We start from the raw sequence: 234073 nt of genomic DNA, 5'->3' as shown, positions 1-234073 counted from the left end.
CCCTGGGTGCCTGTCTGCAAACCTCCCCCTTTTATAAGGACAGCGTTGCGTTGGAGAAGGGCCCTGGATCCCGAATCACACCTGCAGCAACCCGCCTGCATTTCTCAGGCCCTGGGGTAGGACTTCAGGATTTGCTTTTAGGGAACACAATCCAACCCTTGACAGTGGTCTGAGATGGGCTTGCTGGGCCTGATCCCCACGCTGATGCCAGTCAGTCAAACGCAAGATCCCAGGCTGGCCCCCTGCCCCTCCCGGAGATTTGACTGTGGCTGCCCTACTGACCGACCCTCCTGGCCGGGAACTCTGCCTGCGAGCCCTCTGGCCTCTCTTTGCAGGGCAGGCCCAGCTCCCCTGCGGCTTCTCTCCTGCCCACCTCCCTTCCTTTCTCTCTGGATCATCCAGACCAGATCTAGTTACACTTTTCTTCGTGACCATCAAGACTTAATTAACAACCACAGATTGAAACCACTCCAGTTTACATGGCATGGTCTTCCTTTAAAATCCTCATTTAATCTTGGAAAAGTGAGCAGTTAGACAGCACTTCTGTAGGAAATAACAAAAACAAAAGCTGGCCCGCTCTTGGTCCCCAGATGCCCCCTGAGCTGGGTCTGCACCCCCTGCCACTCATGGGGTCAGGGGGTGTGGAGGCAGAGCCTGTTTGGGGAACGGCTGTCCGTGTCCAGCACTGGCCGCTCTGTGCTGAGACCCGGAAGCTCGAGTCTCCGGCTCTGTTCCTGGCAGCCAGCCCTTCCCCGATAGCCTGAGGCACAGCAGAGGCACAGGCCCTGCTCCCTGGTGTTAAGTCCCTGGAAGACGCCGCCCGATATGTCCACGACCCCGGGCAGACCTGCCGCCCTCAGCTTCCCTGGGGGCTCAGGGCCGGGTGGAGGTGACAGCCTGAGAACACGGCTTCTGCCCTGGCTGCCGGAGTCCAGCAGCCAAGACCTCAGCACCTCAGACCGGATTCACCTGCAGTGCTGACCAGTAACTATCCGTGCAGGCCTCGGCATCTTCCGCAGTGTCACCTGTCAATAGCCCTGCCTGTCTGCCCACAGAGCCCCTCAGCGCCCGCCCAGGTCACGAGACCTGAAGAGCAGTGCCCGTGACTCAGTGGATAGGAATGTGTTGTTTGGCGTTTGCTCCCGAGAACAAAGCTGACATCGAGTCTGGGAGCCGTCCTGTGTGCGGGCGCCGTGGCCGGGCAGGCCCTGCTGCCATCCTCTGGCTCTGAGCGGAGGGTGGTGGGCAGGGAGGAGCGACCGGAGCCTCGCCGAGGAGTCGAGAACAGCAGGCGGGCCCCCAGCGATCCCAGGACCTTGGTGGAGGAGATGCTTTTACAGCTTTAGTGGCCCCCCGGGAAGTGGGAGCAAGACATGGACGTTCACGGTGAATTCGCTGAACGAGAAGTCAGGAGAATGGAGCCCTCGAGCTGCCTCCTGAGTGTTAGGGCCTCGTTTCTATGGGCCACACACCTGGGAGACACCAGCAGCGGAGCCCAGCACACCTGGGCGTTGTCGCGGTGACTCATGGGAGGGCACCACCTACTGAGTCACTGCCTCTGCGTCCGCACCTGCCCAGCCTGGGAAGCCACTCTCCTAAGCCAGTCCAGCCTGACCAGTGTCCCACGGAGACACAAAGAGCCCACAGATGTTGGCCATGGTGGTTTTTGCCTCCCATGGTGAGGGCTCGCTGTCTAATTCAACAAGTCACCAGGTGTTCCTGATCGCCGAGGGAGGGAATGAATAGAGGAATACCAACAGGTGAATGAATCTGCACAACGAGTCTAATTAGGGTTTGGCCTGAGAAAGGATGGGGAGCAGCGGCCCTGGCCTCAGCTCACATCGGAGGGGCTGGGTCAGCCCTGCTAAGCCCTTGGTGTGGACCCTGTGACCGTGGTCCCCATGTCCACTGGCAGTCAAGTTCCATTCCGGTGTCTCATCGTCATAGGAGTTGACATCCTGATTCTGTGTCCGGTCTGGTCCCAAACCTGAGTCAGGGCCCCTGTGCTCAGGCTACTTCTCATCCCGGTTCCTTCAGGTGCCCGTGAGCTTTTACTCTGTTCCCTCTGGACCAGGACCTCCAGGCCACACTAAGGTGCATGTGACTCATAGCTCCTCAAAGGCCACTAACCTGGAAGAATAACTGGATTTCCACAGCCCGCAGACCTGCAGGATCACTCCCACATCTGCACCCACAGCAGACATCACTGATCAACTGGGATCATAGTGCATTCGCCCTCTGAGCCCAGAGAAACCGCAGCTCTCCACTCCACGGACTCGGGCCATGGTTCTCCAGATTAGAACCTGTCTTCTTATTCCCGGGCGCAGCATCGGCCTCCTCGCTGAGGGAGAGAGGCTGCTCGCTTGTTGTCAGAGTACACGAGGCCATTTCGTGCCCAGAGGTCCGTAGGCAGTTTCATTTTGTGCAGTTTGGCTTCAGACACCCAGTGAGCCCCAGAGCGTAGCCATATTTACGTCCTGCGCCCAGATGGCCGGCCAGGCCTTCGGAAAAGTCTTTACAGCCCTTTAGGAAGGCGACTGGGGTAGCCTTGGCAGGTTGGCCAAGTTCTCCCTGTAAAGGCCTGATGTCTGACCGAGCTTTGCCAAGACCTCCACTCCCTGAAAAGTTCCTGCCCAACGGTATCTAACGCAACCCTCTGCAGTGCTCTGAGATTCCCAGCGGTATTAAAAATTGCTGTTTAAACCACACCTTGTTTATCTTCCCGAATGCTAAGTAGTAGATGGAAAGCACATTTCAGGCTGCTTGGTTCTCAAACAGACTCGGCCACGTTTCCTGACCTGTTCCCAGCGTTTGAATCAACGGTCTCTTTGAGGTCGCCGTGAGATGGGGTTACACCAAGGATGGGGGCTTCCACACAAGCCCTGCCACCTAGCACTTGGCCATCAGCCTTGAGACAAGTGCCTTCCTGTTCCTCCCTCGCCTCCCCCTCTGCCTCCTCCTCATCTTTTATTTTAAAAAAAAAAAAAAAAAAAGAGCTGTATTTTTTATTATTTCCACTTGGTCCGAGGGGGAGGGAGGTCGCCCAGCCCAGTCATCAGAGTGTGGTCTGCAGGGTGAGTCTTGCCACCTGGTTCGGGGCGTGGTTTCGGGAGGTCATAGTGATGTGGTTGGTTGTGCAGGATGCAGACCAGCAGAGCCTGGCTCGGGTCTCCCAGGCCAGGGCGGCTTCACGGAGCCTGGCCCACTGACAGCTCTGCACCTGGCGGGAGAGACCCTCAGGGAGCTGCTCAGAGGCCTGCCCTTTGGGGCCAGCTCCTGGGAGGACGGCCCACACCCTTCACATCATCCCAGTGGAAATAGGTCCAAAGAGAGGTGGGTGAGGAGGCCACAGGTGCAGGTTGGCCAGACTACTGACAGCAGCCTTCCTGCTACAGAGGCCAAGTCTTGGGGACCAAAGGACTCATGGGTGGTGACAAGCTGCTAACCACTAAAAGGATGTCACTGATCCTAGAAGCAGGGGCAGCTGGGACTGGAGAGGAGGTTAGTGGCTTCCTTGGGTCTGTTCTTCCCAATACTTACAGGCAGGAAGCAGGCTAACGTGACGGCTGGGTGCTGTCGCAAGTGACTTCTAGATGCCTTTTCTCTGCCAGATGGCACTTGAGGCCACAGCTCTTCCCTGCTGCCATTCTTAAAGGGTTGGTTGACCTTGGCACTCCAATGACTGACTGACCTTGGCTCCATTCTCTTGGCCTTGGCCGTCCTCAGTGATGGGCAGGGCCTCTCCTGCATATCATCACTCAGGGCTTTTTTTAAACTCAGAGACTTCCTTTCACAAGAGAAAAACTGTAAACATCTTGGAGCTCCCTAAAAAGTTAACTAAAATTATTTAGAGAATCAAAGTGCGATTAGAAATAGAGCATGCCCTTGTTTCAAAGGAGAGGGTCAGGTGTTTGGTCCAATCGAAGTTTCTGATTAACTTCATAATTGACTAAAAACCCTACTTTTTTTTTTTTTTTTAGTCTTGTTTTAAATTTTTACTAAAATTATATCTATTGTCCTTCTTGGTAAGGAGATGAAAGCAAACGAACAGAAATGCTTACTTCTAGATTGCTTAGCCTAGATCCCTCAGAGCAGAGCCTGGGACAAAGGGAGTTTGTTAGGACTGTGACCCGAGAGCAGGCAGGATGTTCTGGGGATGCAAACACTGAAAGATGCCTTAATGCATCCGTTAGTTAACAATCGCTGTGTAACAAACCAACCCAGACGCACAGCTCCAAACAGCACATCTGTATCATTGCACCGTTTTGGTTGAAGAGGAATATACATGGCTCAGTGGGCTCCTCACGGGCTGCGAGCAAGGTGTGGACTGGCTGCCTCCGACATCCCCAGGCTCAATGGGGCAGAACCGTGTCTAGGCCGCTCTGATGGCATGGCAGGCCTCCGGGCCCTGCGGCCTGTGGACAGAGGCCTCGGTTTCCTGCCATCTGGGTCTTTGCAGAAGGCAGATCACAGGGGGCAGCTGGCAAGAGCGGAGGTTGAGCAAGAGGGAGAGAGTGGGCCACCTTTGTCACCTCAGCTCTGAGGTGACACCCTGACCCTTGTGCTCTGTTGTGTTCATTAGAAGGTGGGACCACGGGGGCCATCTCAGAGCTGCTCCCTGGTTCACAGGCTGGCCACCTGCAAGGGGAGGAGCCTCCTGCAATACGTGTCAGAGCGGCTCACTCGGCAAATACAGGAGGGACATGGGCCTGTCACTCCCAGCCGCTGGTCAGGATGGTGCCCAAGCCTGTGTGTCCCAGGCACACCCTCCTGTGGCTTCAGAGAGGCCCAGGCAGGCAGCAGGCAAGAGGGCTGAGCCACAGGTGCAGTCAGGACTGGACTTGGTCCACACTGGGGACTCTCGGGTCCTCGCCCTAAACTCGGTGCTGCCGGTCCAGCCCAGGTCCCTGCAGGCCCCATGCCCAGCCTGGTCCTCAGCAGGTGCTGTAGTGCAGCTGTGCCAGCACCCACGGCTCCCCGGAGCGCCTCTGCTTCTGTACCTGCACGGCCATCACCTCTGCACACCACACACCCTCTGGTCAACCGGCTCCTCCCGGCAACCTTTCTTCCCCCGCCTCCTTCGTGAAAGGATCCCAGTTCTCATCCACGGACCGGCCGTGGACACCTCTATCACCTCCGGTTTCCCTCCCATCCCGCTCTGCCTGAACCTCCGCTGCCCAGCTCCCACCCACCTTGTCGCTAGCTCTGCCTGTGTCTGGAACTCTGTTCCACTGTGCACAGGTCCTGCCGTATTTTCCATGTTTCCTGGCCTCACACCCTAACAGACAACTGGCATCCCTCTCTGTCGCCTCGGCCCCGCCCCCGCCCCTTTGCAAGAGCCTCACCCAGACGCTCAGTCCTGCTCCTCCTGCCTCTGCCCTTCCGTGCCCTCATCCCCTTCCTGTGGCAGTCGCCTCGGCCACGCCCGAAGCGGCACGGCCAGTTCCTGGGACACGTGACTGCCCAGGAAGACGGTCCCCGTGACCCAGGCTACTGTTCTCAGATGCTCGCACAGTGCCAGGGGGAGGTGGCTGTGCCGATGGGCATGTGTGGGAGGTCAGGATGCTGGGTGGGGAAGGTGCCCCAACATTGGAGGGCCCCTTATACTCTGTGCTTCAATATTTGAGCACACACCCTTCAAAATCAGCAAATGAGTTGTACCAGGTATCTCTCCTCCTCCCGCCTGAATATGCCTCCAAACCACCTGAGAGCCCAGCTCTGAACCTAGAGTTCTCCTGAGTAATCATTCCTTCTTCCAAACCCTGGTGCCAGGTCCCCTCTGTTTCCCTCGTCCTCCCTCCCCCGGCTGGAGCCCGTTGCTGCCCTGGCCTATGAGGGGCGTGGCTGGCGCTGGGCAGCCCCATCCCACGGGAGGGAAGCCTCCTGGAGAGAGTGGGGTGCCCTCAGGGTTGTTCCATGGCTCCCAGGCGCAGTGAGAACTTGGCTGGGCCCCGTGGGGTCAGGGGCACAGTGTCTCAGCAGGTTTGGGGGTTGGGATCACTGGCAGGTGTAGATGCTTGTGCAAACATCCTCCACGCTGCACACTTGCTGTCTGTGGGCCTGGAGGTACATTCATTGTGCCAAATGAAGCCCTGGAGCCAGGCCAACTTGGGTTTGAAGTGAGCTTGGCCGTTGCTGAGTTCCTGTGTGACATCAATCCAGCGGCTTGACCTCTCTGTGCTTCGGTCTTCTCTCCCCGGGAGGTGGGATGACAGCAGCTCCCATCGCAGATGCTATTGTGGAAATTTAGTCAGTTACTACTAAGCAGGGGCTCGGTGGCCCTGGCCAGGTGTCTCAGGTGGCTGGACGTCCCGTGCACCGAAAAGGTTTCCGGTTCAATCCCTGGCTAGGACAGTGCAGGAGGCAACTGATCAAAGTTTCTCTCTCTTTCGCTCCCTCCCACTGACTCTAAAATCAATGAAAGAAACATATCCTCAGGTGAGGATTAAGATATATAATCACGGGCTCGGAGTTCTGGCCAGCTCATGGCTCACGGTTTCAGTCCCTGTTTACTCATTCTCCCAGGTGGTCAGTCCCATTTGCCAGGGGCTGGCACCATCCCCGCCCAGTTGCTCTGTCTCTCCCATCATGCAGCTACAACTTCCTTCGTGAATCCAAAACCAGGTCCCAGGACGTGGAGCCTTAGCTGCCGCCGCCGATGGGGCATAAACATGGCTGCCAGCTTGGCACTGCCCACGGCTGTGCTCCACCCGCCGCTAACAGGTCAGGCTTCTTGACCGTGTGACCCGACATACAACACGGAGCTTTTATCCTCCCGGCTCCCGAGGAGCTGCCCGCCACTCTCTGCTTCTCGCCCGGAGCACTCTGGACGCCGGGCGCCATGGAGACGAAGCAAGCGTGACTCGGCCAGGCCGGACGGTCAGACCCAGATCCTGGGGAGTGACCTGGGCACGATGCTGCCCCCAGGTCCCGACCACAGACGTCCTCTGCTCTGCTTCTGAGAGGCCGCAGCTGGAAAGGGTGCTCGCACGCACGCTCCACAGCAGCTCCTAGGAGCTCCTAGGGTTCTCCAAACGCCGCTCGTTGTTACTTGTGCGAAGCGGCCATGAAAGGGCCACATAGGGAAGACTCGGGAAAGCAGGGGTTCTCACTTCCGTCGGCCTGGGCGCTGTCTCCTTCCCAGACGGCAGGGGGCTGGGAACGGGGGACCCTCCCGTTGTGGGAAGCCAGCTTCCAGGGGCCCCAGCAGACATCCAGCTGAACATCGTGACTTCCCAGAGATGGGCTTCCAAGACCTCCTGCCCTTCACCCAGGGTCCAGGGCAGAATGGCACGTGGAGACAACACAATGACCAGAGCACCTGTGCTTGGGGGGCAGGGGCATGGGACTGTCTGGTCCGAATGTGCTCTTGGCCGAGGAGGTGAGGGGGAGAGGATGGAGTCCTGGGAAAGGTGGCACTCGAGAAATGACTTTATTTCAAAAACACCCCTTGGCCGCCAGCCCCATCCTTGACGGCCCTGACTTGTTCCATAGTTGGAAATAGAATGCTTTGAGCAAAAATGAACGTGCAATTCTGAGCACCCCAAGCCTGGGCGTTCTTTGCCTGAGTCCTCCCCAGACCCTCGGGAGTGACTCAGCCCCTCACTCCCTGCGGACGCCTGCCCACCCCCTGCTCCTCGTCTCCTTTATCACTGCGTCTACCATCTCAGGCTCACTGAGTTTCTCGTTTCCTTCCTCCAGCCTCGGTGGTCTGACAGGGATCGGGGCCTCTGACCTTAAGGCGCTGACCTGAGGGAGCACTTCTCAAGTCTGTGGCGCCCTCGGAGAGCACTGTCCCCGTCACCTCGTCCTCACCACCAGGGGCCGCCCACATGTCAGCTGCCTTGACTGAGCCTTTCCTTCCATCCAGGCTGCTGCCCTGTCCGTCCTGTGCAGGGACATTGAGGAGGTGGGAACCAGCATGAATCTCAGCCCATCTGAGCTGAAGGAGACAGTCACCTCCAAGGAGAAAAGGAGGGAAATGTGGGGACGGAGGGAGCCCACAGAGGGAGGAAGCTGGCCCTGCGCTCCCAGTCCCAGGAGCCGCGTCTGGAAAAGACTCTGAGATGTCAGGGAAGCCCCCCGCAGAAACGAACGGACGTGTTTTCATTCCGACTCCTCGGCCGGCGGCGTCTCTGCACCCAGAGTGACAGGAACAACTGGGGCGGGCCAAGCCTGAAGAACTGCTGTGGGGCGTGCATGTTCTTTATCACTTCCTTCTGAAACGCCGCTGAAATGACCAGGAAATCGGGGGAGGAAGTGCCGGGATAGGATGGAGGGAGCCGGTGGGTGAGGGAAAGCTGGGCTCAGGTGTGTCGGGCCACCGCCTGGCTCCTCAGAAGGATGTGGAGCCCAACACAGGACAGGGCTAGTGGCCTGGGAACCACGATGAAGGGCGTCCCGGTGACAGCTTTGCAGCAGCCTCACTCGCCTGTGAGAGCTGAGGGCTGCAGACAGGGGTCCCCCAAACCTGGAGCCAGTGGACGCCCGGTGTCTATCCCTTCGATGAGGTGGGTGCTCGGCCATCCCCGCGTGTGCTGCTCACATCGGGCCCACACTCCCCTCCTGAGTCCCACCAGGAGGCTGCATGCCTCATGCCTACTTGCATGCATGGGTCCTGGTGCAAGGGAGCCTGGGAAATTTAACCCCGTGCCCAGCACTTTGTTACGAAAGCTGGAGGAAGTGGGGATGAGAGATGGTGAGGGCATGGTGATGATAGCGTGTGATGAGAAAGGAGCCCTCATTGTGTGAGGTGCAAGCTGAAGTGTCTGTGGGTGAAGTAGCATGTGTTACCTGTGCAGTTAAAAACTAAGTTTAAAAAGTCAAAAAATTTGGTCTGAAGGAGGACAGATGCCTCTGGTCCCGTGGTCGGCAAACTGCAGCTCTCGAGCCACATGTGGCTCTTTGGCCCCTTGAGTGTGGCTCTTCACAAAATACCACGGCCTGGGCGAGTCTATTTTGAAGAAGTGGCGTTAGAAGAAGTTTTAAAAATTTTGGCTCTCTAAAGAAATTTCAATCGTTGTACTGTTGCTATTTGGCTCTGTTGACTAATCAGTTTGCCAACCACTGCCCTGGTGCTTTGTGCCCAGGTTGTAGCTCAATGGTTAGAGCGTCAGACCACACACTGAATGGTCTCGGATTTGATTCCCAGTCAAGTGCATGCACCTGGTGGCGAATTCGACGCCCCGGCCCTGGTTGGGGCATGTGTGGTATGTGGGAGGCAATCACTCAATATGTGTCTCTCACATCGATGTTTCTCTCTCCCCTTCTCCCTTTCTCTCTCCCTTCCACTCTCTCTGAAAATTAATTGGGGGGCGGGGGGGGGGGGGGAGAGAAGAAATATCCTCAAGTGAGGATTAACAAAACAAAACAAAGGAATGCTGTCTTGTTTTGGTGGTGGTTGTTTTGAGTATAAAAATATGTCTATGTTTATGAAAAGTATTGTTCTAATCAAAATAAAAACTAAAGAAACAACAAAGCGATGGGGGGAAAAGTCTTGCTAAAGTAAGGGTGTCCTAACGGTATGCACACGGTGGAGAACTGAACCCAAGCCAGGGACACGTGAGGGCCGGGCACCGCCAGGCCTCCCGCCGGCCCGGTGCCCGGCCCCTCCTACCCGGTTCCTGGAGCCGCCGGGCTGCTCTGCCGGCAGCCGTTCCGGACCCCTCCACGCCGGCTCCTGGACATTCGATACGGAGCAGCGAGGAGGCCGAAAGCTTTAACCCCTACATGCTTACGGTTGTAAAATGGGATCTGGCAAATGATTAAACTGAATTGCAGACCTAATTGCTTTCACTTAAAATAATATTAAAGCAAATGTGATCTTGTGTTTAACTTGGAGAAACAGTACCTTTAGCAACACAATTCTGTTCTGGTTTTTCACAAGGGAGGCTCTACCGTGCAGATCGAATACTGTGAAATGAAGTCCTCGGTGTCTGGGAAGTTAAGGCGCATTTTTAAACGGAGCAAATACCTACTTTGGGGGATTGTTCACCCCTATTTCTGCCTTCAGCCCCGAAAGCAGACAGCCCCGCCGACGGAGAGAAGAGTGAGGGGTGCCGCACTTTTGTCCAAGTAGTCAAATGCCTTATGGGCTGTGGAGTCAGGGTCCCTGAAGGGCTGAGGGGCGCGGAGGCCCGAGTGTGAGAGATGGAAACGGTGACTCTGAGGGGCCTCCAGCCCCGGGGCCCAGTTCCAGGTGCCGGTAGCGGGGCCCTCTCAGAGCCGGGGGCAGTGGCCACCAGCACAGGCACTCTGCACAGGCCTGCAGGCGGCCGGAGGGTGTTGTGTGCATTTGTGGGCAGTGGGCACAGAGCGGACCCAGGACTCCAGCCACGGAGCCTCTGGAAAGCCGTGGCTGTGCTGGGCCCGGCCGTCAAGAAGGAAGAGCCTCTGGAAGAACCCAAGGCCACGGATTCGAGCAGCTGCGTGAGCTGCCTTGGAAGGAGCTAGAAGAGAAAAACAGCGAGGGACGCAGCTCGGTCTGCTCCCACCCGTTTCCAGGTTCTGAGTTCACGCTCCGAGTGATCTTTGCTCAGAGTTGCCAAAACAGCTGTTCACAGGGCAGGCAGGCGAGGGTGGGACTCTGGGGGCCTGAGCCCTCTCCTGGCCCCGCCACCCGCCCGCCCACCGGGACGCTGCAGTGCCGCCGGCTCCATGGGGGGAAGGGCGGAGGGGACAGAGGGACATGGTGCAGGGCATCCCTCACTTTTTTTCTGGAGTCCCAACTGGGAGAGAAAGAAAAATATGAGACAGGGAGAGAGATGAAAACACAGGGCCATAAATCTGGGATCTGTTTTTATGGGTGTTGCTATTTCAGATGTTCAGTTTGGAAAAAGACTTTCTTATACATTCCAGGCTACCTCTGTGAGGATAGAGAAATAATGATAAATGCAAAAGTTAAAAAAAAAGAAAAAGGGGGGGGGGAAGGGGGAGTCCTTTTTGGATCCAGGAGAACGCATCCTGGTTCACGGCCGGCCGATCGCCTCAAGGCCCCTCATCCCTAAACTGAAGGGGCGTCTCCGTGCTGCTCCCTGGGGGGGACTATGCCGAGCGGGGTGCTCCCCCAAACGCGGCCTGGGGCTCCGGCAGGAAAGCCTCTGTGCGGGGATCAGCGGGTGGCATGTTCCCCTGAGCTCCAGTGAGAAGCATAAGAAAACGACAGGCACAGGGTGCCCTGGGGCAGTGCGAAGGGGGTGAGCTCCAGGTTTGGATGCGGCTCCTCCAGGGAGACGTGCCACGTGGGACGTGCTGTCTGTGGGTTGGATTCGCAGCCAAAACCGGACAGCTTCTGACTCGGCTGCCTGCCTGCTGCCTGCCGGCTGCTGGCCACGAAAAGGCGGCCTCCGTCCCGCTGCGTGCGTCTGGGTGCAGGGCAGGGACCCTCCGCGCCCTCTGCCAGGCGGACCAGGCGGGTTAATCTGCTCCAGCTGTGCCCACGGTGGGGGTGGGGGTCCCCCCAAGCAGCTGCAAGGCGTTGGGTGTATAAACGGAGCGCAGACGAGGGGGGGAGACCCAGCTGTGCTCACACAGCCGCCCAAACACAGCACCTCCCTGGGCCTGGCCGGCTGACAGCGGAGAAGGGAGAGATTACTGTAAGCCCCAGGTATTTTGTGAGCTGGAGGCCGGCGGGGGAGGAGGACGAGGGCGCCAGCGACACCTCCAGCTGGCAGGCGCTCCTGGCAGCCGCGTCCCCAGATTTACGTCCTAGTGGGCGAGCCGCAGCCAGAGGCTGGACTCTCCGGCTGCCCCGGGGGGAAGTGTGGCCGGGGGAGGGCTTGCTCACGGGAGCCCAGCCCCCAGCACCAGCTTGACCACACACCACAGACCCAGGTGGCCAGCACCCAGCCCCACAGCCGGGCACCAGGGCATTCCCACGGGGGCTGCAGCATCCCCACCACACGACTGATGAAGCAGCCTCTCCCCACAGTAGGAGGCAGCCAGGCAGGGATGGGGGAAGGGGAGGGAGCTCTGGTGCCCAAGATGTCCAGGCGAAGTGACACCCAGAACTCCCAGGGCAACCACAGCCAACGGGAGGGTTTCCCAGGAATTCTGTTGGCACGAACTTCCCTGTTTTCACTTTCTGCTGAAAATTGTTAGTGATTTTGCTTGAAACTTAGCCCCAAGCACCAGGCTCTTCTGGGGGGTGGGGGGAGGGAGGGACCAGACGAGAAGCTGGGGCCGTAGTCATTCCTATGTGTGGATGATGCTGCTGGACACACAGTAGGTGCTCAATGCACACCTGCTGAGCGAAGAAGAGGAACAGCCTCCACTCTGGGGCAGCCTGTGGATGGACCAGGACAGGGTGGCCTGGGGCGGGGAGACAGAGAAAGCTATGGGCCTGGGACACTCCTGGTCTGGCTTGGGGATGGCGCTGGCCAAGCAGCCGCTCATCAGAAGAGGTGGATGGCGCCGGTGCTGTTAGCCTCCAGCCCGGCCCCTGCCCCAGCCGCCAGCACAGCCCCACCTCCTCTAGGGAAACACAAGGAGGGCCCTGCTGTCCTAAGGACCCCTAGCTCACAGCACACCTCCTGCTGGGCCTTCACTGTCCCACTCAGTCCCCAGCAGCACCAAGGACTGCATTCTGCTCTATGGGCCAGGAGACCGAGACACACAGGGATGTAGTGCCTTGTGTGGCCTGCAGCTGTGCCGGCTGCGTAACAAGTAAGACCTGAGATGAGGGGTTTGTTCCCTCGCTCTCCTGAAGCCAAGGTCTCCGCAGAGCCACGTTCCTGCTGGAGGTTCCGGGAAGGTCCTCATGCCGAGGTCCCAGCTGTAGGACTGAGGTTCCCGCCTCTGCACCCGCCTCCTGCCCTCCTCCCCGGGCCCCTGTCACTGCCATGATTCCCTCTCACCGCCCCGCCCACTGGAGGGCACAGAGCTGCCAAGCCCCCCACCTCACCCCTGATGGCAAAGGCCCGGCCCAGCAGCCAGGCAAGTCCGCTCCTGGGGCCATTGCTGCTCACCAGGCTTCTCACGAGAAGGACCCTTGGCCCACGCGGTGAACAGGGTTCCTACCTGAAACCTGGAGAAACGTGGAGTGTCACACTCCTGTCCGACTCCTCTTCCTCCCGTGGTGACCCACACGTTGCCCAGCGGCCCCTCGCCCTGCCTCCCTGCAGACAGGGCTCGAGGCGTCTGCGCAAGCGGAGATGAGAGTCTGACTCGGGCACCTGGGTTTTGAAGCGTTCGTGAGAAAAGGAGAGTGACACATCTGCTAATTTCCTACACTGATTGCAGGCTGAAATGGTAACACTCTGATGGATGGGGTTACCCATAATGTGAACACTATACCTCCTTCCTTTTACTTTTCTAATGTGGCCACCAGAAGACCTAACATCTCACATGTGGTTCCCATTAGATTTCCATCCAACAGTGCGTGTCTAGAAATCACTATAAAACTTTCCACCTCCTGCCGATTTTATTAGAATCATGTATAATCCACACGTGAACACGTGGCCAAGGGAACTCTCCGTCGTTGTCACAATTAGAATTGGGGGGGCGGGGGGGGGGGAAATGGGTTTGATTTTTGTTTCCTTTTTTTCCTTTCGTTTTCATATTAAAAAATAATCTAGAAGAGAAAGACTTTGCGGCAGCCCATGGCCTAGAATTATTTTTCTGCCCAGATTCAGGCCTGAGCACCCAGCAGCCTTCTTAGTGACAACAGAAGCCCACGGGACGTGTGTGTGTGTGTGTGTGTGTGCGCGCGCACACACACACACACACGTGGGACACAGCAGAGCAGAGCACAGACCGAGGGTGTGCGGGGCCTGGCTAGTGAGTTGTCAGAGGAGGAAGTGGCGAAAATCAGCCAGGGACACAGAGAAAGATCAGCCATGGAGGGAGAGGCCCGGAGGTGAGGCGGGTGAAGACCCCTGGTTTCCAGCCTCGGGCGCAGGGCAGCTGTGTGTATAGTCGGCTGGTGGGCTGACCCCTAACAGACCTCCCGCCTGGTGGCTGCTCACCTCCAGGCCCAGGCCCGTCCCGTTTACTGCCGTTAGGGCCTCTGTCCCCTCCCTTCACCCCTTCTGTTGACCAGAGAGGATCGCATGGCCAAGCTCGTCTTGGGGGGACAGCCTACACCCCGATGTCACGGGGGCCCAGAGGGGCTCACTGAGCAACAAAGCATGTCTCCCTCAGTCTTTATCCTCGTCAGAGACCAGCGAGCCGGCCCACGTGCTCCCCACATCCACCAGCCCGCACGGTCCCTCACCACCGGGCGGGGAGAGCACCAGTGCCCCAACACGGGACCTGGGAGAACAGGGCACAGACACCGGCTCGCAGGGAGACGGTGACAGGGGCCATGGGGCTGGGGATGAGATGGCAGAGGGCAGAGCCAACACTGGTCCTCTGCTAAGTCCTTTCAGATGAATTGATTACTTTGGAACATACATCTCACTGTGACCTCGCTGCATGAGGGAGACCACACGGCGACATGGACCACACGCATCATGGCAGCATGAGCTGGGGCTCCCCAACACTGCGCAGACCCGAGGCCCCCTCTCCCCTGACTCCCTCCACGACGCCCCCTCGGCTGAGCGAGCTGTGGCATTCTGGCTGAGACAGCCGTGGTGGAAGACGTGCTGCAGAGGAAGCAGCCAGCCCAGGCCAGGCATGGAGTCCTGGGAGCCCCGGGCTGTGCGGGCCGGCCAGAGGCAGCAGAGGGGACAGGACCCTGCCCTGGGGCGGGGGGAAGGGGGTGTTCCAGACAGGGATTTGGAAGACAGGGAGGCACCATATTCCCTGACACATTCCCGGAGCCTCGTCATGCCTTCAAGAGCCCGTCAGTGGGTCCTGCCACCGTGGCTCCGAGTGTGCAGCCTGTGGTGGGTTCGGAAGTAGGGAGCAGGTGTGGGTGGGAGCTGGGGTGTCTCAAGGGCTGATGGAGGCTGACTCTGTTCTCCCCAAAATCTCTCCCTGAATTTTCACTTAAACCCCAGGGAATGCAACCAATTAGAGATTTTGGTTTAAATAGGATCCTAGTCTAAAAATGCAAATGTACATGCACTATTAAAAAGCCACCCGTCAGTCCTGGCCAGGTGGGCTCAGTAGATAGAGTGTTGGCCTGCGAACTAAAGGGTCCCGGGTTCGACTCCGGTCAAGGGCACATACCTTGGTCTTAGGCTCCTCCTCAGCCTGGGCCCTGGTCCAGGCTTTTGCAGTAGGCAACCCATCAATATGTTTCTCTCACATTGATATTTCTCTCTGTTTTTCTCTCTCTCTCTCTCTTCCACTCTCTAAAAATCAATGGAAAAATATCTTTGGGTGAGGATTTTTTTTTTAATCCATCAGTCATTCACACATTAGTATAAACAAGTACCCCTCCCCACCCCACCGCCCCGCTTCTTCGATCTCAGCCTTTACTATGGCAGCTGAAGTGCAGGTCTGAGCTCTGATGAGGCTCTGAGGAGGACACACCCGGCTGGGTGACCGGAGGAAGCCCACCTGGTGCAGCATGCTCTCCGAGGTAGACCAGAGTTCTGAGTACAAATGAGGTGGCTTTTTTTTTTTTTTTTTTTTTTTGAAACAAGTAACTTGTAGTTGGAGAACTTCCTGTTCGTTTTTTGGAAAGCATCCTTCAAAATCCAAACACTTAAATAAAAATAGCATCTGTTAAGACATGGCTGTCGAAGAATCTGCAGCGGAGGACTGAATTCACGGAACATCTCTCCAAAGGGCACAATGCGAGCAGTGGTGCACACACAGGCTCTGACAAAGCACACCCACATGTGAGCGCACACATGCACATGCACACACATGTGCACATGTGCACACACACACACACACACACACATGGTTCACTGCTGGTGCAGGCTCCTTCAGCCCTAATGGCCCCACGCTAATCCATGCCCTTCCCTCGGACCCTCGTTCCAGCCTTCCTTGGTGGAGTCTGGGAGCTGAGGAAGCACTGACCTGTTTCACTTTGATTTGATCATGGATGCAGGCTTGTTTTCAGCCCCCATCCTTTTCCTCGGCGAATGTTCTTTGTTAAAAGAAAGCTAGTTGAGAGCACTGAGCAGTAACCCACTAAATCCTCCGTGCGGCCATGCTGCTGGCACCCACACCACACTCTGTGCCTGCGGCCAGTCACCGCCCGCCTGCCCAGCTCCCCGGCCGCACACGGCCAGAGCAGTTAATGCTGAGATACCTCCGGGACGCGTCTCACCTGCTATTTGTGGCTGACCCTTCACATCATCTCTCAAAAGCCTGGAGCAACAGAATCTTGGAGGTAAGGGGGGTGGACAGAGGGATGCAAATAAAAACTTTGCAAAGAAACATTGGGTGGTGAGTGCATTTTTGAGCCTTTCTTTCTGGGAGCTGAAGGCCAGAGAGGCCAGGGGTCAAGACCACACGTCCCAGAACAGGTGTGGCCATGGGGTCTTGCCCACCATGGAGTACCACACGTGGCTCCCGCAGGCCCCCACCACAGCTTTACAGTGGCTCTGAGACACCTTCGCGCCCAAGAATGATGCCACCTGGCGAGAGCTGTCTTCTTCTCTTGGGACAGTTCGCAGCACCTGGCCAATCGGTGCCCGTTCGAAGGCACGGGGTCCCCTTGCTCCGTGGCACCCACGCTGTCCTGGCAAAGGGGCCTCTTGTCCAATAAAACAAGTCCTACCTTCCTTGTCTCCGTTTTTAAAACCACAGGTTATGTCCCAATGGCACAGCCCCAACCCCAATGCTCCTGGGTCCTTCAGCCACGTCCACGGCTGAGCTGCCTTTCCCTGTGGTGCCCGGACTGTCAGTCCCTCTGCCAGGGCTCCTGCCTTCCCGCACGCACACCGTGGCTGTGATCACGCCCAGCAGAGCCTGATTCCCTCTGTTCTCGGGCTATACCCTAAGCACAACTTGAGCGAAAATCCACTTCTTAATCATATTTGTGGGAGTTAATATAACCTTTTTTCCTCAACATTTCCTAGGACTCTCAGGCATGCCTCGACGTTACTCAGATGTGACCCTATCCTGTACCCATGGCCCGGGGCTGCGTGGGCCCCGTGTTCCTGACACCCAGGGCACTGGGTTTTGGGGAAATGAGCCAGTCCCCAGCTCTACAAAGTCACGTGTCTGCATGCTGAGTTTATTCAGATCACAGATGTGTCTCCTGGCGTCAGGGCCGCCGCTCAGGCCACTGTGAGACACAGCTGCCAGCGGTGGGGGGGTGCTCGGTGCAGGGCCGAGGGGATCGCCCGCCCGCAGGCCAGCAGGCACCCGCGCCCCGGGCCCCCGGGACAGGCCGGCAGGTCACACCTCTCTCCGTCCAGCTGCCTGTCGCCGCCTTCCGCCTCACGGCCCACGTGGCCTCCGGTCCCCCAGCCGGACGCGAGCTCTGCTCCGCGGCAGCCCCTCGGCTTCTGGACTTCGCGGACTTGACACTCGTTGCTGACGGTCCAGACATCGCGGCTCGGAAGCCACACGGGACCCGTGCTGGCGGCGGGGAGCCGCGCGTCGCCAGCGCAGACAGGCTGAAATTTACAGCCGTGACCCGGGCCCCGTCGGGCCTGTGACAGGGTGTCGAGTGACTCACTGCTTAGTCACCCACTCGCCGGGCCAGGTTGGGTGGATGAGGAAGCGCAGCAAAGGTCAGACAGTAGGAGTTTGTCTAGACGCCCTATTTTGGATTCCGCACTCGGTGTTTCTGTAGCAACCCTCGCAAACACCGGTATTTTAGCAATGGTGTGAAAAGCGCCGTTCTCCGGGGCCGCTCTGCCCACGGGCCCTGGTCACCCTCTGGAGGTGGCGGGAGACCCCTGGGGAGGCCGTCCCCGTGGCCGCGCTGGCGACGCCCGGCCCCGGGAAGGACGCGGGAGTGGGAGGAGGACAGGCCTTCGCGAAGCCCGTCCAACGTCCCCGGGAAGCGTGCCCAGAAGTACAAGTGGCTTATTTTTCCTGCGGGCCTGATGGGGAGGCTGGTTTATGGCCCGTCCCTTAGTCATCTCTCCTGGGTTTGAGGCAGACCTTCTGAGGACGGAGGAGGGGATCTCACACGTGTGACCGAGGTGTCGGGAACTGCAGGCCACGGGAGGGCGGGGAGGAGCGGGGGCCGGGAGCAGAGCGGGGGGCGGCCCCCGAGCCTCTCCGTCTCCCGCCTGAGGTTCCCGGAATTGAACGATGCCTTCCCGGGGCTCTGCGCGTCTGGGGGCTGCTGGCTTCGGGCGGGGCAGGGGGCAGGGTGCTGCTCAGCACCCACACGGCCCAGGACACGGGACGCCCGCTGCCGAGCCGTCCGGCCCGCGTGTCGGCGCGTCAGGGTGCGACCTGCTCCGGAGAGCCGGGCCAAGTAATAAAAGAGAAAAACAACCTGACAAGTGAAACGGTCCTGAAGGGCTGGCTGCCTTTCTGACATTTTCATTATTATTGTTTTTACTGCTACCAGACTCCCTTCTCTCCTCACCCCACTCGGACGCCGTCCAAGCCGGCCTGCTGGGACGCCTTCCTGCAGCCGCCCGAGGAGGTCTGCCGGGCTCGCCACCTGCCAGCTCCGAAGGCGCCGCCCGCCCCGCCCCCCTGCCCCGCCGCCTGACGCGCTAGCGGGCGGTGGACACGAGTCGGGGCATTTAGGAAAGCGGACTGCGCGCCACCCGGGGGCACCGACGGCAGGGGCTGGCGGGGGCTCGGGGACCTGGGTCCCGTCGTTACTGCCCCTCCTCACACCCAGGGCTCCCTGTGCGCCTGGGCCTGGCACGCTACAGAGCCGTTCTGCAGAAGCACCTGGCCGCAGCCCACCTCGGGCTCTCTGAGGACACGTCCAGGCCGGGATGCAGAAAGAAGTCCTCCTCGCTATGGAAACCAAGAAGGTGCCGGACCTTAGGAGCATGGTGACCCCCCACAGGGCGGGCTGGGTGGGTGAGCCGGCCGTCGGCTCGGCTCTGGCCATGGAGCCGGGAGAAGGAGCTCCCACGTTAGTAGCGCTGGGACCGTGGGAGCGGAGGTGGCTGAGCTGGGCCCCTCTGTCTAGGGAGGAGGTGGCCAGGGCTGCTCCCTCTGCGAGCGTGGACCAGGGCTCCGCGCACATCGGGAATGAGGCCGCAATATGCCTCAGTCTGGACCCCAAAGAAGGAACCCCGAGACCGAGGTTTGAGTCAAGGTCCGTGTCCGACCCCACAAAACACGGCTTCTCAAGGAGGTGCCCGGCGTGGGGCAGAGCCTGGCCCACACGGCGACTCTGGAGGCCGCGCTGAGCTCCGGGGGTGCCGGGCGCTCGCAGGAGGGGCTGGGGGGCGCCCGGCCCCGTCGCCGGTGATGTCCGGTCCCTGCGCCCCTGCCAGGACCGAACAGGTCCTCTCTCACTAGCAGTGGTAACGCCCGGGTATGTGCCCTTGACAACCACTGGTCTCGTGCCACGGGGGAATTAGATATAATTTGATAAAGGTTTGAAAAAAACGTATGCAGACTTGGACCTTAAAATGGTGAGCAGCTGCCTCTGTCCCTTGTCCTCACTGAAACCCCTGGGAACAAGAAGAGCTCAGAGAAGTGAAAATACAAACATCATGTTTTCCCCGAGTTGGGGGACACAGGAAAGAGAGCCCACCGGTCCTCCAGGGAGGACTGCTGCAGGAGGGCTCGGGCAGGGCTCCGGGACATGGGCTGCTCTGGGGGGTCACAGATGACACAGAAACCCCCACAGCGGCCTGTCGGTGAGGCGGGGAGGGGAGGGCTCCCACTGTGACCCCTGCAGGGCTGACCTCTGTATCTGGGCAGAAGTCCGGGTGAGCAGTCCCACCAGGGGCTCAGAGGGGCTTTGCTGACCCGGGAGCCCTCCCTTGATTCTAGAACACCCTTTGGCCATCACCCGCGTGAACTCCCGGCAAATGGAAGGTCTAAAGCACATGTGTCAAACACAAGGCCCGCGGGCCAAATCCGTCCCGCCAGGCCTTGCAATGTGGCCCGCACCGCGCTGTCATCACTGCACTCCGCTGCGTTTCCATCACAATGACAGTTTATGACTGTTCAGTAAACCATTCGGCCCGCGATTTAGGCTGGATTTTAGATTTTGGCCCCTTCTCTGATTGAGTTCGACACCCCTAGTCTAAAGAGAACTTGCCATGTTCAACAATGATCGATAATCAAAAAGGGTCCGCACAAAGACACTAACTACAAGGCCCTGGCGGTGTGGCTCGGTAGACTGGAGTGTGTCCCACACACCGAAAGGTCTGGGGTTCAATGCCCAGTCAGGGCACTTACCTAGGTTTCGGGTTCAATCCCTGGCCCTGGTTGGGGCACGTGCAGGAGACAATTAATCAATGTCTCTCTCTCTCTCTAGAAAAGAAAAGAAAAAAAAAAAAAAAAAAAACATGGAAAATATCCTTGGGTGAAGATTTTAAAGAAAAGGGAACATGAGATGGAGAAACAAAAGGCAGACAAAGAATGAACACTGGTGTTGAACATGTTTTGTTTTCTCCTCACTCTGGGGGAACACCGGAGGAGGCCTCCCAGTGCGGAAGGATGTTCCCTGAGTCCTGACTCAGCCTGCCTCTCCTTCGTCGGTCACAGGGGCAGCTGAACGGCAGGCCCGGGTGCTGGAGGGGTCCAGCCCCGGAACCTGTGGCCTTCCTTCCTCCTGGTCCTGACGCTGGCTTCGCCCAGGCCCAGGCCTGTCCTTTCCATCCCTCTGCCTGTCTGGTCCCCAGCAGGTCTCACTCAAGTCCAGGGTTTGCCCACCATCTATCAATAGATGCAGCTAACCCACACCCTGCGTCCAATTGCTCACCTGGCTCCTCCTCTGGGGTGTCTCCAAGGCACCCCGTATTCAGCTCCAATGCCCTGTCTTGTCTGCACCCAAGCAGAGCCTATTGGTAACCTGCCTGTGATGGGTCCCTCTCCAGCCTGTGCTGGGACCCCGGGGCCCGTCCCTCTCCCGGCCTGGCTCCAGGCATCTCTCTGCAGGCAGGTCAGGCAGGGAGGAAGAGCCCGCCTGGGCTGGAGAAGGCAGTGCTGGTCGCTCTCCCCGTGGCCGTGGGTTGTGAGGGCCCAGCTGGTATTTCATCCTCGTGTTCGGAGTCCTGGGCTCAGACCTCTTGTCCCTCCCGCCTTCCTCTGGTGCTTCCCGCTCTGGCCCAAATTCTGGAGCCTTGATGAGCAGGGAGGAGTGGAAACGGGCTCGGCCACCTTGTCAGGCTGACTTTGGGCTGCGTTGTTGGGAGCGTGCCATCCCTGTTTGGAACAAGGCGGGGCATAAATAAACAAAGGCGGTGGCAGCACCCACGGAGACCTGCCCTGGGAACCTCCTGCTCCTCCTTGGCTGCAGGAGGTCGAGGCCCAGCACCTGGCTCTGAAATTCGCCCACCTTTGAGGGCCAGAGACCGGGTCCCTATACACACGGACCCTCCTTCGAGGCCGAGCCGCCTGCCCCCAGCCCCCTCCTGGTGAACCCCCTGCCAGTTAGTCCGGTGACACACTCACAGCCTGGATCGGCGCACGTCCCCTGAGTCAGGACACGGGGGAAGGATCACTGCCCAGCTGCAGGAGGGCTGCCTGAGAGACAGAGGGACGGACTGCCTGAGAGACAGAGGGACGGACTGCCTCGGCCCCCTCACCAGTGAGTGTGGGGAGCCCCCACCTAAGCCTGCCTCTCAGCTCTGGTGGAAAGACCCAGGTTCTCACTTTAAACCATTCCCTGAAGGAACGGGATGAGAAGAGATTGGGGGCGGGGGGGTAGGGGGGGTGAGAGGGATGCAGCAAAGAAACAGAGCACCGGGGACCTGCCCACCAGGTGCACACACCCTGCAGGGCTCCTGCCCACCCCGCCCAGCACAAGGGCCACTCTGTGGGCCGCTGGCCCTGCGGGGGTCTGGCCCACTCAGCCCAGCAGCCATCCTGCCCCTCAGGGGGCTGCCGGCACATCGCTGAGGCTGAGAACGCAGCAGACACGGCCCTCGCCTCCATCCAGCTCTCTGTGGGACAATCCCCACCTCCGCCAAGCAGGCATGCACCCCTTCCCCAGGGAGCCCTAAGACCCTCGGGGCTTTCTGCAGGGACCCCTGCCCCACACCCCACAGGCTCTTCTGCCCCTGGATCCCCCCAACCCTTTCCCCCTGAGGGGGTGAGGGGCGGGCAGGGCTCCCTGCAGGGTCAGGCCCTGGGACCCACGCCTGGCTCGGGGGTCGAGGTGGGAGACAGACGCTGAGGAGTGTGGGATCTGCAGAGACGCCGGCACAGGCCCTCGGCTGGCGTCCCAGCCCTGCCTCTGCCGTGGGAGGCGGTGTCGTAATGGAACCACAGCAGCCCCGCCACTAATTAGCAGTGACCTTGGCAATGTCCCTGGGCCTCAGTTTCCTCCCATAAAAGGAGGGGCGGGGGAGGTGATGACTGGCTGAGGGAGAAGCCAAGGCGTGGGGCGGGCTGGGGGCTGGCCCCGGGGCAGGGCACCGCCACCCAGAGAAACAGAAACCTGAGAACAGCGACGTGTTTGCTCAGCAACCTCCAGACAGACCTCAGCCTGTGTGCACTGCGGCCCCGGACCAGCCACTGGCCGGGGTCTGGGAGGCTGCCGACACCCCACCGGACCCCAGAGCTGCTCCAGAGCCGGCCCCCCACGCTCCACAATCAGCCTGGGGAGCCTGGTTTTGATGCTCCCCCGATCAATGGCCCCCCAATTTGAGAATAGCGGGGGGATTCCAGCCCAGAACTGCCCTCAACATCCCTTTTTTTGCCTCAGGATATAGTGCCACAGGCTGGAGAGAGGCAGACCTTGCCACCAAAGCCTTGTTTGAATCTGTGGGACGGTGTAGCCCATGCACGTAGCACGTCGCTGTCAGCAGGGTGGAGTGCAGCCGGGAGCATTCCCTGGCGGGCAGGGCTGGGCACAGGCTGCGGTCAGCCGTCCTCCATCCACCCACAGACCAGAGCCGGACTGCAGGCCTCCGGGACGGGACCAGCCCCTCCCTGCCACGGGGGCAGAGGAAACCATCAACCTATCACCTGACGGGGACCACCTGCTACTCCTGTCAGCTCCCTCCTACCCTCCCTCCCTCCTCAGAGAGGGCTCCTCCGAGAAGCTCATGTCCAGGTGCCCCAGGAGCCTCTGGGGGGAGGGCGAAGCCCTCGGGAGCCTGTGGGAGCACCCAGCCCGGCTGCACAGTCAGATGCTGCAGACGCCGGTGGGCCCCTGGGGCTGTTGCTTCTTCGGGTCCTGGGCTCTCCGTCCAAATTCTGCCAGGAGACAGCGGCCAGGGCTCCGTCCGTCCCTGAGGGCCTGGCCCCAGTGAGTGCTCGGTGTGGCTGTCGGACTCCAAAGGGGGCAGGCGTGGGGTGTGGGGACGGCCGCTGGCACCTCCCAGGCCAAACCTGGTTCACATGTTAGAAGCACATTCCCAAACCATGTGTTTAACCCGTGGTCATCTCGAACCCTGAGCACCGAGCTCACAAATAGTCTCTGGGCTTGTCCTCCACGGAGGCCGCCAGCTGCAGCTCCTCGAGCCCGGCTGCACCGGGGACCACGGGGACCAACAAGGGAGCCTTCGAGGGCGAGGCAGCCGGATAGAGAGGTGCCTTTGCAAGGGGACCTCACACGTCCCGGCCTCAGGCCGTCAGTTGGCTGAGTACAGGGCACCGTGAGGAGTAAGCCAGAGGCCTGCCTTCGGGGCCCCAGCCGGCATGACCACAGCCAGGACCACCAGCCTCCCCTGCAGGCGGCCTGGCCAACCCTCTTCCTGCCACTTGCCGGCTGCCTGGCCTCAGACAAGCTTCAGACCAGCAGGAGGCGGTCACACCTAACTTCTCACCCCGCTGGCGTGGACGGAGCTGGAGATGGTGCACCAGGCACACAGCTCCCGTCCTGTGACGCTGGCCTGTCACCCAGGAAGTGGGACCTGCCCAGGGGGCTCACAGGCATCCCGTGGATGGACGGTTGGTTGGGGTGGCTGGTCTGTGTTTTAGCTCTGGGGGGACAGCATGGGGCCACGGGGAACAGGGTACGGCAGGAACAGGGACGAAGGATGACCCACCCTTTGCCAAATCCTTTCAATCTGATTTTTTTCAAAAATGGGAATCGCATAGCAATATGATCAAGTCTGTTCCAGCAAGGAAGGGGGCATCTGAGGATGACCCCCGTTCACAGTATGTGCTGCCCCCTCTTTATGGGTAGGAAACAGTCCCAGGGGAGCTAAGAGCCTTGCTGAGGCGAAAAGAGGGCTGCATCCCGGTGTGAAAGGTCACTTTTAACACCATGCAACTGTTGTTCTGGCTCCTTTCTCATTAATTTGCTTTAAAAAGTCCACTGGGGAGCCCAGTCTGTGTGGCTTAGTGGTTGAGCATTAACCCTTGAACCAGGAGGTCAAAGTTCGATTCCAGGTCAGGGCAGATGCCGGGGCCCCAGTGGGGTCATGCGAGAGCCAGACAGTGGATGGTTCTCTCTCATCATTGATGTCTCTGTCTCCTCCCTTCCTCTGAAATCGATTTTTTAAATGTATTTTTTTAAAATAGGTCCACTGGTGAGAAGAGGCAGCTGCTCTCTGGCCTCTCTGGCTTCTGCATCACAAACCAGCTCACCTGAGGAGACCCAGCTTCTGGCCTCCTTAGGCCAGGGGGTCTGGGCAGGGGCCTGGGGACTCCTTCCAGGGTACCCTTTCCTGTGCCAGACACACCCTCACAGCAAACAGAGCAGCCCAGCTCTCACCTCCAGGGGGAGCCAGAGAGCCACTGGGGTTTGCATTATTTTGTGGAGTTTTTTGTGACATTGTTAATCCTCACCTGAGGATATTTTTTCCACTGTTTTTTTTTTTTTTTTTTTTAAGAGTGAGTGGAAGAGAGGAAGGAAGAGAGAGAGAGAGAGAGAGAGAGAGAGAGAGAGAGAGAGAGAGAGAGAGAGAGAGAGAGAGAGAGAGAGAGAGAGAGAAGAGAGAGAGAGGTGAGAGAAACACGTTGACTGGTTGCCTCCCATACAAGCCCAGGGAACGAACCTGCAACCCAGGTGCATACCCTTGACCAGGAATCAAACCTTGAAACCCTTCAGTCTGCAGGCCAATGCCCTAACCACTGAGCAACACCTGCCAGTCAATTTTGTGGAGTTTTTTTGTTTGTTTGTTTTTTAACCATTGGAGAGTTTCTAAGATGAAACTGGGAGGTCCCAACAGCCCGAGTGAGCCCCTCGAGATTCTGGAATGTTCCCTCTGATGGATTTACCGGGAGAAACCCATTGAAGTAACGCTAGAGAGTCCGCAGTCATTTCCGTAATTGGCCAGGAAAATCAACCCTTAGGAAGGCAGTGCTTTGTTTGAACTATGCCTTATTCCATCAGAATTTCATTAGAGCAATTATAGTTTAATGAATGTGGCTGAGAGCACGGATGGCCCTGCATTTCTCAATAGAGCGTATGTGCCCCGGCAATTAGCAGCCTGGAAATGAGCGGGACGGAGCCGTGCGAGGCGTGCGTAATGTTTTCATTACGGGGTTACAAACAATCTATTAATCTTCGTCTAAACACCCGGCTACATGCACGCATTCCTCACCTCGAGCTCTGCGCGGTGAAATCGCTTCCAGTAAACAAAGCACCTGCAGGAGGCAGCATGTCAGCGTGTGACTGAGGACGCCAGTCCAACACCTCTGTGGGGTTACAGTCTTCCCCAGCCTCCAGGGCGAGTGTCACAATCGCGACAGCTCCTGCAGGGCCCAGCCCACGGGCCTGCCCAGGTCCACCTGTCTGTCCAGGACACTCTGTTCAGTGCGCTCTGTGTTCAGGACTGTCTGTCTGTCCAGGCCTGCCTTCTACGGAGGCCTCAGTCCTGGGCCCACCCTGACCCTGCAGCCACCCACGGCCAGCCCGGGACCCCTCGGGGAACAGGCGGAGCTCGTTCCGGGAAACCTACCAGCCCTTCGTATGAACGGGTTTTTTTCCAAATGCAGGTAAAGCTGGATAATACAAATCTAATGTGGCTAAATCTCGTCTAATCTGCCCTTTATATTCTTCAACAGAAGTACATATCGTGTGAGCTCACTTATGTGTGGGATCTAAAAACACAAAACACACAAAACAACCGAACGCACAGACACAGGGCAGCTTGGTGGCTGCAGCGGCAGGTGGGCAGGTGACGGCGTTCAGACAGCACAAACTTCCAGAAAGAAAAGAGAAACGAATCCTGGAATGGCTCCTGCTGCGTGTGGGTGTGTTTCAATCCACAGGTGTTGCTGGGACCTGAAACCCTCCATTACTGTGCACTGGGAGGGACACTTTGGCCCCAATACAATTATCCTAAGATATATGAATTTATAGATTTCTTTTAATACAGAAAGATTTCAAAATGAACTTGGGATTGAAAGCAGGGGCTGAGGGGTACAGCGAGGCTGGGGGTGGGGGGGACTCAGAGCCAGTAGGTGCCTATGGAGCAGCCACTGCCCCGAGGAGCCTGCTGTGTGAGAGGGACCCTGCTCTCCAGGGGGACGGGGACCGTGGATGGAGGGGGGAAAGAACACCCAGCTAGAGGCAGAATGGAAGGACGTTCTCTATGTGACATCAGAAAGACCCTTCTGCAGACGCACCTGTGCTGAGAGCAGCTGGCCCCCAGGAGCGCTGTCTCCTTTCATGGCTGAGGGTCCTTTTCGCCTTGTCTGCTGGGAAGCTCAGAGTCCACGGCATAGTTACCCCCTCTCCGAATTGCGTAACATTTCTCTCTGCCATGTGTCACCCTCCCGTGGACTGTGTTTTCTTTCTTGTAAACAACCTCGGATTCCTTCTGGGAGCAGATGGGCGAAAACAGAGCGTTTGGAGGGAGAAAGCCCTGGAGCGTCAGAGAAGCCGCCCCTTCCCGCACCCACCCTGCACCCTGTGCCTCCACACGCAGACCTGCCGACCTCTGTGCCCACGGATCCTCCTCAGGGAACTCATTGCAAATGTGTGGAGTCAACACGTGGGGTGACGGTGACACAGCCACATACACGCCAAGACACAGATGGGGAGATAGTTCTCTAACAACACAGCCATGGGCCCTGGCCAGTTTGGCTCAGTGGATAGAGCGTCAGCCTGCGGACTGAAGGGTCCTGGGTTCAATTCTGGTCAAGGGCACATGCCCAGGTTCTGAGCTTGATCCCCAGTAGGGGGCATGCAGGAGGCAGCCCATTGATGGTTCTCTCTCATCATTGGTGTTTCTAGCTCCCTCTCCCCTTCTCCCTTCCTCTCTAAAATCAAAATATATTTAACTAATAAATACAATAAATAAATAATAAAAGCACAGCCATGAGATGGTACCGCGTCCTTTCGGAGTCACACATCAGTCCTGACTTAGTGATGCCAGGTGGACAGGATTCGGTACCAGCACAGCCCGGCGCACACGCACACGGCCGTAATTCACAGCATGGAGACTCCAGGTTCCTCTCTCATCTCCAACCTCAGGGGCTGAGCCCTTGCTCTCAGCCTTATGGGGTCCCGGGGGCTTACAGGAGGAATGCTCAGCAGGGGCACTGAGGCCTCCCCACCCCATCCCTGATCACAGTCACATGCCTCTGCCCTGCGACCAGCAGCCCTACCAGGACCTGAGGAGGAGGCTCCAACCCTAACCCAAACCCCAGGCCCCTCAGACGTCCCTCAGTCACCTCAGCTTCACCCCCACGGGGGACAGAGAGGCCTCTCAGGAGCTTTGGTGCTGAGACACAAAGTCAGCAAGAGGCCCAGGCCACGCCCCCTGCAGTGAGAGGGGGAGGAGGGCCGCCGAGCACAGACCTGATGTCTCAGCACGTCACCGGGAGGCCACCCTGAGTGCCGGGCCGGCTCCACCTGGCAGGCCCACCAGGTGGTGGCCTCCTCCAGGTGTCCTGGCTGGGCGTGTGAGCATGGCCTCCGCCCCAGCACAGGTCTCACCGAAGGCAGCAGTCCAAATCCTCCTGAGAACAGTGAGAAATGGGACTGGCCCCGTCTCACAGGCTGCCCCTCGCTGGAGCCCCCAGGTTTCCCCGGGACTTGGCTGGTTTGGGTAAAGTGGGTCCCCCGGCCTGGAAAGCTCCCGTCCTGGGCACACCGTCAGATGTTTGCCCCGAGTCCTGGGTGGGTCCCCAGGCCCAGCTTTGGAGCTGTTTTCTCACCTCCCGGGGCCTGGGGGGATCCCTAACCCTCCAGGAGGCAGACTGGAGCCCCAGCGCCACAACCTACCAGGGGAGGTCCTGGCCCACCCTCCCTCAGCCCACTTCCCATTCACTCTCCACCATCTGGAGCAGAGCCTGGGATCAGGGCTCCTGGAGAATATAGGGAGGATCCTCCTGCTGCTTCCAGCCGCTGGGGGTGCCGGCATCTTGGCTTGTGGCTGTGGCACCCCAACCTCTGCTTTGGTCCCGTGGCCTCTCCGTCTTCACAGCATCCTCCCTCTCCTTGCGAGGACAAAGCCAGGGGACTGGGGCCCACCCCATCCAGGGTGACCTCCTCTTGACCACATCCACAAAGACCCTGTTTCCAAATGAGGCCCGTTCTGTGGGGCTAATGGTCCAAGTGGGTCACAGGGAGCCTCCCAGCCACGAGAGAGTCACCCCCCTTTTCGGGGCCTGAGGCAGGAAAGCCTCAGTCCATCAAGCATCCTCCTTAGTAGACACAAACCTCTCATGGGGACCATCAGGGCTGGAGCCCAAGGAGGGGAATGTTTTTCTCTTTAAATCTACCTGGAGGAAGAGACTTTCTTCTCTCTTTATGCCATTATCTTGATCCACCTATAAACTTTGATGAGCGTTTATAGTAGAGCAGAGTGAGATGCGGAGTTCTCACGCCCTCAGACAGCGGCCCGTCGCCAATCCTCACGTTACCTCCGAGTTAGAACCGCCGAGGCCGTCCTGATCATTAACTAAACTCCGCAGTTTCCTCCCCTGACATTCTCCTCGGCCCCGGGGCCTAGGCCCGAACCCCAGGTGGCGCTTGGTGGCACGTCCCCTCATGCTCCTCGGGGCTGTGCCGGCTCCTCAGACTTCTTGTGTTGGTGACCCAGAGCAATCTGTCCTCACGGCTCATCCCTGCAGACCTTCACCGTGATTGCCAGACTCCTGGGACCAAGGGCTCCCTCGGTGCCCTCCACGGAGTGGTGCCCGGTGGGCATCCGTCAGGACCCGGGGCCCGTGGCAGCCTCCAGGAGTTCACGAGGGGTCAACGCACATCCCTCGGTACCCGGGAGCAGCTGTGGGCGGAGGGCCGGGACGGTAATCTAATATCTGCCTCTGACTACAGGATCGCACGCGAAGCCGCGCTCCCTTCATTTACTCGGCTGCCAGACCCTTAAACCAGCAACTTTAAAGGAACGTGGAGCTTTCCAAATTAGCTTTGAATCTGAGAATAATAAGACAGCAAGAGCCGCATTAGCGAACTCACAGTGAGCTCTGCGGACGCATTTGCAGGTTGCTTGATTTTCTTTTTTTCCAAAGGGAGACAACAGTTGTTCAGCTTGGGGGATGTTCCGGGCCCCCTGGGGACACAGCTGGGGGGGGTGGGGGGGAGCCGGGGCCCCGGAGGCGTGGGCTGTGGTTCCCGTGCACCCGCGTCGACTCCAGAACGACATGAAGTTTCTTCTCCCAGGTCAGCTCACAACATTTGCTCAGGTGTCAGAAAACTGAGTAATAACTGGAGCCCCTTCACCATGGAGCTGGAGCTGCTTTCCCGGAGGGACTGCCCTGCACGTCTGGTCCTCAAACCTCTGGGTGTCAAAACAGGACTCGCAGCCTTCACCCGGGGCCCACGGCAACATCGAGCAGTGTTCCCCAAACTTCTCTCATGATGAGAATCACCTGGTGGCGTTGTCAAACTACAGATTCCCGAATCCCAACTAAGAAGTGCTAAACTAGAATTTTTGGGAACATATAGGTAAAATTGTATACTCTAGAGCACTAGTTAAGTATACAATTTTACCTATATGTTCCCAAAAATTCTAGTTTAGCACTTCTTAGTTGGGATTCGGGAATCTGTAGTTTGACAACGCCACCAGGTGATTCTCATCATGAGAGAAGTTTGGGGAACACTGCCTACTGCTTGGAATTGGCATCACTGTTGTCTGCACCAATAGCAATGCCTTCCTGCCACGGATGTCGCTGTCCCCTCCCCTTTCTCATCAACGCCCACCACCTGTGTCTCCTCACTGGGACATCACCTGTGCTTCTGCCCGAATCAGTGCTTCCCAAACAGCTGTTCCAGTTGATCCCGAAGAAACGCTTGTTGCCTCTCACTTTGAAAGGCCTTTTATTTCTAGGCTAGCATATCCTTGACGACAAGGCCCCAGCGCCTGAGCCCTCGGCTGGCCGGACTGGCTAGAGCAGGGTCAGGGCTGAATGAAGTCACGGCCACTCAGGAACTCAGCCCCGGCCTCAGCCAGCTCTCTGGACACTCCCCTCCCACGCGGGTCTCCCAGGGGTGTTCAGGGCAGAGATTCGGGCCCTAGATCTTGTTCCAGGTCTTGCCAGCCTCTTGGCTGCAAGCCAGCAGGAACATGTATCTGTTGTATAAAAAAACAACAACAAAGAACTGCTCTAAACTATGTCTACGTGAATGTACGTCCATAGATACACGTAGTCATCTTCATAGAAAATACACATTTTATCCACTTGTGTTTATGCCACTATATAACTTACACAGAACCACACACATTGTGCACACACATCAGGAAGCAATTGCGTCGTGTGTGGACTCGCTTTCTTGCAGGGCCGGTCTCCAGTCGGCCGTCGGTATTCAGGGAGGTCCTGCTCTTCGAGGTCACCGTGAACCCCGTGTTACAAACACCGAACCCAGGCTCCGAGGGAGACACAGCGGAGGTGACAGGAGCCTCTGCTCACGTGTTCATGATTCCATCAACCTCGACGCACGTGTTTCTGTTTAATCTGATCTGATGCGTAGCGTGGGTCTGTTCACACTGAACTCACAGCCAGCAGCTCTGACTCCCGCCTGCACCAGCTCACCCGCCCAGCTGTTCTTTCCGGGAGGCACCTCGCAGCCTCCGTGAGCTCGGGACACAATGTGAGGAACGTGGCTCTACACAGACAGAAAGAGCACGTGTGTGCATTCTGAGGGGCGCTTGTCCCGCCCCGCCTGGGAGCACGTCGGCCACACGGGTTCACGCAGTGCCAGGCGTACTTTGTGGTTTTTCTGGGACCCTGATGACTGTGGGCTGCTCTATTTTCTCACATTAAAGGCTTAACACTGACATGATATCTACTCAAAATTTACTTCTTTTTAAGCATCGAAAGTTGGACTACTTTTTCGGCATTCCCAAAACTTTTGGCAACGGAAATGTATTGCCATTAATATTTAGGTCAAAACACATTTTTAAAGGAGGAACAAAAGCCGTATCCAGTTCCGAGCCTGGAGCTCATGTGGCTGCCGCATCATCCCCCAGAGAAGAACATCTGGGACCCAGCTGCAGGGCAACCCACACGACCAAGGTGGGCGGGGGGGGGGGGCGGGGGGGGTGCCCCTACGCCTGTCTGCCTGTTGAGCGTGCTCTCACCGTGGAAAGGATGGGAAGCCACAGGAAGAGGGAAGCAAGCCCCTCCCAGTTGCCCTTGTGCACCGAGCGGCGGGCTGTGAGGAACCCGAGGAGAAGCATCTGGCCAGGAGCTGAGCAACCTCGAGTCTGGAGGCAGATCCTGGAGCCCAGGAGCCGAGGAGCCGAGGCCAGTGGCAGCCTGACAGACGCCCCCTCGTGCCGTGTGCTCTCAGAGGGAAGGTACCCCAGGCCCTTCACTCGGAAACGAGCGCTGTGGACAGGAAAGCACAGCTGTGCGCCCTGGTTCTTCCTTGTTCCTGCCAACAGTCTTTACATCACACACCAAATGCGTCTTCTAAATGAGACCCCGACGGACGGATGAGGCACAAGAATAGGACCATGTGCCGACGCCTGTGGTGGGCCTATGGGTGGTGAGCAAGTTCCTTGTCTGCGTCTCCCCGCTCATCCCCCAAGGACACCTCGACTCAGGTGGTGCTGGCACCCAGAGGTAGCAAACAGACCCAGAGGAGCGGGGAGGAGCTCCTTGGCGCCCGTGGGGCCCCCAGCATGCCACCATCACAGCACTGAGTCAATGTTTCTTTTTTTTTTTTAATTTTTTTAAATATATTTTATTGATTTTGTACAGAGAGGAAGGGAGAGAGATAGAGAGTTAGAAACATCAATGAGAGAGAGTCATCGATCAGCTGCCTCTTGCACACCCCCTACTGGGGATATGCCCGCAACCAAGGTACATGCCCTTGACCGGAATCGAACCCGGGACCTTTCAGTCCCCAAGCTGACCCTCTATCCATTGAGCCAAACCGGTTTCAGCCCGAGTCAATGTTTCTAAATGCACGACTGAACGGTTTGACCCAAGGGCGGCAGCCGTGCAGAGGAATGAAGACAAGGCTGGGATAACGGATTAGGGATGGGTTTGAAGTAACCGATGTGCTTGCATTCAGTTCTGATGGCGGAAGAGACGCCATGGGAGGCTGCTGGGTCTGAGGGAGGATTACTTCCCAAATGGGTCAAAGTAAACCATTTCCTGCTTCTCCCTCTGCCAACAGAAGCAGGTCTTGCTCACCAAGAGCATCCCCCTCCTTCTGGGGGCAAAGTTCCCACAGGGAAACTGAGGTGACAGGGCACAGGGGCCAAGGCCACAGGGAAACTGGGGCGTCACTGGGATGCAGCCCTCCTGGACGCCAAGGTCGGCCACAGAGCCCATGTGACTCAATGCCAGTCCTGCCCGCCATCCTGCCACCACTCTCAGGGCCCGTGTGCCCTTTCAAAGGGCGGCCTGGCTTGGGCTGCTGGTTAGAAGGCTCCGTGTCACCAGGTGGGGCCCAGAGGGCACAGCGATTAGCTCCGTGCCCATTACCTTCGTAATGGAGACCTCACGGTGGCCTCGAAGGCATTCCACTTGGGGTCTGTGTAATGAGGAAAATCTTATTCAGATCAGTGGGGGAACAGGACAGGGACCCAACAAGGTTTTATGATGACATCTCAGCTGACAAGACTTGTCCGGAGCCCGAATCATCTGGGGATATGTCCAGCACTTTTCCATAACCCTGGGGAATGATATTAAGCTGACATCTGTGGATGCAACCTAGCCGAGCTGCGTTAGGGAAGGAGGGGGGATGGGCAACACAGAGCAGTGTGAGGACGGGGAGGGGTCCCGTCAGGGTTCCGGGTGAGGGCGAAACTGGCCCATTCAGAGTGCCCCTCCTGACCTGGCCCCCAGGGAGACCCTCACTCTCCATGGCCCCGGTGCTCACAGAAATGTAAACACACTTTAAAATGTATAACACTTTAATTGACAGTTCAGTTTTGGAAATGAAGTGCATTTTCATAAACACCGCCTTTATTATTATTCAGAGTGTGTGTGTGTACATTTTGGGGGACACCCTATATATCCTGCACAGGAAAGCCGGTTCTTTCTAAAGCCTACCTCTCCACAGAGAAGGGAATACTTAAAATAATAATAAACTATGCTTTTATTATTATTGGAGAGGCCAGTGACCTTGTGAAGGGGTTTCAGGGCAGATGTAGAACTGGTGGGTCGGCGGGGATGGACGGGGCTTTCCGGTGAGTGTCCAGTCTGCAGCACTAACGTGTCTCACCAACAGAGCTATTTCTGGGGAAAGCAGAAACAGCCAGCTCACTGGCGATACTCATGATCGATCCACGCTTCCTCTTTCACAGAAAACTCGGAAGTTTGCCCTTCTGCATTCTGGTGGGAACCCTCCAGTGCTGAGGCACGAGGCCCCGGGACCCTGCCGTCCACTGACTCACAGGCGGGGCCTGCCAACGAGTGACTTGCAGTCACGTTTTGGTTACTGGGCACAGGGTGCTGCACACTCACAGCCGGAGACGGTGATTAAAACCTGAGTGGGTTCCTTCCTTTGCTCTGGAACTTGGCGGGGAGGGAGGATCCATGTTTCTTCTCAGGAAAGTACAAGAAAAGCAAAGCTGAATGAAACAAACAACCTCCAGTTATAGGAAGGATTTGTGCTACCAACACATTTAAAGGTTTGCAAAGACACAGCCACAGACACTGAGGGACTGGCCCGAAGCAGACAGACAGAGGTGCGGGGCGGGAGGGCCTCCGTCAGACCTGAGGATTGCTGTGGATGCCCAAATATTTCACAGTGCCATCCCCAGTCACCAGCAAAAAATACGGGTTTTCCAATAAATGGCATAGAGGCCATTTTGGAAAATCAATTTAGAAGACACCATTTGTCGAAATAAACTTCCACCAGAATCAAGCTGGGCGTGCTGAAGGTGTGCCCTGCTCCTGCCCTCCTTCAGGCTCCACGTGAGAACCCGGTGTTCCCATGAGGTGGAATCCCGAACCCACACATCCTGCCGCTGCAGGTGTTCGTTGCCTCACCTGCTACACAATGCAGGAGAGCCGGCAGGGGATCCCACTCTCCACCCTGGACTCTGGGCTCCGCAGGGAGTCCTCCGCCTGGGTGGGCACTGGGGTCTGCCCCCTGTTCTCAAGGTGTCCAGCTGACTGGAGGCGCAGCCCCGAGCTTGCTGGGTGCTTGTGAGGACGAGGTGCGTGTGGAGGGCAGGGAAGCCCGGGCTGAGCACACACTGGCTGTGGGCCCCGCTCCTGGTCTCACGCACCTCACACACCTGGGCCTAAAACCTCGGTGCCATGTTCCCCGTTGGGCCCATGATCGCTCTCTGACCCTCTCTGGCGATGGGCTAGGTTTAGCCCGGTTAACCCCTTCCGGTCCTGAGGTCGCCTCGGGACGCCGGGATAGGCTGCCGCGTTGGCGCCTCACAGGCAGTGGGTGCTTATTTCTGCTCTGTGACTCCCAGGGCACACGAAAGGTCCCGGGCCGCATCCCCAGGACAGAGGCTCGGATGCCACAGCTGGTGCCCATTAGCGCCCACGGTGTCCTCCGAGAGGGCGCTGTCATGCCGTGCTAAGAATAGCCGCACCACAGTTTGTGGCCACTGCCATCAGGAAGTCACCGGAGTTTTCCACCCACTTTCAGGATCTGCATTTGGGAGAAGCCTGTGTTTAACGGCTCCTGACAGACGGGGGGGTAGTGTGATGCCTACTCGGCCGGAGCCGGCCTGACGTGAGGCCAGTTTGACAGGCCCAGCGGGTCCGCACCGGCCATCTGGCCACACAGAAGCAGCTCCAGGAACTCGGGGGAGCTCGGGGGAGGCGGGTGAAGTGAGCGTCCAGTTGACACTCGTCTCCAACACCCAAATAAGCAGGTGTCAGTCTTCGCGCTGGAATTCTAAATCCAGCTTGGACTGCCTCTCTTCTGCTTGACGTGCAATGGCCCACGAGTTCAGGTGAGGTGATGCCGATAGAAGACAGGTGATGACAGCAAGGACTGAGAGGGCAGAGACTCTCCTGGGAATGGAGAAAACATGGCTGACCACTGCCCATCGGCGAGGGCCCAATGAGACTTCCAGCACTGCTCTGAGGCACCTACATCTGATTCAGGGCTCCCACTCTACTGTCTCAAGAATGGTCCTGAGGCCTCTGGGCCTGGAGAACTGATACCTAGAAAAGACTGGACAGACACAGAGCCCACCCAGAGCCAGGCCTGGGGTCAGCCTGGACCTGGGGTCATGCTGGCACATGGTTAAGCCCAGGACAGTCAGGACCAGCTGCACAGGAGTCAGCCTCAGCCTTCTGTTCATAGTCTGGAATGAGCATTCCCGGTCTAACATTCTGTGAAAATGCACAGCTCACTCCCCACACCGTTCAGCCTGGACACACACCCAGCAGGGCCTCCCGTGGGCGATGGAAGACAGAGCCTGAGACAATGGGGCCAGACTCTTGGAAGACTGAAGTTTGGTCTGGAAAAGCCAGGAGAAGGGCCTGGGCTGGCAGATCCTGACAGCCAGGAGGAGTGGCCAAGCTGAGGACGAGACGCAGGCCCACCAGCCTTCTGTTCTGTCATGAGCCCTCGGGGATGAGGCCTGGCTGCCCCGCGCCTGTGGTGGTGGGCCTTGGCCAAGAGGCCCAAGGCTGCCACGTCCTCTGGCAGGACTGAGTTCCACCCTAGACACCAGATGCCAGAAAGGGGCTCAGAAGAGAGTCCCCAAAGCACCCCAGGAGAGCCCAGGCTCCAGGCCCCAATCAGAATGAAGCACACTGACATCACACCCACGTCTGGAGAGGCCTAACTTCTGAGTGAGGATTCCAAAGGCTCTGAAATGTGGCGCAGGGGCGCGTCAGATTTTTCTGGAGAGGTTTCTGGGGTGGCCTCTCCGAAGGCCTCCCTCTTCTCTCTGGGCCAGAAGGGAGAAAAGGGCCGTGGGCTGGGAGCCCATCTCCAGCTGGAACTGTTACCGACCGAATTGAAAACGTGAGTCTCTGTTTTAAAGTGAGGAGGGTCAGCTCGCTTCTGACCCCCCTCGTTGGCGCCTGTGCCGAGACAAACTCCGCCAAGGTTCGCGGACTCTGTGAATAAGGACCTCTGACCTAAGAATGTTGTAAGTTGGATCATGTCCGTGAAAACACTTGGGTGGTAGCATCCTGAGGTCTCCTGCATAAGGAAAGAGCATTTATTTGCTTACACAGCAGCTGGGCCTCCTGGGCTGTGTGCTTTCTGAATCTCAAACCCAGCGACGGGCCAGGGAGGGCCCTGCCTCCCTCCCCAGGAGGAGCGCGTTGTCTGAAGGGCCAGCGGCCCTCGGGGGAGCCGGAGTCTGCAGGGACAGGCCACACGCAGACACTCCTGCCTGTCGGAGTCCATGGGCCATGGGAGTAGGGTTCATTGGAACTGACAAAAAAGAATGCCCCGCTTCAAACACACCCTAGGTTCCTTTCACGGGATGGATGGAAGGTGGTCGGCCAATGACCATGGAGTAAAAGGAGCAGAAAGGGCCAGGGTCAGCAGTGGCCGAGCGCATGTCCCGTGGTGGTCCCCAGCACCTCGCAAAAGTGGAGTCTCACGGCATTTGGCTTATTTCCCTCAGCACACATGTCAGCACACAGGTGTCAGAATCTCCTGCCTTTTATTTTTTTTATTTTTTTTAAATATATTTTATTGATTTTTCACAGAGAGGAAGAGAGAGGGATAGAGAGTTAGAAACATCGATGAGAGAGAATCATCGATCAGCTGCCTCTTGCACACCCCATACTGGGGATGTGCCCGCAACCAAGGTACATGCCCTTGACCGGAATCGAACCCGGGACCTTTCAGTCCACAGGCCAACGCTCTACCACTGAGCCAAACCGGTCCCGACTCTCCTGCCTTTTAATACTAAACTAGAGGCCCACAGCCGCAGCCGCCTCTGCCACAGCTTCATCCAGGTCATCAGGAAGGACGTCCAGAAGGACATCTGGTCTAATTAGCATATTGCACTTTTATTATCATAGATAACATCCCATTGGTATGGATGGCCCACATTTTGCTAATCTGTTCACTTGTGGGTGGACACCTGAGTGGTATCCACCGTTTGCTGTTTCTGAATAATGTGCTGTGAGCATGGTATAGGAATATCTCTTTGTGGTCCTGCTGTCAATTCTTTTATACCCAGCCTTCACTGCACTTTAATACAATATATGACTTTATCTCCCTCTAAACCACCTTTTACACAAGTTTGTAAAATTTAACTAATTCAAGATATACCTGTATGTACCTTTTTGATCTTGATAACCAATGTCACTTCTAAATAGTTTTTGTGCTAATAAACCACTGCGGTTGGAGAGAGACCAGAGAAGAAAAAAGACAGAAGGGCAGGGCAGCTTAGACTGTCTTCTCCAGCTTCCCAGGGCCATGCTTTTGGTCTGGTTGCGCTTTTCCTTAGCTGAGTCCTCCGTGACCCTGTCCTTGAGTCTCACTGATGGCACCTGAATCCTGGTTCTTCATCAGTAACAACTGATTGTAACCAAGTTCCTATCCAGATTTGAAAACAGTGGACTTCATAGGAGCCTTTTACTCGCTTGGTCACCTGTAATCTTCAGAAGACCTTCCAAAACCTTCTCCTTGTGCTGTCACCCAGGTGCTGTCCTCAACCCTGCCACCAGCAGTCAGGTGAGGATCTTGGGGACTTCATTGAGGTCAACATGACAGACCTAACCTGGCGCTCCGCACGGCCTCAGTGCATGGGACACTGCTCCGCGGTCACGTCTGGCACAGTCACCACTCCACTTCCCATTCAAATAAAGAACACAAAATCTTCACACTTCAACTCCCCATGCATTCCGGCTCCTACCTGACCTCTTTCCACTTCTCTTCTGGATAAAGTGGTGCTCATATGAAAGCCTGGCCCATTCTCCCCCTGCTTCCTAAACCGGGCTTTGCCATTTCAAACAGAAATCCTGTTTGGAGGATGCTATAAAAACGGAAAAATAAGTTTCATCTTCAACACGTATTAGTAATATTTAAAGGTCCAACTGCGCCCCCGGGTGGTGACAGACAAGAATGCAGACCAGGGAACCTCAGATCCATGAGTGAATTGTCCCAGGGAACTGGGTAAATGATGGGCTGCCAGTCCAACTGCTCTGCAGAACTCTGGTTCTTGTAATGCCCGGTAGACCTCACCAGCTTCTTAATTCTTTAAGGCCAGGTACCATGTTGATTATCAGATTTACTCATTAATTCATTTCCTCAACTAATATTTCTTAAGTCTTCTTATTCCCCCAAGCATTTTAAGCAGATGCTTAAGAAATAGCACCCCTTCATGCAATATGACTGTACCAGACAGCACTTTGTCCTCACAAACTCAGTTAGTACATGAATTCCCTCCCAAAACATTGCCACTCCTTATAAAAAGAAGCCACTCGATGTCTTGAATTTCTTCACTCCAATTTTCCCCCATGAAAGAGCTGGCACTTCCTTATGACAGTAGGAGGCAAAGAGTATTTGCGCAAGCAAGGTCATTATCTTGCTGTGGTAAAAATAAGTCTGAGAAAGTGTAATTTAGTGAAAGAAAACCTGGAGTTAGAGACCAAAACCCAAATGCCATCTCTCCGGGGACCAGAGTCACTCAGTTACGTCACCTAACTGCCCTGAATGTCAGTCTCTGCATCAGGAGCGGAGGGAGAGAAGGGCGGTCACCACCGCACTGTAAGGGGGAGGCAGACCTGGAGGGCAGACAGCGGAAGGGCAAGGGGCTCTCTGGGGAAGATGGGATGGAGCAAAAAAAGAGACCGGAGGACACTTTGTGACTCACCCTGTTGGAGCCCACTTCCAAATCCTACCCCTGGGGATTCAAAATGGTTAGCTCAGCCTCACTAATGGTTATCAGCGCCCGAAGATCCTCCCCGTTGCTACTGCACGAGGACAGACTGATTCCCAGGGCACCTGGACCGCTGGTTCCGTGGCCGGCCAGCTCCCGGCTGCATTATCTGGCGTGAGGAAGCGCCAAATTACTGAGGGCCTCTTCTCCGCCCCCTCCCCCTCCCGCCACGGCTGTAAAATAAAATAAGCCCAGGGCTCTTGCATCAGAGGCTGGGGAAGAGCAAAAGAGCTGGAATTCTTCCCTGCTGATCCGCCAGCGGAGGATCCCAAACCACATGTGAGGCGCAGTGTCTGTGTCTCATTCTCACTGAGTTCTGATGCCTCCCGCGGTCATTCTCTCAGCGCCGGTCCCAAACCTCCACGCTGACGGCCCCACACGACTTATACTATGTCCACGTCGCTGGTACGACAGATACTTAATATTTTTCTTTAAATTAACTTCACATGTAATCCTTTGTTTTTACTTAGCCTTATCCTAAGTAAAACAAATGACATCATGGCTTAATATACTTGTTCTATTACACATTCAAACAAATATAACTACAGAGTGCCCCAAAAAACATGTATACATACTTTGACAGCTGATAACTCAATTGGTATTTCTTTCTTTTCAGCCAGACTAAGCTCTGAACAAAGAAAACTCACCCTTAAAATGCTACTGGGAGTTTGAAAACACAGTTGAAGTATAAGCATTGCCTTTATAATTACAGTGGTGCCTCACACAACGAACTTAATTCGTTCCAGGAGCAAGTTTGTTATGCGAAAAGTTCGTTATGTGAAACGCGTTTTTCCATAACAATACATGTTAAAAAAAATAATTCGTTCTGTAGCATAAAATATGCTAAGATGACATTAAAAAAGATAATTTTTTGTTATTATTTTTATTTATTTATTTGATTGCATCCTTATTTGTCAAAATGGTGAAAATGGTGGTCTTGCTGAGGCCAAACTCTTTGACGAGGTCACACTGTTTTACCCCACATTCACTCCTTCTAATTATTTCCTGTTTCATTTCAACAGAAATCACCTTCCTGCTTTTTTTAGAAGCCATGATATAAAAAAAATATTGAGTTTAACTTAAAAGGACGACTGCCGTGATACGTGCGTGATTTAATTCGTAATGAAGAACGATTGCCGCGATATGTGCTTAAGTTAAGCGCAGTGACTAACGACTGCCTGCAGTGGCGCGGAAGGATGCAATACATCGGATACATCAGCAGCGATCGTGGAAGCTCGGGCGAAGCAGTCGTGGAAGCTCGGGCAAAGCGGTCGTGGAAGCTCGGGCGACTTCGTTGTGTGAAACGAAGTTCGTTGTGTGCAGCGTTCGCTGTGCGAGGCGTTCTTTATGCGAGGCACCACTCAAAGTGTGTACAATGTCCCTAATAACATATAAACACTTAAACAGCTGGTAACTGACTTAATTCTAACTCCTTTTCAGGTTTGATTTGGAATAATGGGTGAAGCCAGACTAAGCTCTGAACAAAGAAAATTTATCCACTAGGCTTTTTTATGGGAACACATAAAAGTTCACAGTTTTGTAAACTCAAGCAACAGTTGATGAGTCGAGGGCACACAAATCCTGAATGAAATGATTCTTGACGTTTGCCATTCCATTGCTTTGTGTTATCAGCAGTGCCTGGACCAGAATGGTTATCCGTTTGAAAACAGTCATTGACAATAAAAATTACTCATTTCTGTAGATTGTTTTAAATTTTGAAAATGAGCTGTATGTTAATACACTCTAAACTTATAATTATTCAAAGTGTGTTTATACTGGGAGGGGCACCCTTAACCCTCCTATATAATAAAAGCCTAATATGCAAATTGTTCCCTTGACAGGAGTTTGACTGGGAGTTTGCTGCTCGCTATAATGTGTGCTGACCACCAGAGGGCGGCATGGAACACGGCAGGCTGGCAGCAAGTAGCAGTGGAGGCACTGCTGCCCCATGGACTCCAAAGAGAGCAGGACCACAGTGGGATGGTGGAGGTGAGCAGGCAGCACCAGGCCAAGGCGGGTGCGAGTGGCGCCAGATAGCTCCACCAATCACCCCGCAGGCAGCAACCAACGGCAGTGGTGAAGGGTGGGGCCGCCACCTTGCTCCCAGGCACTGAGGGAGCTGGGTGGGGGCCCAATGACTTAGGTGGATGGGGGCACACGGGGGCCCCAGGGGCCCAGATGCTGCCCAGGGCCCAGAGGTCAGCTGGGACCTTCCTTCCATGACAGATGCTTGCGCTTCGATTGCTGGCCAGGTCTAGGGACTGCACCTATGCATGAATTTCATGCACCAGGCCTCTAGTTTATATATAACAAGTAAGATGAAAATATCCATATCCACCAAAGCCTCTCTTGTTCTAAAGCATTCAGTGTAGCAATTTTAGGAAACTGGGATAAGTGTTTGTCTTTGGAAAAGTACTGTGAGTTACATATACCTCTGACATCAGCCCAGTACAAAGCCTCTCCCCTCTTACCTGTTGCTCAGGGGCCCAGCCTTACACCCCTTGGGACAAGGCTTGTGCAGAGAAATTCACTGGTGGAATGTCTCCATCTAGTGGCTATCACTCTCATTACACCAAGAGGCAAGCTCCTGCTACAGTAGTGGATACAGTAGTGGTTTCCTTTTAGGGGGATAAAAATGTTCTGGAATTAGAGTGATGATGGTAGCATAACTTTGTGAATATACTAGAATTGTGCACTGAATTGTGCACTTTATTTTTGAGAGTACATTTATTAGAGCAGGGGACAGTGAAACAAGGAAGGAATTATGATGTAAGAAGTAACAAGAGAGAGCCTAGGTAGGGCTGGCTTTTGCTCACTGGGAAGTCAGAGGAAAGGTTCAGGGGGTTTACCCGGGACAAGCAAACATATTGCTCCATTGCTCCCTTGGTTGCGAGTCTCATGGTCCCTAGAGTTTAGGAGATGCATGCCTGTGGGGGCGAAGGGGGATGGAAATTTAAATTGTGCACTTGGAAGGAACAACTTCCATTTAGAATTTATATCTCAATTTTTAAAAAGGAACTAATGTGACAGGGTTCTAAATGAACAGAATCAGAAAGCACTGTTCTCGCCTTCTTACTGTGAAATTACCTAAGCCATGGTGCCTCGCCTTTTTCTCTCCTCCGTTTTGGGAAAAGGAAATTTACAACCAGAGACCAGAAGTTCTAAAAATGGAAACTGACTCTCTCATGTGTAAGCCATGGCTACAGTTCCTATTAAACACAATTTCCCCAAGTTTCATTTATCTGATAGTCTAGAAAATGGTATCTTTTTAAGACCATTTCTCCCTAAAAAGAGCATTGAGCAGCAACTGCACAGTCCTGACGGTGCGGCGCCCGCTCGCTCCGGTTTGCAGTGGGGCCTGTGGGTGAGGCTGAGGAACATCTGCACTCGGTGGAGCCATGTGGTGTGACGAGCCACTGCGGCAGGCCTGTAAGAGGCACACCCCTCCCAGCGACATCCCTACCGGAGACCAGTGCTGAGCCCCCATCAGGCACCAGCGCAGAATCACCCATGACTCTCAGGGGTGGGTCACTGCTATTACTCGGTGATGGTCTTTGTCATTGGAGACTAAACCCCCCAAAAACAGTCATTGTTATTGTTTGGGAGTCAAGCACTGATTTTCCAGCTGAGCTGCAGCATCAGCCACAGGTGTGGAAAGTGGAAAACAGAGCCTAACTGTTCTGAATGTCAGTTTTCTCATCGAAACATCTCTATCCTGGTCAATGTATGGGATTATTTAAGGGGGCTGTTTCTGAAAGTCACATTACAGCGGGAAGGTTAGGGAGAGGTGGGGGAGATAAGAGATCAACCGAAAGACTTGTGTGCATGCAAAGCAAAATCTCTGGGGGGTGAGGGCATGTATGGGAGTGTGGGGGGCAACAGTAAGATATGTACACATATAATACCTTAATAAAAATGAAAAGAGAAAAAAAATAAAAATAAAGGGGCTGTTTCTGATTGATGGTTGGAAATCAGCACGTTCCATTCTTGATTCAGATCGGCCCCACACAGCCAGCAGCTGCTCGCAGGGGAGCAGGCACAGGTGTCCTCACTCCTAAGACTCTGCCTCCTCCCAGAGAGCACGCCACCTGTTTCAGGTTCCCAGTTGTCTTTCCATCCAAAATTCACACAGCGTGTACTACTGCCACCTTTAAAAAGAAGTAGCATGCAAAAACCGGTTTGGCTCAGTGGATAGAGCATCGGCCTGCAGACCGAAGGGTCCCGGGTTCGATTCCGAGCAAGGGCATGTACCTTGGTTGCGGGCACATCCCCGGTGGTGGGGGGGCGGGTGCAGGAGGCAGCTGGTCCATGATTCTCTCTCATAGATGTTTCTGGCTCTCTATCTCTCTCCCTTCCTCTCTGTGAAAAATCGATAAAATATATTATTTAAAAAAAAAAAAGTAGCATGTTCCTTTCAGCCAAACACCTTTGGTTTCATTATCCCTCTCTTCCCTAAGAGCCGTTTTGCTGCATACAGGGCTGTCAGCCAAGCCCCCGAGGCAGTAGCAGAGGCAGTGAGCACCTGCGTGAGCCAGAGTGCCCAGGCACTCCCACGGCACCATGCAGAACAGAAGGGATTGCTCCGTACAACTGCACACAGTTCAGCTGTTGTGGACCTGACCTATCATGTAATAACATCCTGTACGCACACGTGTAATGCGCCTGCAGACACCTTATCTCATGGAGCTCCTTGACTTTAAATTCTCATGTCAGAAGTGCCTCTTTTTCCCAGACATGTCAGCAAGGCTCTTCCACTCACAGGAACTTCCCTATCTCTAGCTTTTCCGCTGCCCCCTCATCAAAATAAAGAGGTCCCTGAGCACACGGCTCCTCTAAGATCGGTGCTGTATCTTAAAAAACAGGCCCAAGACAAAGAAGAAAGGGGGAAAGGGTCCTCTTTGATCTACTTAATCTAGTTAAAAACAAACAGAAAAATCAAAGACAAGAATTTCCACTTTGAGCAATAGGCATCTAGATGCTCTAGAATAGGGGTGTCGAACTCAATCAGAGAAGGGGCCAAAATCTAAAATCCAGCCTAAATCGCGGGCCGAATGGTTTACTGAACAGTCATAAACTGTCATTGTGATGGAAACGCAGCGGAGTGCAGTGATGACAGCGCTGTGCGGGCCACATTGCAAGGCCTGGCGGGACGGATTTGGCCCGCGGGCCTTGTGTTTGACACATGTGCTCTAGAACCTTCACACTGCAAATAATTCCGTTCTCAAGTTAATTTCCATGCCAGCATGGGCGTGGAGGAGAGAAGGGAGATCTTAAAGGCTCCCAAACCAGGGAAACCCTGAGGAGTTGAAACTAGTCAGAAAAACTCCAAGTGGGGCTGCCTCGGAGAATGTGCCAGCATCAGAGCTGAGTGCTCCCGGCACTGCAGCACAGGTGAACTCAACTCCTACCCTGCAAGGATTCACAAGTGCCCCCACCTTGGCCCTCTGGCTCTTGTCATAGCAAATGTCACCAGAAGTCCCACAGGTTAACATCAACCCAATGTGAGCTCCCAAAGGGCCCCAGCCACAAAAGGAACCAGGATCAGAGCCAGGGAGGGATGCAGGAGGTTGGCCAGCCAGGGAGAGAGGGTGGGATGACTCCAGGGCATGTCTGGCCCATTTCACTCAGTCCCACCCAACTGACCAGAACCCAGCAGCAAGCTAACCTACCAGAGAGTCTTCCCCCTGGTGGTCAGTGCACATCATAGCAAGAGAATGAGCAACCTTAGCATACCATTAGCATATTACACTTCGATTGGTTGAACGGACAACAGGACAACTGGAAACTTAGCATATTAGGCTTTTATTATATAGGATTAAATATGCATTATTTTAGTAGAACCACCTTCTTTTCGTTGGACTGTAGCTTTCCCAATATGTAAATTATGTTACTAAAAAAAACGGGATATGAAAAGATACTAAACCAAATGGTCATTACGTGAATACAAATTACAATCACAGATTTCATCTAGATTGGCAGAGATTAAGAAATTGCCCAGGGTGTGGTGGAAGTACAGGTCCATTTGTGAGAACATCAGCTCATGCACCTTCTATGACTTAGCAAGTCCATCCCTGGGTCCTTGCCCTCAAGAGACCAGCAGAGGAAGTTTGCTGGAGCATCTTCCACACACCAGAACTGGAGCACAATTCAGCGTCCACCCACAAGAGAATGGGTAGATGTATCATCCTGTTATAGTCACACAGAAGAGTATATATATGATGCATTTTCATAAGCAATGTATTTGTATAAATAGCAGGTCCTCTAATAGCATCCTTCTATTCAATGTTGTTTAATCCTATATTCAATGTTGCTTAAAGTCACAGAACTCATCAAGGACATGAGGTGAGGACTTCCTATACAATGTTCATGTGCAGCAAACAGAACATGAAAGGAGAATGACAAACATGACATTGAGGTGGTAGGCCTCTCCGGTGTGGAATCAAGGGGATAGGATGAGATGGTGAGGAGCCCATTGGCAGCTGTAGCAATATTGGAAATGTGCTAGGTTTTAGATTGGCTGATAGCTAAAACCTGTTAGATGTCACTGCTGGGGCAAAAATGAATTGGCAACCCTAGTCTGTGCTCCTCTTCCATCACTTATTTCACAAATTTGCCCCACTGCCCTCCCAGATAAGCCCCACTCTTGCCTGCACTCAGTCCTAGCCTGGACCTCCCACTACCCTGGCTCCCCACTGGAAAGCCAGCCCTAACTTGAACTCTCCACAGCACCAGACACACCGACCACGCCTGCTCACTGCCCACATCTCTGCAGCTCCTTTCCAACATGCTCCACTCATGTGTGGGCCAAAAGCTCCACTTTTGCTCGCTGTGTGGGGCAAAAGCAGGTTTACAGTTGTGAGTACACAAAACTTTATTCTGGTATTGTTTTTATTAATTATTATATCATTTTCCATATGAACAACTGTAAACGCTCTTTTGCCCCATCCTGTATATTAGGATGGGGAGGAGGCCATCGTCCCTCATGGCAGCAACGTGAAAACGGTGTTGGTGTTTTTTAAGGAGCTTTAATAGGAAATATATGCTTCTGTGTTAATTCTAGAAAAGCAAATGCTTCTTTTAGTGAGAAGTGCTTCTTGGATAATCAGGGAAAGAAAAATCAGCAACAGCTGCTGCTGGGGTGGCTTCTTTCAACACCTGGCCACACCTGCAGACCTAGCCTTCCAGGGGTCCTCAAACTTTTTAAAGTGGGGGCCAGATCACGGTCCCTCAGAGAGCTGGAGGGCCGGACTATATGAACTACTAATTCCTACTGTAACACCTCGGCTGCGCTCACTGCCCAAAAAACCTGGCGGGCCGGATCAGACTCCTCTGCGGGCCACATGTGGCCTGCGGGCCGTAGTTTGAAGACCCCTGAAAGCATGTCAACCTCAGAGGCTAACAGCGGCCAAATAAACGAGGCCCGCGGCCTGCAGGCTGCAAGTTTGACATGCTTGTTCTAGAGAAAACTCTGGGGGACCAGAGGTGGGGCCAGGACACAGGTGGGGAGTAAAGGGTGTGGAGGTGAAGACTTCTGTAACATTCAGAGACAATGAGTGCTAACTACAAGTCACAGGCCTGCTCTTATTTCTACTTTCATTTCTGAATTTTTGTTCTTCTAGGGATTTATCTATTTCATCTAACTTATCTAACTTGGTGTTCATGTTATTCCCTTAGAGTCCTTTGTATTTCTGTGCGGTTGGCAGTGCTATTTTCTCTTTCATTCCCGACTTTAGTAATTCCTTACCCTCTCCCCTCTGTCAGCCCATCTAGTTTTTTCATTTTTTTTTTTTTAAGATTTCTACTGTTCTTATATTTCCTTTATTCCTGCTCTAATAATTATTTCTTGCCTTTTTGCTTGGGGTTTCGTTTGCTCTTCTTTTTCTGATTTCTTATGGTCAAAAGCTAGGTTCTTGATATATTTCTTCTTTAAACACAGACATTTTAGCCATACATTCTAAGCGTTGCGGCATCCAATTTTTGGTCTATTTGTTCTTCTTTTCGCTCACATTTTCTTACTGCTTGTGTGACTTCTTTGATACACTGGTTCCTCAGTAATGTTGAATTTCCAGCTAATTGTGAGTTTTCCACATTGATATATAATTTAACTTTATGATAGACACAAAACAAGCTCGGTGTGGCTCCTCCAAACTCTTGAGAACTGTTTTTTGTCCTGCGTGAGGCCAGGGGACGCGCCAGTCACGCTGCGAGTCCAGCCCGCACATCCTCGGGCTGGGGACCCAACCTCTGAGGCCGCGAGGACAGGTGCTTCCGGAACAGCAGGTGTGTAGTCTCTGCGCCCTGAGGAATGCCCTTCAAGGTCACCACGACGACTTCCCTTATCTCTCCATCTCTCCGTCCTAGGAACCCGGTACGAAGCCGAGGCCTCTCCGACGACTCCTTACATACACAAGCCCTCTGACCCTGACCCCGCCCTGGCCCCGACCTGGCCAACCGGACTACGGCTCAGCGGCCGTGTTGCATGCCGGCACTTGTAGTTCTCAAGACGCCCGCCTTAGCGCGCGAGGGGACAGTAGGACTGCAGTCCGCGTGGGATGCCGGGACTTGAAGTTCATAGGACGCCCGCTTTAGCGCGAACGAACGTTTGGACGGCGTCCCGCGTTGCTTGCCGGAACTCGCAACGCCTGATGGGGATCCGCGGTAAGGCAGCGCGCGGTGCATGCTGGGACTCGCGGTTTAAAGACCCTCAAGTGCCTAAAGGGACCTGTGGGACAGCGGCGCGCGCTGCATGCTGGGACCGGTGTTTACATAGTAAACCGGGCGTAGCAGCACTGCTCCCGCCGCGCCCAGCTCCACGGCTTTGGTCCCAGAACACCTCGGCACCTGTTGCTGGTGCAGCGCCTCTCGGGCCCCGCGTGGGCTAGTGTTTACACGCGGGCCCCCTGGCGCACGCACGTGGCGTAGTGTGACGCCACACGCTGTCCCGGAAGTCGGCGCGGACCTGGGCGGCGGGTGGAAGCCGGTGCAAGAGTGGGAATCGCAGCGCAGCCACCGCCGCCGCCTGGGCCAGGGTCAGGGTCGCCCGCCCGCCGGTCCGCGATGGGCGCCGGGCCCTGAGCGCCCTCCCGCCGCATCTCCGCAGCGAACTTGTTGGCCGCGATGGAGGCTCCTCCCGCCGACCGCGTTCCCGCCGAAGGCACCCCGCCGGCGACCGTGGCGGAGGTGCGCTGCCCGGGTCCCGGTCCGCTACGCCTGCTCGAGTGGAGGGTGGCGGCGGGCGAGACCGTGCGCATCGGCTCGGTGTTGGCTGTGTTCGAGGCCGCCGCCGCCTCCGCGCCGCCCGCCGGGCTCCCCCCTGTCCGCGCCGGCTCCGGGGGCTGCGTGCGCGCCGAGCGCAGGCTGAGGTCGGAGCGCGCCGGCGTGGTGCGGGAGCTGTGCGCCCAGCCGGGCCAGGTGGTGGCTCCCGGGTGAGTGAGGCGGGATGAGAGCGAGTGTCTCGGGTTGGGAGAGGGGCCAGGGCACTAGGCAGGAGGTCTAGGGGGCTGAACTTGGGGAGAACTTTGCAGGGTAAGCCACTATGTGCGGTTTTTCTTTAGAACTCGGTTGTGTTCCCTCTTCTGCAATAGGTGCCTGTCCCTAAGACGCTCAATTTGTAAGTTAGGAAAACTGGGGCGACAGTGAGTATGGAACGAATCAGCGTGCTCCACGCTTGTCATCGCGCTATAAACTCCCGGGGGTGTGCACTTCAGATCCTCATAAACTTTGCTGAACGCGGTTGTAAAACCTGGTGCGGTCCTGCATCATAGTTCGGGAAGGAGGTGCAGCTGGGCGCCCTCCCAGGATTGGCTCAGCTGCGGGTCCTTAGTTTTAACCTTCTTAGGGGACTGGTTTCTGTTGAGGTGCGTAAACCTGTCAGTGCGTGGTTTGTGTGGTCTTGAGATCAGGTTGAAGTGGACACAGGTGTGTGTGCACATGACTCTTGATAGTTTTCATTGTCAAGAACAGAAAAGGGGCAGGTGAACATTCCCGCCTCCTGCTGGAGTGGTTAGTGTACAGCTTCCCTCTGGGACCACAGTGCACCCCTCTCCTTCTCCCCCCCCCCCCCCCCCCCCCCCCCCAGCCAGCTTTCTATCCACTCGTGCCTTCCTCTGGTGGTGCTGCTCACTCTAGTCTCCTCCCCCTCCCTCCCCTCCCCCTGGGGCTGCACTGACCCTCAGCTTTTGGTCTGTGCCCCTTCCCGGAAGCCAATGAGGACAGGATGGGATACAGCCATCCTTTATCCCATCCCTGGGAATCCAGCCTGCGTCCACTCTCCTCACTCCTTCAGCTCTGATGCCTATGCCTGCCACCTGAATGCAGGTGGGAGGGGGCGGAGAATGGATGTTGCCTCAGGATGGCACCCTCCACTGAAGTCAGCTGCCTGGCTTCCTTAGAGGGAGGGGCTCACTGTTGTCTGTTTGACAAACTGTTTCCTGCTGTCATCGCTACTTTGAAGTCATCTTACCTGATCTCTTGGGGCCTAGTGAGCCTATAAACCTACCAGCCTGTGCATGATGGAGGGTAAGCTCAAGGCCCGTGAAGAGCCATCCTCCGTGACGTTCTGTCCTCTGTGCAGCTATGGGCATGGGGGCATGTGGCCGGGGCTGTTCACACAGAAGGGTGAGGCAGGGGTTGTCCAGGTGGAGTGAGTCCTGTGCCAAGGGGACCTATAGCTGTGCATGTCATTAGCCGGGCACGTCATTGGGTCACAGGCTGTGGAGTGGTATGGAGAGGTCCCAGGGGTCCGCAGGGGGACAGGAAAGTGGCTTTTGTGTGGGCTTCCCTTGGTCATAAGGGGACAGGTTAGAAGCTGGCTAGGGGACAGGGCCGTCTAGGTGTGGGGGAAAGATGGGAGGGGACTGCCCGCGTGAGTCCTTTGGGAGCACTCTGGCCCTTCTCTGTGTCCTGCTGTGGTCTGCCGGGGGGTCTTTGAAAGGACACCGACAACTCTATCCATATATCTAGTGGCCTAGGTCTGTGTATTTGTGACCAGCAAGTACGGCACACATGTTTGGGTGCAGTTTGGTGAGTCTTGGAAACAACCACTCAGTCAAGATAAGGACATCTCCCTCGCCCAGACATGTATTTTAACTTCATCTGGTTCCTCTTAGGGGCATTTAACAGTGACACTCTTTTTCTGAGATGGTACCTCCCTGATGTCTGTCATGGGCCTGGCTGTGCAGCCTCTGTGACACTGATTTCTTTTTAATTATCATTCTTTTCTCCACCCATCCTTAGTCATTGAGGCTCCCCAAAGGCCTGCTGTTGTCTGCTTCCTGTTAGTGGTGACACCCTGGCCCCGTCCACTTCCTGGATTGCATTCCCCTGTGCCCTCTGCCAGTGGCCCCAGTCCCTCACTTGCTGGTTCCCAGGAGAACCTCCTGTTCTTGCTTCTGTCTCCCTCATGTTTCTCTCCTTCATGTTCTCTGGGTCCAGTCAGTCTTCAGTAGGCAGGTTTGCTCTGGGGCGTGTGGCGCTGTCTTTGTGTTCTGCCAGCTCCCTTGGCAAGTAGCACCTGCTCTCGTGCCGTGGGGCTTGTCTACCTGCCTACTCTGTGCCCAGTGCCCTTCAGCTGGACCCTCTGGTCTCAAAGCCACCGCTCTGAGCTCTTCCTACTCTGACCTCAGGAGCCTCAAGCCTCTCACCTGCTTCCTCATCATCTGTTAAGACCCGGATGTTCTCTCTGGGTCTGTACTAGAAGCTTCCTTCTACCTTAGAGTTAATCCTCTAGCAGCGATTTTCAACTGGTGTGTCCCAAGAAGTTTTAAAACATGCAATACCTGACTGTTTAGTCAGAGGCACTGACCTCTTTTCCCTTAGATCACATGTGTCAAACACAAGGCCCGCGGGCCAAATCCGTCCCACCAGGCCTTGCAATGTGGCCCGCACCGCGCTGTCATCACTGCACTCCGCTGCGTTTCCATCACAATGACAGTTTATGACTGTTCAGTAAACCATTCGGCCCGCGATTTAGGCTGGATTTTAGATTTTGGCCCCTTCTCTGATTGAGTTCGACACCCCTACCTTATATTGTAAAAAAAAAAATGACAGCAACCACTGACAGCCATCTGGTATTTTTTGGTGTGCCGCAGAATTTTAGTAATTAGCTGATGTGTGCCATGAGAGGAAAAAAGTTGAAAACCACTGGTCTGTAAGTTAATGGTCCTGCTCTGGGTTCCCATCCAATCTTAGTGATCCTGGGCAAGATAGTCTTCTTAATAAATATACAGATAAATTAGACTTTATCAAAACTAAGAATTCGTCTTCAAAAAACAGTCAAGAAAATGAAAAGGCAGGCTACAGACTGGAAACCTACACCTTGTAAAACATTTCGACCTGTTTATTGGTTGAACTAGAGACACACCAAGTATGTCTTTGGGTTAATGTTATTAGGGGCAATTGATGAAGTCCTGTTACATTTTGGGGGAATTCCTGAAAAAACATCCTCCAAGTCATAAGTTTTAGTGTAAAGGTAAGAAAAGAATAAAAGCAAACTCGCCGAAACCGGTTTGGCTCAGTGGTAGAGCGTCGGTCTGCGGACTGAAAGGTCCCGGGTTCGATTCTGGTCAAGGGCATGTACATTGGTTGTGGGCACATCCCCGGTGGGGGGTGTGCAAGAGGCAGCTGGTCGATGTTTCTCTGTCATCGACGTTTCTAGCTCTCTATCTCTCTCCCTTCCTCTCTGTAAAAAATATCAATAAAATATATTAAAAAAAGAAAGAAAAGAATAAAAGCAGACTCAGTGCTCTTCCTCACTGGGGTGTGTGGCCACGTGTTCTCAGGGTAGCAGGACCGCAGAACTGTAGTAAACGGAAGCAGCATCGGCACTTTTAAACCTTGTAGACAGTGAACGAACACGTTTGCTCAGTTTCTCACAAAACCTGCCTCCAGTGTTCCCAGGGGCAAGCAGCAGGTTCCAGGGCCCCACAAGCTTCCTGCAAAAGACCCATTAGCCAGGGATCAAAATGCAACTCTGACTTTTGGGAAAGGCCTCTAGTCCCTTTGCCTGTTCTGCTACATGTTCTCAGGTGATGGAGGGCCCAGTAGGAATGGAACCTGAATTAGCACTGAAGGGGGTCTGGGAAAGTGGGTGTGACCTTATTGTGGCAACTGGGCAAGTGTCCTCTGAGGGCTGACCCAGAGGGACGGGTGGGATTGGAGAAGAGGGTGCTGGTGCTCCTGTGAGGGTCACTGAGCCTGGATAACCGAAAGAAGGGGTGCCCACGTGGGGGTGGGGTGCTAAGGAGCCACATGAATGGGGAGGGGCGAGAGTGGGGGTGGAGTGACAGTGCCCCAGCTTTGAGAGCAGAGGCAGAAGACCATTGGTGAGAGATGAGGAATGCAGGGTGGGTGGACAGTAAGCTGAGGACAGGTGCAAAGGCTTCTGGGAAGGTAGCTGTGAGGAGCTGTGTGGGGTCCAGTGCAGCGGCTGGTCTGTTTCTCTTTTTGTTTGTTTAAGACAGGAAACAAGCAGATTTTTGGCTAGAGATTTATGGCATTAATAGCAGGAGAGAGCATACTCCAGAGAGAGGAATAAGGAATTTGATAGGGACAAATTAGTGCTGGGTTAGAGGCTGCAGACAGGGGACAGCGAGGCCCTCGCCCTGGGCCCCACCCATGTAAAGAAAATAGTAATCTCTGTGTAGATACTGGAACTATTGCAATAGTCTTATCAGACGTGCAGATGCATCGAAGCCTCTCTCTGCACTGGGAACACGGGGGAGGCAGCCACTTATCAGCCACTTATCGTTGGTATTATTGTTCCTTGTTGTATTAACAAAGTTTCAGTTTTTGGTGATTGTTTATCATAAATGTAAAAGTATTTGAGATAGTTTCCTCTCCTGACAGGACAGTTTCAGTCCCTGCACCTGTTCTATGAGGTTGGTTGTGTTTTAGGTGAGTGGAGCCAGGTGAGACATCCGTCCTCCATTTTACAGCCAGAGCACAGGAGTCCCCGCCAGGGGTGCAGCAGCCAGATCTTCCTCCCACTCAGGGAGAGTAGTGAGAAACCAGAGTCCAGTGTCTCCCTTCCTGATTCCTGCTTTTCGCCCCCCCATTTCTAGAGCGGTTCTGGTGCGAGTCGAAGGATGCAGCCACCCAGTCGTCATGAAGGGTTTGTGCGCCGAGTGTGGCCAAGACCTGACTCAGTAAGTACTGGCCCGGCGTGAGCATAGTACCTTTCGTGTTGGAAGGGGGACCGTGGGTACAGAGGCGAAGGGTGGAGGGCGCGGGGAGGGGCTGGGAACCTGACTGCTCGCCCGGTCACCCGCAGAGATGCGTTTCTGATCCTACGGTGTGTGTAGGGGGTGCCGGTGTCAGGGTGACATCAGCGTGTTTTCAGCAGAGTTCCGTGAGGGACTAGAACGTAAGCGTTTGGCCAGTCTCCTGTGTGTTTTAAGTGGACAACGTTCTGTAGTTGCCAGCAGCAAATCGGCCACAATGGAAATGAGAGTGCTCACTGCATTGGTCTGCAGCCGAAGGCAGCCACCTTACATCTCTCTCGCTTCCGCAGGCTGCAGAGCAAGAACGGGAGGCAGCAGATGCCACTGTCCACAGCCACCGTGTCGATGGTGCACAGCGTCCCGGAGCTGATGGTGAGCTCCGAGGTGAGTGCCGCCCGTGGGTTCCAGAGCGGGGAGAGGGCAGCCGGAGGACGTGCAGGGCTTTGATCACTTATCTCTGGCGTGACCTCTGGGAGGACGACGAGTATGGGGGCTGCTCTTGTCTCTTTCCCGAGTGATTCCACCTGGGAGGCACCTGGCTCCCTGCTCTCTGGGGCTTTAGCTCCGGTCCCTGGAGCCAGGTCTGGGCTGCAGGGATTAGACATGTGAACACAGGCTGCGACCAGCTCAGGGCCAGGGTTAGAGTCCATGAGCAGCTGCCGCCAGGACAGGTGGCCGTGCAAGAGGTGACCTGGGTAGAGTCGAGAGCATCGGCGGTGCTCGTAGAGCAGACAGGGGTGCAGGGACCCCGAAGAGGCCTCAGAGCTTCTAGGGGGCCCCTGTGTATTTAGGTACCAGCAGGCCCAGCTGCCCAGGAATTGAAGGTGTCTGCACAGAGAGGAAGTTCCGAGTTTTACCATATCTGTTTCTTTCATGCATTCCAAGCACACCTGACACCTCATGTTTCTATGGTCTGAGTCTAACGGGTTGAGAGAGCATCACCAGGACAGAGCACAGGAACAGGCCTATTGGGGTTGTATAAAAACTCAGATATAAAGCATTTTCAGAGTTCTGCATCTGTGTGAGTAGATGATACATTGTTACAGGTGTTTGGTGTGTTTTTTTAGATTTGTGCTTTTAAATGATACCTACTTTATTTTTTATGAAAAAGACAAAATACCAGGTACATGATTCAAGTTTTTCTGAATTATTGGATTTTAAACAAATGTAAATACGTATGGGGGGCAGAATGGGGGAAAGAGAGAACTAGGGAGCTGGAAGATTAAAGAGAAGAGTGTCCCCCATTTCCTGCCACCATGGAACCACTATTGGCTTCAATCCCTTCAGGAACAGAGGTTAGAATTCTGTGCAACCTGATGGAGCCAGCGTGTGTTGACAGTATAACTGAGTTACAGTGAGAAGTGGTAGTGATGCAAGCCCCGGAGTCTGTCAGGGGCCCACATCATTGGCTGAGTGTGGTAGGACCAGGCCCTTCCAAGAGCAGTTTCCCTGCTGGCCGTGAGGGCAAAATCTGGGCCACGCCTTCTCCAGGACCCTCTGGGCCTCTTCCAAGGTGAAGCCCAGCGCCGAGCGGTGGGTACCTGAGATGCATCCACATGCCTGCTGCTGCACCTCGTGTCCCTGCCTACCGTCCCACTCTCCCCATTCCTTCTGCAGTTCACGGTGTTGAGTTGCTCCACAGCATCCAACTAAATTTTTATAGGAACCATCACTTCCTTTTACCTCCTTTATCATTGGTTTACACCTTTCGTGAAGTGACAGAATTAGGATCACAAGTCAGAGTGCCTTGCGGGGTGTGGTACACACTGCAGGCTCCAGGCAGCAGGGGAGCAGCCCTGTGGCCCCCCATGGTCTGAACAGCAGTGGGTCCACTGGCAGGCAGTACAGAGGGCAGTGAAGAATATGCTCAGCTTCCACCTGCTTTTCTTAATGAAATTGAATTGTATTTTGGATCCAGATGTACTTGTGTTGTCATTTTTCCTTTTTCGTTTTAACTTCAGCAAGCCGAGCAGCTAGGGAGGGAAGACCAGCAACGACTGCATCGGAACAGGAAGCTGGTGCTCATGGTCGACTTGGACCAGACCCTGATCCACACCACCGAGCAGCAGTGCCAGCAGATGTCAAACAAAGTGAGTGCCGCGGCCCTCAGGGCTCCTCCAGGGCCTGTGCCACAGGCAGGTCCCCCACACTGTCCTCAGCAGCGTGAATGCAGGCCTGGAAGGCCCAGGGGCAGGCAGAGTGGACAGCAAAGGGGGCGGTATTGGGGGAGAGGAGCAGGTTTGTGCGCTCTTCAGGAATGTCTGCAGTGGGGGGCAGTGCAGGTGACCCGGGCTGTAGATGAGGCCGGATGTCTTCCTGCATGAATTCTCCAGCGAAATACAGAGAATGGGTCAAGGACGGAATGCTACTTCAACTTTGTGCTCAGAAGTTGTGGAGCCAAGAAGTTGAATTTCTGGACCTTTCAGAAGGCTGTTGCAGGTGACTGTCCCCAGGCAGGTGTCAGCTTCTGCTGTCACCAGCATCACCAATATTGTTATCTTTCACTTATTTGTTGCTCAGTAGCCCTCTGTTAATGCTCGGATTTTCATGTCCACAGAGCTCAGCAGTCTGGTTAGGACAGCGCTGTGGGAAGGTGTCCTTAACAGAGAGGCCAGGCTAGGACACGGGTTTATTGTGCCTTTGAAGTCGGGCATTTATAAGTTAGTTGAACTAGCTGTAACATGCCAGTTTCTCAGCTAATGTGGTCCAGAAAGCAAATGTCAGCATCTGCATGGTCGTCTGTGTACTGCTAGGGCTTCAGTGCTGCCACACCCTGCCCATGGGCCCATCCCTCTGCTGGGCTCAGTAACAGGGTGATGACGGGGCTTTGCCGGCCACCCAGAGCCCCCTCACATGCTGCTGCTGACCCGGGACGCTGCTGACGACTTCAGACATATTGACTTCTTTTTTTTCTTTTTTTTAATATATTTTTTATTGATTTTATACAGAGAGGAAAGGAGAGAGATAGTTAGAAACATCGATGAGAGAGAGTCATCGATCAGCTGCCTCTTGCACACCCCCTACTGGGGATATGCCCGCAACCAAGGTACATGCCCTTGACCGGAATCAAACCTGGGACCCTTCAGTCCCCAAGCCGACGCTCTATCCATTGAGCCAAACCGGTCCCGGCGACATATTGACTTCTTAACATGTGCCTTTCAGGATGCTTATTGCAGTTCGTGGGCTATTAACTGTTGGGTGGAGTGGAAGTTGTTTACAAGGTTTCATTCATAGTCTTCTAACAGCCTGATCACGAGGGCTTTGACTGACTTAGAACTGGGAAAAGTTAACTAAGCCTAAGATTGGTTACTTTTCCTTTGTAGTTGTTGTTTAGAGCATTTTTACTGAGAAAATTGATGATAAATAGAATTTAAAAGATCAGAGTTTACGTCCTGAGGAGAGGGAGCCTATTTGCCTATTAATCGTGTATAAGCATGTTGGTATTACTAATTTTACCGTCTGCTGAGGTGATTTAGAATGCTGTTTCAGCTTCTGTGATGTGTCTATAAGTTAATAAAGCTGTGTCTTAAAATAGTCTGCAAGGTAGACTAGCTTATGTGGGAACCCGTGGCTTGCTTTCATTGATAACTAGGGTAGACGCTGTCAGCAGATTACTGGGAACCTGTTGTAAGCTGACTGTGGTTCTGCTATTTGACAAATGTCAGTATTTGAAGGAACAAAGCACATGAGTGACATTACTTTGCTTTATTCATCATTAACAAGAGTGGGCACAGTAGTCAGGATGTGTGAGGGTTTGCTGGTGTCCTTGCAGCCCTTCAGTGACACTGCAGGGAATGGGTGGTTGTCTTAGCTGTGATAGCTGTTTCCTGTGAGTGTTTGTCACAGGTAGTCTCTGTACTTACAACTTAGGGGCCCAGTGCATGAATTCATGCACCTTGAACTATGGGCCATAAGGCTGTGGTGGGCACGGGGGCAGGTCTCAGCCCGTCCTCCCCGCCGCCGCCCGGCCCCTCCCGCCACAGCCCCCAGCAGCGCTGGCCCTGCTCGCACCCTCTGACAGTGTGGAGTGATTGGGGCCGGCACCATCAATGGGTGTGAGCGGCAGCTCCTGCCCCAATCACCCCTCAGAAGCAGAGGGCGGTGGAAAAGTCCTCGGGGGTGATCAAGGCCAGCAGCTGCCGCTCACACCCGCTGATGGCGCTGAGTGATCAGGACCAGGACCAGTACTGGCAGTGGGTGCGAGCAGTGTCCTGGGCGCTGGCTTCAGGTGCAAATTTGGCTGGCGCTGGAAGTGGGTGCCTGCAGGGCTGGCGCCAGCAGCAGGTGCAAACGCTGGGCAGGGCCACGGCACACAGGACAAAGAATTTTCATTAACCACCAGAGGCTTGCCCATAAGGCTTGGCCATAAGGCTGTGGTGGGCACGGGGGCAAGTCTCAACCCGTCCTCCCCACCGCCGCCCGGCCCCTCCCACCACAGCCCCCAGCAGCGCTGGCCCTGCTCGCACCCTCTGACAGTGTGGAGTGATTGGGGCCGGCACCATCAATGGGTGTGAGCGGCAGTTCCTGCCCCAATCACCCCTCAGAAGCAGGGGGCGGTGGAAAAGTCCTCGGGGGTGATCAAGGGAATGGTGTGGTAATGACCTGGCACACACCATTTCTAGGGGTGATACCTAGACCCCTGTCCTGACGGTGGAGCCCATGCCCTTGAGTCCTCTGCTGACTGGGCGTTCGCTCTCCGCAGGGCATCCTACACTTCCAGCTGGGCCGGGGTGAGCCGATGCTGCACACCCGCCTGCGCCCGCACTGCAGGGAGTTCCTGGAGAAGGTCGCCCGGCTGTATGAGCTGCATGTCTTCACCTTCGGCAGCCGGCTATATGCACACACAATCGCAGGTGAGCATGCGACTCCGGCTGAGCTGTGTGTGGTGCGCCTGAACACTGAGACTAGGTTATTTCTTACTGTCTGCCATGCTATTTATTTATTTACTTATTTATTTATTTCAGAGAGGGGAAGGGAGGAGAAATAAAAACATTGATGAGAGAAAATCATTAATCGGCTGCCTCCTACATGGCTCCTACATGGGGATGGAGCCCACAACCTTGGCATGTGCCCCAACCAAGAATCGAACCGTGACCTCATGGCTCACAGGTTGATGCTCAGTCACTGAGCCACCGCGGCCAGGCCCGACATGCTTTCTTGAAGGTGAAGGAAGCTCCCTGTCAACCTCCCTGGGAGCTGGTGGTTGGGGTGGCCAGGCAGCGTTAAGTCTCTAAAGCTCAGCCACTGCTCTCCTGGGCAGCCCCTCCCCACCTGCGTCTAGATGGACTGGCTGCTGTCATGGGCCAGTTTGGGAGTCAGTCGGGACCACAGATAGCTGGAAAAATAAACATCTATAATAATAAAAGCGTATTATGCTAGTTAGCCCCAACGTCCTTCTGGATTAAGCCAAGGCTGTGAGGTAAGCCAGGTCCTGAGTGCCAGAGGGAAGCCAGTGCTGGCAGCTAGGGGAAAGAAGGCCTACTCTTGCACGAATTTCATCCATCGGGCCTCTAGTCTTATATATAAGTGAACTTAAAATGTTTTACTAATTGGTTTGTAAACACTTGTGGGGCCACATTGCTTAAGTTTATTTGCACTTAACATTTGAGGTGCAGACAGGTGATCTTACTAGGAGCACGCAGTGGCAGTTCAGCACTAACCTGTTGTCTTGGTGCAGGCGTTAGGCTGAGCTGGCTGAGCTCAGTGAATGGAGACAGCAGCCCTTGGGTCATGCAGCAGTGCCCACAGTGGCCACGGCTGGGGCCAGTGTAGGGTATGGGCTTCACCTCCCTGGGGTCGGCCGGGATCCAGCCCCACTGACTGCAGGTGGACCTAGTACCTCCAATGTGACATGGTCACAGCTCGGTATTAGATGTCGATGGTCAGATTCAGCACCTTGAAATTCTCTTTATTGGTTGGTCTTGGTCCTTTGTTGTTGCTGGAGAAATGAATTTTTCTTCTCCTGTGTACATTTAGTGCCCTTGTAGGACATTATAATCATGAACATATTATAATCAGGCAATATATTAAAGTAATTCGTCTTGTAACTAAAATTCATCGTATTTGCCTTTAGCGTGTGGCTGCTGTGGCTATTGGGATAAGTGATTGGGACATGTGATGGTTAATGTAACTACTTTATAGAATTCTCTTTGATGCTCTGTGCCTCTGATTCTAAAGAAACAGTAAGATCTTCACCATATGCACAGTGGAGTGTCCGTGCATCTTAGACACACATGACCTTTATCCTGCTTTCTTTTCAAAGGCTTTTTAGACCCTGAGAAGAAGCTTTTTTCTCACCGAATATTGTCGAGGGACGAGTGTATTGACCCATTTTCTAAAACAGGGAACCTCAGGTACGTACCTGCTCTGTTCATCCCAAGACTTGCTTTTGGTTCCCATTGTGAAGATGCATTGGGAGCATCGAGCAATAATTGTGTTCTTGCATTTCTATCACTGTCTCTGGAATTGTTTTCTAACCAGACCCCTACTTCCTGCCTCTCCCTGAATGTTCAGACAGAGGTGGAAGCCCAGAAGGATGGTGGTGTGGAGAGAAGGAGCTGAGAGCAGGGCTGCGGGGGAGAGGGGGTGGACACAGGAAGTTCAGGTCACAGTGTCGGTGGAAAGCGCCCAGAGCTTCCCCAAGTACCAGGTGGGCTGTCTGTCAAGTCACAAGTTTAAAGAAGGTGTTGGTATCTCAGGTTCATGATTCCTCCAGAGCTGACTTGCTGTTAACGCTGGTAGTGTTAGGAGAGCCTAGGTCACATTTTCATCTGCCCCTCTGCTCTTCCCGCCCTTCCCATCACCACCCGCCTTCCTGACTTGTCATGTCTATTTCTTTTTTCTTTTTCTTTTTAATATATTTTATTGAGTTTTTACCGAGAGGAAGAGAGAGGGACAGAGAGCTAGAAACATCGATGAGAGAAAAACATCGATCAGCTGCCTCTTGCACACCCCCTACTGGGGATGTGCCTGCAACGAAGGTACGTGCCTTTGACCGGAATCGAACCTGGGACCTTTCAGTCGGCAGGCCAACGCTCTATCCACTGAGCCAAACCGGTTTCGGCTGTCCTGTCTATTACTCTGCGACTGGGCCATCCCACCCAATCACAGGGCTCTTTGATATTCTCAGAAACATCTTCCCTTATGAGCAATGTCCCCCTTTCTACCCAGTGTCAGGTAGAACTAACGAGACTGGATAGTAAGGCAGTAACAGCTGTGTCCTCAGTGACCTCCTGGCTGGTGTCTGCCACCTACATCTAACATTTCGTGTGCAGATTTGGGGTGTCCACACGATTTGAGACCCATTCAAGTCAGTGTGCACTAGGAAAAGTCTGAAAGTACTTGTTTCAGAAACAGACCTTGTGTGTTTGCTCCTTGGCGTCAGAGTGAGCAGGTTGATGTGGACAAGGACAACGAGTGAGCGTGTCAGTGACTAAGGAGCCTGCTCCACAGTGGACACGGCAGTCCCCCATCTGGAATTAAATGTGCTGGAAGGCCTTTGCCACTGAGGTGTTTTAGCTAGCGTATCTTCTTTTGGAAAATGGACTCAGAAAAATATTAATTTTGGACACATGAACGTTTTTTCCTGGGTAGTGTAGCCTTTATTATTTATTCGCAGTAGAGACCTTGAACAGAACAGTGGTAGGCATCTCTACTGGATCTTGGAGACAGGCAAGAAGCCATCATCATTCTGAGTATTGAGTGCTGTGAGCCAGCTCTCTGAATCTCAGGGGTGTGGACAAAAATGAAATTTAAGGAGACCATGTGAAGTAGCAGAGCATGCCTGCACCCAGGGATGGCCTTTAGATCCTTGTTAGTATTTCTGCTCACCCCACACACACTAATAGTTTTGAGAATACAAGTCACCTTTTGGGAACTTCAAGGTTGAGCCTTCCTGCCCCTCTCTCTGAAAGCCCTCACTTGGGAACAGGTGGAGGCAGACTCTGGCCTGTAGGCAGATAGCCTATGTTTTTGTAAATGAAGTTGTACTGGGACATGGCCACTGATTTGTCCACGAGGCTTTGTTGGGACTGGAGCTTTCTCCTTCCTCTCTGGTCTTCTAAGGAGAGTGCTGACTCCTGCCTTGAGAAATACCGGGGACAGTGGAAGAAACTGACATTTTAACTTTACCTTCTCTGGAAACAATTTCAACACAAGCTAAACAAAAGCCCTTCTGTACTTTGCATCTGTTTCGCATTAGTCTGCTGGTCTAGTCGTTATGTGTAAGATAGCTAAGACTCTTAGTTGATGATTCTTTTTTGTCAATCATGCTAGTGGTTCTGATCCATTTTTACTTCTAGAAATCTCTTTCCTTGTGGAGACTCAATGGTTTGCATTATCGATGACCGAGAAGATGTCTGGAAGTTCGCCCCCAATCTGATCACCGTAAAGAAATACGTCTACTTTCAGGGCACAGGGGACATCAATGCTCCCCCGGGGTCCCGAGAGCCTCCGGCGAGAAAGAAAGGTGGGCCACTCCCTTCTAGTCCTCAGAGAAGTATTAGCATTTGCTTCACTGTCTCCTCCACCTCTCACCTGCCTTGTGACTGCTCTGAATTCAGGACTCACTTTGTTGCTGCTTGTTGTATTTCAGTATTACAGAGGCCGTTGTGTTTATGTTATACTAAAAGGCATGATATTATTTTGTTTCTGTTTCTTAGTTGTACAGTTTGAACATTTTTCCACTTGAGTAGGATTAAATAAAACATTTTGAGGTATGCAATTATTACTGCAGCCACTAAAATAGGACTGAGAGGTCTGTCTGGGCTGGGAGAAAGCGGGACCCAGCAGTGTCCCTGCAGTGGACAGCTCGATGGCCTGTCTGAAGCAGGGTGTAGCGGATACGTCCTGCGTTTTCCCGTTTCTTGGAAATCATAGTAACCTCTCCTTTTGTGTGCACCTGCAGTGAATTATCCTCCCAAAGGTGCTGACATCGCAGATCCAGCTCCGTCCATTAAGGACCCTGAGGAGGGAAGGCCAGTTTCTGCGATCGAGCAGAGTAACGGCCTTGGGAAGCCCATGAGGGAACTCAACGGGGACTGGGCCTCGCCTGCTGCCCGAGCCCCTTTGGTGGACGGTAGGGGGCCCCCAGTGTGTGGTCAGCAGCAGGCTCGGACCTCAGTGGAGAAGCAGCCCGCTCAGGGCACAGCAGGCAATGACCTGGACTTTGACTTATCCAGTGACAGTGAGAGCAGCAGTGAGTCGGAGGGTCAGTCCTCCACCACCTCTGATGGCGAAAGTGGGGAAAAGAAGAGCCAGAAGAAGCCCAAGGCTGCGCAGGACACCAGGAGAGCCCTGCAGCAGGGTGGCGCCCCTGGCCCGGGTGGGGAGAGGCCCACACGGCCGAATCACTGCGGAGAGCCTGTGCCCGGAGTCCAACCTGATCTGCAGGAGGAGGGCGAGCGAGACAGCTTCTGTGGGCTGGCGGGTGGCTCTGCCGACAAGAAGGAGGCCGAGACGGAGTCCCAGAACAGTGAGCAGTCAGGTATCACGGTGGGCGAGTCCCTGGACCAGAGCGTGGAGGAGGAAGAGGACGACGAGGAGGAGGACTCTGATGGCGATGACCACCTGGTCCACCTGGAGGAGATCCTGGCCCGCGTGCACTCTGACTACTACGCCAGGTACGACCGCTATCTGCGCGGGGAGACCCAGGAGGCACCCGACATACGGAAGATCGTCCCTGAGCTCAAGAGCCGAGTACTGGCGGACGTGGCCATAATATTCAGTGGGCTGTACCCCACCAACTTCCCGGTGGAAAAGACGCGAGAGCACTATCATGCCACGGCCCTCGGAGCCAAGATCCTCACCCAGCTGGTGTTAGACCCTGACGCCCCTGACAGGGCCACCCACCTGATTGCTGCAAAGGCAGGTAAGTGGCAGGCCAGCCACTAGGCCTTCCTAGGTCCTGCCTCGAGGTGGGAGCACGGACAACCAAGGGAGTTTGTGGGGTAGAAGGCATCTATACTGGCCTCTGCAGTCATTCTTTGGAACTAGCAGGGCTCCTGTTTCATGTGGAATTTTCAGAAGCCACTTTCTGGTAATTACATAATGGCTAAATCCTATTTGGACTGGTTCTCTGTCTGCCCATCTTGGGCCTAGGTATGCATGTGGACGTGTCCTGGGTACATGCCTTAGGCTCTGTACTGGGTCCCTGAATAGCCTGGCCATTGCTCCCCTCCTGTAGGCACAGAGAAGGTGCGGCAGGCCCAGGCGTGCGGACAGCTGCATGTGGTGAACCCCGACTGGCTGTGGAGCTGCCTGGAGCGGTGGGACAAGGTGGAGGAGCAGCTGTTCCCGCTGAGCGAGGACTACGGCAAAGTGCAGAGGTGAGCTGCCAGCAGACTCGGCCCCGTCTCCTCGAGAGCCCACCCCTGGCCACCAGCCTTGCTGCTCGCAGACCCACACGGCATCCCCAATGTTCGGTGCATGGCTTCCTCAGGAGCCCTCCCACCTGTGCCCTGCCTGCCCCACTGTGGCTCCTCCAGGTTCCGTCACGCACAGTTTATCCAGAAAAGGTGACCATTACTGCCTAGGGAAGGTTTTTTTCCTGTGACTGTGCAGTAGGACTGTCAGCAATGAATCTAGTTTGTGTGTTTCTTTTACAACTGAAAGAAGTTATATGAGCCACAAAGCTGCTGTAGAGTCATTGGGAGAGGCTCAGCCGTGGCGAGGAATATGTAAGAGAGCCTGTTTGTTGTTTTTTTCCATAAAGGTTTGAAAAATGCTTCCTATTCTTAAAGAATTTGATGTTGTATTTAGAGGGAAATCCTGGGATGGGCATGAGGGAAACAACAAACGCAGCCTGCACTTAGGCCCCTGTGCTGTGTGATGTCCTGCCAGGCTCTGCCCTCGAAGTTAAGATGAGTGGTGTCCACATCTTCATCTGCACAGGCTCTGAGTGTAGAGGAGGGAGACCTCAGTTCAGGGCCTGTGTAGGGCGACTTTCAACCCCCGGTGAGTCCTGGCTCCTCATGGCCTGTTCTCACCCACAGGGAGGACAGTCCCGCAGCCTTTCCTGACAGGCAGGGTGCACTGCCAGCTGCCTTGTTCCACCCGACACCCGTGCACCCCAAGGCCCAGCCCGGCCCCGACGTCCGGATCTACGACGCCAGCACGGGCAAGCTCATCCGGAAGGGCACTACCAGCCCCGGGCCCCCCGGCTCCCTGCAGATCCACACGGGACACTCCTCTTTCAGGTACGTCTGCCGCGCCGCGCCGCGGAGCACACCTGCTGGCAGGGCTTTTCTCGGGCGGGCTAGGTGCATCCGGTGCTGCGTTGGCCTTGGCTGCGCTGAGGGCTCTGACTGCTGGTGTGGAAAAGCCTCCCCCTCTTCCACTTCGGGCCTCTCTGCATATGTTGTTTGTGTCGGCTGCCATGCACTGGCTCGCTCACACGTCTCAGTGTCGCCCTCCATGAGCCGCTTCATTTGCTGACCACACATGGGCCGTTGTTGGCGATATCACAGCAGGTGATGGGCTGGGGTGAGGGAGCGGGGGACTGGGCCTGACCCTGATGCCGCAGGCCCACCAGGTCTGTCCCTCCCACAGGACGGATGGTTGTGAGGGAGAAGGGCAGCTCGGCCTGTGCTGGGCTATGCCACCCCAGCTCAGCAGCACAGACTCCCTGGTCGCCTACCCACTTCCACGCAGCCCAGATGGGCTGGTGATGGCGATGGGTTGAGCGGGACATGTAGGAGAGATGCCCAAGTGGACCCGCACCTGTGCTTCCCCAGGGGGAGGGCACTTGTGGAGTCTCGGGTGCGCCCTCCATTTCCTCTGTGCTGACAGGATCCTGAGTTTGAGGACCACACACCCCACTGTGAAAGCAGTGTTGGGGCGGTGTCTGAGATTTAAATGAGGGTCTGAGGTTGGCGTTTCAAAGAGCTGCCATGGTGTGGCATTGTGCTAGACGTGTGGCCCTGCTTCATGTCCCCTCTCCCTCTGGAAAGCGCCGCCTCCCCCCCCCCCCCCCCCCCGGCCCCCAGCAGCTGTTCACGCTGCGAGTGGCCATTGGTGCCTCCCTCTGGCCTTCCCCTGCCCAAGTGAGTCGCTCAGAGTGGACATGGAGCCACCCCTGATAGCCCAGTAAAGTGTCCGCTGACCCTGCTGTGGGGCCCCACGTGTGACAGACACCCTGGGTTGGGCTTTTGTTTGGTGATTGGTTGTTTGTAACAAAAAGCATCATCACTTGATGATGAGAGACAGACCAGAGGACTGCTGTTGTTTTTATACGAGCTGCCCATTTGTGTGTAAATAACCTGGGCTGTACGTGCTACTTTTTATTCACGGTGGGAAAGTTAATTTTCATTCTGGAAATATTACAAGATTCTGTTTTTTTCTTTTAGACCAGGGGTCCTCAAACTTTTTAAAGTGGGGGCCAGATCACGGTCCCTCAGAGAGCTGGAGGGCCGGACTATATGAACTACTAATTCCTACTGTAACACCTCGGCTGCACTCACTGCCCAAAAAACCTGGCGGGCCGGATCAGACTCCTCTGCGGGCCGCATGTGGCCCGCGGGCCGTAGTTTGAAGACGCCTGTTTTAGACTTACGTACTTGTGTCCAGATCAATAAAATAGAAATAGAGAGGCAAAAAAATAAATAAATAAAATAAAATAAAAGCATCATCACTATTAAATCCCACCAGTTAAGGATTTACATTTGACCTCTGTGCTGCTGCTTGCGTTCCTGTGACCTCCAGTCATGATAATATCCAGGAAAGGTCGTGCGTTCCTTTAATAAATGGTGCCAGTGATTGACCAAGTTTGCTGGGACTTACAGTGCCACCAACAGGTGTCAGGTCACATCTGCCGTGTCACCAGGCTGTTGCCTTCTATCATCTCGACTCACCATTGGGATCTCACTTCAGCAAGCTGCCCTTTGTAGCCTTAACTTGCCCTTTTTTTCTTCCTGGGTTTTTGTGAGTTTCTGGGAAATGTTCGTTGAGTTAGAAAAGTGCCCTGTAGTTGCGATGAAGGAGGCCAGGGTTCTTCCCGGCTGGACTGCATCCCTCGCCCTTTGTGGATGTATGGAGTCCTGGGTATTTTCCTTTGTCACCAGCATTTAGGGCTCAACCGTTTATAATGTGTAGTGTTCACTCTCAGACCTTTCTTGACATATTTCTCACAATGGATTTCACCTGTGTCCCACCCTCTCTTTAGAAATTCTGTGGTGAACAATATCATTTCAGGTATATATGTGTTTTTAAGCATAGCCTTTCCTTGGCACCCAGGTGAGCAAATGTTCGGCATCCTCTCTTGTCGCCAGAGCAGCAGGTAGACGGTTGCTGCTCAATTAAAGGTTCAGCTAAAGCGGTGACGGACTTCACCTCCTAGTTCGTGGAGGACGTGTACCTAAGGCAGAAAGGCTTCTTTGGTATTTCAGCGGAACTCTCCTTCAGGCTGTCCTGCAAAAAATTCAGTGTGGGTTTCTAGCTCTATTTTACTGTCCCAGAGAGGTCCAGAGGGGCGTGGTTTCTTGCTTAGGTTCTGATGTGCATGGACTGTCAGGTGTTCGGGACGGGTCCTGTGTTTATCTGCTACCACATGGAGCAGTGGTTCTCAACCTTTCTTTTTTTTTTTCTTTTTTTAATATATTTTATTGATTTTTTTTACAGAGAGGAAGGGAGAGATATAGAGAGCTAGAAACATCGATGAGAGAGTAACATCGACCAGCTGCCTCTTGCACACCCCCTACCGGGGATGTGCCCGCAACCAATGTACATGCCCTTGACCGGAATCGAACCCGGGACCCTTCAGTCCGCAGACCGACGCTCTACCACTGAGCCAAACCGGTTTCGGTGGTTCTCAACCTTTCTAATGCCAGGACCCTTCAGTACAGTTCCTCATGTTGTGGTGACCCCCACATAAATTTGTTTTCATTGCTGCTTCATAACTATAATATTGCTACTGTTATGAATCAATGTAAATATCTGTGTTTTCTGATGATCTCAGGCTACCTTGCTATCGGTTCTCAACCTGTGGGTCGCTCATCCTCTCAGCCAGGATGGGGACAGGGACATAGTGCATACACAGGGTGCTCCTTGCCCGGAGCCTCCTGACGTTCTTTGTAGCCATAGGCACATCCCCACCCACCGGCTGCCAAGATCCGGTCGGTCGCCATCCCTGGGATTCCGAGAGTCTTTTTTGCCGTCACTGTGCCCTCCCTGCTGGGCCCTGCTTCCTGGTGGCCATCACCCATGTGGGCATCGGGATGTGCCCACGTTTCTCCGGAGTGACCATGGGCTGTGGCTGCCGGGTTGGTCCTCAGTGTGTGCTCATCCTGTCAGGACCTGCACAGCCCCGGCCCTCAGGTGGCGGGACCTTCTCTTGCCCCAGCAGGGACATTTTCCGTCTCTTTTATGTCTTGTTCAGATTGAATGGTTTCTGTTCCATCTTCAAGGTCACTGGTTTTTGTTCCCTCCATCTCCTCTGTGGTGACATTGTACCCGCCCAGTGCATCTTATTGGTTGGTTGGTTGGTTGGTTGGTTGATGTCTTCTGTTTCCTTACTGAGGCTGTTTGTTTTATCTAAGTGTCCTTGTAGCTGCTGGTTGAAGGATAACTGCTCTCCAAACAAGAAATTGTGAGTCTGGCTTAGCACGGACAGTGGTCCCACGGCCTGTGTGTCAACCTGTTGTGATCTAGTCTTGGGTGGAAAATCAGGAAGAAGTGGGCCCCCGCCCTCACGGCCTCTCGGGATAAGGGGTTGGAACGTTGCAGGCGCCCTGAGGGGCTCGGGACCCTGTTTGGTGACCGATGTGCAAGGTCTTATGCACCTTGGAGCCACAGCCCAGGCTCAGCTCAGCTCAGCTCCACGTACCCCTAGGTCTGGGGGCTCCCTGCTTTCTTTGTGCTTGTTCTCAACCTTTCAAGTTTTTGTTAAAACTCTGGGACCGTTTTTCTGAAGGGAAACTATAGTTTTAGTAAAAAAATTCCTTTGCTGCTTTTCCATATTCACGTTGGAGCTCTGGGTGTTTGGAACTGACAATAAGTGAGTATGAATTAGAGTGTGGCCTGGTGTCTACATCAGAGAATAAGTATCAAGCACTCGAGTTGGTGGGTGGGCTGCTGACAATGCCGGGAATATGCATCTGACCCTTGAACCATGGGGGGAATTGGGCACCGACCTGCACAGTTGAAAATCCACATATAACTTTGACTCCCCAGAACATAATTGTCCCTGGGCACCTACAGGGGATCGGTTCCAGGGGTGCTCAGTCCCCTCTATAGAACAGCCTAGATCAGCGCACGCAGTCGCCCTCCTGCATCCACGATTCCCAACTCAGGTCAGAAAGAGCAGGTGTTCATTGAAGGAAGTCTGAGTGTAGGTGGGCCCGCACAGGTCACACCCGTGTTATTCATTCTTTAGGTTGTGTTTATGTCTCCAGGTTTAAAAAAAACAAAAACCTTCCCTTCCTTAGATAATATTTGATTAGCCTAATACAATTGCTGCTTTTTTATTTTGTGGTTTAGACTTAATACCTCCATTTTTCTTCAAAAGAATGAGGTTTTACTACAAGGTTGTCAGTGTCCCAGTGATTAGACCTGTGGTGTCTGTCTGGTTCCAGGCCCCCACAGAGCAGCTGACTCCAAAAACAGTGCCCAGAGGAGAGTAACTGCAGCTTTCACGAGCCCCTGAAATTCCCACAGCCGTGACAGGTGTGAGAGTGTGAGCGTGAGATCTGACCGCTGAGACAAGTGTGTGTAGAGGGAAGCTTCAGAAACTGGTTCAGACAGAACTAATCGTAACGTAGTGGGACATCTCTGACATGAGCAGGGAGTCAGCTCTTGGGCGGAGTCTGTTGGTCTTTGCTGGTTGGTTTATTGTATCAATATTTAATAGTTTAACCCAACTTTGGACACAGAATTCATGGTACCTTTTCCTGTTCTCTGTGGACAGATGCATCTCTTTCTTCATAATCATATTTCCTGTTTTTATAGCTTGGATAGTATAGAAGTAGTTTTGTTTTGTTAAATCTTGTAGCTTGTTCAACCTTATTTTGAGGATAAATAACAGCTCCTGCGGGTTTCTGGAAGTTTTTCATCGTCACTCTTCCTATTTGCCCTTTGTTCTAAAACCAGTGAAGCCCAGTGGCTCTGGGGTGGCGGTGGGTGTTGGCTTTCACAGGAGGAAACCAGCAGCCTCGAGCTAGTGAGATGAGGCAGCATGTTCCGTAACTAAGTTGGTCTCTGAGTGTGCGTGTGCATATATGTGTGCGTGCATGTGTTTGTGTGTGTGTGCTTACCTGTCCCGAGTCAGGAATCTGATTCAGTGCTGGAAAAGTGCCTTCCCTCATGTGGGACCTAAAATGTTCATTTCAGAGCTGTTCAGCCTCAGCAGCAGCAGATGTTTGGTGAAGAGCTGCCAGATAATCCTGATGGAGAACAGCCTGGTCCTTCTAGAAGAAAGCGACAGCCCAGCATGTCAGAGACCATGCCGCTGTACACTCTGTGTAAGGAGGATTTAGAGAGTATGGACAAAGAGGTGAGACCCTCAGCGGGCCAGGCCCTGTGCCCTCAGCCGGCTCCTCTGGGGCCCAGCATCCTGCCTGTGGGTTGGGACTAGCACTTTGTTTTTAGGAAACGAAATGGGCAACAGTATCAAGTGATGTGTCAGTGTGTCGGCAGCATTTAGCAATAAGTACACGACCTCGACCTCGGGTTTGTGATTCCATGGTGGGCCCTCACAGTCCCTCCCCCCCAGGGAACCTGACAGCATCTGGGCTTGTCATTGATAAGGGGGTGTCCTGGCATCGAGCAGGTGGAGGCCAGGGATGCTGCCTAGCAGCCGTGTGAAGTCAGTTTGTCTGTCTCCTGGTTCATCTCTAAAACTACAGCTCTCATGTCAGCCTGTCCTTGGTCCCACCTGGCCTGGGGTCCTCCCCTGGCCCTTATGCCCCACACCCTGCCCCTGGCCAGGCCCTTGGGGGAAGGGTCATGCCTATCAGGGTCTCCGTTGTACATTGTTAGCACAGCACCTTTCTTGGGCTGGCTAGTTTGAAGGGCCAACGTAGAGAACCACGTCACACATCCCAGTAAACAGCAGCGGTTGACTCCTAGCAGGCCCCTGGGTGGGACAGGCGCTGAGACAGATCATTGGCCTCAGTGCTCACCACTTGGCACGATGGTGCCATGCAGACAGATCACTCGGTTTCACTGGGAGTGCTGGGCAGTGTGCTGAGGAGGAATACAGAATTTCAGTTTATTTTCAACAACAGCAGGAAAATGGAAATGGTCTATTCCATAGAGAACCTCACCAGAGCCTCAGAATACCATCTTCAGAGATGGTTTTTTTGTGACCATTAGACCCAGTTTTTACGGGCCCAGTTCCTCAGTTTCCATCACCTGCCTCTGAGAACACTGAGCCTGTACACAAGCTATTGTTTCCTAAATGTTTTCTCTAATAAAAGAATTTCCTCACCCAAACCCAGTGGTGGGCAAACGCATTAGTTAACAGAGGGACAAACTGGCTCTCGAGCCGCAGTTTGCCATCCACTGCCCTAGCCGGTTTGGCTCAGTAGATAGAGCGTTGGCCTGTGGACCGAAGGGTACCGGGTTTGATTCCGGTCAGAGGCACATACCTTGGTTGCAGGCTCCTCCCCGGCCCAGGCCCTAGTCAGGGTTGCAGGAGGCAGCCAATCTATGTGTTTCTCTCATATCATTATTTCTCTTGGTCTTTCCCCCTCTCTGAAAATCAATGGGAAAAATGTCTTTGGGCAGTGGTCGGCAAACTCATTAGTCAACAGAGCCAGATATCAACAGTACAACGATAGAAATTTCTTTTGAGAGCCAAATTTTTTAAACTTCTTCTAACTCCACATCTTCAAAACAGACTTGCCCAGGCCCTGGTATTTTGTGGAAGAGCCACACTCAAGGGGCCAGAGAGCTGCATGTGGCTCGAGAGCCACAGTTTGCCGACCACAGTCCGTGAGAGAAGATAAAAAAAAAAAAAAAAAAAAAATTCCTCAACACTACCTCTCTAAGCCCAGGTCTAACTGTCCCTTCCTCAGGCATGCTGTCCCCTTAGGAGGACACCTGGGGACCTCACTGTTCTCCTCCTGGCCATCCCCCCAGTCAGTCATGGGTAACCTCACTGCCTTGACGTACAGACACACTGCCCAGTTTGTCAGGCAGTCACAACATTTTTAACTCTTGTTTGTTTCATATCAAAGGGATTGAAGTTTTAATGTCAAATAAAAGTGTTACATATAACTCACTCTGAAACTAATCTTTCTTATAGAAATAAAAATTAGCCTTAAAACTTTAAACATTGCTGTTGGGAACAGGAGGAATTGAAGGTGGGAGACATCCTGGACTCTCCCAGAGAGCACGGGGGTGAGGATAGAGGGTGTCAGGAGACTGGGGGTTCTGTTTCATCTCCACCAGGAAACCACGCCATGCTGTGGGCGGCAGGTGGCCTGGGGAGTGGGGGTGTGGTCCGAACTTCCTGACTGAGTGGGAGCTGATGCTCCTCCTCTCTGGGGCTCCTCAGTCCTGGGGAGCCTGGGGCGTGTCCTCATCCTCCCCCACAGCATGGCGAGAGGGCTGGGAAAAGTGGGGGCGTGAGCGTGCTGGGAGGGGCAGGCAGTGCTGTTCTGGGCTGCTGTCCTTAGGCTGCATCCATAGGGAAGGCCCCGGAGAGCCGCCCCAAGCAGCTGAGCAGAGAGAAGTCTGCTCTTCCTTAAAATTTAGTCAAACATGATGGCCCGGGCCCCAGCTGGCACCCACTGAAGGGACATGTGGCTCTTGTGCAGGGGCAGTGAGGGCAGAGCTGCTCCCGGCTCTCCCGTCACCCTGGATCTATGGCAGCCGATGGCTCCATCAGAGGGGCCCGTCCTTCAGTCTGTTCCCGGGAGGGGACTCGTGTGAGACTCCAGGGAGTCAGGAGACCCTCTCACCATCCAACGGGTTTATCTGCTTTTTGTCACCATGAGTCAGCCTTCTGGGGATTTGCACTCCTTTCGTGACCACCCAGCACTCAGAGCATTTCAGAGGAACCCCCTTCCCTCCCCCAAGTATAGGTGTTCCTTGGCCAGCGAGGAGACCCGTGGACCTGGTGGTGCCTCCACACCAGGCCAGACCTCTCCTCTGTCGCATCTTCTCGGCAGGTGCTGGTCTGCCGGCCGCCTCCTGCATCGCACGAGGGCTCTGCGCACACACTGGGAGCCTCAGATAGGAGAGGAGTCACAGCAGTCCTGGGAGATGCGCGGGGACGCATAAACACGAACTGTGCTCTGCACACAGACTGCGGGGCGTGTCCTGACCCAGAGGCAGTGACGCTGCTCCCCAGCACCTGTCACTGGGGGAGGACAGGTTGGAACAGGTGGAAGCCGGGATCAGAGCCGTTGCATCCCCCCTATTGCCATGGTCCTTTTTCAGATAAGATTCTGTTCTTGGAGGTGAATCAGGATACCTGCTGCTTCAGATTCACCACTGCCTGCTAGTTCCATCCTGATTTAGCCGCCAGTGACCTCTTAATCAGCACCGCGTCTTTTGCATGAATTCCTTATGTTGACTCCGCAAAACATTCATGGCAAATACAGTTAAGTTCTAGGATTCTATCCAGGTCACCTGGCATGGTTTTGTTTAGTTACCTGGTGGCACACTATTCCTTTCAGTAAATGGATAATCCTGGGAAGTGTGTCTGTGAACATGAGCTTGCTCACCTGTGCATTGTCCTGAAGTGCTCTGCCATGACTCGGCTTGTTTTAGTGTTCGTCCACCAGAGGGGGCTCTTAGGCAGGCTGGGATCATGTTAAGGAGATTGCCGTGTACTCGCCTGCTGTGAACTCCACATCTGGTGTCTCCAAGAGTCCTGGTGCAGAGCTCAGACACCTCTTCCAGCTCCAGCAGCTCAGTCCCATTATTTCCGTGCCCACTTCCTTCTGACACCAGAGCCGTTTTAGACACTTGTCCTCATAGTGCACCCGGCAGCGCACCAGCATTGTAGAGCCACATCCTTGCAAACCCAGGTCTGAGACAGAATCTCTACTTGCTTTTGTTTAAAAATTATAAAGTATATGCATGTATAGTGTGATTTCCTATTAGTCATTTTGGTGCTAAATGGTTATACTGTGTGTATAACCGGGAGTTGTGTATAGTGCTTCACTCAGAAAAAGAGCTTTTTGTCAGCCTGTGGACTGAAAAGTCCCGGGTTCGATTCCTGTCAAGGGCATGTACCTTGGTTGCAGGCACATCCCCAGTAGGAGGTGTGCAAGAGGCAGCTGATCAATGTTTCACATCGATGTTTCTACCTCTCTATCCCTCTCTTTTCCTCTCTGTAAAAAAAATAATAAAATATATATTTTTTAAAATAGAAGAAGAAAGAAAAATAACTTTTTGCCAAACCAGGGCCAGTTGTGTCATCGGTGTTTGTGGGGCTCGGCAGCGGGAGGCGCCCCGCGCCATGCTGTGTAGAGACAGCCCTTCCAGCTTAGCAGAGGGCTTTCTGCCATCCTGAGACCAGGGCCTGTGTTTTATAGGATGGGCACTCTGCTGAACTTGTTTCTTTCTGTGAGCACCGTGAGCTGGTGCCTCTGGTCCTGTCTGCATGTGTAATATGTGTCCTTGGAGAAAGTGATACATGGATTAGCTATCTGGTGAGTTAACGAGCCATTTGGGACGAGCCAATCAAAGTGTCTTGAGGTGGCCACCCGGCCCCAAGAGGCCAACAGTCTGTCCGTGTGCAGCTTCACCGGTGTGGTTGGCTTCGGGCCTTCTCAAGGGCCTGGGAACCCTAGAAAATGGTTTCTGGGGACCCCGGAAGATGATTTCAGCCTGACAGCGTCACACCACACAGTCCTGTTGGGTGCAGGGCTGGCACACCGGGGAACTCCTCAAAGAGCTGCCTCCCCAGCTTGCCGGCAGGTCTGCCCGCGCTGGCAGAATGCTGGGCTGTCATTAACTCTGGATAAAACAGCACGTTTCCACTGGCCTGAGAATGCTGAGGCCAGGTTTCCCAGCAGCTTTGGGGATGGTGGGATCACACACTCATGGCCTCGTTCCAGTTGCGTCGTAGGTTGGGATCATTCATAACACGTTCACGATCCTTGGCTCAAATGATGGCTCTTCTCGGGATACAGAATTAATAGAACATTCTAATAGGAGGTTTGCTTATTAAAACAGAGTAAATATACCCATTAAATACACCAGGGGGGTAGGTGTCAGTGATGTCTCGGATGAGTCTGAAGCGGCACCGGGGGTGATGCTTAAGAACCTGTGAGCAAAGCCTCCCCTGTGCGTCGCACCGTCAGTGGGTCTGCGGGCTCCGCTGTTGTTTCTGGGTCGGCAGTCGGTCTGTTGGAAACTGGAGGTGAGAGCCTGAAGGTGTTGACATTGATGCGAGCTGGTTCCTGGTCGAGACGGCCCTGTGTTGGGAGCTCTGTCTTTTAATCAGAATTTTTAACTTCCTGACCATCTGAGGTGCTTTACTGGGTGGTGTCCCTGCAGGTCCTGCAGCCCATTGTCCTACTGGGCCCTCAGAATGGCTCCTGACCCCCTCAGGGCAGGTGTGTGGGGTGGGAGGGAGGGAGCGCACAGGACCTGTGTGAAGAGGGAGCACCAGGGGATCCTCCCTGGCTCAGGGCTCTGTTGGAATCTCAGTACAGCAGGCTCAGTGCAGAGGGCACACACTTTTCTGTCGAGGGCTAACTTGGGACAGAGAAAACAGGTACTGGTGCAGACTTGTTAAGCCCATGTCAGTGTCCTACTCGTCACCAGAGAGCAGAGCACTGGCTGGACTCCTGTCTTCCAGTTAAAGGACTTGGAGTCCTCGCAGGTCATTCCCAAGGCCAAGCAGGTGAATCCTATCCCAGTGGCTTTTTGTTACTCTGCAGGGGTGGGGAGTGTCTGGCCTTCAGGCTATATAAGGTTCCACAGAAATCACTTGGTCTGGCCCTGCCAAGGCATTAGGGATGAGTTAAATGTTTGACCAAATATAGCAGACTAATTTTTAAGTTGATAATTTTTTATGGGCCTATGAATGATGCTATAAACATCCGGATGGCCCTTGGCAAAAAAGGGTTCCCCATCCCTGCATTACTGGAATCAGCCAGTTCCCTCAGCCTCACCCAGCAAGTCCATAAATGGTCCAACCTGGGCCTCTTGGAAAAAACGGGCACAGGTTCCACTGACTGCGCCGTCTGGACACCCAGTCCATCACCGTAAAGTCTGTTAGTGGGCTAGACGTGAGATCCCTGACAGAGTCATATACCCAGAAGTGACCCCGAGGCTGCATCCCTCTTCCTCTTGAGCCTCGCCACATTCCTCAGCACTGGTGTTGGACTCAGCTTACCACAGCCCAGCGTGGGAGCGTAAAGTAGCATGGAGCACGTGGCCCCAGCGTGTGCTGAAAAGTGCCTGCTAGGTGACGCATTCCCCGGAGGAACGCATGCAGTTCTTTGGCGAGCTGATCTGTAAGCCGACTCCCGGTCCTTTGGCAGGTGGACGACATCCTAGGAGAAGGCAGCGATGACAGTGACAGCGAGAAGAAGAAGCCGGAGGAGCAGGAGGAGGAGCAGGATGGAGCATCTCAGCCCAGGGAGCTCAAGGCCCCAGCAGCCCAGAGGGGGCACACACTCCAGTCGAAGTCACCCAGCGAGAAGAATGCACCGGAGACCCGGGGGCCCAGGTGAGGGTGAGCCCTAGGGAGGGTGGTGAGAGTGAGGGTGGGCCCTAGGGAAGGTGGTGAGAGTGAGGGTGAGCCCTAGGAAAGGTGGTGAGAGTGAGGGTGAGCTCTGGGGAGGGTGGTGAGAGTGAGGGTGGGCCCTAGGAAAGGTGGTGAGAGTGAGGGTGGGCCCTAGGGAAGGTGGGTGAGAGTGAGGGTGGGCCCTAGGGAGGGTGGTGAGAGTGAGGGTGGGCCCTAGGGAAGGTGGTGAGAGTGAGGGTGAGCCCTAGGAAAGGTGGTGAGAGTGAGGGTGGGCTCTGGGGAGGGTGGTGAGAGTGAGGGTGGGCCCTAGGAAAGGTGGTGAGAGTGAGGGTGGGCCCTAGGGAAGGTGGGTGAGAGTGAGGGTGGGCCCTAGGGAGGGTGGTGAGAGTGAGGGTGGGCCCTAGGGAAGGTGCGTGAGAGTGAGGGTGGGCCCTAGGGAGGGTGGTGAGAGTGAGGGTGGGCCCTGGGGAGGGTGGTGAGAGTGAGGGTGGGCCCTAGGGAGGTGGTGAGAGTGAGGGTGGGCCCTGGGGAGGGTGGTGAGAGTGAGGGTGGGCCCTGGGGAGGGTGGTGAGAGAGAGGGTGGGCCCTAGGGAGGGTGGTGAGAGTGAGGGTGGGCCCTGGGGAGGGTGGTGAGAGTGAGGGTGGGCCCTGGGGAGGGTGGTGAGAGTGAGGGTGGGCCCTAGGGAGGGTGGTGAGAGTGAGGGTGGATGAGAAGGAGGGCTGCTTTGGTGGAGGGCTCGGCAGGAGCAGGGCCCAGGCCCCCACACTGTCCCCGGGAGCGGTGGCACCTCTCCTCAGACATGATGCTCACTCCACAGCCACAGGCAGGTCTCCCGGCGCTCACAGACCAGGTGGCTGGGTCCTCGTCACCCGCAGCAGTCGAGGGCAAGGGACCCGAAGGTGCTGTGTGGTCCTGAGAGGGCCAAGGTCACTCTCTTTCTGAAACAACTCACAGCTTCTTTAAACGCGGGCATTTCTGAGTATTACATCGTGATGATGTGGTTTTTATCCAGACTTTGTGATTTCGGTTGTTGCTCGGGCAGCTTTTTGTCCTTCAGGAGGGGCCGAGTCTATCCCACATGCTGCTGCCTTTACAAGTGTGATCCAGGCAGCCCGCCCCTCAGTCCTGGTTTCGCCTGGAGGGCGCCTGGTCTCCTATGTCAACCGCAGGAGCCTCCCCCTCGCCTGGCAGGAACACCTTGCTGTGCATAGCGGGCCTGGGCCGATGGTTGACACGTGACACTTCCTGTTTTTCATGGCGCCCTCACCATCCCACGAGCTCACCCAGAACTGAATTTGACTCTGGGGACCTTTTATTGGCTGAGTCCCTTCACACCCTTCAGATCTGACCCCTAAGCTGTTGTGTGCCCGGGTGAATGACAGCCTCGGCTGGGCAGGAATTCCAGCCATAAGTGGGGACAGATTGTCCCTGTTCCAGCTTCAGGAGTTTCTCAGACTCAGAGAGAGAGAGAGAGAGAGAGAGAGAGAGAGAGACACACACACACACACACACACACACACACACACACACACACACACCTCCCTGAGATGGCCACTCAGCTGAGCGGCTCTGAGGCCGAGCTGCCAGCTAACGTGTTAAGTCTGTGCTGGGAGGTGACGAGCCACACACAGCTCACTGCTCGCGTCATTTCTGCGCGCATCCCCTGCCTTTCTGGGGGAGGGACATGAGGACAGGGCCTTGCCAAGTGGTGTCCTAACCTGAGATGTTATCCATCTGTGACATGTGCCCTCGTTGGGAGTTTTTAACCTGGCACCGTCTTCTCTCTCAGAAAGAGAGAAACATTGTTTCCTCAAAGACCCGGACAGACCTGGCCGCCCCGTGCAGGTTCTGTCCTTTGGGGCGGAGGTGGGCACGGGCGCTCCAGCTGGACTCGGGCGCTCCCGCTGGGCCAAGTGCCGCTGAGCTGAACACTGTGTTTTATGTGAAATTCAGTAAAAAGTGCTGTTGGGGCTTTTGCTGTTTACGTGTGGATTGTTTCGTGACGACTTCCCTGTACGATGGCACGGCCTGTGCTGATGCCACACGTGCGGTTGGCAGTACATCGTGCCAATCCCGCAGGCCAAGCTGTTCTGAGGAATCTGAATGCCACCGAACTAGACAGTGTGTTTTCTCGGAAGTAGAAAGGGGTGTGTTTTTGCTTCTCTGCCAAGAACTGTTCTCCTTCAGATCAGCAGCCACCACATGCCTGTTCTGTGCGCACGGCAGCCGGGCTTCGGCTCCAGAGGTCAGGCCCTGAGATAAGTCGGTGCATTGGGAAAGCATTGGCCCAAACCAGAGCTTTCCCAGCGAACACTGCGCTTGCCTTTGCCTGGAGGCATGGCTTCAGAGAGACCTGAAAGTCACGTAAGACTTCCTTCAGGTTTTTTGTAGAGTCGGTGGCCGAATGAAGACGACAGGTCAGAAGGATGGAAAGGAGCAGTTTCTTTTATGCCCTGTTGACAGTGGTCTCAGCCGTTTCCCTCGCCAAAGGCTGTTCTCCGAGTGCCAGGAATGTCAGTCTTGGCACTGTGGCCGTCCCATCTGGTCGGTAGTAAACCAGGAAAACGGTCCCATTCTCAGCCTGAATTCCTGGCACACATCCAGCCCACCCACCTGTGTTCGAGCATCGGCCCCACGTGTCCATGTGGACGTGGGTGTGCAGGTGCTTCTAATGGTGGTGGATTGGCCTGGAGGTTTGCTTTAATACACTGGGCGTTTGTCATCTCTAAAATGGAGGAAACTGTCAGTTCCTCACTCGCTTCCCCCCCTGGAGTTGTGGTTACGCACCATCGTGCCTGCTCCTGCCCGCCCTGTTGTCTTCGGTGGGCCCCTGGGCATTCACATCTGTGTACACAGCTGCACCGTGTCCAGTCTCTTCTGCCACAAGCAGTGTTGTGGCGACTGCCCCTTGTGCTTGAGCGTATCACTCGGTGGATTCCTGAAAGCAGAATTGCCGGTCAAAAGGTGTTTGCACTTTTAACCTGCAACGGCTGACGGTTGTCCTCTGTGGAAGGTGGTGCCAATTCAGACTCCCTCAGAACAAGTGACAGTGCTCATTTTCCACACCTGCCTCAGCACACGACAGATCAAAAGTGGTGTCATTGTTTTTCTGCCTTTATCTTTCTAAGGGCTGTGCCCATGCCCGAGGCTGAGCCCAGAGAGCCCACACTTTGGGGACAGCGACTTCACCAAAACAGCCCAGCCAGTCACTAAACAGCAACAGGAACAAGCCTGGAGGGAGAGGAGGCCAGGACCCAGCGCTGCTACAACATGGGAATAAAATGTCCACTTTCTAGAAAAACATTGTGTAGAGACAGCAGAGTCTGACCCACATAGGAAGACAGCCGCCGGCAAGCAGGTGTCGGTGGTCAGAGTAGCCAATATAGATGGAATGAATTATTGACAAGGCCTCATCTAGCAGAGGCTATCAGACAGGAACGCTGCAGCTGAAAAGTGTAATACCTGAATGGAAACCCACCAGAGGGCCCCAGAGTTGATTTGAACTTGCAGAAGAATTAGCAGACTTGGAGATGGACTGATAGAGATCACGTGATCAAAAGGCACAGACTCAGGTGTGGGCACATGAAATCGACCACGATCCAAAATCCACAGACGCAAACACTGCCCAGTGCCACCTCGGGAGCAGAGCCTGCCAGTCAGATTCAGGTGGTCCTTCTTCTGCCCCAGACGTGGCCTCCCAGAGACGGGAGACAGACCACATGGCCACGCATCACACTATCGAGTGACCTCATGGGTCCGTGTCCCTGCCTGCAGGTGGGCAGGCCAGGACCTGGAACGAGATCTGTGGCGGGGACAGATGCCTGGGTTCCTCGTCCACCCAGGGCATGTTCTTTTCTCTGCAGGTGCAGAGCCCTCGGCAAAAGCCTCTGACTTCGCTGATAGTGTTTCTTCTGTTTCGTAAATAAATTACACGTTTTTCCTAACATCAGCAGTTGTGGTTTCCGACGGTGGGTCTGCTGCAGTTTGTGTGTTCGCTTGCACTCACATGTGTGCTGCATATAGTTACGTGTTATGTGTGATTCAAACATGTTATGTTGTTGTGTTACACGTATGCTGTTCTTGCACACATGCTGTGTTTGCCTAGCTTAGGGGTGTCGAACTCAATCAGAGAAGGGGCCAAAATCTAAAATCCAGCCTAAATCGCGGGCCGAATGGTTTACTGAACAGTCATAAACTGTCATTGTGATGGAAACGCAGTGGAGTGCAGTGATGACAGCGCGGTGCGGGCCACATTGCAAGGCCTGGCGGGACGGATTTGGCCCGCGGGCCTTGTGTTTGACACTTGTGCTCTATACAGGGCCTGTCACAGGCAATCGCCACCTGAGCAGACTCTCCCGGAGATCTTTCAGGCCGGTGACACGAGCCTCACTGCGAGGTCCCGTGTGGGGGTAAAGGCAGGACAAGGTGGGTTCCTCGGGTATCGTTGGACCCCAAGCTGTGGCTGAGGGTCCATCTGGGCGCAGAGGGAGAGCCATGAGCTGTTCACGGGCTGGCGGGGTCTCACGCATCCTCTCTTCAAGTCTGCAGGTTCGTCAGGGAACTGAGTGGTCTGCAGGCCATAGCAAGGGTGATAGCACCCTTGCCAGTGTTGCTCAGTGGTTGGTGAGTGTGGGAGGCAACCAATCTCTCCCTCCTGCCCTCCCTCCCTTCTCTCTAAAAATCAATGGGGGGGAAAAAAAAATCCTCTGGTGAAGGTTAGCAAAAAAGTAACAATTTTTAAAGGAAGGGTGATAGCATCGGCTGGTTACGTAATGTGCCAGTGTGGATGCAGTTTATTGTTTATCCAAGTAATTGTGACAGCTGCCTGAGGAAACAGTGGGCTGCCAGGGCGCCTCCTGGGATGAGCCTGTCTCCGAGTCTGCAAGACTCGCCCATCTTCCCTGGGGCCTGGGGTCTGCCCGTGTGGTGGCTCTTTGTATAATCAGAGCCAACACCATCTGGAGCCCTCTGGGGAGCGCTCTGTCCCGGCTCTTAGGTGGAAGGTAGTGCGGGGTCCCATGGCCGTGCACAGCGCCTGCCGTGTGTTAGGAAGAGAGGCGGCAGCTGGCAGGTGCTGGCCTGTCCTGAGCCCTTTTCCAGCCGGTTTGTTCAACGGCAGCCAAGGCCTTGGAGCTGATGGGGAGCACGGGCTTCTCGCTGCCCTGCCGCTTTTCTTTCTGTCCTTTATCTTCTCTGGGGTTCCAGTGGGCCTTGGTTGTAGTGGTTTCATGACTTCCTGGTGCATCACTGACGCCAGCGTTGTTTCTCCTGTCGTCCAACCACGTCGCAGTCCTTTGAAATGGGCAGTGAAGGGAGCAGAGGGAGCCTGTGTGTGGTCCTGGGTCGGGCGGCCCTGCCTGTGTCCTCCACCTCAGAACTGTGGTTTGCTCCCATTTTGAGACTGGAAGCCCTTGGCATTTGCAAGCCCCTGGCAGAGAGACCGCCTCACAGGGACAGGTGCTTTGTGGGAGCAGCTCATAGCAAGTGCTTCTCTTTCAGGGGCCACAAGAGGAAGCTGAACGACGAGGACGCGGCCAGCGAGTCCAGCAGGGAGTCCAGCTGTGAGGACGAGGAGGGGAGCAGCTCGGAGGCGGACGAGATGGCGGCAGCGCTGGAGGCGGAGCTCGACCTCATGTGACCTGCACAGCTCCCCAGGGTGGGCGCACACGTCATCTCCCTCCTGTGGCACCTCGGCGTCCCGGCCGGCCCTCACTTGGGGTTCCTTCTCTCCAGGAACACGTGTCTCTTTCGCAAAGCTCCACATACAGAAACATTTTGCAGAAATGGGTGTTTTGAGAAGTTTTACTACTGGAAAGTCTACCTTTTTCGTGACCGTGACAGAAAGCGTGGGCCATGCCAAAGATCTTGTGGCGCTCGGCCGCGAGGACTGTGGTTCCTGTCGTGTGTAGGGGCCTGGAGGGTGTCTTCCTTTAAATTTCGCCTCATACCATCCAGGGGGAAGGCGGGGATCCGACGAGACAGGCGTGGCAGGAACCTGGCGCCCTGTGCTTTTCACACTGGTTACCAGATGTGAGGGATGTCTGAGAGGCCGTGTTCACCTGTGGACAGGCCCGGCAGCCCCGCTGCGACCTTCGGGGCTCGATTCTGAGCGACGCCGGGTCCCTGGAACCTGTGTCCCCATGTTTCTGGGACCAGGTTCCAACACAGTCCGGCGTCCGCTCCTGCTCCTCAGATCTGATGTAAAGTTTTGTATATTTCATATCTGACCCACCAAACAGGTCTCTCTTCCATTTAATAAAAGTCCTTTTTGTAAGCTCTTCCGTCTGGTGTGTTGCAGTAGCAAGCGGGCTCTCCTCCGTAGCTCATGGGGCGCCCACCAACCCTGAGCCTGTCCCTGTCACAGCTTGTAGGGCAGGGGACTCTGCCGGGGGTGCCGAGGGGTCCCAGCCTTGGGAGTTGTTTGTCGGCCAGCCACAGCTGTGGGTCTCCGTTATGGGGACGTTTTTCAGAAGTGGGCAGTGAAGCAGTAAGAACTGGAAGGTTATTTGGCTTAAGAAACTAGATTTGAGGACCTGCGGAAGCAGAGGGCAGTGCTGCTGCCCTCACTGGCACGTGGAACGGGGTTCGTCATGCACATGTAGCCGCCAGCTGTGTGGGTCATAGGGTGGCCTGTCCTCAAATCCCGTTGCTCCCAGACCTATGGGCTGACCCGGTCAGCACGACCAGTGGTTCTGGGGTGAACCCTCTTGCCTCCTTTGACTCAGCCCCTTGGTGTCCTCTGTGATCCCTTCCAGACGTCTGCTATGGTGAGGGACACCAGAGACCAGGAGTGTGGACCTGTGATGCGCCTGCCTTGCGAGGCGACAAGGCGGTTGCTGGGTGTGACGTCCCAGGAGGTGCATGAGGGCCCGGGAGCAGGCTGCTCTCCCACCTGAGAGCCTGCGAGGCTCCTTCCCAAGCTGCTCAGGCCGTGGGCATTGGTGAGCACCGTGCCCCTGGACACCATGCAAAACTCTCCCCTAAGTGTGACCGTGGCACTTCCAGACCATCCTCTTACGGAGAATCTCTCCACTCTGAGTGAAGGTCATTTCCTTTCTCCCCACTTAGGGGAGGACATGGCAGGCCTGGTGGCTCCAGTGCCATTCTTGGAGGCCAAGTCTAGGTCTCAATGTGACAATTTCCAGGCAGCTGGCCCAATCTCAGGGTGTCCTTATCCCTCCCTGTTCTGGGCGTGTCTCTGGAGAAGCCCCTGTTCCTGAGGGGCTCAGGCAAACCCCAGCAATGCTGCCCATGCTCCTGGCTCAAACGCAGGCCGAGGGCCAGGAAGGAGCCCGAGCAGGAGAGCAGGTCCCAGCGCTTTGGAATGGAGCAGCCAGTCCTTCTCAGATCATCTTCTGTTTCCAGTTTTGTGACCCGTTGATGTGACTGGGTGGAGCTGTTCCACCCCAGGCAGGATACTGTCTGCTGTCCTGCGTCTCGGCCGCAGAGACAAACAACCCCAGATATGGCTCTAGACCCTCTGGGACACACCAGCGGAGAGGAGGTGGGGTAAGCCTCTTTCCCACCTCATGCACACGCGCACACACGTACACGCATGCATGCACACCCAGGGCACAGCTGGGGCTCAGGCTGCCCCTGCAGTACAGAGCATGTGAGCTTCCACGGGAGCCTGGTGAGTTTCAGCAGATGGACGGGAAGCGCTCATCCTCTGGAGCCCTGCCCTCAGCAAGCCTGGGGCAGACAGGAGCTTAGGCCACTGGAGGGTGGAGGCCATGGCTCCTGCCACCTTAGACCAGGGACCTTGGGGCCTCAGGAAGCCCCACCCTGGCGATCACCCAATATGCCCCGTCAACCCTGCGGAGATGCTGTGAGCACCCACCTGGTAGAGGGCCAGATTGAGGTGAATGGGGCAGCTGCCTCTCCCCTTCTCTGTGGATGGTCTCAGTCCCAGACATGGCAGCCGCCCTGTGAGGACCAGGCGTGCACACATTCACTGAGAACTGAGCCAGGCGCCGGGTCCCTGGAAGGTGCATCCCACCCGGTGCACTGGGGAGGGAGAGGCTGGGAGAGACCACGGAGGCCAGTCCAGCCCAGCTGCATGTCTTTGGGGTGGAGTGGCCCTGCACAGCTGCGTGTCTTTGGGGTGGGATGGCCCTGCCCAGCTGCATGTCTTTCTTTGGGAAGAAGTCCTGCCATGTCTTTGGGGTGGAGTGGCCCTGCCCAGCTGCATGTCTTTAGGGTGGAGCAGGGCAGAGCAGCGACAGCTGCTGCCCAGTTCACAGCCGTGAGCATCATTGCTGAGGAGCTGCCTGCCCTCTGGGGTGAGGGTAGTCAGTGGCTCCTGGTGGCAGCCAGATGTGCAGATGGCCTGAGACCCTGACCCTCCCACTGACCTAGCTTTCAGGGCTGCCCAACTGAGTCTGGCCTGTGGAAAGCCAGGGGGAAGCAGGGCGCCCAGCAGGGTCCCGGGGGAGGGAGACACGCAGGCCGGAGGGAGGGTGGGTGGACAGGCCGGTGGACAGGTAGACGGGCGGCTGCAGGTGAGGCCCCCGCCATCGGCAGGGGCTGACTTGTCACATCTGCTGACCTCTGTGGAGCGAACCCCCACTTGGGCCAGTTTCAGATCAACACAGTGACCTCTCCAGCAAAGGGAACGGCATGCGGACGTGGGAGCTGATGAGCTTTGTTCTTTAATGTGTTTCTGTCATGGTAGGTTTATGAAAGTTAACCTTTAATAATGGCTGTTGAACAGCTGCCTTGCTCTCTCAGCCCAGAAGCAGCCCCCACCTGCACTGCCCCCAGCAATCGCTAGGTGAGCTAACGTTAACATTTGTGCGACGCTCGCTTGCTCGGCTGGTCCCTTTATAGCCTCTTAAGAGCCTCTGTTCTTTTCATAGAACCCAATAAATGTAGCGAGGAGAGACAGACATGGGGGGCTGGGAACTTTCCCTAGGATGGATCCCAGCATCTTGTAAAGGGGGTGGAGAGGGGGTGGGGCCTGAGCCCGAGTTTCCAACAGGTTCCGTCAATAGAGCCCCATCTACCTCCCTTTATTTGAGGTGAGAGACTCTCGGCCCAGAGAGGCCTCAGAACTCCCCCAAATCCTGTCACTACCGTCCCACCCTCCTGCCACCTGCTCTGTCAACTGGCCTTCACTTCGCTTCTCACTGAGCATGATAGACTCAGCTATGTCAGTACACTCTCCTAGATGCACACACTCAGCTACACACACCCGCACACACACCTCTGTGTGCACACTTGCACTCTCCTACATACACATTCACCTGGGAACACATGCACCTACACATGTATGCACACACACGCTCACACACAGTCACCTATACACACTTACTATGGCCACACGCACACACCAGCACCCACACAGCAAACCACGAGACGTGAGAGATCCCTGTGAAGAGAATTGCCCCAGAATATTCAGCTGTGCAGGGACAACACCAAACCCGCGGCCGCAGCTCCAAACCAGCAGCACCCGTGTTTCTCTGGGCTCCGTCCTCAGGGAAGCCACTTAGCTAACACGTCGCAGCTGCTCTGGGTTCAGGCCGGCCGTGATCAGGCCTGAATCTGTGGGCGGCGGTGGAATCATTTCTCAAGCACCGCCCCAGGCAGTTCCCGACCTGTGGCTTATCAAATTAGCTAACATCCCTGGTTTCAGAACTGAGCAAACAGCCACTGGGTGAACTGGACACAGCACCACAAGGCGCAGTGAGCCGCTGCAAGGCTCATTTGTGGAGGAAGCCATGCTGCTGGGCTGATGGTCCAGCTACATCCAACTGGCAGTCCAGGCTCAGGACCCGCCCATGTGAGTCTCCTCGGTGGGTGCCCCCAGGGCAGTCCCCATGTGTCCAAGCCAACTCTTCCCTGGAGCAGACACCTGCCTTTTCTGGGCACAGCAGTGGCTCCTTTGGTCATGCAGGTCCCCACAGAGGTGAGATTTGTTCCACTCCTGGGGAGGAAGCAGGGACCGCCCTGCCCTTCGGTGGGGAAATGCGAACCGAACTGGTCTCCCTTGCAGCAATTTTAGCTAAACGTGTTTCATCCTGGAGGGAAATGCTTTGGGGTCTCTGGGAGCATACAGGATGCCTACCCCCCAAGTTCCGTCTCGCTGGGGGAGTGGGCCCAGGGGCACATGTGCTGTGGTGATGACCATAAGAGCGCCAGGAAGCTTTCAGGTCTCATCCGGTTGTATCTGAACAGAGCGCAGGGCACAGATTCGCATGACGGACTCTCTGCCCTCAGTCAGTGTTACATAACAACACTGGCTTCTGCGAGACCTGCTGTCACTCTACAACCAGCAGGCGGTTACATTTCCTTCTAAAATCTAAACCTTCAGTTTTATAACTTGGCCAGAGTCCAGTTTAACAAACAAGGAAAAATTTAAATCTAGCAGCATTTGCTACTTTTTTTTTCCCCCCTCAGTAGCAACCGTGTGTCTAATTGCTCTGCCGTCCCAGTGTCCCGCGAGTGTGTCTGAGGGAAGTTGGGGCCATCAGCCACCCCGCTGACCTGCTTAAAAAGCCGTGGGTGTCTCTCTATTCCCGGTTCCGGTAACTCTGTTTTCGTGGGTGTGGAGACGGGGAGTTTTCCAGTCAATCCACAGCAGCTCTAGGAAAACAGCGAGAGGGACACCATTCAAATGCGGGCCTCTGCCAGGTCACATTTGCTCCGGGAACTGCGTACTCACCAGGGGAGGGGTAACCAGGGCCTGGTCCCTACAAGCCTGGACGTCCCCGCTGCTGCAGGCCCGGGGGGCGGGGCTGGGGAGGTGGGGGGGAAGAGGGAGCAGTATTTTAGCCCTGTCTGTCTCTGTAAACGGCCATGGCTCCCGGCACAGTGTCGGTCCCAGACAACGCCCGGCTAGAGGACCCGGGAGCAGCAGGCAGGTGACAAGTTCACGGCCCATCTGAGAAAGCAGAGCTTTCCTAGAAGTCTCCCCTTTCTAGCACGGTCAAAGGCTGGATGGCTCAGCTTCCGTCACTGCTCTTCCATCTCTCCAGCGTCACCCAGGGTCCACCGGCCTCCCGCCAGCAGGACAGGTGCCCGTGCAGCCAGGCACATGCCTGTACACAAAGCAAGGTGTCCCCAAGGCTCCGTTTGTTCCCGCTACCGTTAGCACGCCGCCCCCCTCTACCCGACCACCACACCTGCCGACCTGCACCTCACTCCCGCACCGTCTACTGGCCTGTGCCCCCCGTAAGAGCAGAAGCTCCTCAGCGACAGGAACCCTTTGCCCTGCGAGTGCCTGGCACACACCTCGCACTGAGAAGGGGATCGGGAAAGCTCCCGGGCCACTGAGAGGGAAGTCTTTCACAGCCATGGGAGATCCGGCTGCTGGCTCCCGTCCTTGTGGACCAAGACGGTGGATTCGGGGTGAGATGTGACGTCTAAGGCGGACGATTCCACTGCTGATAAGGAAGGGCCTGTCTGTTTCAGTGCCCGCAAACAGTGCGCGGCCTCGTGTCCCGTCTGTGCCGTGAGATGCGCCTGTGGGGTCTGAGAGCCGGGGCCTGAGTGCATCCCCGCACAGCCTCCCTCTCCAGCAGCCGCACTGCTCCCTGGGGCCTCGGCGCTGACTGTGCTCGGTGTACGCGTGGGCTCAGCTCTGGACGACGAGCTTCAGAGGGAGAGACGATGAATCCTCCGGGTGCACAGAGGAGGGAGATCCTGGCAGACGCAGCTTATGGAAAACTGCTGACGGGATTGGAATAATTTAGCCCGGAGAAGGGAGCAGGCAGGCTGCCTTCATTACCCAAACACCCTGTTTTTAGCTCCACAGCTCCCGCTGTGAAAGTCTGGGACTTCGGGGAGGACGGGGCAGATCACTGTTGGGGGGTCGTTATTTGGCAGCATCCTGGTCCCACCCACGAGATACCAGTGCCCCCCCCCCAAGGAGTCCCCCCACCCCCGCCCCAGCAAATGACTGCCAAATACAAGACCCCCCAGTAGTGATCCACCCAAATGCCAGGGAGCTGAGATGGAGACCCGATGTCTGCTTTCCCTCCCCGGCAGCACCTTGGCATCTCAGCACTCTTGAGTTTTTCTTGTTGAGCTTGGTCTCAGCGTGGTCTTTGGTGGCAGTGAAGGGACAGGTGGAGGATCAAAGACACGATAAGATGGCTTCCCAAGTCCAGGGAGAGAGAAAATGCCCAAGAGCAGTTTTAGGACATTTTCATTTATCTGCGAAAAAGGACTTCCATGGAAACACCACACAAAAGGCAGCAGGTGATTGCAGGTGGGACTGCCTGCAATGCCCGAACCAGGAGTATCCGCACGCCTGCTCCAGCCGACCACGGCCTCAGACACCGGCAGCCCCCACGCTCCCCCCATCAGAACCCATGTGACTGTCCAAGTGCGGAAGCAAAGCAAAACCCTGAGTCCTCAGCTGCCCACCAACAGGGAGTCAAGTTTTACAGCTGAGGAGTCCAGGGGCTGTAGGTGAGGGTGGCACACGTGGAGAGATGGGCAAACAGCAGAGAGTACATGTGGTTGCAGAGCTGGGGCCACGCCCCAGAGGCTGAGGTCTCAGGTTCAGGACAGCGTGAGTGGAGCTCTTTGGCAGAAAGCACTGATAACAAGGCCAAAACCGGTTTGGCTCAGTGGATAGAGCATTGGCCTGCGGACTGAAAGGTCCCGGGTTTGATTCCGGTCAAGGGCATGTACCTTGGTTGCGGACACATCTCCAGTGGGGGGTGTGCAGAAGTCAGCTGGTCGATGTTTCTCTCTCATCGATGTTTCTAGCTCTCTATCCCTCTCCCTTCCTCTCTCTAAAAAAAAATCAATAAAATAAAAAAGAAAAAAGAACTGATACGTCCTGTCCTGTCCCCACCTGGCTCAGGGAGCGCCGCCCCCACAGAGGAGGCCCTGCGGGAATGTCCCCGGCACCCCTGTCCCCACACTGTCCTCGGCCTCATCTGGTCCTCAACCGTCCAAATCAGGGTGACCACACTCCTTCCCGTCTCTGGCTCCGACGTGCTCGGTGTCCCGGGAAAGGAGCCGCCCGCAGTGCGTCCGGAGCCTGGCTGGCAGGCAGCCGCGTGGGGAGCCGGGTGCGTCGTGGCAGATGCCAGCAGGACGGCCACAGATTGAAGTGTTGTCAGAACTCCGGGAACGCCTTGTAATTAAAATCGGGCCTTGGGGGCTGTGCATGTTATTCCTCAGCAAAGAGAAACCAACGCTGACAGGTGGAGCGCGAAGCTCACGCCCACGGGAGCGCCTTGGCGGAAGCCCTGGGCGCCCTCCGCTAATGCAATAATGACAGGCCTGGCAGACCTAAGGCACAGGCCTCATCAGGACCCCCTTTTCTCCCTCCTCCCCAACCCTTCCCTCCCCCAATGCTGTAAGGTTGAGATTGCGCAAGGGAACCGCCAGGAAGGGTGCAAGATGAAAATTTACCCAGGGAAATTTCTTTTTTTTCTTTTTTTAATATATCTTATTGATTTTTTACAGAGAGGAAGGGAGAGAGATAGAGAGCTAGAAATATCAATGAGAGAGAAACATCGATCAGCTGCCTCCTGCACACCCCCTGCTGGGGATGTGCCCACAACCAAGATCCATGCCCTTGACCGGAATCGAACCCTTCAGTCCTCAAGCCGATGCTCTATCCACTGAGCCAAACCGGTTTCGGCATATCCAGGGAAATTTCTTTTCTTTTCTTTTCTTTTTTTTTTAAATATGTATTTTTATTGATTTTTTACAGAGAGGAAGAGAGAGGGATAGAGAGTTAGAAACATCGGTGAGAGAGAATCATCAATCAGCTGCCTCTTGCACACCCCCTACTGGGGATGTGCCCACAACTAAGGTACATGCCCTTGACCGGAATCGAACCAGGGACCTTTCAGTCCGCAGACCGACGCTCTATCCACTGAGCCAAACCGGTTTTGGCATATCCAGGGAAATTTCTAACAAAAGGGCATTTCCACCTAAAATATTACCCATTTGTACAAGCAATAGTCTTGCTGTTTATTTGGGGAGATGGAGTCTGTTTTTGTTTTTGTTTTTTAAAGATGAGGACAAGAATAATGACGCTAGGTGAGATATGACTGGGGTGGCCAGGTAACAGTCAGTCATGTGAAGGAGGGAGCGGGAGGAGCAGGTAAGGGCCAAGGACTTCGGCATGGTGGTGGACTGCAGGAGGGCGAGACTGACAGTGGCATTTGTGGGCATGCACACGTCACCTGCTGAAGATGTCCGCCTTTGTGTGTGTGGGGACAACAGCATCTCTCTGTGTGTGTCTTTTTCTCACTACTGTCTCCTGCCTCCGTGATCTGAGCCACCCGGTTCTTTCTTTTTGTTAACCTTCACCCAAGGATATTTTTCCATTGACTTTTTTTTTTTAAAGGAGTAGAAGTAAGGGGGAGATAGTGGGAGGAGGGAGAGAGAGAAACATCTATGTGAGAGAGACACATCGATTGGTTGCCTCTGGGGGGTCAAGCCTGCAACCAAGGTGTGTGCCCTTGACTGGAATTCAACCCACAACCTTTCAGTCCACAGGCTTTATCCACTGAGCCAAACCAGTGAGGACTGAGCCACCCATTTTCTGTGGAGACTGGAGTGGGAATGGGGGGAGGTTGTGGCTCATGTTTGAGAGGAAGAACTTAAAGCTCACTCACAGGCTGAGCAGAGACGATGAGCCATCCGCCATCTGTCGAAGGCTGTTCAGCCTCTCCCATCTTGGGGTTTCTGCCTAATCATCCCCAGGTTTGGATGCTGGTGGAGCAACTGCACGGGGCGCTTTCTCCTCCAATGGGCTTCCCGGTCTCTCGAGAGCAGCAGGTTTGACGCGTCCTTTCGGTGGGGGCACCAGCACGCCAGGCAGTACTTGTCAGTGTGAACACATGTGACTGAACTGAATAGAGGCATGTGATCCGTCCCCAACACAACAGCTGAAGGTCCATGCTATTCACAAAGACAAGAGAAATCTCTCTCTTCAGAACGTCATTGCTGCCAAATAATTCAGAAGGAAAGCAAGGCCCAGTCATCCAAAGCCTTGCTCAGTATGAAGCAATTCGATTAGTTTAAAATGTTGCATCTGACTTGAGATCCTGAGAAGGACGACACAAGCAAAATCGAATGTGAAATTCATAAGCACAGAACCCGCAGAGGTAGGGAAAGATGCAAACGGAATGTTCCGCTGAAGAGTTAATTAAGGGATAAGAGGCACAGCTGAAGAAACCCCCGCTGCTTATTGGATCGGGACGTAAGAACAAAGCAATACTGAGCATTGCTCTGTAGATTGCCCACCAGGGCTCACTGGCGTCAGTCAGAAAGATGGAAGGATGTGGGCGTGGAAGGTGGGCCTCAGGCACCGGGGGTACGAAATGCGACTGTGACACCCCTCCCTTGCCAACAGCCGACAGAGAACTCACCAGGAGTGGCTTTAGTCAGAGCTCACCTGAAATCTCTCCATCGGAGCTGATTTACGAATGCACAGTGTGCACAGGCTCCGTGCACTCCTGTCTCCTGCGCGGCACCAGCCTCTCCTGCAGCCACAGGCACCAGGCGAAGGCCCAGAGCGAGCTGCGCTCCGCCAGGAGCGGGTGTGGCAGCCGGAAAGGCGACCGAAATAAAAGCGTCTGCACTTGGGTGACGGCTCCCCTCTTTGAAGTTCAAAATACGACGAGGAAACAGAATAACAGAAAGGTGGGCCTCGGGAACGAAGGGCAGGGGATGAAAAGTCGTGAGCCTTTTCAGGAGGAAATTAGAGAGAGCGGCCGCCTTTGTGAGGAGAGGTGTTTGATCCATCAAAGTGGGTGGCAGGGCAGACGAGAACGATTCAGACGAGAGGGACTGATGGACATCTGAGGGACCGCAAAGTGACCCGAAGACAGGAAATGCTGCGAGCCCCCGAGAGAAAGGAAGCGGAGGAAAGAAATGCAGGAAGGTGCTGCTCCCAGGAGCGGCTGGGGACGCCGCGGAGAAGAGGTGTGATCCGTGGGAAGGGCCCACAGAGGAGGAGAGAGGCTGGCTGGCCACCACGTGCGGAGAGGGCGGGTGACAGAACCGGAAGGGACTCCTCCGTGAAGAAGAAAGAACAAACAAGAGAGATAAGGACCAGGCAGGGAGACATATGAAAGGAAGCACGTATCCGAAGGGCTGAGGAGTCGGGAGCTGAGTCTGTGGGGCCCTGAGAGCATTGCCCCTGGGGGAGAGGAAGCCTGTTCTGCCCACTCTGAGGTCAGTCAGCCAGCCCAGAGGAGACAGACGGACCGAAGATGATTCGAGTTGCAAAGACTGGGAGGGCTGGAAAAGATGAAGGCTCAGGGCTGCTTTATGGAGTGGTGAATGTTCTTGAACCTATGGTGGTGATGGCCGTACAACTAGGAACATCCTAAAAGTCACTAACCTGCACAGGTGGAATGGATGAGCTGTTTGGTGTCTGAATTCCCTCTCGTTAAAGCTATCACACACACACACACACACACACACACGAAAAAAAAAAAATAGAGAATGTGTCATCTTGTTTTGAAAACCAGCCAAGAAATGAAAAATCATAGTTCAATATTGAGAAGAAAATTACTAATTTGGAAAACACTGGTAAAGGACGTGATCAGACATCTGCGTAGTAATGGTGTCTGTCCTCTTCCTTGCTTGCACACCCTCGGTGAATGCTCACAGACACACTTACTGGCAGGTGCCGGACCCCTGACACACCAGCACCAACATGCCAAGGCAGTGGGTCAGATACACCTGAAAAGGCCTGGCTGGTGTGGCTCAGTGATTGAGCATTGACCTATGAACCAGGAGGTCACTGGTGGATTCCCAATCAGCACACATGCCCAGGTTGTGGGCTCAATCCCCAGTAGGGAACGTGTAGGAGGCAGCCAACCAGTGATTCTCTCTCATCACTGATGTTTCTAACTCTCTCTCCCTCTCCCTTCCTCTCTGAAATATATATATAGACACACCTGTAAGGTGTTCAAGGCAGAGCATATTATAAGACGAAAAATTGGAGAAATGTGTCAAATAATAGTTTCAGTTAAAGTAAGGACAGAATCCTATGCAATCATTTAAAATTATGTTGGATAGACAAGAGGAGGAAATAAAAGGCATCCAAATTGGAAAAGAAGAAGTAAAGTTATCCTTATTTGCAGACGACATGATATTGTATATAAAAAACCCAAAAGACTCCATTAAAAAACTAATTGACTTAATAAATGAATTTGGCAATGTAGCAGGATACAAAATTAACGCCAAGAAATCTATGGCATTTCTATACACCAACAGCGAATTTATAGAAACAGAGACTAAATAAGCAATTCCATTTACCATCGCACCAAAAAAATTAAGATACCTAGGAATAAACTTAACTAAGGAAGTAAAGGACCTATACTCGGAAAACTACACGACACTGAAAAAAGAGATAGAGGAAGATGTAAACAGATGGAAGAACATACCATGTTCATGGATTGGTAGAATCAACATCATCAAAATGTCCATACTTCCTAAAGCAATCTATAGGTTCAATGCACTCCCCATTAAAATACCAACGGCATATTTCACTGACCTAGAAAGAACTCTCCAAAAGTTCATTTGGAACAATAAAAGACCCCGAATAGCCACAGCAATCCTGAGAAAGAAGAGTAAAGTAGGAGGGATTTCAATACCAGACTTCAAACTGTATTACAAAGCCACTGTTCTCAAAACAGCCTGGTACTGGCACAAAAACAGACATATAGATCAATGGAATCAAATCCAGAACCCAGATATCAACCCAAATCACTATGCTCAATTAATATTTGACAAAGGAGGCACGGATATACAATGGAATCAAGACAGTCTCTTCAATAAATGGTGTTGGGAAAATTGGACAGATACATGCAAAAAAATGAAACTAGATCACCAACTTACACCATGCACAAAAATAAACTCAAAATGGATACAGGACTTAAACATCAGACGGGAAACCATAAAAATACTAGAAGCATCCACAGGCAACAAAATCTCAGACGTATGCCAAAAGAACTTCTTCACTGATACTGCCCCTAGGGCAATGGAAGCTAAAGAGAAAATAAACAAATGGGACTACATCAAAATAAAAAGCTTTTTTACAGCAAAAGAAACCATCAACAAAACAACAAGAAAGCCCACTGTGTGGGAGAACATATTTGCAAATGGTACCACTGATAAAGGTTTAATCTCAAACATCTACAAACAGCTTATACAACTAAATAAAAGGAAGATGAATGATCCAATTAAAAAATGGGCAATGGATCTAAAAAAAATATTTTCAAAAGAAGACAGAAGGAAGGCCAAAAAGGCACATGAAAACATGCTCAAAGTCACTAATTATCCGAGAGATGCAAATCAAAACAATTCGGTACCATCTCACACCTGTCAGAATGGCCAACATCAACAAATCAACAAACGACAAGTGTTGGCGAGGTTGTGGAGAAAAAGGAACCCTTGTGCACTGCTGGTGGGAATGCAGACTGGTGCAACCACTGTGGAGAACAGTGTGGAGTTTCCTCAAAAAAACTGAAAATGGAACTCCCATTTGACCCAGTAATCTCACTCCTAGGAATATATCCCAAGAAACTAGAAACACCAATCAGAAAGGATATATGCACCCTTATGTTCATAGCAGCACAATCTACAATAGCTAGAATCTGGAAACAGCCTAGGTGCCCGTCAGCAGATGATTGGATCAAAAAACTATGGTACATCTACACAATGGAATACTATGCTGCCATAAAAAAGAAGGAATTCTCATTTGCAGCAACCTGGATAGAACTAGAGAATATCATGCTGAGTGAAATAAGCCAGTCAATAAAAAAGAAATACCACATGGCCTCACTCATTTATGGACATTAAAAAACATTATAAACTGACAAACCAAAAGATAGATATAAAGACAGTAAAGCAACAAGCAGACTGTAAAATTACAGCGGGGAGAATAGGGAGATTTGGGGGGAGATAAGAGATCAACCAAAGGACTTGTATACATGCATATAAGTACAACTAATGGACACAAAACTCTGGGGAGGGAGGGTATGTAGGGGGGGGCAATGTTAAAATATGTACACAGATAATAATTTAATAAATAAATAATTAAAAAATTTAAAAATAAAATAAAATAAAATTATGTTGGAGCCTGGAAAATGTTGAAAATGTTCATTTCGTGTTAAGTGACAAAAATTCAGTATATAATATGATAGTATTTTTGTACATAAATAAACAAAAACATATTTTTATGTTTAAAAAAAAAAAAGACCATGGGGTGGACTGGAAGGGGTTAATGGGGGGAAAGAAGCACATATGTAATACTTCCAACAAAAAAGATTTTAAAAAAAATAAGCAATAAAAAGACCAAAGTGTTTTGGTACCAAACAGTAACAGTAAAAAATTGTGAATGATGGGAATGGGAGGTGGAGGGAGTTTCTTATTTCCTCCTTTGTATTTTCCACAGAAAGCTTACTAATTATTCACAATGACCGTTTATCACATACAGAAAACACTGTGTATGTGTTTGTTCCTATCCTAAAATAGAAGCGACGTGCAGTGCAGCTGCAGCCGGCAGACACGGATTTAACGCCGTTTAGAAGAAGCAATAAAGAGTCCACCGGGAGAGATGAAGGGCGTCTTCTGCTATCTTGTCCCCGGGCTGTCCTCTCCCTGTGACCTGGCCTGGGATCCCAGGACACGTGGCTGCCAGGGCTCAGCACCAGCCCCTTCCTGTCACCATGGAACTGTGATACCAGCAACAATCAGAAATGTCGAGTGAAGCAATCACAAGTCCAGACATGCAGCAACCGAAGTTGCAAAGGGGGCAGTAAGACGCACCTAGTGAGGGGAAATAAGAGGTGTAGAGAGATGAGGAAGGCACGCAGATACAAAGAGTCATGTAAAAGGACGTGCACACAGGGCCCATCCATCACCGAGACCCTGGGCGTGTGCCCTTGGTTCTGGGTTACGGTTACATGAATGCCAACAGCATCATCTGCAGGGACCAGGGCGAGCCCTTGGGTGGGAAGCTGGACTGGGTGACCTCTCCAAGAGTCACTGGAGTTCAATATTTCAAAACTCCTTGGTTTGGCAGAAACCGGTTTGGCTCAGTGGATAGAGCGTTAGTCTGAGGACTGAAGGGTCCCAGGTTCAATTCCAGTCAGGGGCATGTGCATTGGTTGTGGGCACATCCCCGGTAGGGGGAAAGCAGGAGGCAGCTGGTCGATGTTTTCTCTCATCCATGTTTCTGGCTCTCTATCCCTCTCCTTTCCTCTCTGTAAAAAACATCAATAAAATATATTTAATAAAAAATAAATGAAAAAAACTCCTTGGTTTGTAGACAGGTTCAGTTCATTCCTGAAATATTCTAGATCATTACTGTTTTGTAAGCACCTAAAATAGCTCTGGTATTTGGTTTGTTTACTATGAGCCAAATGAGTCCTAGTGTTAACTGGCTGCATTATGAAAACAAACAGTGAAGCAGGTTCTACTATTATCCCCATGTTACAGACGAGGAGACGGAAGCACAGAGAGGTTAAGGAGACACAAGCCCTCGGTGATGGCCCAGGATTTGCCCCCGTTGGGCCCCCACAGGGTCACACCACACTGTTTCAGAAGGAAAGGGGTGAGTATTAGTCCAATGCTTCAAAAAGTCATGAAACAGACCCCACTGGCTGGCTGTCTTCTTGGGAGGGTGAAGGGGCAGCATTGGTGGACTTCCCAGTTCAGACGCCTGATTGGATATATTCGATTTCAGAAAGGCCTTTTGATCGTCTCCATGGACACCTCTGAGACAAAATGGGGAATGTGAGTTGCTAGAGCAGCCTGCACGGAGACAGACCATCTGGCCCACGGCAGGTCGATGGATAGTCAACACCAATCCGAGGAGAGCGCCACCCCGGCCCCAGGAGCAGCCTTCCTTTGAGAGCACCGGCTTTATGGTGATTTGGATTGACAGGTGTGTCAGCGGCCCCAGGTGAGAAAGCACTGCTAGGTTGCCTGGTAGGATTAAGATTTTGAAATTCCCGACAGGCTCACCAAAAATTGAATAGGAACACTATGATCCTTTAACCAATGTCACCCCAATAAATTTAATTTTAAAAATAAACAATAAAATATATTTTTAAAAATTGAATAGGAACAAACTGTAATATACTGCACCTAGAGTTTAAAGAACCAAATAACTGAAAATGATAGCTAGCTCAGGGAAAACCTAAAAGCACGAGTAGAGACAGTGATCTCCAGATTTTTGTGGACGAAAAAGCCAGGATTGATGGAAAATGTGATATGGTGCCAGACTGGGGGGTGATGGACTGAATCCACTCTGCGTGGTCACCGCAACCCAGGGCATTGATTCAGGGTACAGGGCTTGCAAGAGGCAGCCAGGATGGAGTCAGGTCTGGAATTCTCCTCCTGGGAGAACAGTAAGGGGCTGGGGAATGTTTAGCAGAGAAATCACGCACACCCAACCCAGGTAAATAAAGCTACTAGCGGCTGGGCGCTCATGGAGCCGGACCCTGCGGAGCGCTTTCCCTCCAATCTCCAATGTCTTGCTCGCCAGCATGTGAATCAGTGAGCGATCCTGGGGGGGGGGCTTCTGTGTTGAAGGGAATCTCCCCTCCTTCCCAGGCACCTACCTATGTCCCCCTGGGCGGTGGCACATGCTACAGACACTACCCAGACACGCGCCCAGGAAGGTGCCCTGTGAGGGCCGGGATGGCCAGGCCTCTCTGGCTCTAAATGCAATTAGTGTTTCTATGGAGAAAAAGCGGTCTTTCCGGGCCTGGGTGTTCGGGCTCAAGCTGCAGAGAACATTTCCTTCTGGCAAATGAAATGAGCGAGCTTGGTCATCGGGATCCACCCGGCGGCAGCGCTGGCCCAAGCAGGCTCTCTGGTGACGGCAGCGTCTCCAGAGCCTCCAGCGGACTCCCCTGGGTCCTGGGCAGCGCCACGTGCGGAGCCCTCCGCTGCCCTTCCCCCGGGTCGCTCAGCCGTGTTGGGGGGAGGCTGTGTGCCCCCCACCTCGGAGCGCGGGAGGAGGCTGTGTGCCCCCCACCTCGGAGCGCGGGAGCGCGTGTGTCTGGCGCGCTGGTGGGCGCGGTGCGCCCGGGCGTTCGGACCCTTGGACTCGTGGACTCGGGCAGCCGCACGCGCGGGGGTCCTCTGGCCTCGCAACCCGCGGCCGGGCGCGAGGGGGCGCCGCGCCACCGCGGGGAGCGGAGCACCGAGGCTCGGCCGGGCCGGGGGCGGGCGCGGGGCGGTGCCGGACTCCGGGGGCCGCGGGCTCCGGAGACGCCGCGCTCCGCCCCGCGGAGGCCGCCGGCCGGGCGAGCCGAGCGGCAGCCTGCGGAGTCGGGTCCGGAGGTAAAGTTGCGCGTGCGATGGGGCCGGAGGGGGGTGGGGTCTACACCGGAGGGCCCTGGGGCCGGAGCAGTGGCAGAGGTGGAGAGGGTCACACCGCAGGGTCCCGGGAGGCAGAAGCGTGGGCTGTGGAAGTGGTCGGGAGTCTACCCCGCAGGGTCCGGGTTCGAGCAGAGGGGGCGGTGGGGGAGGAGGCTCGGGCACCTGTCCCAAGCGCGATGGTCAGGCGCCGCAGTTCCTTCCGGGCTGTTTGGTCGGGTGGGGGAAAGAAGATGGGGGAGAGTCATTGGAAGAGCCTTCCTCCCTCTCCTACCCTCCCACCATCCTCACCACCACCACCACCACCATCCCGGTCCCTGGAGCCTGGGTTGGGGCTGTGCTGGGCGCCGCCCCCGAGCACCCGCGTCAGCGAGGCGCGGGCCCGGCCACTCCGTGCGCTTTCGTGGAGGTCCCAGCGCCCGCGGCTCCACGCCGCTTCCTGCAGCCGCTCCGTCGGTCCGCGTCGGATCTACCTAAGCCCAGGTGAGAACAAGGACAGGAGGGGCCAAGCGGCGTCCGCGACGTGGGGTAGGGGGCCGGGGTGGGGGGGAGGTCGGAGGGGGTGCCCGCGTGGGCTCTCCAGGCGCGCGTCCCGGCTGGGCTGGTGGGCGCACCGGCGCCGCGGAGAGGAGGTGGAACGGGGGCGCGTCCTCCGCTCCCGCTCCTGCTCCCCCTGTGCCAGTGAACGTCGCCCCCATGCGTACAGACACTCGCACTCACGCGCGTGCACACACACATGCACATGCACACACACGCACACGCGCAGGGCGCTCTCCCAGCCCTGCCTTTCCTGGCCAGGGTGCGGACCTGAATTAGGCTGAGGGAACCGCGAATTCTACACACTCGCAGCCTGAGCCCGGCGGCCCGAGGAAGCGAGGAAGTGTAGGGGCTTGCACAGTGGTCAGCCGAGCCGGGTGCTCTGGCTGGGGGCGCAGAGAACAGACCAGGGTTAGGACAGTGGCCCCCGGGGGTGAAGAGGACTAGGCTGAGCAGGTCTCAGACCTTGGCACGATGGCAGGGACAACGGGCAGGGTGAGCTGGGCTCTCTCTGCACCCCTGAAACTCCTCCAAGCTCGCATAGTTTCCGGGGATCCGTGGCTTCTGTGCACCCCCAAGTGTTTGTGCTCCAGCGGTTTCCGGGTAACTTGTGCTGCCCCCTCCCAACCCGCCTCGGTTCAGCAGGTTCAGTGTCTGGCTTCTGGCTCGTGGAGCAGGGCCCCGGTCGTGGACGGTGACTCCCTTTTCACGTCTGTCAAAACCATAGCCCAGCCTAAACCGCTTTGGCTCAGTGGATAGAGCGTCGGCCTGCGGACTGAAAGGTCCCAGGTTCAATTCCGGTCAAGGGCATGTACATTGGTTGCGGGCACATCTCCGATGGAGGGTGTGCAGGAGGCAGCTGGTCGATGTTTCTCTCTCATGGATGTTTCTAACTCTCTATCCCTCTCCCTTCCTCTCTGTAAAAAATCAATAAAATATATATTTTTTTAAAAGAAAAAAAAAAAGAAACCACAGCCCAGAGTGGGTTTGGGCTGGGTGGGTTCCACTTGACCTTTACAGAAATCCTGGAGCCTCCTTCCCCCTTCCTGGGGCCTGTGCTCAAGGCCAGTGTTGGGAGCAGGGGCTGTGAGTGGATTCTGACTCTGTTGATGCATCCAGATGACTCCCTGGAAGGTGGCCTCCGAGGAGCCCCAAGTGCCCTCAGGCTGGTTTCCTCCTCAGCCCTGCTCAGGGGCCCTGCTAAAGGGGGTGTCCTGTAAGTGAGCTCCCCAAGGTCATCCTGTCTACGGGGACAGGGAAGCACGCAGACCACGCCGAGTTTTCATTTCTGCTGAGAAATGCAGGCCAGGTGCCACAGACCCCAGGCAGGTTTAAGCAAAAGGAAGCCCCCCCTTCTTCCCTCCCCCCCCCCTCCAGGAAGTGCAGCATACACAGCTGCCCTCCAAGGCTCCACTTCATCCATAACTCCCTCTCAGCCAGTGGGGAGGAATCGCTCTGGTTTCTCTTAAACCAGTGGTGGGCAAACTTGTTAGTCATCAGAGCCAAATATCAACAGTACAACGATTGAAATTTCTTTTGAGAGCCAAATTTTTTAAACTTACACTATGTAGGTAGGTACTTTGTTATTAACTTAATTAGGGTACTCCTAAGCTGGCCTTTGCTAAAAACTCAAGGGGCCAAAGAGCCGCATGTGCCTGGAGAGCCGCAGTGCGCCGACCACTGTCTTTAACCGTGGATTTTGGAGGCATGGCGCCGCATTGGGGGTGAAGTCCACTCGGCTGAGGGTGCTGGGTGCAGACCAGCGCGCACACTCGGGATCACACAGTGTTGCCCAGGAAAGACGGCTATATCTGCACCTTAAGTCGGGACACATTGTAAGAACAACTTTCCGATTCTTTCTGAGGCCAGTGCCAAATAGTGTTCTGATTCCTCTTAAATTTCTATATTCCACTTTGCAGTAGTTTTTTTTTATACCTCGAGATTTCCATAATTTAAGGGAAATAATGGGTGTTTTTGTAGGCACGGAGAGAAAAGAGGGAAGCGAGTTCTTAGCTGGTGCGGAGCGGGGGGGCTGTGCCGTTTTTCTTTTCCATGCCTGGCACAGAGTCCCGCGCAGGCCAGATGCTCCAAAGTATGTGCTGGTGGATTAACTCAGTGTTTCCCAACCTTCTCTCATGATGAGAATCACCTGGTGGAGTTGTTAAAACACAGATTCCTGAATCCCAACTAAGAAGTGCTAAACTAGAATTTTTGAGAACATATAGGTAAAATCGCATACCTAACTTAGTGCTCTGTATATAAAATCTGTCTTAGAGCACTAGTTAAGTATACAATCACCATAATTACAGGTGTGCGTGCCATAATTAATAGGTGGGACAGAGCACACAGGTGGATGGGAAACAACAAAAGATTGGGTTTCCAGGCAGGTGGGTCTGAGCCTCTCGGGCGTTTTGGCAGCCAGGGCTGTGCAGCCTGGTCCTCCTCCTGTCCTGCTCGTCCGAGGAAGCTGCTCTTACTCAGGCTCCAGGAGGGCAGGACCGCTGCGGGCGAGGGTGGTGTGGTGGGAGGACGCTCTCGCTTCTGCAGATTTCGGGCGTGTATGGGCGACAGTGAAGGGGGGAGCGGATGGGGCAGCGCCAGGGTGTGTGGGTGCTGGGGGTCAGAAGGAACGGAAGGGGCCCCAGGAACTTTGTGATGAGGACACTAGGGGTCTCGGGGGTCTGAGAAGAATGGCACCCGTGTCTGGACGTCTGAATGCACATACTGAAGGCAGTTTCATGGGGGACAGGGACGATGTGGGGCCCCACTGCTGTGAGATCTCTCACCATCACATTGCACACCTCATCACCAGCATCAAGCCAGCTTGGGGTACCGAGGGGCAGCCGCTGGAGCCGGTCGCGGATGCGGGCACCAGGTCCACGTGGCTGGCTGAACGGTACCTGCCTTTCAGCTGTGATCTGCACGCCACGTGAGGGCCACTCGGGGTTCACTTGGGCCACATCAGCTTTGCCCCCCGGCCCTTTCCTGAGGGCTTCAGCGGTTCTCTCACGGTGAGCTGAAGTGAAGCAGAGAGAGACGGGCAGCCCGTTGGCTCTTCGGCCCCCTCCTCTGGGATCTCCCCTGGCTCTGCCTGCAGCCCTCCTTGGCCTCCCTCTGCCCAGCTGGTTTGTTTGTAAGAACAAACCTAAATCAGAAAACTTTGAGAAGCAGCCAAACCAAATGTCAGGTGAAAACAGAAGCCACGGGGTCCACTCAGTCAAGAAGTTCTAGGAGAAATTCGTACACAGCCCAACCCTGGCCGGCGTGGTTCAGTAGGTTGAGTGTTGTCCCAGGCACCAAGAGGTTGCAGGTTCGATTCCCAGTCAGGGCACATGCTCAGGTTTTGGGCTCAAACCCCAGTAGGGGGGTGCAGGAGGCAGCTGATCAATGTTTCTCTCTCTCTTAAACATTGGTTCCCAATGTGAGGCACATGCCCCACAAGGGGACAATTTTATTTTTAAGGGAGGCAATTTGAGAACGAGTTATTAACAGTAAATTTTTTATGGTTCTAGGGGCTTCATATATAGTACATAAATATAGTGTCATATTTATGCATTTTAGTTCTGTGTTATATGATCTGAATCTTTGCTATTTTTTCGTATCACTTCATAGTATCGTTATTTTTAACAATTTCTTAGTGATTTCTTCCTCAATACTTCAACTGTCCTTTCCTCCTTTTATTTTTCTCTTTCATGGATGCCATGATCTTTGGAAACTTGTTTAGACCAAGTTAATGCCCTTTTAAGCTTCCTCCACGTGAGTAGGAGTTCACTTTTTTAATAATAAGAATTATATGTCACAGAATGGGCATCAGGATTTTAGAGATGCTTAGGTGGGGCATGGCCCCCAAAAGAAGTTGGGAACCACTGCTCTAAAACCAATTTTTAAAGATACACATAAATGGTCCAGCTCTGCCTCTCCATGTGACGGGTGAGGTCAGACTGACCAGCGATACACAAACTGGGGGCCTCGTTGTTAATGAGCCCTCGGAGCCAATGGGTGTGCTCCTGTGAGCAGGTGTGAACGTCCTGGGCCGCTCAGTTGCCACACATCCTCTAATTCCTCCCGAGTCGGACGAGGACTGACTGCCACCCACACCTCTGACTTGCAGAGGATAAACCTGAAAAAACAAGTCAGGGATACGTTAGTTCTAAATGCAACCACCCAAGATTTTTATTGGATTGTGTGGTCAGAAAAAGACTAACTGAAGTGTGATGTACAAATGATATAGAAGACTTCTGTGTCACGTTATTAAATCAATGCAGAAAGACCCCGGCGATTCACAGAGCAAAACTGTGCAGGCCAAGGGCTCCCTGGCCCACTCCCAGCGCTGCTCTGAGGTCCCCTGTGCTCTGCTTCCCCCACCTGTCCTCCTGGAAACCAGGGCATCTCTTGGCTTAGGGGGTACCTCCCCTTGCCTCACTGGCACACCCTCCAGGCCACGCCTCCTCTGTCCCCACCCTGGGCTCAGCCCCACAGGACAGCTGGGCTGGGTGAGGAAGGCTGCCTAACTCAGGAGTGGACCGAGCCCCGGGCAGCCTTCCCAGAATGCAATGACCTTCCTGGATATTTTTAACCACCTCAGGTATTTAAACGGTGGCGTTTAAGTCTTATCTTAGACTCCAAGAGTATTGAGCACATGAAAGTCAAAGGCTGGAACTGTGGGGCCAGCAGAGCCTCAAAATCCTCAGGCTAATCTGAACCCGTGCAGCCGTTCCCGCTTAGGTTCCCGCTTGAGGTGCACTTATTCCTGTGAAGGAGTCATTCCTGGCTCCGTTCTCTCTGGCCCGAGGAGGGTGTGGGCAACAGGGGGTCTGCCTCCAGCTGCCCAGGCTGCCAGGGCCCCACTAAGTACCTGCAGAGGCACTCAGGTCGCCTTCCCTCTGAGATCAGCTTAGTGAGCTCTAGAACTTTCCAAGAGAACTTAGTCTTGCCCCCAGCCCCTGTGACAGAATCGAAGTTTGTGCTCTGCTGAGCCGCAGCCCTCCTGCCCAGCAGATTCTGGTCGTCTCCGTGGACTTAACAGGGATCCAAGGAAGCTGGTAATAGCCAGGAAGATGATTCCCCTCCTGTGTTCTTTATTTTGGGGGGGAATGGGGGAAAATGTCTCTGGAGAATAACAGGAAAAGAGTGCATGACACGTTTTACATCTGGATATCTCATTTCACATACCGTAGCAATTAATGCAACGGGCTGACGTGCTTAGGTGAAATAAAATGCAGTACAATGACTGCCCGTCATCCGGATCCGCTGCTGAGTCCCAGGATGGAGAGATCTTGCCTGAGCCTCGGTGGAGTGGGATTTGATGTCACTCATCTCCTTTCCCGAGTGTTTAGCTGGTTCGCAATTGCTTCAAGAAAATGACAGTTTCCGCCGACTGTGCACACATTTCCTTGAGATTGTTTCCACCAAAAAGGGAAAAAGAATACGTCTTTTAGATGAGAAATGGTAAGAAATATATATCCTCGGCTTCTTTAATAGGCGGCAAATTAGAAGTTGAAAACTCTGGAGTCTTGGGAAATGCAGACGTGTGGGAGCCGGCAGGCAGCACTCGGGATAAACAGCTTGGGTTTTCTCCCGGGGAAGCCTGAAGTGCTGTTTTTCTGAGAGACCTGTCATGGTGGGGGGGGGGCCTCCTCGGGGCTCCTTCCTGCCAGGAAGCGGGGCCCCTGTGTGACCCGCGTGGAGACCGTCACGGTGAGGGAATGGGCCATCGGAAAGCAGCGCCCAGCCCCGGGGACCCGGGGAAGAGAGTGTCGTGCTTTCCAGATGCAGCAGCTGTGGCTTTAACCACCGGTGATAGCACGTCCTCTCTGTCGTCATGGGAGACTTGGAAATATTAATTAAGGAAAAGCATATGTGTGTTTTCTTAATCTTGTGCAGTGGTGTGTGCTGAGGTAATGGACCCTAATTTTTCGTGGTATTTCCTTCTGTCTCTTTCAGTGTTTTTTATTGTTGTTGTTCATCCTCATCTGAGAATATTTTTTCCCATTGATTTTTAGAGAGTGGGAGGGAAGGAGGGTGAGTGGAAGGGAGGGAGGTATGTGTGTGGGAGGGGGGATGTGAGAGAGACACATCAATTAATTGCTTCCTGCATTCGCTCCAACTGGGTCAGAAATAGAACCTGCGGCCAGGACTGGTTTAGCTCAGTGGATAGAGCGTCGGCCTGCAGACTGAAAGTTCCCGGTCAAGGGCATATACCTTGGTTGCAGGCACATCCCCAGTAGGGGGTGTGCAAGAGGCAGCTGATTAATGATTCTCTCTCATCGATGTTTCTAACTCTCTATTCCTCTCTCTTTCTCTCTGTGAAAAATCAATAAAATATATTTTAAAAAGAAAGAAAGAAAGGAAGAAAGAAAGAAAGAAATAGAACCTGCAACCCAGGCACGTAGAACCTGCAACCCAGGCACGAGCCCTTGACTGGGATGGAATCTGAGACCCTTCAGTGTGAGAGCTAATGCTCTAAGCACTGTCAATGTTTATGTACAAATTACACACTCTAATGCCGTCCAGTCAGACAGGGCACTCCCCAAACTCTCCCCGTTGTTGGTCTTGCAAAGCCTGTTCTTCTGGTGATTTCACGGGCGGGAGCAGAGAGCAGGACTTGGGAAATGGAGGCTGAGGATGCTGAGTGTGAGCTCTGCCCTGGGACAGCTGCCTCTGTGATATGGGTGCCCTTCCTCCCGCGCCCACCCCGTTCATCCCCCCACCCTGTACCCCAGCCCAGCAAGTCAAACTACGCACAGGCCGCCATTGATGGTGGTTGTCAGTGGTGATGGGATTAAAGGTATTTTTCCTTCTGTTTTGCTTTTTGTTGTACTGTCCAACTTTCCATTCTTCCCATGGGTTAGTTTTATAAACGAGACATTATTTTTTTAAAAGATATTTTATTGATATTTTACCGAGAGGAAACGAGAGAGAGAGAGAGCTAGAAACGTCGATGAGAAACATCGACCAGCTGCCTCTTGCACACCCCCTACCGGGGATGTGCCCACAACCAATGTACATGCCCTTGACCGGAATCGAACCTGGGACCTTTCAGTCCGCAGACCGACGCTCTATCCACTGAGCCAAACCGGTTTCGGCGAGACATTATTTTTGATGGCAATGAATTCCTAAGGCTCATTTAAGCAAATTAATGTAGAGAAGAATAAGAACAGAGGCCATACATTCACTTCTGAGGTCTAACAGGATCCCAGAGAAGTCCATGCCCATCCTGGGAGGCCCCTCCTCTGGTGCCCGGCCGCTGACCAAATGGACCCGTGCAGACTTCCTCTGTTGGTAGAGGCTGAATCTCAGGGGTTTGTATGATGATGCGTTTTGGCTGAATTAACCCCTTGGTCCTGGTGAGATGGCTGTCTCTGTGGGGTGCACTGTGGGGGCTCAGGGCACAGGTTTGGGGAGGACCAAAGTGCTGATAAGAAAGTCGAGGCAGAGCCTGCAGCTGGAGTCTGATGACCGGGATCCTGGGAATCACCTTTATCCCGCACCTGAAAAGCTCTAGACCTCCGTGGACACCCAGCTCAGACACATGAGCTTGGGGGCGGGGTGGGGTGAATTGCCTGAGACCTGGGAGACAGCGGAGCAGCTGCCCTGTGGGAACCACGGGTGGCCCTTCCTCCCTCTGCCGTGGGCCCAGCCTCAGGCCCCCAGGTCCGTGGCCGCTTCTCTGCTCTGCCGTGTGCTGTGCTCATTATTGCTTATCCTGCCGACGGCACGGGAACGAGACCTGCAGGTTATCCCAGGTCACTGTTTTCTTTCCAGAGTAGCTGAAGGGCCCATTTAAAGCTGAGTTCAGCGGATGCTAACGCACCTGCACATGGTATGAACAATGGGTCGTTTGCTCTTGCTCACGAATGTTAAGTCGCCCGTAAAGACACTCTCCGGCCTGTGGTGCGGGCGTTGGGAGGGTGGCTGAGCTTGCGTGAAGCCGTGCACACTCTGAGGGCGCGCTGGGTGAGCGGGAGGTGGCCCGGGCGCTGTGGGGAGAAAGCCAGCACACAGGACACGCTTGCTTGTGCAGGAGGCACTGGTTCTGTTCTCCAGCAAAGCCAATGCCTGTGCGGGCAGGTGGGCAGCTCCCAAGCTCCCGTGTTCATCGGCTCTGTTTACGGCCTTAAAGCCATGTTGTCACATGCACTTGTCACGCACACTGACATGCATATCACTCAGTTTTCAAACGCAGTTGTCATGCATCTGCCACGCATAATTGTCACATGGCCGTCACCGCTGTCACACAGGCCATCACACGCTGTTGATCGGTCAGCAGGTGCTCCGTGCTGTCAGCTCAGTGGTCACACTGAGCTCCCTGGAACCAGTTGTCTGTCGTCCCCTCAGCAGCCCACTGGCCCCACGGTGAACACGGGACAGCTGCCCACAGTCTCCCCGTCCAGGGCCCTGGGTCCCCTCGCCTTCCCCACACACCTCCTCCACCTTGGCCCGGAAGACTCCTTCATTGGTTCACAGTTTTGAACCTTTAAAGGGCCGGGCTCTGGGGAGGGTGCCATGAAGCTATGGGGGCAGGACAGTGGGTCCTCCCCACCAGGAGAGAAGGTTGTGGGACAGACGCAGGTCCCCACCTCACCTCCTTCCTGCGGTGCCTGCCAGCCTCCACCCCCGGGACAGCCTGACCCTGAGTCAGTCAGAGGGGAGGGTCCCTGGGCCGAGGACTGAGGCTCCGGGCTCATCCCGGCGGGAATTTAGTGGCTGCAAACCAGCTAGCTCTCCCACCCAGGAGCCATGTGACGGGCACCCTGAAAGAGGACTTGACAGCAGCTCCCTGTCATCCCCACGGAAGTGCAGGTGGAAACCGCGGGCGGGACCCACGGGCGAGGGGGTGCAGAGTGGCAGGAAGAGCGTCCGCCCCCGCGCTGCGGCCTTGGCGAGCGGCCGAGGCTGCTGCTCACCCACCCCTCCTTCCCCCTCGTCATCCTCAGCCAGAGCTCCACACTTTTCCTAACAAATATGCATTGCAAGTGAGAAACTATTTGAACCGAAGAGAATATGTTCCTGAAACAAGTGATACAACTATTTATTTTTGGAACTCTGGCAGTTAGAGTCAAATTATATAAAAATCCAAATGATCCGCGGCTCACTCCAAGGAGATGGTCTCCCCGATGAGCCCACACTGCCGCTGAGCTCCCACACAGGCTCAGCCTGACCTGAAGCTGCTCTTTCAAGACTGCGTCGCTTTCTGCCCCGGACACATGGCGTTGGTGAGAGGGTCTCAGCTCCTGGGCCCTCTGCATTCCCAAGCCCGTGTCCCCACCCCCGCCGGCGTCTCCCGACAGGGCGGACTCACAGACGTGTGCTCACCAGCATGTAAAGGTAGCATTTTGTTGTCCCAGTGGGAATAGTCTACGTTTGGTTCCTAGGGCTGTATGGGACGAAGGACGGCACTCCATCGGCAGGTCTCACCTGTCCTTACACAGAGACATGGGTCGCTCTCACTATCTGGCATCACAGATTTTTTTTTTTAAGTTCCTTCTGTTTCAAAAGTTACATTGCTTTAATATAATCATGTGGTTACAAAAAGGGAAAGGGAAAACATCTGAGTGATGGGGAAATCTCCTCCTAGAATCCTGAGCCTTCTTGTTTGCAAAGCCCGGTATGTTACAGGGTATTACTGGCGCCGGTTTTTAAGGTGGCTGGCGTGTGGATACAAAAGTTATCTCTTCTGTCCACCTGGGCGGCTGCGCAGAGAGCCGCCCCATGTGGAAACGGTTCAGGCTTCCTCCCCAAGAGGCTTCCACCAGCTCCCCTGCGGCCGGTTGACGTCAATGTGAGTCTTAGAGCTTCATTCTCAGGATAGGAAAGCCAATAAGGATGTAACACAAAGGTACATTTATCATACTGTTATTTCGTGGAACTTCAGTCTCATTATATGAAAACTATACCATGTCATTTCCCCTCTAAAGTTAGAATAATTTTATTCTTTATCGATACTACAATTGTATCTTTTGTTTAAAAAAAAAAAAAAAAACCAGAGAGAAAAGCATAACAAAAAATATATAAATCGCCTAAAATGTCACTGCCCACACCAACTCCCTCCCGAAGCTGCTTCACGCACCTGCCCGCCCACAGAGAGAAGCAGTGTGTGCACACACAGTCCCACGTCTGTGCCGTACCTGCTTTCTCTGTCAAGCACCACGGCACCCGCAGAAGACACAGGCCCTGCGGGAGACGCGGGGGACTTGTGAGGAAATCGTCGGACCGGGGGTCTGCTCTCCCACCCAAGCCTGGCAGGGCGCCGGGAGGGAGTGCCAGGGGCCCCGTCCTGTGGGTGCGTCAAGAACGCTGCCCGTCAGGCGGAAAGACGGTTCCCGCAGCGGGAGGTCTTCCGGTGCAGGGCGCTGCTTCAGGCCTCGGAAGACTGACTTCTACAGAAAGTCAGTGGCTGCATCTCCGCGGAGGTCATGGCTACGCAGAAACCAGCCTGCTGTCCGGCTGCTCTGCTGCTGGCCCCACAGCTGTGCTGGGGACTGCGGCGCCGTGACCTCCAGCCGTGCCTGCCCGTCCTGCAGCCCCGAGGGACACTGGCTTAACAAAATGGGTTTGAAAAGGAATGACCAATTCAGAATTGTCGTGACTTCAAAGTAAAAACTCAGGATCTGGAACCTTTGCTTTGGCAGACCCTCGCTTTGAGTTCAAGTATCTGAGTGGTGCTATTTGGTGCCTTGGAGGGCGCCTGCTGGTCTTTCATCGGGACACAGGGGAGGTCTCGGGCCCCTCTTGGGGACCCTCACATAAGGCTCAGGGAGTCCTGGTTAGCACTGCTCCAGACTTCCCTCTCCTCGGTGCAGCCCACCCCCTCTCAGGGGCCAGGACACTGGGTCACAAAGGGGCGCACCCCCTCCACCCCTTTATGGTGCACAGAGGGCAGGAGAGGGTCCCCTGGAGCCGTGAGAATTTCTCCTTTGTGTTCCAAGACTTCTTGGGAGGGAGGTCGTCTGGGCCCAGAGGGGGCGCAGGCCCCACCGCTGGGCAGGCTGGGGACTCGGTCGTTTAGGACAGTAGCTCTCAAACGTCCCAGTCTTAAGACTGTTGAGGACATAAAGGAGCTGTTGAGTGTGTTGTATGTACAGCCATGTGAGAAATGATGGGAGCGGGACAAGCCATTGAGGGCCCAGGCCTAGGATCCCTTGACACACAGGGGGTCCATCCACTGTCCCCACGACCGTCAGATAGGAGAGACGCTCCGTATGGACTTGGGGGTTGCTGGAAGGAAGGACAGAACTCCCAGGAGGATTAACCCGCCTTCTGGGGTCACCTCTCCTCCAAACTGCTGGCGGGGCCCACCAGTAAGCAGATGGGTGACTCCATCACCCACCGGCCATGCCCGCAGCTGGGAGCTGGTGGTGGTGGGTGGACGGAATTTCTGTTCTGGGCTCCAGAAGCAAAACTGCACATGCAAATAGTGACTTCAGACAGAAATGGGTTTAGCAGTACATCTGCAAACACACATACTAATTATATTTCTCTTACTTATACATTAAAACGGATTTAGCAGCAAGTATTATACTGGAGTTCAGGCACGGAGAGACACACTTAGACCATGAGAGGATGCATGTTGAGAGTCTACAGACTCTACCCGATTGTGGGTGAGGAGACCCAGGCTACTGTAAAGGATTGTGTGTGAGGAGACCGGTGAGATTGTTTTTGTAAATATGGACTAAATATTCTAAGGTTCATTGGTATGAAACGGAAAGGGACTGGAGGAGTCAAACTGCTTTGAAAAGGAGGATAACGTCAGAGGAATCAGTCCCTCCAGTTTCAGGACTGGCTATGTTGCTATTTTTATCAAGACTGTGTCATTGGTGGAGAAAGTTTTAGATCGATCACTAGAACAGAAAAGGACATCCAGACATGTATGCCCACAAACATACCGGCTGATTTTTAAAAAAATATATCTTATATAGCTTAAGGCAGTTTGGCTCAGTGGTGGAGCGTCGGTCTGCGGACTGAAGGGTCCCAGGTTCGATTCCGGTCAGGGGCATGTGCATTTGTTGCGGGCGCAGCCCCGGTGGGGGGTGTACAGGAGGCAGCTAGTCGATGTTTCTCTTTCTTTGACGTTTCTGGCTCTCTGTCTCTCTCCCTTCCTCTCTGTAGAAGATCAATACAATATAATATATATATATATTATATATATATATATATATATATATATATATATATATAAAATTGATCTTTTACAGAGAGGAAGGGAGAGAGATAGAGAGTTAGAAACATTGATCAGCTGCCTCCTGCACACCCCCACTGGGAATGTGCCCGCAACCAAGGTATATACCCTTGACCAGAATTGAACCTGGGACCTTTCAGTCCACAGGCTAATGCTCTATCCACTGAGCCAAACCGGTTCAAAGGTGATTCCATAGAGGAAAGACAGTCTTTTCAACACATGGTGTTGGAACCATTCGACAGACACTCATACACTAAAAATCCTGACCTAAGTCCCACACCTTATACAGAAACCAACTCAAAACGGTTTACGGTTAAACGTAACACTGTACATTTTAGAAGTAAAATTATAGAAAACCTTTGGGATGTCTGACTTGGCGAGTTATTCTTGACACCAAAAGTACAGTCAATAAAAGAGGAAATGATAAATTGGACTTTATCAAAAATAAAAAAAAACTCCTACTTCACTGGGCATTTATCCCAGAAGAAAGAAAACCCTTTATGGAAGTGTTTGTAGCAGCTTTGTTCGTAATGCCCCGATCCTGGAAGTAGCCCAGCTGTCCCTCAGCCCGTGCGGTGTTCAGCAAACCCAGCACATCCATACTGGAGGCATCAGGGGGGCGGGTGTCAATACAGCAGGCACCTGGGGACTCTCCAGAGAATTATGCTGAGTGAGAAGAGCCGGTCCTGAAAGGGTACACACAACATGTGAGTCCATTCTATACTTTCTTGAAATGACAGAAGCACAGAGATAGAGGCCGGATGCGAGGTTTTAGACTGGACAGCAGCCAGAAGCACAGAGATGGAGGCCAGATGCGAGGTTTTAGACCGGACAGCAGCATGTCTGGACCGTGTCAGTGTGGCCTCCTGGCTGAGAGGTTGGGCTGCAAGTTTGCAAGATACCACTGTCGGGCAAACTGGGTAAAGGGCACAAGGATCTCTACAGTCTCAAAATTAAAAGTTTCATTTTAAAAAAATCTTTAGGGCTATTATATGCAGCTGGGCTGTGTGCACCTTGCTTTGTGGATAAGTTATTATTCATTACCAAATTTCTATGTGCCTTATAGATTTGGGGATTATACGTGGTTCTCATTAATCATAACTGAAAAGAAATCATCAATTTCTCTCCACAACATGGCTAAAAATAGATCTAATTAGCAAGTTTCCAGTTCTATTCGTATATACACTCCAGACGCCTTTTGTAATCTCTGTAGCCTTGACATATAGAAAATAAGCCCATTTCAAAGCCAAATAATTGAACAGAGCAACGTTTAACAGAAAGAAATTATAGAAATGACCGAAGAGTCCTTATCTTTATTTTAAGACTCTGAAAACCTCCTACAGAGTCATGGTTTATTTAAAAGTAGTTCTTTACCTTGGCTCTTCATTTTTATTTATTTATTTATTTATTTATTTATTTATTACCCCACAGGTGATTTTATCTGTAAGTCATATGACGTTGGTCCTAGGAGGACCGAAAGAAGTGAGAACCGCCAGCAGAGGTGGGTATGTCTTTATTTTAACCTCTTGAACTGACGGCCTTGGCCAGGGCAGGTGGGTGTGGAAGAAAAGCATGTCTGACTCAGGTCATGTGCTCTTATCGACAGTCGCAAGGCCTGCATCCCGCGCTTTTCCTTGCGAGCCTGTGTCATGTCCGAGGGCAAGCGTCTCCACTGCAAAGTGAAGTGAGCCCCTGGAGGGAGGCCACACCAGCTAGGGGGGCGGGGTGAGGAGTGCTCTTCGTGCGGGTCCCACGGCCCCTTTCCCACAAACCAGCACTTCTGGTCCCGGGGTGGCTGATGGAGAGGGGAGGGGAGGGAAAAGGGTAAATGAGTGTGACCAAATTTGCAAAGGCTCCAAAACCAAAACGGAGGCAGAGGACAGCGTATCGAAGCCACGGTGCTGGACTGAGGTTCTCGCATCGTCCATAGTGGGAGACCTTTTACATCTTAGAGCGGTGGGCTGGAAGCTGAGACCAAGCCCCTGAGCTTCCTCTCCGCTGTGACGCCCTCGCTGTGGCAGCCCACCCGCCTCCTTACAGGTTGGGGAGAATGGCCCCCAACAGCCTCCTGATGCCTACCAGCCTCTAAAGCAGTGTTTCTCAACCTTTCTAGTGCCCAGTCCCTTTAATACAGTTCCTCATGTTGTGGTGGCTCCCAACCAGAAAATTATTTTCGTTGCTACTTCATAACTGTAATTTTGCTACTGTTATGTAATTGTAATGTAAATATCTGTGTTTTCCGATGGTCTTAGGCTCCATAGCAGGGGTTCTCAACCTGTGGGTCGAGACAGGTTGAAAGGAATATCTAGCATTTTGTCACTTCTTTCCTTGAATGGCTTCTTTAATGAGTTGTTTACTTACTCAGTGAGACAGATGCGTCTGAACAGGGCACCCTCAGCACACTGACATCTGGGCAGGATGACGCTAGTGGGGTGCCCTGTGGGGTGCTGAGCAGCACCCCTGCCCCCTGCACACTCAATGCTGGTAGCCCCCAGTCAGGACAAGCAGTGTCAGCAGATGGGGTCACATGTCCCCTGCAGCAGGGAGGGGACACAATGGACCCCAGTTGAGATCCAGACCCGGTGACAGCTGTCACTGAGGAGCCAGAGCAGGCCCACAGCTCAGCCTGGCCACGTTGCAGTCTCCCTTCAGGAGATTGCTGCTAGCTGTCAGGACTGCCCCAATTCTGCGAGGCCATGGCCCACCATGAGAGGGAGATGCCAACCCCTCTGAGCAGTAAACTCTTTACAGAGATGTCCTCACGGAGAATGAGCAAAATATACAAGATAAACTCTTTTTTTCCAGTCAGATGGTAATTTGGGGCAGTTTGGCTCAGCTTTAGGATTCATCACCCAGCCCTGGTTGAGTAGCTCAGTTGGTTAGAGTGTTGTCCTGATGCATCAAGGTTATGGGTTTAATCCCTGGTCAGGGCACATACAAGAATCAACCAATGAATGCATAGATAAGTGAAAGAACAAATCAATGTTTCTCTCTCTCTTTCCTTTCCCTCTCTCTCTCTCTCTCTCTCTCAAATCAGTCAATAAGTAAAAATTTTAAGTACATTCAGGAATACACATTTTTTAAAAAGAAGACTCATCACCCAGTGTGTGAACAGTCATTCTAATTATTAAGAACAATTATTATTAAGAACAATCGGCTGAACCAAACTCCCTCGCAAAGTAACTGATCAGGCAAAAGTAGATGCAGGCAGTGACTCGGCTATATTATTTCCTGGATTAACCTCCGTGAAGCAGAGAGGAAGATAACGGGGCATGGAATCCTAGTTTAACCTATCTGAGCATCGGTTTACCAATCTGCAAAATGCAGCCAACAGAATCTGTTTCTTAGGGTCCTGTGTGTGCTACATGCTGCTGGGTTGACTCCTGGGGACCCCGTGAATGGGTTACATTCACGGAGTCCTGTCCTCACAGCCCTGCTCAGCTCCTATAGACTCAGCCTGTGGCTTCTTTCATGGAGTCAACCCATCTCCTATTTGGTCTCCTTGTGTCCTGCCGCCTTCTGTTTTTCCAACATTATTGTCTTTTCCAAAGAACCTGCCTCCTTCCAATGTGTCCAAAGTAGGATAGCTTCGGTTTTGTCATTTTTGCCTCCAGAGACGTTTCAGCCTTAATTCTCTCTCACCTGTCCATCTTTCTGTTGGTCCAGGGTCTCAGTGGAGCACACCGCCAGCACCACATTTCAAATGAATCCATTCCTTCCTATCAGCCTTCTTCACGGTCCAGCTTTGGCATCCATACACGGTCATTGGAATGCGGCGTGCCGATGGTCTTAGCCTCGGTCTCTAATGACACATCTTTGCTCTTGGTGATCTTTCCTTAAAAATTCTCGCATTGCTGCCGAGGGTCCATGTGCACATTAAATAACAGCGGATTCATGAGAGGCCCACCTCAGGGCAGGCCCTCAGAAGGCAGCCGAAGCTGCTCTCACTGTCCTTGGACTCAGCTGCTTCACCTCCAAAGCAAGGCCACGTGTGTGACGGGAGCTCCTCCCCGCCATCTCCACACCTCCCTCCAGCTCCCGCCGCCACGCCTGTCCCAAAGGTTAGGAAGTCCAAGGGCGTGAGAGGCAGGCTGCCTCTCCCCGCCATCTCCCTCCTCCACCCCACGCTGCTCATTGGTAAGCCGAGTGGGGCCTCCAGCAACCAGCAACCCTCCGCTCCTCCCAGCCCCCTCTCTGGGGGCTGTGTTGTCCCTCTGGGCAAGCTGCCTGGGGGAGCTGAGAAACGGACCCTGGAGCCTGCGGGGATGCCCCTCGCCTTTCCCAGAGGGCTCTCCCCGGGTGCTTACCCGGGTCTCCTAGAAAAGAATGCTTCACTTCTTTTGAAATCGTCCACTCCAGGCAATGTTTGTAAGCCTAAATACAGAACAGGAAATTCAGTTACAGAATATTTCTTCAACTGGGGGCTAGCCTTCTGGTACGAGAGATCCCATTCCAATTCTGTGTGTTCCCCTTTTCACTCTCTCTCCTTTTGCCTAGACGAGGAAGCCCTGCATGCAGCTCACACTCACTCACACACACCCACACACATGCACTCACTCACTCTGCCAGCTCCGCCTCCGAAGTCCCCCCAGGAAAGGCCATCCCTCACTGGCGCCTCCTCCCTCCGCTTGTTTGCTCTGTTCTCTGGGAGCCTCCTGGTGCTGCAGGTGCTGGTGCCGAGGGTGCTGGCCCCCTGCCAGGTGCTGGTTCCCTTAGGCTTGTGTGGGCGGTGGGCTCAGCCGCTCCAGGGACTGGGTGGTGAGCCTGGCCTGGGCAGGACTCCAGGATGCCAACAGCAGGGTGATGGGGAAGATGCCTCTCCTGGCTTCTGAGGGCATTGCCTCGGGGAGGAGTCACCCAGGCTTTCTGCTGTGGCCAGCTGAGTGTGTCCCAGCCCCAATAACAAAGCATTCTGAGGATTCAAGCTGGAAGAAGCTCTGCCAGGATAGCTGGGGAAGGCCTGTGGCCATCAGCACTCAAACCCATCTATCCCCACCAGTGTATTAAAAAAAAAAAAAAAAAAGCTGTCGTACTTCCCAAGCTTACCACCATTAGGTCCCACTGCACACATTTATTTTAGGGATGAAAGCTCGCTGGCTCCCCTGTAATGCACCAGGCATGGAATTTTCCTCATCCTGTCTGGCACCATCCCTAATGCTGGAAATTCTAAATCCTGACACATCTCTTCCCTTGGTTGAGTGTTGCCTCTTCTTCTGGTTTCTACCCTCTAAACACGAGTCACACCCAGTCATGGCTATCTGTATGTGCGTAGCCTCCCCAAATGGCTCTGGGGACAGCGTCACCTGGTTGAGAAGCACTGCTCCAGACCGTGTATGAGTTTGGCTCTAATGCACACAGCAGAGATGTCACCCACCTGAGACTACTTTTTATGGGGGTAATTTCTTAGCTTTTAGTTTCATAGACCAAAATTCCAAACCTCAAACCCATTGCACAGGTAGGAATTAGACACTTACTCTCATAGATATACTCTGGTTCTATTTTACCTAACACCAGGCAAAGAAATCTTACAACCTTTCTATAGCAGGAGATAAAATTTCCCCCTCATATTCTTTCACGGAGGGTGCAGCCCAGCAAGGTCTGAACCTCCTCCTCCTGTCTCAGGGTTGTACAATTTATTGCCTGGCAGAAATGAATGCGTTTGCGAGACCCCACACCCTTGGCACTTCCATCTGTAATACCTTGTGAGAATTTGAGATGTTTTATTTTCCACTGATTATCCAGATCTTTTAATGATTATTTTGATGAATAGTCCTACCTGCAAAGAGCACACATTTGATTTGGCTACAAAAGAGTCAGCTAGCCTGTTCCACAATTTAGGGCTCCGTGGGGACATGAAAATTGGAGTCAAAGCCGCTTGCACCTAGGCTGGGATGGTAAAGTCTCTTTCAGATTTAAAACCGCCCTCTTTCCCCCTGGACCTGTATTGGATTGGATAGTGTCTGGCCCCCATCCAGGTCTCCTGAGGCAGCCTCTGCAGGGCGGATCTCCTGACCTAGTCTGAGACTAGCTAGCCCGGTTAGCTAGCCTCAGTCTAGGAGATAAATTGAGGCAGGCCGCCATTTAACCTGGGTCTGAAGGAAAGGCTGTGGTCCACTGTGCCACCTGCAGACGGCACGTATGCAGGAGGGAAGAACCAAGTGGGAGGAGAGGGAGTCCTTGGTTCTGCTGGGTCACCAGGCCCCGGTTCTCGTGCGTGGTTAGGTGTTCCCCAACCCTAATGCAAACCCGTTCATTCCTTCTGCAGGCCCAGCCTCCTAACCCCAGCGCTGCGCATGGGGCCATGGCCCTGCTCCCCGGGCCCGCGGAGCCCCCTGGCGGCGGCGGCGGGGCCCGCGCCCGGCATGTCATCATCAACGTGGGCGGCTGCCGGGTGCGCCTGGCCTGGGCGGCGCTGGCACGCTGTCCCCTCGCGCGCCTCGAGCGCCTGCGCGCCTGCCGCGGCCACGACGAGCTGCTGCGCGTGTGCGACGACTACGACGTGAGCCGCGACGAGTTCTTCTTCGACCGCAGCCCGTGCGCCTTCCGCGCCATCGTGGCGCTGCTGCGCGCCGGCAAGCTGCGGCTGCTGCGCGGCCCGTGCGCGCTGGCCTTCCGCGACGAGCTGGCCTACTGGGGCATCGACGAGGCGCGGCTGGAGCGCTGCTGCCTGCGCCGCCTGCGCCGCCGCGAGGAGGAGGCGGCCGAGGCGCGCGTGGGGCCGGCGGAGCGCGCCGCGCCGGGGAGTCCCGCCTGCGCCCTGGCCCCCCGCGGGCGGCTGGCGCGCGGCCGCCGGCGCCTGCGCGACGTGGTGGACAACCCGCACTCGGGGCTGGCCGGCAAGCTCTTCGCCTGCGTGTCTGTGGCCTTCGTGGCCGTCACGGCGGTCGGCCTCTGCCTGAGCACCATGCCGGACATCCGCGCGGAGGAGGAGCGGGTGAGTGGGGCGGAGGCTGGGCCGGGAGCCGGGCTGGGGTGCCCTGGCAAAGGATGATGGGGCAGCGGGGGCAAGGCCTAGGCCTGGTCTGGGACAGGGAGCGGGCCTGGAGGCAGCTGGGTGGAGGAAGTTCTGCAGAGTGACCGAGGTCTAGGAAACCCCTCTGTCGCTGGTGGTTGTACCCACAAGCGCTGGGCCCACCTTGGCCTGCTCAGTAATGTGCCCTGGGCAAGCCCTCCTCCCTGTTGACAGCTCCAGGCACCTCACATAACTAGATCCTATGGTATTTGTCCCGTCGTGACTGGCTTATTTCGATCAGCATGAAATCCTCCCAGTTCATCCATGTGGCATGTGGCAGTCTCCTTCCTTTCGAAGACACTTCTATTTCAGTTTTCGAAGTAGCAGTAATGCCGTACAATATGCCGGATGGAAGCCATGTAGATGAGGGTCAGAGAACAGGAGGACTTAGGCCTGATTCAAGCAGTGACAGCACTGAGGCCAAGCCAGCCCGTGCAGAGCCCTCTAGGTGTGCACATGTATCCGAGGGGCCCCCTCCATTCTGGTCTGTCCCCCTGACCTTCCCCATTTCCCAAAGCACCACTTCACACTCCCGGGGTGCTGTCTTACCAGCCCCTGCACCAGGTCAAACAGCACTAACCCAGTGCTGGTGAGCACATGTGTGTCCACCACCTTGGGAGGGGACTTGATGGCGCACCTGGACCACTGCTCCTCCGAGGTGCTGAGTCAGAAGTAAGTGTTGTCACTGCCGTGGGAAGGAAGCGTTTTATGTTTCATCCGCGTGTGTATGAGTGTGATAAAACATACACAAAATGTACCTTCTTTACCATACTGAAGCATGCTGTTCCGTGGTACTAAGTACACTCAGAGTGGTGTGCAGCCGCCGCCACCATCTGTCCTCATGAAACAGCTCCCCAGTGTCCCTCCCCAGCCCCCGGGACCCACCGTCCACTTTCTGTCTCTGTGATGTTGACCGCTCCAGGCACCTCACATAACTATAATACATCCTAAGGTATTTGTCCCATCGTGACTGGCTTCTTTCGCTCAGCATGAAATCCTCCCTGTCCATCCATGTGTCATGTGGCAGAGTCGCCTTCCTCTCTAAGGCTGGGCAGCATCCCGCTGTGCAAATGGACCACATTGGGCTTAGCCACCTTTCCACCAGTGGACTCTGGGTTGCTTCCTCCTCTTGGCTGTTGTGAAGATGCTGCTGTTAACACGGGTACGGCCGGGGCACAGCCCTTGGGAGGCCTGCGCGTTCATGTTCTAGCCTGAGTGGCTGCTGTGTGAGGTGCTGCTGCCAGCATGACTGGGAGATGGAGGCAGCATGGGGAACATGTAGTGCTCTGGGCCTCGTCTGCCAATCACAGGCAAGCACAGCCAATCACAGGCACCACTTCACTCCCACAGAGGGCTCTGGGTGGGACTGAGGGGCTTCTAGGAAGAGCCCCTCCCACACTGAGGGGGCCTGGCCTCCACAGAAGGCTCTAGACCTGGTGCTGAGGACATCCCTCTTAACGCCTGGCTCTGCACAGGCGGGACGGGTTTTGAGGTCTGGGGGAGCTGAGGTGAAGGAGTTGGTGGGCTGGTTCCTGTGGAGACTCCAGGGAGAATCCCCCAAGACTCCAGCTTGTCCCCATGCCCCTCCTCCACCCTCAGAGCCATCACTCTGGTCCTTCTCCACCACTGCCTCTGACTGAAGGACCTGTGACCGCACTGGGCCCCCCGTAGCCAGGATTCCTGCAGCTCAGGGTCCCACCTGCACGGCCCTCCTGACACAGGAGGTGACAGCCACGGTCAAGGGGCCAGGACATGGATGTCTTCCTGGCTTATCATCAGAGCTGCCCACAGCAGTGACGACATGTAAAGGCTGTTTCTGCTGCTTGTCCTCCAGTCCCCTGTCTGGGTCAGCAGCCCTGCCCACACGCCCTGCGCTGTGCTCATGATCTCACACTAAGCAGATGTGAGATGTTTCTTCTTCCACCCGGAGTCCCACCTCCTGTTTGGGGGCTCTGAGGGCGTGGGAACCTAGAGCGGAGCCTCGGTGCGGTGGCACCAGAGTTGGCCTTTGCGGAGTCTCTGGGAAGAACCGTGGCTTCACTTGGAAATAAGGTGAAGTGTCTAAGGAGCGAAGACCTGTGATGTGCCGACTATAACGGGAAGGCACGGGAACAGTGCCCAGAAAACTTGTGGAACACTCAATCCCAAATTATCTTTGAGCAAAACATTCGCCATGTGTCACCAACAGCTCCCGGAACTAAGAACGAAAAATCTTCAACAAAATTAAATGTGCTTCCTCAGGGCACCCCGAGCCAGAGAGAGGGGAGCAGGCCGCCAACCTGTCCCCACCCCACCCATGTCCCCCAGCTGCATGTATGTGACCCTCAGGGCCGTGGCCTCCACCTGCGGGACCTGGAAGGCATGTACCCAGGACCCACCTTGCCCCGTCCGAGAAGGTCTTCGCCTCACAGCGCCGTGAGTGGGGCTCCCTCCTCAGCGCCAGGCCTCAGCAGGACCATCCATGCCATGTTCATGGCTTCTGGGGAAGGAAAAGCTTGGTGGTTCCCAGACCCAGGCCTCGGGGTAGAAATACCAAAACCCTAAACATCCACTGAGCATCCTCCTAGGTCTTCTGACCTTCTAACAACAAAACCCTCTCAACGGGAGCCTCACTTTGTTCTCAGGAGAAACCGTCACAGCAGTGATACCCGGAGACGTTTCTGCCGCTGCCCCCAGGCGGGAGCCGGCAGACAAGTCGGCATTTTGATGCCACGTGATTGGAGGCCCTGGGGTCAGAGCTGGAGGTTGTGTCTGTCACCCTGTCACTGAGCAGACACCAGGCGCAGCGAGGCAGGGCTGACCCAAACCTCCCAGCCCCTGTCACTGTAGAAGCCCCAAGCCAGAGGGGAGACCCCCACTTCCCACTGCCTCTGTGGCATCTCCAGTGGGTCTGCAGCCTACGCTGCTCTGCCTGCCACCCGGCCAGGGCTAACACGCTGTGCTCAGGGCCTGGGCACCCATCACCTTGACGGGGCACCAGGTGAGCATGCGTGTGTGACCAGAGCACCCTACCTACTGTGGAATAGCCTGAAAGAGTATTGATTCTCCTGAGAATGTGTGTCTGCAGTGAAATTGTTGGCAATGGCACAGTTATTGGGTCTAGCGTTCTCTCCGCAGCCAGGAGAGGTCAAGGCCAGGTGCAGGGGGTTAAGCGGTTGTGGATGTTATGGAATGACCTAGAGGAGAGCCTTCCAACGGTGGAGGGTGTGGACAGATGCTGGTGTCCTGGTAGACAGCTCAGAGATTTTGCCGAGTGGTGGTGGCTGGGGTGCCGCTGGGAGACCATGCTGAGTTCCCGTGCTGAGACCGGGGTCTGGTGGGTGGTGGGCGGGCTGTGTGCTCCCGCCTCCGGGAGACCATCCCTCCACGGCAGGGTCTGAGTGTGGGGCTGTGCCGCTCCGAAGCTTTTCACTGCAGCGAATGTCTGGCTCAGTGAGTCGATGTTCTTCCTTTAAACCCACGTGATTACATCAAGACCTGCATAATTAGTTATGGATTTCACGACCGGGATTTCAGTGATTGAATTCACTGAGAACATTTGGCGGCAGCCTGGGAAGCTGGTGACAACGTTTCTGCTGCCTGTGGGCACACATCGAGCTTTGCCAGCCTCCTCCGGGGGGAGAGCTTTGCTGTCTCGGAGCTGTATCCGGTTCTCAGAAAACGGAACCAACAGGAGAGACGTATACAGGGTGGGCAAAAGAGGGTTTACATTGTGAGTGGGCGAAACAACTTATTCTCGTGTTATTTTTTATTACGTATTGTATTATTTTACATACAAACCATTGTAAAGCTACTTTTGCCCCTCCCTGTATATTCACATTTTATGAAGTGCTGGCTCGCACTGGGACAGAGGCTGAGAACACCAGAGACGGTAGCAGGCTGGAGACCCAGGAAGACCCAAAGAGGATGTTCCGGTCCAGCACTCGGGCTGGAGGCCCCCACGCCAGGGAGGTCAGCCTTTTGGTTCTGGTCAGTCCTTTGACTGATGGGATGAGGCCCACCCACACCAGCAGGACGACTGGCTTTCTTGGAGCCCAGCAGCTCAAACATTTACCTCACTCAGAGGCCCCCTCCCAGACAGGCCCAGAATCAGGTCTGACCAATCGAGTTGACACATGAAATTAACCATTGCCCTCACTATCTCATGGTCCATGTGTCTGGGTGGGAAGTCCTGTTCACCAACACACACCCCCAAGCCCAGGCCCTGAGAGATAACAAATGGTACTTGGGGATCTGTGGGGCCTCCTGAGAGCAGCGGCATGAAGCCTGTCATCTGCCCTAAACACAGGCCCGTAAAGCAGGGATGTGGGCTGGGCCCTGGGTGAGCAGGGGCTTCTGCATTAGGAGCCGATTTCTTGAGAAAGAGCAGGCAGAGTGGACTGAATGTTCTGTTGCCTCAGTTAGTACATTGAAACCTAAGCCCCTCCCCGACAGTATGAGGAGGCCGGGCCTTTGGAAGGTGATTGGGTCATGCGGTTGGAGCACCCTGACTGGGATTGTAAGTCCCATTAGAGAGCCCCAGAGAGCTTTCTCCCCTCCTGCCATGGAAAGACACACAACAGACAATGCCTATGACCCAGGAAGCAGCCTCACCAGCCCCGGAATCTGCGAGCCCTGGGATCTTGGACTTCCGGAACCAAGAGAACTAAATACAGTGTGTGCTGGGTATGCTGCCTGTCCTGGAGCACCCTACTGGCCAAGTTCTGCACCAGGAGTCAGCAACATCCAATGGCAATATCAAGCCATGGCCTGACCTTCTTGGGAGCCAGACCTGCCTGGGCTCAGGTCCTTTCTCTTCTGCTGCTGAGAGAGGGGAAGCAAGCACCTGGCAGGGGTGCCCATGTCCTCCGAGGCGTCATCAGCCCCTTCCTTGAAGCCTGTGCCCCTGCCACGCTGCCCAGAATCGTAGTCCAAGGCCCCAGATGGACATCAGCGCCCACGTCTGAGTAACTGCTGCCTGTTTTCATGGAGACCCCTCTGTGGACTCTTAGAGGAGCTGAAAACAGCCGGGTGTGCCAAGGGATAAACATGAAGCTCGGAACATTTGCACAAATTTGGCATAAAAAAAATAAGGGATTTGAGTTGGGGATTTGTGCTTATCTGAAAAATAAAAGACCTATGCTCAAATGCCTAGCGCAGAAGCTATAAGATTTTCCCCCCCTCTATTTTCTAAGACTTTATTTTTTAGAGCAGTTTTAGGGTCACAGCAGAATTGAGAGAAAGGTATTAAGATTTCCCACATCCCCCCGCCCCACCTGCACAGCCTCCCCATGAGCCATGTCTCACGCCGTGTGGGGAATTTGTGACTGCTGGATCCACTAGTTCACAGAGACAGCCTTGTCACCTACAGTCCGTGGTGTACCTAGGTTAGGGCCACTTCTGGAGTACACCCTGTGGGTGCGGACAAATGTATGAAGTCATGCATCCACATCACAGTGTCACACAGAGTAGCTTCACGCCCTAACTGTGCCCTGTGCTCACCTGTTCATCCTCCTCCCCTCATCTCTGGCAAACACTGACCCGTCCGTTCACCGTCTCCATCACTTTGCCTTTTCCAGAAGATAGTTGCCATCATAAAGCAATATGAAGCCTTTTCAGATTGACTTCCTCCACTTAGTTATGTGCATTTTTGGTTCCTTCGTGTCTTTTCCTGGCTCGACAGCCCATTTCTATTATTGAACAATAGTCCATTGCCTGGATGGGCCAGGGTTTATTTATCCTTTCCCCTGCTGAGGGACATCTTGGCTGCTCCCAAGTCCTGGCGATTCACTCCCTCACCCTTCCTCCTAGCAGGCGTCTTCAAACTATGGCCCGCGGGCCACATGCGGCCCACAGAGGAGTCTGATCCGGCCCGCCAGGTTTTTTGGGCAGTGAGCGCAGCCGAGGTGTTACAGTAGGAATTAGTAGTTCATATAGTCCGGCCCTCCAGCTCTCTGAGGGACCGTGATCTGGCCCCCACTTTAAAAAGTTTGAGGACCCCTGTCAAGGCCTTAGGATCCTTGGGCTGCAGGCAGCTCCCAACACCCCTGTAGCCTCTGGGTGCAGGCACAGCCTCCGCAGAGCAGAGGCTGTGCCTCTGGGTGCAGGCACAGCCTCCGCAGAGCAGAGGCCACTGCAGAGCAGAGCCTCTGGGAAGGCTCGGCCTGGGCTCCCTCCCTGCTGCCTCCCTGACTGAGCCGGTGTGCCAGCAGGCCTGAGCCCTGCGTTTACCCAACAGCCACCTGGAGGCACCGGGAGCCAGTCATACGCCTTCGGGAAGCCCCCCGAGCGCCTGCCCGCCCTGGCCCTGCCAGGGCCCCAAAGGGAGCGGAACAGTGTGGGGGAGAAGGTGAAAGCGGAGTCTCTGAACATGGGTCTGACAGGAGCTCTGAGCCCACTCAGCCAGGTGAGAGCCCCTTCAGACCAGGTGCTCTGGAGCTGAACACTTTGAGGGAAATTACCGAAAACAGGGATGAAACAATTTTTTAAAGCCTCACAACTGGGGATTGCTCGTGGTCACAGCATGGAGGGAAGCTCCGCCTCTGGCCTGCTCTCAGTTGTTTCATTATCTGGGCGACGCCCTGCATTTGGGCATCCTCCTGAGAAAACGGAATGAGGAGGTGCAGGTAGGCTCCAGGGGTCCGTCACTCCCTTAGTGCTCGGAGGTCACCGATGTGAGATTCTGGTCCTCAGGAACAGGGGGCCACAACCTGCACCACTTCCTGTGACTCATGGCGCCAGCGTGGACCTGGGACAGGAGACCAAGTCCTCACTTCAGAGGTGATTCCTGAGCAGCTGCTGGAAACGGAGCAGACATTTGGGACAGGCTAAGTTGCAGGCAGCTTCTGGTCTTGGGGACAGGCCTGTGGAGGGGGCATGTTGTCCCAGATGCAGCATCAGGGCCCAGAGCCCAGGGTAGATGCTGACAGAAGAAAAATTAAAATTCCCAGGACTGAAAATTACCGTGGTGTAACTCCTCCCCAGTGAAGAACACAAGAGCAAACAAGATCCGAGGGCCCAGCAGGGGTTTCCTGAGCTCCCGTACCTGGCTGGTGGGATTGCAGGTGTCAGCCAGTATGGTTTCCGTTTCATCACCGCCCAGACACGCAGCCACTACACCTGTTGTCCTCCATACGGTGAGATTCGTGATGGCACCAGTGACAAATGTAAGCACACAGCCTGCACCAGCGAGGCAGAGCTCCTGGAGAGGGTCCTGGGACAGAATTCTTCCCAGGGGAACGTGGAGGGGCGGCCAGCAAGCCTGCTGTGCCCACGGCCGCCTGCAGGGCTTTGCAGAGCTGGAGTTGCTCAGGAACTTGCCCTTAGGACATCCATTCAGAGACGGACACACTGAGCGTCCTACAGAAAACCTTGGCTCGTCTTGAGGGCCGTGGGCACTGGCTGGTGGGGTGCCCTCTGCCTCTGTCTGCCCAATGCTCAGTGCAGTGGAGAGGAAGGCGCTGCTTGCCTGGAAAACCCTTCCTGGAAATCACTTCCTGCAGAACCTCGTCGGAAAGCCTGGGTGTCGGTCGGCACCCGGGGGTTTCGTGCTGTGGCCGTGGTGGCTGGGGAAGCGCCCACCCTTGCTGTGCAGAGGGAGCCTGAGTGTGGCAGTGACTGAATTCCTGGCTGGGCACCAAGCAGGACCCCTCAGCCCTGGGCGTTTCTGCCTCCATGGAGAAGCCACAACAGAAACCAAAAAAAAGCCAGTGCTCCGCCCTGCAGGTGGGACTCAGGCTGTGGGGAGTGGGGAGCCGAGCGCGTGCGCTGGCAGACGGTCTTGAAGACTGGAGGAAGCACCTCGCTTTCCCACAGAAATGTGGCCAAAGTGAAGGAACCAAACGGAGAGCAGTGGCTGCCAATGTGCCGTTCTCTGCGACTCGGAATCAACTTGGTGGTTTGGAGCTGTTCTCTGCTGAGATGGATGCCCTCTTGGTGCATTCTCGGGGGCACTGCCACCTGTAATTCTCTGTTCACCTGTGTCTGTAGCGACCAGAGTCGGTCACTCCTGCAGGAATGGATGGCCCAGTAGGACAGGTTTGCAGCTGTGAGCATCGGACTTGCTCAGCCACTCCTCAGAGCCCAATCCCGTGGGTATGTCTCCCACAGGAGTGACTGACAGGGCGGGCTGGAAGACCAGGTAGGTCAGCGGGGGAGAGAGTGGGACACTCTCTAAGGCACTTGTATTTACTTCTTTCCGGAGATGCACAGAAACGCAGGGTGGTGACAGGAGAGCGATTGACAGCCTGCCCCAGCACAGGTGACTGGCAGAGCACATTCCTTACTGCTGTGTGAGTGGCTGGTGCTATTTTTAAACAACCCGTTCTCTAAAGTCGATTTATGTTTGCCCTACAGGAGCCTTTCCCATAGGTAATTGGGAAAAATAAGCTCACTGCAGTTCAAAGTCAAATGATCCTAAGTTCGTAGCTAGTGAAGTGAATTCAGTACTTTCCTCTGGGTATTAATGGGGGCTAAACACAGAGCAGCACACAGTGATGAAGAAACGGGTCAATAGGAGTAGGTGCTGTCTGTACGATTTATCTGCACAAGCTCCAGTGCACAGTCGCCCTGCTGGTCTGGTTTGCTGGCTACATAACATTCCTGACGGATTGATGGAGACAACGTCCAGAAAATGCAGAGGCAGCAAAAGGATGTGAACAACTCGGGGATTCATTACGCACTCGATGAAGAAGGGAGCCTGTGAAGCTTGGGGTCCTTGATGGAACTCTGAGCCAGACCATCGGACCGGGCTGCAGCTCCGGGGAGCTCAGCTGGTGCCTCACCGATCGGCTTACAGAGAGGACCCCCCACCGACCCCCCTCCATATCCTGGTTTAATAGGGCCAGCGCTGTCCTTGGCAGGCTCTATTGGGTTCTGAATTTTTGATGCTCTGAAATGAGAACAAAGCCGGGGGTGGACGCATGCCTGGGCCAGGCCTCTCCCAAGGGGCAGCTGTGACCGCCCCACAGCCTCTTACTGAAAAGCCTTGGCCCTGAGCTTCGTCCATTTTCCCTAGAAAATAAAAACAGGGACCATGCCAAGCGAATACCAGGCGGGAGGCCATGCCTCCCAACAGCAGTTTCAGAAACACTTTCCCAAGAGTTGGCTTGGACCAGCTGTCACCATCCTTGGTGTTGGAACCAGCCTGGTCCGTCCCCCGGGCCGCCTCTGCCTGGCGTGGACGGTGCCCTCCAGGGCCTCCTGGCGCTCATCCAGCCCACCTGCCCCGTGTGGGCACGGAGAACATCCCGAGCCATGGTGCTGTTTGGTTGGTTTTGTAATAGTAGACGGTGCCATCCACAGAAGGGCTAGGGACGCGCACCCATCCGCTGTTGGGCAGCCCACCTTCCCACGGCCTCATAAGTGTGTCTGTAATTAGCTCAGACCTCTCACATTCGGTGAGCTGCTTCCGTGGGGGCAGCTGACTTTTGGTTCTTGAGCCGCCAATAATTGGAAGAGGCCCCGTTCCGATCCTGGAAAGAAAACAAATGATAAGGAAAGGAGCTGGGACCCCAAGGCAGGGGCGGAGTCACTGGGGAAACTTGTGCAGACTCTGCAGGTGGGCACCCAGACCCAGGGAGGTCGCTTGTGAGGGCACAGTATCTTGTGGCCTCTCACCAAGCAGGGAAGTTTGCCCGTTGGACCAGATGTTCATCACAGGCCCGGGCCCTGTCCCCTGGGGACACAGCGTTGGCTGGGGGAGCCCGGTGGAGCCTGGGAGCAGGTGTGGGCGCCAGGGGCCTGGCGGGATGAGGGTGGTAGTCGTGCTCGCGCGTGGGAGCTGGCGCCTGTAGGGAGGGCAGTGCATGGGGACCAGAGGCCCTGCCAGAAAAGCTGGTGAGGATGGGAGGGTGTTGCCCCCCATGTTCACGCAGGCATGAGCACACACCTGTTCTCAGAGGGACACCACGGGGACCTGAAGGGTGGTGTGGGGGTGATAGGCCCCACCTCTGAAAGAATGGAAATGAGGTCCTGCCACGGCCCACAAGGCCCCACGTTCTTTCCCTCCAGAAGCATCTGCCAGAGTCTGTGTCCTCTCCAAACACCCAGGACCCGGGACCAAGCCCTCCCGCCTAGCCCCCGCCCCCAGCAGTGGCTGGCCCGGCAGTAGTCAGCAGGTGGCCCTGTCCATCCCAGTGGTGGTTGGATGGGAGCAGAGGGATCCGGGAGCAGAAACAGTGCTGAGCTGGCTGAGCAGAAGGCGTTTAGAAGGTGCCCAGCTGGGCAGGGCAGGGCCCCCGGGGTGCTGGGGCAGCTGCTCAAACCCATGATAAACTCAGGCGGGCACCTGCCGGAGGCCTGACTCCCCGAAGCCCCGAATGTCTGTGAAACACAAGCAAAAGCCAGGCGAGTAAACGGGGGGTAGGGGCTTCAAACCGGGTGAGCCAGCTGAAGGGAGATTTATGTCTGACCTGATTTGGGCCAAATAGGCCAGATGTGTCAAAGTATGATAAATCGGGGTCTGTTTTCTGGGTTAAAATGTCCACAAATAGCTACCTCCAATTAACCTGCACAGCTGGTCCTTAAGGAAAGGAATGGAGGAGGGGGTACCAGGGAATCCACAGGCCCATCTCCTCCCAAATCCACCAGGATGGGTCCGGCTGCAGGTTGGCACATGGGGTCTCTCCTCCTGCATTGCCCAGGGTCTGTGCCCTCCTCCCCGCAAACACAGTGGTTGAACACCCCCCCCCCCCCATGGGGGCTCACACAGAACCTGGCCAGGCACCTGTGCTGAGATTTGGGGCCAGGCCCACAGTGATCCCAACAAGGGGTGATGTACGGGATGTGTCTCGGACTGCCGATCACGAGGCCACCTCTGGTTCCTTGAGGTCCTCAGGCTCCTGGTCAGGTGGTGTCCCGGCAGAGATACGTCACTGCTCTGGCCTGGTGTCGAGGCTGACTCCATCCACCCTCCTTCCCATCACCCACTGTCCCTGAGGAGGGCGGCTTCCCTCCTAAGCCCTTCCTCAGGGCGGGGAGTGGGTTTCTAACCAAGTCTGTCCCAGTCCCCATGGGCCCTGCTGTCTCTTGACTGAAAACTTGTGGATCCGGGTTTTCCCCGAATCCAGTTCCTGGCCCCCTGGCTCTCACCAGTGCCCCGAGCCAAGGTAACCAGGAATGCCTTTCAACCTCTCTGAGCTTACACCCAACTAGAGCCCCCCAAGGGGTGTTTCACCCAGGGTCAAGCTCAGCGTTTCCCACCCCCTTCCCAGCTGCCCCATGAGGCTGAGGGCTGGACTCCAAAACCTTTCCACTGGCCAGGCAGCAGGGGGCAACCAGCCCTAAATGTTGGATAAGACTTGACCACCCTTAGGGGATGAACAAGCACCAGAAATTGCTGGAACAGAGCCCACCCCAAACCTAGAAGCAACAAGCTGCAACGGGTTTCCCATGGCTGAGAGCTCAGTGGGCCTGGTGCAGGTCTAGGGAGATGCCCCTCCCCATGGCCAGGGAAACGGGGACCTGCCTCTGAGCCCTGCTCCCTGGCTGGACTCAGGAGGGATGCAGAAAAGGTTCTTGTTTAGGGTGATGCCAGGGTGTGGAGCAGGAGACTCAACACCACCCCCACGAGGGCTCCCAGCCCTCTGCCAACCCAGAGGGGTCTAGAGTGATGAGCTGGGAGACAGAAGCTGGGGGACTCTGCGCGGCCCACCCTCGTGTCTGGAGGCCACGGAAGCACGTCCACGGCCAGGGTTTCCAGGCACACCGCAGGGACAGTGATTAACGTGGAGGCCAAGGCACTGGGTTCTGACAGCTCATTAATGGGAAGGCCGGGCTCTGCTCAGTACACAAATCACCCGATAGTGAAATAGTGAGAGCCAGTCGGAGAAAGGTTTTCAGGAGCCCAATTTGCCCAGTTCCTTGCAGACCAGTGATAACATCAGTGTCTGGCCCTAAAGATTCAAAACAGGACTTGGGGAGCAGCCGTGTGGGGTCCAACCACCTCTGTGCCCTTAAGTACCAAGGTATTGAAAAACTGATTGCTGTTCTCCGTTTAAGGCATCAGGCAGGTCCTCAAGTTGCCTTTAAGGCATCAGGCAGGTCCTCAAGTTGCCGTCTCTGGGTGGTGGCTAATCTACTGAGAATGCTCGGAAAGCAGGACAGGCATAATGGTCTGTTCTCAGTGCCCAGAGGGGGCACTACAAGGTGCAGGGAGGCCAAGTGGCCCCAGCCTGGCCCCTGGTGGTCTCACCTCCAGTGTGAGGTGGGCTCGGGACTCAGCAGAGCACATGCTGTCAGCTGAGCCCCTCTTCTCCACTCACTGGCCTGGGCTCACCCAGGGGCAGGCTGAGCAGCTGAACCTCTCCCCCCAAGCTGGAGCCCAGAACCCTTGGCTGCAGTCTCCGGAGGGGAGTCTCCTCCCATGGGTGGGGGGAAAGGGGTCTTGGTTCAAACAGCACTCTTTACTTCCTTTACAGGTTTTCAGATTTTTTTAAATAAATGTTGCATTTCCTTCTTGCCCTTAGGACTGTTTCCAGTCTTTAAATGGCTGCTTTTTTAAATGATCTTTACCAGTTTTGCTGGGGATCAGGTCAGCTGAGCTCCTGTGGGAAGCCCAATTATTTTTTTTTGTTGTTGTTGGTATTCCTCACCGGAAGATATTTGTTCCATTGATTTTTAGAGAGTATGGAAGGAAGGGAGGGAGAGAAACATCAATGTGAGAGAGATACCGCATTGGTTGCTTCCCAGACCTGGGCGGGATTGAACCTGAAACCCAGGTGCCAGCCCTTGACCAGGAATTGAACCCACGACCCTTCGTGGGTTTTGGGGCTGGCCGTGTGTTGCACTCTAACCACTGGCCCACATGGGCTAGGACTTCCATTAAATCTTTCTTACAGGAACTGGGCTTTTTTTTTTTTTTTTTTTTTTTGGCTACCCCTGGTCCTCCTGCAGTAGCACATCCGCATGGGTTGGGGTCAGGAGCCAGGGCAGCTAGGTTTGACATCCCTCCATCATGGGGAAACCTCCCTGCCCCAACACGTGTCCCTCTCCTCCTCCGCAGGGCGAGTGCTCCCGCAAGTGCCACAACCTCTTCGTGATGGAGACGGTGTGCGTGGCCTGGTTCTCCCTGGAGTTCCTGCTGCGCTCGCTGCAGGCCGAGAACAAGTGCGCCTTCCTGCGGACGCCGCTCAACATCATCGACATCCTGGCCATCCTGCCCTTCTACGTGTCGCTGCTGGTGGGCCTGGCGGCGGGCGGCGCGGCGCGGGCGGGCGCGAGCGCGGGCGGCAACAAGCTGCTGGAGCGCGCAGGGCTGGTGCTGCGGCTGCTGCGCGCGCTGCGCGTGCTCTACGTGATGCGCCTGGCGCGCCACTCGCTGGGCCTGCGCTCGCTCGGCCTGACCGTGCGCCGCTGCGCGCGCGAGTTCGGGCTGCTGCTGCTCTTCCTCTGCGTGGCCATGGCCCTGTTCGCGCCGCTCGTGCACCTGGCCGAGCGCGAGCTGGGCGCGCGCCGGGACTTCACCAGCGTGCCGGCCAGCTACTGGTGGGCCGTCATCTCCATGACCACCGTGGGCTACGGCGACATGGTGCCCCGCAGCGTGCCCGGGCAAGTGGTGGCGCTGAGCAGCATCCTCAGCGGCATCCTGCTCATGGCCTTCCCGGTCACCTCCATCTTCCACACCTTCTCGCGCTCCTACTCGGAGCTCAAAGAGCAGCAGCAGCGCGCCGCCAGCCCCGAGCCGGCCCTGCGCGGAGACAGCACGCGCTCCGCCAGCGCTACCGAGGCCAGCTCGCAGGATCCCGAAGGCTCCAGCGAGACTGGCGACTCGGCGGACCTCGCGTGGCCGCGCACAGGGCCGGCCTGACGCGGGCGGACACCCTGTGCTCAGGGGCGGCCGCGGCTGCCCATTCATCACTGGAGTCTGCCCATCACAAGCTTTAGAAACAGAACTACAGCCCTAGCCTCCCACCGCGCAGAGAGAGGGGGAGGAACCGACCTTAGGGACAGCAGCTCCCAAAGCCCGGAAGGGCCTCGCTCCTGTTGCCCCGGATCCGGCCGAAGTGCATGTTGCTGCTGCGACCAGGGAGGCCCAGAACTTACCCAGGAGTCAGAGGTGATGTTAAAAGCCAACCTGTGCTTTGAACAAATTTCCCAGAGGGCACCCCATCCTGTCGTCCTTCCTTTTATTTCCCTTTGGCATTCTGACTCTATGGCTAGCTAAAAATAAATTCGAGAAGTCCCAGAACTTCCAAGCCTGTAGCAATACCAGGAGGTCACACTGTCCCCAGACGTCAGCCTAACCCTTCCCTGCTATTCAGGCCGAATAGCAGTGGGGCACAGTCCTGGGGGAGGAGTTTCCAGGAAAGTGGGGACAGCCCCTTCCTGCTCCTGCCATCTCCCCAAGGTGGGCTGTGCCCCAGGGGAGGAAGCCCTCCCCATGCATCCCTCTGCAGAAGCCCACATCCCTCCTCTCCCATTGAGGCTCACAGCCCTCCAGATCCTTGGGGATCCATCCCTGGCCTTTGACCTCTTCCCCTGGCACTATCCCGTGGGCCTCTTCCTAGGTCTCCCCCAGTTCTCCCCAGAAACGCTTGCCATCTCAGCTGCCTGGAGACCAGGTGCTAGCCTCTGGGATGGTCGACTCCTGTATCTCTGGCCATCCAGCCCTGGGAGAAATTCAGAGAGACTATTGGGGGGGGGGGGGGGGGCGCGCGCGCGGGGGAAGTGCATTTGGGCCTGCAGGTGCTAGAAGTCTGTTTTCATGGAGGCGTGAACCTTTTCTCCTCTGGAGACAGAGGAATGGAACTCTCCCAATTATGCTGCTCTGCACTTTTTCCTTTTAATCAGTTGAGCCATGACACCTGGGACACCGCTGCCACAGACCCTGCTGGAGGAGGACCTGCATCACTCAGGAGGCCCCGCTGATGCAGGGCATCCATCCACCACCATCCCTTCCAGCTTTGGGCACGGCCCCTGGTGGAAGCCCAGAGCCAGGGGAGGTGGGGGGCAGGGCCAGGATGGGGCCTCCTGCAGAATGTCCCTGCTGTGTTACTACAGCTAATAAAAGTGCCACCTCTCCTGCACAGCTCGCTCATATCAGGTGACCAGGTGGGTTCGACACCTGGCCCGACACCTGTCGCCCCACCTGTGTGCACAGCCAGACACGCCCAACTCCCTAGGCAGGCAGCTCCCCTGGATCCTGCCGGTTACTGTCCTGAGGCTGGTCTGTCCCAGGGAAGCCTGTCCCACAGGAGAGGGGCCAGCACTGCGCCCTATGTGGGGTGTCAGTCTAGCCCAGGGAACTTGGGCATTTCTGGGCAGAGGCCAGTGCTGAGGGCTGGACCTTCCCCAGAGACCCCGGAGGTGAAATAAGAACACAAGACCCATTATTCACTGTGCCTTGGGCCCCACATGGACTCCATTCACGAGGCCATGCTCAGTCCTTGAACAGTTTATTGATTTAAAGTCGCTGTATGGAAAGAACCCTGAGCGTCCCCACACATGGCACATTCGGTCAGCACTACAGTCATTGATACTTTAATTTAGAGGTTGCTACTACCTACTACAGACATCTCCCTTCACTTTTTAAAAAATAAGTGTTTTAAAGCATCTTACAGGCCAAAGAACTAAGCAGGATCCTCAAACATTCAGGAGTTTTTGAGGAAAACTCAGGAGGAGGAAACAGCTTCAAACGCGTCTCACCGGGCCCCGCAGACGCCTCAAGAGCTTTGGCACCAGCCACAGACAGTGCGGATAATGCAAAAGAGCCGCCCCTCCACCCGGCAGAAGGGAAAGCAGTGCCTGTGGGAGCCACACGGAAGCATCTGGAACACTTAGCCTTTGGAAGCCTGGGAGCTGCGGCAGGACTGGCCTGGCTGAAGTGCTCAGGTAATACTGAAAGGGGAACAGATGTGGGGACTAGGGTCAGACCAGTGACCTCACCACCGCCACATGCAGCGAACATGGAGAACCATGCGGACGGGAGGCCACCCCACCATCCCGGAAGGTCACTTCAGGCCCACCAGCTCACTGTGTGGGTGTGGGGCTGCTCAGCGTGTCCCCGTCCTGGAAGGTGGACATCCCAGGCTGTGCTGCAGATGTGCGCACTTCCCAGGAAAAGGGGGGAAACCACTCGCAGCCCGCTCGGCCCCGGGCCCTCAGGGAGCCTCCATGGGCAGCTCGCACCCTGTCATACCCTATAGGACTCACGGGGAGAACTCCAGACTCTGGTTCCGACACCCCTGAGCTTGCTCTGGCCAGTGCCCAGCTGGCACGGACATGGGCTTGTCCCCTCGCCCCCAGTGGGAGGAGACCGTGTAACAACAAGGCCTCTGGGCCCCCTACCGAGCCCAGGGCAAGGGCTGAGTCCCGAGTCCTACGAGGAGGCCGCCCTGAAGGTGCCCGGGCAAGGCCACTCCAGCGAGATAGACCAGGACATGGGTCCTGTGTGTTGGTGTGGCTTCTCTTCCACGTGGACACAGGATCCGGGCCACACGCTCTGCGCCCGGCCCATCCTGGCTCAGAGTGCCCTCGCCACATGCCGTCCAACAGCGCGTCCATCCTCAGCTGTTCTGACCATGGGCCCTGAGGTGCTGGGGCCCAAGCTCTCCCAATGCTGCTTCTCATCTGCACCCCGGGCCCGGGTTTGCGGGACACGTCCAGGCTGAGGCACAGGGAAACCTCCCCACGACCTGTCCTGCAGAGGCCTGCTCCGCCGTATCCCGGGTTTTCGAGCATCTCCCAGGTTCCACAGGTGCCCTGAGAGCAAGTGAGAGCGAGACCTGCTCTTCCGTCACCTTGAAAACATCCACAGCCCCGCCCATAGGGGTGACACCTGCCAGGCCATTCTCCAGCGAGTGAGTGCAGACACAGCACTCGGGCCCCACCTGTCCACCATCCCAGGGGCCCACACAGGACGACAGGTGGCCAGCCGGTGCCTGCAGCCAGCCGTCATTTGTCTTTGTCCTCCTGGTGCCTCACAGGGCCTTGGCACTGGTGGAGTGCACTGCGTGGGGGGTGGGCTTCGGGGGGCGGCGGCGGGAGAATGCGTAGGCCTGCGCCAGGATGGCCAGGTCCACCATCACCTGCAGCAGGCCGCACACGGAGAACTGCAGGGGGGCACCGTTCAACAGGAAGTATGCCATCTTGAAGGTGTCACCACTTGTCCACATGAGCACCATCTTGATGCTGCAGAGACACAAGCCAGGGTCGGGGGGGGGGGGGTAAGCCAGAGTCAGGGGGCAATCCCAGGTCAGATGGCAAGCCAGGGTCAGGGGACACCCGGGCCCCAGTCTGTCCCTTCCAGTCCTCCCACCCTCACTGTGAGGTCACTCTGAGTGTAGACACAAGAACAGGAAGGCCCTTCAGCGGAGGACCCTCAGCCTCTGGGCAGGGACTGGGCCGGCACAGGGCAGGCCCACAACCTCACAAAGGTCTAGCCTTCCTGGCTGCAGACGCTGTGGGCCCCTGGGGAGACGAGGGAGGGAAAACCACCACCTGCTCCAGGGGCCAGCCTGGCAGGGGCAGCAGCACCCAAGAACTTCAGGAGAGCGGCCCACAGCCACAGGGACCCACAGAACTGGCATCGGAGGTCGTGACTCCCGCCTGGCTGTGCGCTGTGAGCTGCAGGAGGAGCCTGGCTGGGAGGGGGCGGCCCTCTCACCTGGAGCCCCCAGCCAGCACCTGGTCTACAGCTGTGGATGGAATGATCCCGAAGGTGCAGTGTCAGACACCCAGGAGGAACCTGACAACACCCTACCCTTCACACCTGCTTTGTCCACACTGAAATCAAAGTGGAGGACAAAAGCACAGCACCCCGTCCCCACTGCACACCGTTAATGCAGGACTTTCCTCCACAGAAACACACTCCCCTCATCGACTCAGACACCGCTACACCACTTCGCAGTCTGCAGGTGTGCCGACTGCTGTATGCACAGGTAGCACGCTCAGCTTTATGGCAAGTGTGTTCTGGAAACATCAGTACAAAGACACATCCGCATTTCTCTCTCCTTAGAGGTCTCCAACGAACTCTAGCTTATAATTCTCTTTCCGAAGTTGGGCTCACACTGGAGCCACTCAGATGCTGGGGCACCGTCGGGGCGGGGCGGGGCGGGAAGCTCATCCCACAAATGCAAATGGAAGCAAGTGCCGGGCTCTCAGCTCCTAAGAGCCACCAGCCGCAGCCATGGTCAGGCAGTCAGGGGCCAGAAAAGGGACGTGCTGTGACCTGAGCCAGACCTCATGGGTGCAGCGTGGAGCCTGGTTTGCTCAACAGCTAGCACTGAGGCTCCCAGAAAAAAGGCAGCCGCCCTCCACCACCAGCACCCTCACACATGCCTGCCGAGCTCTGCCCTGAACAAGACGACATGAGCTACATGGCTCCCTTTTCACAGAGGGAACCGAGGCACAGACAGGTTTAGCGACATGCCTAATGGTTCACGGCTAGTGCTTCTGGAGGGCAGGAGGGGTAGCGGGGGCAGAGCACAAAGCTGGAGAGGTCCCAGGACCACCTGTTACTGTCCCGGGGCCGCCCGCCTAGTGCCGGTGGTGCCTCTGGGCCCTGAACGCACAGGTGCACTCCTCAACCGGCCAAGTGCAGACGTGAGGTCATCGCTGGGCTGGACTCTGTCTGACACACAGGGACATTTTTAGCTGCCCAGACGCCTCACCTGGCCTCAGCCCTCAGTCAGCCACTGCATGGGGACAGGAACCCAATAGCCTTGCAGAGGCCCCTCGACCAGCTGCCCATGCGACAGCTCAGGGAGGACAGGGGCACTGTAGCCAAACATTAACGAAATTCCTCCTGCCGGGGTCCCTGAGAATCTGTTCAACAGAGGGACTTTCACCAAGCCATGAATTCTGCTCTTTCTGACGCAGGCACTGTGTACCCTTACCCTCAGTGATAGTGTGGATGGGTGGATGGGTGGATGGATGGATGGGCGGGCAAGCCTCAGAGGCTCTGCTGTCACTGCTCAGCATGCCAAGGATGTCCTAATGGGCACTAAGTCCAGAGCCTGGCCACTGCAAGCAGTTCTGTTTGGCCTTTTCCTGGGCATGGAAGTCCCACCTAAGGAAGCCCCCCTCCAGGGAGGAGATTCAGCCACCACAGGGTCCTGATAGTACGGAAAGCCCACCCCAAGCACAGGGAACCTTGCAGATGGGGCCAGTGGGAGTGGGAGGGGAAACTGTCACCTCCAAGGCCCCAGGATGTGTTTTTCCCAGCTCAGGCTGGTGACCTGGGAGCTGGACTCTCTTGTCTAGTTCCCCTCACAACATCCCCAGCTCCCTGTGCCTGACCCTCCCTTCCCCCACCCACCATTTTAATCCCTGCTCCCATGACCTCATTTTGACACCACCACCCCCTTTGCCTCTTCAGCTGGGCTGCCAGATCACTATTCCTAAAATACCTCTCGCCTCATCCATGGCCTGTCCGGCAGACAAGATAGCGCCTCCCAGACCAGTGCCCGGGAGAGGAAAGCCAGACAGACGCCTGCACCTGTCCCAGCTTCCTCTCAGGAGCCTTCGGCTCACGCCCACCTCCCAGGGCCCTAGGCCTCCCCCTCCTTCCACCCATCAAGAGCTCTCCCAAAATTGAAAATCATGACCCAAAGGAGGTCTGTGTGACCCTGAGTTAGACAGTGGGCTCTTGGATTGAAACCTTTGGGGCTGCAAAGGAAAACCTTAGGAAATTGCAAAGATGACCTTCAGGATGAGGAAAACATCTGCAAATCGTGTATCTGACAAGGTTCTAGTACCCAGAAAAACTGAAGGAACTCTACAACTCAATCATAAAAAGACAAAGAGCCAACTTTTAAAACGGGCAAAGGATCTGAGCAGACCTTTCTCCAAAGCGGCTGTTTTACAAATGTAACTGAACATAAAGCAGCCAGATTTGTACCCATTTGACTTTTCCCGGAGGTATGGGCACCTGGTGCCAAGGGGGACAGCAGCAGTGACACGCGCCCACCCACCTCATGCCCTCCGTGGACTGGTAGAGGTGGTTGCGGTACAGCTGCGGCACGCCCAGCATGGCCTCGGTCAGCACAGCCAGGAAGCCCAGGCTCTCCACGAACAGGGCCGAGTCGATGGACAGGTAGGTGACGTAGCCCGCGATGCCTGTGAAGGCCAGCACGCACTGCAGGTAGTCCGCAAAGCTGCTCCAGTGCCAGAAGTAGTGAGGGTCGAAGTCTAGAGGGAGAGAGACGTGAGCCAGACTTCAAGTCAAGGTCAGTGTGAGGCGAAGGATGTGAAATGAATGAGGAGATGAAGGTCAGTGTGAACAGCAAGATGTGAACGAGGTGAGGAGGTCAAGATCACCACGAGGCCCCGCCGGCATGGCTCAGTGATTGAGCATCGACCTATGAACCAGAGGGTCACAGGTTCAGTTCTCGGTCAGGGACATGCCTGGGTTGCGGGCACAATCCCCAGTGTGGGGCCTGCAGGAGGTAGCCTGATCAATGATTCTCATCATTGATGTTTCTATCCCTCTCCCTCTCCCTTCCTTTCTGAAATCAATAAAAATATATTAAAAATAAAAAAATAAAAAGATCACCATCACCATGAGGAAGATGAATGTGAGCTATGAGGATCCAACTGCTCTCAACCAAGGAACTTCTGAGGAAGACTTCAGACGGATATTAACTCAGCATAAAGGATGCTAAACCTGTCAACTCACCCTAAAATAGTACTGATAATCCATATAGTGCAGGATCATTCCAGAACCTCTGGAATCTCTTTCCTGGGTTAGAATACCTGCTCTTCCCTGCCACAACTTTAGATTAATCGTGTGTCTCCATTTCTTTAGATGTAGAAGAGGAATCATGTTACCGAGCAAGTCGGGTTGTTTTAATGATTAAAGTAGTTAATCTTCTGAATCCCCTAAAGTGTCCAGCCCTTAATAAAGGTCCTGCGAAGATATATAATTATCATCACTACAACCCGAGTGGCTAGAATATTACCGTTGGCTTGACAAATGTGTCCTGCAGAAACCAAATGTGTGAGAACTCACAGAAATCAGCAAATTACGTTAAGTTCATGGGCTGTGGCAGGTCTTGGGACAGAGGCAGCGTCGGGGACTGCCGGGGAAATGGAGGGGTGTGAAGCGACCAAGCCTGACCAGGCCCTTCGGTTTGCAGAGTCTGGAGCCAGGATGCCTCGCCAGCAAAAAGGCCCTGCAAGGGCCGCACGGGTGGGCGAGGACAGGCGGTGCCGGGACTGGCTGTCCCAGAAGCTGGGAGGAGCTGGAAGAGGGCATCTCAGCTGCACACGCACCACGTGCCCCCGGAGGCACTCGGCCGGGAAATGGGAGGAACGGAGTCAGCAACGCCCAAGTGGACTCACCACAAACTGCATCCCAAACACGTGGAACCCAGATCCGCCATAACCCACACGCTCCAAGCCGCACCGGCCCGAGCTATGTCTACGCGTGAGAAAACAGCTTTCCGTCTGGACACTCGCCTCCGGGGCAGGGAGGGTGGGCGAAGGGACCCCTCGCTGAAGGCACCCTTCCCCACCTCCAAAAGGGCACCTGTTCTTCCTCAGGGTGACCCCGGGCCCTGGGCCCCCATGTCTGAGGACACCTGCTGCCCCCGCCCCCAGCAGGACAAGGAGGTCTCGTTGTGGAAGGTTCTCAGGGACACATCTGTCATCACCCAGCAGCTGGGACCTTAAAGGGCAGAGCGATTTTCCACACCAAAGGGCTCCGGCATTCGAGAGTTCCATCCCGATGAAGGAAGAGGTCTCCTAGAATTCAGACACTCATCCTGACGACAGTGCAGCGGGCAGAGCTGACCCCTGGGCCAGGGCTCACGGGGGCATCTACTCTGACCATCCCAAAGGGACAGCCATGTCCCTCAAACCCAGCCCCACGTGGCAGCCATAGTGAACAGGTGGTCTGGGCATGAGATGCCCGGCTCCTGGGTCCATGGCCGGCAGCCCCTCCCAGGCTCGGACCCTGTGCCAGCATCAGGTAGGCCGGGCCGCTCACACCTAGCCTCTCACCCCTCCTTTAACAGAGGGAGAGTGGGGGCCTTCAGGTCAGGCATTAGGCCCCCCACACCCCAGGCTGCCATCTGAGACCATCTCTGACCACCTCTCTAATGGACAAGGCCAAGACCCAGGACGGGGTGGGTTAAGGGGCACATCTGGAGACCAGTCCTGCCTGAGCCCCCGGTCCCGCCCCTTAGCTGAGCCAGCAGTGTCTCTCTCCATCTGGGAGGCCCATCTGCAGGTGCGGGCCCCCCTCCAGAGGGCTCCTATGTCGGCACCTGAAACCCCAACCACCCCAATATGGGGGGCACTGCGGCAGAGTCACTGGCCAAAAGGGACACACAGGATTGGGACCTGAACCCTGACGCACTGCCTCTGCAGATCCAAGGATGAGAAGACCGTGTACGGCGCCCCGCCCCACCCTGTGACCTCCCTGAGCCTCAGGATGGCAGCGCCTGCCCCACCCCCAGGGGCCCTGTGAGGCTGTGTGGTCACATAATTCAGATGGTCAGGACCCTCACACAGCCTGCAACAGCAATCCTTGCCCACACCCTCAGCCGCTCTGAAGGGCCACATGGACAGGTGCTGGGCCCCCAGGCAGCAGTGAGACCCTGCACGCTGTGTGAGAGGCAGGGAGGAGAACACAGCACGGAGGAGAAGCCCATCCCGCAGCTGGGTGTCAGTGCTGGTCACCGGAGGGCCAGCGTGTCTCTGCTCGGCATGCTCCCCAGGCTGACGAGAGCGACAGAGCCGCGGCCGCTCCGAGGGGCAGAGGCAGGAGAAAACGCGGTCCGCAGGAGCTCCTGGCCTCCCAGGTGGTTTCCGGTGGCCCATCCTCGTTACAACTTCAGGACGTAAAACCCCACTGATGACACAGGTTATGCAACCGCTGGGCTCCAGCCCAGGCAGCCCACCAGCACCCCCGTGTGGCCTGTCCCCACCAATTCAGGCTAAGTCTTTCCAGTTCAGAGAATGACATCCCTCCGGTGGTCCAACCCTGGTCACCCACAGAAAAGGCGTGGCTCTCCCACAGTGGCAGCTCTCAGTGGCCATGGCAACCACAGAAACCAGCTGGAGACAATGAGGCCTCCACGTGCCCCACTTTCGCAGCTAGAACCCCCTCGGGCATCCCTGCTCTCACAAAACCCCAGGTGTCCCCCCTTTTTTTTAAAATATATTTTATTGATTTTTTTTTTTTTAATTTTACAGAGAGGAAGAGAGAGGGATAAAGAGTTAGAAACATCGATGAGAGAGAATCATTGTTCAGCTGCCTCTTGCACACCCCCTACTGGGGATGTGCCCGAAACCAAGGTACATGCCCTTGACCGGAACCGAACCTGGGACCCCTCAGTCCGCAGGCCGATGCTCTATCCACTGAGCCAAACTGGTTTCAGCCCCAGGTGCCCCTTTATTTTATTTTATTTTATTTTATTTTATTTTATTTTATTTTTAAAAACATATTTTTATTGATTTTTTACAGAGAGGAAGGGAGAGAGATAGAGAGCTAGAAACGTCGATGAGAGAAATACCGACCAGCTGCCTCCTGCACACCTCCTACTGGGGATGTGCCCGCAACGAACGAACATGCCTTTGACCGGAATCGAACCTGGGACCTTTGAGTCCGCAGACCGACGCTCTACCACTAAGCCAAACCGGTTTCGGCATTTTTTTAAAAAAATATATTTTTATTGATTTTTTTACAGAGGAAGGGAGAGAGATAGAGAGCTAGAAATGTCAATGAGAGAGAAAACACCGACCAGCTGCCTCCTGCACACCCCTACTGGGGATGTGCCCCCAGGTGCCCCTATAGGCGCCCAGAGAGCAGAGGGCTCAGGCCACCCACAGCCCCCTCCTCTCCCTGTGCCCTCCCAGCCAGCTGGCCCGCAGACACCTGAAAACGAGGGAGGAGGTGCGAGCGCTGAGGGCTCTGAAAAGGCCACCAGAGAGGGACTTCCACACCAGGTCCTCGGCTCCAAGTGGCCTCTCAGGATGGGGACCAATCACTGGGGCAGGCCGGCTGGAAACCACAGGGCCAGCAGCGCTCTCTCACATCAGGGTCACACCCCAGGGAGGAGGACAGGGGCTGGCTCCAAGAGGGCCTCCCAGAACTGTCCCATGGCCCCACGCCTCCGTGCCAGGGTGAGCCAGCCGCCTCCCGGAACTCGCCCCACGGCTCCTCTGTGCGTCTGAGGGTGCAGAGGAGAAAGAGCTCCCGTCAGTCCTGAGTGCCTGGACCCTCAAGGAGGCGAGCCCACAGCTACCCCGAGCCCACACACACCTGCCACGCAGCCACTTGTGGGAGCTACCTTTCGACCCCGATAAAAACCACGGGGAGTTCCAGTGCGGAGGTGGGAGCAGCAAAAAATAACCCAAGTCCACTTCTCTGGGGAATCCGAACGGAATGCCCAGCAGGGAAGAGGGACCCAGACTGGTTAAGGAGGAAGCCACATCTGAGTCCTGGTGGCCAGGACAGCAGACCCCAAGTAAGCCACCCCTCCGGGCACACTGCAACCGAAAGGACTCCCACGTCCCCTTCGTCTGTGTGTTCAAACCCGCAGGGAGAGACGGGTGGACCTCCTAGATAGGCAGTTCGGCGACGGAAGCAGGAGGACACTGGAGGGCTTTGGCCAAGGGTCACCTCAGCTGCAGAAATTAACTAAACATCCGGGATCCTGGAAACCTGAAGAATCACCTTCCACAGTGACAGCGAGGGAAAGTCTCCCCACCTGGAACTAAGGAAACATCCCGTGTGTGCACACCCCAGGCCCCGTTCAGACGCGCCCGCCTCCCCTGGCGGACCCAACGAGCAGAGCGCCGGGCGCTGACCCGCGAGGGCACTGAGTGCTGAGGAGGCTGCCGGGCACACGTGCTCTGGGGGCAGGCAATGCCCCTGACCTCAAAGGCTGGATGCGGAAAAGACAGAAAATATCCTGTTAATAATTGCTAGGGTGGTTACAGGGTCAGGTGAAAGTATTTTGGTAAAAAGCAGATTAACAGTAATTCACCCGTTTCTTTTCACTTTTCTAATGTGCTACCTGGAAACCACGCACACGGCTGCTTCCCGGCTGGCACTGCATCTCCGCTGGGCAGTGCTGTCCAGTGCTAAGGAGGCGCCGGTGGCCGAGCCCAGAGCTCTGCCAGGTCCTCTGGAGACCCAGGACCTGTAAATGGGGAAGTGCAAGGGCGGGTCTGAGGGGCCCCTCTCCTAAGGAGGCGAAGCCATGAACCTGCTGGGGCCACAGAGGACGCGCCGGCTGCTCTGGCCGGACATTCATTGTGGTTACAGAGTGCAAGTCCCTGCTTTTAAGAAACAGACACTAAGTAGTTGGATGTCATCAGCGTGGAGTCAGAACAGAAAACCAACCGAGAAAACACCACCACCAAAGTTGGTTCTTTGAAAAAAAAAAAAAAAAAAATCAGTAAAATTGACAAGCATGTAGCTAGAATGACCAAAAGAGCAAAGAGAAAGAGAGAGGAGACTCAAACTATTACCGTCAACAACATCAGTACCAACATCACAGAAACAAAAAGAATTACAAGGGAGCACTAAGAACAATTGTATCGATAATCTAACAGGTTAGATAACTTAGGTTAAATGGACAAAAGAAAAAAAAAAAAAAACTATTAAAACTAACTGGGGAGCCCTGGCTGGTTTGGCTCAGTGGATAGAGCATTGGCCTGTGGACTGAAGGGTCCCAGGTTCGATTGGCACATGCCTGAGTTGTGGGCAATATCCCCACTAGGGGGTGTACATCATTGATGGTTCTATCTTTCCCTCTCCCTTCTTCTCTAAAATCAATAAAATATATATATTTTTTTTAAACTAACTGGGGAAGAATCTGAAAAACTGAATAGACTTATAATACATAAAGAGATTGCCTTAGTAATTTAAACAAAGAGGGAACAGTTCCCATTCCCCACTTACTGTGTAAGACCAGTTCTATCCTGATACTAAACCCAAAGTCATCACGAGGAAAAAAGATCAGTACCTCATAGGAACATGGACACAGAAATCCTCAACATATTCCTAGCAAACAGAATCTAGGAATTTTTTTTAAAAGATTATACATCTTGATCTGATGGGATTTATCCCAAAAATGCCAGGTTGGCAGAAACCAGTTTGGCTTGGTGGATAGAGCATCGGCCTGTGGACTGAAGTGTCCCAGGTTCGATTCCAGTCAAGGGCATGTACCTTGGTTGCAGGCACATCCCCAGTGGGGGGTGAGCAGGAGGCAGCTGATTGATGTTTCTCTCTTATCAATGTTTCTAACTCTCTGTCTCTCTCCCTTCCTCTCTGTAAAAAATCAATAAAATATATATATTTTAAAAATGCCAGGTTGTGCCGAGACCGGTTTGGCCTGTGGGCTGAAGGTTCCCAGGTTCAATTCCGGTCAAGGGCATGTACCTTGATTGCAGACACATCCCCGGTAGGGGGTGTGCAGGAGGCAGCTGATCCATGTCTCTCTCTCATCGATGTTTCTAGTTCTCTATCCCTCTCCTTTCCTCTCTGTAAAAAAATCAATTAAAAAAAAAAAAATATATATATATATATATATATATATATATATATATATATATGTGTGTGTGTGTGTGTGTGTGTGTGTGTGTGTGTATGTATATGTATATTTTAAAATGCCAGGTTGGTACAACATATAAAAATCAATCAATATAATATCGATATCTGTAATAAAAGGGTAATATGCTAATTAGACCGGATATCATTCCAGATATCCTTCCTGATGAAGCTGGGGCCAGAGGGAAGCCAGCAGCCTGGTCCCAGGTGACTGAGGGAAGCCAGTGCTGGCAGCTGGGGAAAGGAAAGCTTACTCTTGCATGAATTTCCTTCATCAGGCCTCTAGTGTGTGTGTGTGTGTGTGTGTGTGTGTGTGTGTGTATATATATATATATATATATATATATATATATATATATATGGCTAAGCGACTGTCCAACCGGTAACTATAATGTGCAATGACCACCAGAGGGCAGATGCTCAACACAGGAGCTGCCAAGCTGCAGTGACTTGGCAACAGCGGTTCTTGGGTGACACACCTGGAACCAAAGAGGAGGGAGCCCAGTTTTGGGGTGTGTCATCCGAGAACCACCCTCTCACAATCTAGGATCCCTCAGGGGATGTTGGAAAGCTGGTTTCGGCCTGATCCCCACAGGCCAGGCTGAGGGACCCTACCTGCAGGAGGGACCCATTCACTCCACAGACACAGCTGCGGTGCTGCCCCAGGTGCTGCCGCCAGGGAGGGACTGCAAATAGTTGGCTCCCGGGCATGTCTGGCCTGTCTCACCGAGTCCCACCCCACTGGCCACCTTCTGATTAAATTCCTTTTCATCTGAATCCCTGCACTGGGCACTAGTAGTATAATAATGGAATAAAGGACAAAACCGCATGGTCATCTCAACAGACATAGAAAAGCATTTAACAAACTTCAACATCCTTTTATGATAAAAACACTCAACAAACTCATAATAGAAGGTGCTTGCTTAACCTAAAAAAAGGCATCTATGTGAAATCCACCATACTCAATGGAGAAAGGCTAAAACACTTTGTCACTAAAATCAGGAACAAGACAAGGGCATCCACCCAGATCACTTCTAGCCAGGGTAACTAAGCAAGAAAAAGAAATAAAAAAGCGTTCAGATTTGAAAAGAAGAAGTAAAACTATTTGCAGATGATATGACCTTATATATATAGAAAATCCTCACATATCCACTACAAAGCTATGAGACCTAATAAATTATTTCATCAAAGCTGTAGGACACAGATCAATATGCAAAAATCAATTTTATTTCTACCAAGGAGCAAATGAACAGTCCAAAGTGAAAAAAAATCCATTTACCATGGCATCAAAAATGATAAAATATTTAGAATACATTTAACAAAAGGACTCCAGAACATGTGCTCTGATCGTTCCTTTCTTTCTCTCTTTCTTTCCTTCCTTCTCTCTCTCTCACAGACCCACACACAGAACACGGCAGGCTTCTAGGTGCTGCTTCATGCTCGACAACAGCAGCTATGGGCTGGTTAGCTGACGGAAGTCATGGCCACACGTGGTAAAATGAGTCACATGCATGGTCAGGGTGCAAGCACAGAGGACAGACATGACAGAGCGGGACAAAGCTGCCATGAGATGACACACTGAAACACAGGCGTGAGCGGCCTCATGCAAGGTGGTACATACCCAGATATGACCGCCTGGGGGTCACTTTGACTTCCTCGTCCTTATTATCTGCAGCTACATTTAAAAAGAGAGAGAGGAACAGAAAGGAAGGAGAGACAAAACAGACGGGTTTAACGCAGATAAGCAGCTGTGTCTCTGGCCCTCTTTGCAGGTCTTTCTTTTAAAACCGTTGGGACGGGAAGACCGCAGGTTTGGGTGTCTGTGCATCAGGAAATCTACCTTTGGACTATGTTTCTCTGAACCTACCCTCTTTCCAAACAAGTGCCTGGAATAGGGAGAGGAAATGTGGGGCCAAAAGTGAAAAGCCCCCCACTCTCATTTGCCTGCTAAGGTCGGAGGTGGGGTCTGCCGTCACCAGATCCTGCCTCTGCTCCCCGGACACTCAGCAGTGTGCGGAAGGCCGCCGCACAGCCCCAGGATCACAGCGCCACCGAGAGGGCTGCTTGAGAAAGCCGTTTTCAGAAGACATTCCCCAAGAGCTGGTGCCACACATGCCGGTGAGAAGCAGGGAGACGATGTTTCAGCCCACCGAGGTGACCAGCCCAGTGGTGCTGACGGAGGGGCGATGATTCCAGTCCGAGGCATCCCGCTCCTGCCCCTCCCCGGCCAGCAACCCGCTCCCACCGGAGACCTCCCGACTCTGCACCGCCCGGGCAGCCGTCCAAGACCCCAGCAGACACCACGGGGGAGAGAGGCAGTCGGTGGGGTCCCTGCAGACAGGAGGGGGTTAAGCAGACGATCAGGACTCCGGGAGTCACTGTGATCACAAAGCAGAGGTGGATCAAAGATTGTGTCATCTGCCCCAGGCAGTGGACTCACCTAAAAATGGAATTTTGCAATTCAACAGCTAAAAGCAAATACACCTGTTTCCCCGAAAATAAGACGGTGTCTTTTATTAATTTTTTCTCCCAAAGTTGCGCTAGGTCTTATTTTCAGGGGATGTCTTATCTTTCCATGCGATAGGTCTTATTTTCGGAGGATGTCTTATTTTCGGGGAAACATGGTACCAGCTGCCAGGACTCGGGGACAGCGGAGGAGGGTTTCACAGCACCACACAGGTGGCGGCCCCTCGCCTCCCCAGCCTCCCATCCCTGCACCGCCCCTGGATCTTCCGGGCTCAGCCCACCCAGAGTCACGTGGATTTCCTCAGCTTTTTCTTCTATTTTTTTTAATTTAAACCAAGTTCACCATTGAAAGGGAGGGGGGAAGGTAGGAAGGGGTGGGTACAGGTGAGAACTCAACTTAGCTTCCGTGCAGTTCAGATGCAAACAGCCTTTGCCCTTCCCATGTCCAGGCCAGGTCAGCCAAGCCCAGCAGAGCCGTGCACGTGCTGAGCGACAGGGCACAGCAGGGCAGGGTGAGGGGCACGTGGGAGTTCAGGGTGGGAGGAGGCACAGCCCTCCCTGCACAGCATCAAGCTACCTAAGGTTTCTTGGCTGGAAAGCGACATGATCAGATCTGTGTTTTGGAAAAACCTCTTTGTGTGGGAGACTGGAGGAGACAGAGGTTAGAAATGTTTTCAACAATGCTGTCCTTCCACAAATCTGCCCCGAACCCACTCCAGTCTCCTCCGTCCTCACGGCTCCTCACCAGGAGGGGTGTCTGTCCATGTCCCCAATTGGGGGGGGCAGGGGGGGGAGTGGCCACACCCCTGCAGAAGGGACACTGTATGATTTCCAAGACTAGATCTTCAAAAAGACACAGTATCTACCCAGTTCTCTCCAACGCGCCCCTTGAAACCTGGGCTATGTTGTGTGGATACCCAGGCCACGTGAAGAGGCCACATGTGGACAGTCCAGCAGAGAGAGAGAAGGCGGGGGGGAGGAGAGAGAAAGAGAATGAATGAGTGTCAGGGCCACCCCTGCGAAGCTCTGCCCAAAATGCAGGTTCCTAAAAACTCGGTTCTACTCATTCAACTTGTTGGCAAAATTCAGTTCCTGTGGCTGGAGGACTGGCTCCGGTCCTTGCTGGCTGTAAGTGAGGGCCATTCCCATTGAGAGCACGCCCCTCCCCCAGTCTCAAAGCCAGCAAGGGTCAAGTCCTCCGTTGTCCATCTGTCCATCCATCCCCACAAAAGGACTTCCTCTTTCCTCTCCTGTGAGGTCATCGGGCCCACCTGACAACCAAACAAGCCCCTTCGAGGCCCTCCCCACCTTACCCACCTCTGCAAAGCCCCTTCACCGCAGGGGGTGACCACTCCCAGGTGCCCATCTGCTCACCAGAGGAGGTCATGTGTTACAGGTCAGACCCCAAGCCCAGTAAACAGAACAGAAATATCCCTTTGGGAAGAGTCTACATGGAACACTGGAAATCAAGAGGAGTGATCAGAGGGCCCCATCCCTCTCTCACCAAGAAGCCTTCTAAGGGAGGTCCCTGAGGCACAGCCCGAGGGAAGGGGAGTGTGCAGGCTGGGGAGGCACGCCTGCCTTTCAGTGAGGTCACACCAATGTCCCCGCCCAGAGGCCGCATGGCCCAAGGCACGCACACCTGCTGCGCCTGGCAGCCTGAGCATCACACTGCAGCGCCTGGCAGCCTGAGCATCACACTGCAGCGAGGCCGCAAGCTCTCAGGTTTCAGAAGCAGAAGCGGAGGCGTGCTGGGCACACACGGCCTCTCCGCCCTCCTGCGTGAGGCTGGGCTGCCCTGAGATACCCCACTCTGCCCCTCTGCAGCCGCCAGGAGGTCCGGGCCAAGGGAGTGGTGAGATTCCACGGGACACAGATCCCAGAGAGAAGGGGCAGGAGCCGTGGGAGCAGAAAGGCCTTGTCCAAGAGAGACTTAGGGCCCAGTCAGTGCCTCTCCTCCTAACGGGCCCTTTCGCTGAGCCCTGCTTCCGAGGCAAGACCAGCTGCACAGTCAGCACGGGCTCTGGGGTGACTTACCCAGTCACAACAGGGGGATGGGGACAGCTCTGCAGAGGAGAGAATGGCATCAATGGGGAGAAAGCACAGAACATGCCAGCCTGGCCGGTGTAGCTCACTGGTTGGACATCGACTTATGAACCAGGAAGTCATGGTTCGATTTCCAGTCAGGACACATGCCTGGATTTGGGGCTCAATCCCCAGCAGGGGGCACGCAGGAGACAGTCGATCAATGATTCTCTCTCATCAGTAATGTTTCTCTCTCTCTCCTTCTCCCTTCCTGCCTGAAATCAATAAAAATACATTTTAAAAAAAAAAATAGGAGCTACACCAGGGGAGGAACCACTTACAGGGAAAGGTGATCACCAGGAACAAAAACACGAGCAAGACCCCGAGGCCATAGACCTCCCAAACTACATGTGAGCTGTCATGCTTCTAGTAATTACAAGAACCCAGAGGTAAGCATCAACCCTCTTGTGCACGAGAAGCCCACCAGGCTGACGTTCAGACAAGGCAGCCAGCCCGGAAGGCGCTTCTCCAAAGGAAAAGGCAGAAACAGGAAGCGAGGCTTCGCTCCGAGAGCCCGAGAGTCCGGCGGCAGGAGCGGGGGCTGAGCCGGCAGTCCGTGCTGCCAGCCCGTGGGCCCAGGCGGAGTCACCTGCACCACCAAGTCCTGGCTGGGGGCGTTCCCAACAAGGCGTGTGCGAAGCTCCCGGTGCACGCGGCTGTGGGGAAACGGTTTTGCACACAAGCCTCGTAGAAAGTCAGAGGTAACACTGCCTTCTCCCCAATGTCCTCCTGGCCTGGTCCAGCCAGAGAGGAGCCCCGCTGGCCGGGCCTCTGTCCCATTCGGGCTCCACAGGCAGCAAGCTCCCAGTGAGGGGTAGAGCATTAGGACCAGGTAATAGCTCGCCTACGCTCGAGGGAAGAAACTATCCCCGTGGACTGTTTCCCACTGTAATGGCTAAAGTCTTGTCCCATCCTGCAAACACCATCAGTTACCGTGTCCCGCGGTGAGACAAGCCGCTGGGACGATGCTGAGCTGCAGGGGCTGTCATCCCACCTGCAGACCCCTCCTGTGGTGTGAGTGGCTTCAAACCAAAGCTGCCGACCACCCACCTGTAAAGAAGCGGCGTTTGACGTTGAGCTCGTTGGCCACGCGGACCTCGGTGCACAGCTTCAGCATCAGCAGCATGGTGATGATCATGACGATGCTCTGCCAGAGCAGCGGGGACTCGAAATGCCTTCCGAACCTGGGGGTGAGACACGGCGGCTCAGGAGGACGCCCACGCCAGGGGCCTGGCCCACGCTCCCCGCCCAGGTCCCACCAGGGCCCGACAGCCACCTCCCCCGCAGCTCCAGACTCCATGGTGGGACGGAACTGGGTGCAGAGGGGCTGGGGCACTGACTGGAGTGGGAGGGAGGGGCGGAGGGGGGGAAAGTAAGAGCTGAGGAGCCAGGCCCAGGTCAGGAGAAGGTGCTTTCCCAGCCAGAAGCGAGCGGTCTGCCAGGGGTGGGTTCATGCGCACCACAGCCCCAGGCCTTCTGGCCTCAGTAAGCCATGGCCTCAAGACCCCTCTTCTGTGTGTTGCAGATGTAACCATTAAGGCTACTGGAGGAGATGTCTAGTCACTTCTTAGAACTGGTTCCCATGGGCTGCTGAGTTGATCCAGAAGATGCACTCAGCCATAGGTGAAGTAATACGAGGGACAGTGACGGTTCCATGTTAGACTGAGCAGGCGGCATCAACATAAAGTCAGTCAGACCAGCAACCCCTCCCACCAAGCTCCTTTCCAGCTAGAAGGCTGACAACGTGCAACTTGGGGCCAGTTCCATTTTCTAAATGTTCAGCAGGAACAATGAGTATCCAGAGAAATGGCGGAGAAAATACCAAGTTTGTGTGTCTCTTTACACGACACAGCAAGAATCAAATCCACAGGAACTCAGTATTCACAGTGAAAATGAGACCATTTACCATGAGTGGCACAGAGCACAGGTGAGCACTTATATTTCAGGATGCAGGATGGCTGAGCAAGACAAACTTTCTAAAAGCACAACTTTCCACAAATGACACACAAGGGACAAAATAAACATGAAACGAAGTTCACCGCCACTAATAATTTTCTAAAGCTAAACAAAATAGGAAGATACCTTTGTTACTTATGAAATTATTTAAACTTTTCTGCCTTAAATGCTTTTTGTGCCAAAACCGGTTTGGCTCAATAGATAGAGCATCAGCCTGTGGACTGAAAGGTCCTGGGTTCAATTCCCATCAAAGGCACATAGCTTGGCTGTGGGCACATCCCCAGTAGGGGGCGTGCAGGAGGCAGCTGACAGATGTTTCTCATTGATGTTTCTAACTCTCTCCCTTCCTCTCTGTAAAAAATCAATAAAATATTTTTTAAATGCTTTTTGTTCCTTAAATAGTCTGTGCTGGCAGGTACGTCACAATAGCACTGTCTCTCCTGCTGAGAATGTGGGCTGGCACAGCCTCCTCTGTTACAGAGAAGCCAGTCGATGCGAGGTCTCCCCTGCTGCGTACGCTGGTCTCACCCCGAGGGAAACACACACTGCAGAGGCGTGCCACGTTCTGTCAAGTCCAAGCGAAAGTTTCTACAGGGAACACCCTCTCTGCCTCTCAAAGTAACAAAATATATGTATCAAGTGGAAGAGAAGTTGTGTTTCTACTTCTCTGTGTGGCCTGAGTGCCATGGCCATTAGTAGCAGAATGTTACCACATCTCTGATACAACGTTACTAAATCTTCAATACAGTGTTGTTGTATTTTCAAAACAATGTTACTGCATCTCCGATACAGTGTTTCATCCGATAGGGATGGGGCTTGAGAACTACCTCCATAAACGCATGAGTCTCTGCAGCACCATCCATGCACCCTGTCCCCCTCCTTCCCCTTCACCTCTACAAAATCACCGGCCCGCAAACATTAGGTCCAAGATAGCAGCTAGTCCTTGTCCTGACTTCTAATACCACAAAGGCCAAATCCTATACATCAGCACGTTATGGAGTAGAATCTGCTGAATGCTAGTTTTGCAAAAGGATGGTAAGAAATAAGGGCGTAGGTGTTCCCCAAGTTTTCAGAAACCTGGGTTTGCATAGTGTGGTCAGCCCCTCCTGTAGGGCCACTCACATCCTGGCACCACAAATCTCTCAGGGCTCCCCAGGAGGACTGGAGCTCCGAGGACTGTGGTCCCCGCCTGCTCTGGGAAACGCACCCTCCAGGGGTGCTAACTGCAGCACTGTTCTGGTGTGGACCCAGCTCCCGCCTGGCCTGGAACCTGCCACAGTCCCTGACCTGTGCTCTCCCTCCCCACCACCTACAACCTAGGTGTGTATGGTACAGCCCACGCGGTGCTGGCACCGAAGTGCCAACGGAAGCATCTAGCCCACTGTCTGGCACATGGGAAACACTAAAAAAATCTACTAAATTAAACGGACTGCTAACTAACCCAGGAAGCCTGAGAGGGGCACAGGAGTGAGCGGAATATAAGGGAGCAACTGCTTTGCCCTCCGAGCGGTGGGGTCTCAGGTGAGCAGAGAGGTGCAGGACAAGAGGTCAATGGAGGCCTGCCCTTCTGCTGGTGTGAAAGGCAGAAAAGCGCACCCCGAGGCCAACGCACCCCCTCCTTGAGGAGGGACCTGCACCTCTGCCAGCCCTCCCTTCTCACACGTTTCCTTAGCCTTCCAGAGCGCTGACTGCAGGAGCTCCGTGTGTTCACATGGTAGCCAGTGAGTGACCCAGGGCCCCTGAAGCGACCCAGGACAGCTCAGGATGCTGACTCTACGGCAAAGGATCAATCGGATGTACAGAAATAGACTTGCGCTGAAACCGGTTTAGCTCAATGGATAGAGCGACGGCCTGTGGACTGAAAGGTCCCAGGTTCGATTCTGGTCAAGGGCATGTACCTTGGTTGCGGGCACATCCCCAGTCGGGGGCATGCAGAAGGCAATGTTTCTAGCTCTCTATCCCTCTCCTTTCCTCTCTGTGAAAAATCAATAAAATATATATATTTTTTTTTAAATAGACTTGCCAGTGGACCAAGGTTAGAAATCCATAAAGGCACCCCATGCTGCATGAGGAGAGAGCTCAAGACTTTCTCAAAGATTCAGGCCCTGTGGTGAAGGGACAACACTGGGGTCCAAACACATCAAATGCCAGACACACCCAGAGGCACTGACAAGACAGCCTTCAAGAAGCTGGTTTAATTTCTGACTCCTCCAAACCAGGCGTGTATAGTCTATTTTCTTTTCACAGTGTTGAAGGACAAGCATACGAAGGGGCAAGACCTCTAAATGGAACTATTTTCCCATAAGGTAATCCAACTCCGGCAGTTCCCGCCACGGTTGGAGAAAACTTATTCCACGATAAAGGGCATGCTGCCCCCCACCTGACACCATGCCTGGGCCGGGCTCCCAGGACCCCATCCCATGGTCCAATGCGCTCAGTCAACAACAGCGTCAGACAATATGTTTCATCTGCTCCTGTCCAAGCTCAGCCTTCAGGTCAAATTAGCAAAGGGAAGCAAGGGGCCCCCCTCCGCAAAGGGAAAGGAGGAATCTTCAAAATGCTGTTTTCAACTTGCACTAAACAAAAATAAGCCCCTGCTACCCCTCCCTGAAAAGTGGGCTCACCATGTGACAGACTCCAGATATGACAGACTCCAGATGTGACTGACTCATGGCTCACCTTTTTAAAAACCCCAGACAGGAGCAAAACTAACACCAAGGAAAAGTGAGTCAGAGTGGGCCCGGGCCTGGGCTGGACAGATGCACAGAGCAGACAGAACTTGTAGGCTCAGGACATTCGCATCTTCATTATGATGGTGATTTGGGGGTGGGGGCTTGTTCATTAAAACTCATCGAATTTGGAATGGCAATGTTATTTAATGAAAATCATACCTCAATACGATTGGCTTAAAAATCACGATTACTCAAACAGTGATCAAAAGTCCAAAAAAGGGGGCTGAAGTGCCCCTCCTGGCCTGGCACCAGCCCTCCCCTGAGCAGCCTTCCTGCTGACAGAGCCATCTGGGACCTCCCGGGCTGAGGAGGCAACGTTCCAGATTTGGAAACCTTAGAATGAAGCTGTGAGACCTCTTCCCATTTCCTCTGAACATTCACCCTCCCAACTGTGACTGGCTTTCGGCAACTGTTAAAATTAACTTCAAGTTCCTTACTGGAATGCAAATGATTTAAAAAAAAAAAAAAAAAAAAAAAAAAAAAAAAGGAAGTTGGGCTGGGAGGAGCAAGAAAAAAATAGCCTCTCAAGTATTAGCCAGAAAGTGGACTGCCTATTCAAAAAATAAACAAAACCCACACCCCGGAGAAAGCTGAAGGGGGTGGCCCCATCAGGCTCAGGTGTCCCCTCCTGAGCGCTTGCTTCACTGGCCAACGAATACCCTTCCCACTGGCCATTGCGTTTTGTTCCTCAGGTTCGTTTGCTCTGTTGTTGACTCTCCACTGGTCCCCCGTGCAAATTCCTTGAGGTCAAGGCCCTGGGGCAAAGCAACTGACAGACACACCTGAGTGACAAGGTGTGAACACTCAGACCTGAGAGACCACAGGGAGACTGTCCACTCCGACCCCACCATTTTCCCTGGGAAACCGTCTCACCTATTTCACCACCTCCCTCTCACCAAGTCCAAACACCTCCCTGCCCCTGGCCTCCCTGGAGGAAGCCAGCCAGCTCTCAGGGAGCCAGCCCCACAGGGAGAGAGAGAGAGAGCGCGCCCTGACTTACCAGAAGAGGATCCGCAAAATATTGGCCACCAGGAGCACCAGGCACACGTAGGTGGAGAAGCCCTCGGCGTTCTGAGTCCTCCGGATGTCCCGGTACTGCGGGATGTAGGGCACCACCCCTCCGAAGACCATGGCCCCGGCCGCCCCCCAGGAAACCAGCTGCTGCAGCGGGACCAGGAGCCAGTCCAAGCCTTGGACGTCCATCGCCGAGCCCCGTGCCGCCCCGCCAGCGGCTGGCGTCCCCCTGGCCGCTCCCCTCCGCTCCGCGGGCTCCTCCGGGAAGGCGCGCGGACTGTCAGCCCCACATGGCCGCCGCCGGAGCCTGGCAGGGGAGGAGAGGGAGAGAGCTGCGGCCGGGCCTCGGGCGCGGGGAGGCGGCGGCGCTCCGCGGGGACACCCGGCGGCACGCGGGGCGCCCGGCTGGGGCGCGACTCCCGCCCCGGACACGCGCGCTCAGGGCGCCCGGGGCGCGCGCAGCGGCATCGCGGGGGGTCCGGGCGCGGACGCACGGCCCCGGGGGCGGCGGGCTCGGTCCGGAGGAACTCGGTCTCGGAGACGGATCGGTCCCGGGGACCCGTCCAGTGTGGCTCCCGCCCCGCGCCCCGTGCCCCGTCCCACGCTCAGCGCCGGTCGCGCCCCGGGCCTCACCAGCCGCGCCGGCTCCGCCCGTCCGGCCGGCGTCCGTCAGGCGGCCGGTCGGAGCCCGTGGCCCCGCCTCCCCGTGACGTCACAATGTCAGGCCCCGCCCCCGCCGCCGGGACGGGCGCCGGCGGGTCCTAGAGAACGAATGGGGCCGGGGAGGTGGGACCCGGAGCGGGAAGGTGGGGGCGGTCACGGCGCGGCCGCCTTCCAGGTAGGAGATGCTGGCCCGGCTGAGCCGCGTTCTCCGGGGCAGGTGCCCGCGTATACGGTCCCCCATGTCCCCGGGGGCGGGGGAGGGGGGCATGTAGGTTCGGCGCTTGGCCACCAGGAGCGGAGGAGGGAGTCCTGGCATCGCCCCGCGGGCAGCGCGTGGCCTGGGGACCCCGCTAGTGGGGACGGGGCGGAGGGGGATTGGAAGGGGGCATCCCCCTTCGTGGAGACCAGGGGAGCGGCCCCCCGGTGACTCCAGAGTCCCCCCCCCCACGCGATCCTTCTCGGGGTGGGGGGAGGGGGCAGTCGGGGCCACATCCTGACCCAGCGGACACCCCGGAGTAGGGGCAGAAGTTCGGGGGTCTCCCGGGGTAGGGTGGGCGGCTCTTCTGGGGACAAAGCCCATAGCCGCCCGGGGTTCCCCGTGTTCCCGCATCGCAGACGCTGTCCCTGCTCCCGCTCAGCCCCGCCGTCCTGCCTGACCGCGGTGAGCGCCCGGGCCCAGGTAGGTGGTGCGGCAGGAGGACCCGGTGTGAAGCCCGGGACCTGAGCGGGTGGGGCTCAGGGACCCCAGGATTCTGTCTGTAGAGGAGCCCCGTGAGGTCTCCCCTCAACCACAGCAGACCCTAAGCATTCCAGAAGGAAAGGCCTGGTGGATGAGCTGGTGTTTCTCTCTCTCTCACTCTCTCAAAATAAATTAATTAAATAAATTAATTTAATTGAAAACTTAAAATAGTTTATAATATTGCATTAAAAAATGAAATATGACATCTGGTCCCCATCTTCCCCTCCACCCAGGTCTGGCTGCTTGCTTCCTACGTGGTAGGCTTTGTGGGAAATCCTAACAGCAGGTACAGGCTGGCTAAGAGCAGCTCCCCAACAAGCCTGTGTGATGGGGTGGGGGTGGGGAGACTGGAAAGAACCCAGGTTGCTGTCACTGCTCTCAGTGTCCACAGAAATGACAGAGCACACAGCACCGTGCATGAATAGGAAAACAAAAACACAACACAGAGAAGGAAGCCAGACTGGGCTGGAGAGGAACTAGATGTGTCCCTACTTAGCCACTTCCTCCCCCAGCTGTAAAGACTCTAGAATGTTCCCTCCTCTGTTCTGGAGGTTAGAGGAAGGACACAGGCTGCCCTTCTGGCACTGGAGCACCTGGGTCAGGCCGCTGACCCTGTTTTCCTGGCACGTATAGGCAAATTGGTGGCCAGCCCACAGCCACCTGCTCCTCTGAGTCCATCAGGGTTTTGGGGGGGAGGGGAGCACCACCAGAGTCCACTCAAGTCTGGGCAGCCTTGGAAGCCTCGGGGGTTTGAGAGCCACTGTTTAAAAAAAAAAAAAAAAAAATATATATATATATATATATATATATATATATATATATATATATATATATATATATAGGAAGTCCTCAGGACTCAGAATAATTTGCTTCCAGGAAAAAGGCCATTACTTTCAATGCGGCCAGAATTGCAACATAAATAATTAAAATAGTTTAAAATAATTAAAAAGTTTAAAAACAAGCGTTGGCCAGTGTGACTCAGTAGGTTGGAGAGTTGTCCAAAAGGTGGTGAGTTGGATTCCCGTCAGGGCACATGCCCAGGTTGTAGGTTCAATCCCTGGCCAGGGCAGCAACTGATCTCAATGTTTCTCCCTCTCAGTCTCTCAAAATAAATTAATTAATTAAATAAATTTAATTGAAAAATTAAAATAGTTGATAATATTGTGTAGAGGGCCCCTTGGGAATGCACATGGATGACCTTTAATTATCAGCTGAACTCAGGCATAGGCGGAGCCACGCCCTGGGAACATGTTTCCCCAAAATGTGGGAGACTGTTATCCATGTGCTTGGAATGAGGAACAAATAGGGCCTTGACTTACCCAGGTCTTGATATACTAAATCCCAGGAATGAGGGAATGAATAGGACCTGGGCACACCCAAACTTCTTTGCCCTTAAACCCCCCTCTGGAAATCAATAAATGTGCTGTGTTGTCTGTGGTGGGTGTTGACTGTCCCTCCATCAGTGACAGCCTCCACCCGGCACTCAGCTTTTGGATCTATTTCTGCCTCTTGTCTCTTTCTTTCTTTTATTTCTCAATCCCCAGCTCCTCCACTCAGGAACCTGTCCTCCTCCCCTTCCATGCAGGACGCAGAAAAAGGAGAAGCACCCCACCTCAATATTGCATTAAAAATGAAAGCTAAAATTATGAAAATATTGCAACTATTTTAAAATGAAAAGCAGAACTGCCAGCATGGCTCAATGGTTGAGCATCAACCTATGAACCAGGAGGACAGGGCTTGATTCCATGTCAGGGCACATGCTTGAGCTGTGGGCTTGATTCCCAGCTGATCAATGATTCTCATCATTGATATTTCTATCTCTCTCTTCCTCTCTTCTCTGAAATTAATAAAAATATTTTTTTTAAAAAGAAAAGCAAAAAAATTTTATACTCAAGTCTATATACAAAGAACTATATCCCCAAAGAACCCCCCTTTTTTTACAGAACATTTGAGAATTTGCAAACATACGAAAAAGTAGAGATTTAGCACACTGAGCCCAAGTGTCCCTCACCCACATTAGTAACTATAACGGAGCTTTTAATGAATATAAAATAAAAATTGAACAGGATAATCTAATTGACATTATTTCTCCCTTTTCAGCCATAACAGTGAATCTTAAAATCAGCAGCATCTTGCCAAGACCAGTTTGGCTCAATGGATAGAGCGTCGGTCTGCGGACTGAAGGGTCCCGGGTTCAATTCCAGTTGAGGGCATGTACATTGTTTGTGGGCACATTCCCAGTGGGATGTGTGCAGGAGGCAGCTGGTCAATGTTTCTCTCTCATCGATGTTTCTAACTCTCTATCCTTCTCCCTTCCTCTCTGTAAAAAAAAAAAAAAAAAAAAAAAAAAAATCAATAAAAATAAACCAGCAGCATCTTACATTAAAGGCCTTAGAAACAAGACTGCCGAAACCGGTTTGGCTCAGTGGATAGAGCGTCGACCTGCGAACTGAAGGGTCCCAGGTTCGATTCCGGTCAGGGGCATGTGCCTTGGTTGTGAGCACATCCCCGGTGGAAGGTGTACAGGAGGCAGCTGATCGATGATTCTCTCTCATAGATGTTTCTAACTCTCTATCCCTCTCTCTTCCTCTCTGTAAAAAATCAATAAAATATGAGAGGGCAGGGCGGGTGAGGAGAAACTCCTGACTCCACTGTGGGGCAGGGCAGAGTTATCCTCCATTTTGTAACTGAACCCTAGCCCTCACCCAACCAATTAGGGTTAGCTGAGGCAGTGACATCACCACCAACTGGAGTAAAACCCCTGGGCTGGGCGAAATTCTCTCTCTCTTTTCCGCCATGCTGCCAGCGTGAGTGGGACAGAGCCCATGCTAGCATGGAAAAGGCTCTTTTGTTTATTGCATCGGACTCGGCTCCCTGGTGGTCCTTGGGGATCGCGAAGTCTGGGCGTAACAAAATATATTAAAAAAAGAAAGAAAGAAAGAAAGAAGACCATCACATGGACTCCAGCAAGGGGCACTTCCACTGACATTTACTCTTCACAGAACAGACTTTCCTCATGGTCATAATAATAGTGATAATTATAGGAAATAAGTGGAGAGTGTTACAATGTAATAGCAATAGAAAATAATTAAAGAGTGTTATAGGAAATGTAGAAAATTATTTTGTGTGAAATATTAAAAAGCACAGGAAATGACCACTGTGGCCAAGCCCTAGCTGCACCATGTAGATAAGACCGTAGCTGAATGCTTCTCTTAGGAATGACATATGTAAACCTGATAGACACCTTCTGAGTGACACCGTGATTGATAACCAGCTTGTACTCTGATTAACACTCGTGTGATGAGGTATGTTACTGATAGCCACCTGGACAGGCGTGGGTCAGAACAGGCTTAAAAATGATCATCCTCTCTTGATCCACACTCCACACTGCCTTGCTCCATGCTGGATGGCAGAAGAATGGTCAAACCTCCCAACATGACATTTTGGTTGCCCTCCTCCCACTGACTCAACCCAACCAGATAGCAGCCACCAAAGACGGGACCACCGCTGCCCACAGAGGACACCACTCTTCCCTGGGACCCCTTTAAATCTGAACCCACGGCACCAGGAACCTTGTAAAAAAAAAAAAAAAAAAGTGTGATTTGCAACTGCATATTTTTCTGTGGTATAATTCTCCTCTGCCAGTTTTAATTATCCTATGTAATAAAAGTCTAGGTGGTGTCATGCGCGACATTATCACAAGATGACCAACACAAGATGGCCATCCTCACATTGTCACAAGATGGCTGGCAGGGAAAAGAAGTTGGGGGGCAAGATCAGGCCAGTGAGGGAGGGCAGTTGGGGGCAATCAGGCTGGTAGGGAAGGGTAGTTGGGGGCAAACGGGCAAGCAGGGGAGCAGTTAGGTATCAATCAGGCCGGCAGGGGAGTGGTTAGGGGGCGATCAGGCTGGCAGGCAGGCAAGTGGTTATGAACCAGGAGTCCTGGGTTGTGAGAGGGATCTGACTGCCAGTTTAGGTCCAGTCTCTATCGGGCCTAAACTGGTAGTTGGAAATCCCCCAAGGGATCCCAGATTGGAGAGGATGTAGGCTGGGCTGAGGGACACCACACACACACACACACACACACACCTGTGCATGAATTTCATGCACCTGGCCTCTACATCAATATAAGGTCAGATGATAATGCTTACCCTCAAACCTGCTTACTTAGTCTCTTCCCTAGCAACTACTTAATGTTCAAACACCTGCGAGGTTAAGCTTATCTCAAGGGACACCTTGGATAATGCCCCATATACTCTACTCAGACACTCATACATTTGGTCACACTATCATGTTCTCATCTATCAAAATTAAACTTTTAGTCTTTTAATTTAAACTTTTTTTAAAAAAATCATATATGAACATTTATGCCAATACTGTTGGCAGTATGGGAAAGCAGCAGGTCATTCACAAAAATCTGCTCTGCAGTGCTCCCATAAGCCAGCTGCTTCTATAGGGTAGGACAAAGACTACATGGGGAAGTAGGAGGCTGGGTGGGACTCTCTGTTAGGGGAGCATGTTGTTAATCTTTCCATGATAACAGGCAGTTCTTGAATAAAAATGATTCCAAGGTTGACTCCTAGGTCCTGGGGGCATACAACTCCCACCAGGTCAGAACGTCCTTCCTAACTCTCTCTCACTCGACTTGGGCATATCAATGGACACAAAATTCTCTGAAGGGAGGGCATGTATGGGGGGTGGGGGTGGGGTGCAATGGTATATGTACCCAGATAATAATTTAACAAAAAAAAGTAAAAAACAAAATAAACAAACAAAAAAACAATGTCCTTCCTTTAACCAACACAAGGCAGTCATGGATAACTGAGTGTGATTAATATTTCCCATAACCATAGTGAAACAGGAATTTTGGGGTAAAATAGGACAAGTTTAGGAAGTATTAAACTGGGAACAGCAAAAGGTCTGTATTTACAAAATAAAGAGAAGGAAGCCCTTTGTTCAGAAGGAGAAGAAAAAAAGAGAATAGGAAAACAAGAATGAAGTGGTGGGAGTGGAGGGGAGGGAGAATCTCACAAATCCCATGTGATGTTTGACCTTTAGTTACTATAGTTACTATAGTAACCAGTCTAAGGGATAGTGACCAATCAGAGGGAATATCAAGGCACCAGGACCTGCAGCCTTTTTAAGCCACAGGGAAAAAGAACTCAGTGGGACCCTTTTCCCTCTCCCTACTTGCAAGTCCATTCTGTGGGACTCTCTCATTCCCCATGTGGGAGGCTGTACTTATTCCTCAATACATCTCCACCTTTGCTATATCACTTTATGTTCGTGGATTCAATCTTTGACTCAGGCGAACAAAGAATCCGGGTTCCAGTCCAAAAATTCCATATCAATAGCAAAGTCCCCAATATTCTGTTTTTGCCCCTAACATTTCCCCACTGCTATTTCTAAAAATCTCATATCGGTGAGATTAGTTTTAGATGAAAAGTCTCATCCTGCTGGACCACATCTGCTTCTGCTTTGAAAGCAGTTTCCAGGGGTGGAATACACCAAATGTAGGATCATGGATATATATTCTCTCAACTGAGAATTGTCAGAAAGATTAAAACAGCACATTGCTGCCGAAACTTGTTTGGCTCAGTGGTAGAGAGTCGGTCTGCGGACTGAAAGATCCCGGGTTCGATTCCGGTCAAGGGCATGTACATTGGTTGTGGGCACATCCCTGGTAGGGGGTGTGCAAGAGGCAGCTGGTTGATGTTTTTCTCTCATCGACGTTTCTAGCTCTCTATCTCTCTCCCTTCCTTCTCTCTGTAAAATATTAATAAAATATATATATATTTTTTAAATATATTTTATTGATTTTACACAGAGAGGAATTGAGAGGGACAGAGAGTTAGAAACGTCGATGAGAGAGAAACATCGACCAGCCGCCTCTTGCACACCCCCCACAGGGGATGTGCCCGCAACCAAGGTACATGCCCTTGACCGGAATCGAACCCCGGACCTTTCAGTCCGCAGGCTGACACTCTATCCACTGAGCCAAACCGGTCCCAGCAATAAAATATATTTTTAAAGAGAGAGAGAGAGAGAGAGAGAGAGATGAGTGTGCAGATGTATGAAGCTGCTGCCAGCCTAACACAGCACACTGTTTAAAAAAACAAAACAAAAAAACAAACAAACAAACAAAAAAACCCCCAGCATATTCCTTTAAAGTCCTTACAACCCTGGTTATGCTGCAACAGCAAGTAATCTATTGCTGCCCGATTCTCTAGGACTGCCTCCCTGGCCTGGCTCAGCTCTGGATTTGTCCCGTGTAGCCCTGGAAGGGGCATTTGGGCTTTTGCCATGCTACAACCAGCCGGGTCTCTTCTACATTAAGGGAGCCTCCCAGGACCGGCAGAACAAAAAAGGCTAAAGCAATAGGCAGCAGGTCCACGGCCTTGAGAAAGTCTCTTGGTTCAGAACCTGTGATGTTTCTGAGGCATAAAGGCAGTCAGTCAGCAGAAACCGGTTTGGCTCTGTGGATAGAGTGTCGGCCTGCGGACTGAAAGATCCTAGGTTCGATTCCAGTCAAGGGCATGTACATTGGTTGCGGGCACATTCCCAGTAGGGGGTGTGCAGGAAGCATCTGGTTCATGTTTCTCTCTCATTGATGTTTCTAGCTCTCTATCCCTCTCCCTTCCTCTCTGTAAAAAATCAATTTTATATATATATATATTCCTCAATACATCTCCACCTAAGATGTATTGATCCTAAGAAGCAGCCCCCTCTCCCCCTACTCCGTGCTGTTAGCAGGGATAATTCTTTTGTCTCACATTTTGCTTCTGCTATTGTTATGTGTCTTTGCTTCCACAAATATGCACTTCTCACTCAGACCCTTTTCCTCCCCCACTAAGTCCTGCACAGTGAATCACCACGTACTTTCTGTAGCGTCACAGCACACCTTAACTAACATTCTCACAGTGTAGATTTCCAAGGCAGTTGCATTAGAGGACTTTTCCCCTGAACCTAGTTTCTGAAAGTTAATATTCTTAAGGAAATGGCTGACTGTTGAGTGATTCTCACTCCCATTTTAATGAACCTGCCGCCCACAGGTGCAGAACTAAGAACTTGATGCCTCACTAGGCAGCGTAGGTGGAAACCCATCCGGGTGCTCGGTGTAAAATGACAGATCCTGTTTCTCCGGTAGAGATTGGGTCTCAGGGTCACCAGAGAATTTTTGAGCAAGTTCCCATTTGACAAGAGAGATTACAGTTGAGAAAAATATTTCGAAACACAAAGGGAGAGGGAGAAAGAATCATGGGTACTGGGATTCTTAGCCTAGGGTTTAGAAGGTTAGCTGGGAAGATGTACTTTTAAAAAGAAATATTGTAGTAAAATATGCATAACATCAGATTTACCATCTTAACCATTTATTTTTACTCTTACATTAATCCTTGCCTGAGGATATGTTTTCCATTGACATTTATTTATTTATTTATTTATTAAATATATTTTATTGATTTTTTATAGAGAGGAAGGGAGAGAGACAGAGAGCTAGAAACATCGATGAAAACAACCAGCTGCCTCTTACACAACCCCCACCGGGGATGTGCCCGCAACCAAGGTACAGGCCCTTGACCGGAATCGAACCCAGGACCTTTCAGTCTGCAGACCAACGCTCTGCTACTGAGCCAAACCAGTCTCAGCTTCCATTGACTTTTAAAAAATATTTATTAAATTACATGGGGTTACATTGGTCAACATGAACATACAGTTTTCAGGTAGGGGTTTCTATGTTCCATTGACTTTTAGAGAGAGAGGGAAGGAGAGTGAAGCATAGATATGAGAGAGAAACATCAATTGGTTGCCGGCTGACAGGCCCCAACCTGGGCCAGGGATCAAACCTGCACCCAGTTTCCTGCCCTTGACCTAGAATCAAACCCAGGACCTTTTGGTGCGAGGGTTGATGCTCTCGCCACTAACTGGCCAGGGCCATCCTAGCCATTTTGATGTGCGCTGTTCAGGAGCATTAAGTATATTCAGTGGGTGCCAGGGCCTGGGGGAGAGTGAGTGAGTGTTCACTGGGGCAGAGGTTCGGTTTGGGAAGATGAAAGAACTGTGTGGGTGGACAGCAGTGAGTGCTACACGATGATTGTGCCTAAAGCCACTGACCTAGCATTTACAATGGCTAAGATGGTACGTTTTAAGTTGTGTATATTTTATTATTACAGGAGGAGGAGGAGGAAGAGAAAGAGGAGGAGGAGGAGGAGGAGGGGGAGGGAGAGGGGGAGGAAGAGGGGGAGGAGGAGGAGGGAGAGGAGGAGGAGAAGGAGGGGGAGGAGGAGGGAGAGGAGGAGGAGAAGGAGGGAGAGGGGGAGGAGGAGGATGGAGAGAGGAGGAGAAGGAGGAAGAGGGGGAGGAGGAGGAGGGAGAGGGTGAGGAGGAGAAGGAGGGGAAGGGGGAGGAGGAGGAGGAGGAGGAGGAGGGGAGAAGGAGGAAGAGGAGGAGGGAAAGGGGGAAGGAGAAGGATGAGGAGGGAAAGGGGGGAAGATGAAAGAGGGGAAGGGGGGGAGGAGGAGGAGGAGGAGGAGGAGAGGGGGAGGGGAATGAGGCGGAGGGGGAGGAGGAAGAGGAGGAGGAGAGGGGGAGGGGGGTACAGGGGGAGAAGGAGGAGGAGGAAGAACAGAAGGAGGAGGAGGAGGAACAGGGGGAGAAGGAGGAGGAGGGGGAGAGGGGGAGAGGGAGGAGGAGGGGGAGGGGGAGTTCCTGCTAGATCTATGGCTACCTTTATCGCCAAAGTGATGGGGAAAAAGCAAACCAGAGCTGTGAGACCGCTCAGACTAAAGGCCTTGTCTCTGTAGAGGGTCCCAGCTCCGCCGCAGGGATGATGACAATGACCTTCAGGAAGAAGCCGCCACCCTCCCAGGCCTTCTCCCAGGACCTGCCCTGCAGCTTCTGCGTCTCCCCGCTGGGGCAGGCGCGCCCAGCCCAGGAATTCACCACTCGCTGGCACCTAAGTTGCCGGCGGCTGCAGCTCGTCCAGCCTCTCAGGTGTTCACTCCGCAGCCTGAGCCCTGCCTGAGGCCACCACTGCCGGCACCAGATGGGATCACGGCGGCGCTGACCTCCAGAGCCACCAGAACCCCTAGACCGCCGGCCCACCGGAGTCCACATGGAGGCGCAGGGACACGAAGACCCGGGGGGCGCGCTGCGGGAACTGGTGAGTGGGGACCCCGACCCCCACCTCCCTCCAGGCCCTCCCGGTGCTCCACCCCGTCCGGCCCGGGATGGCGGTGGGGACGTGGGGGTGCTCTGCTGTAGGGGGCAGCCAGAGAACCACCCTCCCGCAGCCCTGCAGTGCCCCCACCCACTCTCCTGTTGGCAGAGTCCAGGAAGCACCATTAAAAGGCTGATTCCTACGTCTTGTTAAAAGAATTTGTCAGGCCGAAACCGGTTTGGTTCAGTGGATAGAGCGTCTGCCTGCGGACTGAAGGGTCCAATGTTCCATTCGGTTTCGGGGGCATGTGCCTTGGTTGTGGGCACATCCCCAGTAGGGGGTGTGCAAGAGGCAGCTGATCGATGATTCTCTTATCGATGTTTCTAACTCTCTATCCCTCTCTCTAAAAAAATAATTATATATATATATATAATTTGTCAGATGTTGGTACTTAAACCTTTTGCCCCAGGAAGGCAAAACCCTCTGAAGGAAGGAAACAGCAGCTGGCAGCTGGCGGCAGTCTTCACACAGAAATGCAGGGTCTGGATGGCAGATTCTCTACTCTGTGGAGTTAATCCTTGAGATTTCATTTGCAAACTATGAAGCAACGTCATAAAGGTGGCCTGGCTTTCCTGGCAGGGGTGGCGTTTCTGTGAGACACTCCTGCCATGCTGATCCCAGCTAAAGACCTCTAGTGAGGGGGCAGAGGCCACCTGTGTCCAGGCGGTCAGCTCCTGTGAGAAGGCTCTGAGGAGCCCAGGGTGGCTGAGGTGTTGCCTGCTGTCTTTGGGACATCTTAGTCCTGGTGCTCATGTGTAGGTGTAGAATCCTGTTGGGTTAGTTCCTGTGTGGGGGGTGAGGTAGAGGCTGGCCTGCTTAGTCAGTTATGCACTTGGTCCTCAATGTCCCTCACTACTAGTTGAAAAGACTTTCCTTGTCTACATATGTGGATGGTTCTAGTCCATGATGCTTAAAATGCCCCATGTCAAGAGTAAATGTTATATGCAGTCAGTTGTCCTATAGTTTGTTTGTTTTTTCCAGGCAGAAAATCTGTTTCAGGAACTTCAAGAACATTTTCAAGCTCTGACTGCAACATTAAACCTCAGAAATATCCTTTTCCATCTGATAGCAAATACTGTGATGCTTTGAACTGTTAAACTATCATGGGATCTCTTTTTCGTGGGGAATTGATGAACCTCGGATTTTCTTGCACCCCGATGTAATTACCAGTCAGGTAATGCCTTCCTGCTTGACCAGCAGAACGGGGCATTTTGTGTGGCAATAAAATATGTGGACACACTGCACATGACTCCCCAGCAGGGCTGCCCCACCAAACCCTATAAAAATTGGCGGTCATACTCTACATACATTCAGAGACAGGCAGACGGAACATGGAAGGCCTCCAACATAGGGTGTTACACCTGGCTCCCCTACCTGTTTGGTTTGGTTTTATAACTTGAGCAGCTCAGTGTTTTGTTAAGATATGAATCCAAACACAATTAGAATAGAATGTTTGTTTCCAGTTGGAGCAAATTCAGGCAAGGGTAATATCTGCCCTACTTGAGCTCCTTAAAAACTGTGTTACAAAGTCTTTGCATATGGAACTTGCAGTTCTGATTCTGTAGCTGGGTTCCCACAGATGGGGGGAAAAATGATTCTTAAATGACACGATAAAGTTAAACTGAGTTTATTTCCATTATATTTACGTCCTCCTTAGAGTTTGGTTAAGACATAGTTAAACATACCAGAGTAACACACATCCCTGAGTTTGTGTCCTCACAGAGCTGAGCTCCCATTCACAGGCTAGAGACATCCTACAGAAACCTCAGGAAGTCTCTGCGCTGGCCTCCAGATGTGTTACAAGTTGCATGGCCGGGTTGTGTGTCAGACCCCCAGCTGGGCTGCAGGTTGAAGCAGGGCTTTCTGGCCTTGGACTCTGGGCTCCTTAACACGGAACTGGAAGAAATGGGAAACCGCCTGCAGGACTTGCAGAGGAATGTAAATGACTTAATGGTGCAAGCCGGGATCAACAGTGCTATCAAAGAACAAATGGTAAGACCATTACAGGGAAACCAAATAAGTTTACTTTGTGCAGAGCCTGGGATTGCTTTCACCTTGAGAAATGCAATCCCATATTGGTTCACTGTGGGAATTACTGCCTCTGTACTACATGAGAGACCTCCAGGAATAACCAGCCTTTCATAAATGCTCCTTTCTAAATTTGCCAACTTAAACACTCTGTTGTACTTCCTTTAAAAGTGTGCATTTTAATGAAACACTTTATTTAAAATTTGAATTTAAAAATTTTTTAAATACGATAAATAGTGGACTTTACTCAAGTACCTATTGACCCTCACCGCTCAAATTAATCTTTAGTCAAAACACAAATCATGATGATTTAGACATTGGAGATTATAATTACCAGTTTCTGTTTGAAACCATATTTCATGGAACCATTTAAAAAGAAATGTTGCGACGAAACCGGTTTGACTCAGTGGGTAGAGCGTTGGCCTGCGGACTCAAAGGTCCCGGGTTCGATTCTGGTCAAGAGCACTGTATGTTGGTTGGAGGCACATCCCCAAAGGGAGGTATAAAGGAGGCAGCTAATCGATGTTTCTCTCTCATGGATGTTTCTAGCTCTCTATCCCTCTCCCTTTCTCTCTGTAATAAATAAATAAATAAATAAATAAATAAATAAATAAATATCAATAAAATATATTTTAAAAATAAAAAGAAATATTGCATTCAGCCCTCAACCCATTGCCAGAGTCTGGAGGATCCCACCCACTCCTACCATGCAAACATTTCTTTTCCAGTGGAATTTTGCACTGAATCTTGAGATGCAAATAAATGCTTAGCTTCAGATTTCAGACTGAATTCATGTCCATGTGATGAATGTGGAGATGGACAACTTTAAGATATGTATGCTTTTTCTACTGACATAGGATTCTGACCATATGAGCCTATAATAATCAGGTGCCTTTGTTTTTCTTGTTTTCCCATTTCTTTTACAATTGTCATCCTATGTCATCTGGTAAATTATCGGTAGCTATCCTGCTAAATCAGAGCTAGTTCACTTATCGTATCTACATCTGGAAAAGATAGCTGTACCACATCCTGCTACTCATGAGCACTCTGAAATTCTGCCTGTAGGGTGAAAATACACCCTTCCCTATTAAAGTTGCACCAGACAGGACTCCCTGCCCAGCAGTCCTGTCTAGGCCTACTATACGCTAATGCTAAGCCCTCTGCATCTGAGGGCTAACTGATGATAAAGGGACCAGTGGGCCAATTTCTGCAGGATCCTGAGTTGGCACACCGCCAGGCACAGGATGGCTATTTGAGAACTTTGTCCCTTCCCTTCATCACCTGCACTCCAGCAGGGTTTTAAATTTGGTCAAACCCACTAAACATGAGGCATCAAATTTAAAAAAAACAAAAACAAAACCACAGGCAATGTGATAAGAATGTAATTGTGATTCCTGGTCAGGGCATATTGTTTTGAGAAGAAGGAATAGAGAGATAGAGATTGGGGGGGGCGGGAGGGAGGGCATTGGCAGAGAGAAACATCCATCAGTTGCCTCCCAAAGGTGTCCGGGCCAGGGATCAAACCTGTAACTAGGTATGTGCCCTGCCTAGGAATTGAACCCACCACCATTTTTCAGTATATGGGACAATGTTCCAACCAACTGAGCCACACTGACCAGGGCAAGGCTTCATTTTTTAATGCACATATAGTCATTATTTAAAGCAGCAAAATAAAAGGCCAGGTAACTAAATGTTTGTTCAAAGCTGTTAATGCCTTTTACATGAGAAGAGAGACTTAAATAAATTGTAATCTGCTTGGCTAAATCTGTGCTTGTTGGTGACACTATGTCAGGCCTCATGCCATGGGTTTCAGTGGATTCTGCTAACCCCTTAAACTTAAGTTCCTGTTGGGGGGAGGGTAATGACTGGGAAGAGAGTCCACGGCCCAAAATGTTAAAAAAACTACTGTTATGTGTTTTAAAAGATCTGGCTCTTTGCCCGTTTCCACATTAAATATAACACTTTTCCTATGTTTATACCGACACAGACAGGAGTGAGCTCTCTGGACACCTGTGACCCGGATGATGGAATGTCGGCGCTAATTGATACGAAGCACCCCGTTCACTCACCTTGATGGTGAGCCCACCCTGACGCCATCTGACTCAAATGCAAGTCACTTAGCATTATGTTTTTCTGCAAACTGAATTTTTCCTATACAAAAGTTCTAGTAATTACAGGTACATTCACTGAAAGCTTAGATTCCAGTTTATTTAACTGTACATTAATTCATGTAGAAGTAAATCTTTATCTCTTTCCAATCTTTTTTCTTACACCTGCATTTGCATTTGAAAATGTGATCAAATGAAAACTGTGCTTTTTAAAAATATATATTTTATTGATTTTTTTACAGAGAGGGAGAGAAAGAAAGCTAGAAACATCAATGAAAAAGAAATATCAATCAGCTGCCTCCTGCACACCCCCTACTGGGGATGTGCCCAAAACCAAGGTACATGCACTTGACCTGAAGCTAACCCGGGACCCTTCAGTCCGCAGGCCGACACTCCATCCACTGAGCCAAACCGGCTTTGGAAAAAACTGTGCTTTTTGCATTATAATCTACATAACTTGAATTCTGATTTTAGTATTTAAAAAATCATATTAGTGCCGGGACTGGTTTGGCTCAGTGGATAGAGTGTCGGCCTGCGGACTGAAAGGTCCCGGGTTTGATTCCGGGCAAGGGCATGTACTTGGTTGCAGGCACATCCCCGGTGGGGGGTGTGCAAGAGGCAGCTGATCAATGATTCTCTCTCATCGATGTTTCTAACTCTCTGTCCCTCTCTCTTCCTCTCTGTAAAAAATCAATAAAATATATATTTTTAAAAACTATACTGCTTTATTAAAAAAAATCATATTAGTAACATTAGAAATTAAAAACAAAACAAACAAACAAAAAAACAGGCAATGTGATAAGAATGTAATTGTGATTCCTGGTCAGGGCATATGCTCAGGTTGCAGGCTCAATCCCCAGTGGGTAGCATGCAAGAGGCAGGCAGTTGATGTTGATGTTTCTCTCTTGTCAACGTTTCTATCTCTCCCTGTCCTATCTCTCTTTCTAAAAAAAAATCAATTAAAAACATACACAAAATCAATTTATACCAGAAAACTACTTATGATCTTTAAATAAAAAATATCTATATACCCTATACCAGTTTGGCTCAGTGGATAGAGCGTCAGCCTGCAGACTGAAGGGTCCCAGGTTCGATTCCAGTCAAGAGCATGTACCTTGGTTGTGGGCACATCCTCAGTGGGGGCATCAGGAGGCAGCTGATTGATGACTCTCTCTCATCGATGTTTCTAATTCTCCATTCCTCTCCCTTCCTCTCTGTAAAAAAATAAATAAATAAATAAATAAATAAAATTTTATATATATATATATATATATATATATATATATATATATATATATATTATACAGAACATTTAAGTTCATCCTCAAATGTTCCTTTTTAATAATCTAACTGCAACTTTTAGGTCTAGAGGGAAAGAGTCATTTGAAACCTCCTTCTGTGACCACTGTTTACACATTTAAACTATGGGGAAGAGTCTATTAGAACTTAGCTTTTCAACTGTTTAAAATAAAAGCAAGACACAAATCAGTATGCAGTCAGATGTGATATGAGAGCCAAGACAGTTCTTAAAACTCAGAGTTGCATTAGGTAGAAAATATATTTTTAAAAAAGATAGAATTTAATTCCGAGAAAAAAAATTTGAATCACACAGCTTATGCTTTTCTTGTGTGATTTACAAAATGGTGTGGATGGATAGAAACATTCTGCCATTCAGCAAACATCTTTTTTTTCATCAAACCAGTGATTTCTTTGGTCCATGGATTGACACTCAATCACTGAGCCAGATCAGCTGAGCAAAAGTTGCTTTTTATTTATTTTATACTAGAGGCCCAGTGCACAAAATTTGTGCTCTGGGGGTTGTCCCTCAGCCCAGCCTGTACCCTCTCCAATATGAGACATCCCTCTCACAATCCAGGACTGCTGGCTCCCAACTGCTCGCCAGCCTGCCTTCCTGATTGCCCTTAACTGCTTCTGCCTGCCAGCATGATCAACTCCTAACCACTCCCCTGCCAGCTTATTTGCCCCTAACTGCCCTCCCCTGCAGGCCTGGGTCCTCCCGCAACTGCCTTTCCCTGAAGGCTTGATTGCCTCCAACTTCCCTCCTCTGCCAGCCTGGTTTCCCCTAACTATCCTCCCTTGCAGGCTTGATTGCCCCCAACTGCCCTCCCCTACTGGCCATCTTGTGGCGGCCATCTTGTGTCCACATGGGGACAGTCATCTTTGACCATATGTGGGCAGCCATTTTGTGTGTTGGACAGTCACTTTGCATATTATTATTTTATTATATAGGATAAAGGCCTGGTGTATGAATGGGGGCCAGCTGGTTTGCCCTGAAGGGTGTCCTGGATCAGGGTGGGGGTTCCCTTGGGGAGTGGGGTGGCTTGGGTGAGGGACCTATGGTGGTTTGCAGGCTGGCCATGCCCCCTGGTGACCAAAGCAGAGGCTCTGGTATCTGGGATTTATTTATCTTCTATAATTGAAACTTTGTAGCCTTGAGCAGAGCCAAGACTCCTGCTCACTCCATGGCCACAGCCAATTTTATTGGGATTTACTTATCTTCTGTAATTTAAACTTTGTAGCCTTGAGCAAAGGCCAAGGCAGGCCATGGCTGCAGAAGCGTGGCTTCCTTCATCGCTGGAGGCAACTCAAGTCTCCTGCTCTGTGGCTGCCACCATTTTTGTTGGGATTTATTTATTTATCTATAATTGAAACTTTGTAGCCTTGAGCAAAGGCCTGGACCAGCCAAGGCAGGCACAAAGCTTGGCTTTAATTACTGGGGAAACCCAAGCCTCCTGCTCTCTCTGTGGCTGCAGCCATCTTGGTTGGGTTAATTTGCATACTCACTTCTGATTGGCTGGTGGGCATGGCTTATGGATGTAGCTAAGGTATGATCAATTTGCATATCACTTTTATTAGATAGGATGTGTGTGTGTGTGTGTGTGTGTGTGTGTGTTTTAATTGATTTCAGAGAGGAAGAGGGAGAGAAACATCTCCTGCACACCTCTTACTTGGGATTGAGCCTGCAACCCAGGCATGTGCCCTTGACTGGAATCAAACCTGGGACCCTTCAGTCTGCAGGCTGATGCTCTATCCACTGAGCCAACCAGGTAGGACCAGAAGTTGCTTTTTAAATGGCTGCATCACTTTGTTATCTTTGTGGGCCAGATTTCCCAGACACTATTGGGCATAAGATTCTTAGAGTACCCCTGAAATAGCATTTTTCAGAAGCCCCATGGGAGAATGAAATGTGGTAAAAAGCTGTGTTTGCATGGAGTTACATTCCTTGGGTTGTAAAGTCCCATGTCCCTTAATCTAATTGCTGGGAATTCAGCAAAACCAAAAGAAGGTCAATATCCAGAGCTTCTGATCCATGTTGTAGTTGGGTCCAGTTTAGCATCAGGCTAATTCAAGTCCACTAGTCCATTGTGTGGAGCCCACAATGCTTAGGCACCAGGACAAATAGGGGGAACGTGCCCCCTGCAATGGGAGAGGCAGGAGCACAGGCATGCAGGAGACGCAAGGGCCAAGAGAGAGAACTTGCCAAGAGAGAGAACTTCCTTGGTTCAGAAGTTTTTAAAAATATATATTTTATTGATTTTTTTTACAGAGAGGAAGAGAGAGGGATAGAGTTAGAAACATCGATCAGCTGCCTCTTGCACACCCCTACGGGGATGTGCCCGCAACCAAGGTACATGCCCTTGACCGGAATCGAACCCTTCAGTCCTCAAGCCGATGCTCTATCCACTGAGCCAAACCGGTTTCGGCTGTTCAGAAGTTTAAATATTCAGGTTTCATGCCCTTGTAGTGGCCACACCTATTCTTGCCACTAATTTGACTGACAGCACCTTCCCAAGACACTCAGACTTTGCTGGGCATGCATGTAAACTGCTCTCGTCCATCTCCTTCCCCCACCAATAGGTGGGGAACAGACTTGGAGAGTGTTAAATTAGCAAAGCTGTGTAAATGGCATGCTTATATTATCTATCTTCCCTTTATTCCTTTCCTGTTAATAACCAGGTTATTACAATGGTGTCAAGTCAACATTTCCAGTTCCAGTGTTTATGGAAGAGTAATTTTAATTTGTCTAGTCCAAACAGGCTCTGATAGCCACACTCTCCAAACCAAACTAAATGAAAACCAAGAAGGCAGTGAGCCAGAAGCGCTGCTTATTCCCCAGGTGGTCCTTACCTCTCACCTCACTGGAGGCAGTTAGCAATTAGAGCTTTGTAGGTTATGGAGAAACACTTCCAAATAATTATCAACTCCCTTCTTTCTGAGCCAAAGTAAAATAAACCTGATCACTCCCAAAAGAGGTCGGTTGTAGGCTCTATTGTAAAAAAATAATATTATTCCTGCATATGAATCATATTCATTTAAAAGTCAAAATCAACTACAGTTGGCCCTAGCCAGTTTGGCTCAGTGGATAGAGTATCGCCCTGTAAACTGAGAGGTCTCAGGTTCAATTCCGGTCAAGGGCATGTACCTTGGTTGCGGGCACATCCCCAGTAAGGGGTGTGCAGGAGACAGGTAATCGATGTTTCTTTCTCATCAATGTTTCTCTCTATCCCTCTCCCTTCCTCTCTGTAAAAAAAAACAATAAAATATATATTAAAAAAAAAAAAAGAGGTCTTGAACGGAAAGGTTCCAGGTTTAGTTCCAGTCAAGAACATGTACCCCTGTTGCAGGTTCATCCCTGGCCTAGCCCCTCTTCGGGGCTCGTGCAGAAGGCAACCAATATCAGTATTTCTCAGTTCGGAGGGTGGGGGGTGGCGGAGGTGCAGGGACAGTTGTTCCAGGTGTGCTCCCCCCACGCACCAGTGCTCCTCACACAAACTTGGATGATCTCAACCACCCACCAGCATGCTCCTGGGATAGAATTAGAAGAGAAACTTGAGACTGTTAAGATTGATTGAAGGGTCATGGATCATGGACTCCATGGAGAATAGTGTGTTTAAAGTACATTAGATGTAATGTCAGGAAGAATAAAAAGCAGCTTACTTTTTAAATCCCCCATTGATTTTTAGACAGGGTTGGGAAGGGGAGCGGGGGAGAGAGAAACATCGATTGGTTACCTCCCATACATACTTCAACCAGAGCTGAGGATCAAACTTGCAATTGAGATACATGCCTTTGACCAGGAATCAAACCCTCCACCCCTTGTTCTGTGAGCCGACACTCCAACCATGGAGCCAAACAGGACAGGGCAGCAGCTTACTCTGTATTTAAAAGGCCGACCCCCCAAATTATTTTATTGCACTTTATTCTTATAGTGTGTATTCCTTCTAACTTAAGCCACTAGATTTTGTTGTGGGTTGAATTGTGCCCCTTCTCCTCCTAGGGCCTCAGAATGACCTTATGTGGAGATAAGACTGTTATAGATGTCATCAGTTAAAATGAGGTCATGCTGGAGTCGAGCAGCCCTGAGCCAATGACTGGTGTCCTTATAAAAGAAAACACTTGGACCAGACACAACTCAGGGAAAAAGCCTGGAGAATATGAAGGCTCAGGTTGGGGTGGGCGGGGACAGGGTTAGGGAAGAGGCACCTGGGTCTCCAGATGTCCTGTCTCCAGGTTGGTGAGACACATATTTCTGCTAAGTGCCCTGGGCTGAGGTCTTCTGTTTCAGCAGCCCCGGGACACACATAGCTTCAACTGCGAAGTGTGCAAAATTGGACAGCCCAGCCTGGCCAGTGTGGCTCAATGGTTGAGCATCAACCCATGAACCAGGAGGTCACAGCCTGATTCCCAGTCAGGACACGTGGACTCAATCCCCAGATCAGCATGCAGGCGTTAGCCAATCAATGAGTCTCTCATCATTGATGTTTCTCTCTCTCTCCCTTCCTCCTTATGAAAAATGTATTAAAAACAAAACAAAACAAAACAAAAAAAACACCAACAGAGTAGCCCACAGACCCCCTGAACTTTACTTCAATGGTAAAGAATCAAGTTTTTACTTCCAAAACCAGTAATCCATATACAAAATAAACCATGAGGACTTTCCCACAATTGTGTATTTGTTTAATTCAGCGAGATATTTACAGGTATTTGCGAATATGAAAGTACAGAAGCCAGGCCAACTCCAGCTTGAAGCTGTGCAGCCCTCCTGTCCCTCCCGACTCCTCCTCAAAGGCTTCAGCATCCACAGCGTCTCCACGTGAAAGGAACTCCCTGGGCAAACCCCAACCTGGGACAGGCACTCAGTATCGGTATTTGGTGGAGTAGTCCTTCGGGGACACAACCAGGCCTCGGCCTTTGCGAGCGCCCCGGTACACGGTCTCAAGGATGTCAATCATCTCCTGCTTGTCCTCCATGGCCCAGTTGATCTTGTTGTTGTTGCCAGTGCCCAGGTCAATCATGATGTGCTTGTTCCTACAGAGGGAATAAGCAAGGCTTATCAGAGCGTCCAGAAGGGCCCTGGTTGGGTAGCTCAGTAGGTTAGAGAGTTGTCCCAGTATGCTAAGGTTGCAGTTTTGATACCTAGTCGGTATATGCATGAGTAAGTGAAACAACAAATCAATGTTTTCCTTGCTCTCTCTCTCTCTAAAAATCACTATTTTTTTTTTTTTTTTTTTAAGCCTCTACAAGGGACCCCGGGAAAAATGCCTGTTTTCCACTGTTACAGCTCTGGTTAATCCGTTCAGATTTGACTCTGACATGTGGCAACCAGCAGGGCAGCCATAGTCTGTCTGAGCCCCCCATGTTTCCACTGCCCAGAAATGCACTAAGTTGCCTGTCTAGAAGCAGATGGAGCCCTAGCACAGCCAGCGAGTAGAGGCTTCAGCTCACGACCACAAAATGGGATTCGACCAACTACCGTGGTGAGCCATATGACTTCTTCCCTGACTGACTGACTACCTTTGAGAGAACCCAAGGAAACCTGTAGAACCTGCCCAGACTAGGACCTGCAGAACCCCGAACTTACAAATGGTGTTTTCAGCCACAAAACTTGTGCTAACTTGTCTCACAGAATAAGAAGCTAATACACACCCTACACGTCTACCTGGACTATCCTCACCAACAGGAGCTCTACTTGTGAAGTGAACATTAATACTGCTATACACCAACTTTTGTAGTAACAATAACTATGAAATTTTGGCAAGCATAGCAATATTAAAGGGTTATTTCTTTCCTAGTTAATCTTCCAGAACAGTTATTTTTGTATTCATGATGCTACTTAATTACATAAATGCCATCAAACATACGTGGCACCTGCATCAGACCTCTGGGTACACAGCCAGTACATTCCCAGGTTTTCTTTTGAAGCAAACCCCGTACATTGTGGATACAAATTTGCCTGAGGCAATTAGGGAAATTCTATTCTTCATGCCAGTAATTCATTGACTGGAGTACAAACAGAATGTTTACTGATAAAATGATCTTGTGCTTATAAGCAAATAAATTAAGAACAGGTTTTCCCTCTTAGCTATCACAAAGAATATTAGTGTCATGATATCATATTTTAAAATAGACATTGAGTTATTTTAAAACAGACATTTTCCATCAACAGATTAAAGGTAACTTAAATGTTAAGAAGAATATCTTCCATTTAATTACACTTCACCGAGGTTTCTGGGCAAAGTTACTCCAAAAGAGTAAGTTATCACTCAGTAAATGCTAAAACTAGAACTGTTTAAAAATTATTGAAAAGATCACATTAATTGCCCGGTGATACAATCTGTATGTGATATGACTACATAACGACTTCCTTCCAAGTAATCTAAAGGCATCTTGATTACATTAAACTTCCAGACCAACAATTTCAATTTAAACAAGAACTTTAAGAGAAAAGGAGCCCAGCCAGCATGGCTCAGTGGTTGAGCATCGACCCAGGAAACAAGAGGTCATTGGTTTGATTCCCAGTCAGGGCACATGCCTGGGGCTGTGGGCTCAATCCCCAGTGGAGGGGTGAGCAGGAGGCAGCCAATTAATGATTCTCTTTCATCATTGATGTTTCTATTTCTTTCTCCTTTCCTCTCTGAAATCAATAAAAATATAAAGAGGACAATTTAAATAACAAGTTTAAAACAAGAGGACATACCTGAAGAAAAACATCACAGTACAAGGATCATATAACTCATACATCTTGTTGAAGTCAGGTACTTCTGTAATATCCACAAGATAATTAACCGCAAAATTTTTAACCTAAAAGTAAAGAACATTAAAAGAAATAAAAATAAAATTTATTTAATTCTGTAAAAGCACATTAAAAACTAAAACAATCATCTCTGTATAACAGAACAATTTTCAAGCTCTCCAACATTTTCTCAGTAGAGTTAACACAGAAAAATAATTCAACAAGCTCAGGATTCCTAGCAAATAACTGGCTATTACACTTCCCTTTAACATTTTTTTAGAATAGCAAGTTACAAGAACTTTTAAGAAAATATCCACAGACATATTATTCATGCTGATCTAGCAATAATCTATATGATCTTTTCCAAATGTATACTTTTACTAATAATCACATGCATTGAACAACTGCTTTCCAACATACCATACATTCCCCATGTACTCGGGTTTGAACTCTTCTTGTAAATAGAACAAAAAACTACTACTCCAAATAGTATCGTATATAACAAATTTTCTTTAAATGCAAGTTCATCAGAGAAGATTTAGAAAACTAAAAATAAAATCACCTTCAATCCCAACAAAAAGTTAACTACTGCAAAAGTATTTTTAAGATGTTCTTTCCCATTTTTCCTCTAACTGAGTCGCACAGCCAGGGCTCCTGGTATACATGCGTGCATACATATATACATATTTACATATATACATATATATTTAACTGTTTTAACAAAATGTGATCATACCACAATATTTACTACATTGCTTTAATTACAAAAATTCTCTAAAAACACAACTTTTATGGCTGTATTAAATAATTAGTTCATGCTCTGACCAGTTTGGCTCAGTGGATAGAGTGTTGGCCTATGGACTGAAAGGTCCCAGGTTCGATTCTGGTCAAGGGCATGTACATTGGTTGCGGGCACATCCCAAGTAGGGGGTGTGCAGGAGGCAGCTGATTGATGTTTCTCTTTCATTGATGTTTCTAACTCTATCCCTCTCCTTTCCTCTCTGTAAAAAAAATCAATAAAATATATATAAAATAATAATTAGTTCATCAAATGTCTATGCCATTACTATACCTTTCTTCTGTTACTTTCTGATTAATATCAATTATTCCCCTATGAACATTCTAGGCCTTAAAATTTGTGCACACATTCATTATTTTCTAAGGATAAATTCCTAAAACAGAATTTCTAGAAGAATATAACATTTTAAAGGCTTCTTATAAATACAGGGGTGGGCAAAGGTTTACAGTTGTAATACAAATAAATCTATAAAAGGGTAATATGCTAATTAGACTGGACGTCCCTCCTTCCCAACAAAACCACAGCGGGCAGGGTCTGGGGCCGGGCCAAAGTCCTTGCATGAATTTCGGTGCATCGGGCCTCTAGCACAACAATAATAATGCAAGACCTGGCTGGTGTGGTTCAGTTAGCTGAGCACTGTCTCAGGCACCAAAAGGTTGCCAGTTTGCTTCCTGGTCAGGGAACATACCCAGCTTTGGGCTTTATCCCCAGTACAGGGCATGCAGAAGGCAGTCAGTTGGTGTTTCCCTTGGAAGAGAGAGAATCATTGATTGGCTGCCTCCTGCATTCCCCACACTGGGCATCGGCCGGCAACCCAATCACGCACCCTGACCAGAATTGAACCGTGACCTCTTGCTTTATAGGTCGATGTTAACCACTGAGCCATGCCAGTAAGGCTAAAATCACATTAGGATTTTTAAGATGAATCTCAAGCCACACAAGGCCAGAAACCATGTCTATAATCTTTATTGATATGTCCTCAGAGCCAAACATCTGACACATTCAAGGCACTAGTAAATATTAGTTGAATGAATAAACTTTAACAATAAACTTATATTTCAAAACTCAAGAAACCCATTATTGTCACTAAGAACCATTTTGGACAGTATGGACTTAACACTATAATCCTGAGTTCAGACCTGCCTTAGGAGGTGTCAGGTCTAACCCCTTCCGCAGAGACGGGTCCTGACAGAAGGCTCTCCCAATACTGGCAGGAAAGGACCACACCCCAGACATGGCTCATCCAGGTGGGTGGCTATGTGAGCATGCTGCCTCTCATTGTGAACCCTCCCAGGTTTTGCTCTGGAAAAGCTCTCAGCTGACAAAGCTTCTCCTCACCTGGATTTGGATTCCTGTATTGTCTGCTACCTTCTACATAGAGAACTATGTCGCCTAAACCAGTGGTCGCCAACTTTCGGACCTCAAGGACCACCAATGGTCCAGAGACCACCAGTTGGTGACTGCTGGATTAAACAGTTCACATCCACTAATGAATCTGCAGATTAACTAAAACCCTTGTGTATTTTTTTTAATATACAACTTAAATTAAGCTAGGTGTCTATCTTTTCTCCATTTAAAAAATTGGAAAATATATAAATGAAATGGAAAAATTACTCTCTTGTATTCAGCCCAAAAATTTTCAAACAAGTTATATAATTTATAAAACATGACAGTCATAATAAATCTATGAGTGTTTTAAAGAGAAATGTTAATGTTTCCCTTTCTCAACCCAAAGCTTGCTGATGAGGACACCTTCTACTCTGCTTTTCTCCAGCTGACATCAGTTTTCCCACATCTATAATAATAAAAGCATAATATGCTAATTAGAACAGACATCATTCTGGACATCCTTCTGGACAAAGCCAGGGCTGCAAGGGAAGCCTGGGTTCTGAGTGCCAGAGGGAAGCCGGTGCCAACAACCAGGGGAAGGAAGGTCTACTCTTGCATGAATGTCATGCATCGGACCTCTAGTTATTAAATAAAGATCATTTTTAATGGCCAAATAATATTCCATCCAGTAGGGTGTACGTTCCAGTTTAAATCTCAATTTCCAAGTCTGGACAGATAACTGCTACTACCTGCTCAGGAGCTGTCATGAGGGCCACATGAGGGGTCAATTTCCTACCTGGCACTGTGCCTGGCCTAAGTGTTCCCCTATCACTGGACACTGTTGTTGTTTCCACTTTTGCTACAAATGACAGCAATGGTCTCCCGAAGGGTCAGTTACTGAGAACAGTGGGACCATCTGACATTCGCTCATCAGGCTCTTCACATAATGCCAGCCACGTTCCTCAGGGTGATGCCAACTCTACCACCTGAACATTACAATGTCCAGCACACCCCAACTTCAGCTCCTTTTTAATTTTCTGTCTCTGATATACCTAAAAACGATAGCTTACTTAACCACTGGAATTTCTTATTTTTTCAAGTTCTTTTCCCGTTTACTCACAAGAACCATCTTTTTAAACAGTACTGTAACCATATTTGCCATATTTAAATACATTTTGCCTACTATTAGTAATGTTCACTGGTTAAGTAGTATATTATTAATCCAAGAATCACATGTACAAATTCATTTTTATTATCAAGTTATTTTTGAAATGCATATTCTTTGGTCATCTACAACAGTAAATATCCTTTCCACCTCTGCTGCCCACACATTTGATGAGCACACCTTTTTCTTCAGCAAGTCAGTGATCAACCACCACTCAGCCCTCTGTATGGTGGTCCTCCCCAGTTGAGAGCCTATCTAATACACCAGAAAAATGTTCTGGGCTGTCAATTGGTTAATTATTACATTGCTATTTAATTCATTTTAAATCCATCAAAAGATTACATGGTAACTTTATTTTCTAAAACTATGTGTTCTGCCTGGCTAGTGTTGCTCAGCTGTTGAGCATCGACCTATAAACCAGGATTTCATGGTTCATAGGATTCCCAGTCAGGACATTTGTCCAGGTTGCAGTCTCCATCTCCAGTTGGAGGCATGCAGGAGGTTGCTGCTCAATGACTCTCTCTCAACACTGATGTTTCTCTCTCTCGCCACCTCCCTTCCTCTCTGAAGTCAATAAAAAATATATTTTTTAAAAAATAAATAAAACAAATTATGTGCCCTGATTAGCTCTATTTACAATAACTGTTGCAAATTTTGTGATGTGAGATAGTAATAATAATGGCAGTTAATGATTACTGAATGTACTACTTGATGTTAACTCTGTCCTCACAACCACCAAGGAGTCTGGCACTGGTATCCCTTTCTTATAGACGAGTTAATGTCATGGAGGCAGTGAGTGGCAGAATCCAACTCAGTCTGGGCCCATAAACCACTGCTCAATCCTGCCTCTCATAGCTGCTTGCTGCAAGGGATTATATGCAGAGACACAAATCCAGAGTGAAGACAAAAACATGCCTTCTGTTGGTTCCTATCAATTTCTCAGACTGAGCACCAACTTCCATTGGTTCCCTTATTTTATGTGATGCTTCAGAAAGACCCCATAGTCATTCCTAAAAAGTTCCATCAATATATTTGTCTGGCCGAAACTGGTTGGCTCAGTGGATAGAGCATCGGCCTGCGGACTGAAAGGATCCAAGTTTGATTCCGGTCAAGGGCATGTACCTTGGTTGCAGGCACATCCCCAGTAGGGGGTGTGCAGGAGGCAGCTGATTGATGATTCTCTCTCATCGATGTTTCTAACTCTATCCCTCTCACTTTCTCTCTGGAAAAAAATCAATAAAATATACTTAATATATATATATTTGCCTCACATACAATTTCATCTAGAATATATGATCACTAGTCAATATCGCTGAGGTTCTACACATTTTAAACTCTATTTGTATAGGCTTTTTAACACAAAAATTAAATGTCCCACTTATTCTTAACTATCGTGGAATTTAGGAAACTGAGCTGTGACAAACTGTTCTTACAGAATGAAAGATAGCTCAGAGGGGCACAAAACAATCTCTCTTCAAAGCTGTGCATAAAATCAGCTGCTAAGCAGGAAACTTTGCTATTACCACTCTACCAAATTCCAGACAGCTGAAAGTCGGTAAGCAGCTCTCTCTGTTTCAGTATCGCTCAAAACTAACCCAGCACAAAGAGCATCAAGTCAATACACCACATTCCAGCCTCAACTCAGGAACTTTTACTCACTTTAAAACAGCTGGGATATCCAAACAGGGCTCGTAACAAGATGAGGAAGATCTCCCATTATCTCCCATTTCTGCAGAGGGAGATTTTTAAGTAGAGTTAAGTTGTTCTTTATACTAAAACCTTAAATCTCAAAAATTTGTTAAGCTTCCCCAAAAGAACTTCCAGAATTTTAAGCTCATATTTTGCCCTTATACTAAGATGAAAGTAAAATGTTAATAGTCTTATAATGCATTTCAAGTATGCATTTTGAATATCTATATTATATACAATATTGAAAGTTTATTAAAATAAAAATCCCCCTGACCGGTTTGGCTCAGTGAATAATGTGTCCAGCTGCGGACTGAAAGGTCCCGGGTTCAATTCCAGACAAGGGCATGTACCTTGGTTGCAGGCATATCCCCAGTAGGGGGTGTGCAGGAGGCAGCTGATTGATGTTTCTCTCTCTATCCCTCTCCCTTCCTCTATGTAAAAAAATATAAATAAGAAAAAAATAAAAATTAAAAAAATTAAATTAAAACCCACATTTTTGGACAAGAGAAAAAAGGGTAACTTAAAGAATAAAGAAAAATTGTCAAAGTGGGCCTCATTAAACTGCCCTTATTAACAGATTCAATACAAGAAGAGTGGCACAGTGGCACAGCAATTGGGTCTCTAACTGATATAAAGGCATTAGAAAAGAGATACTCTGGTAAAAGTCCCTAAAAACTTATGTTAACACATAAAATATGTCTCCTAGCTAAAAGCATCTTGCCAAGTTTTGCTCAGACACGAAGAGCCAACCAACTCTTATGTCTCTAGCCATCCTAGCCTGGCGCTGAGGGCAGCAGGATCTGGATACCGTATACCTGGTGACTGTGCTGCCACCTGCAAGCTAGAACCCAGAACACATACCCTAGGTTATTTCAAAGTCAACATGCTGCCCTGACCGGACTGGCTCAGTTGATAGTGTTGGGCTGCAGACTCAAGGGTCCCAAGTTCGATTTCAGTCAAGGGCATGTACCTTGATGGTGGGCACATCCCCTGTGGGGGTGTGCAGGAGGCAGCTGATTGATGTTTCTCTCTCATTGATGTTTCTAACTCTCTCTCCCTTTCCCTCCCTCTCTGTAAAAACATCAATAAAATTTATTAAAAAAAAAAAAAAGTCAACATGCTAATGATTTGCTTATTGGAGAAGTGCTTGGGTTCAAGAATCTCCTGGGTTCCCCAGTCACCTATCTCCCCAAGCTCCTCAGTGTCCTTGTAATGTCTGACAAGTATAGCACTCATACTTGAACCAAGACCTCTGTTGAGAGGTTTTTGAAAGTCACATCACAATTCCCAGAGAAGCTTCTCAAAGAAGCCATTCTGAACCTCACCCAGACTCATACAATCAGAATCTCTGCAGTGCACTTGGTTAAGTATGCCAACTGACACTTATGATGACAGATACCGAAGAACAGTCCCTAAGGAAAACAATATCACAACCCCTACATAACTCTGCCTCCCCTACCAAATAGGAGGTAGTAAAAGTCAGCTTTTCTTTCCTAAATACAAAGTATATACTCTTGTTATTTGCTCAAAAGTGTTATTTTAATCCAGTCAATATTATCATCTCCTCTTCCCATGAAAGAAAAGATGGGCCCTAACCGGTTTGGCTCAGTGGATAGAGCATCGGCCTGCAGATTGAAGGGGTGCCGGGTTCGATTCCAGTCATGGGCATGTACCTTGGTTGGGAGCACATTCCCAGTAGGGGGGTGTGCAGGAGGCAGCTGGTCGATGATTCTCTCTCATCGATGTTTCTCTCTATCCCTCTCCTTTCCTCTCTGTAAAAAATCAACAAAATATATATATTTTTAAAAAGATGGTTTCAGTGTTTCCACTTTTACTCTTCAAATGACCTTAATAATTTCATTAACACCCTAATATATGTACCTTTTGCCCTATTGTTGAAATTGCAAAAACCCAAATTAAAAGTTATCTTAAAATCAGCATGAGGAAACTTAAAAAGAATTAAGGCTCTGGTTACACAGAAACATCCTACGACTGCACCCTTACTTACTGTCAGCAAACAAGTCCCTGCATTTAAATCATCTGTTATAAAACAAAACAACAAACGACAAGAGCTAGTATGCTATTAACATACATGTTCGGCTTTATAAATACAATAAATAAATAAATAAAACAAATAAACTATATATATATATATATATATATATATATATATATATATATATATATATATATAAAGGACAATCCTTTTAAGCTAAGCTATTTAAAAGGGGCTCCAACACTTGCCAAAGTATGAAAAAAACATTGTGTTCTTGGTACCGTGGATGCAAATTTTGAAAAAACACCCTATCACTAGGAATTACTAAGTGATTTATCTAGGGAGAGGTATCATGAACTTTTTCGTAACGTATAGAAACTTCTTCCAGAAGAAAAGGCCATAACCTATTGTGTACAATTTCAGGGAGCTCGTCCTCACATCACCAGGTCAACCCTACATCTTTATTGGCTGGCGCGTTAAAATTCAAGATATGAACAGTGAGTGTGTAATCCAGCTTTTAACCTCTCTTTTAAAATTTTCCGATCAACCAGCAAAGCAAAAGGAAGCAGACACCGAGCTGACACGCAGCGCAGCGGAAGCGCAGGCTACGGTACCTTCTCCGCGATGCAGTACAGAACCTCGTCCATTTTCATGCACGTAGGGTCCCAATCGTGCCCGAAGCGAATAACGACCACTCGGTCTTCCTCCGAAAGGATGGCCTGGTCCACCTGCCAGCCATTGTGCAAGTGCGGGAGCATATACGACATGTTGGCGACTCCAGCGGCCTCTGCGGGAGAGAACTCGGTGGAGGAGCTGCTTCCGGCTCAGTCACAGCACTCGGCGCTGGCGGGGAGCTGCCCACCGACCGCGGCTTCCCTCCTCCCCGGCCCGCCCCCCGCCCCCAGCCCGGCTCCCCGGCTCCCCGGCTCCGACCTCCAACCACAGCCGGGATCCCCAACTCCCTCCCAGGACCCCGCTCTCAGATCCGGATCGCTGCTCGTACCTTCTCGAACACCCGACTTTCAGCGCTGCGACCGCCCTCGGCTTACAAACGCACTGACGTGTGCGTGCGCGTGCGCGTGCCCGCCGTGCGTGCGTGCGTGCGTGCGTCGGCCGTGCGCGCATGCGTCCTTGCCGGGGTGGGGCCTGGAGTCTGGTTGCCTTCGGGACGCCCGGCCCCGCGGTCCAGAGTGGCTGCTGTGTCCAACCGGTCCGAGTTTCAATGCGGGGCCCCAAATTAGTCATTTTGCCGTCATGCTTCCAAGACATAAATTATGATAATGTTGGGTTGTTGTGTATGTTGTTGGGTGTCCAACTTAATTAATTTACATATGGGTATCCAGTTGTCCCACATCGTGTTTTGGAAAGATTACTCCTTCCCCATCAAATTGCACCTTTGTTCAGGATGTGTGTGTTGTCCCAGGCAGAGGCGGGACTGGGGTTGGGCTAATCGTTGTACGGGGCGGAGACGCGGGTAAGGTGTGTTAGGCAGGTTGAAAGTCACTGTAAACTTTGAGTCTGTGAGGAACCTGCCTGGGAGACTGGTTCTACCTGAGCCCCTGAGATCTTGAGTCCTTTGAAAAGGTAAGTGTGTGTTCTAGCTGGTTTGGCTCGGTGGATTGAGCGTTGGTACCAGGTTCGATTCCGGTTAAGGGTGCATGCCTGGGTTGCTGGCTCCATCCCCAGTAGGCGGCTTGCAGGAGGCAGCCAATTAATGATTCTCATCATTGATGTTTCTTCTCTCTATCACTTGCTCTCTGAAATCAATAAAAATATATTTAAAAAGGTAAGTGTGCCCCTAGTCATGAAGGAGCCGTGAAGTATGGGCGTGGCTTCGACCCCAAACCTCGCCTGTGACAGAACAGTTGAATCCTAAACCCATCCAGACCTGCATAGCAGGACCCTAAAGGATTTAACTGGAGAAATGCAATGTTGTGGCAGGATGAAAGCGGTTTCAGGGACTCGGCCAGAATTTAGAGGTAAATTTGGACAGGTGTTTATTATTTTTGTAAGCTGTAGGCCAGTGTTTCCCAAACTTCTCTCATGATCAGAATCACCTGGTGGAGCTATTAAAATACAGATTCCTGAATCCCAACTAAGAAGTGCTAAACTAGAATTTTTGGGAACATATAGGTAAAATTGTATACTTAACTAGTATTATATAAAATTGTATACTTAATTAGTAAAATTGTTTACTTAACTAATATATTAAGTAGTATACTTAACTCTAAGCTTAGAGCACTAAAATTGTATACTTAACTAGAGCACTAAAATTGTATATTTAACTAGCTTAGAGCACTAGTTAAGTATACAATTTTACCTATATGTTCCCAAAAATTCTAATTTAGCACTTCTTAGTTGGGATTCAGGAATCTGTAGTTTAACAGCTCCACCAGGTGATTCTCATCATGAGAGAAGTTTGGGAAACACTGCTGTAGGCAATGGCACATTAAGCTTTAAATGGGTAAAATTTGTGGTACCCACATCATGTTTTAGTTCTTAGTTTACACCCTTACATGAATCCAGTGTTTTAGGAGCTTAGTGCCTATTTTTTACAGAGATATATCGTGATAGTTTTGATTTTAAGTTATATTGAATTTGTTGATACCTGGTATCTCAAGAAAGCTCACATAAAAGGTACAAACTGTGCAGGTTTCATTAATCTTGAACTAGCAAACCAATGGTCAAGGAATCTGTAAACCCTTCGGCATATTTTAATCTTTTGGGTCCCCTTATCTAGTCATGCGCTAATCAGATAATTGTCCGTTTACTAAAATATTTCAGGCTTCTTTGCTGGACTCTGGCCCATGATTGGAGATGGTTAAAGTCCAGTGCAAGACAAAGTGACTAAGGTGTGAGCCCTGCATCTGCCCGGAGCTCCCATCACTGTTACTTTCAATTCTCTCAACTGGGAATCTCACCCTCTCTTATTATTTGAAGCAGCCATTAGTCACTTGGAGAATCTTGAGTCTTTTCCACATAAAACCACTGACAATAATGGTGTAATGGATATATGCCATTGCTCTAATAAAAAGTTGCATATAAATTGATCAGAAATCATTCTTCTTCTCTGAAAAAGTAAAGTAAAATCTTATCTGAAGTCCAAAAAATTTTTAAATCAGCTTTAAACAAATGTTAAACATTTTTAGTCATGACCCAAAGATGCATTCATTAACCTCAATTCTTTTTTTAATAAGTCTTTATTGTTCAGATTATTACAGTTGTTCCTCTTTTTTCTCCCCATAGTTCCCTTCCACCCAGTTCCCACCCCACCCCATGCCCTTACCCGCCCATAGTCCTGTCCATAGGTGTTCAATTTTTGTCCAGTCTCTTCCCGCACCCCCATATCCACTTCCCCCCAAGAACTGTCAGTCCACTCCCTTTCTATGCCACAGATTCTATTATGTTCACCGGTTTATTCTGTTCATCATATTTTTTATTCACTCGATTTTTAGATTCACTTGTTGATATGCATTTGTCACTTTGTTGTTCATAATTTTTATTTTTACCTTTTTCTTCTTCTTCCTCTTCTTAAAGAACATCCTTCAGCAATTCATATAATACTGGTTTGACGGTGATAAACTCCTTTAGCTTGTTCTTATCTGTGAAGCTCATTATCTGACCTTTAATTCTAAATGATAGCTTTGCTGGATAGAGTAATCTTGGTTGTAGGTTCTTGTTATTCATCACTTAGAATATTTCTTGCCACATGGTTTTTGTTGAAAAATCAGCTGACAGTCATATGGGTACTTTCTTGTAGGTAACTGTTTTTCTCTTGCTGCTTTTAAGATTTTCTCTTTGGCCGAATCCGGTTTGGCTCAATGGATAGAGTGTCGGCTTGGGGACTGAAAGGTCCCGGGTTCGATTCCGGTCAAGGGCATGTACCTTGGTTGTGGGCATATCCCCAGTAGGGGGTGTGCAAGAGGCAGCTGATCGATGACTCTTTCTCATTGATGTTTCTAACTCTCTATCTCTCTCCCTTCCTTTCTGTACAAAATCAATAAAATATATTTTAAAAAAAAGATTTTCTCTTTGTCTTTTGCCCTTGGCATTTTAATGATGATGTGTCTTGGTGTGGTCCTCTTTGGATTCCTCTTGTTTGAATTTCTCTGTGATTCCTGGACTTGTAAGTCTATTTCTTTCACCAGGTAGCGGAAGTTTTCTGTCATTATTTCTTTAAATAGGTTTTCAATAACTTGCTCTCTCTTTTCTTCTGGCATCCCCATAATTTGGATGTTGGTATGCTTGAAGTTGTCCCAGAGGCTCCTTACACTATCTTCATATTTTTGGATTCTTTTTTCTTTTCCAGTTAGGTGTTTTATGCTTCTTCATATTTCAAATCTTTGACTTGATTCTTGATATTCTTTAGTCTGATGCTGGATCTCTGTTTTTTTTTTCTTTTCTTTTTTCCCCCCTTTTTTTTTTTTTTTTTTTATTGATTATGGTATCACATAATTGCCCTCATCCCCTCAATCCCATCCCAAGCCCCTCCCTACATATGTACACACACACACACACACACACACCCGTTGTCCATGGCCACTGGCCAGGCCCATATGCATGCACACAAGTCCTTTGATCTCTTCCCCTTTACCCCCACCCCTCCTACTTTCCCTCTGAGGTTTAAAAGTCTGTTCAGTGCTTCTTTTCCTCTGAGTCTGTTTTTGTTCATCAGTCTATGTTGTTCCTCATTTCCTCTAGATGCGTGAGATCTGTGATCTAAGAAATACCCTTGTAATGCCGGGACCGGTTTGGCTCAATGGATAGAGCGTCGGCTTGGGGACTGAAGGGTCCCGGGTTCGATTCCGGTCAAGGGCATGTACCTTGGTTGCGGGCATATCCCCAGTAGGGGGTGTGCAAGAGGCAGCTGATCGATGACTCTCTCTCATCGATGTTTCAAACTCTCTATCTCTCTCCCTTCCTCTCTGTACAAAATCAATAAAATATATTTAAAAAAAAAAAAAAAAAAAAAAAAAAGAAATACCCTTGTAAGAACCTAAACTGAGAAAAGCCATAATGGTTATGCTGAGAGGCAAATGAATCAGTCTGTAGTGAGTTTCTTTCTTGTATATTATTTTTTATTTCAGTCAGTGTATGCTTAATTTCTAATTGGTTCTTTTTCATATCCTTTAGGGTCTCACTAAATTTCTCAGAGGTCTCTAGAAGATTCTTGAGTAACCTTATAACTGTGATTTTGAACTCTATATCCTGTACTTTTGCTTAACTGCAAAATCACAGTTATAAGGTTACTTATAACATTTCTTTAATTTGTGACATGTTTCTTTGTCTCAGTTATAAGGTTACTTATAACTCAGTTATAAGGTTACTTATAACTCAGTTATAAGGTTACTTATACTTATTTCTTTCATTTGTGACATGTTTCTTTGTCTCTGCATTTTGGCTGCTTCCCTGTGTTGATAGAGTGGCTGTGTGTGCTAGGTGTCTTATAGGGCCCAGTGGCTCAGCCTCCGCAGTCACTTGAGGTGGACACTTTTGGTGCACCCCTTTGTGGGCTGTGTGCACAATCTTGTTGTAGTTAAGGCTTGATTGCTGTTGATATCATTGTGCGGAATTGACCTTCAGACCAATTGGCTGTGAGGACCAGTTGTGTCTACAATGGGAGAACTTCTTTTGGAGTTCTGGAGATACCCTATGGGGCAGGACTTGCTTTAGTGGGGCTTTGGTGCTCACTGAGTCTGACCCCTGAGTGTGTCTCTTATGGATGTGAAGAGCTGTAGTCTGGTATGGTCTCCTTTGACCACTGGGTAAACTGGCTCTTGAATCTCAAAGGAAATGCAAAGTCAACCCCTGCCTGACGCCACCCAGCAGGAGCTACAGAGAGATATGCAGATTCCTCCTCTTAGTTTGGGGTTTGGAGGTGCCCAGATGAGGCCCAACTGTGAAGCAATGCAGGCTGCTGATGAGCCTTAGGCCTTCTTTTGAAAGCTCTGGGATTCTTTGACCCAGCTGCAGTTTGTTAGGTTAGGTTGCAAAAAGCCAAACCATTCATATGCAAAGGCCTCTGCACACAGCTTGTGTGGGGTTGTAAATTGGGTGGAGCATGTTCTCAGGGAATCATGAGGCAGTGCAAACAGCAATGGTTGCCCCTTGGCCCTGCCCCGGGTAAGTTCCTGGGTCTCTGTGTCTCACAGCCCTGTGCAGAAACAAAGAACACTGTGAACACCTCTGAGAGAAAGCCGCCCTTGTGTTCCGCCCGATGCCAGACAGTCCAGTTTCTCCCAGTATGAGTTTGGGTCCCCAGAATCTTGCCTGGTACAGGAATTCAGAGCAGTTGGAAGTTGGTATCTCCCTCCCAATTGAAGAAGACCACAGTGTACTCAGTTGCCAGCCTGTGTCTGTGCCCACCTCCACACCTTTGTTCTTCCACACCTCTGAACCTCCTACCAGTCTAGATGTGCTTTTCTCTTTCCTTCTTGTTGTAGAACTTCCATTTAGCTAGCTTTCCTGTGGTTCTGGATGATATCTGTTTTTTCTTTTCATTGTAGTTTTGATGTGGTTGTGCAAGACAGTAAGTTCAGGTTTACCTATGCTGCCATCTTGGTTCCTTCTCCATTAACCTCAATTCTTTTTTTTTTTTTTAACTTTATTATTGGATTTAAAAATATATATATTTTATTGATTTTTGTACAGAGAGGAAGGGAGAGAGATAGAGAGTTAGAAACATCAATGAGAGAGAGTCATCAATCAGCTGCCTCTTGCATACCTCCTACTGGGGATATGCCCGCAACCAAGGTACATGCCCTTGACCAGAATCAAACCTGGGACCTTTCAGTCCCCAAGCCGATGCTCTATCCATTGAGCCAAACCGGTTTCAGCAACCTCAATTCTTGAAACACAACAGTTTTTACTTTTGTAGAAAAGCTATGAAATGTCAGAAATATCTTTTTAGCAGTCACAAGGAATGTAAAACCTTATTTAATTCATTTGACAGATAACACATATCTTTTTGTCACAGTAAAAAAAAAAAAGATCATGTCGACATAAGAACTTCCAAACCTATAGAGCACATGTGTCAAACACAAGGCCCGCGGGCCAAATCCGTCCCGCCAGGCCTTGCAATGTGGCCTGCACCGCGCTGTCATCACTGCACTCCGCTGCGTTTCCATCACAATGACAGTTTATGACTGTTCAGTAAACCATTCGGCCCGCGATTTAGGCTGGATTTTAGATTTTGGCCCCTTCTCATTGAGTTCAACACCCCTACTATAGAGAATATTTCTAAGAGTTTATTTGAGACAAAACGGACTGTTGCTGGAGGCAGGATCTCAAGTGCTTCCCAAAAATGACAGTTTTCAATTTCTTTTTGCATTTGGAACCAAGGATGTATTGTAAGGAAGATTCAATGAAGGTGGGAGAAAGCAGGTGGGGGATTGGATTACAGGGGAGTTGATTAAACCATGCCCCTCTTGAGGATGGTCACACTTCAGAGGTTCTCAAAAATAGGATTAATCTAGCATTTCAAAGGTATGCTAACTTAAACATATAAAAACAATAGCCATGGTTTGTGAGGCAAAGATAAACCTTTTACTTAAAAAGTTATATGCCTTCCCTTGACTACTGCAGTGATCTGCCCAGTTAGGAATTTATGATCCAATCACTCTGTGAGGTTAGTTTCTATAGTACCCTTCTTTTGTTCACAGACAATGCTAGTAGCTAATACTGCATACATAACAAATTATCCTAAATTTTAGTGGCTGGAAATAACGAATATCCGTTATCTCCCAGAGGTTCAGGTCAGAAATCTGGGAGTGTCTTACCTTAGTGGTTCTGGCCCAAGATCTTTCATGAAACTTTAAACAAGGTATTGACCAGGGCTACAGTCACCTCAAGGCTCACCTAGTTGTTAGCAGGCCTCTTTGATCTGCTTCCAAGCTCAGTCATGGCCTCTTAGATCTGCTTCCAAGCTCAGTCATGGCCCAGCATAAGGGGAGGGGAGACAGGCAGTGATCTCCCAACACATCACTCTGCCATTTCTCTTCACTAGAAGCACTCCAGGATTGGGGTTATACCAATGCATGGTTACCAGGAGGATGTCATTGGAGGCAGCTCAGAGGGTGTGATGGAGGTACTGGTGCTTTCAGAGCTCTGGGCCTATTGACTTTTATAATGAATTGCAGCCTTGTTGTCATGTAGAAAATCTGGAGAGTAGAAGGAGAGTACATGAGTTGTTCTCTTACAGACTCTATTTTGATAGCAGAAATCATGATTGTCTTTCTGCAGGCCATGGGGGATCAGGACCTACCAGGAGTTTTGGTGCCTGGATTTGAAGGGCCATCTGGTATCTATAAAGATCATGCTGGAGAGTTGCAGAAACACTTTAATCTCATTACCATGCAAGACTTTCTGGAAAATAAAACACAAGTGGGTCCAAAAATCCAGGCTGTCTATATCTGGAACAGAGAGCCAGTTGTTGATCAGGAGCTCCTGCAGAGCCTGCCTGCCCTGAAGATTGTTGCCACCCCAGGAGCCGGTTTAGACCACCTAGACCTGAAGCTCATCGCCAGCTTTGGCGTGAAGGTGGCCAACACACCGCAGGCTGTTTCCAGTCCCACGGCAGACATGGGGATGGCCTTACTGCTGGCAGCAGCCCGGAGAGTGGTGGAAGGTAAACCATGTTGGAAGGAGATGCTGATTTCTCTGAGAGATCAGATGGAAGACACTTATTAATACACTAGAAGCCTGATGCACCAAATTCGTGCAAGAGTAGGCCTTCCTTCCCCCGGCTGTCGGCACCAGCTTCCCTCTGGCACTGGGGACCAGGCCTTTCCTCGCAGCCCCAGCTTCTTCCGGAAGGTTGTCTGGTCTAATTAGCATATTAGGCTTTTATGATTATAGATTACAAATATAATTTTACCTTCAAACTTCAAATCCTTTCCTGGCACCGATTTCTTTACACTCGTCCAGGAGTTGGTGACACTTGGTATTTGGAGTCCCTCTGGTCATTTGCAGCCCACTTAGTGCCCAAGCCCAGTCCCAGGCACAAGTAGTTCAGCCATCTGTCTGGTAGAAGCCCTACCAAATGCTACTCAACTCACATACCAGGTGGAAAGTGTGTGCATGTGCTAATTCAATGCCACTGGGAAATGCCCAAGGGGTCATGCACTGACTGGTCAGCATGCCACCAAAGAGTAAAGGCCTACATGTGAGTAGGCAGAATCCCATCTGTCCACACACTAGACATCTCTGGAGGCATCCCCAGGAAAGGCAGTGTAGCAGCTCAACACTCGCCCCGCCTCCTGATGGAGCTTTGTTGTGAAGGGGTTGAAGAGAGAAAAGCAAGATGTAGTCTGTTTCTGACTGCTGATTCACACACATACATATACAGTCATCCACACATACGCACAGTCCCACACACAGTCACAAGTATAAATAGTTACACACATACACACAACCATTCACACTCACACATGTAGTCACACAAAGTTACACAGGTACACACAAACACAAATATATACAGCCATATATATACATATAGTCACACATATAGTCACACACACACACACACACACACACACCCCAAAACAAAGTTTTTCTTTTTTTAAAAAAATATTTTTTATTAATTTCAGAGAGGAAGGGAGACAGAGAGAGAGCTAAAAACATCAATGATGAGAGAGAATCATTGATTGGCTGTCTCCTGCATGGCCTCATTGGGGATCAAGCCCGCAACTCGGGCATATTCCCTGACCAGGAATTGAACTGTGACCCCCCGGGTTCATAGGTCAATGCTCAACCACTGGGCCCAAAACTAAATTTAACTAGAAATCCTTCCTTGATGTGAAAGGAATTTCTCTTTTCTTTTTCTTTTTCCTTTTTATTTATTTTTTTCTTTTTAGGAATTTCTCTTTTAAAGCATTCTACCAGGAAATGCTGGTTTTGCTATGAGGACACTGCCTTCTGTTCCCCTTGATTCCCTGCAGCAACATTTCTTTGCTGTCACATAAAAATGCATGACAGCCATGGTCTGCCACCAGCATCCTATACCCTTGTGACCTTGGCAAAAGTTCCCAGGAAGGGTTGTGGGTTTCTGTGTGGTACCATCTCCACTGCCCATTGTATTCTCATGTATCTTAGGTCACCAGTTGGCCACCTCACCAGATACGAAGAACTTTCCCACAAACTGGCTGGGCCAGGAAGTGACAGGGTCCACTCTGGGGATTATCGGCATGGGCAGTATTGGTTACAAGGTTGCTCAGCGGGCCCAGGCATTTGAAATGAACATTCTGTACCACAACAGGAACCGCAGGTGAGATTCAAAGTGAACTTGAGTGAATGGAGCAGAACTTACACCACCACTGCCTTAAATGTGCTTGGATGTATGACTCCCCATTTTTCGTAAGACTTCCTACTCTTCCTTCCAGAAAGTGGGATTGATGGTTCAGAAAAGGATTGAGGTATTATTACGATTATTTAGAAATGTGGCTGTGACTTGTTTTCATTAAAAAAATTCACCAGGAAGAGATTTTAACTCAACTATAAGTGTTATCTTATTATTTCTCAAGCCATTTTTTTTTTTTTTTAAATCATGGGAGATGCAGTCCACACCCCCTGAGCAATTTGGTTCCTTCAGTACTGAGCTATATGCTCACCTATTCACTTATTCAATCTGAAAGCCATTTCCTCTCATTCGTGATTCAGCATAACCATCCAGTCCTATTGATGCTATCTCCAAACAATCCTCCAACCAGCCCAAGTTGTCTCTCACTTCAGCTACACATACCCTAAGAGGCTGATGGCCTGCTTTTGAATACCCAGAACCCTCTGCAAATCAGCCAGAGGATGGTCACTGCTCACCACCTTGCAGTGGCTTCCCATGACTAGAATTCCACATGGAATGGAATTCTGGCTGATGAAAAATTCACGGTGGCACGGTGAGCTGGGAGATTTTATGGCAGAGTCCATCCCCTTTCTCTTGTCTTTTTTAAGGAGTTGATATTATTTATTTATTTGAAAATATTTGTATGAATTTTTAAAATAGATTTTTATTGATTTCTGAAAAGAAGGAAGGAGGAGAGAGAGATGAAAACATCCATGATGAGAAAGAATCATGGATCGGCTGCCTCCTGAAAGCCCCACTGGGTATCAAGCCCACAACTTGGGCATGTGCCCTTGACCAGAATCAATCCTGAGAACTTTAAGCTCTATCCACTAAGCCAAACTGGCTAGGGCTGGATTTTTTTTTTTTTTTTTTTTTTTTAGTGAGGAAGGGAGAGGCAGAGAGAAACATTGATGAGAGAAACATTGATAGGCTGCCCACTGCATGCCCCCTACTGGGGATCAAGCCTGCAAACTAGGCATGTGCTCTGGCTGGGAATCAAACTGGCAATCTAATGGGATGATGCCCAACCAACTATGCCACACCAGCCAGGGCAAGCCCATCCTCTTTTTCAATCACTGTTTGCACAATGGACTGGAAATTGCGCCAAGACAAATGTAGACAACTTTCAGTGTGATGAAAGGGCAAAGGCAGAGGCCAGCATTCCCCAGGACAAGGTGAGTGCTGTGGACCAGGCATTGAGGAAGGAACTGGGTGTGTTGGCCATTCATCTTTCCCTCCAGCTGTCCCCAGATAAGACAGGTTGGACAGGTTAATATAATTTTATATTTCATGTTTGTATGGCAGTGGTGGCTACCTGGGATGCTGTGACCTCCTGAAGCTTGGCATTTCTGTTGAGGAATTAATTAGCTGTTAGGGGTAGCCAAAGCAGGAATTCAGATTGGACTGAAGTCAAAATACAATCCTGCCTATATCTGACCCTTGGATCCTCACTCCTGTTTAACAGGCAGCACACCCAGGCACTCTCCTGTTTTGTTTTGTTTTGTTTTGTTTTGTTTTTCTGGAAACTGCCATGTGTTTGCCCACATTCAGTGACTTAAAGCATGTCTGACGCACGATCAGGCTTGTACCAGACTCTGGGGGTTCAAAGATGCATGAGAGGAAGCTCCTGGTCTCAAGGAACTGTGGGTCTGATGGGAAATCCTGCAGACACTGAATGCTCGGCTCTGAGAAGCCAGGTATCCGGGGGGGTTTCAGGGCTGAGTCCCTGGCTCCCCTCATAAAGTCCTTCCTGAAACAACTTGGTGAATTTCTCACTAGAGAATGTGATTTTTCTTCCTTGATCTCCTCATAGGAAATCAGAGGAGGAGGACGCTGTTGGGGCCACTTACTGTGAGAGGCTGGATGACCTGCTGCAGCAGTCAGACTTTGTGATGCTGGCCGTGAGCCTGACACCCCAAACCCAGCTGCTGATCGGGAGGAGGGAGCTGAGGCTGATGAAACCTACAGCCGTCCTCGTCAACATTGGCAGAGGTACCCGCCTGCTGTCTGTGTGGCTAGGAAACCACGCAGGAGGAAAGCCCCAGGCTAGGCTCTCAGCATTTCTACTCAACCTTTTCCCCTACTGGCTGAAAAACCCACTTAGACTGGTCAGTGAGCTTCTATTTAGAAATGTTTCTAATTTTTGTCTTCACATCTTTTTTAACCTCAAATTAGTATAAAAAAAATGAGAACACAGCAGTATGGGAGTTTTCATATCCAAGTTCAGGCATCTACTTGGGGTGGGGACATCAGAGTTTGAGCTTCTAGGTCAGTGGTCGGCAAACTCATTAGTCAGCAGAGCCAAATATCAACAGTACAACAATTGAAATTTCTTTTGAGAGCCAAATTTTTTAAACTTCCTCTAACGCCAGTTCTTCAAAATAGACTTGCCCAGTTCATTGTATTTTGTGGAAGAGCCACACTCAAGGGGCCAAAGAGCCACATGTGGCTCGTGAGCCGAAGTTTGCTGACCACGGTTCTAGGTGTAATTAAGCAAAATGTAGGAGGATGAATTTTCTGAGCCTTTACTTTAAAAAAACAACTTAGTGCTAGTTTAGTTGACATTTTTGTAGTACTGTATGTGTTTGTAGCCAGGTATAGGTCAAATTTGTGACTGTTTAGTTTTTTACTGTGTGTATGGGTATCTGGGGACTGTTTGGGGAGGTGGTGTGGTGAAATGAGCCAGCTGATATCCAGGAGACTTGGCTTCCTTGCCTGTCAAATGAATATCGACTCTGCCGATTATTGGAGGGTTTGGTGCAACTCTGTCGTGTGGGCTTAGCACACTGCATGGCCCCTGGCAGGCTCACAATGTCCAACAGGGAATCAGCAGAATGAAGTTCACGGTCTCTTTGTCAGACCCTGGACAGGGTCAGGATGTGTTTGGTGTAGCAGCTAATGTGACCAGAGTATCTTTCCTGAGCACTGCCTCACTGTGGTGACTGCAGAGGATGTGTGTCGTTACCTCAGGTCTGTTAGTTGATCAGGATGCCCTGGTGGAAGCTCTCCAGACTGGAGTTATTAGAGCAGCAGCGCTGGATGTGTCGCACCCAGAGCCCCTGCCCAGGTAAGGAAGCCAGACGGCATCTACAGTCCTTTCCAAACCGAAGGGTGGGGTTCCTCAGACAATCACCGCTCTGGCTTTTGACAGAACTGTAGGGTCTTGGCTGGATGGGCCTACCAGCCTCTGCGGACCTGTCCAGTTCCGCAGATGGTCTGGCCTCTGCTTCCACACCTTCAAAGATACAGGCGGTTAGGACTACAGCCCTGATTTTGACGTTTATTTTGAAACTTGATGCTGCTAGTCTTTAAGCTCGCATTGATTTCTCCAACTTTGATATCTACCCACTAAGCAAATTCTATCAGCTGAATGGCATTATAGAGGTCCTGAAAAGGGGGTCTTGACACCCTTTTAGGGGGGTTGTGAAGTTAAAACTATATTTGTAATGCTGTCAAATGTGGTTTACTTTCCACTTATATTTTTTTCACAAGTGTACTATTAATGACATGTAGATATGTAATGACACTCTGACAGCTACAGGAATGTGTGCTTCTATATTATTGTATTAATGTTTTCCAGTTTTAACTTATAATACAATAAATGTTGATAGGCTCCACATAAACAAATGTTGTTTGGAGTTTTCAACTTCTAAGAGTACAAAGATATCCTGAGAACAAATGTTTAAGCACCACTAATCCAGAACAAAAAGTAATTCCGATATATTGAATAAATTAAGAAGCATGAACATTTTAGACAGCTGTCCACTTACTCAGAAACCTAGAGGTCATGTGATCACCCCTACTGTGCAGTCTGCTAAAATTAGCTTTTTATTAGATTCACTAACAAGTCACAGGGCAATTACCAGGGTTATATCCCAAAGTTCAATTTAATCCAATAGGTGGTGCTCCAGTGTCCCATGTAAAATTATTTTTGTGGCTATGAGACTCTGCAATTATTTTATGAATAGTTTAACCTTTACACATCCGTATTAATTTCTAATCTCTATATTATAAGACAAACTTGAGGTTTCATCTTGATTTTTTTTTTTGAAGGGGGGGAAGACATTTTGTTGTTGCTTACTGTAAAAATGGAAATTTTAGGATTTTTAAAAATCATACTGCATAAGTATTCTTTGCCTTACACAAGGATTTACTACAAGATTATTATTTTTTTAGAAAATATATTTTATTGTTTTTTTACAGAGAGGAAGAGAGAGGGATAGAGAGTTAGAAACATCGATCAGCTGTCTCTTGCACACCCCTACTGGGGATGTGCCTGCAACCAAGGTACATGCCCTTGCCCGTAATCGAACCCCAGGACCTTTCAGCCTGCAGGCTGATGCCCTATCCATTGAGCCAAACCAGTTTCAGCTACAAGATTATTTTTAAAAGAAAAAAATTCATTCACGAATAGTGTAAGTAGCCCCCAAGATTAATGATTTGGTAAAAAGACTCACAGAACTAAGAAACACTTTAATACTCACACTTACAGCTTATTACAGTGAAGGGATACAGATTAAAATCAGCAAAAGTAACTAGCGTATCAGGTGGTTCTGTCCAGGAGAAAGGAGGCATGAGCTTCCAGTAGTCCTCTCTCAGTGATGTATGGACAGTAATTACTCAAGCAATGGTGTTTGACAGCACGCCCAAGCCTCAGTACCAAGGGGTCACATAGACATGGAGTGACCACATGTCTGACATATGTTAGTCTCCAGCCTCTCCAGAGGTTACAGTGACGTAGAGTGGGCCAGATACCAAGTGAGCAAAAGCAGGCATTCACCACATATAGCGCTGTTAGCATAAACTATCTCGCTGGCTCCAGGTCCCAAGAATAAGATGACACTCAGATAAGCAGTACATATCAAGTGTTCAGAGGTTATCTCCCAGGAGCCTACCTTCAAAGTGTGCAGGTTTGAGCATTCTAAGCCTGCTTGCTGAGTTAATCCTTCACTACATGAGTTAATCCTTCACTACATTCCCTGATCCTTGACCTAGGCTGTCTTACAGAAAAATGATATTTATTGAAGCATCTACATTTATTATAGTTTTTATATGACAGATACAGCCAGAGTATCAGTGTAACTATGCCTAACATTTGGAAGAGCCAGTTTAGGGCAGGGATAGATTTAAGAAACAACTAACCCATTCTATAAAGCCATTACATGAGTTTTTGTATTTCTGTACTAGTTTGTTTGTCCATTGACCTACCACTATTTGTAACTTATGATGAACTTATGAGGTACTATTAGTGAATAAATTAGCTGCTATTTAGTTTAAATCTAGTTTTTCTTTAGGCCAGTCATTTTCCATTGGTATCATATGTAAGGGGGCTTTAAATCAACCTCCCAATACAATTGATCAATAATATTAATATTATATGACTTATTTGTATGAGGTAGTTAAATTCTACCAACAATGCTAGTGTTATACCATATCACAATATGGTTATGGTATAATTCAATTTCATTACATAACAAATCAATAACAATTACAGAGGTATTTTCTTGCTTTCTCAACAAAATTGGCTTTGGCCTCACCCTGGATTGTGTGACTCAGAGCATTGACTCACACACTGAAGGGTTTTGGGTCTGATTCCCAGTAAGGCATGTAACCTGGATTATAGGCTTGATCCCTAGCCCTAGTTGGGACACATGTGGGAGACAACCAATCAATATGTCTCTCTTGCCAAAACCGGTTTGGCTCAGTGGATAAGAGCGTCAGCCTGCGGACTGAAAGGTCCTGGTTTCGATTCCAGTCTAGGGCCTGTGCCTTGGTTGTGGGCACATCCCCAGTATGGCAGCTGATCGATGATTCTCTCTCATCAATGTTTCTAACTCTCTATTCCTCTCTCTTCCTCTCTGTAAAAAATCAATAAAATATATATATTTTAAAATATGTCTCTCTCACATTGATGCCTCTCTCTCTCTCTCATTCTTTCTCTCTTTCTGTCTCTTTCTCTTTCACTCCCTCCATTCCATTTTCTCTAAAAATCAATAGAAAAACTGAAAAATCAGAGCCAACCACTCCCTATAATTGAGACAAAGATATTTGAGGCAACTTCTCCATCTTTTAATCATATAAATCCTTACTGATATGATAATCCACTTATTACCTGCCTAAGGGCTATGGGTATATTCCAAACCTGCTTAAGGATAATGGGTGTATCCCATAGCCTCAATAAAAGGGATAGCAAGGCCTGAGCCTAGCGGCAGTCCTCCCACTAGAGGTGGGCTCCCGCCTGGCCCCCCCATATCACCAAATTAAAATAAATAAATAAATAACTATCAATAGAAAAAATATATCCTCGGATGAGGATTAGCAAAACAAACAAAAAATTGGCTCTGGCCTCTATCCCCGATATTATTATGGGCACGTGTTACAGCTGGTCATGATTCAGTTATCTCTGGGTTCCAAATCAGTTAGGACAAAGCCAGTCACTCTGTATTTTCTAACGTGTGCTGTCAGATAGTAGGGCCCACCGCCTGCCTGTGGGGAGGACAAGTGTTTTCAGAAGAGTTCTTCTCCCTGCCAGCTGTACTTCAGGATATTGCTTAAGTGGATCAGTCCTGGGGACTGGGGCAGTCATCATGACAAGTGCCCCCAAAGAGCTTCTATAGGTTTTGGGGTCCATAGATCCCAAGTGTGTGCCCCTTGAACCTCAATAGCTAGGTTGGTCACATGGCTACTATGGTCTCTGTCTATAAAATAGTCAGGAGTCCCTGGAGGGTCAGGTTACAGCCCTCTCCCGATGCTGGGTTCTAGTGTTACCCATCGTTATGTTTAGTCTGCCTGACCCACTTCACTAAAACCTCATCTTTCCAGGCTGACTCTCATCCTTTGCCTTATTCCTGGGAGAAAACTCCCTTTAATCTGCTAGTTTCCCTCTGGATGCCACTCCTTACTAAAGGTGCATTCTGCTTGTCCTATGACCCTGGACCAGCACCTATGACCCTAATGCCCTATTCTGTCTTGTGGGCCAGTGTTGAATCCACCAAGCATGTTTGTTGTGCTGTTATGTGCTAATGGCCTGGATGCAGTTAGAATATGTAAGGTTCCTCATACTAGGGTTAGATGAATGGTGTTACACCTAGGTGTAATTTAGAGTATGCTATAAGCCTCCTATAGCTTTCCCCATCTGTATTTCAGAGACCATCCTTTGTTGAAGTTGAAGAATGTCACTCTGACACCTCACATTGGAAGTGCAACTCATCAAGCTAGATGGCAGATAATGGAAAATTTGGTTGAAAGTATCCTGGCTTCTCTCAATGGCCTTCCCATTCCTAATGAAGTGCTACTTAAATGATTTATGTGGGCTGAGAAAGCAGAGGGATGAAATATAGCTTTCCCATAATATGGCTAATGGGAAAAATATTAGTGTGTGTTTTTTGTATTTATGTTCAAGTCCAATATGTAGGTTGGTATACTATCATTTTATCTGAAAAACTTAGAATAGTAACAATACTGATCATCTATTGAGAACCAGGTAAGTGTCTTAATTGCATTCTCACTTCATCCTCAAGGCAGCACTATGAGGGAAGTGATCATCATTCATAATGAAATTGAGCACAGTTGTGTGTTTAACATCCAGAAGTTGCAAATATTTGAATTTGGATTAAAACCCTGAGCTAGGTCTGTGCATTTTTCAGTGGGCTATTGCTTTCCATTTTGTTAAAATTCATAGTTTCCTGGATTAGGTAGCCTTCCTCATATTCTAATCCCTGTTCATTTGTTTCTTTCAATCATTCAAGCAATGACTATTTGTGGTAGGCAGTAGACAGACGTGAGGAGAGCAAGAACGATGGGCCAGGTACAGAAGGTCAGTAGGGCAGAAAGCCCTGGATGCCTAGCAAAGGACAACTACAGGGTGGGACCTCCTCACCGGGTGACTTTGTCCCCAGAGTGACCTTTCCTCCCTAGCATATGACTGGTCTTGGGTTTGGAACCCTGGCCTTTCTTCCCTAGAGATAATATCTAGGCCTTAGTTGTAGTTCATCTCCAGGCCCAGAAAAGCAGCAAAACTGACCTGAGAACCAGCTACATTGACTAATGACCCCCTCTCCTGATGCCGACCAATCAGTGGAGTCCCTGACCCAGAACGGACATGCCTGGAAAGCTGTTGAATATTCTATTGAGATCTTCCCCTGAGACCTCTCCTAAGAACTCCATCCTTAAAACCCTTAGGACAGAAGACCCAACATGCTCTCCCTCCTGGGAGCACTCCCGCACCTTTCCCTCCCCCAAACCCCTCCATGTGCACACCTTTACCTTCCTCACTTCTAAGCCCCAGGGGTCCTTCCTTGACCTCTAGAACTTGTTTAAATTACTTCTTTTACCTCTGTGATTTTCCAAATGAATGTCCTCTTATAGTTTAAGTCTTGGCTCTGAATTCTTTCCTAGCCAGAACTCAAGTACCGATGTTGCTGAACCCAGGGCCGGTCTAACCCCACCAGTCTAATTACCTGATGCAGTCCAAGCCACCGACAACACATTGAGTCCCATCTAGGTGCCATCCCTGTTGTAAGAGCTGGAGCTACCTTAGGAAACAAATCACCACAGTGGCGGGCTTACTGACTAGTAGGGGACAAGACCAAGCAGTGCAGCATCTCCATGAGCCAGCGACTAACGCGGGCGAGATAGGGAGGTCCAGTATGGCGGTGCCGATGAACTGGAGAGGAGTGTGCCTCCTTTTGAACCTGGTGGAAACATTAGGGATGCGCAAAGGAAGGGCAGTGTACACAGGCAGACACATGAGGGGCTCCACTCCAGGATACCCCAACCACAAGCAGACAGCTCTTACCCTCCTGATCTCGTCCCTTGCTATTTTGTGTCAGCGGAGCTGCAATGCGACCTTGCTTGTTAGGTTCGTGCGTTTACATAAACTATACTCCCAGCAGTTTTCCGGCCTGTGAGCTTCCAAGAGGTAAAAATTCACCTGGCCGTCTGGCCCCGCCCGCCGCTTCAAGCCCCGCCCACCCATCCATAGGCCACGCCCCCACGTCACCCGTCCTGCGCTCTCCACACTGCTGCACACGCACGTCGCCCAGCCCCGCGACGCCCCACCCAACGTCACTCCGCCCCGTATAGCGTCACCACACCGCGCGTCGTCGTGCTCCTTCTCATCCTGCCTACCCGTCCTCCAGGCCCCGCCTCGCCCACTTCGCCCCGCCCACCCCGCACGCACGTCTCCCACGTGCACGTAGCCCCGCCCCACATGTTACGTTCCGCCCCGCCCGCGTCGCTCTACCTCAAGTTTCCCCGCCCCGCGGCTTCAAGTTCCTCCCACTCGACCTCGGGGCCCCGCCTCACGTCGCGTCGCCCCGCCCCGCGTCGCTGCACCTCAAGGTGCTCTGTCCCTGGACTCTCTCGGGAACTATGTCGGTGGCGGCCCGCTGGCTGTGGGGACACTCTGCGGGGCTTTGGGTGGTGCTCGGCGGCCGCCAGGCGGGGCTTCTTCCTGGTAGTGTCCGAGACCTGCATGGCTCCCCAGTCTCCTGCGGCAAGAACCTGCTCAAGAAGTTTGCCTCGAAAACCAAGTAAGGGAATGGGGGGTAAGGGATGGGGACGGTTCACTTACGGTTGGGAGGGGCAGGAACCGGGGTGGTGCCTATCCGGCTGGGTCCGCGGAGGGACGGCGGCGTCCACGAGGCCGGCGTGGAGTCCACGGGTGGGCGGCGGCGCCCACGGAGCGGGCATGGGGCCCACGGCGCTGGGTTCCGGGGACGGCGGGGTCCACGGCACCCCTTCAGCAAGTGCAGCCTTTGCTCGTTAAATGAATGATTATTGAAAGATCACCAGCAGTTCCACTTCGTTAACATTTGCGTTTTTCCTGCCCAACCTTTTATCTGTTCTTTTACAGTGGAGATAATAGTCTCCTAAAAATTGCCAGTAGTGTGAAGCAAAATGATGTCTATTAAACGTTTATGTTGATTCTTGTTACCAGTAGCATTTTTCAGAAGAGCGATTTCATCAGAGAAGAAAATTAGAAAAACATGAGAAATTTTCTGTCCATATTAATGCTTTCCTTGCAGGTGGGCTTAATTCGAGAAATAAATTTGAAAGTTTGTCAGGATAGATTTTTATGGTAAGAGATAGAGATAATGAAGTAGTAAGTGGTAATACCTATACCACTTTTTTAGGTATATGGTATATCTTTTTTTGTTTTAATAGATTACTTTTTAAAAGTTTCAGATTTATGGAAAATTTGGCATAGGTAGTACAGAGTTTCCATAAAACCATATCCTTGTTTTAACATCTTACATTATTAGTCTGGTACATTTGTTATAATTAACCAGTATTGACATGTTATCATTAACTGAAGTCCATGCATTATTTACATTTCCTTAGGTTTTATCTAGTGTCCTTTTTCTGTTCCAGTATCCCATTAAGGGACCAGGTAATATGGTCATCATCATCATCTCTTTACTGTGGCAGTTTTTGGGGCTTTTAAAAAATATTTTTATTTATTTCAGAGAGAGAGAGGGAGATAAAAACATCAATGATGAGAGAGAATCATCGATTGGCTGCCTCCTACATGCCCCCCGTGGGGGATTGAGCCCACAACCCAGCATGTGCCTTTGGCTGGAATTGAACGTGGGACCCTTCAGTCCTCAGGCTGATGCTCTGTCCACTGATATCTCTCTCATTGATTTTTAGAGAGAGTAGAAGGGAGGGAGGGTGGGGGAAAAGTAGAGAGGGAGAGAAATATTGACATGAGAAGGACACATCGATTGCTTGCCTCCAGCATGGGTTGGTGATTGGTCCTGCAACCCAGGTACATGTCCTTGACCAGGAATTCAAATGGCAACTCTTTTTTTTTTTTTTTTTTTTTTTTTAACATATTTTATTGATTTTTTACAGAGAGGAAGGGAGAGAGAGCTAGAAACGTCGATGAGAGAGAAACATCGACCAGCTGCCTCTTGCACATCCCTATCAGGGATGTGCTCGCAACCAACGAACATGCCCTTGACCGGAATCGAACCCGGGACCTTTCAGTCCGCAGACCGACGCTTTACCCCTGAGCCAAACCGGTTTTGGCTCAAATGGCAACTCTTAGGTCTGCCAGCCAATGCTCTAACCATTGAGAATACCAATCAGGGTTATTTTTTTTTAACACTTCCTTACTTTGTGGCACTATTGAAAGTCTCAGTTCTAGAATCAGCCATTTCTCCAAGGAGTTCTAGTTCCTCTTGATGGAGAATGGCCTTAGAAGTCATGATTTGAGAGCTGAGTATGTTTATGCTATTGGGGTGTCTGTCTTTTAGGCCCTTTCAGTTGACCAACCAAAAAAATAAGAGTTTATGTTAACTCATGTATGTATACTATCTGTAAACATTTCTGTATGTCACCATCTGAATCTGTTTGTTTTTTAAAAATATCTTTTTATTGATTTCAGAGAGGAAGGGAGAGGGAGATAAAAACATCGATGATGAGAGAGAATCATTGATCAGCTGCCTCTTGCACGCCCCCTACTGGGGATTGAGCCCACAACCAGGGCATGTGCCCTTGATAGGAATCGAACCTGGGACCTTTGAGTCCACAGACCAATGCACTATCCACTGAGCCAAACCAGCTGGGGCTGAATCTGTTTTTCGTGAAACTTGAGTTCATATAAATCTCCAACTCTAATTCACTGTCATACAGACGATTCTAGTTTCCATTCCTTGCTCATCTGGAACCTTCCCCTGCACCATTGAGAAGCACCTGTTTACTTAGTTGTTCAGCCCCAGAGTCACTCATCTATACCTCCTGGAGATAGCTTTATCAGGTAGAGTGCAGGGCTCCCAGGCAGTTGGGGATGTGTATTGTTAAGGCCCTCTTTCTCTACCTTTGGGACTAAAAGTAGACTGTGAGTAAAAATTATCGAGTTCAGCCCAGCCGATGTGGTTCAGTAGTTGAGCATCTGACCCATGAACCAAGAGATACTGTTTCCAGGTTGTGGGCTTGATCCCTAGTGGGAGACATGCAGGAGGCAGCTGAATTATGTCTCTCTCTCATCAATGTTTCCATATAGCCCTCTCCATTCATCTCTCTCTCAAATAAATAAAAACATTACAAAAAAATTATGAGGTTGAATTGAAACTGTCTTCTCTCTCTCCCCTGCAGTCCATGTTGTTGTCAAATTCAGTAGATTCCCAGTCTCATAATATCAGTGTCTAAGTTTAGCTCCTTAGAAACAGTACTGGTATCATAAGCTCAAGTTAGCATATGTAACTTTTCTCTAACTTGCTATCAGTGTCTAACATAATTCTTATTTTCTCACCACAGAAAGAAGTTTTGGTATGAAGGCCCTTCCCTGGGCTCTCACATGGTAAGTAGAGTGGCAGTGTGAGCGCCTTCACAGCCTTGATGGGCTTGAGGTTCCAGAATTCGGCAAAGCTCCAGCCTGGCAGTCCTTGCATTTCCATATTGGAGAGGACAGAGTCTGTAGGGGTGGGACTGGATGAATTGGTAACATGGAATTTGGACCTTCAAAAAAAATTACTGACACTAAAGTTTTTCAGAATGTCATATCTGTGATCAAATTCTGACACAGTAATGTTCATTCGGTTTTTAATTTTTAAATATATTTTTATTGATTTCAGAGAGGAAGGGAGAAGGAGAGAGGGAGAGAAACATCGGAGATGAGAAAGAATCATTGATTGGCTGCCTCTTGCACACCTCCCACTGAGGATCATCAAATGGGAGCTGTGCAATCCGGGCATGTGCACTTTTTTTTTTTTTTTTCTCCCCCCCCCCCAGGAAAACAAACTTTATTGAGCCCCCCGCCCTAGTTCTCTTTCTCCTGTACAGTCTTGGTTCTCCATAGACTCCCATTCCAAGGGGCGGCAATGAGACCCACTTTTTGGCCAGCAGGGGCCAGGGCATGTGCTCGTGACCAAAATCAAACCTGGGACCTTTCAGTCCACAGGCTGACACTCTATCCACTGAGCCAAACTGGCAAGGGCCATTTAGTTTTTAATGTGTGTATAGAAAACACACATACTTACAGATAGGTTGCAAAAGTTTATGTAACTAATGACGCTGGGGACACTGAGAAAAAAATAAACTGTGTATACTAAAAACCACTGAGTTGTACATGTTAAGAGGGAGGATTTTATAATATGTAGATTGTATTTCAGTAAAATTTTTTCTTGAAAAATATGTACTGGCAGTAATTTTTTTTAAATATATTTTTATTGATTTCAGAGAGGAAGGGAGAGAGCAAAAGAAACATTAATGATGAGAATCATCAGCTGCTCCTGCATGCCCCCTACTTGGGATTGAGCCTGAAAACTGTACATGTGCCCTTGACTGGAATTGAACCCAGATCCTTCAGTCCTCAGGCCAACACTATCTACTCTATCTTCTAGCCAAACCAGGCAAGGCAGTAATTTTTTCTTTAAAATATATTTTTGTTGATTTCAGAGATAAAGATAGAAAGGCAGAGAGAGATAGAAACATCGATGAGTGAGAAACATCAGTCAGCTGCCTCCTGCACACCTCCTACCAGGGATGTGCCCACAACCAAGGTACATGCCCTTGATTGGAAACAAATCTGGGATCTTTCAGTCCACAGCTGACGCTCTATCAACAGAGCCAAACTGGGTAGGGCTGGGCAGTAATTCTTATCTTGGAGGTAAAATCTGGAAGGATCCAGCTCTGTAAAATAAACTTATCTTAAAGCTAAGGTGGTTGAGTGTAGCATTTGTTTCTTATTTATCAAGGTGTTTAAATTCTTCCCAGCTGCCTTATTGTAAATTATACAAGTTTAATGTGTTCCTAATGCAGACTTACAAGCCATCCAAGTTGGAACTCCTAACAAAGAGCACGGCAAAGAAAACCAGGAAGGAAGACCACGTGCGCCTGAGGGCCCTGAATGGCCTCCTCTACAAAGCACTCAGTGATTTGCTGTGCACCCCTGAAGTGAGCCAAGAGGTCTATGACCTGAATGTGGAGCTGTCCAAGGTAGACTGCAGAAGCCAAACTGAGAAACGGGATTGAGGATTGCTGGCCTAACTGTTACTCACTAGGTCTTTAATTTGGATTGTAGAAGTGATGCTAAGGGTGGCCATTTAAGTACTGAAGACAGATGGAGGAGATGATTGTGGTGCAAAATCAGGGAAGGAAGGAATCTGACCAGATAGCACCAAGTGTATGGTCAGATGCCCAGTAAGTGTTGATGACACATAGAGCATTCAAAGATCTGTGGGTCAGATGAGAAGTTGATATGCCTGCCTTTGTCTCAGAGTAAAGAAGAAGGAGGTGACTTCCTGCCATCTGTCCACTTAGAGTGAGTTTAGCCAAAGGGAAGTAGTGAGGAGAAAAGTGGCAGTTCAGGTGTTTTCAGTGATTGGGTTGGGGAGGTGAGAGTGTGCGCAGGAGATGGTGGATTGTGATAGTGCAGCTGGAGCACTAGCTCTGGGGAGGTGGACATGCTGTCTCGTTAGTTTCCATCTCCTGTGCATTGTTTGCGGAAAACCGGCTTAAACTGAAAGGGTTTTGCTGTGGGGGGGGCGGGTGTCAGGTGTCTTTGACTTCAGACTTCTCCGCCTGCCGTGTGTACTGGAGGACGACTGGCTCTGCTGAGCAGAATGCACACACCCAGGATACTCTGAAGCGATTCTCAGGACATATGAGGTGAGGATGCTTTGCTTGCCAAGTGTGTTTGCTTTTGCAGCACCTGGAATTTCCCAGCCTGTTTTGTGATGTATTTTTGCTTTTGAGGAAAATTTTGGAAGCATTTTCTTTCTTTTTTTCTTTTTTTTAATAGATTTTATTGATTTTTTTACAGAGAGGAAAGGAGAGGAATAGAAAGCCAGAAACATCGATGAGAGAGAATCATCGATCAGCTGCCTCTTGCACACCCCCCACTGGAGATGTGCCTAAAACCAAGGTACATGCCCTTGACCGGAATCGTACCTGGGATCCTTCAGTCCACAGGCTGATGCTCCATCCACTGAGCCAAACTGGCTTTGGCAGCGTTTTCTTTTTTTCTTTTTTCCTACCCGAAGATTTGTTGTTTTTATTTATTTACTCATTTTAGAGAGAGAAAGAAATATCGATCTCTCTCCTTTGCACACCCCAAATGGGGACCTACCCTGCAACCTAGGTAGGTGCCCTGACCGGGAATTGAGCCTGTAACCCTTCGGTGTATAGATGATATTCCAATCAACTGAGCTACCCAGGCAGGGCTGGAAGCATTGTCTTGAACTTCAGAGTATAATTTACATTTTCATATAAGCCATAATCTAGGCAAGAGTTTCTCAATGTGTCATCCTCGATCCCTAGGGGACCCTAATATATTTTGGGGGATTCATGAGGTTAAAGCTATTTTCATAGTAAAATATTTTCTTTTCTCACTGTGTGGACATTTGCACCGAAGCCACCAGAGGACCTGTAGTCATCATAGCTTCATCCCACATGCTCACATGAGTGCTAGCCTATATGCTGAAGTGTCCTGGGTTACATTCTGCTCAAGGATACATGCCTTGGTTGCAAGCTCGACTTGGATTGAATACAGATGCAAATATGAGAATCAAGCTGTTTTTCATTAAGTGGGACTTTTAAAGAAATTTGCAACTAATACAGTGCCACTCTTTTCAGTAATTATTTTTGGAAAATAAAAGTAATTTTCCACTAAAAATGCCTATGTGAATGTTTAGTGGGTTTACTTTATTTTTATTTATTGCTTTTGAGAGAGAAAGAGAAAGAGAGAAACGTCGATTTGTTGTTCCACTTGTGCATTCATTGGTTGATTCTTGTATGTGCTCTGAGCAGAGATCGAACCTGCATGACTTATCAGATGACTCTAACCAAACTGGCCAGAGCCTAGTGAGTTTACTTTAAATGAGTTAATTTAGTAATTAATTTAATTACTTTAAATACATATTTTTAATTTCTAGTGTGGTAAATATTGATGAATATAACTATATAAACAAAAGATCTTTGGGGTCCTCAGTAATGTTTTTAGTGTAAAGGAATCCTGAAGCTTTGAGAACTGGTGAGCTGGGTGATAGTAAAGAAGTATTTAGTTTTCTTCTCTGGCTTAAAAAAAAGTCCAGAAACCCAACCAACCAGCATTCACAATTGGAATCCCTCCTTCCTGTTTCCCTCTGCTTTCTCTGTGGCTCTCACCTTCACCTTATATCATCTTGTGTTGCCAGGAGAAGGGGGCAGATGTTGAGAAGTCAGTTGTACAAGGAGCTGGTATTTTCACATCATCTGTATAGCTCTCTTGCATGGTGATCATTGACACCTGTCACAGTGATCCCTCAGAGTCTGTAAAGGTGTGTTCTGAAGAATGGTCAGTTAATTTGATTTTTACATTTAATGGAAACAAGAAAATGAGAAATTTTAGATAACAGTATTGTTTTCTAATTGATTTTTAGGTAGTTAGAAAATTTAGTTAAAGCATAATGTCCCTTTTCCCAACTCTGATCAGCCAGGCTTTAGTGTAAAGGTTTTTTCATAACCATGTACCTAGATCTGCTGTCACTGAGTAAATACACTACATATCACAGCCACATTTTCACTGGATACTTGCATCCTTATTTACCTTTATTTGCTTGTTACATGGTTTAATAATACAGAGATCACTTCTGTGTGACATCTGAGTGGTTGGGGACTGTTGGTGCATTGCATAGTCCATTGGATAGAGGGTGAAACATTGATGGGTGGTTAGTGACCAACCATGGAGGCCAAGGCCAAAGTGATGCCCAGGAGGGCATGTAGGTTTATTATTTTTTTATTAGTCTTCACCTGAGGATATTTTTCCATTGATTTTTTTTTTTTTTTTTTTTTTTAAGAGAGAGGGAAAGACAGATAGAAACATTTGATGTGAGAGAAATACATCGATTGGGAGGAACCTGCAATCAAGGTACGTGCTCTTGACCAGAATCAAACCCAGGACCCTCTGTTCTACAAGCCAACGTTCTATCCACTGAGCCAAACCTCTAGGGCGAGGGCCTCTAAGTTTAGGTCAGTTTATTTACAGGGATCTCAGTAAATAATTGCATCTAGAGAATTAAAAACAGTTGTGATGGTGATGCATTTCTTATCACTTTTGTAATGTGCAGTTGGCTAAAGACCTTTCTGGGCTAACATTTTCATTTTTGAATAATGTGATAAGCAAATCTTATTTCTTATGTCTTTGTAAGATTATCACACATTTTTGTTTCTGGCACTCTCACACCACTCCTGTAAATGTCACCTGCCACAGCACTAATCTGCATTGTCTCTCTCCAGGCATCTTTTGATGTCCCAGCAGACACTGAGGAACGTGCCACCACTAGTGTTTGTTCAGGACAAACAGCATGCAGCTCTAGCTGAGGTGAGACCTTGAAATCATGGACTTTATGAAGTTAACTTTTACATAGGGGAGGTTTCTAAAAAGATAACGCTTACAGTTTACCAAAGTAATACTTGAAAGGGTACAAATGAAAAGACAAACTCCCATGCTCATTCCCAGCCTGAGTCACCAGATGTAACCTCATTTTCTGGTTCTAATGTTTTTTTCTTTTTAATCCTCACCCCAGGCTATGTTTTTATTGATTTCAGAGAGAAAGGAAGGGGGAGATAAGAAAACGTTGATGTGAGATAAACATCAATCTGTTGCCCTCTTTACACACTCTGACTGGGAATTGAACCCACAGCCTTTTGGTACACTGGATGACACTTCAACCAACTGAGCCACCTGCCTAGGGCTTTAATTCTTTTAAAATATGTTTTTATTGGTTTCAAAGAGGAAGAGAAAGGGAAAGAGGGATAGAAATATCAATGACAAGAGAGAATCATTGATCAGCTGCCTCTTGCACTGCCCCTATGGGGGATCAAGCTTATAACCCAGACATGTGCCTTGACCAGGAATGGAACCATGACCTCCTATATCATAGGTTGCTGCTCAACCACTGAACAACACCAGCTGGGCTTGGCTTTAATGATTATTTTTAATGCTTATCTCTGTAACTCTTAACTAAGAGTTACAGAGATAATAATAATAATAACCTATGGTTATTATTATTATTACTACTGTTGCAGATTTGTGCACCAGTGGGGTCCCTGAGCCTGGCTTGCAGGGATTGGGCTGAAACCAGCAGTCCGACATCCCCTGAGGGGTCCCAGATTGCCAGAGGGCGCAGACCAGGCCAAGGGACCCCACAGGTGCATGAATCTTCTAGTGTGCATATAAGATCTTTGGTTAATCTCTTCCCACCTTCTCTCCCCCACTCCTCCCTGAGATTCATCCATCTGTCCCATGTTTCCATGTTTGTGCATTGAGCGTCTGCCCCCTGGTGGACAGTGCTCATCATAGCTATCGGTCGAACAATCACTTAGGCTTTTATATAGAGAGATTATTATTAATCCTCAAGGATATGTTCTTATGGATTTCAGAGAGAAAGATGAAGAGAGGGGGAGAGACAGAGAGAGAAACATCAATAGGTTGCCTTCCATACATACCCCGACCGGGGATCAACCCACAACCCAGGCATGTGTCCTGACCAGGAATCGAACCAGTGACCTTTTGGTGCATGGGATGATGCTTAACCAACTGAACCACACTGGCCAGGGCTAATCCTGGTTGTTTTTATTTCTGCTTATCTTCGGGTTGTACAGACTAGTTATATGTCTGGTCCAAGTTTATGTGAGTGTGTGTGTTGGAGTCTTCTCTCCCAGTTTGTCTTTGTTGTGTCTATCTTATTTCTGGTGTTTTCTGTGCACTAATTTATAATTTTTGCACATTTATAATTTTTATCAGTGTCCCTGGGTGACACTGCTTTCTTTTGCTCCAGAGTGACAGGCTGTCTGGGCTTGCACTGGAGCAGACACTGCCCCAGGAAGGCTGCCTCGGTGCTGGCCAGCTTTTCCCCCAAGCACAAATCCTGTGGCAAAACAATCATTTTACAAAACAGTAGTTACTTATATAAGGGGGGGAAAAAATTAAGGAACATTTGTAATAATATGAACAATAAAGATTTATTTAAAAAAAAACAGTAGTTATTTATATAATTCAATGCAGTTACTTATATAATTCAATTAATATTTAATTGCTTCATAAATTTGATTAACATTTGCAAATTTAAATGGTTTTAAAAACTGCTCATCATCAAAGAAAATGTGATTATTAAAATAACAGGTGTTTGAAAGCACTGTCTATTGTATGGGCTCGTTTTTGGTAAAGTACTGCTATAAAAAGTGACGTAAGTGCACACGAAAGGCCGATGGCCCAGTGCAGGGTGCACAGAGCTCTGACGCAGCACTGCGGGTGTGGTTGCTGAACTGCCCTCGTTCTTTTTCAGGTGGATCGGTTACTGGCAGTTGCTGATCTTGGACCCCCTGATGAAGAAGAAGACCGTATACAAAGTGACTTCAGGTGATACATGTGGACGTGTGCTCAGTTCTCGGGCAGATGCAAGGTGTGAGTGGCCTGCAGCAGCTCCCGTGGCACTTGGACCAATAATAGAATGAACTAAGTTTGCATCAGGGAATTGCCCCAAATATGGCCTAGTGTGCTGGGCACGTGTAAATGGGGGGAGGAGGAATGAACATGTGTCTAATAACCATGCAAATGGCTGCATCAGAATTGTCAAGGCCTGTGCCACACACAGGCACCAAGAATGCTGGCTGAGTGGTCCTGGGCTGCAGAGTGCCAAAACGATACCCCCACTGTCCTATCCTCCACAGTTTCCATTAGATAGGTCTTAGGACAGTTTGGAGGCCATGGGTGTGGGAAGGTGAAGCACTGGCCCAGGATCTCTCATGAAGTTGCTCTGACGTTTCATCTGTGCTTCTCCCTTCCAGGGACCCTGCGGCCCCAGATGCCCCATCGCCATGTGACGCCCTGGGCCCTGCCATGCACTCGAGTGTGTGTGGGATCGATCATGAGGCTCTCAACAAGCAGATCATGGAGTACAAGAAGAGGAAAGAGAAAGGACACAGGGGCGAGAGCCCAGCATGGCTGGGGCCGGAGCAGGTGGCTGAGCTGACAAGGCAGATGAAAAGGAAGAAGAAGGCTAAGCCTCGTGTGGATGATGATCTCTCTCCCAAGAACTATCCGTGGGGGTTGGTGAGCGAAGATGACCTGGACGATGACAGGGCCCTTCAGGAGGAGTTCACCCCAGGACAGGAGGGGGAGCTCCGAGAAGCAGAGCAGGAACTGAAGGCTGAGAGAGGAAGTGGCAGAAAGGACTGAGCTGACAAAGGGAGTGGGTGTGAGGCTTCAGCTCTGCGCCTGGTGGACATTCTGCTTTGAGAAACACAGTCATTCCTAGTTTTTCACAGGAAAGCCTTTGTGGGATGTGCAACTGAGTTACCCCGGTTATCACTCTCAGCCCTCCAATTCTGGTACCGTGGAAAGTGCATAAAAACCCTTTACATTGATGGCAATAAGGTTGGTCCTCATTATTTGTGGACTCCATATTTTTAGATTTGCCCACTCATTAACATTTCTTTTTTTTTTTTTTTTTTTTTGTTTTTTAAGGTTTTAAATTAATTTTCAGAGAGAGGAAGGGAGAGAGAAAGGGAAAAAAGAGAGAGAAACATTGATGTAAGAGTGCAATCTTGATTGGCTGCCTACAGACACCCCATACCGGGATTGTACCCTGTATGTACCCTGACCAGGAATTAAACTGGCAACGTTTTAGTGCATCCAACATTTGAGCCACACTAGCAGAGTTCACTAAAATTTCATTATAACCCCAAAATCAATACTTGGGGCATTTTCACAGTCATTCTTAGATGTGCCCAGAGAAATGAAAATTGGAATCATGCAATGCACACATCTTTTTTTTTTTTTTTTTTAATAGATTTTTTTACAGAGAGTAAGGAAGAGGGATAGAGAGCTAGAACATCGATGAGAGAGAAACATCGATCAGCTGCCTCCTGCACACCTCATAGTGGGGATGTGCCTGCAACCAATGTACATGCCCTTGACCGGAATCCAAACTGGGACCTTTCAGTCTGCAGGCCGACGCTCTATCCACTGAGCCAAACTGGTTTTGGCACAATGCACACATCTTAGTTAAATTCAGACAAGGCAGTGCTCTACCTTCTTTTCTCTCATACTGTAAACAACTGCTTTTCGTGGTTCACTTAGTGCCACATTTTCCATGATTTTGTGTCTTTTGATGGTGATTTCACTATTTAAAAATGCCTCCAAGTAGGGTGGTAAAGTGCTATCTAGTTTTCCTAAGTGCAAGATGACTGCGATGTACCTTTCAGAGAAAGAAAAGAGGTCATAAATATTGTTCAGGCACAAGTTAAGGAGCTGTTGGGGAAAGTAAAATGATTTTTAGGTAATCAGAGACAGGTGCACTGTTAAGATAAAGCACGGAGAACTTGGAACATAATTTCTATTATATTTTTGTAAAGTGTTTCGAAATGAAGTGTTGCTTTCATCTCTGCATTGCTGGCAAGCCCCCAATGCTGTTTCCTCTATAGGCATCTGGGACCAGATGCAGTGCCCCAGCAGAGACATGGCACCAAACAGCTCTGCCTTTGCTAGCCGATGGCCCCACTGAAGGGACTGCATCCCAGGACACAGGCAGACCCCTGCAGACGCTCTAGGCATGTTGAGATTTGGGTAACATGTGTGATCCATTTGCCTTCAAAAGATGTGTGTATTGTGTGGGGAGAGTTTCCTAGGAGTACAGGTTGCTTCTCTCCTGGCTGAAGAAGGGGGATGAACATGTGTTAAAATGTATGAGGGATGTATTCTAATCAGGTATGTGAAGATGACAGATTTGGAGACAACTTCCTTGAATGAAATATTTGGTACTTGCAGTTTCCAAGAGAAGGAACCACACTGCAGGACTATCAGGAAGCATAAGGTGGGTCAGGAGGCAGAACGAACTGGGGAGGAGCAGGGGGTGGGGCATGGGCATGGTCCAGAGCCTATGCTGTGGTGTCTCCAGAAAGGAATGGGTGAGGCAGAGTAGATAAGTTTGAGCAGGATTAGGATTGTATGGTTTGAATAATTTCAGCAGACTCTGAACTGTAAGGGTAGTTTCTAGTTTCCCAGTACCTGGTCCTGGGGTGATACAGGGCAGCGAAAATATTGGCCTGGGCATATAAGAGCTAGATAAAAGAGATGATTGGAAAGACCCGATTAATACTAAACCCAGAGCACTGAGAAGCCTGCTCTACTGACCACTAATTCTGCATCTACACTGCAGAGAGTACCCAGATCCCAAGTGCCAAGGGGTGAGTGTGGTGGCAAGGTTCTTGAGTTGTGATGTCAGTCCACACCAAATGCAGGCCTGCCCATCAGTCTTCCACATATCAAAGAAATTGGGGGTTGTAGGAGATGGTGGTGCAAGATGCTGCTTGTTCTTTTTTTCTTTCCATTTGTGCTCCAGAGCCAAGCTCTGTAAAGGTAACAATGGCAAGAACGATACTTTTTTTTTTTTTTAGACCCAGGAAATTTTGTTTATATTCCATACTCTTACAGGAAATATTTAAGACTTTTTGTAAGGATGGATAAAACACCACATAATAGTATTAAGTAGAGCAAAAATAAAGGGGCCAGGAATGGAAAGAGATGGTACTTGGACCAATAATAGAATGTATTAAGTTTGTGTCAAGAAAGGAAGACTAAAATGTGAGCCTGGATGGTGTTTTCCACTGGTGGATTCTCAGAGCATTTCTGCTGGAGCCCTATTCCTGAGGGAGGGTAAGTCTGGTCACATTGACTCATCTGCATTTTCTGACAAGTGGTGGAAGGTGTTGCCATGTGAACATGGACCAATTCTACGTAGGTTAAAAAAAAAAAAATAGCACTAATAGCATCCACATTAGCAACTGGAATGCAGCACTTTGCACATCTTTAAGGATTAATTTCATCTTTGATATGAAAAGAAACTAAACACAGGACTTCCCAAATACAAAGAATGCTTCCAAATTCATTAAAAGGACTTAGAACTTGAGATGCAAATCAAAACAACAATGTGGTACCATCTCACACCTGTCAGAATGGCCAACATCAACAAATCAACAAACAACAAGTGTTGGCAAGGTTGCGGAGAAAAAGGAACCCTTGTGCACTGCTGGTGGGAATGCAGATTGGTGCAACCACTGTGGAGAACAGTGGAGTTTCCTCAAAAAACTGAAAATGGAACTCCCATTTAACCCAGTAATCCCACTCCTAGGAATATATCCCAAGAAACTAGGAAGACCAATCAGAAAGGATATATGCACCCCTATGTTCATAGCAGCACAATCTACAATCGCTAAAATTTGGAAACAGCCTAGGTGCCCGTCAGCAGATAATTGGATCCAAAAACTATGATACATCTACACAATGGAATACTATGCTGCCATAAAAAAGAAGGAATTCTCATCATTTGCAGCAACCTGGAATTGGAGAACATCATGCTGAGTGAAATAAGCCAGTCAATGAAAGAGAAACACCACATGACCTCACTCATTTATGGATAATAAAGAACATTATAAACTGATGAACTAAAAGATAGATATAGAGACAGTAAAGCAACAAGTAGACTGTCAAATTACAGCAGGTAGGGTAGGGAGATCTCGGGGAGATAATAGATCAACCGAAGGACTTATATACATGCATATAAGTACAACCAATGGACACAAAACTCGGGGGAGGGAGGGTATGTATGGAAGAGAGAGGCAATGTTAAAATATGTACACAGATAATAATTTTATTTTTATTTTCTATATATTTTTTTAGAGCAGTTTTAAGTTAACAAAATACAGAGAAAAGTAGAGATTTCCCATACATCTCCTTGCCTCTCGTATGCATAGCCTCCCCATTATTAACATGACTCACTAGAATGGTACATTTATTAACCTATATTGATCTAGCATAGTCACCCAAAGTCCACACATAGTTTAACCTTACAGGCCATTCTTGGTATTACATATTGTATGGATTTGAATATATGACAACTTATGTTCATCATTATAATATCATACAGAGTATTTTCACTGCCATAAAATATTCTGTCTTCTACCTATTTATCCCAACCCCACTCCCCCACAGATAATAATTTAATAAAAAAAAGAAAGGGGGGGGGGGAAAGGACTTAGAACTTTAGTGACTTCAAACACTTTCAGGGAGCTCCCAGGTCGGCAGGCATGTGGAGATCTGGGGTGTGGCACGCTTGGAAGACATGGGAGCTCTGAGTTTTTTCCCAATACCTCGCCCCATGTAGCCCTTCCACCTGGCTATGCCCGAGTTACACTGTTTTAAAATAAGCTGGTGATCTACATGTGGACCTTCAGATAGCAACCAAAACTCCCGCCACATATGATTCCTGAAGAGTGATACCGAAGGGCCAATTGGAAATCTTAGGACCACCTGTGCATCCAAACTTTGGATCTTAGTAAAACAGGGTTGGGGCCTTGCTTCTTTCCCTGCTAGAACAGGGACTATAAAAATTGATCCATTTCCTTCCAAGATTTTTGTCAAATCAAAATGCCAAGAGTTACTCTGTCTGCAGAGCTCAGCAAATAGAAGACACTTCCATTCCTCTAGAGCAGTGGTCAGCAAACTCGTTAGTCAACGGAGCCAAATATCAACAGTACAATGATTGAAATTTCTTTTGAGAGTCAATTTTTTTAAAATTAAACTTCTTCTAATGCCGCTTCTTCAAAATAGACTCTCCCAGGCTGTCATATTTTGTGGAAGAGCCACACTCAAGGGGCCAAAAGCCACATGTGGCAGGACCCATCTCTAGAAACATCCAAGAAGCAGCCTGTGTGCAGTTTCTTTCCTTAAAAATGCTCAAGTTTGCATAACCAGGCATGACAGCATACGAAGCAGGAGCTCTAACTCGCAGCCTTTCAGTGTCTCACTTTACCCATCTGTGAAGTGCACACAGGTTATCAGATAAGAAAACCTCACCTCCTTTCACAGTTCTAGGAGTGTAGTGGAAGACGAATGTGGGATATCTTCATGCCAGATAACCTGAGGTGACAGTGACTGTACAACTGCTAAGACAAGAACCCTAATGTTCCTAGTAAATATGGAAGCAATATGGTTTCCATCTATCTTTTTTCTTTTTTTTTAAATATATTTTATTGACTTTTTACAGAGAGGAAGGGAGAGAGATAGAGAGCTAGAAACATGGATGACAGATCTCGACCAGCTGCCTCCTGCACACCCCCTACCGGGAATGTGCCCGCAACCAAGGCATATGCCCTCAACCAGAATTGAACCTGGGACCTTTCAGTCCACAGGCCGATGCTTTATCCACTGAGCCAACCGGTTTTGGCCTATCTTTTTTTTTTTTTTTTTTTTTTTTTTTTTTTTTTTAATGGACATTCAGCAACCAAACGCAGAGTAGGAAAAAAATTTAACCTACAGTATTTACTTAGCTCTGGATAATGCTAACTTTTATGGAAGGCATGCCCCCGTGACATTATCTATATGTATTTTCAGATTCACTTATGCATAGCACCTCTCAACATGGAGTGTGAGAGTATTAGGTACAGCTTTTAAAAGTAAGATGTTCTGGGAAAGAATATGTATAGAACTCTCAAATGTCAAAGCCTCTCCACTCATCCCCAAACATAAAACTCTCTCTGTGCCTCTATTCTGCATGAAGATGGCACTGCCTTTGGAATGTGCTAGATGCAGGATCTGCAGAAATGAGAGAAATGTGATGCAAGGAAATACCTCTGCATCTGGCACATGTTCGGGGCCTAAGAACCACATTAGAAGAGCAGGCATTGTCTTTTTTTTTTTTTTTTTTTTTTTTTTTTAAATATATTTTATTGATTTTTTTTTTTCCAGAGAGAAAGAGAGAGGGATAGGGAGTTAGGAACATCGATGAGAGAGAATCATCGATCAGCTGCCTCTTGCACACCCCCTACTGGGGATGTGCCCGCAACCAAGGTACATGCCCGCAACCAAGTACATGACTGAATCCAACCTGGGACCTTTCAGTCCGCAGGCAGACGCTCTATCCACTGAGCCAAACCAGTTTCGGCAGGCACTGTCTTCTTATCAGAGTGATTGGCATAATGGTAGCATCTGTGTTGTGCAGGCTGGTCCTTTCATCTGGATGAGTTGAATTGTTGACTTTGGTCCCTTCACGTTATGACCTGCAAATTAGCACATGGGCTGGATGCCTCCTGCATCACACATTATTGAGGTCAAGAAAGTTTGTGAGGAGTCAGCTGCCACCATCTGGCTCCCACGCTGGGTTTTCCAAACATGATTTTTTCAGAGTATGTTAATCTTGGTAAGAAAACCAAGAGTAATTGTGTATGAATGTATATTAGTTATCAGAAGAGAAGCAGAGGGAGAAGCACTGAAAAATGACAAAAGATCTGCAGATTCTTGCCTGAATTCTATTTATATAAACAACAAAGCCTGGCATGTCCTACATACAACCTCAGAGAGCTGTACAAAAGTGTGTTGTGGTTACCTGTGTGTGTTTGCCCATGTGTGCAAGTGTACGTGTTTGTGTGTGTGTGTGTACGTACCTGTGTACAAGCTTAGGCCTGCAAGGTCTTAAGGCACAACATTTGTAACATGCACTCCTGCCTAGCTTGTGCCACCAACATTTGTCCTGCGGGTTTGGCTCCATCTTTGGAATCCTCATACCCATCAAGGTTAGGGAGGAGGTGGGGTTTGAAGATGGGATCCTGTATTACTGCAAAGCTATATATATATATATATATATATATATATATATATATATATATATATATATATATATATATATATATTTTTTTTTTTTTTTTTGGCGGGGGGGTGGAAACACACTGGTGTGGAGGCTTCTCATTCCACAATGAAACAACTTGTTGAGAATATTCTGATGCACAGCAGTGTCTGAATTCCCCTCTGGGATCTGTGGCAACAAATTGGGCTTGGAGACCACAGTGGCTACACTGATTTTCTGGTTGCAGCACCCTTTCACTTATGGGGATCCTGGTCTTTGAGTTTTATTTATTTATTTTTAAATTCTCATCTGAGGATATTTTCCCAATGATTTTTAGGTAGAGTGGAAGAATGAGAGGGAAAGTCAGAAACATTGATGTGAGAGAAAGACATTGATTGGTTGCCTCCTGCATGAGCCCCAACGAGGGCCCTACAACCAAAGTATGTGGCCTTTGACCGGAATCGAAGCCCGGACCCTTTGGTCTGCAGGCCAATGCTTTATCCATTGAGCCAAACCAGCTAGGATATATTTGTACATTTTTGATAAGATGGAAGACATGAGGGTGTCAGAATTTGGAGTTTAGTGGAAGGGATGTTGGTGTTCCTGGGCACAGAAACCGCCTACAACAAGAAAATAACAAAAACAAGACAATAAAACATCAAACTCTAGGGAAGGGACAGAGTCTGGTTTCCAGAGTTTCTACATTATTAGATTTAAATACTGAGTTTTCAACACACACAAAAAAATTAGGAAAGGATGGACCATTCAAAAGACAAACAAACAGAAACTCTCTGAAGAAGATCTGATGGTAGATTTAGTAGAGACTTTAAAAGTGTGTTAAAATGCACACAAAAAACCTAAAAATATAGAGACTGTCAAGAAAATTATGCATGAACAAAATGGACCTAGCAATAGAAAAAACAGAGGAAACATAAAATTCTGGAGTTTAAAAGTTAAATAACAAATGAAATATTCACCTGAGTCATTCAAAGTCAGATTTGAGGAGGCACGAGAAAAAAACAATCATCAAACTGAAATATAAGAATAGAATTTATTGCCCTAATCGGTTTGGCTCAGTAGATAGAGCGTTGGCCTGCAGACTGAAAGGTCCCGGGTTCGATTCTGGTCAAGGGCATGTACCTTGGTTGTGGGCACATCCCTAGTGGGAGGTGTGCAGGTGGCAGCTGATTGATGTTTCTCTCTCATTGATGTTTCTAACTCTCTTCCTCTCAGTAAAAAAAAAATCAATAAAATACATTAAAAAAAAAAAAAAAAGAATAGAGCCGAAACCGGTTTGGCTTAGTGGATAGAGCGTCGACCTGCGGACTGAGGGGTCCCAGCTTCGATTCCGGTCAAGGGCATGAACCTTGGTTGCGGGCACATCTCCAGTAGGGGGTGTGCAAGAGGCAGCTGATTGATGATTCTCTCTCATCAATGTTTCTAACTCTCTATCCCTCTCTCTTCCTCTCTATAAAAGATTAATAATATACATATATATATATATATATATATATTTTTTTTTTAAAGAAATAGAATTTATTGAATCTGAAGAACAGAAAAAAAGATTGAAGAAACATTAACAGTGTCTCAGGAACCTGTAAGACATCACCCAAAGGACCAATATACACACTGTGGGAGTCCCAGAAGAAGAACAGAAGAAAGGGTAGAGAGAATATTTGGAGAAATAATGGCTGAAAATGTCCCACATTTTATGAAACATCCAGGAAGCTCAGTGAACTCCAAGAAAGATGAACTCAAGAGACACATCATCAGACTTTCAAAAGCCAAAGCATCTCAAAAGCAGCAAGAGAAGCAAATCCTCATATGAAGGATCCTCAGTCAGATTAACATTTCTCCTCAGAAACATTGGAGGTCAGGAGGCAGTGGACTGATATATTCAAACTGGTAAAAGAGGGGGCAGGGAAAACACAGCCTTTCAACCAAGAGTCCTATATTCAACAAAAATTGTCCTTCAAAAGTGAGGGTGAAATTAAGGCATTCCCAAGAAAAACAAAAACTGAGGCGTTTGTGACCACGAGGCATACCCTGCAAGAAATGCTCAAGAGAGTCTTACTAGTGAAATGGAAGGACTCTAGATAGTAACTCAAAGCCATGTGGGGAAATAAAGGTAAATGCATGAACAATTATAAAAGATAGTTTTACTATAACAACTAGAGGCCTGATGCACGAAATTCATGTGGGGATTTGTGGGAGGACGGGTCCCTCAGCCCGGCCTGCGCCCTCTCGCAATCGGGGACCCCTTGTTCCTAACCACCCGCCTGCTCACTCCTTGCAGCTTGGCCCCCTGCTCCTTGCCACTGGGTTGCCACTCCTTAGCGCTGCCGCAGAGGCGGGAGAGGCTCCTCCCACTGCTCTACGCTCTCCAGCCGTGAGCCCAGCTTCTAGCTGAGCAGCACTCCCCTGTGGGAGCACACTGACCACCAGGGGGCAACTCCTGCATTGGGTGATCTGCCCCCTGGTGGTCAGTGTGCATCATAGTGACCAGTTCTTCTGGCCATTCCACCATAACAGTTGCTGGGCTCTTATTATATAGAAAGAGACCCAGTACATGAAATTTGTGCACTGCGGAGGGGTGTCCTTCAGCCCAGCATGCACCCTCTTGCATCCACAGGGATCAGGCCTAAACCAGCAGTCAGACATCGCTCTCACAGTCCAGGACTGCTGGCTCCCAACCGCTTGCCTGCCTGCCTGCCTCCCTGCCTAATTGCCCATAACTGCTTCTGCCTGCCAGCCTGATCACCCCCTAACCATTCCCCTGCCAGCCTGATCAACGCCTAACTGCTCCCTGATAGCAGGAGAGGGCAGTTGATCGCCCCCAACTGCCCTCTCCTGCTATCCTGGTTGCCCCTAACTGCCCTCCCCTGCTGGCCTGATTACCCACAACTGCCCTCCCCTGCCAACCATCTTGTGGCGGCCATCTTGTGACCACATGGGGGAGGCCTTCTTGTGCAAGGGCATGACAGTCAATTTGCATATCACCTCTTATATAGGATAGTTTGTGACTAGGTTTTTTTTTTCTCTGTATGATTTAAGAAACTAATACAAATGTATTAGTCTAAAGGCCAGTATTGTAACTACATGTTTTGTTTTCTACAGAATTTCAAAGACTAAAGCATTTAAAAAAATTATTAGTTTATGTTCCAGGACACACAATGTATAAATATGTATTTTTGTGACATCAGCAACCAAGAGTTGGGGATATAAATGTTAAAGAAACAAACACAGTGTGTCATTGTAATTAAGTGAGTATGAATCCAGATTGGAATGTTGTAACATTAGGATATTAATGGAATCCCCATAGTAACACCAAAGAAAATAGTGATAGCAGCCCTAGCTGGTTTTGCTCAGTGGGTAGAGCATTGGCTTGCGAACTGAAGGGTCCAGGTGGGATTCTGATTAAGGACACTTACCTCAGTTGCAGTATCCTCCCGGCCCGACCCCTGGTCTAGGCTCATGCAGGAGGCAACCAGTCAATGCATGTCTCTCACATATATTTATCTTTCTCTTTCCCTCTCTGTTCCACTCTACCTAAAAATCAATGGGAAAATATTCTCAGGTGAAGATAAAAAAAAGAAAAGAAAAGAACCATAGCATATATACAAGAAAATGAGAAAGGAATTTAAATGTTTAACTACAAAACACACACATATACACACACAACATAAAAAGTAATTCAAGGAATGAGGGGGGGAATATATTCAGCATATAGAAAAAGAAATAGCAAAATCACAAAAATCCTTATCAGTAATTCAATGTAACAGTATTAAACTCTCCAATGATAAGACAGAGCAACAAAATGGATGAAAAACACTGCGAACCATATGCTGTCTACAAGAGATTCACTTTAGATCCAAAGAAATAAAATTGATTGAAAGTAAAAGGCTGTAAGAAGAGATCCATGCAAAAAGTAACCAAAAGATACCACAATTGGCTACACTGATATTAGACAAAAATGACTTTAAATAATAAAGATTGCATGAGGCAAGCAAGGACAATATACTAATAAAGGTTTCAGCAAAACAAGATATATAAACATTTAGACACTTCATGATGAACTATCAAATATTAAGAAAACTTGACAAAAACAGAGAAATAGTTCTAAAATAACAATTGGTGACTTTAGAACCCCTTTCAGAATAATGGATAAAAAAACCCAGACAAAAGTAAGGAAATAGAAGACTTACAACAAATGAACTATATCTAATAGACATATAGAACACTACTTGGCAAAATACATTTTCTTCTCAAGTGCACATGGGACATTTTACAGGTTGGACCATCAGGTCTCAAATTCTGTTTCAATAGAATTTAAAACATAGCTATCACATAATATCTTCTATGAACATAATAGGGTGAAGTTAAGAATCAACAGAAATAAAATGGAAATTCAAATCTGGAAACTTAATAACACATTCTCAATCAATGGATCAAAGAAGAAATGGGAAATTAGAGGTGAATGGAAATGAAAAGACAACATATAGAAACTTATGAGACAGCAGTGGAAGTAATATTAAGTGGGAAACCTATAGCTGTAAAGGCTTATTGAAAACAAAACAGGGGAAATGGGAGGTTTCTAATACTATCCATTATAAGAAATATATTTAAAAAGAAAATTAAGAAAAATTAAAATAAAAAAAGATGTTAAAGAACAATGTAACTTTATAATTCAAATGATAGAAAAAGAACAAACTAAACCCAAAGCTAGCAAAATGAAATAAAGATCAGAGCAGAGATAAATGAAATAGGTAATAGAAAAACTACAGGATATTGATCAAACTAAATCTTGGTTCTTTAAAAAGAGCAATAAAATTGGCAAATCTTTAGTGAAAATAAAATTTTAAATTGCTAAAATCAGAAATGAAAGTAGGAACATCACTACCGATTCTACAGAATTAAAAATGATTATAAGAGTATGAACAATTATATAACAACAAATTGGAAAACTTGAATCAAATGGACAAATTCCTCTAAATAAGAACCTACCAAGACTAAACCATGAAAAAATTAGAAAATCTGTAGATCTGACTGGCTGGCAGGCTCAGTAGTTGAACATTGACCTATGATCCAGGAGATCATGGTTCGATTCCTGGTCAGGGCATATGACTGGCTTGTGAGCTTGATCCCCAGTATGGGGCATGCAGGAGGCACCCAATAAATGATTCTCTCTCATCATTGATGTTTCTATCTCTTTCTCCTTTTCCCTTCCTCTCTGAAATCAATAAAAATGTATTAAAAAAAGAAAACCTATAAATCTATAACTCTTAAGACGATTGAATCAGTAATCAAAACTCTCCCAACTTCAAAAAAATGCCCTGGATCTATGGCTTTATCATTGAATTCTACCAAGTGTTTTAAGAAAACTAATAGCAATTCTCAAATTTTTCCAAAACCTTGAAGAGGAAAAATCACTTCTTAACTCACACCTGTCCTGATATCAAAGACAGACAAAAACACTACAAAGAAAGAAAGCTACAGACCAACATAAGGAACATTGATGCAAAAGTTGTCAACAGCTCGGCCAATGTGGCTCTGGTTGAATGTCGACCTAAGAACCAGGAGGCCAGAGTTTTGATTCCTGGTCAGGGCACATGCCCCAGTTGTGGGTTCGATCCCCAGTGAGTGGCATACAGGAGGCAGCTGATCAATGATTCTCATTATTGATGTTTCTATCCCTTTCCCTTACTCTCTTTGAAGTCAAGAAAGAATATTTTTTTAAAATTCTCAACAAAAATTCTAGCAAACTGCCCTAACCAGTTTGGCTCAGTGCGTAGAGTGTCGGCCTGGGTATTGAAGGGACCCAGGTTTGATTCGGTCAAGGGCATGCAGGAGGCAGCTGATTGATGTTTCTAACTCTTTATCCCTCTCCTTTCCTCTTTGTAAAAAATAAATTAAAAATACATTCTTAAAAAATTCTAGCAAACTGAATTCAGATGCATATTAAATGTATTACATGAAAAGACCAAGTGGGATTTATTCCTGGAATGCAAAGTTCAACATACGAAAAATCAATGTAATACGCCACATCAACAAAATGAAGGAGGAAAAACAAGACCCTATCAATTGATGAGATAAAGCTCTTGACAAAATTCAACTTTCATGAAAACAACAAAATAGGAGTAGAATAAGACCACCTTAATATAATAAAAGCCACATGTGAAAAACATACAGCAAACATCAGTGGTGAAAGACAAAGCTTTTCCTCTAAGATCAGGATTAAGTCAAGGATGTCCACTTTCACCACTTCTGTTAAGCATAGTACTGGAAGTTCTAGCATGAACTATAATATTAGACAAGGAAAAGAAGTAAAAGGCCTCCAAATTGGAAATTAAGAGGTAAAATGATCTCTTTTTGCATATTATATGAACTTATGTGTACAAAATTTTGAAGACTCCATATAGAAGCTGTTAGAACTAATAAATGATTTCAGCAAATACCAAGATATGGAACAACTACAAAAATCATTGGCGTGGCTCAGTGATTGAGCATTGACCTATAAACCTGGAGGTCATGGTTCAATACCAGGTCAGGGAATATTCCTGGGTTACAGGCTGGATTTCCAGTGTGGGATGTGCAGGAGATAGCCGATCAATGATTTCTCATCATTGGTGTTTCTATCTCTCTCTGAAATCAATAATATATATTTTAAAAAGAAGAAAAAGAAAAATCAATGTCATTTCTATACACAATGAACAATCTGAAAAAGTAATTACAAAACAATTCCATTTACAATAGCATTAAAAAGAATAAAACAGGAATTAACTGAGCCAAGGAGGTAAAAGACTTGTACAATGAAAACTGCAAAACATTGCTGAAAGAAATTAAGAAGTCATAAATGGAAATACATCCCATGCTCATGGATTGGAAGACTTCATGATTTTATTTGCCATAAAAACCTAAGAAAGTAATTGTCTATACAGTGATTTGTCTTTTAACTATTATTGTATTAAGGTAATAGGATCACAGGGTTCAAATGACTTCAAAAAACTATCATCTGGTATATTCCTTTGTGTTTGGTTCACTATTTTCTCTCATCCATGTACATACATAGTGCCAATTATCACCCATATTATGGTCCCTTCGAATTTCTACCCCAGGCTCTCTCCTTACGTCCAGACCTGTATTTCCAACTACCTAATGATAATATCTAGAAACCTTAACAGCCATACTCAACATGATTAAGACAAAACTTGGAATCCCTTCATTCTCTTCCCAGTATTTCCACTCTCCATCCTCAATGTTATCATTTTTGACACGTCACTCACTGTCATGTCCAAACTAACGTCAAGTCTTGTTCACTTCACCTCCAATACCTCAAAGCTACCTGCTTTTCTTTACCTTCAATGCTACTACACTGATTTCAGTTCAAATTACCACCATCTTTCCCCTGGACCTTTCCAACAATCTCCTCTTATTCCTACATCTGCCCTTCCTCTAGCCCCATTCCTCCTCCACACAACAGCCAACTGTACTTTTTCTTTATTCTCCAGATTTTTGAAACTTTAATAAGATTTAAAAACATCATGACTTCAAACTGGAAAACCTACATGTTTAGCACACAAATGTAATATGAATCAATGCCAACTCCTTTTGAGAATGTGAATCAGATTACAGTTTTAAATATATATATATTATTGATTTTTTGCAGAGAGGAAGGGAGAGATACTGAGAGTTAGAAACATTCATCAGCTGCCTCCTGCACACTCCCTACTGGGTATGTGCCCATAACCAAGGTACATGCCCTTGACCAGAATCAAACCTGGAACCCTTGAGTCCGCAGGCTGACGCTCTATCCACTGAGCCAAACCGTTTAGGGCTCAAATTACAGTTTTAAAAGTCATTCACATTTTAGCACATTAATGCCTAGCTGAATTCAGTTTTTGTAAAAACAAACAAACAAACAAAAAAAACCCAAAAACATATTGTAATGGCACAATATGCTTTTGTACTGTTTTTATTGATTTCGGAGAGAGGAAGAAAGAGGGAGAATTACAAACATCAATGATGAGAGAGAATAATCAATTAACTCCCTCCTGCACCCTCCTATTAGGGATCGAGCCAGCAACCCCGGCATGTATCCTGATCAATAATGGAACCCAGACCAAGTTCATGGGTTGATGCTCAAGCACTGAGCCACATCAGCCAGGTGATTCTACCCTCACACCCCGGATACACACACACACACACACACACACACACACACACACACACATACACCCCTTATTAAACAAGATCAAGTTCTTAAAAGTTGGTAGATAATGGGTAACTTCCTGTGATGTGAATTTCCAATGATAATAAATTATATTTTGTAACAGAACACTTTCTATAAATTTCTTTTCCTATCTTAAAATTTAAAAAGCAAACATTAACTTAGTAGAGGAAGACCAAACTTTATTGAAACTGCTTGCATACAAAATATGTCGCACTATACCCAAATACGTCAACATAAAAATCCAGTCTGTTGTCACTAATATGTACAGAGAACATTGCACAAGAGCAGTTACATTACAAGGTTAATTTACCTTAGTTAATTATCTACCATATTTTAAACCAAACAGCTTCCAGATAATGTGCAGAGTACCAATTTCTGTTTTTCAAATATATATATTCACGGAATAAGTAACTAAAAATCAACATCAATGTTTGGCAGTACAGTACCTTTAGAAAACTTTTAAACATTGTTGAAATCATGTGGAGTTTGTTGCCATTTTTATATTCTTAACTATATTTGTATGCAAGGAAAGTTTACTGTAAAATGAAAATTCAGAGAAACAAGCACAAAATGCATCAGAAGCAAAACTTCAGTTTGTACAGCTCTGCACAGACTCAGTGGTACTCCAACTTGGAGTTAGAAAAATGCCAGCTGTACTATCCAAATGGGAAGTTAAGAAAAATACCAGTTGTACCGTCCAAATGAAATCTTCTACCAACCCACCCACTAAAAATACTTCATTGGCTTTTCATTGGTCTTAAAAAGACCCAAACAGCTTCATGATCTGATCCGTAGTTTCCTCTCAGAATGCTTTCCAGTGACCTGCACTCTAGTGATTCTTGTTTCTTTGATCCCTCTGTCTGTGGTTTGCTCCCTCCAGGCACAGGGGCTGTTCCTAATGCTTGGAGTCATCTTCCTTGACCATCTCACTGCTTTCATCTGTTAATGTCTACTTGTCTTGGTTGTTTCTTCATTAAGACTGCTAGTCTAGATCTATTTTCTTTTTTTCCTTTTTCTCTTTTAAAATATATTTTATTGATTTTTTACAGAGAGGAAGGATGAAGGATAGAGAACTAGAAACATCGATGAGAGTGAAACATCGATGAGAGTGAAACATCGATCAGCTGCCTCCTGCACACCTCCCACTGGGGATGTGCCCACAACCAAGGTACATGCCCTTGACCAGAATCGAACCTGGGACCCTTCAGTCCGCAGGATGGCGCTCTATCCACTGAGCAAAACCGATTTTGGCTAGATCCATTTTCTTGTTCACAGATGCCTGGAGAACCTACCTTTTATAAAAGATGTTTTTAAATTGACTTTTTAAAAAGAGAAGATGGGAGAAGGATAGAAACATTGATGAGAGAAATATCATTGATTTGCTACCTCCTGCCTCTCCCCCTTACTGGGAATCGAGCCCAAACCCTGGGCAGGAATTGAACCAGTGGCCTCTTAGTTCATGGGTCAATGCTCAATCACTGAGCCACACCGGCTGGGCAGAGAGAGCCTACCTTATCTAGAAGCATTTGTCTCAGCTTATAATTAACCTTTCATTGTGCAGTTATTTCACTAATGATGTTCTCCCCACTTAACTCTAAACTTTAGGAAAGCAGGGATTGAGCCTGCTCTTGTGTTCATACTGTCTGCTTGGCATCTAGTAGACACAACCAAAGCATATGTAGATCAGAGGTGAGAAGGGCAAGATTACATATAATGTACGTGCCCTTGACCGGAATCGAACCTGGGACCTTTCAGTCCCCAGGCCGACGCTCTATCCATTGAGCCAAACCGGTTTTGGCCCAAAAATATTTTTAATTTAATTTTGTTCCATCCATTTATCCCCCCTATTTCTTCTTCCTCCTCCATTCACTCTCCTTACCCCCACAACCACCATACTGTTATCTCTATAAGTTCTTTTTCTCTTTTTCCTTTTTTTGCTCAGTGCCTTCACCATCCCCAACAGCCTTCTCCTGTGTGTGTGTGTGGAGTAATCTTGACCAGTCCCACTGATTTATATTGCTTATTCCTTCTGTGGTAGGGAGGGACCATTCAGCAGCAAAGCTGTTGACTGTAAATTTATTTTATTTTTAATATATTTTATTGATTTTTTTATTTTTTACAGAGAGGGAGGGAGAGGGATAGAGATTTAGAAACATCCATCAGCTGCCTACTGCACACCCCCTACTGGGAATGTGCTGCAACCAAGGCACATGCTTTGATTGGAATCAAACCTAGGACCTTTCAGTCCGAAGACTGACGCTCTATCCACTGAGCCAAACTGGTCAGGGCTGTTGATTGTAATTTTAAATGTCATTTATTATATATCCATACTGAAGTATGTAGGCACATGGTGAACTGATGTCTGCAATTTTCTTTGCTTGCATAAAAAAAAAAAAAGGTGGATCCAGAGATAAATAGTTGGATAGCTGGGTAATATGGCAAATACATCAAAATGTTAATTTTAAGATCAAGATGATGGTGTTCACTGTACAATCATGTTAACTTTTCAGTATGTTCAAAATTTTTTTTATGATGTTAAAGAAAAATTTAATTCCTTCAAATGTTATTACAATTTTATTACATTTAAAATTTATTCTCATTAAAGTAACCTAGGCATCAGGGAGACATAATGAATAAGAAGTTATGGCCCCTGTTGGTGTAGAACTCCCCAAGGGAAACACATGAGCAGATAAAGAACAATGCAGTGAGAGTAATGGAAAACACAGAATGTTTTGGTACTGTCAAGAAGTACCCACTCCATTGTGCCATGTTTGTATGTGTGATGGTGGTGGTCAAGGAGATCTCTCTGGAAGAGAGGCCCACAGAGCTCAGCCTTGAATGGCAATGGAATAGAAATTAATTCAGGTAGTGGGGAGGGAAGACTTTCAATGAACAAGCACTGTCGTGTTTACAGAAACGGCAGATGGGCTGGGATTGGTCAATCTTGGAGAGCTTGTATGCCATATTGACCCTCTGAGCTTGATCCTTTGGGGGATTTTGGGTGACTGAAGGTAAGAAGGGCAAGGACAGGGACTGATGTCGATTTTAGCTAGATCACTGAGATGACTGCCTGGAGACTGCAACTGAGGCACCAAAACTGAAGGTAAGGTAGGTAGGTGCTTGTGTTGGTGTTCCAGCTAGGAAGTGACCTGAATGTGCACATGGTATTAGGGCTAAAATTGAGGGAACAGATTTGAGAAATATTTAGGATGTAAAATTGGAGAATTGGAAATGGGGAAAATAAAGAATAGGTAAGCACACTGTTTATTGTAAAAGAGGCTCTTGAAGAGGGGATGATGGGTTCAGTTTTGATCATTTTTAATTTGGGGTAACTGTGAGACACCCAAGTGGAGCTGCCCAATCAGCAGCCAAAAAAATAATAAAAACTTAGGGAAGAGATGGATATATTGAGTTGGAATTGAAATATGAAGTTTGAATCTGCAGTTATGATGCAGAGCAATAAATGAAAGGCATGGGATTTTTCAATACAGTATTATTTTTCAATACAGTATTAGTCCTTGGCACAAGGAATGCAGGTAATGAATGTGGTTGGAAAATGAACAAAAGTGGGCAGGACCCAATAGACCAGCATTCCAGAGTGGTATGAGGAAAGCTGATGAAGATGCAAGGAGAGGTTGGAGAAGATTAAAGGGCATGTTAAGGGAGGTGAGGACTTCAGGAAAGGGAGAGGGGTTACAAATAGATGAGAAACAAATCTGTTCAATAGGTAGTTGACTGGTGGCCAAGCATTTCTATAGAGTGGTGAGGGTGCGGGTGAGAGAACACCAGATTGAAGAGTGGAGGGAGCAGAGGTGTTCTTTGGAGAGGTGTAATACAATGCTCTCATTGGATTATGATGGACTGGAAGGCTTTGACTTTACTTTTCATCACACCCATAAATTTTTAGAGATACATATGGGGATATTGTATCCATTTCCTGTAATTCATTATCAAATTAAATCACAATTCATAAGTTTAAAAAAAGTATGCTGTCCTTCAATTATGATAAGTCAGACATTTATTGAGTGCCTGTTACGTTTTTAGTTTCTAGGCTAAAACTGAGCAGAAGGTATCAACCAGTAGAGGTGGGGAAGGGGACCACCATGGGATGACTTGACAATGAGGTGCCAGCATGGCAGACAGATAAAGCCCAACAATGGATGGACCAGCTCACTTATGTGGGCAGAAATAGCCTCTGAAACTAGCTCTAAGGATGATTATTGAGGAAAGAGGTGTGCATGTAGGAGCTGGGAAGTTGAAAACACCAAGTCTGATGGTCTTAGTGTTCTGGAAGAAGTAGAAGAAGACATGACCTTCCACTGAAAAGGAAGTTGAGGAAGGGTGTTGTTGCCAGGGAGCTTCGATGAAGTGAGAAAGGTCTGGAA

General features: G+C 50.7%; 7 protein-coding genes and 1 long non-coding RNA gene across 29 annotated transcripts; 6 read left to right on the top strand and 2 right to left on the bottom strand.

Moving 5' to 3' along the window:
• The first annotated feature begins 16806 nt into the window (after nt 1-16806).
• LOC123651540 lies at nt 16807-26514 on the top strand. The gene is made up of 3 exons (XR_006740323.1): nt 16807-16985; nt 18290-18305; nt 26502-26514. It is a non-coding gene; the product is annotated as an uncharacterized LOC123651540 (long non-coding RNA).
• A 21329-nt stretch (nt 26515-47843) lies between these two features.
• On the top strand, nt 47844-82233 carry CTDP1 (CTD phosphatase subunit 1). 6 transcript variants are annotated; one of them, XM_036418445.2, is made up of 13 exons: nt 47849-48523; nt 53159-53242; nt 53608-53701; nt 55279-55407; nt 58020-58170; nt 59580-59670; nt 61618-61784; nt 62223-63185; nt 63501-63642; nt 64309-64512; nt 69638-69800; nt 75757-75944; nt 81463-82233. In XM_036418445.2, the coding sequence occupies exons 1-13, from the start codon at nt 48216-48218 to the stop codon at nt 81599-81601; spliced, it is 2823 nt and encodes a 940-aa protein (XP_036274338.1). In that variant the 5' UTR covers nt 47849-48215; the 3' UTR covers nt 81602-82233. The 6 variants fall into 6 exon arrangements, with proteins under 6 accessions (XP_036274339.1, XP_036274341.1, XP_036274343.1 ...); XM_036418447.2 differs by having other exon boundaries at nt 47853-48278; XM_036418446.2 differs by lacking the exon at nt 75757-75944 and having other exon boundaries at nt 47844-48523.
• A 15895-nt stretch (nt 82234-98128) lies between these two features.
• Nucleotides 98129-132177, top strand: KCNG2 (potassium voltage-gated channel modifier subfamily G member 2). Its single transcript, XM_036418145.2, is given in 5 exon segments — nt 98129-98247; nt 112430-112499; nt 117264-117327; nt 117330-117932; nt 130993-132177. Coding segments are annotated over 3 exon segments (1443 nt in total). The 5' UTR covers nt 98129-98247; nt 112430-112499; nt 117264-117291; the 3' UTR covers nt 131797-132177.
• A 1150-nt stretch (nt 132178-133327) lies between these two features.
• On the bottom strand, nt 133328-155474 carry SLC66A2 (solute carrier family 66 member 2). 3 transcript variants are annotated; one of them, XM_036418156.2, is made up of 6 exons: nt 155379-155474; nt 154732-155052; nt 150094-150227; nt 146114-146167; nt 137903-138119; nt 133328-135119 (listed from the first exon to the last, which is right to left on the bottom strand). In XM_036418156.2, exons 2-6 carry the CDS (start codon nt 154932-154934, stop codon nt 134909-134911), a joined length of 819 nt encoding a protein of 272 aa, XP_036274049.1. In that variant the 5' UTR covers nt 154935-155052; nt 155379-155474; the 3' UTR covers nt 133328-134908. The 3 variants fall into 3 exon arrangements, with proteins under 3 accessions (XP_036274049.1, XP_045430853.1, XP_045430854.1); XM_045574897.1 differs by lacking the exon at nt 146114-146167 and having other exon boundaries at nt 155379-155471; XM_045574898.1 differs by lacking the exons at nt 137903-138119; nt 146114-146167 and having other exon boundaries at nt 134911-135119.
• A 4215-nt stretch (nt 155475-159689) lies between these two features.
• HSBP1L1 (heat shock factor binding protein 1 like 1) lies at nt 159690-184176 on the top strand. 9 transcript variants are annotated; one of them, XM_036418166.2, is made up of 7 exons: nt 159705-159722; nt 164949-165307; nt 166346-166412; nt 167262-167356; nt 169380-169468; nt 172720-172721; nt 180356-181301. In XM_036418166.2, the coding sequence occupies exons 2-5, from the start codon at nt 165260-165262 to the stop codon at nt 169464-169466; spliced, it is 297 nt and encodes a 98-aa protein (XP_036274059.1). In that variant the 5' UTR covers nt 159705-159722; nt 164949-165259; the 3' UTR covers nt 169467-169468; nt 172720-172721; nt 180356-181301. The 9 variants fall into 9 exon arrangements, with proteins under 9 accessions (XP_036274055.1, XP_036274064.1, XP_036274059.1 ...); XM_036418167.2 differs by lacking the exons at nt 172720-172721; nt 180356-181301 and adding an exon at nt 184049-184176; XM_036418168.2 differs by lacking the exons at nt 172720-172721; nt 180356-181301 and adding an exon at nt 179629-180034.
• On the bottom strand, nt 175467-185663 carry TXNL4A (thioredoxin like 4A). 3 transcript variants are annotated; one of them, XM_045574237.1, is made up of 4 exons: nt 185517-185663; nt 185128-185300; nt 177500-177603; nt 175467-175830 (listed from the first exon to the last, which is right to left on the bottom strand). In XM_045574237.1, exons 2-4 carry the CDS (start codon nt 185278-185280, stop codon nt 175659-175661), a joined length of 429 nt encoding a protein of 142 aa, XP_045430193.1. In that variant the 5' UTR covers nt 185281-185300; nt 185517-185663; the 3' UTR covers nt 175467-175658. The 3 variants fall into 3 exon arrangements, with proteins under 3 accessions (XP_045430193.1, XP_036274053.1, XP_045430194.1); XM_036418160.2 differs by having other exon boundaries at nt 185128-185305; nt 185517-185546; XM_045574238.1 differs by lacking the exon at nt 185517-185663 and adding an exon at nt 185447-185487.
• Nucleotides 185664-185956: 293 nt separating this feature from the next.
• On the top strand, nt 185957-202200 carry LOC118707610 (probable 2-ketogluconate reductase). 5 transcript variants are annotated; one of them, XM_036418152.2, is made up of 6 exons: nt 185957-186097; nt 192755-193139; nt 194606-194777; nt 196663-196841; nt 197829-197916; nt 201996-202200. In XM_036418152.2, the coding sequence occupies exons 2-6, from the start codon at nt 192758-192760 to the stop codon at nt 202150-202152; spliced, it is 978 nt and encodes a 325-aa protein (XP_036274045.1). In that variant the 5' UTR covers nt 185957-186097; nt 192755-192757; the 3' UTR covers nt 202153-202200. The 5 variants fall into 5 exon arrangements, with proteins under 5 accessions (XP_036274045.1, XP_036274043.1, XP_045430192.1 ...); XM_036418150.2 differs by having other exon boundaries at nt 197820-197916; XM_045574236.1 differs by lacking the exon at nt 201996-202200 and adding an exon at nt 201319-201481 and having other exon boundaries at nt 197820-197916.
• Nucleotides 202201-204156: 1956 nt separating this feature from the next.
• RBFA (ribosome binding factor A) lies at nt 204157-215280 on the top strand. The gene is made up of 7 exons (XM_036418147.2): nt 204157-204382; nt 207114-207156; nt 208617-208793; nt 209353-209465; nt 212073-212157; nt 214124-214197; nt 214626-215280. The coding sequence occupies exons 1-7, from the start codon at nt 204222-204224 to the stop codon at nt 215014-215016; spliced, it is 1044 nt and encodes a 347-aa protein (XP_036274040.1). The 5' UTR covers nt 204157-204221; the 3' UTR covers nt 215017-215280.
• Nucleotides 215281-234073: the final 18793 nt, after the last annotated feature.

This window comes from Pipistrellus kuhlii, unplaced genomic scaffold (genome assembly GCF_014108245.1).
Source record: "Pipistrellus kuhlii isolate mPipKuh1 unplaced genomic scaffold, mPipKuh1.p scaffold_m20_p_6, whole genome shotgun sequence".
Taxonomy (NCBI): Eukaryota; Metazoa; Chordata; class Mammalia; order Chiroptera; family Vespertilionidae; genus Pipistrellus; species Pipistrellus kuhlii.
This window is presented reverse-complemented; position numbering and strand designations above follow the sequence as displayed.

Coding starts and splice junctions, on each gene's coding strand:
- CTDP1 (XM_036418445.2), top strand. CDS start 48,216: ATGGAGGCTCCTCCCGCCGACCGCGTTCCCGCCGAAGGCACCCCGCCG. Junction 53,702..55,278: donor AGCTGATGGTGAGCTCCGAG/GTGAGTGCCGCC, acceptor TTTTAACTTCAG/CAAGCCGAGCAGCTAGGGAG. Junction 69,801..75,756: donor TAGAGAGTATGGACAAAGAG/GTGAGACCCTCA, acceptor GTCCTTTGGCAG/GTGGACGACATCCTAGGAGA.
- RBFA (XM_036418147.2), top strand. CDS start 204,222: ATGTCGGTGGCGGCCCGCTGGCTGTGGGGACACTCTGCGGGGCTTTGG. Junction 212,158..214,123: donor AGCATGCAGCTCTAGCTGAG/GTGAGACCTTGA, acceptor GTTCTTTTTCAG/GTGGATCGGTTACTGGCAGT. Junction 214,198..214,625: donor CGTATACAAAGTGACTTCAG/GTGATACATGTG, acceptor TCTCCCTTCCAG/GGACCCTGCGGCCCCAGATG.
- SLC66A2 (XM_036418156.2), bottom strand. CDS start 154,934: ATGGACGTCCAAGGCTTGGACTGGCTCCTGGTCCCGCTGCAGCAGCTG. Junction 146,168..150,093: donor CAAACGCCGCTTCTTTACAG/GTGGGTGGTCGG, acceptor TTTTAAATGTAG/CTGCAGATAATAAGGACGAG. Junction 138,120..146,113: donor CCCCAGGCGGTCATATCTGG/GTATGTACCACC, acceptor CTCTCCCTCTAG/ACTTCGACCCTCACTACTTC.
- HSBP1L1 (XM_036418162.2), top strand. CDS start 165,260: ATGGAGGCGCAGGGACACGAAGACCCGGGGGGCGCGCTGCGGGAACTG. Junction 165,308..166,345: donor GGGGCGCGCTGCGGGAACTG/GTGAGTGGGGAC, acceptor TGTTTTTTCCAG/GCAGAAAATCTGTTTCAGGA. Junction 166,413..167,261: donor TGCAACATTAAACCTCAGAA/ATATCCTTTTCC, acceptor TTAACACGGAAC/TGGAAGAAATGGGAAACCGC.
- LOC118707610 (XM_036418150.2), top strand. CDS start 192,758: ATGGGGGATCAGGACCTACCAGGAGTTTTGGTGCCTGGATTTGAAGGG. Junction 194,778..196,662: donor TACCACAACAGGAACCGCAG/GTGAGATTCAAA, acceptor ATCTCCTCATAG/GAAATCAGAGGAGGAGGACG. Junction 197,917..201,995: donor CACCCAGAGCCCCTGCCCAG/GTAAGGAAGCCA, acceptor TCTGTATTTCAG/AGACCATCCTTTGTTGAAGT.
- TXNL4A (XM_045574237.1), bottom strand. CDS start 185,280: ATGTCGTATATGCTCCCGCACTTGCACAATGGCTGGCAGGTGGACCAG. Junction 177,604..185,127: donor TGTACTGCATCGCGGAGAAG/GTACCGTAGCCT, acceptor CTTTACTTTTAG/GTTAAAAATTTTGCGGTTAA. Junction 175,831..177,499: donor ACTGTGATGTTTTTCTTCAG/GTATGTCCTCTT, acceptor TTCCCTCTGTAG/GAACAAGCACATCATGATTG.